This window comes from Brachycentrus maculatus, unplaced genomic scaffold, assembly GCF_059751285.1.
Source record: "Brachycentrus maculatus isolate JH-2025_06_01 unplaced genomic scaffold, ASM5975128v1 h1tg000216l, whole genome shotgun sequence".
In the NCBI taxonomy this organism is placed as follows: domain Eukaryota; kingdom Metazoa; phylum Arthropoda; class Insecta; order Trichoptera; family Brachycentridae; genus Brachycentrus; species Brachycentrus maculatus.
The window spans coordinates 507,111-795,468 of NW_028280967.1; the positions used below are offsets into that span (position 1 = coordinate 507,111).

The following is a 288,358-nucleotide window of genomic DNA, read 5'->3' on the forward strand; positions in this document are numbered from 1 at the left end:
TAAGACAGCGTCGGCATAGATTGTTTCACATTCCTATACACAGGACCAACCTGCCGATGGTTATGCCTGTAGGAAGAGCTACCGCTATGTTGAACAATATCACATTGGATATTGATCTGTTCCATGTGTCTGAGGGGGTTTTCTGAAGTGGAATTCTTCTACATCTTTAACAAGAATCTTTTGCTTACTTTTTGATTTATATTTTCAATGTATGCGCTTTAAATGTTAGTTTGTAATGCATATATTAATTATTATTGAATAAATTGAATTGAATTGAAATACAACAGAGTTCTGGTACCAAACCCAATGTATGGAAGTGAAGCATGGAGTTGGCAAAAGAAGGATGGAAGTAGACTGAATGGTGTGAAATGCGGTGTCTCAGATGAATGTGCGGTAAAACGATTGATAGATGTTTGAATGGTGAAGTAAAATTAAGAAAGATGGCATGTATAAAATAAATGAGTGAGGAAAGTACAGTAAAAAAATTGAGGCGAATGTAGTAGAAATAGGAGCAGATGAAGACTGAGGAAAACAAGTCATAATCAAGTATTTCAAATACTAATAATAGAGTTGGCAAAATAAGGATAAAGTAGTTTGAATGCAGTCGGATGTGATCTCTTGGACCAATGTGGGGCAAAATGATGTATGATAGATGTTCGGATAGTGAAATAAGGAAAGAATGCAAGACTGAGATATACATTATCAATAAAATTCAGAAATGAGATGGTTTGGACATGCGGAATAAATGATTGAGGAAAGAAAAGTAAAATAATTTTTAAAATAATTTTTTTTAAAGAAAATAAATAATTGTGATTTTATTATCTACACAAATATTTCAATGTCATATTATTTCTGTGAGCCTAAGCGGCTCATTATTAGAAATAGGTATCAAATTGTGGTAGAGTGGGTTCGAACCGAGAAACTCTGATTTAAGAGTCCTCGACACTAACCACGGGACCACAACCCGACACAACTTATGAGGTGAATGTAGTTTGAAGTGGGAGCAGAGGAATACCAAGGAAAACTTGGCTTGATTAAATTATTAAATTAAAATATTTAAGCGTGGCCAGGCCAAGAGTCAGAATAATGGATAGGTACGTGTGAATGCATTATTGTCACAATACGTTCATTATTGTAGAATAAATACAGATTTAAATCTCTTATTTTGGGCTCAAGTAACACATCAAAGATCAAGCCCCGTTCTACGGTAGTATGATGTTCTATTCTCTCTGCCTACCCCTGCGGAAAGCAGTATGATGGTTAATTTGTTTTCAAATAATAAAATCCACAATAACTTTGAAACTGTATATTACAATAAAGTACAATAAAACTCCAATATAATAGAATACAATTCATTTGTACATGATTAGAATTACATTTAAAAAAAATTACAACATTATTATAGACAACAATATAATGCAAGGATCTGGGACACTTTAACGTGTCAATTCTCGTTAACAGTACAGTAAAACATCGATATAACGGACTATTTGGGGGAGGGGATGTCTGTTAAAGCCAAAAGTCCATTTTATAAAAATAAGTTTTAAAAAAACACTATATTTCGCCCCGCCTCTGTAGTGTATTGGTCAGCATGCTCAGCTACTGTTATGGAGGTCTCGGGTGCGATTCCCAGAGGGGTGTCAAATAAATATAAGTGATTCATTCACTCTAATATTTATTCAATATTACCCTAAACTGGTACCTGAAGCGGAGGGCTGATCACCTTTCCATCATGTGTCAACGATCAAGGTAACACTGCGTTTATATGATACAGTGCCCTATGCACCATTGGGGTGCAGATAAGGGTTTGAAGAAGTATTTAGATATAAATAAACAATACAAACAAACAAAAAAATATATTGTCTTCAGACACTCGTGAAGTGACATTGAATTAAGAATGCATAATATTTACTTCTTCTTCAAACTGGTGCATAGGGTACTGCATCATATAAACGAAGTGTTTTCTTGATCGTTAACACGTGAAGGAAAGGTGTTCAGCACTCCGCCTCAGGTACCAGTCCAGGGTAATATTGTATAAATATTAGAGTGAAAAAAACATTTATATTTTTTTTTGACCTCCCCCCTGGGAATCGAACCCAGGCCCCTCAGCATGGTAGCCAAATGCGGCGACCACCACGCTTTGGAGGCGAACAAAATAAATGATATTAACAGTACATTTAAAAAAAATGCATTTGACTGGATTTTTGTCCGTTATATCCAAAGTTCCTTGAACAGAGGTCCGTTATATCGAGGTTTTACTGTTATATATATTCGTAAATATGTATACAATTTATCTCACAATTTTCATTGAGATGCTTTTCCAAAACATTTTCTCAATGAAAGGTTTTTCGCGACCCTTTAAACTCACAGATAGATGTTTCACTATGAAGAGTCTAACCCAGGAATGGGGAACATTTACATTTACTTTAACCCTTTAAGTGCTAGGAGGTATTATAGTAAGGCTGTTCCCGGTAGGCCGTAACATTTTAATAAAAGTAAAACCTAAAAAACAAAATTTGTATATCTATTTAAAGAATAATATAATGACCAAGTATGTACATGTGTGGTCCATATTCAATTATTAAAATAAGTGCTTAAAGTAGGCTAGAAACGACTATTATGATGAATGCCATGTGTATATATATATAAAATATATATATATATATATATATATATATATATATATATATATATATATATATATATATATATATATATATATATATATAAAAATATATATAAATATATATATATATATATATATATATATATATATATATATATATATATATATATATATATATATATATATATTTATAAAAATATATATAAATATATATATATATATATATATATATATATATATATATATATATATGTGTGTGTGTGTGTGTGTGTGTGTGTGTGTGTGTGTGTATATAAGGATATCCAGTGTTTTTGTTTGTTTGTTAATTGGTACAAGTCAAAAATATAATGCAATATTGAATTAAATGTCAAAAATACAGTATCAATTATATATGGAATGACCCAATAAATTATATCTTTTTATTTATGTCTACATAATTAAAATCTTTAATGTAAAATAATGTGTCTTCACTGGGTTTTCCCGTGCCGAGGGCACATTTTACAATAATTATTCAATGAATATTTATAGTTTGTCATGAGCCATGGAACTATGGATGACAAGGTCAATAACACAATTTATTTCGTAACCCACCTCTATTACCCATTTATTAATCTTCTGAAGGTGCATAGGGCACCGCATCATATTGATACAGTTTTATCTTGACCCTATTCTTCTTGTTCCATGTGATATTAAATAAATATGATATTAAAAATAAGCCATATTACCGTATGTTTGAAAATGATGCCAGATGCATCGAAACACATGTCAAAATAGAATTTAAGAAATAGTGCTATTTACCAAGTAAAATTGAAATAAAAAATGGACAGATATTATCATAAGGTGACAGCCGAAAATGAAATTATTTTGAGCCCCCTGGTAATCGGACCAGGGACCTCCAGTACGGTAGACAATCGCGCTTACCATTACACTACAGAGGCACATTATTAACAGCTCTTTTATAAATAATTCCGTTCATTAATAACTTTTTGGGTAATGGAAGTAGGTTATACAGCTTACAGGTTATACAGTTCACTAGATTATAGCTCCTGCTCCCAACACAGATTCAAATAAAACACATTTCTGCTTAATAAAAAGCTTCTTTACATCTCACCAATAGATGTCTCTAGTGAAGTTCTAGTGATCCAAGAACAAGGTTTCTAAATTGGTTCATATATAAAGAACTTCCAAGAATTTGAGTAGTGTGGTTGTCAATAATGGGTAGAATTGGTGAATGTTACACGTGTGTAAAGTGATCACTTAAACCAGCCGATGACGGTCGTCAGCCCCGTAAATGCCCAGACTTCCATATTCTTCTTCATCTTTGATGAGATGTCAAAAAATAATATGAAAATAAAACATATTTAAGTAGCTAGAAGCAACAAAAATCCACTAAATGATCTATAAACCTTGTACATACTAAGCAAGGTAAATAAATGCAATTCCCATCTAAAAAAAAAGGTTATACAGCTTTATTGCGAAATGCTTAAAAGTTCCTTCGTGGTACATATTTGATTTTATTTTATGTGTTTCTGTATTTTTATCTCATATGCATGTTTCATTTAAAATTTTACATACTGAAAAACAGTTTTGGATAAGGACCCCACATTATGCACTTTGTAATTAGATATACATAATAACTACACTCTATATCAGCTAATATATATTTTTTCAACATACCTAAACTTAGTACAGGTATTATACATGACGTATTAAAAGTAATAAGACATAGTACTCTCAATTTATAAGTATAAGGTACGGTTTAAAATTTAAAATTGAATTAAAGAGGAATTTACTTTAAAAAATAAAATAAATGTGATGCAGCGTGATAAGTTTAAACTGAAATATTTAATTTTTACAATGAACATCTTACCTATACACAAGTGTCACCATTTTATTTAAGTATATATAGGATAGCTATCAAACAGATAATAATTTTTCAATCCAATATTACTACACAATTAGTGAGAGATATAAATAATTGTCACTTTGATTTTTTTTATACTCTATTTTATTGTAAATTATATGTGTCCCGACTTGAGACGGAGCATATAACTTTATCATTTTATTTATTTAAATGAAAGAAGATTGATGTTTGAGCATCCTTCACATCCCATACTTTACAAAATTTCAACTGAAAGGCGCCACCATCAGCCCAAATTTCAAATCTATATATATATATATATATTCATATAATTAAAATGTAACTTTTTTTAAATCACTATAAATATTTTATTATAACTTAATTATTATGTCTTTTGGTTTCTAAGCTAACCGCTTCTTTATCAAGACTGATAATACACTATTAATCAGTCTTGATAAAGAAGCGGTTAGCTTCGAAACCGGTAGACATTATAATTAAATTATAATAAGATATTTAGTGATTTTAAAACAAAGTTACATTTTAATTATAAAATGGAAAATCACAAAGTTACTGCTTCAAAAATAAATTATATTATATATATTATATATATATATATATATATATATATATATATATATATATATATATATATATATATATATATATATATATATATATATATATATTCAAATCTATATATATATATATATAACAACAAGCACATATTGTGGGTATACTGGCCAAAAATGTTAACTCGAAAATATCCAATTTTGACTTAATGATGCAAATTATAAAGTTTTCAACATTCTTTACAATGGCAAAATACACTAAGTACGTAGTTTAAAATGTCATATTTATGTGGTTTTAAAAGTAAATTTAACTTTAAGTTTTTAAACTATCAAGCAGGTATTTTATTCAAGCTGAAATCTTTAAATAACAGGGATCATTCAAATGGGGATCTTAGAGTTAACGTTTTTTGCCAGTATGCCCACGATATATATCTTAATGCAATATGGATGTTCAAAAATGGGTGGAAAGTGATCACTAAAGCCGGTCAAATGCCAAGTTGTGAGCCCTGGGATGCTTAGACTTCCATCTTCTTTTGTTTATATAAATAAAAACATTTTTTTTATTCAAATAAAAGAAATCTCAGAACAAAAGAGATCTCAAGTTGAGACACCTATAATATATATTGATATATCATTCATAGGGTAAATAAAGCAGTGTCTGATGTGTATGAGCGTGTGAATAAATAATTATATAAAATCTATTATAGTACGTAGAAAAGTCTTTGTGCTCAAAACCAGAGAAGCTCAGTGCAGAAACAGATTAGCAGTAACAATCCTGCGGTTTTAGTGCACAGATACCGTTCACTCAATCGCAAATCAACAGCAGTTCATCAATTCAACTGCTCAAAACTAAAATGAGCATAAGAAATATTTGTATTAACCAATTCAAGCCTAGCCCGAGCATGACTTGGCATAGGAGTTTGTATTGCATTGACAAGATTGTATTGCAAATGGTGTTCCGACTTGTCGGTAGTGATTTGCCCGAGTCAAGTATATTGATGTACAGTACATTCCCGATTTTCTGGGATGGGTAGAGAAAATAATCCCTTATAATCAATTTCCTGGTTAATCCAAAAACATGAAAAAAATGTAAACAGTGAGAAATTTTAAATAGTGTTATATGCTGTTACGTAAACCTACTTGTGAAATAAAACATATTAGAAATGTGTACTTTCCATTATTTTATTTTATAATTAAAATGTCACTTTGTTTAAAAATCACTATAAATATTTTATCATAACTTAATTACAATGTCTACCGGTTTCCCTAACCACCGAAATATTTTGAATTTTGTTAAGTATTTTAGTATTATAGTAGTAGACTGATTAATACTATTGTCAAGACTGATAATACACTATCAATCAGTCTTGATAAAGAAGCGGTTAGCTTCGAAACCGGTAGACATCATAATTAAGTTATGATAAAATAATATATAGTGATTTTAAAACAAACTTATATTTTATTTATAAAATGGAAAATCACAAAGTTAGCGCTTCAAATATGAAGCATATATATTTTTTTCTTCATTTGAATAGACTGAGCCACAGACTGGCCGGGTAAAGCTAATATGTTTATATTTTTGAATAAGAATAAAGTCAAGCGTGCATGGATTCTTTTTAAATAAGTTAAAAAAAAGCAAATAATAAAATAGAACATAACCTCCCCTATTGTAGTGGTCCTGGGTCTCATTCACCACGACATTTAAGAAAGATATCGAGTGCGTTATAGCAGGGTTATCGTCCGTAATGACAAGTTATTGAAAATCTAGAATAGTGCTACCGCCACCTGAGGGTTGAATATCTCCTAACTTGGATAGCAAGTGCTTCTTTTTGTGATGATTGAGCGACTTGACGGTGACGTAAGAACTGCTGCAAACATCGCAGACGTGCGGCTTTTCACCCGTATGAACTAGTTTGTGCACCTTGAGCCCCGTTATGTCCTTGCTCATGTAAGTGCACTCGTCACACGCAAAAGTCCGGACTTCCGAGTGTTTCAACATGTGCCGCTTGAGGTTGCTAGGTCTTCCGCAAGTGTAAGGGCATACCGTACAACTGAACGGCTTGTTGTCACTGTGGATGATCTTATGAGTCTTTAAATTGTTTATAAACTTGCTCGAGTATTCGCACTGATCACACGCGTAGGGCTTGAATCCTCGGTGCGTTTGCTTGTGGCTGGTCAGATTGCTCAGCTTCCTGCAAGCGTAGCCGCACTCTTCGCAAATGTACGGGTTGTCTTCGATGTGCGTCAATTTGTGCGATTTTAAATCGCTCAACCTTTTGCTGACGTGGTTGCACAAATCGCACACGTAAGTATACTGCAGAAGATCTTTGTTCGGTTTTCTTCGCTTATACTTTTTCCGGGAGAAATTGAATAATTTTTTACCACTAACATTAGCAACGGAAATTTTTTCGCCATCATAATTCGCCGAATTTGTACTTTCTGGTAAACTCCTTGACTTAACCGGAATGTTCTTGATTTCTTCTAATTCTTTATTTGCGTTGTTTTTCCCCGTTATTAATTTAGTGTCGAAATTTTCTTCTTTGATGACAGTCTCGTTCGGAGAATAATTAGTATTATTCCTTACAATTAGCGCTAATGGTTCGTTGGGATAATTCACATCTTCGTATTCTTGTTTTATAGAATCTTCTTCGAATTCGTATTTTATAGGTATATCAAACACCTGCAATAAATAAATAAACGGCATTTATTAATTCGGCGATATCACTTACACCAGGATATTTTAAATTGACATCATTTCGCTCACTCTTTTCAACAATGTCATATATCAAAAAAGGAGATCGTTTTTAAAGTATATAGAATAGAATGTATTAACAATAAATATCAAGCCACTTATTGAACTTTTTACTGTGCAACAGATCTTTTTAGGTAAAACCTGAATGTTTTTTCTCCATTTGAAAAATATTTAGTATGTTTAAAAAATTTATTAAACAATACTTTTTCTTCAAAATGCAAAAACAACATTTTCTGCCCTGTAGTGGGTAAATATTAAGTTAAAAATATGCAGCTTTTGCTGGGATATAGTACATTTTCTGGGCATTCCGAAAACATTCACAGCTGAAAATTGACGATTTTTGATATATGACGTTGAAAGGAGTGAGCGATTTGTGACAATGTTTTCTTACCTCTGTCTTGATGTTCACCGGACAATCTTCTTCCATATACTGGTCAGAGCCTCCCTCGGCCGAAAAAGTGGCATCCAAAGGCTCCTGCTTTATATGCATCATGTTATTTATTTTCACCAAACCGGCCTTCGACGAACAAAAACGTATTCTATTTCATCAAAAGGCACATATTGACACTTCTGTCACGAGAATGTGGCACGAATTCACTGCTAAATTTCACCAATACGGAGGATTAGACACATTTTCATGAGCCGTGAATATTAATTATGATAATAGAATAATTACTAGCTAACATTTTGATCTTTTCCGTTAAAATCCAGTTTTTGACAAGCAGTCAAACTAGTAAAACAAGAATAGTGTTTTTTTGTTTTGAATAAACGTCATTTTCGTCGCATACCTCATCTTCCTCTTCTTTTAATATTACCAGAATAAAAATTTACCAAAAAATTCAGTACTTACCTGCGTTTCATTAAAGTAGGTACCTACCTATTTATTATTATTATTATTATTATAATTTGTAGATTTATTTGTATTATGAGTTTCCTCATAATTTCACGAAAAGCACATGAAAACCTCATTATTTTTATTTGAGTACGTTTGTTAATCACTAAACATTAAAACTATTTAAAACACAGGGGTGATCATTTTGCCTTTATAAGATTAATAAATAAGACAAAATTGTACCAACATAATGAAGTGCCCTATGCTTCGTGGGCGTGGACGAGTGGAATATTATAATCAATAATATAAAACATCTCTTAAATAGAGAACTATCCTAAGTTGCATAAAAGTATTTTTTTTACTATTCGTGTTATGTTTTTTTATTCAATATCTATTTTGTGTTTTTTAGTACTAATTTCGCCATGGATAAAGTTCTCAATTTAAATAAGTAGCTATTCTATACATTCTTCTTTCCATGTTCGCTCCCTAGGTGGAGCATATGGCCAACACGAGACGTCTCCAAGTCACTCTGTCACGCGCCATCTCCTTAGCTTCCTCCCAGGTTAGTCCGGCGTCTCCAAGATTCGCTGATTATAGTTGTACATATTCCATACATTACTCATCCAAAAATTTAAAAGAAAATACTACAAAATGACTGAGGGAACTCACTATAAATAAAGTTTAATTGCATCCCCTGTATTGTTTCCATATTCGCAGATAGAAAAGTTCTGCATTAAGGTGTCTAGGTTTTTCTTCCCATATATGATGTAGTATTCATGGTTAGTATGTTAAACGCCATGGGGGGCACCGGTGACCTCGCCTGTGTTGGACCGCAGCGCCATGAGGGGCACCAGTGACCTCAATCAAGACATATATTCAAAATGCTTTTACTATGAGATCCATCATCAAATAAAAAATTAAATAAACAAAATATATTATATTTGAGTGAACGCTGTTTTTCAGATTCAGATTTAGATTCAATTTATTCAATAATTACTATATAAATTACAAACTAATATTTAAGGTGTATACAGTAAAAAAACAAATTAAAAAGTAAGCAAGAAGACTCTTGTTAAATGTGTAGAAGAATCCCGCTTCGGAAAACTCCTTCGGGCACATGGAACAGATCAATATCCAATGAGATATTGTTCAACATAGCGGTAGCTCTTCCTACAGGCATGACCATCGGCAGGTTGGTCCTGTGTATAGGAATGTGAAACAATCTATGCCGACGCTGTCTTAGGTAACTATCGGGAACATACAGACCAATGCTCCGGATAATTTCAGGATTATCGATCATACCGCGCAACAATCGAAAAAAATGCGTAATCAAATACACATTCCTTCTAGTCTCTAAACTATTGTAGCCAAGCATACCCTAGAGAAACTCGATCTGATGAAATGTGCTCCCTCAAATCATTGTATGACAGAATTAAAAACGAAGATATAAGAAAGGAATGTAAGGCTGAACGAGGAATAATTGAAAAGATTAGGAAGAGTTCTTTGCGGTAGTATGGACATGTGGAGCAAATGGATAACAAGAGAATGACTAAGAAAATATATGTGGCGAATGTGAGAGGGAAAACAGAACGAGGAGACCGAAAAAGACTTGGCACGATCAGATCAATCAGAACCTAAAATCTGGTGGTGTCAAAAGTCTGCTTAATCGGACATGTATGACTAGATGTATGGACGTGAAGGAGGCGAGGAGTGTGTCAGGACAGAAGAGTGTGGCGTTCCATCATCTCTGCCTACCCCTGCGGTGAAACGGCGTGATGGTAGAAGCAGTATTATATTTTTGAAATACGTAAATTACGGATTTTTTTTGTGAAATTCAAAATTAACAAATTTTAGTATTGGCGTTTAATGTGTTAAGGATGTGCTCTGCAACCTTTTCCCACCTACGACACACCAAAACTCTTCCTAGAATTCTGCGGCACACCAAAAGCTAAGATATATATGTAGATAAAAAATAGACCATTGAAAAAACTACTTTCTTATAATAATTATTCATTCCTGCATTTTGTCAGCCTCCGTAGTGTAATGGTCAGCACGCTCGGCTACCGTACTGAAAGTCCCGGGTTCGATTCCCAGGGGGGGTCAAATAAATATAAGTGATTTTTTCACTCTTATATTTATTCAATATTTAACCTTGGACTGGTATCGGATGCGGAGGGCTAATCACCTTTCCTTCGTGTGTTAACGATCAAGATAACACTGCGTTTATATGATGCAGTGCCCTATGCACCATTGGGATGCGGATAAGGGTTTGAATGAACATTTCAAAAAATACACAAAATGATTAAAATTAATTTGTCATTGTGTATATATATAATGAATATTTATAAAAAGTAAAATACATTATTTTGGCCGCCTCACACCTGTATCCGGCACGCGGCGCACCGGTGGAGCACTGTGTTAAGGAATGAAAAAAGGATGGGAAGGGTTCGAATTAAAAACGAACATTTGAAATAATTTATTTTTAATACATTCAGTGTGAGCATTGTATTTGTTACAATTACATATAAATTAAAAAATCCATTCACCCCAATCGATTTCCTCGAGTTCTTTCAAGATGGCCGTTCATACAGGCAGCAAGTTAATTCATAGACACCATTTTTCATATTATAATATCATCGTCACCACCGTCTATTGTTCCAAAACAAATGTTTGTATTTTTATTTGTTTTTTTTGTTTTTGTAAATATTAATTTTATATCAACCATGCAGTACAAAAAATTGCATAACATTAAAATTCATATCTGAAAATCTAATATATTATTTATAATATCAAGTATTATGCTTATTGAAAACATTTAGCTGTGATTTTTATGCGAGTCAAACGAAAATGAAAAAATATTTATTTATAGAAGAAAACATTTTCGTGAAATAAAAATCAAATGGATGTATTTTAATAAATTTTGTGCGCTGTCTTTCTTAATTTACTTTTTTTTTTAATATGCAAAAAATATATACCACTCGTATTTTCAAAAATTCAATTCAAGAAAATTTTTGACTTTTAAAATGTGAATTATTCGAAAAATAATAAAGATAAATAAATATTTGAAACAAAATAAATTAACAATATCACTTTTGATGGATAAAAATAATAATTATCAACAGTACGACTAATTATACTTAATTGTAATTACTTTCTAGACATTTCTGTATTGACTATATTACATAATATCGAAAGCATTGAATCTAAATTCATGAAATATCCTCAGAAAGCAATTTTCTTCTTCTTCTTTCTTTCAGTAATTTCAGGGAGATGTACATTTTATACATTTCATTGCATATTATTTAAGAACGAACATAATAAAACCATACAAAAATAAACTCTTTTGTCACATTAAAATATCAGAGATCCATAATACCATGTGTTTTGAGGAATAACGGAAAAAAATAAACATTTTTTTGAATGTTTTTATGAAGTTTGTTGACAATGATTGTTTCGTGTTAAAAAAGACATGTGTTTCGAGGTTTTTTCCACGCTATTAGTAATTTAGATCACTGATGACTCCACTTCTAGATTAATATCAACATCTCAAAGACTAGCGAAAATTACACAAAATCATGTGTAGGACCATATATTTTTTTTCTCACAAATTGTTGATTTGCTCCACTAAGGGTGGAGACTGACTGGAGCCATTTCGTCGTAACGTAACGTCGTAACATCGCTAGCGGCGAGCATCAGCGAGCATCCGAAACTATGGATGGAGCGCTTGGCTCGCTGTACTGACTATACGAATGCTCGCATCGTAACCACAAGATAATCACATTATCTTCATGAGATTCACAACGAAGACAACACTGTTTTTATAAAGATAGTGTTCTATGAATGGGCGCAGATAATAATCATAGAAGAGTCAACAGAGCTTTAACTTTTTAAGATTTTTTATTTATTTATTTTTAAAGTTTTTCCTCAAAAACACAATACATACAAACTAGAAATTTTAAATCACTTTTAGTTAAATAAGTACTTGAAAAAGAATATTATTACTGCAATGATATTTTTTTTTAAAAGGTTTTCTTTGTTATTTGGCAATTCGAAGACTTGACACAATGACTGCAGTAATATTTTGTGGCAAAAACCATATTTTACATCATTTATTTATATATTACACTGTAAATATAATAATTTTGCAATTGTTACTTGGTAAATACCACTATTTCTTGAAATGTATTGTGTTTTGATGCATTGAAACATGTGACACAATAGATTTTAAGAAAAAGTGGTACATATTTGCAAAGTAAAACTTAAATTAAAAATGGATAGATCACAAAGTGACTGCCAAATCGATTAATTAAAAATCAATATTTATTTAGATTAAGCACCTTTGTGGTAGTATTTGACAAAAATGGCACTGTATAAATTATCCAAAACTATTGTGACCATACTTTTAAGTGTCCACAGAATGATCAATAAGATGACAATGTTTTTGTGAATGTTGCAGATCATTACAACAATTTGAGTATATCAGAGGTCATTAGTGATGAATGTTTGCCGTGATGGAAAATTATGTGAAATTTGTCTAAAATCAGTATTTATCTCTGGTGTTAGGCATTATTTTGTCTATGGTGATAAAGCAGCTGTCAATTTTTTCTGAATCAAAACTTGTTTTTAAATAGATTGAATACTATGCTTTATTTATTAAAAATAATATCTAATGCTGTAAATCTTGATTGAGAAATAAGACTTTATACAATTTCCAATAATCCAGAGTTATAAAATTAAAATCAAAAGATTGCATTCTTTTATCAATTGACTCCAAAACATTCATGTGCCGAATTGATATGCATCAATTAAAACTAACCAATCATAAAAACATACTGTCAATCTTTATTGATGAAGCCGGGACCCATAAGTGTATTAAGGACCTCTGTGAAAAGAAATGCAATTAAATAAATACATATATTCTTCACTCTTTCCAGGCAGGTACGATAAATTCAAAATAAATAAATAAAAAAGATCTCCGTGTTAAAATTAGAATAACCACACGTTAAATAATTATCCTTAAACCTAACCGCAAACAATTGTACAAGCTTTTGCAACAATAAATTGACATATATTCCGATACAAAAAGCGCATGTAATATTTTATTTCTTTCAACGTATCTCAAAGAACATGGCATCCTTATTTACTAGTAACATTTAATATTAAGACATTCATGGCGACACACTGGATAAAATGTAGGCTTTGACAACGGATCTGACCGCATAATACTTCAAATTTTATCATTTTGCCCTTTAAAACACTGCCTGGGGGTTTTCGGAAATTTCGAATAGTCAAAAGATGTTGAAAAACAATTTTATTTAACCCTTACTGGTCCAATGTCGAATCTCATTCGACATCGATTTTTTGCTCTTAGGTCTCATGTCGGATGTTATTCAACATTTTTTCATCATTAGTATTATTTATTTAAATTCCAAGCTTACATTTTTGTCACTCGTACTATTACAACAGTATGTGGAGCAGGGGACAAAAGATTTTTTTCCAATCGGATTGTAACTGTCTACCTAGATTTTTTTTTTTAATTTTGGGGGACCGGAAAGGGTTAATTAAATGTGTATTTTGATAATGTTTTAAGTTCACTAAATGCAAATTCAGAGGAAATGTCTCAATTTGGCAAGAGACATTTGTACATTCGGAGTTTTCTTTTTTTTCACTTTAAAATTTCCAGTGTCACCATTTATTATATTTTCTATAATTCCAAACCTTGAGGTGAAGTGCGCAGGCCTTTAAGACAGTTTTATTATTATTAATTACTGCACAGTAAAATTGCACAGTCGCAAAACTGCACAGTCAAAAGATTACTTTGATTAACACATTGTTAGCGGGAAACGCTTAAAAGCTTCATGTTGGTAGAGTGCGAAGGACACTTATAAGCGATCTATTTGCTTACTTTTGGTAGAGCGCGACAGACGACAAAAAATACTGTACAGATCAGAATCGGGTTTACGGTTACTTATGATTAGATTACTTGTGATTAGTATAGGACTAGTATACGATAATTAGAGTCACGGATGATGAAAAAACCGCCCGACAACAATGTGTTAAGTCTTGTACATACTGGCATTTCTTGGTGGAACTGCATAACATATAAAAATTTAAAAAATATATAAAGTTATTGATTTACTATATGAAAGATTAGTTGCGGAGGTTTTCATCAAAAAGTTATATTTCCAATATTGCACAAAAAATATTTCAATGCAAATCGGTTCTGTTTACTGTATTCTATCGAAATCTTAATTAAAGTTGCGACAAAACGTGACCAATCCTGCGTTAAACCAATATGAAATCATTAAATCGCACCAAAACTTAACAATTTTACAAACTAGAATTCCTGATTACTTATATCATTTATAATGGAAATGTAACGTTTTGGTGAGAATCTCCACAGTTGTAAATCACAACTGGGTGAATAAATAAGCTTAAAGTGACAACGGATCTCAAGTGGCCTTTGACAGAGTTCGGCTGTCCAAATTTAAAACACAGTAAGGGACATTTTTTTTTGTAGTACGTTTTTTTTGCATTTATGGACTAAGTAGACTATACTTAGTTCAAAAATGCAAAAAAAACGTACTACAAAAAAAATTTCCCTTACTGTGTTTTAAATTTGGACAGCCGAGTTGTCAAAAGGCAAAATGACGAAATATTATGCGGATGTTTATTCGACCCTTTTCGATATTCCTTCTAAATAATCAGTCTAGACTTTCCCTAGCACGATCTATCCTAACCTAACCTAACCTAGAATCTTTTAATTTACAACTCCTGTGGCGGCCTCCTACGACCGCTGAAAATCATTAAGAAACACTTATTATCTCATTGTTGCACATTTATGTTCCGTTACAAAACACCAAGTTAAAAATCGCATTTGGCTCTTACAAACGTGATCCAAATACCTTCGTAAAAATGTTTGACTCGTCACATCTTAGTCATTTTAATATTTTTAGGAAATCTTACACAGATTTATGATATTTTAGACAATTTGATATCCATATATATGTATATATACACAAATATAAAATTGTAAACACGTTATTTTAAAACACCTATATAACTGCCTATTTGAGAATTGTAAAGTAGTAAAAACAGTCTTGTCGCAAAATAATCATTAAAAATTATTTATAAAGATTGAAAATTACTTTGTTAAATGTTCCCACACTATAAACTAACTAATAATGGTAAATTTCAACTTTTAATATGGAAAAACAGTTTGATACATTTTTGGGATATTAAATTTAAGAATATCTTCAAAATATTAGTATATAATCACTCACCGAGGTTTTTTCTACCGGTTTCGAGTTGTACCCATCTCTTCATCAGGACAAACACTACAACAGCATGCAAACAACACTACACGTCACTACCATAATACTATTCGCACACTTACAACTACACAAAATATTAATCACATATACAGTTGTAAGTGTGTGAATATGTAGTGCTATAGAAGACTAACACGCATAGACCTTCAGTGCATGTTATTCTTTGAGTTGACCAAAAACACATGTGATAACATTTTGTGAAGTTGTAAGTGTGTGAATTTTTGTCCGCCTCCGTAGTGTAATGGTCAGCACGCTCGGCTACCGTTCTGAAGGTCCCGGGTTCGATTCCCAAGGGGGGTAAAATAAATATAAGTGATTTATTCACTGTAATATTTATTCAATACTACCATGGACTGGTACCTGAAGCGGAGGCCTGATCACCTTTCCTTCATGTGTAAACGATCAAGACTGCGTTTATATGACACAGTGCCCTATGCATCATTGGGGTGCGAAAAAGGGTTTTATTATTATTATTTAAGTGTGTGAATAGTGCTATGGTAGTGACATATAGTATTGTTTGCATGCTGGTGTAGTGATTGTCCTTAGAAGAGACGGGTACATCTTCAAACCGGTAGACTTAAAATCTCAGTGAATGGTTATATACTAACATTACAAACATTTTGTAAAAATTACTGAACCAAAAATTTAATATATTCTACTTTAATTTAGTATAAATTCACTGTATTCTGCTACAAATTCTGCTACAATGAGTTGTAATTTATAAGGCTGACAAAAAATCTTCATTGCTTTCTTCATTTACCTAATATGAAATTCATATTTGTACAGTAAAATCCGGGATTTTGCAAAATATGATTTTTTTATAAATTCTGGTCTCTAACAACAATTTAACAAAGTACAATTCAATCTTTAAAGATAATAAAACCTACTAAACACAATGACACTGGTTTTGAAATTATATTATTACTTATTTGAAATAAATATTATGATTGGAATGCAGCTTTACATTAATGCAGCTCAAGCTCACAAAATCCTTGTAAATATAGCTCAAGTTTATAAGATTCTGTCAAATATAGCACAGATTTGAATGATTCTCTTGAATATAGCTTAGAGATAGGAGCTGAACATATTTTATAATAAGTTATTGTAGATCTTTCCAGCAAACTCATTTTTTTTTAATCACTAGCATTTTTTTTAATGTTTAATTTTTGAGAAAACAGAAATAGGTATTTTTAATTATAAAATAAATATCGTGAGTATACTGGCAAAAAACGTGAACTCTTAAATCCCTGTTTGAATAATCCCTGTTATGTAAAGCTTTTAGCCTGAATAAAATACCCGCTATTAGACTTAACCGGATCCACGCGGCTCGCATAACCGTATGTGTTTTAACAAAACATGCCCCATACGCGGCTGACATAAGCGTTTGTGTTTTTACATTGGTCCAAGTTTCGAACCTCAGTTCAACTTAGAGGGATTTTTTCATGGTGTGGAACTTTGGATAAAATAATACGTCAATCCTTGGCCTTATGACATCTGTTGAAATATCTGACTAATAATTTGTAACATCACAAGGATAAATAAAAGAACAGATCCCTGATTTTTCTTGCGGTCGGTAATTAGTCCGCGCCATAATCATGCCCTATATCTGTCTCACTCTTGACGCTACGCATCGCCAGTGGGTAAGAGTGACACACGATGCTTGCTTTGATTTATTTATGTTACGATCTAATTTGTTTATATTACGATATATTTCAAGAATAATGTGACACACGTGTATTATAGAGTACCAAAAAGGCACAATGAATCCTATTGAACGTTTTTGTTAAGGAAAATAAATCGTTTCTTAACTAAATACATGATAAAAGTAATCATTTAAAAAACGGCAAAATACCGCCGCGCACGGGCGTCTCTTAGGAACAAAGTTAACGCAGTTAAAAGGTTAAATTTGAATTTACTTTTTGCCAGTTTATAGAACATTGGAAAACTTTATAATATGCATCATCAAGTCGAAATTGCATATTTTCGAGTTAATGTTTTTTGCCAGTACACCCACCACATGTATATAGCACGCTGCTAACTAAAACTGTAACTAATTCAATTAAAAAATGGCACCAAATACACATAAATATAGTATAAATAATAAAAATACTCGGCCAAAATAATATTTCTATTTTTGTTAATCACTCAAAATACTAGATTTAATAATACTATGGCAAAAAAGATACAAAAATCTGTCCATTGAATGTTTAAAAAAACAATGTTGAACTTATTTTTCTAACTGCTTTCTTGTACTATCTTAATATTTTCAAATCACATCAATTTTAACTATACCTTTATACAAAGAGATTCAAGAAACAAATCATGTGTTTTATTTCAGATATATCTGAGAACAACTACGTTTACGATAGTAATTGAAGAGTATAAAAACAAGTGCGGAAGCGCCCACAAAAATAGGCAATTTTTATAAAAAAAAATACAATAAAATCATTGGTTAAACTTGTATACTCAAATAATATGTTTTGGTATCCAGCTTTGCAAATTCTAGTGTACTTATACGATGTGCAATTTTGCAAAAGTTATTTTAAATTAGAGAATTAATAATGTTATGATTATATTATATGTATATTTAAGTAATTATATATACATAAAGATACTTAAGTAATTCCCTCTAAGATATAAAACCCTTAATAGGCAAAATCATCATTATGATTTCAATGTGACATATTTTATTTTCGCCTCCGTAGTGTAATGGTCAGCACGCTCGGCTACCGTTCTGGAGGTCCCGGGTTCGATTCCCAGGGAAGGGTTAAATAAATATTAGTGATTTTTTATTTCTAATATTTATTCAATATTATCCTGGACTGGTAACTTAAGCGGAGGGCTGATCACCTTTCCTTCATGTGTTAACGATCAAGATAACACTGCGTTTATATGATGCAGTGCCCTATGCACCACTGGGGTGCGGATAAGGGTTTGATTGATTGATTGATTGATATTTTATAAAAATGCAGAATCAATGCCAACTGTATAAAAAATGTCTATTCCACTTTTAGACTATGGCAATAACAAAAAACAATAGCGTTGTGAAAATTGCATAGCTAATATTTTTCAGTTGCAGTGATTGCCTGTAAATGATGCAAATGGACACTTCCGCATCTGTTTTAAGCACGCAATTCAATTAAAAATTAGATATTCAACACCGATTGATTAATAATTTAAATTTGAATACATACATTATGTACATTATTTATCGTAAGTGCATATTTTGTAATAAACAATATATTGAGATATTGTCAATACAAGGAACAAAGCGTCATTTGAATTTTACACCAATTAAATAAATAAACCTTGCTATTACAAGTACAAAAAATGCACTCTTTCCGATTGCACAAAATCATATAAATTGCATAATTTCAAATAATAAATAGTTCACAAAATTTTTATTAGCAATATGTAGCAAAATTCACAAAGCACGTATAATCCAAGGTACATACATCGATAATGACTAAAAATCCCTACAGACACCTCTCCGCAGGTCACTGCAGCTAATAAGAGTAGATAAAAACACATCGAGGATTCAAATCAAATCCGTTACAGTAGATTACAAAATTATTCCTATGAAGACCATTCACATTCAAAATGTACATATATATTTTTTAAATGACATTCTAGCCGCTTTAATTCGTTGAAATCCCTCCATATTTTTACAATAATCCAATTGTTCATTTCCTCGGGACATATTTTTCAAACAATTGTATATGCTTATTAATTCAATATAAATATAACAAGATTCTCACATTTTTAGCTGATAAATTCTGCCAGTAATTGTTTTAAACACGGAGTGTTAAACGCATTGGCGATGTTTTAAAAACATATTTTATTATATAAATTATATAATAAAATTTTGAAGCAGAATTTCATTTATTTCTTTGTTTATCTCATCAGATAAGCCTAAAAAACACCAATATCTACTTTTTAAATTTGACAATCAAGCCAAAATCATTCTTCATTATATTTGACTGTGTTCTTATTATTTTCCCATCTATTTCGACACGTTTTCACATGCTGTATATGTATTTTAATTTGATAATATTTTCTATCTGCGAAAAACAATTGAAATGAGCCGAAGCAGTCGACGTATTTACAGTTACACTTCCAAAATGGTAAATATACGGTTTTTTGACCAAACGACTGGGTTTTCAATAGCTACTAAGATGCTGATGGCATTTTCTGCGTAATTATCTTTAAATAACGTAAACATAAGTGATGTAACACAATCAAAATTTGATTGAAAAACTGTCAGTATTTTGGACTAGTCTATTCCGTTTTGCTTTGATAAAGAATCGCTTTCATAAAAGGACCGCATTCGGGTCAAAATCTAGAGAAAACCGACATTAATACTGTAATTTCACACAACTATGGTCCAAACAGCTGTTTGACATCTGATACACGAGATCTCAAGATGAATTAAATTCAAGACCGGCACCATGAACAAGTTAGAGGCATTTCAAATAAGGTTGCATCGTAGAATGCTGCACATTTCATGGACCGATGTGGTCAGCAACGCGAATTTCCTTCAAAGAGCAAGAGTAGAAGGACAGTTGCTGACCGATTTCCTATCTGGGGCATGTGCTTAGGAAAAAAGTATAAGCTATGCACCTCTCCTGGCTCCTGAATATACGAGATTGGACGGGGATGAGAATAGTTGAAGTGCTGTTTATAGGTGGCCTAGACAGAGGCACATTCTCTCAAGTGATATTCGACACGTGAAGAAGAAGATAAGCCACCTGCCTTAAGACAATAACAAAAATCCAAAAATATAGGGCACTTTTGGAATATACAATAGTTATGTGAAATTATAGTACCGTGGACAGCAGAAAATAAACTAAAACTATGGCATTTTATTCCATTTTGGTCTATTTTTTCAAAACATGTGATGGTATACAAGGTAGGATTGTAAAGCTTCCTTTCAACAAGGAATGGGAAGAAAACACCAACTTTAAACATTACAAATACAAGGGAGGATTATAAGGCTTCCTATCAACAAGAAACGGGAAGAAAAAACCAACTTTAAACATCACAATCACCAGAAAACCAACCGTCAGTAATTCCGGACTGTTCCGTTCCCTTCCGGTCTCCGTGGACAGCACTGCAAGCAAGTCGACAAGTGTGAGGAGCGGCGGAACGGCCGCTCGTGCGGGTCCGGCTTCAGTAGAGGTCCTGGAAGAGGACCAGGCCCCAGCGCTCCCCCGCTCAGACCATGACCGCAGCTTCCTGGCCGCAGAACAGGAAGGGGAACTGGTCGATCATGGTCTGCAGGATGTCCTCCAGGTAGGGCCGCGTGGCCTCGAAGCGAGCCATGTCGCTGAACTGCACCGGCAGCAGCGTCGGCCACCAGCAGATGGCCAGGTTCTTTGAGTCCATCGAGTTCAGCTTGGAGTTGTCCGCTATCCTGGAAGTTCACATTCTTTGTGTATCACAGTACCAAGATATCGAGGCAACAAATACAAATCGACAGCCCCTACGTAAAGTACTCTATCTGCAAATCTGTTACTTTACAGGAGAGAGCTTAGAAGATTTTTTCAACATATTTTTTTAAAAAAAAATTAATGGTTTTATATGAAATTCTAAACTAGTATTATACATTCAAAAACACGATAAAATAATATATTTAATCGTTTTAAAACTTTATGCTTTGTAAAAATTAAGTAGTAGGCGTTTTAAGAGTTCAGTTATTTCGAAAATTCGAAGTAGATAGCGTCTTATACACCTGAAAACTAGGCGTAATTTATTTTATATATATATATATATTTTTTTGTTTATATTTGTAGATAACAGATAAAATGATAATTATTTACTTATATTAGATATCAAGATGGACCACAAGAATTTTACAATGGAGACCTTGAGAGACTGACCGGAGCATTTCATCGTAACGTAATGTCGTAACGTCCCTCGCGGCGGGCGCTCCGACTATGGATGGAGCACTCGGCTCGCTGTAGTGACTGTACGAATGCTCGCATCGTAACATGTGATGTTACGACGAAATGGCTACGGGCAGTCCCCACCATTGGGAGAACAAAAGAGGTCTCAGAAGACCCTAAAAGAGATGGTTTGACGACATAGTTGCTGTGGGGGGTAGAAACTGGCTGCAAGCAGCAACCGACCGGAAGAAATGGAAAGATGGGGAAGAAGCCTATATCCAGCAGTGGAGATCAGAGGGCTCATGAAGAAGAATAAGAAGATATCAAGTGGTGCATAATTATAAAGTGACTTCTCAACCAGAATAAAGTTGTTATTTTTTAAGACATTACATTAGATTACAAGCATAAAATAATAAGTTCTAACGCATACCTGACAAAGTGGTGGAAGATGTACTTGAGGACGGCACGCTGGTGCTGCGGCAGGCGCTCAGCGATGAGCGCTCTCAATGCCAAGAGACGCCCGCTGCGGTCCGTGTTGCCCAGAGATCCTGCGCAAACATAATTTTAATTAGCAAAACAAAAAACACAAATTCATAATTTAATTATTTTTTTAAAATTATTTATTTGGCAGTCACCCAGTGAAAGGATGTTTCTGCCAGTGTCAAGTATTGTTTTTATTTACAAACAAAATAATAATAGAAAATAATAATAACAATTAATACAAAATTTCATAGTTTAAATGCAGCTTTATCATATTATAAATTATGACCGCAATTCTAGAATTAGGTTCAGAAAGAAGGGTGGATATACTTGGGTGGGGAGTTGGACATTATTTATTGATTCGGAATTAACTTTGTGCAGTGACATGTTGATAATTATTTATAATACATTACTTTTATATATTAATTTTTATTATGTTTTACTTTTCACCTGTAGATGAAAAGATCTGTTAGTTTTCGAAACTAGCCGTGTGTAATGAAATAAAACTCATTAAGTGGTTATACAAGTGTTTCATTATAAAAAATAATTCATAATTTCATTTTAGCACTCACTTTGCGGTAAAATCTATCCATTTTGAATTGGTAAATATCACTTATTCTTTCTATCTATCTATTGTGACAAATTTTTTCTTTATTACGTCATACCTGCAATATCTTCCAATTCCTGCATTGTAGTTTCATCAAACAGTGGCGGTAACCTCTTGGAGAAGAAGTCCTTCAGAGCAGTTGCTACGGCGTTAACGGGAATGTCCAGTTGTTGTATCGAGATATTCGGATCTGAAGAGAAACCACACTGTGTCATTCAATCTGAAGGCAGACTCGGTACTGCTATTGTAAAAACTGACTTCACATCAGTACAGCGCTGTCGTGCCAGTGCTGACTTCAATATTCACGGTGTTTATTTGGAAGTCAGTACTGGCTTGCCTTATATTTGAAGTCAGTAACTGACTCAATGCAAATCTGCCTTAACTATGGTATTTTACAGACTATAAGATATTTTTTTTTCTTTAAACAATTGCCTCCAATATTCAGGTGAGTCTTATACTCAAAATTAATAAAAAAAAAGTCAAATATTTGATTTTAAATTCCCTATAGTTTTAAACATGGCGTTTTTTTCAGGGATTTCCAGGGATTTTTTTCATAAATGTTTTTTTAAGATACTTTGTGGCACATTTTATAAAACTATTCAAAATTAAACTAAAACATTGATTATAACCACTTTTATTTTTGGTTCTTTTCTCCAACATTATCTTCAGGGATGGATATGTACATATCCATCCCTGAAATGACAAGGCGCTTGTCGAAACCGGTTGGAGAAAAGTACCAAAAATAAAAGTGGTCAAAAACAAGTTTTATTATTATTTCATACAATTTTACGGATCAGTTCGGTTTTATAAAATTAAATAAATTGAATTGAATAAATTGAAAATTGAATTGAATTGAAATAAATTGAATTGAATATAAGTCTGGCTTTGCTATCGAATCATAAAAATTGTAAATATGATATTCTTTAGAAAATTGTTTCAAAATTTAGGTGTGTCTTATAGTCCATAAAATATGGCAACCAAAATTTAAAAAAGACTGAATAATTGAATTCATATATAAGAACTAATTCTCTTCGTTATATGAACTGTTGTATACATTCTAGAACAGCTCATTCTTCTAGATTGTAAACATTGTCATCTCAAAGATTACCTTCATCAAAGTTTTTGAACAGGAGATCCACGTGGGCTCTGTTTCCGGGAACTCGGTAGATGCCTTCGGCTCCCAGACCCTCAGCCTCTATGAAGCTCACACACTTTTCTAGGAACAACGGGACTCCATTGTTGCCCTGTAATAATCAAATGTAATATAAATCTACACATATTTAACAAAGAGAAAAAATTAACTTTTTTGTGATGTTTTGCATATATGATTCAGACATATCGCCCACTCTTTTCAAGAACGTCATAAATCGAAAATCGACAATTTTCAAATGTGCATGTTTTCGGAATGCCCAAAAAATGTACTATATCCCAGCAAAAGGGGCATATTTTTAACTTAATATTTACCCGCTACAGGGCAGAAAATGTTGTTTTTGCATTTTGAAGGAAAGGTAGTGTTTAATTATTTTTTTTTTAAATATATTAAATATTTCTCTAATAGAGAAAAAACCTTCAGGTTTTACCTAAAGAGATCTGTTGCACAGTAAAAAGTTCAATAAGTGGCTTGATATTTATTTTTAATACATTTTACTATATTTTTAAACATTAAAAACATTCTCCTGAAAAATCAAGTTTTTGATTTATGACGTTCTTGAAAGGAGTGAGCAATATCTTAGTGGATCTTCTATATATTATATAGTAAAACCATAGCTATATGGTTTTTTTCACTTTTATTTTATTTGTACAGTAATGACGAAACCCATTTATTAGTCAAATAAAATAAAAGTGGAAAAAGCTATATTGTTGCTGTTTTATTATATCCATGAAAAAATTGAAGAAATAATTTTGGGTCCATGGATGATAATGTCTTCAGTTATATAAATAGTCATATTGGGTTGATGCAAAAGTTATGACCGTTTTTTATGATCCCAGGTAAAAAATTTTTTTTTTCATAAATTATGAATAGTATCTTCTTTTTTATGATTCCATTGTATAAAGGATGCTTTCCCTCTACTTTCTATTCAGTTTTGGCTTAGCCAGAGTACAGTAATGACCCGTTGTATTTTTTCAAAATGTCGCTCGATAAAGTGCATTTACGTCATTGTTTACTTTATGAATTCCATAAAGACAATACAGCGAGTGTGGCAACCAAAAACATTTGTGAAGTGTATGGAGCAGATGTCATCAAAGTCCGACAGGTACGAAGTTGGTTTACAAAATTCCGATCTGGAGATTTTTCACTCATTGATAAACCACGTACCGGGCGGCCATTGAAGTCCGATGATGACAAGTTAAAAGTCATAATTGACACCAATCCACGTCTAACCATCAGGGAGATTGTGTCAATGATGGGAGTCAACCAAACAACCGTATTAAGATATTTGAAGCGTATGGAAATGGTTTCGCGGTACGACGTTAGGATACCTCATCAATTGTCGGGTGCCAATTTATTGGATTGTGTTTCAAGGTGCGTTGCTTTGAGTGCTAAACAAAAACATGAACCTTTTTTGCATCGTTTGGTGACGGGAGATGAGAAATGGGTCGTGTACAACAACGTGACAAGAAAAAGACATTGGGCTATACCTGGACAAGCCCCATTAACAACTTCGAAGGCCGAAATCCATAAAAAAAGTTATACTTTGTGTTTGGTGGGATAAAAAGGGTTTTGTGTATTTTAAACTCTTGGAACACAATCAGACAAGTACAGCAGAACGATATTGTCAGCAATTATCCAAATTGAACATGGACCTTCAAAAGGATAGACCAGAATTGGTGAACAGAAAAGGTGTAGTGTTTAATCACGACAACGCGCGACCATATGTGGCTATGATGACCCAACACAAGCTAAATGAGTTAAACTGGGATGTTATCAAGCATCCACCGTATTCTCCAGATCTTGCTCTTTCTGATTTTTATTTATTCCGATCACTGCAAGAAAAATTAAATGATGAAAAAATTTATACAATAGAGCAGGTAAAAACATCCCTTACTTCATTTTTCGCAACAAAATCCACGGAATTTTTTACTACTGGTATTGATAAGTTAATAGAAAGATGGGAGAAGGTTAAAAGAACTGGTGGAAATAATAAAATTTATTAAATAAATAATACATATAAAAATAAAAAATAAAAAAATTATATGTAAAAAACGGTCAAAACTTTTGCATCAACCCAATATAAAGATATAAACCTATTCATAGTCATAAAGAGATATGAACTTATCCAGTCATAAAAAGATATGGAAGCATTCATGTATTTTTTCAAATAATAAAAGCATTGTTTACTTTGTGGTATGGCAATATAACAGTCTCCTTATCATTCATCCTTCACTTTGTGTGATAAGTGGTACTACACAAAGGGATTCATGATAAGGAGAGTGTTAGATGTAAATTTAATTAATTAATTTAGTCATACAAAGATAAAAAGTTATTCATTCAATATTGAGATAAAACATCCGGAAGATACACTCACCTGTGGTCCCCAGCCTTGACTATTGGGAACAGCGTTCTGACTAGCATTTTTCTTTGAATCCTTGGATTTTGACCAATCCTGGAACAAAGAGAATCAGATCACTGCGAGTCTTACCTCTGCAATTAATTTTACCTACCACCTTCTAAAAATAATCATAATAGGAAAAGATATAGGGGCTATATTGAAAGCTGTCCCACCGCATGCCCAGATCTGATACAGAAGCATCTAGACTTCCTGACAAATCTGCTCTTGCAAAGCAATTTTTTTTAAAACTAAGTTTCGAATTTTATTGAAAATGTGAAACAATATGAAATTGTATCCCGATTTTACTGTGAATTTACATTTAAAAGCTTTCAATATACCTGTCACTGCCAATCTAAATAAATACAAGTTTGTAAATCTGTCACCAAATTTTCTAGAAATATTTAAATATTTAAAAAAAAACAGAATATACAACTTAATATGTAGACGCTAAAAATCAGTGTTTGGTTTTTATATTTAAAATATAAACAAAGAATCAAACCCGAGGCCTCCAGCACAGTAAGCAAACCAGTTTACCACTACACTGCGCAGGCAGACAAATAAATAATAAATAATATCTCATTGTTTTTTTGATTCTGCGTCAATTGACAAGCCGACAGTTTTGGAAATGAAGCAGTAACAGACCTTGGGATGCTGCGGATGAAGTCTACCCCAGCCTGTCCTTCTAGGCCTTCCCGTGTCATTTTCCTGAGCAGAGGATTCCTTGCAGGATGACAACTGCAAAAAAATAGCATTGAAACAAATGAGAATACACTTATTATTATTTTTTTTTGACATCTCATCAAAGATGAAGAAGAATATGGAAGTCTGGGCATTTACGGGGCTGACGACCGTCATAGGCTGGTTTAAGTGATCACTTTACACACGTGTATATGATGGTCGTCAGCCCCGTAAATGCCCAGACTTCCATATTCTTCTTCATCTTTGATGAGATTTAAAAAATAATATAAAAATAACTCCTGTATTGGAGATTGATTTGATTTCAAATCCACCTCCGTAGTGTAATGGTCAGCACGCTCGGCTACCGTTCTGGAGGTCCTGGGTTCAATTCCCAGAGGGGGGTCAAAAAATATTTTGATTTCGAAAAATAAGTGATTTTTTCACTGAAATATTTATTCAATATTATCCTGGACAGGTACCTGAATCGGAAGGCTGATCACCTTTCCTTCATGTTCAACGATCAAAATAACACTGAGTTTATACGACGCAGTGCCCTATGCACCATTGGGATGCGGACAAGGGTTTTATTATTATTATTTAATTGGAGATAATCCACACTTTGTGAACCAGTATTTGGACACACTCAAAATGTTATCATAAAGGTAACTTACTTGGTCATCCATATCACATGAGGTGTAGGGTACAGAGGGGGGGGTGGTATTATGCAGCAGGTTGTATCCAACCCTTGTAGGGGGAGGACCCCCCGCTCCCTCTCCGCCGCTACCCTCACTGGATTCCTCCTTCCCTGTAAGAAAAAAAATAGATCATAATATTATTTATTATGGCGCCTATACAATGCCTGCATTGCTCCTGTTCTCTTATATGGCTGAGAAATATGGCACCTTACAAAGGCCCAGAGCAGCTGTGTACTGAGCTTTGAGAATAGGTGTCTGCGGAGAATTTTAGGCGTGCGGTGGTTTGACTTTGTGAGGAATGATGAGATAAGGCGTAGGACGCAGCAAATCTTGGTCACAACTGTCGCCAAGAAAAGGCGACTCAGTTGGCTTGGCCATGTACTCCGCATGCCTCCTGAGAGCCTTAATCAAGCTTGCCTCTTTTACAAGGCATCAGGCTCGCGCCTCCCAGGACGACCGCTGCTGACAATTCGTCGGCAGTTCTCGTCAGAACTTCGGGAAGCGGATCTGACTTGGGAGGATGCAAGGGAGCTGGCAGCCGACAGAAAAGCCTGGAGAGTGTAACTTGGTATGAAACATCTATCGTTCTTGAAGTCTGAGCATCTCAGGGCTTACGATCTAACATTTGGCTGGCTCACCTGATTTGATCAAACTTTCAAAGGAGATGCAAGGAAATTATTCGCAATAAGTAGTCTTCATATGGATACCTTACTTTCAAATGATATTTTATCAAATAATAAAATCCTTGTTAAGTGTGAAATTAAGTTTTATATTATTTATTATTATTTTTTTTTTTTTAAACCCTCATCCGCACCCAATGGTGCATAGGGCACTGCGTCGTTTAAACGCAGTGTTATCTTGATCGTTTACTCATGAAGGAAAGGTGATCAGCCTTCCGCTTCAGGTACCAGTCCAGGGTAATATTTAATAAATATTAGAGTGAAAAAATCACTTATATTTATTTGACCCCCCCCCCTGGGAATCGAACCCGGGACCTCAAGAACGGTAGCGGAGCGTGCTGACCATTACACTACGGAGGCGGACGTATTATTCAGTAGTCCGGCATTAACTTTTTTTTTTTAATTAAATATTTTCACAATACCATTTATTGATTCATTACACATGACTATTTTCTAAAACTAAAGTTGTTTTCATAGACAGATAATTAGTAAAACTTGTAATTACCTATCGATGAAAACAACTGTAGTTTTCAAAACTGGTGTGTAATGAAACAAAACTCAATAAATGGTATAAAAGAAGTGTTTAGTAATAAAAAAAATTAAGTTTTATTAAGTGTGCCCGTAATTTAACAAAGGTCTAAAATTATAATTAAGGTGTACTAGAATTGCAAACAGTTTTGGCTCTCGAGAATTTTTTTAACTGTTGAAATGTGCAAATATTTTTATAAATAAATATTAGTGATTTTTTTTCACTGTAATATTTATTCAATATAACCCTGGACTGGTACCTGAAGCGGAGGGCTGATCACCTTTCCTGTGTTAACACATTGTAGTCGGGCGCTTCGAACAATAGACTCTAGCCTATAGCGGACGTTTTTCGCGATTAGCGCAAAAATATATCGCTTTCTTAAAATTGACACAATTTCTAAACCAAATAATATTTTCAATCGAAATTTTCAAAGAAATCATATTTGACATTTGATCATCAAAAATAAATTATAATCATAATTTTAATTAAGTATTCCGTATTTCACAATTTTAGAAGCATTGTAAACTCTAAAAAATAGTCTTCTCCTCCGAGGTATCATTCCCTATACAATGCTAATATATTAAAATAATAAAATACCAAACAGGAAACAAAACAGTGCGAGCGGTATGAAAAATAGTCCAATACGTGAAATGACTCAAACTAAACTGGAGATTGAGATCGCATAAAAACTCTAGATTTCTGGCGATGCCTTTTCAAGCGACACACTAGCCAATCCGGACAAGGCATCTCAAATAACGTCAACAGACTGTCGCCTAGCACCCAGGTAGCAGATTACCCTTCAACGCGTTTTATTTCACGCTGATAACAAACCCGTATATTGCCGTTTCCCGCCGATAACCGACAGTCCACAAAAACGGCAAATGCCGTGTCCCGCCGACAACTTGTTAATGATCAAGTGTTAACGCAGTATTATCTTGATCATATGTTAGTGATCAAGATAACACTGCGTTTATATGATGCAGTGCCCTATGCACCATAGGGTGCGGATAAGGGTTTGAATGTGCAAATTTGGCTCTTTGGCTAGTAAGTTTGCCGACCACTGGTCTAGATCATATCTCCTGAGAAAGGCCATCAAGTGATACTCCGTGGCATCATGTTCAAGCGACCCTGGCAATCCGTCGGCAGTTCTCTGAGCTAGCTAGGAAGTATCCAAAGGACATGGGGGCCTGCAGAAAAGTCTGGAGCCAGTCTGTGAACACTGTAGGATCTACACAGGGAGGAGGCGTGTGTAAAGTAAAATTAACAGTGGATCGTAAGGACATACCGGCATCTCTCGCTCTGTAGCCGCTGGGTAGTTCAGGAGGTCCTACGAACACTCCCAGTCTGGGGGCGCGTGGAGCCGGCACTGCTACCAACCTGGAAAAAAGAGCAAAATTGTTGCAAGTCAACTGCGAAAACTAACCAAGTAAAATTTTTTAACCATCTAATGCTATTGAGTGAGCAGTATGAGTCTTATCGCGCCAACCCGAACACTGCTCGCGTGTTTCAACTTGTTTGCCTTACATAAGATAAACAAGGGTGAAACACGCAAAGGAACTGAAACTGACAATTTTTTATTTATGACGTTTTTGAAAGGAGTGAGCGATTTGTATAACATATTTAAAATAATAAATAAAAGATATGGGATGACATTACCTCTTCCTGTAAGGTTTATGGTGAGATTTTCCTGGAGCTGGTGGTCTTCGGCCGCTCCGCACAATCTCTTCTTCAACACTGGAGCACTCGGAGTCGGTCTCGGAGAAAGCTGCAAGTAATTGATGAGGAATATGCGGGATTAGTTGCTCTGAGGAATTTTCATACAGACTTTTCTGCCTTTGAAATGAGTCCGGCGCAGAAGGTAAAAATACCCTTTCCGTCCTTAAGGCGATTGTCCACTACCCGGAATTTGACCGTCCGGCAGTCCGGTTATGAAAAATGAAAGCGACTACGACAGTTTAGCGTGATCTAATTTACGCGCAACGTGTTCACGCACCGATCAAGAGCTCCGATCCGAAGAAAGATGTACAAAAGCACAAGCCAATCCAAGCCAATCGTCGTTTTAAAACGCTAACTGACGTGCCGGACAGTAAAGTTCTGTGTAATTCCATTATAATTCATTTTATAATTTAAATATAGTTTTGTTTTAAAATCACTAAATATTTTATAATAACTTAATTATAATGTCTACCGGTTTTGAAGCTAACAGCTTCATTATCAAGATTGATTGTATTAATCAGTCTTTATAAAAAAGCGGTTAGTTTAGAAACCAGTAGACATTATAATTAAGTTAAAATAAATTATTTATAATGATTTTAAAACAAAGTTACATTTTAATTATACTATAATATTTCACACAGCGCTCACTTCTTTCAACAACCTTATATATCAAAAATTGTCCATTTTCAGCTGTGCATGTTTTCGGAATGCCCAGAAAATGTACTATATCCCAGCAAAAGCGGCATATTTTTAACTTAATATTTACCCGATACAGGGCAGAAAGTGTTGTTTTTGCATTTTGAAGAAAAGGTATTGTTTAATTATTTTTTTTAACACACTAAATATTTTTCAAATGGAGAAAAAACCTTCAGGTTTTACCTAAAAAGATCTGTTGCACAGTAAAATGTTCAGTAAGTGGCTTGATATTTATTTTTAATACATTGTATTATATTTTTAAACTTTAAAAACGATATCCAGAAAAATAGAGTTTTTTGATATATGACGTTCTTGAAAGGAGTGAGCGATATGTAATTTTTGCAAAATGACCAAAGAACTTAGACGGTGACTCTTGCCTCTAGCCAATGCGTGTAATTTCATTGGTAAATTTACAAAATTCGTATGAGCTTTGAAGGCAAATGAGTCAAAGACAGTTGTCTCGTTCATTATTTAGCTAAAGTGCGTATATAACAACGTATTAAGTGCAGAATCAAGTCAAATGGATTGGCACCGTGAAAACAATACACAAAAAGGTCAATTTTCATCAATTATTATACAAAGTACAAAATTTTCCAAAACCAAATTTTACTATTGATGTCGTCATTCTGGTTCCATAGTGTAGTGAATATGACTGTATGAACAATGTTACCCTTTCCATATGGATGAATTATTACTAAATATCATGTCACGATCATGAATCATTACTAAATATCATGTCATGATCATGAAATATTACTAAATATCATGTCATGATCATGAATTATTACTAAATATCATGTCATGATCATGAAATATTACTAAATATCATGTCATGATCATGAAATATTACTAAATATCATGTCATGATCATGAATTATTACTAAATATCATGTCATGATCATGAAATATTACTAAATATCATGTCATGATCATGAAATATTACTAAATATCATGTCATGATCATGAATTATTACTAAATATCATGATGCATCATGTCTGTCTCTGAGGTGTAGTGATAAGCGCGTTTGGCTACCGCGCTATAGGTTCCAGATTTATTTCTCACGGGGTCGAAATAAGTATGGGTGATTTTCACTGTCGTATTTATTTAATATCACCCCGGACTGGGACAAGAATCGTAGGACTGATCACCTCGCCTTCGTGCATTTTTACGATAAAGACGACAATGTGCGGATAGGAGTTAGAAGAAAGAAAAATAATTTTGTTGTTCAAATTTCTAATTACTAGATAAAAGAAATTATTATTTTTTTAATTAAGGCTTAAAAATGTTTGCTTAAACCAACTAGCAAGGTTCGCTGTATCGCTCACTCCTTTCAAGAATGTCATAAATCAAAAACTGTCCATTTTTAGTTGTGCATGTTTTCAGAAAATGTACTATATCCCAGCAAAAGAGGCATATTTTTAACTTAATATTTGCCAGCTACAGGGCAGAAAGTGTTGTTTTTGCATTTTGAAGAAAAAGTTTTGTTTAATTATTATTTTTTAAATAAACTAGTTATTTATCAAATGGAGAAAAAACCTTCAGGTTTAACCTAAAAAGATCTGTTGCAGAGTAAAAAGTTCAATAAGTGGATTGACATGTATTTTTAATAAATCGTATTATATTTTTAAACTTTAAAAATGTTTTCCTGAAAAATCTAGTTTTTTTATTTATTTATGACGTTCTTGGAAAGGAGTGAGCGATATATCTCATACAAAAACATTGACGCTTGTCTCTTGATTTTAATATACTCTTCACAAAACAAAAATTGTTTCATACTAGTTCCATACTATGTTACCTTTTGTCAAATATGTGTGATTGCGTGGGTGGGCGAGTGAGTGAGTGATGGGGATAGAACCAGAATGAGGGAACAATAGAATGTGTGCGTAAACCATTTAACTCACAAGTGGCGTGTCCCTTGTTAGTAAGTAACTCACAGGGCTGCCCCTTCTCGCGGCGGTGGCGCATCTTGGCCCTGACGTGCTGCGCATCCAGGGCCAGCCCTAGCATCCGGTCCCCGCCCGCCCCTGTCTCCTTTATCTGGAAAGAACGGCGGAAGGGTATATAAGCAGCGTCGAGGCGTTCTGAGATCAGTCGGGGGCGTGATTTCGCCTCGGTTAGATTACCATGGAGAGTGATAACAAGTAACTTTAATTTATATATTAAATATTAATGTCAAACACTGATTTTTAGAGTCCACTAAATTGTATTTGATTGATGGGTAATATATCCAAAATTAAGCAAGCTTTATTTGGTTGAATTCTACATTTATTTATGTATATGATAATACGTGACGCGTTTCGTCTTCTTAGGACATTATCAAACATTTGAGTGTTTGATAATGTCCTAAGAAGACGAAACGCGTCACGTATTAACATATACATAAATAAATGTAGAATTCAACCAAATAAACCTTGTTTAATCTTGGATATATTACCCAACAATTCAATATGGAATTCTACCAACTGTCTGCAGTTACAATAAATTGTATTTGATTATTTTTAAAAAATTTCAAAAATTGTTTCGCCTTGTTATGGCATTTTCAAACTAATGGTTTGTTAACATAAAAGGCATCCTAAATGTTGCTACATTGTAGAATGCTATGCATTCCATGGACCGATATGGTCAGCAACGCAAATTTGCTCCAAAGAGCAAGAGCAGGGAGACAGTTGCAGACTGACATCAAGGTCCGGAAGGTGTCCTATCTGGGGCATGTGCTGAGAGGAGACAAGTACGAGCTATTGCACCTAATCATAAAAGGCAAAATAGAGGGTCAACGAGGTGTGGACAGAAGACAGATCTCCTGACTCCGGAATATACGAGATTAGACGGGGATCAGGACCGTCGAGGCGCTGTTTAGAGCTGCCCGAGACAAGGACAATTACTCTCAAGTGATAGTCAACTAGTGTATACCTGACATGACATAAACAGAAGAGAAGATAGGGGGAAGATGTTTGCGAATATGAATAATAGAAAGGTGGTATTACTTGGGCATACTGGGCATCAAGTTCTGTTTCCGAGCTGACTCCGGAAGGGTGGTGGTGATGCCCAAACGTGGACTTGCCGTGGTGACCTTGAGTTGAGCCGTGATGAGCCTAAAACAGATTAATTACATATAATTTATATTTGAAGCACTTGTGATTTTCCGTTTTAAAATTAAAATGTAACTTTATTTTAAAATCAATATAATTTATAGTGATTTTAAAAGAAGGTTACATTTTAATTATAGATTAATAACATCTTGTATATAAAGTTTATTGTAGACCTATATTACCACCATAGGCTATACCTATGTGAGATTATTTATGATGTTTTTAAAATATTTTAATAAATCCATGCACCAAAATTGTGAGAATTTTGAGAATTGAAGATTTTCAGTTGTGCATGTTTTCGGAGTAACCAAAAAATGTACTATGTATATCCCAGCAAAAGCAGTATATTTTAAATTTAATATTTACTCGCTAAAGGGCAGAAAGTGTTGATTTTCCATTTTGAAAAAAAGGTATTGTTTAATTATTTTTACAAATATACTAAATATTTTAATATATATTTACTAATATATTTAATATAATACATACTAAATGGAGAAAAACCTTCAGGTTTTACCTAAAAAGATCTGTTGCATAGTAAAAAGTTCAAAAAGTGGCTTGATATTTATTTTTAATACATTTTATTATATTCTTAAACTTTAAAAACGATCTCCTGAAAAATCAAGTTTTTCGATTTATGACGTTGTTGAGAGGGGTGAGCGATATGTAAAGCCACCCCCTCACTATAGTCATTTTAATATAATTTGTACCCAACCACAAAGTCTCTGGCCCACTGGGCCTCAGCAGGGCGCGGCCGGCTACGCTAGAAAATAATGAAATTAATTTTTTTACCTTCCTTGAAGTTGGCGGTCGTGGTCTCAAAGACATTTGTTGTAGCGCTCCGGTGACCATTGCATAACTGCTCAATTCCAATTTACCGGGTTGCTGCAATGAAAGCAAATATATAATATATATATAGTCAAATATCGAAAAATTGTATAACTAAAGCAATGATATGTTATATGGAGTGTTCCAAATTTTTTTGCAATTGTCAAGCATGTTTTTTGTTTAAACAAACTTTTAGACGTTTTTTGAAGCACTACAGTAAAACCTCAATATAACGGACCTCTATTTAACAAACTTCGGATACAACGGACAAAAAATCCAGTCAAATTATTAACCATTTGTCAGGTAATGAAGTTGAACTACATTATACGCAAGAAAAACAGTTAATTTCAAAACTGCAAATAAAACTTAATTTCTTTTTCAAAGCAGAATTACCAAAAGCAAGCGCATCGATATCAAACAGCAACGTCACTTCACAATGATTGAAATAAATAGCTTTGTGTTTGTTTTTGTAATGTTTATTATTTCTAAATAGTGTTCATATTTTCCATAAAGTTATTTTGATTTATTTTAAACCTATTTTTATATTTTTTCAAACAGACTTTTGGCTTGGCTTTAACGGACATCCCCGTTTAATTAGACCATTATATCGAAGTTTTACTATACTTTTTTAGTATATTCACATGTTCATACAAAAATATTGTTTCTGCATGCGTTTTTACCTTGAGGGTGTGTGCGTGACGATGTCTCGGTGGTGGGGGCGCTCTGGTGCGCCCGGTAGTGGCGGAACGTGCGTTCACCATGCCCCAACCTCCTCCAGTATCTAAATATATATACCGCATCATATACCAAAAAACTTTCCAGTGCAACAGTATAATATGAAGTATGAAAACACAATTTTATACATGCAGTAAGTTCATAATTACCGGATTCATGTGTGCTCAGAGAGTCCTCGGAACAGTTCAGATCCGCTGCGTTAAGGCAATAGTCAAATGGTCAGTTTATTCAGTAGAGAAATAAAGTGTCGCAACTAAATTACATGAAAATTTAAGATAAAGAAGTTTTCTATGTGAGTGTTTAGGATAAAAAAGACACTGATGTGAAAGTTTGGGATAGAGATGTCACTTATGTGAAACTTTGAGATAAAGAATTGATTTATGTGAATATTTGGGATTAAAAGGTCACTTATATGAAAGTTTGAAACGAAAAAGTAATGTAAAAGTGTGAGATAAAAAAGTCACTTGTGTGAAAACTTGGGATAAAGAAGTCACTTGTATGAAACATTGGAATAAAGAAGTCACTTGTGTGAAACATTGGAATAAAGAAGTCACTTGTGTGAAATTTTGGGATAAAGAAGTCATTTGTGTTTATGTTTGGAATTAATGATAATAATTAAGAAATCACTTACATGAAAGTTTGAGGAGAATAAGTAATTTACGTGAAAATTTGAGAAAAAGAAGTCAGTTATGTGAAAACTTGGGATAAAGAAGTAAACGTTGAGATAAAGAGGTCACTTATGTGAAATTTTGGGATACAGAATTCATTTATGTGAATTGTTGGAATTAAGAAGTCACTTACATGAAAGTTTCAAATGAAGTAATTTACGTGAAAGTTTGAGGTAAAGAAGCCACTTATGTGAAAGCTTGGGACAAAGAAGTCACTTATGTGAAACTTTAGGATAAAGAAGTCAATTATGTGAATGTTCGGGATAAAGAAGTCATTTGTGTAAAACAAGGCGATAAAGAAGTCACCTGTGTGAAACTTTGGGATAAAGAATTCATTTATGAGAATGTTTGGGATGAAGAAGTCACCTATGTGAAAAATTTGGGATAAAGAAGTCATTCATGTGAAAGTTTGGGATAAAGAATTCCCTCGATATGAAAGTTTGAGATGGAGAAGTAATTTATGTGAAAGCTTGGGATAATAGAGTCATTCGTGTGAAAGTCTGGGATACCGAAGTCACTTGTGTGAAAATTATAGTCACTTACGTGAAAGGTCCGCAGGGGGGAGTCGGTGGTCGGGTGGCGCGGGCTCGGGAGGGGTGGAGGGGGGCGGATACACGTTGAAACCTAAAAAATACAGGGTCAATAAATATAACCTATTTTTATTTATTATCACATTTGATGTTTTTGAATGGACACTGAAAATGTAAGAAAATAAACTCACCTCTCATATAGCCGCCTCTGTGGTTAGTGTTATTACTATCAGGTTGCGAGCCCAAAAGAAGGTCCAGGGAGCTCGGCAGCTGGTAGCCCTCAGACCTGGGGAAAAATAACAATCATTTAATATGAATTAAAATTCCAAAGAGTTTCGGAAAGTCATAGAATGGGAAAACTCCTTTAAATGTGCGAAATTTCAAATTATTAAACACATTTTGGACGGGTATTTTTTTTACGCCTGCGGACCGCTGGTGACAGGATTTGGTGACAAAGAGATTGGTACATAATATTCATAATAAGACATTTCATAATTTATTTTTTACTGACTTTGAAATTAGGACAGCACAGAAGGTAAAAATACATTTCCCATCCTTTAGCATCAATCGACCAAACGGGTAGAAATACCTTTCCCGTCCTTAGTGTGTTAAGAAAAGTCAGACTGAGAAAAAGGACAAAAATTATGATCAAACATTGTACTAATTAATGGACTTTGAATGTTTGGCAGACTGGCATTTTAAATAGTTGCGCCAATGTCAGGAGTTGAAAACTGAACAAGACAAAATGTAGTTTCCCTAACCTGTGGTTGAGATGGTAGCTATCGGCGCGGGGCGGCGGGCGCGGGCGGGGCTCTGCCACGTCGGGCAGGGCCCCCGGGACGTGCGGGGCCTCCTCCAGATGGAAGGCCTGTTCGATCTCCGCCTTTTTCTCCCACACCTCTTTGAAGAACGGCGTGTAAAAGGCGGCTGGAAAAAACAGTCAATTTAGAAATAGAAAATCTGATAACAATTCTTCAAACCCTTATCCGCATCCCAATGGTGCATAGGGCACTGCATCATATAAACGCAGTGTTATCTCGATCGAACACACGAAGGAAAGGTGATCAGTCTTCCGCTTCAGGTACCAATCCAGGGTAATTTTGGATAAACATAGGAGTAAAAAAATTACTTATATTTATGTAACCACAAAATCTACGTACATATTATGAAGATAGAAATTATGTAAATATAATAATGAAAAATAAAAACACCTCGAAATATTTTTAAATTATGACAAAATTACACACAAATATCCACAGATGTCATTGCTATACAAGTTACATCATAGCAATTGACAGACGGACTTCGACTTTTATCAACATCGATACTCCTTTGAGGAAAATTTGCACCGGCATTCATTTACGTCCATACACTCCCGAGAAGGTTATAAAAGTCTATTGTAAAAAATGGTCCTAATGAATAACCCCGCAGTAAGAAAGCATCAGTACTCACAATTACTATGACAAGACGGAGTGTAGGTGCAGAAGTGCGCTCCGAGTCGGTCTGCAGCCGCGTTCCCTTCAGTCAGCAACATTTGCGAGAGTTCGGAACCGAAGAATGCGCCAGTTCCCTCAGCAACAGCTACCACTTGGATGGGAAGGTTCGGGATGTTCATCGAAAAGGCACTGCCAAAAATTTAAAAGCGTTAGAAACTCCATCATTGGATTGAAAGCGACTCGGCTCGCCATCTGTGTAATGGCAGTGAAAACATCGTTTGGAACTCACTTAAGATTGGCAAGGCTTGCCTTCCGCTTGGCGGAGTAGACCAGGACGAACCCGTGGATCAATTCCTCCCTGAACTGGTTGGCTCCGTGGTAACTCGACACAATTATCTAGAAGGCAATGGAATGATCAAACATTAATATTCGATTAACAGACGTAGAAAGGGCACATCAATAAAATATATAAGCTTAATCTTCTCGAATGAAAAATGGTGGCAAATAAATACAATGCGGAGGCGGAGGGTTGAATAAGTCGTGATTAATTAGGTTTTTAATTGAATCGTCAATGTCTTCTCGAGGCATAAGACGGGTCAAGTGTGGACGGGAGCGGGGTGGATATGTTGCGAGCCCGAGTGCAAGGATGGTCACCTCGACGTTCCTCTTGGAGTCGCCCAGGAAGGTGTCGATGAGCACCGAGCTGACTCCGGTGAGGCAACAGGTGGGGTGGAGCAGCAGCGGGGCGAGGACGTTCTCCACCGGGAAGGGGTCCCCGCAAAACAGGCACATTATTATCCTGGAACAATTTCAAAGTAGTAAGTAATAAAGTAATAATGACATTTTAAAACATGGTTTGTTCAGTCAGTAAAACATGTAACTGTGTCGGGTTGCAGTCCCGTGGTTAGTGTGGAGGACTTTTTAGTTTCTCGATTCGAACCCACTCTACCACAATTTCGATACCTATTTCTATAGTCGCTTAGCCTCGCAGAAATAGTATGAAATTGAAATATTTTTGTAAATAATAAAAACAAAAATATTTCTCCTTTAAAAAAAAACTTATTTAATACTCTTGATTGTCAACTTAAAAGTGGTATTGTTTATATAAAAGTGAATGATTAATGATAAGAAGAGTATTACATTACCATACCACAAAATTAACAATGCTTTTAACGCATTGTTTGCAGGAAACTCTTAAAAGCGTCTTTCACATACTGTTGGTAGAGCGATACCAAAAAACATTGTACAGATGGGAATTGGATAAGCGGTAACTTGTGATTAGTATATTGAATGTCGGGTGGCAGACTGTCCGAATATAATTGGGGTCGGAGTTGATAAAAAAACCGCCCGACAAAAGTGCATTAATATAAAAATTATGCATTTAGTTGAGCAGTCACACCAAGCATGAAAACATGATGTATGGTCTGTGTAAATAGTACTTTTACCTACCTATGTCTGTGGTTTGGATACTAGGTTTACTTTAGATAGCGCTGTCTGAGTCTAATTAGAGTCGGAGTTTTTCAAACACCCTATATGAATAAGTCCAAATTTTAGAGTTGCATTCTCAGGACGTTGATGGACGAAGAGTGGGTATTGTTTCTTATTTATATTTATTTATTTTTTATTACCATTTGGTAGTGGTTTTAAGAATTAAGATGCAGAGGCATTTTTGCATTTGTTCTCTACAAGGCAGTGCAATTCGAGCTCACCTAATATCAGCGTGAAAGCAGTCTGCTAGCGCCAGTGTTCTGGGGACGGCGGGCCTCGCTCGAGGGAGTCTACGTAGGGCAGTGGTCACCCCGCCGCCGCTGGTCAGATCGTCTAGTCGGCACTCATAGTACGCCCAGTGAACGCTAAAAATATTAAATAGATATACTGTCTTCTTTTTAACAGTATTAGTGCTGAGATTTATTCTTATGTGTATGCTAGACGCACCAACGAGTCCATTCGTCAAGAGTTACACCTGGATGGCTTGCTCTGGCTAATGTCTGTACACGATGAATTTTACAGTTCTTTGGACATGTTGCGCGTGGTAATGAGGATAGCCTGAAAAAACTGGTTGTGATCGGTAGCCTGGAGGGGATGAGAGGTAGAGTAAGATCCCAACACGATGTACCGATCAAGCTAAGGCATCAGCAGGCGCCTCGGTGGTTAGAGCGCTACGTGCAGTGCAGTCAAGGGATAACTGGAGGAGAGTCATTGCTTTGACAATGGTCACAATCCCCAGTAATGAGGACTTAGACGGAAAAGAAAGAAATTATATTTATTATATCAGATAGTGGATTATCCAACCATGATATGTCAACATTATAAGTGTCTAAACTTGATATGAATCTATCTTCATTTTTATATGAAAGAAGACGGAAGTCTGAGCATCCCAGGGCTTAGGATCTTATTTGCAATAAGTATTACCTTACCCAAGTGATAGTTGACATCAGAGGGACCTGATATAACACATGTAGAAGAAGATATGCCCAAAGTGAGGGTACATTATGTATTTTGTAATTATATGCCACAAAAAACGCGCTTAGAGTGTCAGATATGAAGACTCTGAGAAGCATAACAGGCAAGAGTCTTCGAGATAGAATAAGAAATGCCAGGATCAGGGAAATATGCGAGATCGAAGATGTCGTTAGGTGGGGAAGGCAACGAAGGAGACAATGGTATGCGCATGCGAGGAGAATGGAACCATCCAGATGAACCAAAGAGATGGGTCGATAGCTGGGAATCGACGTCGCAGGAGGCTAATCCCTCTTAAAAACAGGCCGCAAGGCCTATAATAAGAAGAAGTGGAAGAAGAGTAATTATATGTGTGATGAAAAATTAATAAATAAATAAGGCACGCTTACTTTTCGCTGAGACTCTGTCCATCATCCTGCAGTTGTCTCAATTCCTGTTCCCCGACACCCGGCTGAATCAGCAGGAGTATCACCATCGGAAGACTCTGTAACAATTACAGCTCAATCAGAAAAATGCGGAATAACACAAATGAGGCAGTCTCTTCGGAAATTTATCGCACAATATGGTGTATGTCAAATTAACCTTTCCGGGAGTATAATAATTGATGTCCAACTTTCTCTGGGAAGTGGGTTCTTTTTACATGAAAAAAAATCTTTTTTTTTCACGAAATCTATGTACTATGAAGACAGAAATTATATTATTTTATGACATCTCATAAAAGATGAAGAAGAATATGGAAGTATGGGCATTTACGGGGCTGACGACCGTCATAGGCTGGTTTAAGTGATCACTTTACACACGTGTAACATTCACCAATTCTACCCATTATTGACAACCACACTACTCAAATTCTTGGAAGTTCTCTAAGAATCTCTAAGTTTTATTTTATGACAAAATTACATACAAATATCCTTTTTAATAGATTTATATTATCCACTGAAACTTCGTGATGGAATTGCATTTTTAATTTATTATTAGATTAAAACCAATATTTTTATCGGTAACGACGAAACCCGGTCGCTGGTCAAATAAAAAAGTGGAAAAGCTAAAAATATTGGTTTTAATCTAATAATAAATTACAAATATCCACAAATCGCTCATTTGATGCAACAATAGCGTAATTACACTTTTAGAAATATTAAAGGAGATTCCATTCAGACGTTGTAGCAACAGAAATGGCGCCATTTTATTAAATTCTACATTGACAATCGCGCCATCTTGCAGCATTTTACCACAAAATCAATTATGTCGATGTTTCTCCCGATGTAAATAGTATTTCCCCACATTTTGACATATTTAACTTGTTTTAAAAAAGTGTAATTACGTCATTGTTGCACCATATGAGCGATATGTCATTGCTATACAAATTACATCATACTAACCAACAAATGGACTTTGACGTTCATTAACACCGATACTCCTTTGAGGAAAATTCGCACCGACGTTCATTTACATCCATACATACATACGGAAAGGTTAACAAAACTAAGAAAATAATTAATAATAAGATCATACCTGGTTGCTTTGGGAGTGGTCATCCTGCTCCAGGTTGGACAGCAGACTTCTCTCCACAGCATCACGGACATTCTCGAATGATTCCTGGTCCCAGTACACCCAGAAACACCCTAAACAAATAAATCAATATAAATAAAAATGTAAATGTCTGCTGATTCAAAATCATAAATTTAATTTTTTACCGACTACCAAAGATATTCACCAAATACTTAAAATTTCTGACACAACATTGCATTTGAATAGGCGGTTATTTTTATATACCTGTGGTGTTTACCTGGGACAAATAGAGATGATTTTTTTTATCTTCAATGTTTTTTGCAGATAACTCTGTGGCACATTTTATAAAATAAAACTAAAACTTTGTTTTTAACCACTTTTATTTTTGTATATATCGATTCCTGAAGATGACAAGGTTCTTGTCAAAACAGGTTGGAGAAAAGTACCAAAAATAAAGGTTGAGTTTATAGAGTTCATAAAGTTTATAAAATGTGCCACAAAGTATCAGCAGAAAGCATTAAAAAATTATTATTTTTCTATTATCTTTACTCAATGTAGCAAAGGGCACTGCATTGGATCGATGCAGTATACCACTTTAAGATAAATTACTCCACAAAGATAGATCTTTACGATTGGAAACAGCTTTTTTGACCGCAATGGTAGCATCATTCTATAACGTAATCATTATATAACATTCTTATAACATTTTTCTATGTAAGTAGTTTATAACAACTTGTTAAATTGATGTGTCGCAATTTTTTATACATATTTATGTAAATGGTACAATAGTACCGTATATATCAAAATAAATAAATAAATCATCAGTTGAATGTGATGGTGGAGACTGACCGGAGCATTTTGTAACGTCGTAACATCGCTCGCGGTGGACATCAGCGAGCATCCGAAACTATGGATGGAGCATTGGTTCGCTGTACTGACTATACGAGTGCTCGCAAAGTAACGTGTTACGTTACGACGAAATGGCTCCGGTCAGTCTCCATGCTAACAGCAACACACACAATATGGACATGATTTGAAGATATAAATGCGTGAGGGTATACCATTGGGTTTGAAGTTAGGAATATGATGATCAAGCGTTGTAGAGGACCGACACACGATCCTGCCTGATGTTGCGGATTCGATTCTCCCCAAGACTTCGTCCGCCACTACAGGTGACTAGAATAAAACAAAAAATGTCAATATTTTTTAATGTATGAGGTTTTCAATTAAAACATAAAACCTGTGTGCGACCCATCATGACAAATAGAATCGAATGCAGAGCGGACACCGCAATAACAAAAAATGCGCTAAGAGTATCAGAAATGAAGACTCTAGGAGCGTATCTGGCAAGAGTCTACAAGATAGAATAAAGAAAACCAGGATGAGAGAATTATCCGAGATTGAAGATTTACACACAGCGAAGGTTTGATGTCCCAAGAATTAACAATAAATATGGGAGTCGAACACTGCAATATATCGTTCCGAACATTTTTAATTTGTTGCCGACGGATGTCAGAGGTCAAAATAAAATATGGAACAAAGGCAAAATAAAGGAATGGATGAACGATCAAGAGTTAATTTTATGAAAGTTGTAAAATGTTTATATTCTTAATTTTTCTCTCTTTTTTGTATGTATATTAGGTTAAAATGGTTAAAAACAATAAAAAATGCATTAAAAAAGAACTCCACCGACAAGACACACAAGGTGGTTTGGTGAGTCCCTGCAATTATTATTTTTAAATGTGTTTAAAATTGTGATTGAAATAAATGTATACAATTTATGTAAATAAAAACAAATAAAAAATGTCATTAGCTTGGAAAGGCAACAAAGGCAATGGTTTGCGAGGAGAATGGAGCCATTTAGATTCATTATATTATTTCGAGAAATAAAAATACTTTGTGTTTTGATCCACCCACATTCGTGAGTGGATCAAAACACAAATGTGAGTGGATCAAAACACAAAGTATTTTTATTTCTCAAAGTAATATATCAATATGATCCACAAAGTTAATGCTTTCAATAGTCAAAACACCATTTAGATTCCCCCACATTGCATTTAGCTGTTTCACCTTGCCAGTTTGATAATGGGGCCACAAAGGGCAAATAACTGTCACAAAAAAATCCTTAGAATTACAAATCATGTTTGGATTTATATTTATACTAACCTGTTAACCGGGCGGTCCGCTGTCCAATTACGCAACTTGTAACGGGCGCGAATACCGATTCACTCCGTGTTATAAATTCATGTCGAGACATGTACGGATGACTAATACCTTTGTTGTTCAAAAAATATACGTTCATAAATATAATATAATAAACATATATTTCAAGGACGTATTCATATGTCTTACCCGTACCCGATATTGTTTACGTTTGATGTATTTATGCGTCCTGCCCAGTTAACAGGTTAAAAATAATAATAATAAATTATCAAAATAAATGCCAGTTGTACAAATAATTTAGTTTTCATCAATATGTACATAATATTTGTAATACATATTTCAATTTGTGATAATTGACTTACTCCCAATATGAGAAGGCTTAAGTTGTCTGATTCCGGATCAAAGTCCCATTCCGACCCCTCCTGGTTCTCTCCCGTGACACTCCTGAAAATCAAAAATTAATTGTAAAAATTCCAACAATGTAAAATCTGTATTTTAATTGATCAATTTTATTAATTTTTAGTGGAAATAGAAATACATTATGTTTTTGACATTTCAACATAGATGAAGCATAATATTTTTTTATTTTTTAAAAAAAAAAGAGAAATATTTGTGTTTTTATTATTTTTCACAAATATTTCAATTTCATACTATTTCTGTGAGCCTAAGCGGCTCATTATTAGTAATAGGTATCAAATTGCGGTAGAAGGGTTCGAACCGAGAAACTCTGACTTAAGAGTCCGCGACACTAACCACGGGACCACAACCCGACACTATGGAAGTCTGGGCATCACGGGTTTACGATCGTCATAAGTGATGACTTAACACACATGTAACATTCACCAATTCTACCTATGATTAACAACCACACTTCTCATGTGTTGGACATTTTGTGTAGTTTTGAGTGTGTAAATGGTGCTATGGTGGTGAAGGGTGGTATTGTTTGCATGCCGTGATAGTCCTGACGAAGAGACGGGCACGTCTCGAAACCGGTGGACATAAAAATCTCGGTGAGTGGTTATAAACTAACATTATTAACATTTTTGTAAAAAAATAAATAAGTATGTACTTTAGTGTCTTACCCTAGCTGCTGGGAGAGAGTAGAGACGGCCATCTGGTCGGCGCAGTTGGGCAGCGCGGGACAGTGCTCCGGGAGGGGGCAGTGTATGAAGCCCAGATGCTGGAACAGCACTAGCTTCCGGTCCTGCTCCGCCTTGTCCAAAATCTTGAATCTAAAAGATGCGGGAAAATTTTTGTAGAGATGTATTGATCTGAAATCACGCAAACACTGAGAACGCGTGAGCATGTTAGCAAAGCCGTGCTTTGCTTACATGTGCACGCGGCTTCATACTGTTTCTGCCAATCTCCTTTTAATAGCGCACAAGTCGTCTTTCAGGGTGGTTGTGCCACTACGCCGGCTATGGCGGCTACTTGCGATGTATTTTCAGATACTTACCACAGCTAACATTATAAAATTAACTAGCTAACTTCAACTATGGTCAATAAACGCAACATTTAAGAATATTCATATTTTTCCCGTTTTTAAATCACATTTTCATGTCATCATACAGGAGAAAGTGACCAAGTGCATTTTTTACAAAAACGTGATCATTGACTATTTGATATCTTACTAGCTTAATATTGCCCTGAAAAAAATCCCAAAAGATTCAAAACTTGAAAGTATAATATATTGACTCGTTAAAAATGACTAACTGCATTGATGTTTATTTTCTTGCCAAGCAAAAGTGACTTAAATGGCCCTCCTGAATATTTTACGTTTTGGAAGTTGGTCACTTTCTCCTGTACGACTACGATATGGTGTACAAAATACATATCAGTTTAAAATACAGATCTTTTTAATTACCTGAAATCATCTTGGATAACTTCGTTGATCTCTTTGATGTCATCTTGCGTGATGGCTCCGGACGGCGATAAACTCTTCAGGTGATAAAATAGATCGGCATGTTCCAAAAGCAATTCCTGAGAAAAAAAACATTATCAATATCTCACCATCCTAAACTACTATGAAAAGTGGTCACCCCGTGTATTTTTTTTCTTTGCTACCTGAAAATTGAGTTTGGCCGCGTGATGAAGGTCCTTTTGGTGCTGATGATAGATGGTGTTCTGTTCCCGTTCGCTGAGCGCCTCGAAGCACTCCCTCCCGAGGAAGAAGACGCGGACTTCCGACAGCTTTTTCCCCGGAGTCACGTACCGCGTCTCTTCCAGAAGCTTCTTGAACTGGCGACCCCACCTAAGCAAGACATAATTATTATTTTTATTTTTTATTTGGCAGTCACCCAGTGAGAGGATGTTTCTACTAGTGTCAAGTGTTATTTTTATTTATAAACAAAATAATAATGAAAAATAATACAAACAATAATAAAAATATCATAGTTTAAATGTGTTTAGCTTTATCATTTTAGAAAATATGACGGCAATTTTAGAATTAGGTTCAGAAAGAAGGGTGAATACTTGAGTGGGGAGTTGGATTCCTACCTGTGTTAAGCTATTTAGAAAGATCTCCTTTTCTGTTGTGACCGGACACTAAAAGAACGTATGGTTTGCATCCCCTATATCTTGTCCACATTCCCAAGATGGTGATGTAACATGAGGCAAATGCAGTTGGAAAGAGGAGCAGAGGTTAATATTTCATATACTTGAAAGAGGCCAATGGAAAAGAAACATACGGCTGTATGCAGAGCCGATGGCCAATTTGCGCGGCGGAGAAACATCACCAATTTAAATACTTACTCTAAAGTCCTCTGCTCCTGCTGGGAATCTTGGAGATAAGTACGGAAAATTGCTGCAGCTTCCGGCGTGTCCAGAACATCCATGGGTATCAAAGGCTGCGGATGAAAAAAAAGTACATTTTAATCGTGTATTACCACAAAGTGAATGCCAAAACAAAAAATTACAGAATGAAAGCTTTTAAACGTAAATGCACAGTAAAACTGGGATACAATTTTCATTCACATTATCTACAATTTGGCAACGTACTTCGTAAAAAAAATTGCTTTGCAAAAGTGGTCCTGTCAGGAAGCCTAGATGCTTCTGTATCAGATCCGGGAACACAGTTGGGACATAATTCAATGCGCATGCATTCAAATGAATTTAAGGTTTTTATTGGTAGAAATAGACGCCGACCTTCTCTCCGTCATCGTCATCTTCCTGGATGTCATCCTCATCATCCTCGGATCCCCCGGAGAGTGCTTCCTCTGTCCAGGGAGCGTCGGACTCCAAAAAGTAGCGGCCCGCATCCGGATCGGCCCGGATTTGTCTAACCACTCGCGCCCAGTCATTTCTGGAAATTTTAAATTATTTTAATTAATCTACTGGCATACCTGCCGCCATATTTTGGCAGCTTTAACACTCTTCTTATCATTCATGGTTCACTTTGTGTAATACCATTTTTATAAGCACTTATTTGTGACTTCCCGTTTCGGAATAATTATTATCAGGTCACGAAACCGAAACCGGCAGTCACGAATAAGTGTTTTTAAAAGTGGTATTACATAAAGTGAAGGATGAATGATAAGGAGAGTGTTATTTTACTATACCACAATGTTAACAATGCTTTTAATATTCAAAATATAAAGGCACAACTCTGTCCGTGGATAGTTCATATTATAAAGATACTTTCGTGTGATAAAGGTGTGTCGAGATGGTTTGGACATGTGTAACGTATGAGTGAGGAAAGGCTACTTTAGTAGGCTAAGTCAGTCCACTCACCCTGAGTGCGCGTCGAGGCGCAGGGTGCGCAGACTCCGCAGGGCGTGCGGCAGGCTGCGCAGGTGGCGGCGCAGGCGCTCCTCCAGGCGGCGGTCGCGCAGCGCGCGCGCGTGCCGGCCCAGCAGGCGCCGCAGGGCGTCTTCGCCCAGCGCGCCCGCCAGCGCGCCCCACTCGGGGCGGGACCCCAGTCTCCGGGAGGCCATGGCCCACGTCTCCCTGAAACGGTGGGGAGGATGGAATAAGTACTATATTTTTGATATCTCGACATGGACAATCATCTATATTTATTTTTTATATCTTATAACATAGATGAAGAAGAATATGGCAGTCTGGGCATTTGCGAGGCACATCAGTAGCCCCGTAAATGCCCAGACTTCCATATACTTCTTCATCTATGTTGAGATGTCAAAATATAATACAAAAAATAACTCCTATAATTGGAGATAATCCAGATTTGTCAACAAGTATTTGGACACACTAAAAATGTTTTGGTTTAATTAAAAAAAAAAAAAAAAAAAAAAAACAGTTGACACTCAGTCGATGTCACCTTTGATAATGCTGTATAAACGTTTGGCACAAAGTTTTTAGGCAATATTCAAACATCAAATTCTCTGGAACGAGAATTGATATTATAATGATTTTAATAAACAATTTTGACACTGCGTCGTGTAGTGTAAATGTAACAATTGATTTGAAATGCGATGATTGGGTTGAACAGTGCGGAAGAGTTACCTGTGATCGGTGACATGTGTCCTGATAAGCTGCTGGAAGGCTTCCGTGACTCCGTCGAGCTGGTCCTTTCTCCTGCCCAGAGCCTCCTGATAACTGCACACCTGAAAAGCCAAAATTCGTTTCAATTGGTGTAGATTTCACAATACCAGCCCCTCATAAAGAACTAGGAGTGCATTCAGGGTTTGCGGACACTACTTTCAACAGTATGAAGGCTGGATCGGATTTGTACTCGGCGAAGGCCAAATTACACATGAAGGAAAGGTGGCCAGCCCTCCACTTCAGGGTAATATTGAATAAATATTAGAGTGAAAAAATCACTTAAATTTATTTGACCCGTCCCTGCGAATCGAACACAGGACCTCCAGAACGGAAGCTAAATGCACTAACCATTACACAACGGAGGCGGACAAATGGATGGCGGACGAATGTTTTTTACCCCCAATTTATTTTCCATTCATATAGGTTTATGTATGCAAAAAACTCATCTACACGACTGTGATCTGTTCGTATACATATATGCCCTAGTTTCAAAGGATATAATAGGACATATCGCTCACTCCTTTCAAGAACGTCATAAATCAAAAATCGTCAATTTTCAGTTGTGCATGTTTTCGGAAAGCCCAGAAAATGTACTATATCCCAACAAAAGAGGCATATTTTAACTTAATATTTACCCGCTACAGGGCAGAAAGTGTTGTTTTTGCATTTTGAAGAAAAGGTATTGTTGAATTATTTTTTTAAATATACTAAATATTATTCAAATGGAGAAAAAACCTTCAGGTTTTACCTAAAAAGATCTGTTGCACAGTAAAAAGTGCAAAAAGTGGCTTGATATTTATTTTTAATACTTTGTATTTTATTTTTGTACTTTAAAAACGTTCTCCTGAAAAATCTAGTTTTTTGATTTATGACGTTCTTGAAAGGAGTGTGCGATATGTGAAAACAGAATAGATCTACATGCATATACAACATATTTAATAATATATTTTTATATTTAGAAGCTAATAATACAATTATTATTTTAGTACAAACTACTTATTAACTATTTATATTCCTCTATTATTGGTAATTATCATATCGCATTGATACTGAAACATAATCAGCCATCTTATCATCTTTTTCATATTGTTATCCAAGCCAATCATCGTTTTAAAACGCTAACTGACGTGCCGGACGGTAAAATTCTAATTTAATTCTGGTTAGTGGACAAACGCCCTCACTGTACAAGTATATTTAATAAATAAATGAAATAAAAAAATATGGTCTGGCGCGGTGTTACCTTGAGCCTGGTCTTGGCGCGCTCTACCATCTGCGCCAGCAGCAGAAAGGCCTGGTCCACGTTGACGCCCAGGTGGCTGGAGGTCTCCACGAGCGGCACGGCCGCGCGCCACTCCCGCCGCGAGCCCAGCAGCCGCTCCGCCTCGCGCACGCCCCGCTCCGCCGCCTCGTCGTGCTTTGTCGTCACCAGCACCACCGGCTTCTTGGTCTTCAGCACGTTGCTCAGGATGCCGCTCACCAGCTCCGACTGGGGGGGCGCATAACCGATTCAGGAATTATAACAAGTAAAACTTGTAGGCGCGTTGGGTATTAATTCAACAAAATCATTATTCATGAATAACATGCCACAAATTAGAATTTTATATAGAAAGCGTTGGGTATTAATTCAACAAAATCATTATTCATGAATAACATGCCACAAATTAGAATTTTATATGGAAAGCGTTGGGTATTAATTCAACAAAATCATTATTCATGAATAACATGCCACAAATTAGAATTTTATATAGAAAGACCAGTTCAGATTAAAATTCTTTACAACATTTTGAGAGTGTCCAAATACTTGTTTACAAAATCTGGATTATCTCCAATTACAGGAGTTATTTTCATATTATTTTTTGACATCTCATCAAAGATGAAGAAGAATATGGAAGTCTGGGCATTTACGGGGCTAACGACCGTCATAGGCTGGTTTAAGTGATCACTTTACACACACATCTAATAAATCATATATTGTTATAATATTGTTTTCATCTCACCAATAGATATCTCTAGTGGAGTTCTAGTGATTCAAGAATGATGTTTCATAATTGGTTCATATATGTGTTTAGAACTTCCAAGAATTTGAGTAGTGTGGTTGTTAATAATGGGTAGAATTGGTGAATGTTACACGCGTGTAAAGTTATCACTTAAACCAGCCTATGACGGTCGTCAGCCCCGTAAATGCCATATTCCAAAATACCATATTCGTCTTCATCTTTGACGAGATGTCAAAATAAAATGAAAATAACTCCTGTAAATTGAGATAATCCAGATTTTGTGAACAAGTATTTGGACACACTCAAAATGATATCCCTTTTCTATTTAACCAAACCAATGATGATTGTATTCAATTCAATTAAATTCAATTCAATTTATTCAATAATTAATATATACGTTACAAACTACCATTTAAGGCGTATGTATATATTAAAAAAACAAATTAAAAAGTAAGCAAGAAGATTCTTGTTAAATGTGTAGAAGAATCCCGCTTCGGAAAACTCCTTCGGACATTCAATAACAGATTCCTAATTTCATTAATTGATTCGGCAGTCACTTTGTGGTAAAATCTATCTATTTTCAACTAATGTTTTACTTAGTAAATACCACTATTTTTTAAAATCTACTGTGACACCTGTTTCGATGCATTCTGCATCATTTTCAAACACCGTATACGGTGTGAAATAGTAATAGAAATAGTGGTATTTACTAAGTAAAACGTTAATTAAAAATGAACAGATTCCTATTCTAGACCCTATTTTATGTAACAGACACATCAATAACAGACAAAAACAGATCAATATCCAATGAGATATTGTTCAACATAGCGGTAGCTCTTCCTACAGGCAAAACCATCGGCAGGTTGGTCCTGTGTATAGGAATGTGAAACAATCTATGTCGACGCTGTCTTAGGTAACTATCGGGAACATACAGACCAATGCTCTAATATGACGTACCTGCTTTTCCCAGGAGCGTCCCGGCACATGACTGACATCGTACACGCACAGGAACCCATCGATGGACAGCCTCCCGTCGGGCAGCACCCTCTGCTCATACTCCTTCTCGATGCCCAGCTGGTTCTTGCACACGTACATGAGCTTCTCCGCGGACTGGAGACGCAACGCCGCACACCGCTTCGAATACGGCTCTGTCTTACCGCCGGCTGAAGAAAGGAACCAAATCATTACAACCCGCGGAAAAATATTTTTGAAAAACAAAGCTTTATGATAGAGACAACTACATTGGCTTTTTATTAGTTACAATTTTCTTACAAGCTTTTTATTAAAATAATTTTGAAAAACAAAGCTATATGATAGAGATAACTATCTGCATTCTGCTAACACCTTGTCAGTATTCTATTTAGGTGCAATGGCTCTTATTTCATTCCTATAAGTCAGTGGTTCTTAACCATGTTGAAGGTACCAAACCCCATTAGTTTCATATGCGCGTTCACCGAACCCTTAATTGGAAAAATTAGTGCTGGATTGATATATTCCTCTCAAATAATATACTAGATCCATTGGATAAATGAATACATCTTTCATATAATATACTAGATCTATTGGATAAATCAATATGTCGTACAATAAGTCGGGTGTGTATTTTGACCTCCGCCGAACCCGGGAGACTGACTCAACGAACATCTGGGGTTCCATCGAACGTAAGAACCACTGCTCTAAGTACATGCCGAGATAGGACACCTTCGGGACTTTGATATCAGTCAGCAACTGTCTTCCTACTCTTGCTCTTCGGAGCACATTAACGCTGGTGACCATATCGGTCCATGGAATGCGTAGCATTCTACGATGTAGCCACATTTGGAATGCCTCTAACCAGCTCATAGAGCTGATTTTGAGGGTCCACAATTCCATATGGAAGTACTGACCAAACACAACACCCAATTATTCTTTGCCAAAGTTTCAGATAGAGGTGGTCGTTACAGAATATATTTCTGATTTTATTGAAAACTGTATGAGCGACCTCTACTCCGCATTTTTCACTTCATGTTCAAACACCTCAGCTGTGCGTTATACACATTAACATTTTATAACAAAGTTATTTTTTCATGTTATAATCACTGGACCATTATCTTCCTAACATCCAACATGTGTATATTATTTCAAAATATTAATTATCACAACAACATTAAGATGCATCTACAAAGTATCGATTCTTCTGTGTTAAAATATAGATTGATAATTTCAATGATGCATACAAGCCCAGAATTTGTGGATAAAGATTTGGATACACACAAAATATCGCGGAAAATTAAATTGACTTATTTCTTGAGATATCAGATCCGCCTCCACAGCATAGTGGCTAGCGCATTTGACTACCATGCTGGATACCCAGGGGGGGTAAAATATACTAAAGTGATTTTTTTCAATATAACACTGGACTGGGTACCTGAAGCGGAGGGCTGACCACCTTTCCTTCATGTGTTAACTAACAATCAGGATTACATCGCATTTATATGATGCAGTGCCCTATGCACCATTGGGGTGCGGATAAGGGTAAAAAAAACTTTAAACCCAGGTAACATTTGACGTTATTGAATTATTTTTTTTTTATGGTTTTTAAGAGAAAAGAGTTATTAAAAGGTAAGAGGTTAAAAAAAAATTCAAGATATATTTTAAAAAAATCAATACATGTTCCTCGAAAAAATCTCTGTCCCAGCTTAGCCGGACGCTTAATGAATTATATTATTGCGAGTAAGGCCTTAAATGTTGGATTTCATAGTGCATACCAAGCTAAAAGGCATTTAAAAATTGATATCAGTAATGAAAAAATTGTCAAGAAAAAAAATTGCATTCAAAGTGTATACTTTAATTATTTTTCAAGCTTGTATTAGTATCAGGGGGTCAGAAACACAGGTAGTCTGTAGATGCGTTGTTGTGATAATAACCTGAGGAGTAATTACCCTTGAACGGTTGGAAGCAAGCGTCGTCCACAAACTCCGTTTGCTCCACCACGTTGAAGCCGACTTCCTGGTCGTCCAGCTCCTTACTGACACTGCCCCAGTACAAGAAGTGGTCATTGTTGACCACGCGACCGCTGAAGTCCGTCTGCAAAGTAGACAATATCATCGTGTATATTTAACTCTTACCACTCTGTAGGCCAGACATTCTGGTCCGTATGATTCTAGTAGGCAGTTCCGTGGGCCACAATGTCTGGCCCGGGGCAGGTATAACTTTAATCACTGATTTCTCTATAACCAAGTATATTCCACCAAAAAATATTTCAGATTAACAGTTAATCTTACATATTTATTTTTTTACAAAATTTTTAATAATATTAGTATTTAATGACTCACCGATTCGGTGAGTTTTGGAGATTTCGGAGATTACGGAGATTTCGGTGAGTGGTTATATACTAATATTATTAACATTTTTTTAAAAAAATAAAAAAGTAAAAATGATAAACCACAAAGTAAATGCTTTAAATATTAATAATATTGAGAACAGTTAATCTCAATTAACATGGTAATACGAATTGCCAGACAGAGTGTCCCAAAATTAGGGAACGAATATATTTATTTTAATGGTAGAAAAATGTCGCATTTTTTTGGTCAGAGTAGCTGATCAATTATGAGAAAAAATGGTCAAAGTGGAAAGGGTTAAACATGCGCAGTGAAGGACATTGGTACCATAAACCTACGGCAGAAAACACCTAACCGTACTCTATGTAGTGCAACGGAAGGTTTGTTGACGACAGTCAACAGTACGGCTTCTCCTGAGGAGTTTTAGATAGTTTCCTATCAATAATGAGAAATGCTGAGAAGTTTTTGAATGGCCCACACTAGATCATCCCTCCTGTTCCCAACACAATTTTTTTAAAGGAATTACCCGTAAAGCCTCTATTTTAGTGGCTTGTCTGCAGGTAGGATAGTTAGGAAAGTAAAGGTATATCGCTCACTCCTTTCAACAACGTCATATCGCTCACTCCTTTCAAGAACGTCATAAATCAAAAAACTTGATTTTTCAGGAGAACGTTTTTAAAGTTTAAAAATATAATACAATGTATTAAAAATAAATATCAAGCCACTTATTGAACTTTTAACTATGCAACATATCTTTTTAGGTAAAACCTGAAGGTTTTTTCTCCATTTGAAAAATATTCAGTATATTTCAAAAAATAATTAAACAATACCTTTTCTTCAAAATGCAAAAACAACACTTTCTGCCCTGTATCGGGTAAATATTAAGACAAAAATATGCCACTTTTGCTGGGATATAGTACATTTTCTGGGCATTCCGAAAACATGCATAGCTGAAAATTGATGATTTTTTATTTATGACGTTCTTGAAAGGAGTGAGCGATATGACGTTGTTGAAAGGAGTGAGCGATATACCTTTACTTTCCTAACTATCCTACCTGCAGACAAGCCACTAAAATAGAGGCTTTACGGGTAATTCCTTTTAAAAAAATTGTGTTGGGAACAGGAGGGATGATCTAGTGTGGGCCATTCAAAAACTTCTCAGCATTTCTCATTATTGATAGGAAACTATCTAAAACTCCTCAGGAGAAGCCGTACTGTTGACTGTCGTCAACAAACCTTCCGTTGCACTACATAGAGTACGGTTAGGTGTTTTCTGCCGTAGGTTTATGGTACCAATGTCCTTCACTGCGCATGTTTAACCCTTTCCACTTTGACCATTTTTTCTCATAATTGATCAGCTACTCTGACCAAAAAAATGCGACGTTTTTCGACGATATATCAAAAAACTTGATTTTTCAGATCGTTTTTAAAGTTTAAGAATATAATGAAATGTATTAAAAATAAATATCAAGCGACTTATTGAACTTTTTACTGTGCAACAGATCTTTTTAATCTACGTCGAGCGCAAAATATTTTTTTTTAGTTAGAAGAAATAAAAATCCACTTAATGATATATAAAACTTGTACATAATAAGCAAGGTAAAGAATAAATGCAACTCCCATCTAAAAAAAAAAACATACTCAGAGATATATTTGTCCGCCTCCATAGTGTAATGGTTAGCACACTGGGCTACCGCTCTGAAGGTCCCGGGTTCGATTCCCCTATTTCAATGTTATAGGGGGGTTTACTGTATATTCACCTTGAAGTCTGTACATTCTCAGCATTTCTTCTCCATGTTATAATGGATAAATTTAAACGTTGTGTTTCACTCTCTCTCGCTGTTCGCTGATAGTGTGTGAAGGAGACGTGTATTTACTATTTGTTATTTTATAATTATTTTATGTTTAAGACTCTTTGTTTATCTATTAGTGTATTCTTTAGTGTATTTTAATATTAGATACTGTATATATGTATTATATTGAAGGCATTAGCCGTTCAATAGATAAATATAAATAAATTCCAAGAAAATCATGGATTACAGACTTGGTGACAGAGTATGCGAAACTTCTAACGAAAAATAGTAAATTCTCAATTTTTCTAACTCATTCTTGATCTTTTTCATCTCCTCTTGATAAACTGGATTGTTTGTTATCGGACCATCTTAATTCCCGTTTAACATCTATGCATATTTATGTGTTTGATTAAATACATGGACAAGTACATCGGCACTCAGTCCGGATCGGCAATGTTCTTCATATAATGAGCGGATACTAGTTTGATCTCTAAACATACCTGACTTAGAACGGAGATGTGCTCCGTGGTGTAATCATCTGCTTTGCATCTCACAAATCTGTTGCAGAGACAGGACTTGCCGACGCCCAGCTGGCCCTTCTCCTTCTCAGTTCCTGTGGAATTATTCAATCCAAATGAAAAACATATTAAAATTAATTAAACATTAATCTCTTTAGTAGTAAGATATTTTCTTTTTTTTTTGACATCTCATCAAAGATGAAGAAGAAAATGGAAGTCTGGGCATTTACGGGGCTGACGACCGTCATAGGCTGGTTTAAGTGATCACTTTACACATGTGTAAAATAAAATAATATGAAAATAACTCCTGTAATTAATCCCGATTTTGTGAACAATTATTTGGACACACTCAAAATGTTGTAGGGAAGATATTTATTTTTTATTTATTATTTTTTTCTTTATTCTAAATTCTTTTGCATTATAAAAACATGACATAAATTCAAATACAAAAAAATATGAAATAAAATTAAATTTCAAATAAAATTAAAATCTTTAAAACATAAAAAAGATGAAAAAGGTTTGTACCCTGAAGAGTTTTATTTTTAATTTTTATAAATATTTTACTTTCAGAACATTTTTTTTTTATTTGATTACCAACATTTGAAACATATTAACAACATTTTGAGTGTGTTCAAATACTCGCTCACAAATCTGGATTATCTCCAATGATAGGAGTTATTTTTCATATCATTTTTGGACATCTCACCAATAGATGCCTCTTGTGAAAATTCTAGTGTTCTTGTACAATGTTTCAAAATCGGATCAAATATATATATAGAACTTCCAAGAATTTGAGTAGAGTGGTTGTCAATCATGGTTTCATAAAGAAATATTAAATCATGGTTTTCAACCTCTGCCTTGTTGTATGTATAACATAGAATTTTGTCTAGCCTTACACCATTGTGATGATGTCGGTTATGACGAAACCCGGTTACTGGTCAAATAAAATAAGTGTGGAAAAAAAACTGTAAAAAAATTGTTATATTATTACTATGTAAAATACAGTTCCACCAAGAAATATCAGTACTAAACTTAAATCTAATAACTTAAATCTATGTTCAACCTAAGAAACCCACCCTAACCTAATAATAATAAGTCTTTACTCTCATCATATAAAAAAAAAAAAATTAAATTTTATCACAATTTCATAAGGGTTCAACCAAAATGAATTAGAACACAATTCAATGCAAGCTAATAGAATTCCAAATCATCTATACATCTATATATGTACAACAAGTTAGAACCTTGTCATTCCAAGGTCAGATAATAGGGCCTTCTACGATAACTTTTAAGAAACGTCTGAGACATTACTATCTATCATTAGAATCATCTGTCCATCAAACCTCATCCCTTAGCTTTTCCTCTACCTCCTTCCCTAAACTCCCTTTTGTCTTTGCCTTCCTTAGTATCATCAATTTGTAATTTTCATATATATTTAATAAAATATAAAGTAATTGCTCAATTAATACAGCAGTAATTTGTAATTTATGTTTCATTTTTATTTTCAAGCATTACCCTCTGATTTCAATCAGTTATATAATGGTGGGGACTGACTGGAGTCAGTTACGATGCGAACATTCGTATAGTCAGTACAGCGAGCCGGGGTCGTTCCGAGTACTTCAACCGACTTCGGATGCTTGCCACGAATGTTACGTTACGACGAAATGCTCCGGTCAGTCCCTACCTTTAGGTATCAAACGTTTTGACCAATATCACTAGTCTGCTTTTGATAGGTTAAAAGATATTGTTTTTTAGCGATAAGCCTACCAATGTACATATTTCTTTTCTGTATATCGCTCACTCCTTTCAAGAACGTCATAAATCAAAAAACTTTATTTTTCAGGAGAATGTTTTTAAAGTTTAAAAATATAATACAATGTATTAAAAATAAATATCAAGCCACTTATTGAACTTTTTACTGTGCAACAGATCTTTTGAGGTAAAACCTGAAGGTTTTTTCTCCATTTGAAAAATATTTAGTACATTTAAAAAAATAATTAAACAATACCTTTTCTTCAAAATGAAAAAACAACACTTTCTGCCCTGTAACGGGTAAATATTAAGTTAAAAATATGCCTCTTTTGCTGGAATATAGTACATTTTCTGGGCATTCCGAAAACATGCACAACTGAAAATTGACGATTTTTGATTTATGACGTTCTTGAAAGGAGTGAGCGCAATATCACTAGTTTGCTTTTGATTGGTTGAAAGATATTTTTTTTAGCGATAAGCCCACCAATGTACATATTTCTTTTCTGTACATAAAGTTTAAATAAATAAATAAACAAATAATGACAAACAATGTTCAAAATTGCTTTTCAAACTTGACTCAGTTATTCTAATAATAGTTCATGTATTAGGCTCGAAATACAATATACGGACATCCTATATGACATATCATTACTCTAATGACTGGACACATAATTGCTAGGGTTGATTAATCACACAATCATAAAACCTAATCCGCTCGTCCAAATTTATACCAATTCGGCTGAACCGACAACAGAGGCTAAATTGGAGATGATTGTTTAATTTGACCTGGCAATTTTCTCAGAATTCAAACCACTTATAGCCAGCAGACAGGCAAATTGAAATAACCTCAAACTGATAATGTTTTTGAAAAACAAATATTATTCACAAACCCAATGCACCCAAATATCTTGTTTGAAAACTTTAGATACAAATCTGATCATAGTCTGTCCACTTTTAAGAAGAGGACACTTTTCATTCGTCCACATAATACATTCCTCAATAATTCCCGTACTGCCCAAGCAGTCAGACTATAGAATAAATTCTTCTTCTTTTTCTAGATCCTAAGGATCTGTTTGTGCCTTCGCTTGTAGCTCTTGGGATGTTGACTCCCAGCTGTCTTTCCACCTTTTTGGAGGTCTGCGTCTTTCATGGATTCCTTGAAGGGCGATACGTGGAAGTCTGTCATCTGACATTCTGTTTACATGATCATTCCAGTATCGCCTTCGTTGTCGTCCCCACCTCACGATATCCTTCGTCTTACACATGCTCCGGATGTCGGTATTTCTTACTTGGAATACCAACATCAGGATTCCGAGTACAAAATAGCGAATATTTTAGAATAAAATACTTACATTAATTGATTCGGCAGTCACTTAGTAGTAAAATCTATCCATTTTTACTTACATTTTCCTAAGTAAATACCACTATTTCTTAAAATCTACTGTGACACGTGTTTCAATGCATTCCGCACCATTTTTGGTGTTTGAAAATGTGGTATTTACTTAGTAAAACTTAAGAGTAAATTACCCCCTTCTGAAAAATGCACCATCTACGGTGGGTGACGTTCAAGAAATCTGGGTTTATCCACTTAAGGAGTTATTTTATAGTTATGACATCCCAACATAGATGAAGAAGAATATGGAAGTCTGGGTATTTACAGGGCTTACGACCTATCATAGGCAGGTTACGTAACACTTTACACACATGTAACATTGTGTTCATTCATGTTGAAATGTCAAAAATGTAAAATAACTCCCATAAGTGGAGAAACCTAGATTTGTGAACAAACCAAGTATTTGGACAACCTCAAAATGTTGTGAATAAAATAACTAGTCAAAATATAAGCTGCATAAAAAAATTTAATCATGTTCTCAGGTGTTTCTCGTATGTCAAAAAAATTACGTTCAGACTTTCATAGAAATAAAAGAGTCTCTGCTAAATAAAAGCTTTCTAAATCCATTCATAGATTGCTGTTGTGAACTTAATCATGGAACGTCATGAGATTAATGATACATGTATGATCAAATGTTGAATCAAACACTGATTTTTTTAGTCTACTTAGTTGTATTTTATTGTTAAAAAAAATACATAAAAATGAATTTTGTGACAATTGTGTTCTCCCGTAAATGATTACTGCACATGTTAAAACTATTACCTAAGAACCTAGAATTATATATCTTTATGAGGACCGTTAGTCCATTGAATCTTCACATTCATTTGAAAATAAGGCGAAACAATTGTCACAAAATTGATTTTTATGTGTTTTTTTTTAAACAATAAAATACACGTTAGTAGAATCAAAAAGTCATTGCTTGATTTAACATTTAATACATAAATTAAAATGGAGTTCTACAAATTAAACACCAAATCTATAAATATATGCATGGCTTCCAAAAATTTCAAATGATGAGATGTCAATAACTCCTGAGAGGAGATATTCCAGATATGGAGGTATTTGGACACACTCAAAATGTTATAAAAAAGGTAGTATTGTTACCTGAAAGTCCAACTACAGAGACTGTGATCATACGGCTGGACGAATCCCCCTTCCGCGCCATCTTGCCGTCCCCGCCTCTCCCGAAAATTTTGAATAATTATTATCACATTAGTCCTAAAATCCCCTCTTCGATTCCCGGAGTCACTCGGAGCAATATGGGACAAACCGCACAGCTTACACACTATCAAATAACGATACAAAACGCTTACGTATATAAAAATCTAACACACAGACACAAAGACACTACTTTAGACGATTATATTCTTAAAATCACAATTATGTACAAGAACTTTTTACAAAATATTATTTTTGATCTTCATTCGCTGGGAGGTAAGAAAAATATGTCATGTCGACTTTGAAGCGCCCCGATTGGAATATTGGAGGATTTGGGAGGAGTTTTGTTTTCGATATAGACGGTTATGTTGTGTTTATGACGGATGTGTTGTCGGCAGTGATGTTGAACTTGCGTTCAAATCTACGAAGGCAGGAATACACCATATCGATGTCTCGGTTATTTGGTCACACCGTTCTGCTTGCGTTCTGAAGAGCACTGCCAGAATCTGGGAATAGAAAAAAAAAACATTTTTATTTGAATACAGTGCTCAAGTAGCTTACTGTAACAAGTTTTAATTTATGATTTACATTTGAAGCACTAACTTTGTGATTTTCCATTTCATAATCAAATGTAACTTTGTTTTAAAATCACTATAAATATTTTATTATAACTTAATTATAATGTCTACCGGTTTCCAAGTTAACCGCTTCTTTATCAAGACTGATGTATTAATCAGTCTTGAAAAAGAAGCGGTTAGCTTTGAAACCGGTAGACATTATAATAAAATATTGTGATTTTAAAACAAAGTTACATTTTAAATTAAATTTTAATTTGACCAATGAATTGGGTGTGTCTTAGAGTATCATTTATTAATTTTGATTTTAAATCTTGAGATGAGGTGTGCGAGCCCCTAAGTTTTATACATTATATCGTAAATTTTATAAAAATTTTCTCATTTGAACATTATATGAAGAATTATTGGTATTTTTTATGATACGTAAGATCTAATTACTATAAAACTTTTATGGTGAAATAAAATGCATTGCCACAATAATAAAAATGTTCACAATTTAAAAAATTGCATTTTTCTTTGTCAACTCAAAAAATTGTAACAAAAAGAAAATCGCATCCAAACAAAGAATTTTTACGTTTAATACAAGAAAACAATTTTAAATGTTTTTTACGATTTACGTATTACTTATTTCATATGAAATAAATGAGTATTATTTACAAAAACGACACAGGACCTTGTTTATTGCACAACTGTCACGTAAATTCGCGTAGGTGAAAATTGCTATCATGACATCAAATATTCCACCGGAATCTTTTCATTATTAAAAATCTAGTGAAAATTGTTAATTTATACCGTATAATGAGGTTATACAGCTTAGAAACCAAAACCAAGTAATAAAAAGACACCAGACAGTTTGATCGTCTGCCCTTGTCTCGGTTGTTTATGTGAAAACTAAGAGGAATTTAATAGAAATTAAACTTTTATGACGATTATTTAACCAAATTCTAGCTATTACGCTGAAGTACGGTCCACTTAACTATTTTTTTGGCAACAAGGGAGTGTTTTCGGCAATAAAGGTTGGTCAAGCAATGGAAAGTCTGGAGCAGACACACAAACATCAGTGTCACTTTTGTGAAGGATACGAAGGCGGAATCGCAAGTTTTACGAAACGAAATAATAAACAGATAAATGAAGGATTAATATTGATAGTTTATTACTCACATGGCGCGCAAAATAATTAACTTATTCAGCTCCACAATGAAATATTAGCAGTATAAATTCTGACACAAGTGAGCATTATTGTAAATTTCACAACTGCCAACTTGCCAACGTGAAAACCATTTTCTCCGACTACAGTGCTGCCAGATAAGAATATATTAATAATGTTTCAAACAAGAAAAGTAGGTACTTAATATTAATTATATAGATTTTTCACTGCTGCTTACAGTTTTTGTCTCTATCTGATATCTAGTTATTTACTAATATATATTTGCATTATCTATTGAAAGCTGAATATATTTTAAAAGTTATTTTTACTGATTGCCTTTTCTATTGATAAATTTTTCCACATGGTAGGTAAGTACTTTTAATGTATGAATGAAGGATTAGGGATGGGAAACATAAATTCACGTAAATGACATTTAAAAATTTATAGCAAAAAGAGTAGGTACTTAAAAAATATATATTTTGTTAGGTACGTTATAAAAAAATTATGACAGTTATAATCATTAAAGAATTAGGTTTGTTATTTTAACATATATTTTGTATTTTATCAACACAATGCATACAGGGTAACAAAAAAAAATATGTAAAAGTATTTGAAAAAGTCTATCTTTGTATTCATAATATGCCGCGTTTTGTGCAATGAGATTACAACCATGTAATATAAAATCCATACTTTAATAATTATGCAAAAGTATTTATTTACCATTCATAAAAATATTTGTATTTTATAATTGTTAATGTTTATAGTATTATTATTTAAAATAGTTTAACATTTCTATTATTCAAAATTACCTGCATATTATTCAGATTTAAAAAAAAAACGTGATTTATTTTTAACAGTTTTCTACTAAGATTACAAAATGAAAGAAAGCCATGGTGTAAAGATAATGTTGATTAATGCAGTATTAATTTATTTCCAATATCGGCGAAGTAATTCGCTAAAATATTTAAAATGTCGATTATTAACTAAGGTCGACTATCGCCATCTTTCTTTTCGGCTCCACTTCCGCTGGCGCGGGAAAGGGAGGGAAACAGAGAAATGTTCGCAGAATTACGATACGGTTCCTTGTGTTATAGAGGTTAGGAGACCGGCGCGGCTATTGGCCCGAAAGTATTGATTTTTCTAACAGCATTATAGCGAGAAAATACATACACGAACGGACCGCGATCGCAGTTTTGACACAAGTCGCGATTCAGCCCTTACCCGGAAACGTGCGTTCTTTTTCCAAAATCAAAATTACATTTTCAACTAGTTTATTTCAAATAGGTACGGCCCTAAATTTCCCTTTTGTTGGATAATAAATTAGGGGAGAGTGGGATAAGATTCTGTAGTTTTTAATATTTTTTTCGTTGCGGTATCATGTGTCAAATTATAATCAGATGGCCGACGTCTTCCGCATTATGAAAATTTTTGTAACATATTATACGCAATACTTCATTGATTTGTGAGTGAATTGACGTAATGTGCCTACATTTATCTGAAATAAAAAAAATACAATCCTTACGTAAAGTATTAAATTGATATATGTAAAACAAAAATTGTAGATATCAATAATAATGACATTTTAAATAACGGTTTTTACTGTTGTTATTTTAATTACGTTTTAAACCTTTTAAATGCTGTATTTCTCCATTTTTCATTATGTTGAAATAAACCGAGTCAATTTTCTATACTAATATCTACATATTAAAGCAAGAAATATGTCAAAATATTCTCTTCATATGCTTTAAAATATTCTGCTTAATATCATTATTTTATTTAGTAGATTTTTAATACTTAAAACTGCTGGAATTTAAAACATTTTAGTATAAGTTCCGAGAAAATTTCCTCACAGCTGTTTTATCTAAACGTCAGATTTGGCTGATATTTCCTCTAATTTTCACACGCCATTATTATCGTGAGAATTCCTTTAATTTCAATTTATTTGAAACAAAAATTAACTGATATCCTATTTAATATTAAAGTTTGTCAAAAAATCTTTAAGAAAATAACTATTATTAAAATTATTTAAATAGCCTGAAAACCTGAATATGATATAGTTACATTCGGTAAAATTTCACAACTAATTCTTTAATTTTTTTCATTGACTTGCAGATATAAATAAAAGTATAATTTTACAATTGTTTTTAGGCATTATACTTCTTTGCTGTCACAAATAACTTCTGATCTCTCAAGCATTATTTGTTTAGTCAAAGTTTATCCTTAAATTTGTGTATTGCGTGCTATGTTGAAATGGTAATTATTCCTCAGATGTTTGGCGCGCTCTTCGTGTTCGATTTTTTTTTCAATAATGCGGCAAAAGTTCGCAAGACGTGTACCCAAAGTACGTCGCCATTTTGACAAATAATTCTCAGAAGAACCTTGTTACAACATATAATAACTAACTGCTCAAATATTTTCAGTAGCGTCTGAGGAAAGCCATCAAATTTATATAAAAAAAATGTCTGCATTGTCTCTCTCTCTCTCTCTCTCGTGATTACATTCAGTTTTATTATATTTTTTTAGGTCAACGTAGTTTTAAATTAGAAAAAATGAATCAGTGTTGTCGTTTTAATAAAAGTATTTAATCGACGAGTAATCGCGGTGGTCGGGAACACTTTCAATCATTATAAATCGTGCTACATAAGAAATCCTGATGATTGGGTCATTTTGGAACTTGTGCAGAGCTTGTCCATCGATGCCTGTAGACAAGGTATGTAAAATTTTTATTATTAATTATTTTATTTTAAAGATTCATTGTTATTAAGACGAAACGCGTGTGAACTTTAAATTTTCATCATAATCATATCAAAACTAAAATTGTTCTACGAACGTTGATGTTAAAAAGGAAATACGTATGTAAATACTGGACTGATTAATTATGTTCATTGGTAATATTTATATATTTATACATACGTATTAGATTATAAGATATAACAGTTACATAAAAGGGATTTAATATACGTAGGTGAAAAATTACTTCCTCGTTTGAAGAGATTTATAACTACGAAGCAATATCTTCCAACCAACCAAAAACAGACTATTGATAATGGTTAAAGATTAAATATTATAAGCCTGTTTGAATTTAGGGGGCAGATAGTATTTGTGCATAAGTTTGGACGAAAAAATAAAGTTATTTATTTATTTTATTAATCAGAGTATGAATCAATAAATATGAATAACGTAATATATTAATTATTATTATTTATGTTGAAAGCTCAACATACAAAACATAAATAAAATAAGCAATAATAATAAATTTGTATAATTTACACAGCGCCATTTTCGTAAAATACTACCTCAAAGGTGCTTCTAAAGAGTGGATATCGCTCACTCCTTTCAAGAACGTCATAAATCAAAAAACTTTATTTTTCAGAAGAACGTTTTTAGTTTAAAAATATAATACAATGTATTAAAAAGAAATATCAAGCCACTTATTGAACTTTTTACTGTGTAACAGATCATTTTAGGTAAAACCTTAAGGTTTTTCCTCCATTTATAAAATATTTCGTATGTTTAAAAAAATAATTAAACAATGTCTTTTCTTCAAAATGCAAAAACAACACTTTCTGCCTTGTAGCGGGTAAATATTAAGTTACAAATATGCCTCTTTTGCTGGGACATAGTATATTTTCTGGGCATACCGAAAACATGCACAACTGAAAATTGTCGATTTTTGGTTTATGACGTTTTTGAAAGGAGTGAGCGATATGATAATGATAATAATAGATTTCAAAAAAAGGTCGTCAATCGGTCTCGGAGCGTCGAGTGGACCTTTATTATTGCGCCCTCTCGGTCTTCTTCGCAATTTTAATTATAGGATATATATATACAAGTTCAACAAAAAAATGTAGTGTGGTTGTCAATCATGGAGTAGAATGGTGAATGTTACACGTGTGTACAGAGATCGCTTAAACCAGCCAAACACATCGTAAGCCCTATAATACCCAGGATTCCATATTCTTCTTCATCTATGTTGAGATGTTAAAAATTATTTAAACTAAAAATGGAAGCATGAAGGTAGTAAACTAGGTGAAAGAAAAATAATTCAATTGAACGGAATACTTGCATTTTATTTATTTATTTTTATTTATTTTTTATTATTAAGTATTTGGACACTCTCAAAATGTTGGAATACTTGCATGCTATTATCTAGGCGATGTGATAAACTTTTTAAAATATTACAGAGAGAACGCACTAAATTGTCTAAGTAACTTTTTTGTCTATGTAGTATTAAGACAAAAATTTATAACAAGAAGCTAAACTGGCAGTGCACAACGGAGTCCTGGTTCCAACTCTAATGTATGGAAGTGAAACATGGAGTTGGCAAAAGAAGGATGAAAGTAGACTGAATGCAGTCGAAATGCGATCTCTCAGAAGAATGTGCGACAAAACGATGTATGATAGATGTGCAAATAGTGAAATAAGGAAGGAATGCAAAGCTGAGATAAGCATTATCGATAAAATTAAGAAAGGTGTGTTGACATGGTTTGGACATGTAGAACGAATGAGTGAGGAAAGAACGGTAAAACAAATTTATGAGGCGAATGTTAGTGGGAAAAGAAGCAGAGGAAGACCGAGAAAAACATGGAACGATCAGGTATGCCAAATACTTGAAAGTGGTCAGGTTAGGAGTCGTAACAATCGGCAGGTATGTATGAGGAGATGCATGAACGTGGAAGAGGCGAAGAATGTTTGGAAGGACAGAATGGTGTGGCGCTCTATTCTCTCTACCTACCCCTGCGGGGAAGCGGCGTGATGGTTTTTTATTTTATTATAACAAGACATTATAACATAGATAAATTATAACATAGATTTACAGCGAAGGCTTAACTTACACTATAAAAAGTCCTCGTACTAACGCTAATGTATGGAAGTGAAGGATAGAGTATGCAAAGGAAGGATGAAAAATGAAAGTAAACTGAATGCAGTCGAAATGCGATATTTCAGTGCAGCAAAATGATATGTGATAAATATTGGATTGGTGATATCAGGAAAGAATAATAGTTTAAAAGGTGCTTTGCTACTAAAATATCTTGAAAAATAATATATTTAAGCGATTTGTTATTTTATTATCGCATTAAAATAAACAATGGTTTACAAAAGTATTTTTTTTCTCTTTCTACATATATTGTTATACAAGTAAACATTTTATAAGGAATACCGATAAAGACATATCGCTCACTCCTTTCAACAACGTCATATATCAAAAATCGTCAATTTTGAGGCATGTTTTCGGGATGCCCAGAAAATGTACGATATCCCAGAAAAAGCATCATATTTTTAACTTAATATTTACCCGTCACAGGGCGAAAAGTGTTGTTTTTGCATTTTGAAGAAAAGGTATTATTTAATTATTTTTTGAAATATACTAAATATTTTTCAAATGGAGAAAAAATATTCTGGTTTTACCTAAAAAGATCTGTTGTATAATAAAAAGTTCAATAAGTAAGTGGCTTGATATTTATTTTTATTACATTTTATTATATTTTTAAACTTTGAAAACGATCTCCTGAAAAATCTAGTTTTTTTTATAGATGACGTTAAAAGGAGTAAGCGATATGAAAAAATAACTAAAAAATGAATAGATTAAAACATTATTTATTTTTAATTTAATCTATTATTATCATTTTAATATTTAAATCATTTAGTTTGTCGTTAGTCACTTTTACTTTTTCATTTTTTTTACAAAAATGTAATGTAAGTGTATAACTACTTAGGTAGGTACCATTAATGCTGTAATCTATATAATCTATTTAATAAAAAATAACAGTTTTAACCATAAAGTGCACTTTATAAAATAAAATAAAAAAGGTTTTTATAAAAATTTAATCTCACAGTAAATATTTAAACATCCTTAGAATATATTTTTAAAAGTTTTTTCTACTACCTATGATTTCCTTCGTCCTTTTATGGATGTCCTAGAAGGTACAGCCTTTGATGTGTATTTCCTTGAATATCTGAAAAATGATAACGATGTCTTATAAAAAAAGACTCATCATTTCGGTCCTTGCTTCATTATTATTGTTGGAAACGGTATATTTTCTTTTATTTGAAAACTTATATAAAGGCTCTAAGCATCCAAATATGTTCTTATTTCATCGATTTTGACGAACCGCCAAGTCAGGTATAAGACGTGGCATCCTATGAATGTGTATGGACTGTGTAGGTTAGGAAAAATAGATTTTTGGGTGTCCGCCAATATTAATAGCACTCCCATTTTGGCTACCTTTTCCAAAGCGTATTAGTTTTACACAGGTTTTTTTAAAAAAAAAAGGTCCCGGAACTCACTTTATGTCAAGATTCTCACTAAAATAAATTATATTAAAATATTGTTCAAATAAAATAAAATTTAAACCAATTTTTCCTTTTATTTCCTTCATCTATGTATGTTGAGATGTCAAAAAGTTAATTCCTATAAAAAATAACTCCTATAATTGGAGATAATCCAGATTTGTGAGTAAGTATTTGGACACACTCAAAATGTTGTAAATAAATATATGACATGGCCGATGACATAATATATTGCAATTTTGCTGACATATATATATATATATATATATATATATATATATATATATATATATATATATATATATATATATATATATAAACATATAAATATATATATATATATATATATATATATATATATATATATATATATATATATATATATATATATATATATATATATATATATATATATATATATATATATACACATATAAGAGATGCAGAGCAAAGTCGCATATTTTAAGGGTGATTTAAATTATTTAATAAACTTTCCACAGCTATTTATTCCTGACCTGTTTTTATCCCCTTAATTATAGATTATGTGAAATTTTCCTCCTACCTTGTTATCAAACTTTTCCAACTTTTCCCATTTCACACTGATTCTAAAAATTGCTTCACAATTAGGCCGAGTTGCTTTCTAATATTTTAACGCCAGCCTTTTGTCTTACGGTGAAAATTAATTATAAAATTAGGCAAAGTTTCCACGAAAGTAAAACTTTTTACTCAACAATTAATACCTGAAAAATATTCACAAAAAACGAAGTATACCTTTTCATTAAATAATTCACTTTGTGGTAATATCTATTCATGTTTAATTTGAGTTTGACTTTGTAAATACCACTATTTCTAAAAATCTATTATGACTCACTCCTTTTAACAACGTCATATATCAAAAATCGACTATTTTCAGTTGTGTACGTTTTCGGAATACCCAAAAAATGTACTATATCCCAGCAAAAGTAGCATATTTTTAACTTAATATTTACCCGCTACAGGACAGAAAGTGTTGTTTTTGAATTTTGAAGAAAAGGTATTGTTTAATATTTTTTTTTAAATATACGAAATATTTTTCAAATGGAGAAAAAACCTTCAGGTTTTACCTAAAAAGATCTGGTGTACAGTAAAAGTTCAATAAGTAGCTTGATTATTATTTTTAATACATTGTATTATATTATTGAAGTTTAAAAACGATCTCCTGAAAAATCAAGTTTTTGATATGTGACGTTGTTGAAAGGAGTGAGCGACATGTTTCGATGCATTCCACTACTAAGACGCCATCCACAGTCACGCTACATCCCACTGGGTCCGAGAGAACACCATGCTCTTAGTCTTTGTAGATAATATAGTCATGTATTTTTGACTAGCAAGATGGAATGCGTGCAAGAGTAGTTGCAGGTCCTTCTTCTTCTTCTTTTTAATGGCTTTTCACGCATCTTGAGCTTTCTAGCCAGTGTCGAGTTATTTAGTTGCAAGTCCCCCTCAGTCTCAGCGAATACAACAGCGTCATCCGCATAGCAGACAACATCCATGATAAGATTGAAGAGGAATGGACTCGTACTGCCTGATGCCAGTATTTGAGATTCGATTTAAATTATGTATAACTACCATATATTAAATACGTCACTGCCGAATGATGCGATCCATTTTAAGTCTGCCCACTTTTATTATCCATTTAAATAGCTGTTTTATACTTTGTTTCATTTTACAACGACTTTATGGATATTATTTTTTGACATCTCATCAAAGATGAAGAAGAATATGGAAGTCTGGGCATTTACGGGGCTGACGACCGTCATAGGCTGGTTTAAGTGATCACTTTACACATGTGTAACATTCACCAATTCTACCCATTATTGACAACCACACTACTCAAATTCTTGGAAGTTCTATATATTTATGAACCTTGTTCTTGAATCACTAGAACTTCACTAGAGACATCTATTGGTGAGATGTAAAGAAGCTTTTTATTAAGCAGAAACTCTTATATTAGTATGTGAGATCCGAATCCTGGATTATAATCACACACATGAGAAACGCCAGAAAATACGATTTTCATTTTTATTATTAAGCTTATAATTTGACCAGATAATTTATTTACAACATTTTGAGTGTGTCCATATACTTGTTCACAAAATCTGGATTATCTCCAATTACAGGAGTTATTTTCATATAATTTTTTTTTTATAATAATTTTTTTTTCACTTTATGGATAATGGAAGTAGGTTGTACAACTTTATTGCATATTAGTCATAGTCCTTTTTACCAAAAGAGGTTCGTGCTAGGTTTTATTTTATGTGTTTAATACCTACTTTTATTTTAAACATTAATAATACTTCTAAATAAGTCATTAATATTAAGTCATAGAACTCAATTTAATCTCGCAACTGCTCATAAATATGAATTGCGAATCGTTAAAAGGCAAATGGGGTAGCTCGATATACATTTGTTGTTTGTTATAAAATACGATGTAATCAAATGAAATAATCTCTCTCTGAAACGAGCTACCTTTTATTGCAGTCGTAAAAATGGTAATCTGTTATAGGTGTACAAAGAAAATAAATGGCTAGATTTGTTCTTCAAAAATAATTTTTCCAATGCTGTAATAGGTCATCGTAAAAGATCGACACGGGAGAGAGATTTCGGTTCGATTCATTTTAGTATTTCAAGGTTTTTCGGCACTTAAATTCAATATGCGCATCATTTTCACACATGAAAATGACGCGGAATGTCACAACACATCTAAATATGTCGCTCACTCTTTTCAACAACGTCATAAATCAAAAATCGTCAATTTTCACTTGTGCGTGTTTTCGAAATGCCCAGAAAATGTACTATATCCCAGCAAAAGCGGCATATTTTTTACTTAATATTTACCCGCAACAGGGCAGAATGTGTTGTTTTTGCATTTTGAAGAAAAGGTATTGTTTAATTATTTTTTTTTAAATATACAAAATATTTTTCAAATGGAGAAAAAACCTTCAGGTTTTACGTAAAAATATTTGGTGCAATGTAAAAATTCAATAAGTGGCTTGATATTTATTTTTAATGCATTTTATTAAATTTTAAACTTTAAAAACGATCTCCTGAAAAATCAAGTTTTTTTTATATGAGGTTGTTGAAAGGAGTGAGCGATGTGTCATAATAGATTTCAAGAAATAGTGGTATATATAAAGTCAAATTCAGAAATATATCTTCCTACAACTGAATTAAACTCTTAGCGCTCGAGTGCCCCCGTAGAGGCGGCACATATGGTTTGCCGTATTATTCGAGTGCCGCCGTTGCGGCGGCATGAAAAAAGAGACTTATTCCGGAATATATTTGAATAAAGTTTCTTTTTTCCTTTTTAATAAAATTGATGTCAATTCAACTTAGAAAAAACGTAATGAAATAGAGAATGTGCTGTGTTCGGTAACATCGTTTTTCTAAGTATGAATAAAAATTAATTTCCAGAAAATCAATACTAACATTAATGGGTAAAAAAGCGAACGAAACTCGCGATCGAAGGTAATTTAAATATCATTAGCAACTACAATTTGTATGGAACCTTTGCGAAAAATGCTCTTAGGAAAATTTCCTCATTTACTTCTTTCAAATCGTGTTTATGTCAAAAAACATTAATATAGGGAAGGATCTTGCGTACATATAAAAAATTGTCTCCACTTTATAAGTTTGGAGTAAGGTCCTTACAATATATTGCCTATTAAATATGCTGACCTTTAAATATGAATTTGTAAACAATACCTTACCCAAATATTTTAAGGATAAAATAGTGTTAAACCAAAATTTTCATGAACATATTACTAGAAATAAGGATAGAATAAGACTGCCATTGTTGGAAAAAACCGAGTCACAAAATTGTTTTATGTAAAAGGGTTTAAAAATGTATGATGAGATGCCTGAATGTATGAAGAAGGAAAAGACTCTGAAAGAATTTTAAAATAAATATTTTGTTTACTGTAAAAAGATTTAAATAAATATATATATATATATATATATATATATATATATATATATATATATATATATATATATATATAAATATATATATATATATATATATATATATATATATATATATATATATAATAAATATATATATATATATAATAAATATATATATATATATATATATAAATATATATATATATATATATATATATATATATATATATATATATATATATATATATATATATATATATATATATATATATATATATATATATATATATATATATATATATATATGTATATATATATATATATATATATATATATATATATATATATATATATATATATATATATATATATATATATATATATATATATATATATATATATATATATATATATATATATATATATATATATATATATATATATGTTTAATTATTAAGGTAAGTAATAGTTTATATTAGTGTAATATAAGCTATTTAAAGAAATAATAAAAAATAAAATACCCAAATTAACCAGCTGCCTGACATATTTATATTAAATAGAACCCAGTCAGGGATCCAAAATGAATGAAACAGAAAAAATACTTTATGGAAGGATTTTTGTGTAAGGGATTCATTGTATTTTCGCATTTATATATTTTAAACATGCTTAATACCTTATCTTTTTTTATATGCCTATTTACTATTCCAATTTATAGTTTTTTATTTTAAATTTTTCCCTTTGATAGTTTAGTTAAATTTTTAACATTTTTCTTCCTTATTTGTGCTTCAGTCTTGTTAACCTTATTTCCATGTATTATGTATTTAATATGTTTTTAAATAAATAAATTAAAAGTTTACTCAAATCAACCGTATATTCATTCCGCTGCAAACTCACACAAGAAGCGTCGTGCGAATCATATAATTAAAAATATGTTAAAACAAATTTATGTAGCGAACGTAGTTGGTAATAGAAGAAAAGGAAGACCGGGGAAAAGTTACATATCTGGGTTCCCTACAAAGTAAAAGGAGTAGAGGAAGACCGAGGAAAACTAAGCATGATCAGTTATATCAAATACTTGAAAGCGTCCGGGTCCGGAGTCGACATAATCGGCGGGTATAATACATATGTATGAGGAAATAAATGAATGTGGAAGAGACGAATAATGTTTTCAAAGAGAGTGGCCAACTTTTCTCTCTGCCTTCCCCTGCAGAGGAGCAGCGTGATGCTTTAGCAGTTAATTGGTCATTTTAAATTAGATTGCAAAGCCACGAAATACTTTTAAAAAATCCGCCAATATTTACGTCTCATTTAGGATATATATATATATATATATATATATATATATATATATATATATATATATATATATATATATATATATATATATATATATATATGTGTGTGTGTATATATATATATATGTATATATATATAAATATATTACAAGAAAATTACAGGCCAATAGCGATTTCCACCATGGCGGCAAAAACCATAGAAAACATAATGATGGAGAAAGCTGTTGAAAACCTAAAAACGACCGACAACCAATTTGGTTTTAAAAAAGGATCGAGAACGGACACAGCTATCTTCGCTGTTAAAAATACTATAAATATATATGTGCGCCGAAATACGCCAGTATATGCCTGTTTTATGGATCTCAGGAAAGCATATGATACAGTAGTACATCACATTTTGGAAGAAAAAATACAAAAATCAATTGAATGTCCTACGACGAAATGCATGTTAAAAAACTGGAACGAAAATCTCATTTATAGAGTAAAATGGGGGACCGAAACCTCAACTCCGTTTAAAGCCCAGCGAGGACTCAAACAAGGTGGAATCACATCTCCTTGCCTATTTAACCTTTACGTGGATGCATTACATGATAGGTTAAACCAAGTAAATGCGGGATGCTCCATAGGAGGAGGGAGAGTGAATGCCATCTCATACGCCGATGATATGGTCCTGATGGCACCATCGATAGCTGGCCTACGTAAACTTATTGCCATCTGTGAATGTTACGCCACAGAAAACGGCCTAGAGTACAACGCCAAAAAATGTGAGCTTGTGGTATTTAAACCCAAAAATTACTCATTAAAGGTACCGCCCATAACTATAAATGGACAAGAAGTTAAGCGGGTAAGTAGCTTCAAGTATTTGGGACATATCCTACAGGAGAACTGTGCGGATGATGAGGACATCAAGCGCCAGTATCGTGCTCATTGCGTGCGGTCCAATATGCTGACACGCCGCTTTGCCCACTGCTCCGCGCAGGTAAAAAATAGACTGTTCCAAGTGTTGTGTACGCAGCAATACGGCAGCGAGCTATGGTGTAAGGTTACACAACGAAGCTTAAAGAGCATGAAAATATGCTACAATAACGGCTACAGAGCTTTAATGAAGTTACCCCGACACTGCAGCGCGAGTGGTATGTTTGCCACAGCACGCCTACCACATTGGGATGGCCTGTTAAGGCACCGAGTGGCAGGCTTCCGGGAGAGGCTGATAAAGAGCTCCAACCTCATCATAAAGCGGCTTGTGGAGCACAGATGGGGGCTGGACATGTGGCGGCACTGGAGCGCAGTGCTGCGTTTGCCAGCGAGCTAATTTTCGTCTACATCTCTCCAAATTTATTATTATTTTTATTTTTATTTTTATTTTTTATTATTTCTTTCAATTTCTTATTTCCTTCCTATTTCTAATTTCATTGTTTAAATAAAATGTTGTAAAACATATATGGCTGACTAAGTATTGCACCCACCACTTAGTCAAGCTGGAATAAAGAGTTAAAAAAAAAAAAAAAAAAAAAAAAATATATATATATATATATATATATATATATATATATATATATATATATATATATATATATATATATAAATATATATATATATTTTTTTTTTAATAATTTTATTCATTTCTTTAATTAGCTTATATTACACTAATATTAACTTTTATTTTTACTTAAATATTGTATATTTATATCTCCTTACAGCAAACAAAACATTTATTTTAAAATTCTTTCATACTCTTTTCATTCTTCATACATTCAGGCATCTCATCATACATATTCAAACCCTTGTGCGTTAAACAATTTTGTGACGAGGTTTTTTTCAACAATGGCAGTCTTATTTTATCCTTAGTAGTTTATCTAGTAATATAATTAACCACCACACTTAAATTTACTGAGAGGTAATTATTTTCAATTCAATATTCGCATATTTGTAACAGGTTGTTTATTTTTTACGCGCGTACTCTACCGGATGTGTTTTGATGGAACATGTTAGGTTTCGTGACGTCATGGACCTAGATCGCAGGTTGGCAACATTTGGATATTTAGTTCCAACACTTATTAACGATATTACTTAAGTAGGTACCAAGTCCGGCATCAAGCATATAGCAGTGGCAAGCCTTAACATTTCAAGATAAGATATATAAATACATACACATGACGCAGAAGAAGAAGAAAAACACATGATTTTTCAACCTTGTAAATATGACATAGAATTTCGCCTAGCTTCTCAACAGTCGAATGACATACGTCTAAAATATAGACAACATTATAGAGGTAGAATGGTGAATGTAACACGTGTGTAAAATGATCACTTAAACCAGTCTTTGCCAGATCGCAAGCTCTTTAAATGCCTAGTATTCTATATTCTTCTCTTATGTTGAGATATCAATAAAAAAAATTAATGTCTATATAAAATTACCAATAACTTTATATGAACATTTTAAAAAACATTTTTTTTAAATATATATATATATATATATATATATATATATATATATATATATATATATATATATATATATATATATATATATATATATATATTTTTAAAACACGGATACTTCACCTCAATGTTGTTTTTAATTACTTAACATCCAAGTGACTCTGAAATCTAGCTACGGCTTATACCACACCGCTTATCATGGCCCTTTCTATAGTCTTTACCTACTCGTGAGTGGATTTACTCTTTATGTTAAAAGTTACTTTTTAATTTTCACTCATGAATTCCATGTAATTCACGAGTGAAAATTATATGTAAAAACACTTGCTGAATTTTATTTCTTCATATTAGTCGTAATTCGCTTTTTTACTTAGAAGTTTGTCGACCTCTGGCCTAGACCACAATTCACCAAGCTAGGAAAACAATCATAAGAGAGGTATTTTATTACCTTTGACTTTGAAAACTGTTAAGGAGCGTAGAAACACATTTTGACGTGCGTGTGTTTAATTTATATGTATCGATAAAAAGCTTTTTGCTATTTAGAGTCATAGTCGTACGAAGTAGTTGATGGTGTTACCCTATGGAAATTATTCGGAAGTGTTTGTATGAATACTAATTAGTAATGGGTAACTAAGAATACGAAGGTCTTTTGAAGTAATAATAATAATAAAACCCTTATCCGCACCCCAATGGTGCATAGGGCACTGTGTCATATAAACGCAGTGTTATCTTGATCGTTTACACATGAAGGAAAGGTGATCAGCCCTCCGCTTCAGGTACCAGTCCATGGTAATATTGAATAAATATTACAGTGAAAAAATCACTTATATTTATTTTACCCCCTTGGGAATCGAACCCGGGACCTTCAGAACGGTAGCCGAGCGTGCTGACCATTACACTACGGAGGCGACTTGAAGTATACTTTGAAGTAACACACTTTTATTTATTACTAGCTGTACCCGACCACGCATTGCTTTGCGTCAGTCTGAATAAATGGAAATTATTGAAAATATAAAAACATTTTGAGTGTGTCCAAAACTTGTTCACAAATCTGGATTATCTCCAACTCTGAAATTTTGAATAAGCTTCACATACGGTGTTTGAAAATGATGCGGAATGCATCGAAACACGTGTCACAGTAGATTTTAATAAATAGTGGTATTTACCAAGTAAACTTTAATTAAAAATGGAAAGATTTTACCACAAAGTGACTGCCGAATCAATGAATGAAATTAGAAGTTATTTATTGCATTATTTTTTGACATCTTAATATAGATGAAGAAAAATATGGAAGTCTGGGCATTTACAGTGCTTACGACCGTCATAGGCTGGTTTAAATGATCACTTTACACACGTGTAACATTCACCAATTCTACCCACGATTGACAACCATACAACTCAAATTCTTGGAACTCGTATGTAAATATAGTTCAAATTCAAAACAAAGTGCTTGAATCACTAGAATTTTACTAGAGACATCTATGGTGAGATGAAAGAAGTTTTTTAATTGAGCAGACTTTCATTATCTTCTTCTTCTATGTCGAGATGCCAAAAAATGAAAATAATGGATATTTTTATTTTATACATTTACTGTACATTTTCTAGCCACACATTATTTTATGTCATCGCAAAAGCATTGCTCACGGATGCGAGTGGGACGAGTATATAGATGCCCCTTCGTAAGTTCAAATGTCAGTCAGTCATCACGGTACATTTTCCGACGAACGGTCGTGTCTCAGATATCATTCATTGAAAGTAAAAAAAAAATCACTTATCAACTCTACATTTAAAAGTTCTTGATGGGACACGTACGCGTATTTAAGTTTAGAAGTTACTGCGTTATGCGATCGTCTGCACATAGAAATTGAAGTTCCGTTTACAAATCGCTCGTTCCTTTCAACAACGTCATATTTCAAAAATCGTCGATTTTCAGTTGTGCATGTTTTCGGAATGCCCAGAAAATATACTTTATCCCAGCAAAAGCGGCATATTTTTAACTTAATAGTTACCCGCTACAGGGCAGAAGAAAGTGTTGTTTTTGCATTTTGAAGAAAAGGTATTGTTTAATTATTTTTTCAAATATACTAAATATTTTTCGAATGGAGAAAAAACATTCAGGTTTTACCTAAAAAAATCTGTTGTACAGTAAATTGCTTGTTCAATAAGTGGCTTGATATTTATTTTTAATGCATTTTATTATATTTTATAACTTTAAAAACGATCTCCTGAAAAATTAAGTTTTTCGATTTATGACGTTGTTGAAAGGAGTGAGTGAAATGTGGGCTCATCACCATAAAGTTACATTTCCAATATTGAACAAAAAATCCTTTAAATTAAAATTTGTTCTGTTTACTGTATTCTATCGAAATCTTAATTAAAGTTGCGACAAAACGTGACCAATCCTGTGTTAAACCAATATGAAATCATTGAATCGTACAAAAACGTAGGTAATAATTTTACAAGCTAGAATTTCTGATTACTTCAAATAATTTATAATGGAAATGTAACGTTTTGATAAAGACCTCCACTGTTTTGAAGAAAAGGGTTTTGAAGAAAAATCAAAGAAAAAACCATACGCGAAATTTAAGGGGGAAATACTACAACTAAATTTAATTACAGTAAATCCTAGATAAAACGGACATTTTTAATTTGATTTATTTACTTAAATTGTATTTATTTATTTCAAAGAACAGTAACGTAAGTAATTAATAATTCTTCTCCTTCTCACCCTTATCCGTATCCAATGGTGCATATCGCTCTGCATCGTATTGACGCAGTGTTATCTTGATCATTACTTACATGAAGGCAAGGTGATCACTCCTGCGCTTCAGAGACCGGTTCAGGTTAATATTAAATAAATATTAGAGTGTAAACACAAATGTTTTTTTCACCCCCTCTGGGAATCGAGCCCGGGACCTCTAGCACGGTAGCTTAATGCACCAACCATTACACCACGGAGGCGGACAATATTGTTAATACACCTTAATATTAATCTAGACTTAAATATTTAAGCTGTTCTTCTAAGTTATGTAAACGCGTCACAAAAATCCTATAAATTATTGAATTTCGTATTTTTGGTTGTTCTTGGAAAAATAAGTACTAATTAATATTAGTTTTTGACAAAGATGAAGAAGAATATGGAACTCTGGTCATTTACAAACCATCATAGGCTGGTTTAAGTGATCATTTTACACACGTGTACCTACCGTTGACCAATTCTACCCATGATTGAAAATCACACTACTCAAATTCTTGAAACTTCTATATATATGATCCAATTTCTAAAATTTTTGCTTGAATCACTAGAATTTCACTAGAGACATATACTTATTGGTAAAATGAAAGAAGCTTTTTTTTAGCAGAAACTCTTTCATTTCTAAAAATAAAAATAAAAATAAATAAAAATGTCAAATATAACTAATATAATTGGAAATAATCCAGTTTTGTTAACAAGTATTGAAACACACTCAAAATGTAATACTTATTAATATAAAGTTGTATGAATAGCGAAATTCTACCTTAGTTTAAAAATTAAATATTCTATATCATCCACTGCGAATCCATTCAATACAATTTAAATTGTTGCAAGGAAAATGGACCCCTTTAAAATATACAAGTGTTAGGCAGCCACGTGTTAGCCCCAATAAATTTAAAGCCCCGCTGGCGTCTCGTTCTTTCCTGTGTAAAACGATCGGGACAGACGGAAACGGTGTTATCAGGAAATTATAAGAAAATATAGGTGGCAATACTCAAGTATGCACCCTAACTTACCACAACAGAACACGCCATTTCTAAAAGAATGCTTTTAATACTGTTAACCCTCTCCATTCCAGCTGTAAACTACTTTTTTGACAGACTTAATTTAAAAAAATAAAATAAAATGGTAGGTACTATGATGTGAAAGCACACATGTTTGAAGAAATATGAATGAATCATGTAAAAAAAGCTTTTTAAAAATATAAATATATTTAAACACACTAATCATATAAATGTTGCACGTGTGTAAAGTGATCACTTAACCAGCCTATGACAGGTCATAAGCTCTGTAAATACCCAGACTTCCATATTCTTTTTCATATATGTTGAGATGGATAAAAGTGTAAATGTTCATTTGTTGTAAATTTTTAATTTATAATTAAGATTTTTATTCATTTTATTTTTCTTTTCGAAAATTCGCCTTTGAAAAAATGTCATTTTCGTAAGTTGGCAATTAATGACGTCACAGAAACGATGGAGTTATTTCAATGTTGGTGTCATTGCTAAATTATTGTCGGCTCCATTTGTTGATGTCTATGGTCCATTTTTTTGTACGATTTTCAACTAAAGTTTTACTTAGTAAATACCACTATTTCCTAAAATCTATTGTGACACGCGTTTCGATACATGCAAGAAAAACTTAAATTAAAGTACCTACTTACTAAGTAAAACTTAAATAAAAAATAGATAGATTTTATTTTTTTCAAAGTGACTGCCGAATTATTGCAATTAATGGAATAAAACGATGTCAGACGGAGGGTTAATACCGTTAAATTTATTACGCCGAGTACTTGTATACGCCCGTCTCTTTCTTCGATACGCCGCCGAGAGGGACGGAGCGCGACACGCCTTCGTCTATTATTATTTTCTTTCACATAGAAACAGCCTTCCATTTTCTGCGCGGCCGTCAGTTTTCACACAAATATGGATTCGCGCGCATCGAGATTCGATTCGACTCACGGAATAGAGGTTATGTTGTGTCTGACAGCGAAATTTTCCGATATTTGAAAAAAATTCGAATTCAATTCAAATCGAAACATGTGGCTACCGAGTGAGCACTTATTACTAACCAGGAATTATATGATAATCATAATTTTTGTGGACCTCATTCACGCATTATGATCGAACATTAACTTATTATTAGTGAGTGTTTTAAAAAAAAATTAATAAATTGTGAATAAGTGAACGAAGAAAATGCATAATGTGAGTAATTTTAACATTTCTTTAATACGTTTTTTCTACGCATGTTCAAAGTAATCGATTGAAAACTAAATGTTACAATGAATCATGCAATTTCAACGGGTACCTACTTACCTCTGTAATTATGAAGGGTAGTGGTGAAATTCGATGTAATACTGTTTTTTGTATGAAATGTAACAATAATGAAATTGAAATATTCTTCTTTGTGACTATTGGCGATTTATTAAAATATGTATGTAACAATCTTTCACATATTTATTTAAGCATATTTTTTCCATCTTTCATAACCATCCTGCATATGAATATTTTTATAAATGAATATATACACACACACACACACATATATATATATATATATATATATATATATATATATATATATATATATATATATATATATATATATATATATATATATATATATATATATATATATATATATATATATTTATTTATTTATTTATATATATATATATATATATATATATATATATATATATATATATATATATATATATATATATATATATATTTATATATATATATATTCATTTATGTGTGTGTACCAGTTAACGGTAATAATAAATAAATATTAGAGTGTAAAATCATTAATATCTATTTAACCTCCCCTGGGGATCGAACCCGGGACCTCCAGCACGGTAGCTAAACACGGTTACCATTTCACCACGGAGGCGGATAATATATATATATATATTTTTAAAAAGATTATTTTTTGTTTTTATTAACTACTTAAATATTTCAATGTCGTACTATTTCTGTGAGCCTAAGCGGCTCATTATTACAAATATGTATCAAAGTGGTTTCGATCCGAGAAACTCTGACTTAAGAGTCCGCGATACTAACCACGGGACCACTACCCGACACAATTAATAATAGCTTAACATAAATCTAGACTTAAACATTTAAGCTGTTCTTCTAAGTAATTTGAACGCGTCACAAAAATCTCATTTAAAATATTGTAATTTCGTATTTTTTGGTAGAAAAATAAGCACTCATTAATATAGAATTTAATTCATAACGTAATTCTACCCTACTTTAAGAATTAAATATTCTATAGTGAAAAACTTTAGGAGATCACAAATGATGAACAAACGAACATTTATATTAATTATAGAATTAGTAGAAGTTTGCTATTACTCGTAGAATTTTACATACGTTTTACATTGTACATTGTACATACATTTTAAAATTAAAAATATTTTCTTGGTATTGGCCTTGCAGCAAAATGCAAACACACTGTTTCGCGTGTGTGATGGTCATGTACGAGAATGTTATTTAAATTGCATACGAATTTGCATAATATTATCCGGATCTGCGAATAATTTTACCAAGTTGTGTAGTATGTGAATGTTTTGTGGTACAGATACATACTTATATACAATGTTTAAAAATTCAGAGAGAAATTTGTTGCCTACTGTTACACGTGTGAGCTATGACTCAGTATGTCATAAGCTTATGAAATATGAACGCAATTTATGAAGCTTTAATTTTAACGGACCTATTTGAAATAAACTTCTTTCGTATTCAAACCCTTTTCCGCACCCAATGGTGCATAGGGCACTGCATCGTAGCGACGCAGTGTTATCTTGATCATTAAGCGCATGAAGGCATGGTGATCAGCCCTGCGCTTCTTGTACTAGTCCAGGGTGATATTATATAGATAAATATGAGAGCGATAATCACCCATATGTATTTTGACCCCCTGGGAATCGAACCCGGGACTTCCAGCACTGTAGCCAAGCGCTAAACACGCTAACCATTACCGGTAACCATTACGGCACCACGGATGCGGATAATATTTTATTAATTTTTTTATAAAGGTAAATATTTGTATTTTTATTAATTACTTTCTTATAAATATACTATTACCGTACTATGTATCGTACTATGTGAGCCTCACTACGGAGTCGGACAAAGCAAACACTGCGTTTATATGATGGAGTTGTCCACTGCATCATATAAACGCAGTGTTATTTCCATATTATTTTTTGACATCTCATCAAAGATGAAGAAAAATATGGAAGTCTGGGCATTTACGGGGCTGACGACCGTCATCGGCTGGTTTAAGTGATCACTTTACACACGTGTAACATTCACCAATTCTACCCATTATTGACAACCACACTACTCAAATTCTTGAAAGTTCTTTATATATAAACCAATTTAGAAACCTTGTTCTTGAATCACTAGAACTTCACTAGAGACATCTATTGGTGAGACGTAAAGAAGGTTTTTATCAAGCAGAAACTCTTATATTAGTATGTGAGGTCCAAATCCTGGATTATAATCACACACATGAGAAACGCCAGAAAATACCATTTTCATTTTTATTATTTAAGCTTATAATTTGACCAGATAACACAACATTTTGAGTGTGAATTTTTGTGAACAAGTATTTGGACCCACTCAAAATGTTGCAGTGTTATTTATTTATTTTTATTTATTGAGTGGAAAACCATCAGAATATTTACAAAAATAACCAAATAAAATAAAAATAAAATCCAATTACAAGTTTTCGCTTAAGTAATCTAAAAACTAAAATTAACTGTGACGTACATAAAAGTATAACTTTAAAATAAACTTACATTAAACGTTTTTATCAAATAATAGAAAATTTTCTTTATCAAATAGTCAAATAGACATCAACAATATTTCACTTAATCGTATTTAAAAAAAAAACATTATTGATATCTATTTTATTAAGCATTACATTGCACATGTCTCTGGCTCGATTTAAAAATGAATGTTGGTAGGACTTGGTGTGCATTTTAGGGATTCTAAATAAAATTTTGCTTCTGGTCTGTGCTCCTGGGACTCTAAAATTGATGAATGATAAAAACTCTGGACAATCTTCATAATTATTTAAAACTTCATACAGTAAATAAGGTCAACCTCCGTAGTGTAATGGTCAGCAGGCTCGGCTACCGTTCTGGAGGTCCCGGGTTCGATTCCCAGGGGGGGGTAAAATAAATATAAGTGATTTTTTCACTGTAATATTTATTCAATATTACCCTGGACCGGTACCTGAAGCGGAGGGCTGATCACCTTTCCTTCATGTGTAAACGATCAAGATAACACTGCGTTTATATGAAGCAGTGCCCTATGCACCATTGGGGTGCGGATAAGGGTTTTATTATTATTATTAAATAAGGTCAACAGTGTGCCTACGTGTTACGAGTTATCTTTACATTAATCCATGAAGGAAAGGTGATCAGCCCTCCGCTTCAGGTACGAGTCCAGGGTAATATTGAATAAATATTACAGTGAAAAAATCACTTATGTTTATATGTTGTTGTCAGCCTTCGTAGTGTTATGGTCAGCACGCTCGGCTACCGTACTCGAGGTCTCAGGTTCGATTCCCAATGAGTGAATCAAATAAAAATAATAAGCTTACTTACTCGTATATCTTTAAAACAATATGTAACATTCTAAATACAAAAGAATTAGCAAAAAAAAAAAAAAATTTCATTAATTGATTCGGCAGTCACTTTGTGGTAATATCTATCCATTTTTAATTAATGTTTTACTTAGTAAATATCACTATTTCTTAAAATCTACTGTGACACGTGTTACGGTGTTTGAAAATGATACGGAATACATCGAAACACTTGTCACAGTAGATTTTAAGAAATAGTGGTATTTACTAAGTAAAATATTAATTAAAAAAAAAAAAGTTTTATGTCAGCCTATTATTCTGTATTCCTGTCCATTGAATCCAGGTAATATACTTTAGATGTTCGAAAATGGGGCTAATGGTAAAAGTTACATAGCGTATAAAGCGATCACGTAAGCCAGCCAATGGCAGATCGTGTGCCCTGTGAATGCCCAGACTCTCATATTCCCCTGTACAAAGATATGGTTCATCTGTCTTGATTTATAAAACATATATTACACCAAATTATTTTGTATTATTTTTTGACATCTCATCAAAGATGAAGAATAATGGGTAAAATTGGTGAATGTTACACGTGTGTCAGGTGATCACTTAAACCAGCTTGTGACTGTCGTCAGCCCCGTAAATTCCTAGACTTTCATATTCTTCTTCATCTCTGTTGAGATGTCAACAAATTATATGAAAAAAACTATAATTGGAGATAATCATTTAACAACAATTAACTAATTTGGTAACAAGTATTTGGACACACTCAAAATGTTGTAAACAAATTATTTTATGCCAAACTTTTAATTATTTGCCGCCATTTTGTGTAATGGCAACTCATGTTTGCTTTTTTTTATTCCAAATGTGTCTGGAATAAAATGGGACAGCCCAAATCCAATTGGCTGATCCTTCCCGTGTTCCTAATTTAATTTGCGAATTTGTGTCCAGTGTCGAATTAAGCTCTCGATAGGCCCCATATTAATATTTTTACAGGACCTCTTAAAAAGAAAAGTTTTAACGTCATTTATTTAAATAAAATATGTTTTTTAGTCTATATTCATGATATAACTGTTTTTTTATTGATGATTTTTTTCTGCCAGTTACAGCCGAGTATATCCGGCCACGCGTTGTGGCTCAGTCTGGTTAAATCGAAAAGAAAAGTCGCATTTCTTATCAGTTAACTATAATTTCACAATGCTTGTTAACCAATGAAAATATTTAATAAAATAATGCAATCAAAAGAATAATAATATGCAGCTGTCAATAAGCTCACTGTCCACCATGAGCAATATTCGGTATTTAATATGTTGCTATTACGTTTAAAAATGGCGCCGCCATTGCGATAAATAAAACCTGTTGTTGCTTTTACCTCTCACAGGTTCGAACGCAAATTGTCTCAAAATTAAAAGGAGATTGAATTTTTTTACCAGCGAACAATTCTTTCTTCTTCTTCTTCTTCTTCAAACCTTCATCCGCATCCGATGGTGCATAGGGCACTGCATCCTTTTAACTCCAAGTTATTTTGATCTTTAACACACGAAGGAAAGGTGATCAGCCTTCCGCTTCAGTGGACTAGGAAAGACAAAAATCACTTATATTTCTTTCACTCTCACCCTGGTAATCGAACCAGGGACCTCCAGTACGGTAGCCGAGCGTACTAACCACTACACCACGGACGCGTAACAACAACTTTTTTCTATACATTTTTAAGAAAGAATTTTAAAGCCTGTTTGGCAATCCGCCTCTGTGTGTATGCTATAGTATGTACAAAAAGTATCGCGTGTTTGAAACAGTATCGACCGCTGGACGAAAACAATTTGTTCTCATTTATTTAGTGTAAAACTGGTGGCCATGTACCAAAACTTGAATATTGGGCCCGGATAAATGGGGTGCGTACAGTATACCGGCATGAAAAATTAAAGAGAATTCTTTATATATATGTATATGTATATATATATATATATATATATATATATATATATATATATATATATATATATATATATATATATATATATATATATATATATATATATATATTAATATTTTTATTTATATATATAAATTTATATATACATACATATACAATATATATATATATATATATATATATATATATATATATATATATATATATATATATATATATATATATATATATATATATATATATATATATATACAGTATCTACTCAATGAATTAGGGCCACCCATTATTTTTTAGAATACTCTGAAATCTTTTGGATTATTATATTTATTTTACATAAATACTTTAAGTTTTCTATTGACATCTAATATCATGTATATTACCTTCAATAATATGTAAAATATACCTGGATTATTTAAGCCTTTACAAAATTTCAAACCCTTTTTCTGAGAAAGGTCCCTAATTAGCACAGGTAGACAGATGGTTGAAAGTTCAAAAAATAGTCCTATCTCATTTATTAGTGAAGTTTCTTGAGTTCTGGTTGTTGTTTTGTTCAGAGAGGTTATATAGTTATCGTGTCTTGTGAAAAAAACTTAATTTTTAATTTTAGTTAATAAAGTATTTTTTTTTTTTGTAAACACAAGTGTTTTTTTTTGAAAAGGACAAAATGGGAAAAAGTAAAGCCATTTCTGAGGAAAAAAAGTCTAGTGTTATAGTGCTACTGAAATTAGAAATACTATCTAATAGAGAAATTTCAAAAAAAGAAAACGTTTCTCGTCAAACAGTGGACAGAATTTCAAAATAAATAAAAAATCAGTCACCCGCCACCAGCAATCGGCGAAAGAACTGTCGTAGGATTAGAAAAACAACACCGAGGACTGATCGAAAAATCGTTCAAAGTGCCTAAGAAAACCGTAGTGCATCAGCAAAAACATTAAAAATAAAATTGGAAGAAGAGGGTATAAATATATCGGTATCAACACAGAGGCGACGTCTTTACGAAGTAAATCTGAAATGCAGGCGCCCTGTAAAAGTACCAAAATTGACACCACGAATGAAAGCGGATCGATTCAAATGGGCCAGGCTACATCGAAATTACTCGGTAGATGATTGGAAAAAGGTATTTATTTAAATTGAATTTTCAACATATCATTTTAGTAAATAAACTTATATATTTGAATTAAACTTAAATTATCATTATTTTTCAGGTCATCTTTAGTGATGAGTGCCGGTTAGAAGCCGTGACAGAGAGCCGTCGATTCGTCAGGAGAACACCAATGGAACGTTACAATGAGGCCTGTGTGGTAAAAGTTATCAAACACCCCCCTGCAACAATGATATGGTCATGTATTATTAACAATTTACCTGGGCCGTTGTTTTTCGTGGAAGGAACAATGAACCAAAATTCCTATAAGCAGGTCCTCGAACGAATTTTATTGCCCTTCTACCATACACTCGACCCAACAGAAGGTCCATACACCTTCATACAGGATGGGGCACCTTGCCACCGGGCTAAATCAATAATAAAATTTTTGTCTAACAAAAATCTGCCTTTACTCTCCTGGCCTGGAAATTCTCCGGACCTTAATCCTATAGAAAACGTATGGAGCATGTTAAAAAATAAGGTTTACTCATTTCCAAATCTGACAGTAGACTGTCTAAAAAAAATATTCAAAAAATTTGGTCAGAAGACGAAGAAATAAAAAACATGATAAAACAGTGCATTTTAAGTATGCCAAAAAGAATTGAGGCAGTTATTTCTGCCAAAGGTGGAAATACTAAATACTTACTATATTTATATGAAAATATATGCATAATTTAAGCCTAATAAAGTGTTCATGTGTAAATAAAATTCAATGTTGTTTTATTCAAGGTTTTCTCTGAGTTATTCCTGTTTGAATTGAGAAATTGCGCGAAATTCCGCGTGGCCCTAATTCATTGAGTAGATACTGTATATATATATATATATATATATATATATATATATATATATATATATATATATATATATATATATATATATGTATTATATTCTTCTTGGACTATCGTATAGCATTCGATATAAAAGTCGAAAGTTATGTTTATTTTCAAAGTTCAAAATTGTATATTTTTTTACTAAAGGGTATTTGATCTAATAGAGCAAACATTTGATTACGTATTGCGTATTTCTAGCCACTGACACCACCACTTTTTTGAGTTTATTAATATAAACACGACTAGTTACGAGAATTTCTTCAGTAGGTACCTAAAACTAGTCATGTTTACACCAATGAACTAAAAAAAGTGGTAAAGTATACAAGGGTTTTATAAATTAATTTATAATTGTTGTATTTCTATTAAGTTGCTTTCTCTCTCTGTCTTTTCTTTTTTCTTGCTCCATCCCAGCTTAATTCTATTTTATCCTAAAAGTATTTGGGTAATTTATCGTTAAAAAAATTATGAAATTTGTTAAAGAATTTCATAAATGTTAATCAAAGAAATAAATAAAAAAGAACAATTTCAATAAAAATAAATTGTAAATTTTAAAACAAGTGTAAGTTTCTCTCCAAGCACAAGAGCTCAGTCTCTTTTTTGGAGAGATCTGGGTTCTTAATTTTAAGATTGTTGGAAACGTTAAGAAAATTAATTAAAATTGTAACCATATTAAATAAAATTGTTTTGTAAAACGTCCGATTTGAAGTGAAAAACCTGTAAAATATTTTTTTACCGTATTTAATGTTTTGAATTTAATTTAGCCAGCACTGGGATACCTTATTTGCGTTTACAATGTTGAAAAAGATAAAAAATTATGATGTTTAAAATAAAGATGCAAACGCTAATGTAAACATGGAAATTATGATAACGTTTTATTCGCAACTCTCGTGTTTGCTCTTCCATATTAAAATCTAAACAACCATTGCGCAATATTTTGAGTGCGTCCAAATCTTTGTTCACAAACCTGGATTTGTGCACGTAGGAATTATTTACATATCGATCACTCCTTTCAACAACGTCAAAAAACTTGATTTTTCAGGAGATCAATTTTACAGTTAAAGCATATAATAAAATGTATTAAAATTAATATCAAGCCACTTATTGAACTTTTTACTGTACAACAGATCTTTTTAAGCAAAACCTGAAGGTTTTGTAGCCATTTGAAAAATATTTAGAAGATTAAAAAAAAAAAAAAAAAAAAAAATATATATATATATATATATATATATATATATATATATATATATATATATATATATATATATATATATATATAATTTACATCATATATGTTTGTTTTCTTGCAGTATACAAAACATTTCTTTTTCAATTCTTTTAGACTCTTTTCATTCTTCATATATCCAGGCATTTTCAAACCCTTATGCATTATACAATTTTGCGATTCAATTTTTCTATTTCGATTCTTATTTTATCCTTACTTCTAGTACCATTGACCGGACTAACCGAAGTACATCGAGGTACACACATTGGAATCATGTAAATTTTCATCTGTGTTTCATTTTTAGTACAGTTCACGTGGCGGATATTTTAATATCCTAGTTGAAAGAAGAATAATTATTATTCGCGAGTGTTTCTGCGAATAACTCCGTTCTGTACGCTGAACACGGCCATCGGAGCATTTCCGTAAAACTAATTCGCAGTCCGTCTCACAGTTCGCGCCCATTATCGAGTCATTAGCCAGCTACTATAATTGGCAACGTTGCGTCTTGTCTCTGCAACAGAGAAATAACGCTAAATTTTGCTACTCGAATCTGTTATCACGACTCGACAAAATGCAAACTTAGGCCTTTCTGTTTGCTAGCTGTTTTGTTAACCCTCTCAAAGCTGAATTATTCCACCTTTGAAAATAATTTAATAGATATGGCTGAACTGGAATATTGCTTTTTATTAATTCTTTATACAAAGTTGTATTAAAAGTCGTGGTCTCAAAAACATTTGTTGTAGCGCTCCGGTGACCATTGTATAACTGCTTAATTCCAATTTAGGTACCAGGTTGCTGTTATATATTATATATATATGTGTATATATATATATATATATATATATATATATATATATATATATATATATATATATATATATTTATATATATATATATATATAAAAATATATATATATATATATATATATATATATATATATATATATATATATATATATATATATGCGATGTCCGCCTCCGTAGTGCAATGGTCAGCACGCTCGGCTACCGTTCTGGAGGTCCCGGGTTCGATTCCCAAGGGGGGTAAAATAAATATAAGTGATTTTTTCACTGTCATATTTATTCAATATTACCCTGGACTGGTACCTGAAGCGGAGGGCTGATCACCTTTCCTTCATGTGTAAACCATCAAGATAACACTGCGTTTATATGACGCAGTGCCCTATGCACCATTGGGGTGCGGATAAGGGTTTTTTTTATTATATATATATATATATATATATATATATATATATATATATATATATATATATATATATATATATATATATATATATATATATATATATATATATATATATATATATATATATATATATATATATATATATATATATATATATATATATTTATATTTATTTATTTATTAAAAAAGTAATTTTTAAGTTTATTCAGTTAGTATTTTCACCTCTATCACGCGTACGGTGTTGCACACGCATTAAAAAAATATATATATACTTACATTAAAAATTGTTTGATATTGAAGAGAAGTCATAATACGCTGCACTGAGTTGAATCTGTTGAGCGATCAATGGGGCATGTCCCATTTCGTCGTTAAGTTACCGCTTCCGTGCCATTCTATCATTTAATTCGAGCGACCTCTTTTATTGATTGTCAAAATTAGCCGAACGCCACGCAGCCGACACCTTCAGCGATCCGATCCAATCATATTTATGATTCGTTTAATTAATAAGACCAACAAAACGAACTATAGCACCAATTTGAGTGAACGACGTCTTTTATGAATCCACACGGTATAATATCTAATAATGTTTATCGTGTAATTTATTTGTATTGATTTATTTTTCAACATACACATCGCTCACTCCTTTCAACAACATCATAAATCAAAAATCGTCAATTTTCAGTTGTTTATGTTTTCGGAATGCCCAGATAATGTACTATATCCCAGCAAAAGCGGCATATTTTTAACATAATATTTACCCGCTAAAGGGCAGAAAGTGTTGTTTTTGCATTTTGAAGAAAAGGTATTGTTTTATAATTTTTTTTAAATATACAAAATATTTTTCAAGTGGAGAAAAAAACATTCAGGTTTTATCTTAAAAGATCTGTTGCACAGTAAAAAAATTAATATGTGGCTTGATATTTATTTCTAATACATTTTATTATTTTTTTAAACTTTAAAAACGCTCTCCTGAAAAATCAAGTTAATAATAATAAATAATATGGATTTTATGTATCGTATCTCACTGTATATATTTATTATGACATGGTATAATACACGCACATACATATAATTCAACACATCCCCAAATTTCTCAACAGGGTGCAAAATATATACTGTACATCTTCAAACTATTTGTTTAAAATATAATAGCGTTGTGATTGAAGCGACTTCTATACGATTTATTCGAAGTTCTACGATTATCGATTGTGAACTGCTAATTCAGTGCTTCAGCTCAAAACACATAGTTCCAACCAAGACTAAGAGGGAAATGCTGTCAGCTTTTGAAATAAGGGTATGTTATTTTTTTACCTTTTCTTTTACGTATTCTTTTTTACTTGTTTTTTTTTTTTTTACTTTGATCTTTTCTGCATCCGATGGTGCATAGGGCACTGCATCATATAAATGTAGTATAATCTTATTCTTTTAATACACGAAAGAAAGCCCTGCTCTTTGTAACCTCATTGTAGCCCTTATTCGCACCTAATGGTGCAAAGGGCACTGCATCGTATTGACGCAGTGTTATCTTGATCTTCAATACATGAAGGCAGGGTGATCACTCTTGCGCTTCAGGAACCAGTCCAAGGTAATATTCGTGTGTAAAATCACTAATATTTATTTTACCCTCCCTGGGAATCGAACCCGGGACCTTCAGCACGGTAGTTAAAGGCGCTAACCATTACACTTAGGCAAGCCAGTGGGAACCAGTCCAGGGATAGGATAAATACTAGAGTGAAAAATCACATGGATTAATTTTAGTTCGAATGGCAATATAAAGATGGAATGTAAGGCTTTATCGATATAATTAAGAAGTTTGTTGAGATGGTTTGGACGCGTAGAACAAATGAGTGAATGTAAAACGAATGTATAAAGAAATATAAAGAAATAGGAGCAGAGGAAGACCAAAGAAATCTTAGTATAATCAAGTTCTTCGAACGCTTGAAAGTGGCCACATCAGGAGTCGTAATAATCGGCTAAGAAAGGTGTGTTGAGATGGTTTGGGCATGTGGAATGAATAAGTGAAGAAAGAACGGTAAAACAAATTTATGAGGCGAATGTAGTTGAAAATAGAAGTTGAGGAAGACCGCGCAAATCTTAGCATCAGAGAGTATGTATAAGGCCTCCGCCTCCGTAGTGTAATGGTCAGCACGCTCGGCTACCGTACTGGAGGTCCCGAATTCAATTCCCAGGGGGGATCAAATAAATAAAAGTGATTTTTTCACTCTAATATTCATTTAATATTACTCTGGACTGATAACTGAAGCGAAGCGCTGATCACCTTTCCTCCATGTGTTTATGATCAAGATAACACTGCTTCTATACGATGCAGTGCCCTATGCACCACCGGGTGCGGATAGTGGTTAAAATAATGGACAAGGAGATGCATGAATGTACAAGAGGCGAAGAAAGTTTACGCAGACAGTTTGTTGTGGCGTTTTATTCTCTCTTCCTACTCCTGCGGAAAATCGGCATGATGGTTAGTAAGCTATTCTATTCAGTTGGCCTTTCCCGTCGTATGTCGCTAACAAAAGCCTTCGCCATTTATTTTTGGCAAACTCAGCTGGGAAATTAGGCAAAATCGATTCAACGCGTGCGAGGATCCCTGAATAATTCTCTTCCTGCGAAATGTTGTTGGATTCCCTTCGTATGTTATGTACTTTTGATAGATCTCGGCTGACGGTGGCTTCCTTAATTGATAATTTGTGATGTTTTTTTTCGCTTAGTCTCTTCTTTCGTATGAAAACGATAGATTATTCGTCTCAAGTTGAGACATCTATAATATTTGTATATTTTTGATATTTCACTTTTGACGTCTCATCAAAGATGAAGAAGAATATAGAAGTCTGGGCATTTACGGCCGTTGTAGGCTGGTTTTCGTTACACGTGTGTAAAGTGATCACTTAAACCAGCATGACAGTCGTCAGCCCCGTAAATGCCCAGACTATATTCTTCTTCATCTTTGATGAGATATCAAAAAATAATATACAAAATTTATATTTTATAATTTTTAATAATTCACTGTGTTTTGGAATATCAAACCGAATACATTTTCAATATAGGGATCATTTTAGTTGGTATAAGTGGCTTGATATTTATTTTTAATACATTTTATTATATTTTTAAACTTTAAAAACTAAATTAAAAATAGTTTTTTGATATATGACGTTGTTGAAAGGAGTGAGCGATATATGTAATATATTAGGTTGTTTTAGGACGACAACTTTTCAGCGTCTCCTCGCATGTCCCAACATGCTATGGAAACAGTACTGGCGCCCAAATATAAACATTTTCGTCTGGGTCTAGCCGGAAGACGAGCAAAGTATAGAAAAAGGATTTAATCAATGAGCCAAAAACTATCTAGAACGTGCTCACTTCAAGAAAAGGTAAATTGAATGGCCTCGCTTTCAAGACACGTTTTAAATTATATTTTGATAGGGGATGAAGGGTTTATTGGGCTCTGATTCAATACGGAACTTAGAGTCAGTAGAATGGGGCTACTTGAACTTTGATGTGTTACTTGAGCCCAATACAAAAAAATATTTAGATCGTGGTATCGATCGAAATATCGTGACAATAAGTGTCACCTGTCAGGGAAACAAAGAATCAAGTCGATACGTTCATTATTGTAGACCAAATACAGATTTTTTTTTGTACTAGACTCAAGTAATACATTACAGTTCAAGTAGCCCCGTTCTACGGTACTTTTTTATTTTCAAAACCGTATAATTATTTCGAAGAAAAACTTATTTTTTCTATGCAAAAACGGACGTAAATTTTACGTAAATACGTAAAATGTTACCTGAATTTAAAGAAAATAAAATTGCAACATAGCGAATGCTGGACCATAATATTAAAAGACATTTATTTCTAAAATGGCACTTGTACCGCCATCTGTAGTCGTATTTAAACACTAAAACCACACTTCAGATTATTTTTTTGTTTCACCTTGTATTGTATTTATTTTGACCCCCTACAAATTGAACACGGGATCTCCAGCATGGTAGCCACACGCCAACCATAGCACTAAGAAGGCGGGCCCAAATATTAATCATTCTGAGTTGTATTTTTCGATATTTCTAAATGTTCCATGTGTGTAAATATTTCGAAATGAAGCCGCTGGGAATTATAGAAATGTAAATTTAAATAAAATTTACAGTTACATACTCCAAAATTATGTACAGATTGAAATGAAATATTCCAAAAATACATACCTTTGTAGCGTATTTAATATTCATTCGTCGAGGGAGATAACGTAAATACATGGGATTTCATTATTTACAGAGTTTTGGAATATCAAACCGAATACGTTTTTCAGCGTTGGGATTATTTAAGCTGGTGTCATTTTTGTAAACCTTGTTTTCGGCAGACAACATTTGTAAATAATGAATTTATTCATAATACCTGTAATTAAATTATTGAGAGATTTTTTAGTATCAAACCAAATACGTTTTTAGCATTGGGATAATTTAAGTCGGTAACATTTTTTTACCTTGTAGCATACAAAATTTACATTTCATTGATTTATTCGTATTACTTCAGTCAGGAATTCAATTATTTTTGGTATATCGAATCGAATATGTAAAATTCTTTAACATTACATACATTATTTATATTTCATTTATTTATTCATAATACCTGGAATTTAATTGTTTAAAGTTTAAAGAATATCAAATCGAATACATTTTCAGTATTAAGATAATTTTTGTTGGTGAAATTTTTTAGCTTGCTGTAAAAGCACATTCTTCTGAGAGATCACATTTGGACTGCATTCAGTCTACTTTCATCCTTATTTTGTTCATATGGTTTATACAATTATTAAAATACAATCAAAATCCGTCGTGCAATCCCAGTTAAGCTTTCGCTGATAGGGTTTTATTTGCTTTAACTGAATTTAGTGCACCTGTCACTTTTTTTCTACATCATTATCAATCTTTCCATCCCTAGAAAACACACTTCTCGAAAAAGTATTGTGATAAGTAAATAAAAACTAACTCACTCACAATCATCCCACCTCTCCGCAGGGGTAGGTAGAGAGAATAGAAGGCCATAAATTTTTTAAAATAATCTTCGCCTTTTTCACATTCATGCACCTCCCCATACCTTTCCATCACTAGAAAACACAATTTCTAATACCAAAAAAACTAGAATATTATCCAACGTAACCTCTGACCTCTGGATAGAATTACATAGTACTTTAACAGAAATAACTCCAAGGGCAAATTTAAACTCTCCGAAGCTTTTGGAGGGCAAATCGGTACATTATATAAAAAAGTATTGATCATATTTTTAATATTTATAGCATTTACTCTGGTTTATTATTTTTACTTTTTTTTCAAAATGAATGTTAGTTTACTCGTATAACCACTCACCGAAAATTTAATTTAACGGTTTCGGAAATACCCGTCTCTTCATCAAGACAATCACTACACCAGTATGCAAACAATATTACAAGTCACAACCATACCACTATTTACACACTTGAAATGAAATCTTTGAAGACTTCTCTTTGTGACGGGCAAAACAGAAAAATAATCTGAAGTGTGGTTTTTGTGTTTAAATACAACAATAGATGATAGTAGAAGTTCCATATTACTAATAAATGTCACCGGGCTTTAGTTATAAGCGTGGCCGTCCATGTACGCCCATACTTCTTGAGGAAAGTTTTGTTTTGACGACCATGACTCCTGGACAGGCTAATGTATTCAATGCAAATTGGAAAATGTTTATTATTAAAAAAGAGAAATATTTGTGTTTTTATTATTTACACAAATATTTCAATTTCATACTATTTCAGTGTGCTTAAGCGGCCATTATTAGAAATAGGTATCAAGTTGTGGTAGAGTAGGTTCGAACCCAGAAACTCTGAATTAAGAGTCCGCGACACTAACCGTGGGACCCGTGGTTAGTGCCGCGGACTCTTGAGTCAGAGTTTCTCGGTTCGAACTCACTCTACCACAATTTGATACCGATTTCTAATAATGAGCCGCTTAGGCTCACAGGAATAGTATGAAATTGAAATATTTGCGTAAATAATAAAAAACACAAATATTTCTCTTTATCTTTAAATAAAAATATCTTTAAATGATAAAATATACATACCTACATACTACACATCTCTCACTCCTTTCAAGAACGTCATAAATAAAAAAACTTGATTTTTCAGGAGAACGTTTTTAAAGTATAAAAATATAATACAATGTATTCAAAATAAATATCAAGCCACTTATTGAACTTTTTTCTGTGCAACAGACTTTTTAGGTAAAACCTGAAGGTTTTTTCTCCATTTGAAAAATATTAAGTAAGTTTATTTAAAAAAATAATTAAACAATACCTTTTCTTCAACATGCAAAACAACATTTTCTGCCCTGTAGCGGGTAAATATTAAGTTAAAAATATGCCTCTTTTGCTGGGATATAGTACATTTTCTGAGCATTCCGAAAACATTTACAACTGAAAATTGACGATTTTTGGTTTATGACGTTCTTGAAAGGAGTGAGCGACATGTTTCAATTAAAAAATGTCAGTAAAAGAGACAAGCAATAAATATTAAATTAGCAAGTATGTAATTGAGATATAGTTTTTTCGGTACTTTTCAGCATTTTTCATATTTATTATACCTACACCCTCCTCCAAAATTTATTTATAATCTGAAATAATTTATATGACCTGAAAGTGTTTAAATGAACATTAATTTTTTTTTAAAAGTAATTTATGTTTTCTTAAATCGGTAATTTTTCTTAAAGGCAAAATATTCGTAGCGTTTTTAAATTTATTAGGTCGTAAATAAAAATCACCCTCTTTAGTGTTAGTTGTATGTTCTGACGCAGTGCGGTGGTGTCGCTAGTTCTGTGGGTGTGTTAGGATCAGTATTGTACACACAGCCTTGCTAAGGCAAGAGGGGGTATCTACATAATCAGCGAACGTAACAAATCGCTCACTCCTTTCAACAACGTCATATATCAAAAAACTTCAGGAGATCGTTTTTAATGTTTAAGAATATAATAAAATGTATTAAAAATAAATACAAAATCAAGACGTTTATTGAACTTTTTACTGTGCTACAGACCTTTTTAGCTAAAACCTGAATGTTTTTTTCTCCATTTGAAAATATTAAGTATATTAGTATATTTAAAAAAAAAACAATACCTTTTCTTCAAAATGCAAAAACAACACTTTCTGCCCTGTAGCGGGTAAATATTAAGTTTAAAATATGCCACTTTTGCTGGAATATATTATGTAGTACATTTTCTGGGCATTCTGAAAACATAGCACAACTGAAAATTGACGATTTTTGATATATGACGTTGTTGAAAGGAGTGAGCGAAATGACGCATCTATTATTTTACATTTTCCGCTTGAAATAGCCTGCTTTGCCATACGTTTTTTGAGAATCACTAACTGCCTTGCCGCTTCTCCGCAGGGGTAGGCAGAGAGAACATAACTCCACACCAAATTGTCTTTGCAGACAATCTTCGCCTCTTTCAAATTCGTGCATTTTCTAATACATAACCGCCTATTATTCCATCGACTCCTGAGCTTATACGTCATTATGGAAATCACTATTTACACTTTTAATTATTATTATTTATACATCTTTATATATATATATTTTTTTGTTGTTGTAAGGATTATTCCGCAAAGCGTTTATTTAAGATGCTTGTCTGCAGGTAGGATAGTAAGGATAGGGAAGTTAAATATGAAAAATACATCAAAAACACCCAGACCAATTAAAAATATTTTTTTTCTTGAATTCATTTCACGATTGGCAAGAATCGAACCCGCGACGCCAGTTTCGCAGTCGAGCGTCTACCCAACTACGCCACATCGCCATTGCTCTAAAATTTATCTTAAATTAAATCCCTGCAGAACTCAAATCAAAACGTGAAAAAAACTCTCTATACGGCAGTTACCCCCTATTTCCTAAGTACAGCAGCATGGCTCATAGTATGTCATGCCAACTATTACCTACCCCTAGATACATAAAGGGTTATGTCTACAGAACTCACCCCGCGCAGACGTCTGGGAATTTTAAAGAATGTCTAAAAGTATTTTAGCAATTTGCGAGTACGAGCGCCTTTGAATTTTAAAGACTAAGTAGTTTCTGTATATATAGCTTTTCTCTAGACTTATTTAATTTTTTAAAACAATAGTAACATTTAGTAAATTTATACTAAGTTTTGCAAAATGCAAAACTAAGTATAAATTTACTAAGCTTTTTGTTAGTCTATTCTACAGTATGGGATTCTTAGTTGGGGTAGTACGAGTAATGCATTATCAAATAGTTTATTATTTATTGATTCGGTATTAACCTTTACGGAATGACATGTTGATTTTTTTATTTAAACGCTTGTATAATACCACTGAATGAGTTTTATTTAATTACACACGACTAGTTTCGAAAACTAACAGACGTTTTCAATTACAGGTGGAAAGTAAAACTAACGAGCAAAAAATGATTAGGTTTTTATATATATAGGTTGATAGGGTAATAAATAGAGGAGAAGGGGAGGGGTTAAGGAACTAGTCGTGTGTAATGAAATAACTCATTTAGTGATATTATACACGTGTCAATTTTTTTAATCAAATAGTGTTATTGTTGATGAAAATCATTAATGAAAATAACAAAGTTTATCCAACTCAAATTGGCAAGCAGTATTTTCTTAGGCAATTTATTAATATTATAAAAATAAAGCTTTGCAACTTACTACCATTATCCATAAAATCACAAATAACTTAACATTGAGTTTATACCATACTCCGCAATTCTCCAATTTTATAAAGTAGGTGATATTATTTTTTGACATCTCATCAAAGATGAAGAAGAATATGGAAGTCTGGGCATTTACGGGGCTGACGACCGTCATAGGCTGGTTTAAGTGATCACTTTACACACGTGTAACATTCACCAATTCTACCAATTATTGACAACCACACTACTCAAATTCTTGGAAGTTCCATATATATGAACCAATTTAGAAACCTTGTTCTTGAATCACTAGAACTTCACTAGAGACATCTATTGGTGAGATGTAAAGAAGCTTTTTACTAAGCAGAAACTCTTATATTAGTATGTGAGATCCGAATCCTGGATTATAATCACACACATGAGAAACGCCAGAAAATACCATTTTCATTTTTATTATTAAGCTTATAATTTGACCAGATAATTTATTTACAACATTTTGAGTGTATCCAAATACTTGTTCACAAAATCTGGATTATCTCCAATTACAGGAGTTATTTTCATAATATTTTTTGATCACTTAAACCAGCCTATGACGGTCGTCAGCCCCGTAAATGCCCAGACTTCCATATTCTTCTTCATCTTTGATGAGATGTCAAAAAATAATATGAAAATAACTCCTGTAATTGGAGATAATCCAGATTTTGTGAACAAGTATTTGGACACACTCAAAATGATGTAAAGTAGGTGATATTTCAACTCGACCAATAAAAAATGTAAATTTTAAATTAAATTAAATCTAAAATTCCGTATACCTACATAACGCGAACGATATACGAAATAACCTTTATGTCGAATATCGCCTTTCCAGACACAAGGTGGCTCGAAAGCAGGAACCCTCTTCCAATTTATGACCCATTTCACACCGAAATGGGTCGATTTGTAAAATAGGGTCGTTTTACCCAATATTGGAAATACTCCATAAACCTAATAGACTAACTGTATACCGACGGTTTTATTATATTTGTCATTGCTGCCGTAAAAATTCATTGTGTCAAAATTTTCCATAAATGAATACAGATAGATTTTTCGATACGGTAATGAATCCAATATTCATGCCTTTCAAAGTCGATACTTTAAACGATTTATATCATTTTATTATAATTAAACCCTTGAATATACCACTTTAATGAGTTTTATTTATATATACGACTAGTTTCGAAAACTTACAGATGTTTTCGTCTTCTGGTACAAATTAAAATTTTAATTAAAGTTTTAATTTGTACCAGAAGATGAAAATATCTGTCGTTTTCGAAACTAGTCGTATATATAAATAAAACTCATTAAAGTGGTATATTCAAGTGTTTAATTTTAATAAAATAATCATACCATTCCACAAATTAATGCCGAATTAATAAATAATACGATGTATATCATCGTTTAACACGGTAGGTACTTGATAAGACACGATTTCGATATTACACGGTACAAAATATTTCTTCTTCCCGGCTCCATCCCGACTTATCGTTTTTATAGACTGTTTTATTATTTTTTTTCAATATTTTATTTTATTTACACAAATTGTATACATTTATTTAAAAATTATAAAAATATTTAAAATATTTTTTGCAGAGACCCACCAAGCCAATTGTGTATCTTATCGGTGGAATTCTAGAAGGTACTAAGGAACTTCTAAAAAACCAGAGTGGAAAACGGTTATAATAATAATAATAAAACCCTTATCCGCACCCCAATGGTGCATAGGGCACTGTGTCATATAAACGCAGTGTTATCTCGATCGTTTACACATGAAGGAAAGGTGATCAGCCCTCCGCTTCAGGTACCAGTCCATGGTAATATTGAATGAATATTACAGTGAAAAAAACACTTATATTTATTTTACCCACCTTGGGAATCGAACCTGGGACCTCCATAACGGCAGCCGAGCGTGCTGACCATTACACTACGGAGGCGGACTTATATTATTCATATTATTTTATAATAATAATAATAATAATAATAAAATAATATGAACAAACGTAGTCAGAACAATAGTAAAAATAAACAGAATACTGAAACACAAAAAAATATATAATTAAACAAAACTAACACAGGGTAAAATGTAAAATATAAAACAATAAACGGGCAAATTAAATAGGCAGAATATACTTAATAATAAACCCTTATCCGCACCCCAATGGTGCATAGGGCACTGTGTCATAAAAACGCAGTGTTATCTTGATCGTTTACACATGAAGGAAAGGTGATCAGCCCTCCGCTTCAGGTACCAGTCCATATTAATATTGAATAAATATTGCAGTGAAAAAATCACTTATATTTATTTTACCTCCCTTGGGAATCGAACCCGGGACCTCCAGAACGGTAGCCGAGCGTGCTGACCATTACACTACGGAGGCGGACTTATATTATTCATATTATTTTATAATAATAATGATAATAATAATAAAATAATATGAACGAACGTAGTCAGAACAATAGTAAAAATAAACAGAATACTAAAACACAAAAAAAATATATAATTAAACAAAACTAACACAGGGCAAAATGTAAAATATAAAACAATAAACGGGCAAATTAAATAGGCAGAATATACTTATGTATATAAAAAAACGTAAAGTTAGAAGCGTGGTTAAAGGAAACAAATGAGAAAATATAACCTATTACTAACACACTAATATATACTCATACTCGTATAGTAAAAACATTACGGTACATTTTGATACAACCAAATTTTATTAATCGATTCAGCAGTCACTTTGTGATAAAAATCTATCCATTTTTAATTTTAGTTTTACTAAGTAAAACTTAATATTTTTTGACATCTCATCAAAGATGAAGAAGAATATGGAAGTCTGGGCATTTACGGGGCTGACGACCGTCATAGGCTGGTTTAAGTGATCACTTTACACACGTGTAACATTCACCAATTCAACCCATTATTGACAACCGCACTTCTCAAATTCTTGGAAGTTCTATATATATATGAACCAATTTTGAAACATTATTCTTGAATCACTAGAACTTCACTAGAGACATCTATTGGTGAGATGAAAAGGAGCTTTTTATTGAGCAGAAACTCTTTTATTAGTATGTGAGGTCTGAATCCTGGATTATAATCACACACATAAGGAACTCCAGAAAACATCATTTTAATTTTTATTATTTAAGCTTATAATTTGACCGGATATATATATATATATATATATATATATATATATATATATATATATCAAAAAATTATATGAAAATAACTCCTGTAATGAGAGATAATCCAGATTTTGTGAACAAGTATTTGGACCCACTCAAAATGTTGGAAGTAAAACTTAAATTTAAAAATAACTAAATATACCTGATACACGTCTCAATTGACCGTAGTACCAGTTGACCCAAAGGAATTCCATAAATTTAGTCGTGAATAAATAATATGTTTGGGGTATTGTGTGACGTCAGCGTTATTGTATCCCTTATGTTGTTTAAGGCACTTAATCCTTGTGTAAAGTACGGCGTCCCAATTCCCGCAAAATTACATTCCGGTCAACCCAAATAAGACAAATCACCGTCCGGACATCACATCCTTTACCGGGGGATTGCGGTCACCAAAAGGGAGAAAATTGTACTAGAACATGAGACAATTTTAAAATTTCAAGTATGGTAATAATATATCGCTCACTCTTTTCAACAACATCATATATCAAAAATCATCAATTTTCAGTTGTGCATGTTTTCCGCATGCCCAGAAAATGTACTATATCCCAGCGAAAGCGGCATATTTTTAACTTAATATTTACCCGCTACAGGGCAGAAAGTGTTATTTTTGCATTTTGAAGAAAAGGTATTGTTTAATCATTTTTTTTTTAAATATAATAAATATTTTTCAAATGACGAAAAAACATTTAGTTTTTATCTAAAAAGATCTGTTGCACAGTAGAAAGTTCAATGAGTGGCTTGATATTTATTTTTAATACATTATATTATATTTTTAAACTTTAAAAACGATCTCCTGAAAAATCTTTTTTTTATATATGACGTTGTTGAAAGGAGTGAGCGATATGAATTAATTCGGCGTTAAATTTGTGGAACTCCATAATTTATGTTTTATATGTTAAAATTAAGTTTATACCGATTTTTTCAGTATACTAAGGTGTATTTTATTGTTATAAAACAAATAAAAATTAATTTTCTGACAGTTGTTTCGCCTAGTTATGACATTTTGAAACGAATGTCGTTTAAAAATGCCATGACTGGGCGAAACAATTTCACTAAATTAATCACAACTTTACTAAATCAAGTCACAATATTAATTTTTTTCTGTTTTTCTTTAACAATAAAATACAACTAAGTAGACTCAAAAATCTATGTTTGATTGAACAATTAATGCATAAATTAAAATGGAGTTCTACAAATTAAACGCCAAATCAATCAATAAATTAAAATCAAACACTGATTTTTGGGTCTACTGAGTTGTAAATTTTTCTTTTTCCAATATCATTAATATTTCAAGCATTTACTTTGTGGTTAGTCATTTTTACTTTTATATTTTTGTAAAAAAAATATAACCTAAGATTTTATGTAAAAAAACCAAAATACAAAAATTTTATTCGTGACCATTCATTCGCCTTGTAAGGACATTATTTAACAACTTTCATTGATAATAAATCCTGTCATTGATAATAAGAAAAATATAGTGATAGTAATTTTACACGTTTGTATGGCGATTCATTTCACAAATTTACCCACGTGCCCCTACGCTTTATTTATAATGAAATCTGACTGAAAAATGTAAAGAAGTACGAAAATGACGCAATCAATTAATCGTCTTCTTAACTATGATGACATATAACAGTTGATATATCGCTCACTCCTTTCAAGAACGTCATAAATCAAAAATCGTCAATTTTCAGTTGTACATGTTTTCGGAATGCCCAAAAATTATTCTATATCCCAGCAAAAGAGGCATATTTTTAAATTAATATTTACCCGCTACAGGGCAGTAAGTATTGTTTTGGCATTTTGAAGAAAAGGTATTGTTTAATTATTTTTTTAAATAAACTAAATATTTTTCAAATGGAGAAAAAACTTTCAGGTTTTACCTAAAAAGATCAGTTGCACATTAAAAAGTGCAATAAGTGGCTTGATATTTATTTTTAATACATTGTATTATATTTTTAAACTTTAAAAACGTTCTCCTGAAAAATCAAGTTTTTTGATTTATGACGTTCTTGAAAGGAGTGAGCGATATAACAGTAGATATATAGTAAAACACCCTTAACACCTCAATTAGCTCAATTTGAGACGTAACTCGTTATTTAAATATGCTGTAAAACATATGACTGTATGTACCATTAAATGTATAAACAATAAATAAATTAAACTTATCTATTCAAAAACATGTTACGAAAAATGTTTTTAAATTATGATGGAAAAACATTATTTTCGAATCAAATACGACATGGCTGAATGTGCGATCTACTTCAGATCTGCCAACTTCCATTATCCACTTATGAATATTTAGTTTCAATTTTAAGTTTCTTTTATATTAAGTTTCTATTCTTTTTTTAATTACTTGATAAAACGTTAAAAATAGAAATATATTGCAACTACTTTACCAATTTTTAGCTGCGTAGTTGAATATTCAACCGTTAATGTTTTTAACCGTTGGTTTGATTTTTTTGTGGTTTTAAAATAAACTATTTTCACGAATTCCGAGAAAAGTATTTTGACCGGAACTACCCCATTCTCCCCTACTCGTGCTTGCTCGACGACAGCCACCAGCGATTCACACTTATTTCACACGATCCTTTACGTAATGCTTGAAATCAGGACATAAATCGAAGGGTGAAAATCTTATTTATAGACGCCACTTTTTTTACGTTTGAAGTCGAACTAAATTTTATTAAAAAATACATTGATCAGTGTTCGATTTTCATAGTAAATTTAACAGTTAGAAAAGATGTCTCGTTTGATTTATTATTTTTATTATGATTTTTCAAATTTCTAATATTACATCCGCCTCCGCCTCCGTAGTGTAATAGTCAGCACGCTCGGCTACCGTTCTGAAGGACCCGGGCTCGATTCCCAGGGGGGGTAAAAAGAAATATGAGTGATTTTTTCATTGTTATATTTATTAAATATTACCCTGTACTGGTACCTGAAGCGGAGGGCTGATCACCTTTCCTTCATATGTAAACGATCAAGATAACACTGCGTTTATATGAAGCAGTGCCCTATGCACCATTGGGGTGCGGATAAGGGTTTTATATTATATGACATCAAATACAAACTATTTTTACACTTAATTTTCATTATATATGTATATATTTACATATTCTTACAGTAAACCAAACATTTATTTATAATTCTTTCAGACTCTTTTCATTCTTCATACATTCAGGCATCTCGTCATACATTTTCAGACCCTTATACAATATATTATTTTACGAATCTTTTTTTTTTTTAATGAGAGTCTTATTTTATCCTTATATCTAGGGCTATGTTCATGAAATTTTTTGTTTAAAACTATTTTATCTTTAAAATATTTAAGCAATTTATCGTTAAAAAAGTTATACAATTTTGTATGTAAAAATAAGCATATTATATATTACTCTTTTTTTATAGGTAACCAATTGATTTTTTCTACATTCTTATATCTATTTTTATACTATTTTCATAGCTTTATTTTAAATAATCTCTAATTCATTTAAATATTTTTTATAATATATTGTAGTATGAACATATTATAAGGTAATTTATACGTATATTTTATCGTGCGCCTTGTGTTAGGCAATATGCTAAACGCGTTTTGTAGCCTACAATTGCTACAATGGTATGTGTTCATTTACAATGGATTTTTTTTATAATAAATGTATTCATGTGTTACGTACGCCTATTGTTAGGCATTATGCACAACGCGTGTTGTAATCTGCTGTCATATAAACATTTTAGTATGTTTTGTTATTTTAATCGTGCGCCTATTACTAGGCAATATGCGCAATGCGTTTTCTTGTCAATAATAGTGTCAACTTAGATACATTTAGTTTTATTTTCATGGTGCGCCTATTGTTAGGCAATCTGATGAGCATTCAATCGTTTTGATGTCAACTATGGTATTATTTGATTTTATTTTTTTGGGTACATTTAGTGTTTTTTACCAGGCGCCTATTGTTAGGCAATAGATTCAACGCATTTCCGTACATTTTTTGATTGCCATAACTACCTTAGATATCTTATTTCTTCAAACAAAAAAATAAAGGAAACCTGTTGTCAATAATGGAAATAATTGGTAAATGTTACACGTGTGTAAACTGATCACATAAGCCAGCCTATGATGGTCGTCAGTCCCATGCTCAGACTTCCATATTCTTCTTCATCTTTGACGAGATGTCAAAAAATAACATAATAGATTACAGATATAATGATAGGCTATGTGAAACTAAAATAAATTCCAATGAAAACTAAGTCTTTTTCTACTAAATCTTTTTCTCAATGTCTCGACATGTTTAAACTATATATCGCTCACTCATTTTGACAACGTCATTATATACAACATTTTGAGTGTGTCCAAATACTTGTTCACAAAATCTGGATTATCTCCAATTACAGGAGTTATTTTCAAATTATTTTAAAATAATAATAATAATAATAATAATAATATGAAAATAACTCCTGTAATTGGAGATAATCCAGATTTTGTGAACAAGTATTTGGACACACTCAAAATGTTGTAAATAAATTATCTGGTCAAATTATAAGCTTAATAATAAAAATGAAAATGGTATTTTCTGGCGTTTCTCATGTGTGTGATTATAATCCAGGATTTGGACCTCACATACTAATATAAGAGTTTCTGCTTAGTAAAAAGCTTCTTTACATCTCACCAATAGATGTCTCTAGTGAAGTTCTAGTGATTCAAGAACAAGGTTTCTAAATTGGTTCATATATAAAGAACTTCCAAGAATTTGAGTAGTGTGGTTGTCAATAATGGGTAGAATTGGTGAATGTTACACGTGTGTAAAGTGATCACTTAAACCAGCCGATGACGGTCGTCAGCCCCGTAAATGCCCAGACTTCCATATTCTTCTTCATCTTTGATGAGATGTCAAAAAATAACGTCATTATACATTAAAAAACTTCATTTTTCAGGAGATCGTTTTGAAAGTTTAAAAATATAATCAAATGTATTAAAAATAAATATCAAGGCACTTATTGAACTTTTTTACTGTGCAACAGATCTTTTTAGGTAAAACCTGAATGTTTTTTCTCCATTTGAAAAATATTTAGTACATTTAAAAAAATAATTGAACAAAACATTTTCTTCAAAATGCAAAAACAACACTTTCTGCCCTGTAGCGGGTAAATATTAAGTTAAAAATATGCCACTTTTGTTGGGATAAAGTACATTTTCTGGGCATTCTGAAAACATGCACAACTAAAAATTGTCGATTTTTTATATATGACGTTGTCGAAAGGAGTGAGCGATATGTTATATACAATACATTGACAAGGAAAGAATAAGTGGCTTTTCTTTGATCCTCGCCCAAAAGTGGGTCAAAGGAGTGTTCGTGATTGAGTAGTCGTGGTGCCTCCCCATAACGCAGTGGCAGGGTCGCGGGTTCAATGCCCGGGTAGGTCATTGCCTTTGCAGTAGTTGTGACGACCTTGCAGGTCACTTAGCTAGCGAATGTTTTATTACCTTCCCATACGTTATGCACTTTACTTACGTAAAGTTGGGCGTCCCCGTTCGCGATGCATTTTAGCCAGTTTTGCTATCACTGATAGGGTTTTATTTGCTGTAACTGAATTCAATGCACCATTCCCTGTTCAATACACCCTGTTCCCAGCATTCAATCTCCTTTCTATATATTGTTTTCTATTATTTATTGATTCGGCATTAATTTTGTGGAATGACATGATTATTTTAATTAAATTAAACACTTGAATAATCCACTGAATTGAGCTTTATTTTTATTTACGACTAGGTTCGAAAACGACAATTGTTTTCATCTTCTGGTACAAATTAAATTATTATTATTGTTTTCTAAAACATACTTCCCGAATGTATCGAGTTGTTTTTTTTATTGATTTTTTTACAAAATACATATTTAAATAATACAAAATAGTTGGTAATTATACAAAACATTTCCAAATACAACGTTTCTACCTCTCTAATAAAGTAGACACTGTATTGAGAGAGGGAATTCGTTTTACATTTTTATTTTATCAACGATGTAAATTAAAAATAAACAAATTAAATTAAAAATAAAAAAATATTCCTTGGTGTGGAGTCTAGCTAGGGTGAGACTTATATGTTTTCTCAATTTAGTTTTAAAGGTTTGATAATTTTTTATCGATTTTAAGTTTTTCGGAAGTTTATTGAAGTGTTTTTTACCTACGTACATATGTATAATGATTTAACGCTGCTGTTGTTTTACATATGTGCAATATTGAATTATTTTTAAAAAAATCTAGAGTTCCGTGATTTTGCACTTCAGTTTTTTATCTTTAAAAATTTGTAAGATAATAATGGCTTTATTAAAAATTTCTTCAATTGTTGGTACATTAAGTTCTTCAAATACTAATTTTGAAGGGTAAGTTTTGGGCTTTTTAAGAATTATTTTTGCAATCTTTTTTTGAATAATTGAGAGTGGCCATGATTTGTGTCGCGGACTCTTGAGTCAGAGTTTCTCGGTTCGAACCCACTCTACCACAAGTTGATACCCTTTTCTAATAATGAGCCGCTTAGGCTCACAGAAATAGTATGAAATTTAAGTACTTATGCAAATATTAAGGCCCGGTATTCGTTACGTCGCAACTTAATTTTCTCTAAATCCAGGTAACATCTTAGGTACGTACCGTAGAACGGGGCTACTTGAACTTTGATGTGTTACTTGAGCCCAGTACGATAAAAATATTAAGATCGTGGTATCGATCGAAGTATCGTGACAATAAGTATCACCTGTCAGGGAAACAATGAATCATGTCGATACGTTCATTATTGTAGAGCAAATACAGATTTAATTTTTTTTTGTGCTGGGCTCAAGTACCATTCTACGTTCTACGGTACATATATTTTTTCTCTTGAGGAATAATAAATCTTTTTTCAGAACTGCATATCGCTCACTCCTTTCAAGAACGTCATAAATCAAAAAACTTAATTTTTCAGGAGAACGTTTTTAAAGTTTAAAAACATAATACAATGCATTAAAAATAGAAATCAAGCCACTTGTTGAACTTTTTACTATGCAACACACCTTTTTAGGTTAAACCTGAATGTTTTTTCTCCATTTGAAAAATATTTTGTATATTTAAAAAAAATAATTCAATAATGCCTTTTCTTCAAAATGCAAAAACAACACTTTCTGCCCTGTAGCGGGTAAATATTAAGTTAAAAATATGCCTCTTTTACTGGGATATAGTGCATTTTCAGGGCGTTCAAAAAACATGCACAACTAAAAATCGAGATTTTTGATTTATGACGTTATTGAAAGGAGTGAGTGATATATTTTTGCTCTCAATTATTAACATTATTATTGTTTTTCACATGGAGCCCAAAACAACTCGTTTTCTACGAGTATGGTGCGGGAAATACAAAAGTTTGGACACCTCTGGGAAATAACAAGGGTCACTCAATGTAAAACACACATGAAAATTAACCGCAAAAGCACCCTGAAAGTCGAAGTGGTTAGCTTAAAAATGCTAATTTAACAAGCTCGCAGCTCGGTTTGGAGAGCACTCAGCTCGAGCCTTACGTAACGAGATTATGAAAATGTTGGGAAATTAATTTCCATCACACATTTACACACTCTTTTTATAATTTGATGACGTAATTACAAGCAGACCTCACTAAAGATATTCTTCTCTCTGACCCTGTCTGCATAAAATGGTGCATAGGGCAGGTGATCAGATCGACGCGGTGTTACGTTTTTTTAGCATTTCATTTATTTAATGAAAATAAAAACCCCCATTTACATACATACATACATAAATTCATTTACATATTTCACAAAGTCTATCTCAGCCACCTTTCTTCATTTGATCGATAATGCCTTTTAGTGACTTCTCTTTTTAAAAAAAAAGTAGTTATACTCAGTGATGGGATTCAAAAATTTCAAGAACCGGTTCGCCCTTAAGGTACTGCATCTTCCCTCTCCCCTATAAAAAATATTTATTTAAATCTACCGTTTTTTATAGGTGGCTCTTCTTGATATGAAACATCTATTGTTCCCCTTTATATGAAAGAAGATGGAAGTCTGAGCATCCCAGAGCTTACGACCTGGCATTTGGTTGGCTTAGCGCTCACTTTATACACTTGCGTAACGTTCACTAAACTGCTCATTATTGAACATCCATTTTGCATTAATTCTTGAAACCTGGATATGTATATGGTTTCGATGTGTTTAGAATGAATCAGGTGAATAATTATTGTCATTTCCATGTCCCCAGCTGCACTCGGAGTATCGCAGCACCTACAGATGGCACGAGTACCGGGGGGCCCGCGCCGCGCAGGGCGCCGCACCCCCCGCCAGCGCAGTCCCGGCGGCCGGGGGTGGCCTGGCGCCCCTCGCCAACGGGCCGGAGGAGCCCGTGGTCAGGAGGGCTCCCCTGCCCTCGCAGGCCGCGCCCAACGGACCCAGAGGTGGGGCCCAGATCATAACCTTAATTTATTAAATCACACAAAACCACACAGTTTTTTTTGACAAAGCACCCACAATTAAGTGATTCATGTCACAAACAACTGGTATTTTTATTATTATATAAATTAACACTATTTAGTGATATCTTACGATTGAGGAAGGCAGTGTTGCCATATACACGGCTGTCCAAATTTAAAACACAGTAAGGGAGATTTTTTTTTAGTACGTTTTTTTTTGCATTTATGGACTAAGTAGACTCTACTTAGTCCAAAAATGCAAAAAAACGTGCTACAAAAATTTTACCTTACTGTGTTTTAAATTTGGACACCCGTATACAGATTTATCTGTATTGATACAGATTTTAGGCTACCGTTACAAATGACATATTTTACTATTATGTTTAGTTTAGAAGTAAGGGGCAGTTAAAAATATGTGATCCACAATTTCACTCTCCACTTCACACGCGCATAACGAACCACAGTGAGATCCTCAATTGTTTGTGCGTATTTTTTTATGCACAAATATTTCAAATTAGTATTTTTTCGTGAACTTAAGCGTCAAATTATTAAAAATAGTTATCAAGTTGTGGGTTCGAACCCGAAAATTCTCACTCAGAGTCCGCAACACAACCACACTAACTAACACTAACCACAGGACCACAGTGTGTAATATATTTTATCTACGTAACCCAAGAATATAACAAGGAAGATTGAGTGGTGACAGTAATCTTTACTATCTATCATTAGAATCCTAATTGTCCATCAAACCTCCTCCCTTAGTTTTCCCTCTACCTCCTTCCCTAAACTCCCTTTTTCCTTTACCTTCCCTATTACTCATTATCATCAATTTGCAATTTATGTTTTTTTTAAATGTTCAAGTACTATCTACCCTCTGGTTGCAAACAGCTTTATATGGTATCAAACATGTTGACCAATATCACTAGTCTGTTTTTGGTTGGTTGGAAGATTTTGATTTTTAGCAATAATCCCGCCAATGTACTTATTTATTTTCTGTACATGAAGTTTAAATAAATGAATAGTATTAAATTTCATATTTTTTGTAACTGCAGACAGTTGGTAGAATTCTATATTGAATTGTTGGGTAATATATCCAAAATTAAACAAGGTTTATTCGGTTGAATTCTACATTTATTTGTGTATATTTTAATACGTGACGCGTTTCGTCTTCTTAGGACATTATCAAACACAGCAGTGTTTGATAATGTCCTAAGAAGACGGAACGCGTCACGTATTAACATATACAATAATAAATGTAGAATTCAACCAAATACACCTCGTTTAATTTTTGATATTTTTACCCAACAATTAAATTTCATTGTGGTTCTAGCTCCAAGCATCGAGCCCGCAATGCCTCGAAGGAAGAAATACCCTGGACTGGCCTACAAGACCAATGAGATCTTCGATGGTCCAGCTGCTGGGCTCCCCTCGGGAGGCAGGGAGGGCTCTTCCACGCTGGATAGAGCTAGGGTATGGAGCACCAGAATTATAACAATAACTAATGCCTTAGAACAAGGGTGGCCAACCCGCGGCCCGCGTGCCGCATCCGGCCAGCCGAGTGTCTTCTTGCGGCCCGCGGAGCATATCACACATTTTTCTGTGTACATAAAACTGCCAAAAGAACATTCTATCGTGCGTAGTTCGTATCATATCTCATATATGGAAGTATCTCACTATCGTGACAATTTCTTCTATGGTATTTTCGTGTAAAGTACCAAACAATCACAATATTTTGCGACACAACATCGACTTTTAAATACACATTGATAAGAATACAAGCTACTGTAACCGACATATTACCGAAAAATTTTCAAATGAAACATTGTGAAATGTGTTGTAATGCAGAGTTAAAGAAATTCAATTAGGTTCTTCCAAAAGAGTTTTACAAAACATATTCGGACACGGAGAAATAACCTGGATTTAACAAACATGCTCTGTCAATGATTTCCCTATTTGGAAACACTCACATGTGTGAATAGCTTTTAAGTAGAATGAGGCATATTTAATCTCAAATGAGAACAAGAATCACTGATAAGCATTTGGAAAATTGTTTGCGTGTATCAACAAGATCAATCGTTATCAACATTGATGCACTTAGTTCTGATAAACACAATGAGATATCTCACTAAAATTTATTTTATTTTGTTTATTTTTTATTATTCTTTTTTGTATTGCTTTACTTTAATCTAAAAAATATGTTTGATTCTCATTTTTGTTATATATTCTTAAAAAATAATGTATTTCATATTTGCTTTGAATAATAAAATAAATTTTGTTTTACGGCCCGATAGAAAATCTTGTTTTAAAAATTTGGCCCGGCTGCTTAAAAGGTTAGCCACCCATGTTAATTTATAGTCTAATGCAGTGGTCGGCAAACTCATTGGTTAACAGAGCTTGCTTTGCTTTACTTTTTGTATGGCTCAACAAAATGGCTCCAAAGGGTTCCTACTTCTACTAGGCTAGTCCATAATTCAAAATATGTATGGTACTTTACAACATTTCAGTTTGTCCAAACAATTATTCACCTATCTGGAGTTTCTCTACTAAGGAGGATCTTACATACAAATATAATGGTCTCTGCTAAATAAAAGCTTTTCTCGATACAACATAGATGTCGGGTGATATTAATCAATATACCTAGAAATTCCGAAAATGTGAGTGGTGTGGTTGCCAATCATGGGTAGAATGGTAGATGTTGCACTTAACCAGCCTATGCTAGGTACCCATAATTATCCATTCTTCTTCATCTATTTTGAGATGTCAAAATGTAAAATGTACGAAGTTCTCTAGCCGCACTCAAGGGGGCTTAAAGCCACACGACTAGAAGGAATGTGTATTTGATTACAACATTTTGAATGTATCCAAAAACTTGTTAACCTGGATTATCTCCAATTATATTATTTTTCACATTATTTTTTGACATCTCATCAAAGGTGAAGAAGAACATAAATATCTCACCGATAGATGTCTCTAGTGAAGTTCTAGTGATTCAAGAACAATGTTTCAAAATTGGTTCATTTATAAAGAACTTCCAAGATTTTGAGTAGTGTGGTTGTCAATAATGGGTAGAATTGGTGAATGTCACACGTGTGTAAGGTAACCATTTAAACCATCCTATGACGGTCGTCAGCCCCGTTAATGCCCAGACTTCCATATTCTTCTTCATCTTTGATGAGACGTCAAAAAATAATATGAAAATAACTCCTGTAATTGGAGATAATCCAGATTTTGTGAACAAGTATTTGGACACACTCAAAATGTTGTAAATGTAATTGAATTGAATGTCGTTCATGAGCCTCGGTTTGCCGACCACTGACCTAATAATACCCATTTGTCAGGCGTTATCGATTGTACTACCTTAATCTTCGCATTTCATCGAATATTTCGCATTTCTGAAGCTGTGTCATCTATGATGAGTAGCTTTTGCTGGATTTTTATCAACTTTGCTTTCTAATTTTTAGTCTATGGAGCGCACGAAGTACCTGGCAAACAGCAGAGACCGCAGGAGCAAGTCGGAGGGTCCGCGGAACGCGCAGGCCAACGGGCCTAGAAATTGGACTGACACAGTAGAGGAAAAGGTAAAGCCTTATTATCTTCGTAAATTTAGGAAACATCCAAAAAATATCATTTCAGCAGTTTTTAGTTGTCTAGTAGGTGTTATACATCATCCAGCATTCGGACTCATATAAATGTGACTTATTTATTATTTTGCTCTAAATTATCCCGTACCTATATTTTTTTCTGTCTGCCTCCGTAGTGTAATGGTCAGCACGCTCGGCTACCGTTCTGGAGGTCCCAGGTTTGATTCCCAGGGGGGTCAAATAAATACATGTGATTTTTTCACTGTAATATTTATTCAATATTACCCTGGACTGGTACCTGAAGCGGAGGGCTGATCACCTTTCCTTCATGTATAAACGATCAAGATAACACTGCGTTTATATGAAGCAGTGCCCTATGCACCATTGGGGTGCGGATAAGGGTTTTATTATTATATTATATTTTTTCCAACCCTTATCCATACATAGGCGAAAATAGGCGAGAATGGCGAAAGAGATGTCACCTGTTGCTACAGACCAATTCGCAGGATTGAGACCAGAGAGAGAGAGAGATCCATACTTTATGGTATATATGGGACACTGAATCGTATATTCATTCAATCCCTTATCCGCACCCTGTGGTGCATAGGGCACTGCATCATATAAACGCAGTGTTTTCTTGATCATTAACACACGAAGGAAAGGTGATCAGCCCTCCGCTTCAGATACCAGTCCAGGATTATATTGAATGAATATTACATTGAAAAAATCACTCATATTTATTTGAACCTCCCTGGAAATCGAACCCGGGACCTCCAGTATGGTAGCCGAGCGTGCTAAACATTACACTACGGAGGCGGACAAATGCAGGGTTATCTTGATGGTTACTTGGTTGACTTCCATATTCTTCTTCATCTATGTTGAGATGTCAAAATGAAAAATAACTCAATAGTTTGATCCTTCTGGGAATCGAACCCAGGATTTTCAGCACTATTACCAAACGCGTTACCAGCTGCATTCAGAAAAATCCGTCAAAATTGGAGCAGAGCGCTTGTACGAACTGGTGTTAGCCGATTACTTTTTTTTAAGTTTGATATTTCATCCCAATTTATAACGATACATTCAAGTAATTTAATGCTCTATGCACCATTGTTCAGTGTAATAAAAATAAGAAGATAAACTTTTAAATACGTAGATATTCAAATAATATCGATAAATTTGGGAAAGCTTGGTAATATAGTTTCACAAACACTAGATATTTATGTTCGAAGCTTAGTTCCTGCGACAGTTTAATACCAGTACAGAAACAGAGCCAATTTCATTAAAGCAGTGTTGCCATTTGCCAGAAATACATTTTTCATATTAAATTACTGTGTAAAAGGCGAAACATGAAAATAAAGGGGTGTTTTTGGCAACTGGAACTGACTAAAGTCGATCTTATGTAAGATTGTACTCCATGCTAAAATATTACGAGTGGAAAAAGTTTGATTTTTTTCCTGTAAAAAAATTGCAAAACACTTGTTCTTTCTCTCTGACGACAGTCTGTTCACGAGAGGTGCAATTAAAGTGTGCAAAAATGAGTTAAAAAACCTTCAGGTTTTACCTGAAAAGATCTGTTGCACAGTAAAAGGTTCAATAAGTGGCTTGATATTTATTTTTAATTCGTTGTATTATATTTTTAAACTAAAACGATCTCCTGAAAAATCAAGTTTTTTGATTTATGACGTTCTTGAAAAGAGTGAGCGATATATTATCTGTGGAATGAATTGAACCCGAATTCCATTGAATCAGAATTGCCCACATACTGTTGAGTCTATATTTTTTATTTTTTTATTTTTTTGTTCTCTGTTAGTCAAGTATTTGTAGTTTATATTAACACTTTTATTCTAATTTTACTTCTTATACTATCTATTGTATTCTTGCCAGTGCCCTTTACTATGTATGACCTAAAATATAATGTGCACCCACACACAGGCAATGCCTTTATGGGATTTGTTTTAGTATTTATATTATATGTATATATATATATATATATATATATATATATATATATATATATATATATATATATATATATATATATATATATATATATATATATATATATATATATATATATATATATATATATATATATATATATATATATATATATATATATATATATATATATATATATATATATATATATATATATATATATATTTATATTTGTATTTTTATGATGTTGTGAAATGTAAAAGTGTTTAAAATAATTTTTTTTTAAAACTTTGTTTGTGATTGTTCCATGAACAGGCCGTTTCTCCCTCCATCGAGAGGCCGTGCGGCGGAAGCGAGTACCGCAACCAGTTCGCGTGGCCCCGCGGCGGCGACACGGGGGCCGGCGCCGGCGCCGGCGGCTACCTGGACGGGGGCGCGCAGCCGCGCAAGAGCGCTTCCATGGGGGCGCTCAAGGCGGCGCAGCAGGCGCGCAGGCGCCCGGTCGAGGGTGAGACATAGCCTAACCTGACCTAACCCAACCTAACCTAACCTTACATAACCGTACATTTGGGGAAGAAACCTGAACACGCTTGAAACTGAACGAGAATCTTGAACGAGCTTCTTATAAATAGGTCATGAAAAGTCTTTGCGATTTTTTGCCACTAGATGGTGTTGATTCCCATATATCAGGAAATACTCACCCGATTGGTTCAGATGAACATATCGATCACTCCTTTCAAGAACATCATATATAAAAAAAAACTTGATTTTTCAGGAGATCGTTTTTAAAGTTTAAGAATATAATAAAATGATTAAAAAATAAATATCAAGCCACTTATTGAACTTTTTTCTGCGTACAGATATTTTAAGGTAAAACCTGAAGGTTTTTTCTCCATTTAATTTTTTTTAGTATATTTAAAAAAATAATTGAACAATACCTTTTCTTCAAAATGCAAAAACAACACTTTCTGCCCTGTGGCGGGTAAATACTAAGTTAAAAATATGCTGCTTTTGCTGCGATGTAGTACAATTTCTGGACATTCCGAAAATATAATATATATATTAAATCAAAAATCGTCAATTTGCAGTGGTGCGTGTTTTCGGAATGTCCAGAAAATGTACTATATCCCAGCAAAAGTGGCATATTTTTTACTTAATATTTACCTTCTACAGGGCAGAAAGTGTAGTTTTTGCATTTTGAAGAAAGGGGGTTGTTTAATTATTTTTTTTAAATATACTAAATATTTTTCAAATGGAGAAAAAACCTTCAGGTTTTTACCTAAAAAGATCTGTTGCATAGCAAAAAGTTCAATAAGTGGCTTGATCTTTATTTTCAATACATTGTATTTTATTTTTAAACTTTAGAAACGTTCTCCTGAAAAATCGATTTTTTTTATTTATGACGTTCTTGAAAGGAGTGAGCGGTTTGAGATCTTAACGGAACTGACGTTGTATTGACAACATTTTGAGTGTGTCCAAATACTTGTTTACAAAATCTACAATGAAAAATCTAAAATATAAATCCCGTAAATGCCCAGACTTCCATATTCTTCTTCATCTTTGATGAGATTTCAAAAAATTAAATGACGTTGTATTGTAATGATTAAAGAAAACACTTGTTTTATACCACTTTAGTTTTATTAAAGACTACATGTTTCAGATGTTATACTTCCATCATTTAGGTCTGTATAATTACTTAAATATAAAATATAAAATTGTTATATAAATAAGGAGAGGGGAAAGTTAGGGGGAGGGGGTTAGTCAAGGGTCGGAGTTTGAAAACAAAGAGAAAATGGAAAGCAAAAGTGAATAATTTTGAAACAATATATTATTTAATAAATTATTATTAGAATTCAGGATTTTTTGGCTTTCTAAATTTTCTAAATAATTCATTATTTGGCCTTTACGTGGAACAAGGGTAATAATTTTAATTTCTGAGAGTTGAATGAGTGATTGGTATTTATTGTGATTTGCAAATTCCGAAAAATAATTACTAACAAGACCGCTACGATGTTCTTTAATTCTAATTTTTACATTTCTCACGGTTTGGTCTATATATGTTTTGTACAGACCTGAATGATGGAAGTTTAACTTCCGAAACATGTAGTCTTTAATAAAACTCAAGGGGTATAAAACAAGTGTTTTCTTTAATCATTGTAACATGTCTTACCACAAAGTTAATGCCGAAACAATAAATAAAATACGTTGTATTGTCTGTCAAAATCCACAAAATATCATAATATGAACTTTCTAGGCGCTCAGCCAGAGTTGGAGCCACTCATGAACCACACCGATGATGACGACGACCGGAAGAGGTACATCGAAGACTTCCTGAGGGAAGGAGAGGCGCCGGCTCCCAGGTCAGTAGCACTTCCTACCACGTAACACCACACGATCTCTTCCGATCATACCAATTCCTCTGCTTGCAATGCTTTGCCTTGTTGCCACACCGTTGCTAATATCACGAATGTGCTTCTAATTGGGTTTAACCATTCAATACTAATTGAACTACACACTATTTTTGAGGGTATCCAAATTTTTGTTCTGAAATTCTGGATTTTGTCAAGATTTTTTTATTGATATCAGTAAAAAAACTTAATATCAATTGATGGTCAATTTCACATGTCACTCACTCCTTTCAACAACGTTATATTTAAAAAAAAACTGGATTTTCAGGAGATCGTTTTTAAAGTTTAAAAATATACAACGTTTAAAAAAATATATAAAATATCAAGCCACTTATTGAACTTTTTTACTGTGCAACAGATCTTTTTAGATAAAACCTGGGTGTATTTTCTCCATTTGAAAAATATTTAGTTAAAAAAAAAAAAATAAACAATACCTTTTCTTCAAAAAATAACACTTTCTGCCATGTAGCGGGTAAATATTAAGTTAAAAATATGCCGCTTTTGCTGGGATATACTACATTTTCTGGGCATTCCTAAAACATACACAACTGAAAATTGTCGATTTTTGATATATGACGTTGTTGAAAGGAGTGAACGATGTCATAACACAAAATATTATATACGGTGTATGTATATATACTACAAACTAATTCTCACCCAGTAAAATACTGCATATAAATAAAGAATTTATAAAAAACGTAAAATAATTAAATCTTTGCTGGACCTTGGCCATACCTGGCCAGATCGATATTTTTGACCAAATACATTTATTTTATATTAGATGTTTTTACCATAATTGTATGTAGTCAGTTTCTTCTTTTTACTTTTTGAATTAAATTTTACATAAAATAATGTACATTTAATTTTCAGTCATGCTTGTCATAACTCTCATCCACACCAAATGGTGTATAGGGCACTGCTTGGTATCAGTGATACAGTGTTATATTGAACGTTAATTACATGACAGCAAGGTGATCAGGTACCAGTCCAGGGTGATAATAAATAAGAATTAAAGTGAAAAATCACTTAAATTTGTTTTGAATCGGGGCATCTAGTATGGTGGCTAAACACCCTAACCACTACACTACGGAATAGTGAATAGCTCGAGGAATAACTTGCAAAATAGTAATTATTCAAAACGTATCTTTGAGAAAACACTCGTTAATTTTTTACACAACATTAAATTCGACAAGGTTTTCTTTAAAAAAATCTGTTCAATATCTCGCTTAGTTGGATAACATAAAGTTTTAAATATTCAGTCGGTCATTAATGCGAAAAAATAAGCTTAAAAAGTAATCTGTGTATAAAAGTACGTAGCAAGTTTTATTAGTAAAGTTTTTCGTTTTGCGATAACCAGGATGATTGATAATGACAATATATTGAAACTGATATTTTATTTATTGTTTCGGCATTAACTTTGTGGTAAGACATGTTACAATGATTAAAGAAAACACTTGTTTTTTACCACTTGAGTTTTATTATATACTACATGTTTCAGAAGTTAAACTTCCATCATTCAGGTCTGTATGATAACTAAAATATAAAATTGTTCTTTAAATAAGGAGAGGGGAAAGTTAGGGGAAGGGGTTAGTCAAGGGGCGGAGTTTGAAAACAAAGGAAAAATGGAAAGCAAAGGTGAAGAATTTTGAAACAATAAAGTATTTATAATAATAAAACCCTTATCCGCACCCCAATGGTGCATAGGGCACTACGTCATATAAACGCAGTGTTATCTTGATCGTTTACACATGAAGGAAAGGTGATCAGCCCTCCGCTTCAAGTACCAGTCCAGGGTAATATTGAATAAATATTACAGTGAAAAAATCACTCATATTTATTCTTACTCCCTTGGGAATCGAACCCGGGTCCTCCAGAACGGTAGCCGAGCGTGCTGACCATTACACTACGGAGGCGGACAAAAGTATTTCATAAAGTATATAATAAATTATTATTAGAATTTAGGTTTTTTTGAATTTCTAAATTTTCAAGATAATTCATAATTTGGCCTTTATATAACTTTCCTTCCCCTAACTTTCCCCTCTCCTTATTTATAGAACAATTTTATATTTTATATTTTAGTTATTATACAGACCTGAATGATGGAAGTTTTACTTCTGAAACATGTAGTCTATAATAAAACTCAAGTGGTAAAAAACAAGTGTTTTCTTTAATCATTATTGAAACTAATAAACTATTTATTGATTTGGCAACACTTGTTTAAGACTATTTTTCGAGTTTATCAATGTAAACACGAGTAGTTTCGGAAATATCTGTCATTAATAAACTCAAACAAGTGGTCAAAAAAGTGTTTAATAATTATATTTATAGAGTATTAAAAACAGTTACATAACATAGAGTATGAAAAACACTAAATTATAAACATTGAAATACTCCTAATTAATTAATTATCAGTATTTCAATGTTTTAGAATTAGTAGGTACATAAACCCTGATGATCACAAGGTTCTTGTCGAAACCGGTTGGATAAAAGTGGTTAAAATAAAGTTATTTAATTTTATAAAGTTTATAAAATGTGCCACAAAGTATCTGCGAAAAACATTCAAGAAAAGTTAATTATTATTTATTATCAGAGTGAGATGAAACATCCATCGTTTTTATGAAAGAAGATGGATGTCTGAGCATCCCAGGGCTTAGGACCTGGCATTTATCTGGCTTAAGTGATCACTTTATACACTTGAACAATTAAACTTGTGTAAGTATATAATAATAATAATATTGTACATATTTATAATTTAAGAGTGTCCTCAAAAAACACAAGATGTAGGTACTAATCTTTTTCATATCCCTACTACGTCCTCCAATTACCATAAATTTTCAACTTTACCAAGAATTCATAATCTTGGTAACATTCATAGTGAGACTTCAGATATTTTGTATAATTATTTGTCTTCCCATAAACTGGCATTACGCAATAAATTTCTGACAGCCAGACTAAGTGATGTATTATAAAATGTTCTTGAATTATACTTGCAAAAGCCCAGCGGGCTTATGTGAATAAAATAAAAAATGAAATACCAATGGATTCCTTGGATGGCTGACTGTGGCACCATCTGTTGAAACAAATTGCTAAGTTTATAATAAAGTATATCTAAGGCAGTGAAACCTGGGATACTCAGACTTCCATCTTTCTTCATAAAAACGATAGATGTTCCATCTCAAGTTGAGGTACCTATAATAATAATAATAAATTAACCCTTAATATCCGTTCTTTGTATTAAAAGAAAGTATGGTTGAAATAATTTAAAACGTCACTGACGTATTCAATTTTTTCTTAAGGTAAGTACATTCAACTCGCTTTAATTGTTTCTGCTTCGCTTTTCTCCTTTTTTTCCTTTTTACGTATATATATTGAATTTTCCAAATTCGCTTGAGAGAAACCTGTACTGAATTTCGCACTACTGGCTAAGAGTTTAATCATAGCTGTGTTTTATAAACTGCTTAAATCAACTGCCAAAAAGGCACTGTTATCAATGCATGTGTATGTAAAACGGCCGTTTCCTTTCTTCTAAAGTCCTGTAGAAAATTATATTTAAAAAGCAATTGACAGACGCCAGCCAAAATGTCGAAGCCAAAAAAATAAGCCTGCATGATTTTTTCTTCGACAAACGTAACAATCTAGATTTGAACCCGATTTCAATATTTTGTGAAAGGAAATGCCGCCGGATCAAATCGCATTGATCTTTAATTTTTTACCATCACAACCGTGGAAATTAAATGAAAAACACAAATGACGAGAAATGTCTAAGTTTCTTTTTGGTCTCGAGAAAACAAGAGTATCCATTCCCGATAATAATAATAAAAGAAAATCAAACATGAAAAACATAAAAGAACATTATAGGCCAGTTTAGCGCTATAGATCCTTGAATGATAGTTTTTTGTCCATTTGTATCGGTGTTTTTTGTATCCGCACTTGTGTACAGTCTTTGGTTTTTATATTTCTATCGTTTTTATATGTTTTGAGTCTAGTAATATTTATTATTCTACCTCCATAGTTTTTGAGTTTTTTTTATTGTCTATGTGATAATTTCACTCTCGTCTTGAGTAACACTGTTCCAAATTTGTCACTGTTCACTAATTTTAAGTACCTCTAGAGGCAATCCGCTCGAGTTATGATTGGCTTTTTCTGGTTCACTTCTGATGGCATGGGTCAATATCATTTGCTTGTGAATGTGCGACCATTTTCTAAAATGTCTTCCGATATCCTCAATTTTTTTATCAAAATTTCTTTCGACAATCTTTTGGATGCCTTTGATATTTATATGTGTTTTCGAGTTGAATTTGAACTCTGCTTAATCAATGTGACCCCACACTTAAAACACCCATTTATAATTTAATTTTTATGATGTATTTTGATATAATATTAAGAAAATATATATAAAGTTTTATGTACGTATTAATATACTTAATTTTATTTATAAGATTTAAGAAAATAACCCCTTTTAATTTTTTGTTATATCTGTATATATATATTATCATAGATTTTTATTTTATTTATCATCTTTTGATCCCAAATTTCTTTAGGTAATCGATCAAATTAGGGGATATTGTTTTTAAGAACTCTGCACAGAATTTTGAAAATGTTGAAAGCAAAATTAAATACTTAGAAAATGAATTGAAACAAGAACTGGAAGACGCTGGAAGAGCTACTATATTATACTTTAAAAAAAGCAAGAAAGTATGCAGAGTATACGTGATAAATTTAAATGAAGTATCTAAAGAGAAAAATGATGCAGAAATTTCAAGAAATTAACTTTATAATTTGAATGGAATTTTGCAGAAACTTAATTGTAAGCCAGATAATCTGAAAGAGAGAACTGAGCGCAAAGCCCTAGAGTAATTAGAATAGAGGAAGAGTGATAAACAAAAATCCTAACGCGCCAATGGTGTAAAATTTTCCAGAAAAACCACGTTCCGTAGCGCCATCGCGTCGATCAGGCGTGGTGTTCAGCCGTGGGACTCGTCGAAGCCCTCTAAAGGATACCAGACAGAATATAAAAAGAAATTTAGACCTTTCTCGCATTACGTGTACGAGGCAAGTAAAGGCACGTTTACCAAACGCAGGGCCGCCAAGGGGGCAGACGCGACGGACGGGGCGCCCGCGGCTCCGGCGGCCGCGCCGGAGGCCCCCGGAGCCGCGGACAATGCGCTCCAGGCGGCAGGCCTGCAGTCGCTAGGAATGAAGAACGCCGACTCGTGGTACCGTGAGGTGTTAGACCTTCGTAAGCGCGCCGGAGAATACAAGGTACTAATTCAACTATTTTCACACCTAGTAGTTATTTATTTATGTCCTACAATTAAGAAAAAAACAATCGCGAATAAGTAATCATTTATTCACAGCTTGTATTGAGTACGGGTATCATATATCGCACACTCCTTTCAACAACGTCATATATGAAAAAACTTGATATTTCAGATCGTTTTTAAAGTTTAAGAATAAAATGTGAATTAATAATAAATATCAAGCCACTTATTGAACTTTTTACTGTGCAACAGATCTTTTTAGGTAAAAACTGAAGGTTTTTTCTCCATTCGAAAAATATTTAGTATATTTAAAAAAAATAATAAACAATACCTTTTCTTCAAATCGCAAAACCAACACTCTCTGCCCTATAGCACGGGTAAATATCAAGTTTAAAATATGCCGCTTTTGCTGGGATATAGTACATTTTCTGGGCATTCCGAAAACATGCACAACTGAAAATTGACGATTTTTTTAATATATGACGTTGTTGAAAGGAGTAAGCGATATGTTCAATCAAATCTCAATAACAAACCCTACGATGACTTATCCGTAAATCTACCCATCGACCAAAACCAACAGGACAAAATATTAGTATGTTGGCTCATATTACCCCAGACTCCACCTACTTGCAAAAAATATCATCTCCGTCATATTATTATCCAAATCTTTACGAGCGTCCTTGAGGTAGTATTTTACGAAAATGGCGCTGAATAAATTATTCCAATTATCATTATCAGTAACAAAAATTTTAGCTCTATTTTTGCTATGTCGCTATATTTTGGCGAGAAAGATCACCAAAGCATTTTGAAAATATGATGAAAACTTTTCCTATCTTTGTCTTTCCAACATCTTTGACATTGTCTTTCGAAACTGGATGTTTTATCCAAATCAATGAAAGTAAATTCGATGTACCACATATATTCAAGCAAAATTCACCAACAAACATTCTGATGACCTAAACTAAATTCTAAACATATACCCATCGACCAAAATCAACAGCATACAATATCAGTAACAAATTTTCTGCTATTTTGTTGCTTGGTGGCTATATTTTAGCAAGAAAGATCACCATTGCGCCTTGAAAATACAACACGAAGAAAAATTTACCCATTTTCACACTGTTAGCCTATGGTTTCTGTTATTGGTGTCTATCCAATCGAATGCATCAATATCTCTGACCCTGTCTGTCAAAACGGCATGTTTTATTTCTAAGTAATCTGAATTAATTTTAATTCTTAAGTTAATAAAACTGTATTTTTAATTAGTATCGCGGTTGGGGGACGGAATTGGCGCCGGACCATCTGACCGAGTTGTACAATAAGCAGATGGAGCTGTGGTATCAGGTTTCTAGGCGATCGTCTCTTTCTGCCCTTTCGCTGGCCTCGACTAATCACAGGTGAGAAAACTAGACGGTAACAGCATACTTTTTTTTCATCTGTGTCATCGTCAATGGGTATGTAAACTTCTAAAATTGACAACCCGCGAATCCAACTTTTAACCGTTTACATATTTTTTTTATAATACTTTATTTTAGAAAAATTTGCCAGCAATTGTAGCTAAATTACTGATCATAATGCTCTTATCATCCTGAAAATCATTCAAGCTTTTTGTAAAAAAATATTTTTCAATACCGCCATTATTATAAAATATATGCATTATTGAGCTTATGGTTCTGTATAACCTGTATAAATATATGCATTATTGAGCTTATGGTTTCTGTATAACCTGTATATAAATATACAATCCATAGCTTTCTGACTATATCCAAGTTTTAGACTGTACTCATTAAAATTATACAAATTGAGTTTTTACCAAAATTATACAAATTCGTCGAATTTTGGACTTATTTTATATCAACATATTTTATTAATATCTCAACAAGGATGAAGAAGTTGAGATTGGAATATGGATGTCTGACTACGCACAGATTATGTTTTAAGGCGTTTTCTAGCTAATTTCACATACATACATACAATTTTCAATAATATATATCACATTTGAAGTTTTTTTTCTTAAAAAAAAACACGTTAACACTTGCAAATTCTGAAATTTCATTAATATGGTTGTTAGTCGTGGACAGAATGATTAATGTTACACGGTATAAAAAAAGGATAAGTAAATTCAGCCAATGGCATGTTGTAGGCATTGTAAATGGCTGATTTCCAAATTCTCTTAAAACAAAATCTGTTTTGAGAAAATTACAACAAAATGCATTGATCAAAATGTTTGGATAATCCAGCCAATGATTAGTAAATACCTAGAAGAAGTTGAAGAAGAAATACCTATTTAAATAGCTTGTAAATACCCAGAAGAAGTCCCATCTCAATTTTGCTCTTCATTTTTATCGAGACATCAATAAAATCTTGATAAAAGTAAAGTTTTATTAAAAATAGTCTATCCCACGTCCGGCGACAATTCGCATTTAGTTCATTATCTTAAACGCGTTAGCTTTTGCGGCATTCTTTTAGAAGTTGGTAATTTATTTCAAATTATAATTCGTGATTTTTTTTCTTTTCCAGGGTCTTAGGGAAGGAAGAGAAGGAAATCGACAGCAAGAGGACGTCGCCGAGTAAAAAGCTGAAATCGTTCAAGTCCGCGCCGTACCAATCCATACACGCGAAGATACAGGAATCCAAGGCGCCGCAGGAGACTCCCGCTCAGAGGGCACAACGCAGGAAGTTACAGGGACACAGTTTTGACAATACTTCCGTTTCTGAAGGTCAGTTACAAAAATGACTGTGGCGGTGACTGTTTTCTCGGAATGCTGATAATAGATGTTTTTTATCGTTTTCTCTAAGTGTGCATTTAGGCCTAGTAAAGCTAGGACAATCGTAGAGAGGGAAAATGTATTGTAATATAATTGTATTGGAAAATATACTAAAAAATGTACTTCAACAAATTTGGAATGAAAACTTTTCATATTTTTTCCAAGCACAAATTTAATTTAAAAAAAAGTATAAAGTAAATTGAACATATTTCTTAAGTGATAAAATATCAAATTAAGATAGAAATCATTCATGATTAAAAAACTTTGGATATTGATATAGTCTAAAGGATATGAATACTATCCAAAAATATAAGCTGTTGATATATCGCTCACTCCTTTCAACAACGTCATATATCAAAAACTTGATTTTTCAGGATATCGTTTTAAAAGTTTAAAAATATAATAAAATGTATTAAAAATAAATATCAAGCCACTTAGTGAACTTTTTACTGTGCAACAGATATTTTTAGGTAAAACCTGTTTTTTCTCCATCTGAAAAATATTAAGTTCATTTAAAAAAATAATCGAACAATACCTTTTCTTCAAAATGCAAAAACAACACTTTCTGCCCTGTAGCGGGTAAATATTAAGTTAAAAATATGCCGCTTTTGCTGGGATATAGTACATTTTCTGGGCATTCCAAAAACATGCACGACTGAAAATTGACGATAGTAAAATGTATTGAAAATAAATATCAAGCCACTTATTGAACTTTTAACTGTGCAACAGATCTTTTTAGGTTAAACCTGAATGTATTTTTTTCATTTGAAAAATATTTAGTATATTTAAAAAAATAATTAAACAATGCCTTTTCTTCAAAATGCAAAAACAACACTTTCTGCCCTGTAGCGGGTAAATATTAAGTTAAAAATATGCCGCTTTTGCTGGGATATAGTACATTTTCTGTGCATTCCAAAAACATGCACAACTAAAAATTGACGATTTTTGAAATATGTCGTTGTTGAAAGGTTGTTGAAGGTGAGCGATACGACAAAACATTTTTTTTAAAACAATCTAATTTATCGATGGTTTATTTTATATAATACCCTCAATTTTTGATCATTCAAATTTTTTGTGATATTGTATGATTTTTCGATAAGTTAGAGAAATTTTAATAGAAAACTTATGACATCTAGTACAATAGGTTAATCTTCACAGCATACTATCGCTCTTGATCTGTTTTTGTCTTCTCTGTCATGATGTGTTAGTGTTATGTCGATGTGCTTTTCCTTATTATTTGCCAATTTTATTATTTATGTGTGATTTAAATATTATTATTATGCGTTTACTTTTATAAGGTCAACCAATTTATATTATTTTTTGACATCTCATCAAAGATGAAGAAGAATATGGAAGTCTGGGCATTTACGGGGCTTACGACCGTCATAGGCTGGTTTAAGTGATTACTTTACACACGTGTAACATTCACCAATTCTACCCATTATTGACAACCACACTACTCAAATTCTTGGAAGTTCTATATATATGAACCAATTTAGAAACCTTGTTCATGAATCACTAAAACTTCACTAGAGACATCTATTGGTGAGATGTAAAGAAGCTTTTTATTAAGCAGAAACTCTTATATTAGTATGTGAGATCCGAATCCCGGATTATAATCACACACATGAGAAACGCCAGAAAATACCATTTTCATTTTTATTATTAAGCTTATAATTTGACCAGATAATTTATTTACAACATTTTGAGTGTGTCCAAATACTTGATCACAAAATCTGGATTATCTCCAATTAGAACAAGTATTTGGACACACTCAAAATGTTGTCAACCAATTTAGCCTAAACCCCTAAAACTAAAATGTGTAAATCAAGTATATTCATTTTGATATTTAAAAATCTCCAAAATATCCTCTGTGGAAATAATGAAATCTAGAATTAAAAATAAATACAGATGATACAGAAGGATAATAAATATATTTATATGAATAAAAATTTAAATGTTCGTTTCTTCAAAATTATAAATCCTTTCAAGTAATTACTCCGATTACCTAGAAATTTTGACACAACGTTATATTTGAATATGCAAGTACTTTTATCTGACTAAAAATGTAACAGAAATGTAAAAAAAACTAAAATTTTCACGATTTTTTCAATGGCACTGAAAACTAAATATTGGTTATGGTGGACAGCGTTTTCTTGACAACTACTAATATTGAAAGCATACATTTATAATATTAGAAATGAATACTTTCTAGTTTCTTTATTTTATATTTAACCAGGTGAACCAATTCGATGCGTGGCCGGGCACAGCATTTGAAATAAATTACTGATAAAAATGTTTTTCTGCCCTGTTGGGTTTATGACCAGTGGGAACATTCCCATGAGATTGAAGTCTGAATTGATCAAAGTTCTGATGTGTTGACCTTATAAATAAAAATAAAACTAACCTCACCATAAACATAATAAAACAACATATCGTAGTCATACAGGAGAAAGTGACCAACTAACAAAACGTAAAATGTTCAGGAGGGCTATTTAAGTCACTTTTGCTTGGCAAGAAAATATACATCAATGCAGTTAGTCATTTTAATCAAATCAATATATTATACTTCCAAGTTTAAAATCCTTTGGGATTTTTTCCAGGGCAATATTAGGCTAGTAAGATATCAAATAGTCAATGATAACGTTTTTGTAAAAAAATGCACTCGGTCACTTTCTCCTTTGTGACTTCGATATACAGTATACACTTACGCATTCAATACCTTTAATTACTGTATTAATTTTAAATCAAACACAGATTTTTTGAGTCTACTAAACTTAGTAGACTCAAAAAATCTGTGTTTGATTTAAAATTAATACATAAATTAAAATGGAGTTCTACAAATTAAACGCCAAGTCAATAAATACCTTTAATTACTATAACTAACAACACATAACACTTTTTACTAACACGATTTTTTCAGAAACTGTACAATTCAAGCCGCATGGAGTGTTTGATAATCTAGTTGTCTTTGTATTTTGTGTCAACCGTAATCTTTTCAGCTTTAGTGCCTATGTCTTTGTAAGTACTCATTTTACTATATTTTATCCATTCTTAATTTTTTAAACATACCCATGTATTTTCTTTTCATAAATGTATATTTTTTCGTTGTGTTTTTTTTGTCCTTGCTGTTTTTTTTCATGTGCTTTTTTTGTTCTTTTTATATTTAAGGGGTCTATTCTTATAATGTTTAATACAGTACGCATAAAAAAGGGGTCTATTCTTACATTGTTTTAATGTTAAATATCACGAATAATAATTCTTTATAAAGTTTCGTACATACAAAGTACTAAAAATTATATAAAATTCATGTTTTTTTCGTTCCCTACTTGATTTTTTAAATATTTTCATCGGAAATAAAATCCAAATCATAATTTATATGACTAAAATAGTTTATTTTCAAAACGTTAAGATTGAAATAGCTTTTCATCTATATTTTTAATGATCAAAAATAATCATAATGAATTATATCATTTCACTAATAAAATATTTGTACATCTTGTTATCTTTTTACTCAATCAGTTAAAGTGTACCCTAGCGGTTTAGGACCATTATTTTTTCATTTTAATAGTATCGTTTTCATTTTGGTTTTTTTAAAAAACATGATAAAATACTTGTGATAATTTAAAATAAATAAATTAAATACTTGTACATATTTACCTTATATCAGCAAAGGTGTAAGTGTAAGCTGCAAAGTTATAACCTGTATCCCCAGGGAAACAGTTTGGGACCGTTATGCAAGAAGCTAGTTTACTTGTGAATCATTTGATTGAAACTGCTCAGTCATTATAAAAAGTGACTAAGAACTCATTGGAACATAGAACTAAAATCATACACCTAAGTAACTTTACTGCTAACTTAGAATCAATAAAATGTATAAACTCATGCCTCTAGCGAGATAGCGGGTGTTTTTGCCTAGAATTTTCACTCATGAATTACATGAAATTATAGTAACTTTAAACATAAAGAGTAAATCCACTCACGAGTAGGCATAGGCTATGAAACTTAAAAAGTTGAAGCCTGAGTAGTGTCATGGTAAGCGGTGTTGTATATGCCGTAGCTAGTCACTTGGAAGTTAGGAAATTAAAAAAAAATTGTTTCTATTTGAATAAATATTTTATAATGATACATAAGTCATTATTACAATAATTATGAGGCGATTTTTGAAAACTTAGATCCTACTTAGTATCATACATAGACTAAGGGGAAAGTTAGTAAGTTAGGCCAGTGTTCCGCAAACTTTTTCTATTCAAGGTACACCTACCAAATTAAGAAATTTCAGAGGTGCATATTTACCATAATATGGTAACATATTTAACATATCACTCACTCCTTTCAAGAACGTCAAAAATCAAAAAACTTGATTTTTCAGGAGATCGTTTTTAAAGTTTAAAAATATAATACAATGTGTTAAAAATAACTATCAAGCCACTTATTGAACTTTTTACTGTGCAACAGATCTTTTTAGGTTTAACCTGAAGGTTTTTTTCTCCGTTTGAAAAATATTTTTAAAAAATTATAAAAAATAATTAAACAATACCTTGTATTCAAAATGCAAAAACAACACTTTCTGCCCTGTAGCGGGTAAATATTAAGTAAAAAATATGCCTCTTTTGCTGGGATATAGTACATTTTCTGGGCATTCTGAAAACATGCATCACTGAAAATTGACGATTTTTGATATATGACGTTGTTAAAAGGAGTGAGCGATATTATGTTTAATGCAAAATGTGAGCCCACTTAACTGAACACAGGCATTAAAAATTTGGAGCAATTGTGTTATTTTCACAAAACTATACTTTTTTCCGTGGCACACCAACTAATCACCACGGTACACCAGTGTGCCGCGGCACACACTTTGCGGAACAATGAGTAATTAAAAAAAAAAAACAAAAAAACAGTAAATTGAAACATTTTTTTTGTTTTTCATAATTAGCTTTGTTTTTTTTTGTTTTTCACACCATTTTGGAAATTACAGGAAAGCCGGGCCGCGCCAGCGCGCGCACAAGTCCCCGAAAGCAACTGAATCTTGTTATAGGTGCCCGCGGCTCGTCGGTCGAGCCCGCCGGCGGCGCGGAGCCGAGGGCGCTGTACCGCTCGCCCAAGCGGCGGCCGCGCTCCGCCGACCCCAAGCCGCTGGCCAACGGGCCCCTCGAGGACAAGCGGCGCCCTAGCAAGCCGAGCGGTCAGTGGAGAATATAGACTAGTCAATACCACTTAATGCTTTCGAGCGAGCAGTGCTCGGGTTGGCACATTCGGGACGTCTCGACTTTTTTGCGTTACGTAATATGAACAACCCAACTGAGCTCGATGGTCGCTATTTTACGCTTTTTATTGGAAAATCTTCTAAATTACCAAATTACGTATTATTTTTTTTAATATACATCAAATTTGACCTTTTCGCAGTGTTCGCCGATAGAGCATGTCGGCTATCCAAATTTAAAATACAGTAAAGGACATTTTTTTTGTAGTAGGTTTTTTTTGCATTTTTGGACTAAGTAGAGTCTACTTAGTCCATAAATGCAAAAAAAAACTACTACAAAAAATGTCCCTTACTGTGTTTTAAATTTGGACAGCCGATGTGTCATATCGCGCCAACCCGAGCACTGCTCGGAAGATTCGATTCATTTGCGTTATGTAATATAAACAAACCAACTGAGCTCGCCAGTTGCCATTTTACGGTTTTTATTGGAAAGTCTTCTAAATTACCAAATTACATATTATAATTTTTTTTTATTAATATAAATAAAATTTGACTTTTAAGCGGTGTTCGCCGATAGAGCATGTGCCATATCGCACCAACCCGAGCACTGCTCGGAAAATTCGATTCATTTGCGTTATGTAATATAAACAAACCAACTGAGATCGCCAGTTGCCATTTTACACTTTTTATTGGAAAATCTTCTAAATTACCAATTTCACATGTATATTTTTTTAAATATATTTTTATTATTTATACAGTTAGACTTTTTAAGCATATGTGTCGTATTACGCTAACCCGAGCACTGCTCGCGAGCTTTGACTTTTTTTACTTGTATTACATAAAATAAACCACCCAACTGAGCTCGCCAGTCGCCACATTACACTTTTTATTGAGATTTATTGGAAATTCTTCGACATATTACCAAATTTCGTATTTTTTTTTAAAGTAAGACTTTTTCAGCTAACCCGAGCACTGCTCGTGAGTTTGAAGTTATTTTCCTTACATAATATAAACAACCCTACTGAGCTCTTGCCAGTTACCACTTGATGCTTTTAACTAAGATTTATTGGATTTTTTTTCATAAATTACAGAATTTCATCATTTTTTTATAATACATAATTAGACACATATATCGCACACCTAGATCAAAACTGTATCAACTAATTTTTTTTAGATAATCACTTATTCGGATTCTACAAACGAAGACGCATATATATTAATTTATCCGATATGTCAATATCTTAAATATTCTTTAAAAAAATAGGACTATATGTTCCTTTTGGTGAATGAAAGAGCTCGATTCTCTCTGCCTACCCCTTCAGAGAAATGGCGTGATGGTTAGTTAGTCAGTTAGTATGAATTTTTTTAATGTAAATATTCTTTGATTTGCATTGTCCATTCTGTTTTCTTGTAAAAAAAAATTAAGTAAATATGACTAACCACTAAGAAAATGCTTTAAATATTAATAGTATTAAGAATATAGGAAACTTCTATTACATAAGGCGACATCACTGTACGTTGTTCGTCTCTCCTGAAAAAACAGTTTTTTTAGTTGATACTCTTTTGATCTAGGGGTGCGATATATATAATTTAAAAAAATATTTTAACACCTTAAATAAAAAATAAATTACTTGATATTTTAGGTATATTTTTGTGGAAAAAACAAAGCATTAAGTACTGAAACACATACTTGACGTATTAATGTTTTGAACAGACATTCATTGGTGAAACTGCATTTTATATGCATTAATAAAACAACAGCTTTATACTTTTTTCCACTTTATATATATATATATATATATATATATATATATATATATATATATATATATATATATATATATATATATATATATACATATATTTATATATAAATATGTAAATATATAAATATATATTCAAATATTGTATAAAGTACTAAATTTTAATACTTTTGCACAATTTTATCTTCATATATATTTCATATTATAACTTACTCTGCTTCTTTGTCTCTGTCACTATTGATTCCTGTTTTTACACAAAAAGCTTAAAGCACAAATAATGTCGTAAAGCCAATATTTTCTTGCCAATAATATTCTTATGTAATTTTTATATCTATTATTTTTATGAGCTCTCATGATATAGAGAATTTTTGTTGGTAAAATTATACCAAATAAACACACCAAATTAAAATATACTGCCTTGTTACTGGTCAGTACGTATAAAACCATAACTGTTCACCAAATTACAATACAATACTTCATTCTATCTTACATTTTTTTAAAAACTTTTTATCACATTTTATTCTTATATAAGTGTAATTAATAAAATATCTAGTGTACGTTCTTCTTGTTTTTTTTTTAAATAGATAAATCATAAGAAAAAAATATAATATGCAAGTTCGTTAAAAATATAAATAAAATAAACTTTTATATATGACATAGAAAAATTATAACTAAATAATGTTGAAAAATTTACTCATATTTCAAATATAGTATAATTTATGATCTTAGTTATATTTTTATGTACAGATATATATATATATATATATATATATATATATATATATATATATATATATATATATATATATATATATATATATATATATATATATATATATATATATATATATATATATATATATATATATATAAATATATATATATATATATATATATATATATATATATATATATATATATATATATATATATATATATATATATATATATATATATGTATATATATATGTATATATATATTTATATATATTTATATATATATATATATATATATATATATATATATATATATATATATATATATATATATATATATATATATATATATATATATATATATTTATATATATACATATATATGTGTATATATATATATATATATATATATATATATATATATATATATCGCCTTCGTAGTGTAATGGTCAGCACGCTCGTCTACCGTTCTGGAGGTCCCGGGTTCGATTTCAATATAAGTGATTTTTTCACTGTACTATTTATTCAATATTACCCTGGACTGGTACCTGAAGCGGAAGGCTGATCACCTTTCCTTCATGTGTAAACGATCAAAATAACACTGCGTTTGTATTACGCAGTGCCCTATGCACCATTGGGGTGCGGATAAGGGTTTTATTATTTTATTATTATTATATATATATATATATATATATATATATTATATATATATATATATATATATATACATACATATATATATATATATTATATATATATAGTATTTAGTATGTGTTTAGCTCTGTCATATTTATTTTCATATCGTGTTAGATATTACATAATACTATATTTTCATTCTTAATTGCACATCATATCGCACAAGATACATATATGTACATATATATATATTCAAATAATATCCCAAAATTCATCATGGCACCGGAGTTCAATCATTTCGCCATTCGAGCTAAGTATGTAAATTTAATCCAGGATTCGGACTTTGCATACAAATAATAAGAGTCTCTGCTTAGTAAAAGCTTTCCTTATTCCAACATAGATGGCTGTTGTGAACTCACACGCACTGTGTCACGAGATCAATATACCTAGGAGTTCCAAAAAAATATTTGTATGATTGTCAATCATGGGTAGAATTGGTGAATGTTACACGTCTGCAAAGTGATCACTTAACCAAGCCTGTAACGGTCCTAGGCCCTGTTAATACCAAGATTTCTTTTTCTTTTTCATCTATGTTGAGATGTCGAAAAAAATAAGATGGTAAATTTTGGGACACTGTTTTACTAAATTGGGAAACTGTACACTTTTAGTAGAATCATGTACAACCACTTTTATGTAGGAACCACATTTTCACATTAACTGTGCGATATTTTATTTCTGTGCTAGATTTAATTTCATGTTAGTAATAATAGTCCTTAAGCACACTTCACAAAGGGTAGAAAATGCCTTGAATAAAATTCTACTATATGAAAAAAAAAACACATTTTATTTCATCTCATTTCATCTTCCTTCATCCTCATCTGTCAAACATTTTGAAAATATATTTAAAAAATATTAAAATATATAATAAATAATATTTTTATAAGTACGTAAAAAACACCCTGTATATTAAACACACATGTCGCTCACTCCTTTCAACAACGTCATAAATAAAAAAAACTTGATTTTTCAAGAAATAGTTTTTAAAGTTTAAAAATATAATATAATGTTTTAAAAATAAATATCAATCCACTTATTGAACTTTTTACTGTGCAACAGATATTTTTAGGTAAAACCTGAATGTTTTTTCTCCATTTGAAAAATATTAAGTTTATTTTAAAAAAATAATTATACCTTTTCTTCAAAATGCAAAAACAACACTTTCTGCCCAGTAGCGGGTAAATATTAAGCTAAAAATATGCCGCTTTTGCTGGGATATAATACATTTTCTGGACATTCCGAAAACATACACAACTGAAAATTGACGTTTTTTGATTTATGACGTTCTTGAAAGGAGTGAGCGCTGTGAATAATAGTACATACCCAGAAAAAATCATAAAATAATTGTAAAATTAAATTACCTTAAAACGTTATTTTTTAGTATATTTTCAAAATGTTTATCATTCAAATAGCTTAATAATTTATTTTGAACTGACTCATGGTTGAAATACGCTACAAAAATATTGCCAAGTCACAATTGAAGGAAAACTTTTTATGCGATTTTTAGTTATTCTTCTAATCCCTTATTCTTTAGCCCTTAGTCCTACACTGCTAGATATAGCCGTAATCTACATTTACCTCTTTCAAAATGGAATTCTTTGTTCTTCCGCAGTCCAAGGAATTTGGAGCATACGTCTCCAACACTACATCTCGCTGGCATAGATTCTTTACCATTCACAGATTTTTAGCCCGTAAAAAAAGCTTTAAGGCCGCTTGTACAGTACACAGAATTTTACCGTACGGCAGTCCGGTTTTGAAAAATGAAAGCGACTACGACAGTTTAGCGTGGTCGAATTTACGCGAAACGTGTTCACGCACCGATCCGAAGAAAAATGGAAAAAAGCACAAGCCAATCCAAGTCAATCCGTTTTACATGCTAACTGACGTGCTGGACGGTAAAATTCTGTGTAATTCCGTGTAGTGCACAAACGCCCAACTAACCCAAACATAAACTTGTTATTATTTCTTGAATGTTTTTCGCAGATACTTTGTGGCACATTTTATAAACTTTATATAATAAAACAACTTTTTTTTAACCACTTTTTATTGGTACACTTTATTCAATTGGTTTCGACAAAAACCTTGTCATCATCATGGTTTATGTACTAAATTCTAAAACATTTAAATACTCATAGTTATTTACCCTTCCATTAACTTAGTACGTGGAAGATTTTGGTAAGGGAAGGGAGTATTTAAATGTTTTAGAATTTAGAACATAAACCCTGATGATGACAAGGTTCTTGTCGAAACCGTTTGGAGTATTTAAATGTTTTAGAATTTAGAACATAAACCTTGATGATGACAAGGTTCTTGTCGAAACCGTTTGGATAAAGTGTACCAATAAAAAGTGGTTAAAACAAATTTGTCTTATTTTATAAAATTTGTCATTATTTATTTTTAACAGCTTCCAAATGTGGCATGATATATTTTGTAGCGTAATTTAATTTAGTTAATTGGTTTCTCATAAGAAAATATTTTTTGGTGGTACGACATTTAACAGTTTTGAAGATATAAGACTCATTATATTTACAAATGATGGACACCCAAAAATTAACCATCACATCATCATCATCAAATAGTTTTGCACACTGTTTCCATTCATCACGCACAATATTGTATATAATATTTATATAATTCAAAATAAATCAATTGCAAAACTGTGATTTCAAAAATAAAACACAAATAATATATTTACTATCAGTTATTTTTTAAAATAATTTGACAGCTTCAAATTTACATTTTGTATATGATAACAGCTTACCCACGCTTTTTTTATTCTCCTGCTTGATATCTACAAAATTAGCACCTCTAACTGTCTTTTCTGTAGTAATAAGTACCAACCTAACCTAAAAAAATCAAACCTAAATTAACCCAACCAAAACTATTGTGACACATTTTATTTGTAGCCTCTGCTGTTATTTCTATTGTACCCAACCTTATCATAACTTAATCGTTTTCCATGTAAATACTTCAATCTAATCCAATTTTTATTGTTATTTTTCGTATAAAGTACATAATCTTACCTAATCCAACCTCAAACTACAAAATTAGCACCTCAAACTGTATTTTCTGTAGTCATAAGTACCTAACCTAACCTAACCTAACCAAACTTTTGTGACTCATTTTACACGGCCTCTGCTTTTAGTTGTACTGTACCCAACCTTATCATTAGGTACTTTATCATTTTCCATATAAATACTTCAATCTAATCCAATTTTTACTGTTATTTTCGTATAAAGTACATAACCTTACCTAATCCAACTTACTTTTTAACTACAATATTGGCTGTTCGCTATTTTCTCGGTAAGTACTTCAACCCCCAGCCCAGTTGGCCATTTTATATCACAAACTTCAAGAATAGTAGACAATTTACACTACTTTTCTGTAAAAAAAGTACTAAACTCAACATCTCCCAAATTATCAACTAATCATCCCTCTCTCGTCAACTGCAATATTGATTCCTCACACTATATAGTCTGTTCAAAGTTATTTTACCTCTAGTTTTTATTATTTTTTTAAAATTATTTTTACTGCCAAACAAATAATTTTAAAAAATGTTCACACTTATTTTACCTCTAGTTTTTTTTTTATATTTTTAATTTTTTCAAATTATTTATACTGCCAATTATTTTGTCCGCCTCTGTAATGTAATGGTCAGCACGCTCGGCTACCGTTCTGGAGGTCCCGGGTTGGATTCCCAGGGGGAGTCAAATAAATATAAGTGATTTTTTTCATTGTAATATTTATTCAATATTACCCTGGACTGGTACCTGAAGCGGAGAGCTGATCACCTTTCCTTCGTGTGTAAACGATCAAGATAACACTGTGTTCATATGAAGCAGTGCCCTATGCACCATTGGGGTGCGGATAAGGGTTTAATTATTATTATTATACTGCCAAATCAATAATTTCACAAAAAACAGAGGTAAAATAACTGTGAACGGACTGCACCATATTTTCTGCAATAACTACCAACAAAACAAACATAATATCCTATTTTCCCGCCATGATATAATTTTATATATCTAATTAACACAGTATTTCTAACCTGATCCAACCTAATTAAACCAACCCAGTGTATTTTCTCACTTATTAACTGCAGTGATCACTATCCCTTCTTTATTTTGTGCAGTAATCAGCAAATACAACTAGTTTCAAATACACTGATTTTATTGTTGAAAGTACCTAACCTAACATTACCCTACCCAACCTAACCTAGTGTATTTTCCCGCTTATTTACTACAACGTTGGCTATTCCACCTTGTGTAGTTATCACCAGACCAAACCTGATATTATATTTTTCCACCATGTTATACTTTACTACACTGACTTTTTGTTGAAAGTACCTAACCAAACCTTACCCTACCCAGCCTAACATAGTGTATTTTCCCGCTTATTTACTACAATGTTGGATATTTCACCTTGTGCAGTTATCACCAAATCAAACTTGTATAATATTTTTCCACCATGTTTTACTTTACTACAATACACTGACTTTTTGTTGAAAGTACCTAACCTAACCTTACCCAACCCAACCTAGTGTATTCTCCCGCTTATTAACTACAATGTTGGCTATTCCACACTGTTTCTACTGTAGGGTTGGCGCTAAATCAGGCTAATAAATACACTCCGTCCACGGAAGGCGCTGCCATAGAGAGAAAACCGTACCAAAACGCCTCACCGAAAAGGAAAAATAAATTCAAAGTTGGGATCGTCATAGGTTCGTAAGACCGCCCCAGGGCGGTTGGAATTGGTTTTAAAAATCACGTAGTGTTCAAAATTTTAGCTACACCGTGAAAATTGATTAGTTTATTTTGAGTTTTTTTTAGTTGTTTACTAAAAAATTAAATAAAAACACGTTTGGATTGCTAGACATATCACCAAAATAAAAAAAATAATTTAAAATATTCTAAAAATTGTTAATTCTATATATTTTGGCTACAGCGTTTGACTACAATGCAGGAGGTTTTATTTTGAGTTCTTTTTATTTATTCAATAAAAACAAAAAAAAAACTAAACACGTTTGGATCGCTAGACATATCACCAAAAAAATACACTTTATAAATACTAAAAAAACATTATTAACTCTATATTTTATATTTTGGGTTACCGCGTTTAACTTTCATGATGGAGGTCCCGGATTCAATGCCCGGGAGAGTCGAAATAATTTTTTTTTTCACTCGTTTATTTATTTTATACTACCCCGGACTGGTACATGAAGTGCAGGACTGATCATCGTGCCTTCGTTTAATAAACGATCAAATTAACATGTTTGTGGAGTGCCCTATGCACCATTGGGTGCGGATAAGGGTCAGTAGTAGTACATTTGTACAGTTTTTTGTCAGATACTATTTTTTAAAATTTTATAACGTTTTATTGACTGAATCACAAAATGGTAAAAAATTGCAATATTTACAAATACGAGTGTAATACAAGATAAATTAAACAATTTTCGCAGTTCGCAACTGCGTCGAAAACCCAAAAGAATAATAATAACAAAAAATAAACTTACCATAAATCGATTGGCTTGGTATTACATAAAAAAATAATTTTAAAATTTAATAAATTTTTAAAAAAAAGATTTTTTTAAGATAATGCAACAGTTTTAGTACAGTTGAAAAAATGTTTTGTTTTGAAAAAATAGTTTTAGTACAGTTGAAATGTTTTCTTTATACGTTAAAATATATAAAAGTATATAAATTCATTTCTTAATAACTGTCGCTTTGTTTTAATAATAATTTTGCTTAAAAATTATTGTTATAAAATCTTAAATTATAAAGTACTAAACAAATACTTAACAAAAATAAATAAATATATCAATCTGTGAATGGGCAGTGAATATTAAATTAGTATGTATAAAAAAATCAATAATATTACGACCTTTATTAATTAATGTATTAAATATTTTCCATTTGAATATCAACACCTCAAAAAATACTAATTAAATATTCCTTGCTTTTTTCATAAAATAAAAACAATTCAGTAGAAAATCTCAAACGTCTAGAGAAAGTCTTCATTTGGCTTGCATGCATTGCTTGAACATTAATCATTTCATTTTTTTCATCATTCTGTTTCTAATGCAAGGTAAGTGTCTTTTCTAAATGTTGTGATTGTGATTTTTTTTTGTAGTTGAAATTTTTTGTTGTTGTTTTTTTGTTGACATTACGCTCCTGCAATCCAGAGACGTACTCAGAGGAGAGCTTTGGCAGTTAATTTTTTTTTAAATATAAAAAAAAATTATATCCCATGTAGTCAATTAAAAATAATAAGTCAATTTAAGAGTATTTATCAAGACATTTTTTCATGTATAAAATTTTTTAATCCTAGACTGATTTCCTTGCCTTAATATAATAAATGGTCAAGTTAATACAGTGTACATTCAATCCGATGCCCTATACACTATTAGTTCCGAATAGGGATCAGACAAATAAAAATTGAAAAATCGTAAAAAAATATCATGGATATAGAAACAATAAGAAATTTGTAATTTAATAACATTTAAAATTAAATGACGAAATAAAATATAACACAATACAATATCAGAGCAAAAAATATATAAAACTATTTGTGGAATGACTTTCAAACGCCTCTAGCATTTATTTACCCTTAATAACTAAACATTCGTCTGGCGGATTACGCAATTAAAAACGTGAAATTTATCAAAAGTATTTATAAAAAATAGGAACCGGTTACATGGCACTTAAGCTTGGTTTATTAGGAATGAATGTAAGATACATTTAACAATAAATCACTTTTCCGCACAGCTACTACACATGTCAATATTGTGCGATCCACGAATGGCACTGTATCTACAAATATAGTTTAGTTATCTAGGGTTAATCCATCAAATGTCAAAGTCTCTCTCTCTAAAAATTTTTTGCCGAAAAATTTCCAACCCATTTCATCCGTTTTCTGTCAAAAAATTGACATGATTTCGGGTTAAATGGATGGTTTTAGTTCACATATACCTTCTCTATCCTTAATATCCTACTTACAGACAAGCCTCTAAAAACAAGATACGTTGTGGGTTATTCCATTAAAGTTTTTAAATAAATCAAAAAAACCTAAACGATTAGTGAAATAAGACAAAGCAACTTATATAAAACAGCAAAGAAAAAAGAGAAAATAATTTTCACTTTAAATAAGTACTTTGCTGTACCTGATCAGCCAAGCTGGGGGCAATTATACTGTCACAAAAAATAAGTGCCAGCATTTTCTTTCGTACCGGTTTTTAAAAAAAAATATTTTAAGTATACAACGTACTAATCTCGCGCTATCTTCTTTTTACTTGTACCTGACGGGCATCTATCTCTTATATGTATTTTGTACCTGTTATGTTTTATGTCGTTCATCTCTCTAGCGGACGAATTGAGAAAAAATACTAATGCACCCTTAATGCGCACGAAAATGGATTAAAATCGGTTAATCGAAAACAATAGCTAGCTGTCTTTAAGCTTATGCGTCAGTTCGTTTAGTGTCGATGTCGCACAGACTACTTACTACATATATACAGACGCTCAACTCCTTGAGGGTTTCCTTAGTCATCTGATTGAAGAATGAACGACATAAAACTTTTTTTTATAATACTTTATACGATACTGTATTTTTTTTTATGAACGCCTCACTTAGCATTGCCCGTGACGAGACGTTCATTTCCATTATTTAAAAAAATATCAGAGAATATATAAATACTCGTATTTCTAGATAATACAGCACAAAATAACGTAAATTGATATAAACAAAATTATAAAAAAAAATATTACACATTGTACGAAAAAAAGAGAAAGACACCCGTCGGGTACTTGTGCATAGAGGATAGAACGATGATTAGTACGTCGTATACCTGTAAAAATAATAAAATTCGGGCGATTATTTCTTGCGACAGTATTATCCCACCCTGTCTTTTGATAGTTGCGCCATTGTGTGGCATTCTCAGCGCAGGGTGGGTTGGCATTTGTTGGTTTGGCGGTTCCAGATGACGACGCCATCCCGCTGCGGTCGGGCTCGGCGTTCCGCGACCATCGCGGCGCGCTGCTGGACGACTCGCCGGTGGTGAAGTCGCCGCCCGAGCCGACGCGGGTCAAGTCGCCCGAGCAGATGAACATGAGGTCGCCGGACCCGGTCAACTGGACGGTGCCGCTCGACACGGGCAAGACGTTCACCGTCACGCAGAACGTCAAGAGCGGTAAGAACGGCTTCTGACAAAATTGGCGAAAATACCGCGCAGTACACTTATCTCTATATTTGGGAAGGCGCCACTGTTGCCATTATTATTATTCTTCTTCTTCTAGGGATTAGCCTCCTACGATGTTGACTACCAGCTCGGCTGTCCAAACTCAAAACACAGTAGGGGACATTCTTTGTAGTACTTTTTTTTGCATTTTTGGACTAAGTAGATTCTACTTAGTCCAAAAATGTAATAAACACGTACTACAAAAAAATCCCTAACTGTGTTTTAAGTTTGGACAGCCGAGCTGTCAATCCATCTCTTTGGTGGTCTTCCCGGGGGTCTACTTTGGGGTTGGCCGTGCAGTGCAATGTCCCCACATAGAATCATCCAGACTCGGGAGAGTCTGGATGATTCTATTCTCCTCACATGCGCATATCATTGTCTTTTTTGTTGTGTTCCCCACTTTGACGACGTCTTGGATCTCGCATATTTCTCTTATCCTGGTGTTCCTCATTCTGTCTCGAAGACTCTTGTCAGATATGCTCCTTAGAGTCTTCGTGTCCGACACTCTTAGCGCGTTTTTCGTTACTGCGGTGTCCGCTCTACATTCAATCCTATATATTGGTTGCACACAAGTTTTAAATATTTTAATTTTGTTGCCGATCTTCATGTCAGGGTTTTTTCCATATGGAATTAAGAATGAAGAAGTGCTAATGTTAATCGTGGAACCTATATATTTTAAAGTTCCCAGTCGAATCACAAGAGCAATTGACAACTTTCAAGCGTTTTCCAAGAGTAGAACTCTAAACAAGATTCCTATATACTTATCGTTCATCAAAATTGTGTCATGATCGATATGAGGATTTCGATATGATCGTTTCGATATTGTCAGTGCTGAGGTCATTTAACATTGTAAGTGATGTGAAAACTTATGTGTAAAATGATATAAAAAATTGAACTAATTTCAGTTGGTCTGTATGGCCGAAGTCAATGAAGAAAATGGCGCATCCACCAACTTTAGAAATGAGTCTGTCTTACTGCAATGTACTCGTATATATAATAACATTGCCTTAATTTCCAGACGATTTGATCAAGCGCCCAGGGTCCGACTTCAGGGGTGGCTGGGGCGGAGACGACACTCACTCCGCCTCGTTCTCGGCCCCCCTAGAGCCGACCGAAGGCCACAGCAAGGCCCAGCAAGGTACGCCAACTGAAATGAAAGCAGTCACAATCGCCAGCCAACAGAGCACAGCATAAAATACCACCGTCATGCTCAAAGCAGGAAACAAAGCCACCTAGATAAACAAAGCGAAAACACACTGAACGACCGAAAAAACCGGCTGGCGCAACCTTTGGAGAAGATATCATTTCTATCGCAACGTTAATAGTCGAACGCAGCATTGTTTTGGCGGTTTTGTTTTATAAGTTACGTAGGCATTGGATTTAATTTGCGATGATGGCAAAATTGAACCCCGCAGACGGTTCGAGAATCATTTTACACAGAGTTTTTTAATTTGGCAAGAAGCTTTTGATGCAGTATTTTTGAATCATTGTGGCAACACCTTCACCGTACCTACACGAACATACGTATTGTTATTTTTTGCTGTTTTATTACTTATTGTTTAACTTGGCTTTTAGAGCTATTTGGAAGTGAGTTCTCAGTTTATTTCGGCTTTAGTTTTATATTTTTGTTGTATACTTAAACGACTTCCTTATCAATGCTGTAAATAGTTAGTTTTATACGTATTAAACTTGATTAAGATTTGATGTTAGAGTAGGATATTATGAAAATAAAGTAGTTAAATGTTTAACCTATCCTTAAATACATAAAATTTTATATAAAAATCTTTTTTTAAGTAATATCGTAACGAATTTAAAAAGTGCGACCAAATTGTTTCACTATCTCGAGTTCAATGTATTTTCAATTCAATTCATTCATCAATCTAGTCAAATTATCATCAGTTTTTATTTTAAACTTTCGTATAAATTTCCTCACTAGCGATTGAATTTTCATAGTTAGGTATACTCGGTTTGGGGCAGAATATAAGAGGGATGTTTTATAATTACATTGTATTTTGAGATCGAATTATATAAGAATGGTGCTTGCAAATGAATGAAACATATATCTAACTAATACATTATTAGAAATATTTTTTTATTAGGTGCAATGGGGGTTTTCTTTTTTGGTGGTAGAAAATTAATTTAATTTTTCTTTATTTAAAAAGATTATGTAATTTTAATGTATGTTTAGAACACCCTAGAAAGAAATCAAATAAAATTATATTTAATTTCATTACAAAGATTCATCGCATTCATATTAATGCACCCAATCCATTTTTATCATAAGTTTGCCAAAAAGTAGTTTTACTAGATTAGCATATCAAAATATCTTATTGATCAAGTCCCTACTTACGCAGAATTGGATTTTTTGTAAGCTATTCGCTACTATGTATATCCGTTAGTGTTAAAATTAAAGTGAAATCTAAAGATTATATCGCTCACTCCTTTCAAGAACGTCATAAATCAAAAAACTTGATTTTTCAGGAGAACGTTTATAAAGTTTAAAAATATAGCACAATGTATTAAAAATAAATATCAAGCCACTTATTGAACTTTTTACTGTACAACAGATCTTTTTAGGTAAAACCTGAAGGTTTTTTCTCCATTTAAAAAATATTTAGTATATTTAAAAAAATAAACAATACATTTTCTTTGAAATGCAAAAACAACATTTTCTGCCCTGTAGCGGGTAAATTTTAAATTAAAAATATGCATTCCGAAAACATGCACAACTGAAAATTATCGATTTTTGATATTTGACGTTGTTTTGCATTTTTGGACTAAGTAGAATCTACTTAGTCCAAAAATGCAAAAAAAAAGTACTACAAAAAAGGCCCTTACTGTGTTTTGAGTTTGGACAGCCGAGCTGTCAGTCACTGTATTTAAACTTTTAACATTAACGGACAAGTAGCAGAATAGCTCCAAATTTGCCCTTAAATATTCGATTAGATCGCATGACTATCTATCTCTTTACTTCTTGCACTGTTCTATCTATTTTACTGTCACGATGATTATTTTTTGTTTTGGTTTTGTTTTGGCTTCGTTGATCTATTTAGTTAATGTTACCTTGAACACGATACATTTTCAGAAGTGGCTTCGGTACACCGGTCCCCGACTGCCAGCCACAGTAAAGATGTTACTCCTCCCAAATCCGTAGAGATATCTCAAAGACCGAACGTTACGAATTTTAAGCACGCCAAAACTCCGACAAGTCCACCGAGCCTAACCCCGATAGACGAAATGAAAGTTCTAGACGTAACTAAGCCCGTTTTGAACGGAGGAGGGTCCTCTAGCTCCGACACGCACCCTTCTCCGGTCGTCGAAGCCCGACTGGCGGGGCCCCAGATGGCCCCGGACGACTCCTCGTTCGAGATGGCCAATTTGATCAAAACCGCCAAATCTCCAGACAACTTCAAGCCGCTGGAGGCCACGCAAAAGAGCCACGGAGTAGACACTTCGGTAGTCTCCCCCAATAGCCAAGCCTCGATCGCAGCCGAGGTCCTAGAAAAGGCCAGGACGAGATTCGACCAGTTCTGGGGGAAAAAGGACGGCGGCAACGACAGCGTTTAAGGCGGACGCCATTTAGGAAAACGCTTTCAACGTAGGGAATTTTATTTGTACTACGACCGAGATGTGGAGAATGTATTCGATTACGAGTCGATAAGTAATCGATAAAGATGCCTGTTAGATATTATGTAAGATAGAGCAGATTTATTGTGAAGAGATTTTTAATGATCATTTGTATCACTCGTTTTTGATAATTATTGGTGCTGCAGATGATATGCAAATCTTTGGATCTAATTTTGAACGTCAAATTTAATCTGAAGGAGCAACTAACTAGACACCTCGTGTGAAATCCTCTCAGATAAAAGCACAAACAGGGTTTAACGAATAACGAGAAACCATTAATATCCCGAATACTGATTTATATCAAACCTCGAGATAAACGTAGCTTTATACAAAATATATCATAACCCTGTCTTTGTAGCTTCCGATGAACACTGACGTCTATTTGAAATTGGCATTAAAGATTTGCAAATCATAAAATAGAGGGTTTGGTGAGCTTGAGAATATTGGCAAAAAATGTCAAAACTTTGTATGAAAACTCAGATCTAGATAACTAACTAGTCCTGTTACTATTGCTATTATGATAATTATTATACACCTTGAACATTTATATTTTACACAACGTGCTAGACAAATAAATTTGCAATCACCGTAATGAGATTTGATTGATGTGCTTTGTCTATAACCCACCCAAAAATGTCAACATTCTAACGTTTTTTAAGATTAAAAATATGTAATTACATAAAATCCTTTTACCTCGACAAAACCCAAAGAATAAAATTTGCTGTCCATGTATTTTATGTTAAGATTACAATTAGTAATGATTTTCAGAGGGTGTACATAAAAATGCATTTTTAATTATTGATTTGACATTTCAGCTGTTCCTTCGACGCCATTTTGAAAATATCACACGGGCATTGTACAATACAGTGCAACCGATTCATAAATGCAACTCAAATCGACGGACTTATCTGTAGAATTGGCGGGGGCGCCAGTATCGCTTTCGGTTTTGATTCAATAATCAAAATCTACATAGGTATACATATTATGCCTGCCTGTACATATTTGTGAAAAGGAATTTAGTTCCCTTTTTACCCGTTCTACTGATAAGTTTGTCGAAAGATAAGAGTTATACTAAATCTTCTATGCATAAATGTACGAAAATATTGTAGTTCAATTGCTGACCACCTCCGCAAATCAATTTGTCGTGGAGTTATAATATTCGTACGTAAATACTGGACCCACAATGGGTTACATCAAGTTTTTTAAAATTAATTTTCAATGCTTCTTCGCCTCTCTTGAGATATTTATAAAAATCTTGAGTAATATTATGTTTTTTTAATGTAAATATGTTACTATCTAATAAAATACTTAATGTTGTTTTGGTGTACGCTTATTAGGCTTGATGTTATTGAGTATTTCGTTCAATACAACACAGACCAATGTGTAAAGAGGACATTAAATGTCTAAAGTCCTGTTAGTTTGCTTGTAATGACAACATTGATAGGTTAAAGAAATGCGTTTCATTGACTGATTGACGTTAAGAAAAAAAAACTATAATTGGATTTGTCAGGATTGGAAATATAAGATGAAGTGTGCATGTGCTAATAGTTGAGAGTGTAAAGTTTTAATTTAGTTATCAAATAATGACTAGAACTTTTTGTTTGTTATCCTAGCTTTATAATTGGAAACAATTTATTGTAAAGAATTTATGCTTTTTAAACATTTGATGGAGTTTAATGAGATAGTTAGCGTTTATGTAAATGTTACAACCCTGCCATAAATGTGTCGTTTCAAGTTTTTGAAATGAATGACGTTTGCGCTTTCTTATTGGCAGAAATGATGTGAATTTTGATGGATGCAATCTTTATCCCAGGTATCCTTCATATTTTAGATATGACGTAAAACAGTTGTAAAATATATGTTCATTTTGTTGACTATCAAAACTTCTTGAATATCGTGCCGGTGTAAAATATGACCTAAAATAGTACATATGTGGTGTCATTGATGGCGGATGCCTAATCGCAGAGCCCGATATTATTATGCTTCAAATTATGCACACCAAAAAGATTTTCCACATATGGAAAGTACGATCAAATCATTATTATATGAACACTTACGGAATATTTACGCACCATATTGACATACTGTCAATCACAAAAACATTTTGACAAAATTTTAGTAAAAGTGAAAATAATGTCAAGTGTGAATGGCACAATAAACTATTACGATATTATACGAATTTCTGGCAAATGTTTCAACTAAATTTTTAAGTTTGACTTAGTGGCAAAATAACCCTCGTTGGCATATATTTATTCCATACACCTACATTTTATATTCTGCTTAAATATTAGTGTATGGTCATGAATCTTAATAAATATTCCAAATTCCCTTATTATTTTTTAAAGGAATATCATAAATAAATTACTAGCTACCACAGATATTTTTTGTTCATTTTAAACTTATTTTATAAAAACAAATTATTAAAAATAAATATTCGAAGGTTTGACGTCTTTATAATACACGTTTAGATAATACGTTGAATCATTTATAATATTTATTAAAAGAAAAAGAAGTTCCTAAAAATTAAAATCGTTTTTTTATAAATATGTAATACAAATTTTTGATCAGTGAAGTTAACTTTTGAGATTGTTGAAATTTGATATTTGTCATATTGAAAAAAATCTGTAAATTAAATTCTCGAAACATTTTAGTGCCACTATTTTTTTTACAGTGGGATGTCAAAAATTCTATTTATTTCAAATGTTTTGCAGTATTTTCAACCAAAATTATATATAAAAAAATTAAAACCCTATAATGTGAACGCACAAATAGCCTAGATTCTATAATTTACTTTTTTTAATTTTTTTTTTGCATTATTTTAAATATTTATTGCCGTACACTTGTGTATCGTGTTTTAAAATAAAATATTTAAACGAGTAACAGTCCTTTTTTATTAGATGACCGCGAATAAATGTATATTTTGTGACAAGAAATTCATAAAAAAATAAACAAATTGTCGTTCTAATTTTAAGTTATGTTTTTTCTTCCTTAATATAAAAATGTCGAGTAATTCCAATTCAAAAATTATTCCATTATTTTTTCACTAATTTAATAACGAGTAATTTAAAAATTAAAAACTTTTTCGTTAAAACTCGTTAAAAAAAATTAAATTTACTAAGTTTTACGAATATGTAGGTAAAAAGAATCGTACTCCGTAAATGTTAAATCCTAAAAGCTATATATTTTTAATTTTCATGCATAAATCACTTCCATATTTCGTGAAAAATATATCTTGAAAATTTACGCATTTTGGAACTGCAAAAATATATATGTATATTGTATGTAATGTGATAAATTTAGTTATTTTAATGCTGTGAATTTATGATATTTACATATATGTATTGTTTTATATTGCTTAAAAATTATAACAGCATGCTGAGATGGTTGGATGTGATGATGAAGTGATTCGCCGGGAATGTAATGTAAAAATAAAACAGCGTTATTCTATCAAGAGTTCAAGATGATAATAAGGTTAGGTTAGAATCATAAATCGTAGATGATGCCTGGATTTATCCTTCAAAATGTACCTTAAATAATATATATTACAAAATAAAATAAACGCAAATCACTGCCTGATCTTAAGTCGTTATCAAATTTGCAATTAAACATTTATAAAACTTTCATACGATATCTAGATGTTTCGTTTCGATTGATATAATATTATATAATGGCCTGTAAGTTACTTTAGGCGATGTGGACGATTTAAACGAGTAAAATTCTCATTAAAAGATGGGTTCGTGAAGCGCAACAAAATAAAAATAAAAATGTATCCACTAAATTCGATATTTTCCGCTTCGCCTCGATGCGCAAGTTAAAAAAATATTACGTTCACTCAGCTTCAATCTGATGACTTATTATTTTCTAGGCATCGATATTCTAGATTTGATAAATTATTAAGAAATTTTGCAAGAAACATCAAAAGATATTTTTCGAGGCCAATTATAGCGTAAAATAATTCTGTCCATTTTGAAGATAAACAGAACAAGTTTTTAAATTAGGAGATATTCATAAAACTCTTCGTCCATAATTCTCGCTATACAAACGCCACTTTTGCCATTACTATCCGTATTCTATAATATTTTGCTACTTATAAAATATACAAGATATACATTCGTTTATCGAGTAGATTTCTGACAATTTTGTACGGAAATAACGTCACACGAATAAGCCTAAGAATTTAAAAGAAAAATGGTAGCATTTAACATAATTCAAACTCAATAACCAAAATAAATCAATGAATAGATCAAGTGAAAAGTTTATGTACAAGTACCTACCTTAAATATGTTTATCCTATTCATGCGAGTATTTTTTTTTTGTTTTAACATATCCCAATAACCATAAAATAACATTAGCTATATAAGCAAAGTGGAAAGTTTATATTTATATTTACTAAATAACTTTTTTTTTTAAATCTTAAGTATGCAGGTCTTATTTTTCTGTTACTTTCCAATATACTCCAACAAAAATATGCTAAAATTAAAAATAATTAATTGCTGTATGAGCATTCCAACAAAACTCATTAAAAATATAAACAAAATATTTTATACGGTTCAAATAATCATTACTAGAAAAATAAAATATCAAATGATTGAATTACGTATTATAATACTCATTTCGTTAAAAGTTACTTCTTGCATTTTTTCTCGTTCAATTAACTAATCAGTACTAAGAACCGTTCTGACAGTACCTACGCAATTTTCATTTGCGTTCATTTCAAATCGGGAATGAAAAGAGTGTTTAGAAGGATATTTATTGTTTTTGAATGCTATTTTGTATCTTCATAATGTTTTCATTAAAAAAAAATCGAATCGCAGAATGAATGAGCAATCTGATAATTATATTGTACAATTGTTACGTGAAATTGTAAAGAATAACTATCCCAAAGCATGTTATTTACGAACGCGTTGAACATGTCATAGTTTATACAGGCAAGGTTTCTAAAACCGACGCGACGTTTTTCAATGGATTATTTATTTAATTTACAAACATCTCCACTTGTTTAAAGTTAAGTGTTCATTAGAGCTATTTATTAAGTCTTTCAGTATATGTGATGAAACTGAATGAGTTGTCTTCACTGAGCATGTCATGAGCTTTCTATAAAATTGTATTTATTATTGAGGAAATAAACTAATAATCAATTAAAATATTGTATGTATTTATTCCTGTTTTGTTTATTTGTCCAGTATATTTTGTTTTTAAAACAATATTATTTGTTTAATTTAGTTACATTTTTTATACAATCTTATAAAATTTATATACTTTTCTACTTAATACAATCTTATAATTTTAGTTGCTCTGAATCTCTTTTAAAAAGTGGCTGAGCTCTTGTGGTTGGAGAGGGACTTTTTTCTCCTTTTTTTAATAGTGACATGATATAAATCAATAAGCCTTAAAAAGTAACGGTTTTTGCTTTCTTATTTAGGAAAATCTACAAAGTATATAAATAACATTTTTATTTTGTTCACAATGAAAGATTTTTGTAAGTTACCATTTTGAATTATGCAAAAAACAATTTTTCTTTCTTTATTCACAAAAACGTTAGTTAAAAAAAATATATATGTACATGTATTTAGGGCATTTTTCATAAATGTATATGAGAAACGTCACGGTATCAGCTATATTTTAAATCAATTTAATTCAATTTATTACTTGGAACGAAGTTAACAAACGATACGAGAAGTATGTGCTCAGACAACTTATTTTAAGAAAATATAAAAATATAATATTTTATTCAATATTTTTTACATAGCCATACGACTCACATAAAAGCAAAAAGTGAATAAAGAGGAACGTTTCCAACAAATTGCCAAAAATGAAAAGACTTCATTGAAAATTCAATATTTCATTGTTTCATGGAAATAATCAATGTTTTATATGCACAAGAATTAAAAAAAAATCGTTTAGCTAGTAAAACCATTAAAAATGCATGTAATATGTGCGTAAATTGTCTCGATACTTATGTATAATGGTAGAAAAGTAGGTACTTAACGTTTAACATCTAGCAACACTCAAAATAATTCAGTGAAACTTTTATTTTGTCTATGGACTGAAACTTCAAATGAGTACAGTGGAACCTCTTATAACGAGTATAATTCGTTCCAGCATCTTACTCGTTAAGCGAAACATTTTTAATTGAAATCAAAGTAAAATACGATAATGCGTTCCATGACAAAATAATATTCATTGTTTTTTATTAAAGTTTATTAAAATAAAATTACTTATAAATTGTTAAGTAGTATAACAACTTGGAATACAATTTAGATTTGAAAAAAAACGCAAATATGAATATGAATTTGTGACAAAAAATTAATTCTTTTTAACTAGAAAACTGTCCATAGATATGTGTTTTTGCCGACGCTTCAAAATTTGGCGAAAATGTGTCACAGCATTAGAATTAAGTAAATTTGTAGCACGAATAGCCACCTCCTTATTAGAGTCATGCTTCTTTATGTGTGATACAACAGTTTCTCATACCTACAGCATTTCTTTTATTGTGCTAGAAGATTATTGCTCTGCTACTTCCTCTTCCTCCATTAACAAGCTCTCCTTTATAATTTCTTGCTGTGAAACACGGAACTGTGCAACTTTATAAGCTCTTCCGTGGTCAGCTTGACTATTTTCTTTCACAAGCTCTTCAATATCGATGTTATCCACCTCGAGTCCCGACGCAGAAGTCCCGGTTCATAAGTCGATGTCGTGAAAATGGGACTTACCCTTTGTAACTCGTTATCGAAACATCTCTCGTCAAGGGAGTAACTTTTTCAGTTTTTTTTGTTCGTTATGCGAATTACTCGTTATGAGAGGTTCCACTGTACAATTAGTCTTTGGTAAATATAATCTCTGCTTGAAGTTGTCAAAAATGACACCGGGAAACGTGCAATAATAATACAAACTTGAATTCTACAGCAAAATATTGATAAGGTTTCTTTATTTATTTATTAAAGGATGGCTGAAGATGCTTTGTAAGTACAACGTTTTATTTACCAAACCGTATATTTAATTCAAACAAAACATAAAAATAAAAACACTTCATAAGTTATTTATTGTAACTGAAGACAAATGCTTGAATTCCATATTGAATTCTTGGGTAATATATCCAAAATTAAACACGGTTATTGGATTGAATTCTACTTTATTTACATATATGACATGTAACGCGTTTCGTCCTATTAAGACATTATCAAATACTGACCAGTATCATAAGTAGATTACTGATTTTTTATTTTTAACTAACTAACTAACTAACCATCACGCCGCTTCCCCGCAGGAGTAGGCAGAGAGAATAGAGCGCCACACCACTCTGTCCTTGCAAACATTCTTCGCCTCTTCCACGTTCATGCATCTCCTCATACATATCCGCCGATTGTTACGACTCCTAACCTGACCACTTTCAAGTATTTGGCATACCTGATCGTGCCATGTTTTTCTCGGTCTTCCTCTGCTTCTTTTCCCACTAACATTCGCCTCATAAATTTGTTTTACCGTTCTTTCGTCACTCATTCGTTCCACATGTCCAAACCATCTCAACACACCTTTCTTAATTTTATCGATAATGCTTATCTCAGCTTTGCATTCCTTCCTTATTTCACTATTCGCACATCTATCATACATCGTTTTGTCGCACATTCTTCTGAGAGATCGCATTTCGACTGCATTCTGTCTACTTTCATCCTTCTTTATTTTTACATTTTTTATTTTATATTTTAGTTATTATTCAGACCTGACAACGGAAGTTTAGCTTCCGAAACTTATTAAACCATATCCGGTCCCTACGTTGAGCATATGGAGTCCACAAACTGTCTCCAGGCTTTTCTGTCGGCTGCCAACTCCCTTGCATCCTCCCAAGTAAGATCCGCGTCCCGAAGTTCTGAGGAGAACTGCCGACGAATTGTCAGCAGTGGTCGTCCTGGGCGGCGCGAACCTGATGCCTTGTAAAAGAGGGTAGCTTGATGGCGGCTCTCAGGAGGCGTGCGGAGTACATGGCCAAGCCAACTGAATCGCCTTTTCTTGACGACAGTTGTGACCAAGATTTACTGCATCCTATGCCTTATCTCTTCATTCCTCACAAAGTCAAACCACCACACGCCTAAAATTCTCCGCAGACACCTATTCTCAAAGCTTAGTACACGGCTGCTCTGGGGCCTTGTAAGGTGCCATGTTTCACAGCCGTATAAGAGAACAGGAGCAATGCAGGCATTAAAAAACTCAAGTGGTATAAAAACAAGTGTTTCCTTGATCATTTTTTATTTTAATATTAATTTAAAAATTTACAGATTAAATTACAGTAAAAATTTTAAGCGCGCGTCCCGTGCCCAATTTGAAGCCATGTTGAATTACATAGAGGAGCGACCACACATGGTTAGTAGACTAAGTTCTGGGAGAAGTAAGATCCGCTGCGTCCAGGACTGGGAGAAGCTTGCTCTTCAGCTCAACAGCATGCTGTCTGGAGTCACCAAAACACCGTTCAAATGGAGCAGAGTCAGTATCGATTATTTTTATTTTTATTTCTTCAGTTAGCTTATACAGTGAAACCTATATCTATCATTTTTAAAGGGACCTAGTGAAATAAACTATGAATGCGGGATAAAGAAGTCAATACACAAGGACATACGATCGAGTAAAAATACTGTCCTCCCAATCAGCATAACCATTGGTAGGTTGAAATTGTAAGAATACAAATTTTAGATGTTAATAAATATATTTATTCAACAAAAAAAATACGAAGTTGAACAGAACCCAAAGATTTTCAGACCTCTTCTGCTGTATCCGTCACACAAGCTTTCGATAGTCTGTATCCCATACTTAGGAATATTGTCGTCAAATGTAACAAAATCGAGAAAATTTAAAAGAATGTAAAAAAAAAACAGACAAATTATGTCAAATATGTAGCATAATTCAAATGATGAATGCGGTAACATGGTGGATAGAAACGATCGATGCGATCTATTTGTGTATGAAATTAATTTGGGGTAGAAGAAATAAACTACACGCCGGGGAAAACGATTATTCGAGGAACGATAGATAGAGGTTTCACTGTATTACATTTATTTATTCATTTATTTATTTAAACTTCATGTATAGAAAAGTAATAAGTATATTGGCAGGCTTATTGCTAAAAAGTAATATCGTCCAACCAACGCGCATACCATTGTCTCCTTCGTTCCCTTCCCCACCTAACGACACCTTCGATCTCGCATATTTCCCTGATCCTGGCGTTTCTTATTCTATCTCGGAGACTCTTGCCTGATATGCTTCTTAGAATCTTCATTTCTGACACTTTAAGCACTTTTTTGTGTGTAAATAATAAAAACACAAATATTTCTCTTTAAGAAAAAAGAAATATGTTTTTTTCATCATTTGGGTGGTAAGATAATTTTTTGAATGTCTTTTCCAGTGCTGGATAGATTGGAAATGCTCAATAAGAAAAAAGTACTTGAATATTTTACAAAACAAGGATGATGATGGCACTCCCAATACGGCACTCAATGATCTGGAAATTCGGCTTTTGCCTTTCATAGATGATACCGTTAGTATTGGGGACAGTGCAGCACTCAACATTGATGAAAACAACACTTATGTTATGGAGGTAGCTACCATATAATATGTCCTTTTCTTCTTCAAACCCTTGTCCGCACCCCGATGGTGCATAGGGCACTGCATCGTATTGACGCAGTGTGATAACATATATATGTGTGATAACGCAAATAAATATGGATTCAATATTACCCTGGACTGGTACCTGAAGCAGAAGGCTTATCACCTTTCCTTCATGTATTAACGATAGTAAATACATGAAGAAAAGGTGATAAGCCCTCTGCTTCAGTTACCAGTCCAGGGTAATATTGAATCAATATTTATTTGACCCCCCCCTAGGAATCGAACCCGGGACCTTCAGAACGGTAGCCGAGCGTGCTGACCATTACACTACGGAGGCGGACAATGTAATGTGTACTTAAATAAAACACATACAGTCCTAGGCATGTTTGTCAGACACTATTTGAATATTATAAATCCATTTATCTCAATATTTTAGATAATAAAATAACAACTTTATTTGTATGTAGTTTTTTCTACATTATATTTTATATGACCAGTGACCTGGTTTCAGCGTTATTGACACCTGGCTAGTGTGAGGCTAGACAAAATTTTATTTTATATACACAATAAGGCAGGGGTTGAAAACCATGATTTCATATATTTTTTTCTGACAAACCGAATTTGATTTCATTAATTGAATCTATCAATGTCAATTTGAGTTTTACTTGGTAAATACCACTATTTCTTCAGACAACACATCGCTCACTCCTTTCAAGAACGTCATAAAACAAAAAACTTGATTTTCCAGGAGAACGTTTTTAAAGTTGAAAAATATAATACAATGTATCAAAAATAAATATCAAGCCACTTATTGAACTTTTTACTGTGCAACAGATCTTTTTGGGTAAAACCTGAAGGTTTTTTCTCCATTTGAAAAATATTTAGTATATATCAAAAAATAATTAAACAATACCTTTTCTTCAAAATGCAAAAACAACACTTTCTGCCCTGTAGCAGGTAAATATTAAGTTAAAAATATGCCACTTTTGCTGGGATATTGTACATTTTCTGGGCATTCCGAAAACATGCACAACTTAAAATTGACGATTTTTGATTTATGACGTTCTTGAAAGGAGTAAGCGACATGTCAAAGCTATTGAGACACATGTTGCGATGCATTCCGTATCATTTTCAAACACCATATTCAAGTCCCAAGGACACAAATCTAAAATTTTGACTTAGCTTAACATACGGTATTTGAAAACAATGTGGAATGCATCGAAACACATGTCACAAGAGATTTAAAAAAATAGTGATATTTACCAAGAAAAATTGGTAAAAAACAGAATTTAAATTGAGTAAATTTAAGCATTAAATTGAGTATTATACTAATAATTACAAATAAGTTATGGTAAGGGTTTTATGTATGATTTTATATAATTTTATTATAGAAATGGATTTTTGTACATAAATTTAATAATATATGCGTCAATATGACAGGCGCCGTGGCGTAGTTGGGTAAACACTCGACTGCAAAACTGGCATCGCGGGTTCGATTCTCGCCAATTGCAAAATGATATTCAAGAAAGATTTATTTTCGATGCTTCTGGGTGTTTGTGATGTATTTTTCACATTTACCTTTCCTGTCTTTACTATCCTACCTGCAGACGAGCATCTAAAAAAAGACGCTTTGCGGGTTATTCCTTTTAAAAATTAAAAATAAAATATAAAAAAAAAAACCTTGAACTGTTGGTTGAAAACTCCTTCACCTGCACATTATTATGGCGAAGTCCTGTGTTCTATGAAAATATATATATATATATATATATATATATATATATCTATATATATATATATATATATATATATATATATATATATATATATATATATATATATATTTTCCAGCAGTTATTTCTTATCGATATGACATTTAAGTACCTATTGTTTGTTTTCTAACATTTTAGGACGCACAAAACACTGGCACAGATTTTGAGTGTGTGGACGTCCCAGAAGATGATTTGCAAGGTAAAAATAAATTATTTAAATAAAATAACACCATAGAGTATTCAAATTTTGGTGACAATTATTCCGAAATTTAAAAAAAAAAAACTAAATTATTATTATTTATATTTGAAGCACTAACTTTATTAAATTAATTAATCAGTCTTGATAAAGAAGCGGTTAGCTTCGAAACTGATAGACATTATAATAAAGTTTTAATAAAATATTTTTAGTGATTTTAAAACATGGTTACATTTTAACTAACCAAAGTATTTCCTTGTATTATTAGAAAGATTACAAAAAAGTATAAATCACATCGCTTGAATGATTATCCAGTTATCAGGTGAAATAATGTTTTATGGAAATTTCAAATCCCACTCTAAAGGCTTGGGTAGGTATTTCACAAAATAATGTTTATTTACACATTGTTTGCGGCAAATGCTTAAAAGCGTCTTTTCCTTGCTGTTAGTAGAGAGCGGGAGATGCTTATAAGCACTCTACTTGCTAACTTTTGGTAGAGCGCGAGAGACGTCAAAAAACATTGTACAGTTGGGAATTGGGTTTGCGATTACTTGTGATTAGTATACTGAGGGTCGGGCGGCAGACTGGCTGAGTATAATTAGGGTCGGGGTTGATGAAAAAACCAAATATTATAATTTAGCTGTGTGTTAACTTTTTTTTAATTATGTGAATTATCAGCTTTATGTGGACTTAATTGCTTTTTCGTGATGGATATAAAATTGGTTTATTTTCCAGATCACACTTATGTCCCAATTATAAAACAGGAAAACTCACACGAGAATCTCAAAATACATAAAAAAGGTATTAAACACTATTTTTATTTGTATTTTTATGTTTGTTATAGCCCAAAGTACACAACTCTCAAATTGAGACCATGTTTCACATACGGTGTTTAAAAATGGCTTTGAACGCATCAAAATTTGTATCACAATAGATTTTAATTTTCCGCCTCAGTAGTGTAATGGTCAGCGCGCTCGGCTACCCTTCTGGGGGTCCCGGGTCGATTCCCAGAGGGGGGTCTAATAAATATAAATGATTTTTTCACTCTAATATTTATTCTATATTACCCTGGACTGGTACCTGAAGCGGAGGGCTGATCACCTTTCCTTTGTGTGTTAACGATCAAGATAACACTGCGTTTATATGTTGCAATGCCCTATGCACCATTGGGGTGTGGATAAGGGTTCGAAATGAGATTTTAATAAATAGTGGTATTTATTTACCAAGTAAAAGCTGTAAACAAAACAAATATAACCTATTGTATGATATTTATTTAATCTTGATTTTATTGTAGATAATTCCAGATCACCAGTAACAGTGAAATTTCGCCGGCCTAAAAGAAAATCTGAAGAAAAATGTGAGTATGTACAATGTGATGTGAAATTATGAATCTGCAGTGTAAATTCTGACTCATAATTTATTGACCATTCTTGCAAAGAGTACAGTAGAGTAGAGTACTCAAACATATTGATATAAAGTAAAATACTTCACAGACTCTTGAAATATAAATGTAAATGTAATCACTTAATAAAGTGATCACTTAAACTAGTCAGTAATTGCAACTCATAAGCTAATACATAACTATATATTTTTACATCAATAACTTGCTCATATCATTAAAAATATATTTTTAGTTGATATATCATTAAAAGTCTTAGCAAATTTGTGTTTTTTGTACATTGAGCACAGTATCTCTAAAATTTCTACTCCGCTTTCACGAGTGAAAATATATTCTAAATGTTAGCTTAATCCGTCACACTTTTACGCATTTACCATTTTATTTTATCTTATATTTGCAGATGTTTTATGCACAAATTTGGAAGACTACTGCTCCCACGACTCTAGTAATAATATTTCAGGTAATAATCAATGTCATTCGTAATATTTTTACGACATTTTGCATAACAAATTACCGAGAAAGGGTAAGTCCCCTTTTCACAACATTTACTTGTAAGCCGGGACTTCAGCGCTGTAAAAAAATAGTGGTATTTACCAAGTAAAATTTACATTAAAAAAAACTGTTGAAAGAACCTTGCTACATTCATGACTGTTGATAAAGGGTCTCAGTTTTTATTCAGATGTTTGCCAATAGGGTTGGAATATGTATTTTTTCTTTTCAGATGAAGACTATTTACCTAAAGAAAAGCAGAAGAAAAGCGTAAAAGAAAGAAATAAACATAAAGGTTATAATGTTTTTAAAATATTGTATGTAATGGCACATTTTGCTCCATAGTCCTTTTTTTAATTTAAATTTGATTATCTTTTATAGGCGCTAAAACCAGACACAAAGAATGTTACCAGGAAATATTACGCATCAGAGCGGAAAATGAGAGACTTAGACTGAAATGGGAATTGGAACGTTTGAGATTATTAAAAAAAGAGATTGCATTAAAGGAACGTTCCCTGCTGCTAAAGAAAGGAAACCCATTTAGATATTCTGACATCACATATCCACTATTGAAATTTTAATGTACCTGTATAATAAATATTTATATTGTTTTTTTTTCTCTTTGTTATTACTTTGGTACATGAAGAATAAAATATACTTACTTACTTAAATCATATCTGGTCCCTGTGTGGAGCATACATAGTCCACGAAATGTCTCCAGGCTTTTCTGTTGGCTGCCAACTCCCTTGCATCCTCCCAAAATCAGATCCGCGTCCCAAAGTCACGAGAACTGCCAACGAATTGTCAGCAGTGGTCGTCCTGGGCGGCGCGAACCTGATGCATTGTAAAAGTGGCAAGCTTGATTAAAGCTCTTGGGAGGCATGCGGAGTACATGGCCAAGCTAACTGAATCGCCTTTTCTTAACGACAGTTGTGACCAAGATTTACTACGACCTACACCTTATCTCTTCATTTCTTACAAAGTAAAACCACCATACGCCTAAAATTCTTCACAGACACCTATTCTCAAAGCTGCTCTGGGCCCTTGTAAGGTGCCATGTTTCACGGCCGTATAAGAGAACAGGAGCAATGCAGGCATTGTATAGGCGGCATTTGGTCTTCACCGAGTATAAATCCGATCTCCAGACAGCCTTCATACTATTAAATGCGGACCCTGCGAGTCCTAAGCGCACTCCCAGTTCCAGTTTTCCAGAAGTCTGCCATTTTAGTTACATACACTCCCAAGTACTTGAAATTCTCGACTCTTTAAACCTGTATAATACACTTCTGACTTTCCGGGATGGATGATGGAAAAAAATCCCATGGTCAGGCCAAGAGTTGGAAATCAGTGGACAAGGAGATGCATGAATGTGGAAGAGGTGAAAAAGCTTAGGAAAGATAGAATGGTTAGCATTCTCTCTGCCTACCCCTGCGTAAAGCAGCATGATGGTTAGTTAGGTAGTGCTCTTTCATTTCAACACCTTGTATTGTTTTAATAATGTAAAATGGTAATCAAATTACGCAATACTAAATTTATGTTAACTAACTAACCAAACATCACCCTGCTTCTCCGCAGGGGTAGGCAGAGAGCATATAATGCCGCACCAATCTATCTTTGCAAACAATATTCACCTCCTGACCTATTTCAAATATTTGAAATATTAATATAGTGTCAGTATTTTAATATCGACCAAATAGTGTCAATATTTTGAGAGTTCTTGTTTAAAATGTCAACAAAAAGTTTGTAGAATTAATTTCACACATATTCGGGTCATTTAAAGTTACTTCCGGTAGGTACATGGAATATTGTGGATGAGTATCATCGTTGAACAACAAAGTAGACAAAAATATTAAAATCTTCTAGTGATGATACACGATTTACACACAAGGAAGGTTTCAAAGTCCCAAGAATTAAAACAATAAATATGGGAGTCCAACACTGCAATATATCGTTCCGAACATTTTTAATTTGTTGCCGACGGATGTTAGAGGTCAAAATAAAATATGGAACAATGGCAAAATAAAGGAATGGGTAAATGATCGAGAGTTAATTTTATGAAAATTGTAGAAAAGTTTATATTCTTAATTTTTTCTCTCTTTTTTTGTGTGTACATTGGGTTAAAAACAATAAAAATGTATGTAACAAGAACTCCACCGACAAGACACACAAGGTGGCTTGGTGGGTCTCTGCAAAAAAAAAGCAAATATGTCTTTAATTGTTCTTCAAATAAATGTAAAAAAGGAAGGTAAATTTACTTAATATTCAAATAAACTAAAACAATAAAAAATAATAATAAAATAAATCGTTTAGTTTTACCCGTTCACAATAAGATTCACGAAATATCGTAAATAACTACTTTTTTTTCGTAAACTACCGCCAACAATAGACAATAATGTTAAATTTTAGAGAGTCCAATAAAAAATAGACGACCTTTTATATTTAAATATAATGGACAAAACTAATAATTTGTTAGTAAATAGGTAGGTAAGTTTGCTGTCCGAATTATAAATTTATAATATTGATGTAAATAGGGAAGAACAATGTGCTTGACTTTGCATGATCAAATACATATTACTGAAAATGGTCAGGTAAAAAGTCGAAATAATCGGCAGGTATGTATGAGGAGATGCATGAATGTGAAAAAGATAAAGTTTGCTTGCAAAGACAGATTGGTGTGGCATTCTATTCTCTCTGCTTACGCGGTGTGATGGTAAGTTAATAATAATATGCTTGTGTGGGGCCGATAGATCGAGTGACGAATACATAAAAAGGGTATAAATAAAACGGAGAATGGGCGGAGCTAAGAAATCAGTAGTAAATATCTGAATCCTTTTTATGAATGTTGCGTTTAAGGTGTGAGCAGCCATGGATATACTATAAAATAAATTAATATTATTAATGAAATATCTATTTCACAACATTTGTATTATTGTATGTAATCAAATAATAATAATAATTTGAATAGAAATAGCACTTGACTTGAAAAATAAATGAAGAAACGAAAATATTTTCAGCCGCCGGTTTTCGGAGGAGTCAACTACCTGCTATTTCTAGGTTGACTTATTAATCATCTTTGTTTTTGAGCTTCCTCCGCGATTTAAACAAATTTGGTATCGCGTTATCAGGGATTTTATTGATATTTGACGTAATTGTCAGTTTGATTTTATTTATTTACATTTAATGCATTATTTACGTTCGCGTTCAGTGATTGTGTTCGGCGCATTTGGATTCACTCCCGGTTTTCGCAGTGTCTTACTTCAGTGAGTACATTTTATGGTTATATATTGATTTTTTATTTTTATTTTCATAGAAAAGTCCTGGGGATTTGTTATCAGCTTATTACGATAAGATTTAAAATGATTCATCAAACAAGATCGCGACATTTTAGTCATACTTGTCTAGATACTCGATACGATTTTGACATTTAGTGCATTTCTGTATCATACAATTAGTCTTTTTTTATTTATATATTTGTCAGAGAGAGGATGTTTCTGCCCGTTTGTAGCCAACATGGGACAATTCTACGCAAATTTTCTTTCGCAGGTTATTGTAGTCTTTCCAATAATCTGTAATATTTTAAAGAACAAAAAATCTGCAAAATTTTAGGCTAAGATGTTTTAGATGTTCATTTTACAGCAAAGTGATTTTGTTGCGCAGAATTCTGTTTTTTGTGATTGAAACTAGAAAATTTGTGCAAAAAGTCATATCTGTCAAATCAATAATATTTTTGGGATCCAGATGCGATTTTATAGTTCAGTTATGTATGACAATGATAGATATGCCGTTTGAGAGTGCTGCGATCGCTGTACTTGATCCGCGGTCTGGGAAACAGACTTCGGCGAAACGTCAAAATTCAGAAACGTACAAAAGTAATGAGTAAACGAAAAACACGAGATAACCTGTTTGAAAAATGGCAATAGACACCATTTATAGAAATAGACAGGTATCAAACTTGAAAAAATAATCATACGTGCCTACCCATACAGCATCGATTATAGCGATATTTTTTGTTAGAATTTTATCTGTAATATGCTTGTTTGGAAATCGTTACATATATTTTTTTAAAAGAGCGGACGACTTTGCTTTTGATTTAAAATTTTAGTTTGTGTGAGAGAAGTAGTTTACGTAACCTTCAGCTCGAGTACCCGCTTTGGAATGAGGTAGGTTCTCACTCTCCCCTGCTGTTAAATTGTATTTTCTGATATTTTTCATCTGAAGTATACGAATTTGAAAATGTTTTCTTTTTTGATTTTGTTGTCTCATTTGACAGACTAGGTTCTTAGCTTATACTTTGTGTACCCATACACTATTTTTTTTTACAGTGAATAAATAATAATTTCATACGAATAACTTTACTCTACTTTACTCTCCACTATCTCGGAGCACATTTGTATAACTTAATGCATTCTGCTAGTTTACCCACAAAATATTGTGAATCAAAATTTACGACCATGTCAATGCCAAACAATTTGCGATTGGTACATTGTTATTATAATAAATGTAACTTTGTTTTAAAATCACAAATTTAAAGTGATTTCAAAACAAGGTTGGATTCGACTTACGGCCGCGGCGAAGTCACGCCCAGCCGGGAACTACGTCGCATCCAGCCTTTGATTTTGGGCGGAGTTGGCGGTCTTTATACAAATTAGTTAGTCTTTAGTCTTTGATTAGTTAGTCTTCGGCAGTCTTTGGTCTTTGAACGCAACTTCTAAGACGGGACGTACTGGGTGCTCCGGTGGGACTTTTCGTAATATTACTATTTTCGTACATATGTCATTTTCGTTAATTATTACCTTTTCGTATATAATTACATTATAATTTTATAAACAGAAGGTAAAACTCCCGAAAGTGAAACTGTGTCTTTATTGAAGGGGCAGCATACCTTACCAAATAACATTTAAATTATGGAAAAAACCCCTTTCAGGAGGACTTCTATAAATATACAAGATGACGTTGCTACCAATATATTGTATGTTTTTTATGTTTTCAATTTGACTCCCAACTGCCCCCGATGGTGGATACGACACTGCATCAAATGAGTGTAAAGTTAACTTGATCATTTATCTCACTCAGGCAAGGGGATCAGTCCTGCACTTACCAATCGAGGGTTAATGTACCAATCGAGGGTTAAACAAATACAAAGTCAAATATCTTTTGTTTGTTGGACTCGCATTTACTTGCGATTATCTTGAAGGGACGCGTCAGATGGATCGATCACGTGTTGAGACAGTAGAGTTTCCTGCACCTAATAATGCACCTCCTCTAATAAGTTTTAAGAAACGTCTGAGACATTACTATCTACCATTAGATCCCTAACTGTCCAACTAACCTCCTCCCTTAGTTTTTCCCTCTACCTCCTTCCCTAAACTCCCTTTTTCCTTTGCCTTCCTTATTATCATGAATTTGTAATTTATGTTTTTTTTTTATGTCAAGTACTACCTACCCTTTGATTGCAAACAGCTATGTATGGTATCAAACGTTTTGACCAATATCACTAGTCTGTTTTTGATTTGTTGGAAGGTATTGCTTTTTAGCAATAAACCCGCCATTGTACTTTTTTCATTTCTGTACATGAAGTTTAAAGAAATAAATAATAGAGGGAAAAAATGCCAAAGGACGCCAACGCCGCCAATATCTTTGCAACTTATATGAGGACATGAGCTGTTCATTGTATGAGAAGCTGAAGAGGCTGGCACATAATAGACCGGAATGGGGAAGGAGGTGTCATTTGTTGCTGCAGACCAATCCACAAGATTGAGACCACAGATAAAGATTTGTTTCAATTTCTGGGACTTGATCCGGGACCTCCGGCATTGTAGCCAAGCGCGTTAACTACTCCATCAATATATTTAAATATATGTCTGATAATATTTAATATACAATATCAAATATTTTCTTGATGTAACAAATAAAAATTATTATTTAGTATTATGTTTCTGTCTGTTTTAAGTATGAAACCACTTAAATATTCGTCAGTTGGATTTAAATTTATAAATATGTTGGATTTAAATGTATTTAAATCCAACTGACGAATATTTAAGTGATATTTAAATATTCGTCAGTTGGATTTAAATTTATAAATATGTTGGATTTAAATTTATAAATATGTTGGATTTAAATGTATTTAAATCCAACTGACGAATATTTAAGTGGTTTCACACTTAAAACAGACAGAAACATAATACTAAATAATAATTTTTATTTGTTATATCAAGAAAATATTTGACATTATATACTTATCATATATTGAATATTATCAGACAAGCATGCTGATTTGCTTTTTTTTATTTTTTCAGAGGCACTTCTAAGACTGTATCGTTGACGCGTTACATACACAGCAAGATGGGGTCTCCCACCACGCCTGCCGCTCGCCACAATGCCGACACGGCCGTGGCAGGGCATGCGGCCAGCGTCGTCACGGGTGTCGCCGCGACCCCAGTGCTAGACAAGAGCATCTCCGATCAGGTCATTCAGAGGTGGGATAACATCAAGAAAAGCAGCGAAGACAAGAGATTATACAGGTGAATTTTTGTACTTATAATAAGTCAAGTTGCCCAGTGCTCCTCAAAACGGTGTGCCGTGAGTCGGATATAGGTGTGGCACAGTCAAAAACAATGTACAGTAGGTCTCGGTTATCTGACCTTTGGTTATCCGACCTTCCGAGTTATCCGACCTACCGGAGCAGTGCCTCTTTCCTTTACCCGACTGCACGATTATAAGCTTAAGTTTAGTTTTGTAGTTCACTGCATTATAAGTGAGTATGTATCTTCTATAAAACATGTCTTACTACTATGCCGTAAGTGCATTTTGATGTTTTAGTTCGTTACATTCAGTTATGTTACATGTACAACATTTTGAGTGTGTCCAAATACTTGTTCACAAAATCTGGATTATCTCCAATTACAGGAGTTATTTTCATATTATTTTTTGACATCTCATCAAAGATGAAGAAGAATATGGAAGTAAGATAATAATAATAATGTAAGCTTGGTAAAAAGCTTCTTTACATCTCACCAATAGATGTCTCTAGTGAAGTTCTAGTGATTCAAGAACAAGGTTTCTAAATTGGTTCATATATAAAGAACTTCCAAGAATTTGAGTAGTGTGGTTGTCAATAATGGGTAGAATTGGTGAATGTTACACGTGTGTAAAGTGATCACTTAAACCAGCCGATGACGGTCGTCAGCCCCGTAAATGCCCAGACTTCCATATTCTTCTCCATCTTTGATGAGATGTCAAAAAATAATGTTACATGTACATATTTGAAAATTTTTCGATGTGCGAATAAAATTAACACATTTTCAATGTCATTTTAATCATTTTCTGTGTTATCTGACCTTTTCACTTATACTTTCCTGCGGCCGGTTTAGGTCGAATAATCGAAACTCTACTGTATTTGACATTTTACAATTTTTCATTATGTATTTCATGTGTTGCCAAACATGGTAATCATCACACCTACTTCCGTGGTGTAATGAGCGTGTTTAGCTACTCTTTTTATACATTATTCTTCTACTTCTTCTACGTACTGCATCCTGCATACAATATTCGGAACGATATATTGCAGTGTTCGACTCCCATATTTGGGACTATCAAACCTTCGTTGTGTGTAAATCGTGTATCATGGTTGTGTACTAAAATTTTTTGATATTTTTGTCTAGTTTTTTGTTTAACGATGATACTCATCCACAATATTCTACGTACCAGCAGTAATTTTAAATGTTTACATTATGATTACATTATAATATATTGTGAAATATGTACCTTTATCAAATGAAAAAGTCACAAAGCTATTCTAATATTATAATTGCTGACTGCTACAGAGCGAAAAATAAAACAATGGTTCATTATTTTTTCTTTCAATTTCTTATTTCCTTCTTATTTCTAATTTCATTGTTTAAATAAAATGTTGTAAAACATATATGGCTGACTAAGTATTGCACCCACCACTTAGTCAAGCTGGAATAAAGAGTTAAATAAAAAATAAAAAATAAAATAAAAAAAAATTATTCACTTCCAATATTATTTTCGGCTAGAAAAAGTATTTTATAAGCATATTAGTGATTAAATGTAAACCACGACTCGACAAAAATGCACACTTAACCTATAGCAGAAATTATTTTGACAAGTAATGAATTTCGTTTTTATATATCGCTCACTCCTTTCAATGTCATATATCAAAAATCGTAAATTTTTAGTTGTGAATATTTTCGGAATGCCCAGTAAATGTACTATATCCCAGCAAAGGCAGCATATTTTTAACTGAATATTTACCCGCTGCAGGGTAGAAAGTGTTGTTTTTGCATTTAGAAGAAAAGATATTGTTTAATTTTTTTTTAAATATACCAAATATTTTTCAAATGGAGAAAAAACATTCAGGTTTTACCTAAAAAGATCTGTTGCACAGTAAATAGTTCATTTTGTTCATTTAAGTATCTTTTTAGCAGCCCGCAAATTTATTTTATTTTCACAATTTATTTTAATTCTTTGTTGAAATATTTTTTTGTAAGGGAACATATGATATTCTTTTACAAAATCATTATGTTGGATCTACCGTACCTTATGTGACTGTCTTTGATGATAAATTATTCACTTAAAGTAAAGTAAAAATGAAAATGAGATTTTTGAGTTTTTTGATGTGGCCCGCCGACATACCCAAAATACCCTAAATGCCCCTTGGTGGCGTTTAGTTTGACACCCCTGCTTTACACCATAATAAAATATCTACATCACAAAATAAATTAATGAAATTTTGCAAAAAGTATAAGATTTCTTTTTAATTAAGAAAAATGGCTTTCTGTATGTATATTTTGTTTTTGTTTCAGAGGTTTGGAACTGAAAAATCGAATGAAAATTCTATTAGTGAGTGACTCAACCACAGACAAATCAGCTGCTGCAATGGATGTCAACATAGGTAGATGAATCAATGATTTTTTCCTCAATAAAGCAAGTACCATAGATTGTAGGATGTAATTTTTTTATTTTTTTTATTTAATATAGTTGTATCTTTTTAAATACAATTTCTACTTAATACAATCTTGTAATTTTAGTTGCGCTGAGCTTCTGAGTGTGGTTCCTCGAGCGCCCGACGCGGCTGCTGAGAGAGCCACGCTCCATCATTTATTTAATTTTCTCCGGACATTTACATCTCAAGTCTATAATTTTTTGCTCATCTATAAATATTGTGATTGGTGTTAACTTGAAATGGTTAAAAGTTATAATTTTATAAAGGTTAGCTGTTAACTGATGAAAGTGCATCAATAATATCATTGCGTAGTTCAATATAGCAATGCTGGTCTAAACGGTGAAGTGTATTTCTAAGAATCTGTGCCGAATGAACACATGTGGCAAGTTGGCGTTAAAAAGTGCTTTGTGTTCATCCCTTAAGGGTACTTTACGACCATAGTGTATTCATCCGCAACCCCTAACTTCTCGGGGATAAATGACTGCAATAAAAATGTGCAAAGACAATACCAACCTGAGAACATGTGCTTAAACGGTTAAATTTTATGAAATCGAACTACAAACTTAAATACCTCAATTGCGCCAGCTCCCATTTGTATGAAAGCGAAAGCGGAAAACCTCAGAGACAAAACCATCATGTCGGATCACAGAAGGGCGGCAAAAGAGGATAAAAGTGAAGTCCCGTTTGAACTGTGCTAGTCTGGATGTTGGAAGTTGGCCATCCACAATGACGAAGAGATCAACAAGCTGCCCTCCAGCGTGACGTCCATCCCTCAGGAATGCGTCCTGCTCAACACCTTGGCTATTCTCCAGCCCATGGGATCAAGAGGAAGGCGTTTTAATTTGTCGGCTCATCTTTTCCCCGCTCCAGACTCGACAGGCCGAGATCGATTGACGACGTTTTAATCCATTCTTTTATAACATTATCATCATCATCTTATTATTATCCATGTCTTTATAAGCGCCCTTGAGGTAGTATTTTACGAAAATGGCGCTATACAAATTATCCAAATTATTATTATTATTATTATTATTCTCCAAAAAAGAGACTCTTGTGCTTGGAGAGGGACTTTATTCTCCCTTTTTTGTTAGTGACATGTTATAAATTTCAAAAAAATATTATTGGGGAACATATATTATTTTAATGTATACAATTAAAAAATTGTATAGTTTGTAATGTATATATTAATTGAAATAAATAAATTGAATTGAATATTTTTATGCGGTGCAAGGGAGTTATCTTGTTTAGTTTTCTATTGTATTGTCTGTATATGTTTATAGTGTTCGTTAAGTTTCATTTTTAGAGTATTTGTGTCTTTCATATTTTCGATTCCTAAAGGGAGGCGGTTGATTTTTTTTATTCCTAAGTACAGTGGAACCTCTCATAATGAGCATAATTCGTTCCAGAACCTTACTTGTTAAGCGAAACATCTTTTGTTTTGACTGGCGCGGAAGTCCCGGCTCACAAGTTAAATGTCGTGAAAAAGGGACTTGTCACTTGTTAAGGGAGTAACTTTTTCAATTTTTTTTGCTTGTTTTATGCAAATTACTAGTTGTGAGAGGTTCCACTGTATATGTAATTTTGTTGGTACTGTTTTGTGTTGCATTTAAAATCATTTTATTAATTATTTATTCTGTAATCATTGAACCGCTTTTTTTTGTTTGTCCTCCATATAAACATTTAAATTTTACAACATTTTGAGTGTGTCCAAATACTTGTTCACAAATCTGGATTATCTCCAATTACAGGAGTATTTTTCATATTATTTTTTGACATCTCATCAAAGATGAAGAAGAATATGGAAGTCTTCTTGAATCACTAGAACTTCACTATCACTAGACATCTAAAGAACAATGTTTCAAAATTGGTTCATATATATATAACTTCCAAGAATTTGAGTAGTGTAGTTGTCAATAATAGGTAGAATTGGTGAATGTGACACGTGTGTAAAGTGATCACTTGAAAACCAGCCTATGACGGTCGTCAGCCCCGTAAATGCCCAGACTTCCATATTCTTCTTCATCTTTGATGAGGTGTAAAAAATAATATTTAAATTTTATTTTGATAACTTCATAACTTGAAAATTTCCAGGAATCATGAGTGACCCGGATGAATTGCCGGGACTTGCCCACTTTTGCGAACACATGCTGTTCATGGGAACTGAGAAATATCCAGAGGTATTTGTTTGACTTTTTACACTGAACCCTTTCATTGCCAGAAGGTAATTATATGGCCGTACCCTGCAGGCAGTGTTTTCAACAAAAATAAAACATATTTTTTGTATACATTTATAAAGGATATTATGAAAACTTACCAAATATATACGCCGTGTGGCATTTGAACTGCCGTTTACTCAGAAAAACACAGTCTATATATTCAGGGTTGTCACAACTTGATACGGAAAACACATTTACTTATAAATATAGCGGAATATAACTGTGTTTATAAAATATGTTTTTTCATTTATTTATTTATGTTAATTATTTATGTTCAGTAATATTTATTAAAACAAAGGATTATAATAAATGTTACTGAAGCACAAAAATATAAAGTCATTTTAATAAACTGTAGTCGTTAACCCTGTATCAGAGACTATGGGCGCTTGTCCACTACCAGGAATTTTACCGTCCGGCAGTCAGGGTTTGAAAAATGAAAGCGACTACGACAGTTTAGCGTGATCAAATTTACGCGCAACGTGATCACACACCGATCAAGAGCATTGATCCGAACAAAGATGGACAAAAGCACAAGCTAATCCAAGCCAATCATCCATTTTATATGCTAACTGACGTGCCGGACGGTAAAATTCCGTGTAGTGCACAAACTATCAGTGAAAGCTTTTAGAAAAATGACTGTAACTTTGATTATATCGGTAAATTGTAATATTTTAGTATTTCTTGATCTTCCTAATAGATGTCTCTATATGTTCTAATTTAAAAAAATATTCCAATCCATTTGATATTGGCTTGCGGCAAGCTCAAAGGAGAGCGCTCATTTTGTATGGCCGGCCTGCGTTCACGGAATTGGAGAGCGCGTTAACGCGCTCGAACCAGTTAATACATTGGAACCTCAAGTTTCACAAGCCCGTTTTATCAATCTGTTTGTATACTGCAGCTGTGTAGTTCACATATCGCTCACTCCTTTCAAGAACGTCATAAATCAAAAAACTTGATTTTTCAGGAGATCGTTTTTAAAGTTTAAAAATATAATACAATGTATTAAAAATAAATATCAAGCCAGTTATTAAACTTTTTTTACTGTGCAACAGATCTTTTTAGGTAAAACCTGAAGGTTTTTTCTCCATTTGAAAAATATTTAGTATATTTAAAAAAATTATTAAACCATACCTTTTCTTCAAAATGCAAAAACAACACTTTCTGCCCTGTAGCGGGTAAATATTAAGTTTGAAAATATGCCTCTTTTGCTGGGATATAGTACATTTTTTGGGCATTCCGAAAACATGTACAACTCAAAATTGACGATTTTAAATTTATTACGTCCTTGAAAGGAGTTAGCGACATATCAAATATGATTGACGTTTTGCAAAAATGATGACATCTGCCGATCGGGTGATTAATTTTGCACTCTATATGTGTTGGTAAATTTTTATATAACAATTAATATTTTTTTTATTTTTAATTAATGTTTTACTTAATAAATACCACTATTTTTTAAAATCTACTGTGACACTTGTTTCGGTGCATTCCGCATCATTTTCAAACACCGTATGTGAAGCCAATTCTAAATTTTAGAGTTGGGTCTTTGGGACGTTGAAGGTTGATTAGCTTCACATACGGTGTTTGAAAATGATTCGGAATGCATGGAAACACGTGTCACAGTAGATTTTAAAAAGTAGTGGTATTTACAAAGTAAAACGTTAATTAAAAATGGATTAATTTTACCATAATATGACTGCCGAATCAATTAATGAAATTATATTTTTTTACTTAGGAAAACCAATATTCCAAGTTTCTCGCTGAGAATAGTGGCATGAGCAATGCGGCCACTTCCGTCGATCATACCAATTATTACTTCGATGTTGTTCCGGAAAAATTTGCTGAAGCTCTGGACATGTAACTATATTATTTATATTTTGTATATTAAAAGCAGCCTTATCTTTGTGGTATGGTAATATAACACTCTCCTTATCATTCATCGTTCACTTTTATAACATTTAAAAGTGGTGTGGTTTTCATTCATGGGTTGAATTGGTGAATGTTACACGCGTGTACAGTGATCTATTAATTAAATTTTTCAATTCTCAAATTCAATTTCAAGTCTATGATGGTCGTACACCCTGTAAATGCCCAGACTTTCATAATTTTCTTTATCGCTGTTGAGATATCAGAAAATATGTAGTTTTAACTTATTTTAAAAAAAAATTAGCACAATAATTATCTGGTCAAATTATAAGCTTAAATAATAAAATAAAAAGGATATTTTCTGGCGTTTCTCTTAAATGTAATTATAATCCAGGATTCGGACCTCACATGCAAATATGAGTTTCTGCTCAATAAAAAAGCTTCTTCATCTCACCAATAGATGTCTCTCGTGAAAATTCTAGTGATTCTTTTACAATGTTTTGAGATTGGATTATATGTATAGAACTTCCTAGAATTTAAGTAGTGTGGTGGTTGTGAATCATGGGTAAAATTGGTGAATGTTACACGTGTGTAAAGTGATCACTTAAACCAGCCTATGGCGGTCGAAAGCCCCGTAAATGCCCAGACCTCCATATTCTTCTTCATCTATGTTGAGACATCAATTTTTTCTTTCAGCTTTGCCCAGTTTTTCATCGCTCCCATGTTCACAAGCAGCGCGACCGATCGGGAAATAAACGCGGTGGACTCTGAGCACAATAAGAACATTTGCCAGGACTCCTGGAGGCTGGACCAGCTCAATCGGTCCACTGCGGATCCTACCCATCCCTTCAGCAGGTTTGGCACCGGTGAGTTAGTATAATAATTTAATTAAGCCATATCCGCTCCTTAAGCGGAACATCCTAAGTGGAGTCCACAAACTGTCTCCGGGCTTTTCTATCGGCTGTTCCGAAGTTCCAATGAGAACTGCCGACGAATTGTCAGCAGTGTTCGCCCTGGGCGGCGCGAACCTGGTGCCTTGAAAAAGAGGCAAGCTTGATTGAGCCTCTCAGGAGGCATGCGGAGTTCATGGCCAAGCCAACTGAATCGCCTTTTCTTGACGACAGTTGTGACGAAGGTTTGCTGCGTCCTGCGCCTTATCTCTTCATTCCTCACAAAGTCAAACCACCGCACGCCTAAAATTCTCCGCAGAGACCTATTCTCAAAGCTCAGTATGTACACGGCTGCTTTGATTTTTCACAACCCCGACCATAATTAGTATACTAATTAGAGTTGTATACCAATCACAAGTAAACGCAAACCAGATTCTGATCTGTACGATGTTTTTTGACATCTCGCGCTCTATTAAAAGTAACCAAATCGTCTCCCGCTCTCTACCAACAGTATATATAATATACTTTAGAGTGTTTCCCTCAAACAACAGGTAAATTATCATACTATATTCCCGATTTTGATATAATTTTTGCTTTTAGGTAACAAAGAAACACTGGATGTGATTCCGAAACAGAAAGGGATTGACGTCCGATCAGAACTGCTCAAATTTCACAAGAAGTGGTACTCTTCGAACATTATGACCCTCTGTGTACTTGGAAAAGGTAAATATCTTGACGATTTGGAATTATAAAAATAAAAGGGACAAATTTTTTATTATTATTTTGATAACCAAAAATATGATGTAGCTCTTATTATATTAAAGTTATCCAATTAAAATTCATATATCGCTCATTTGGTGCAACGATTCCTCTCCTTTCCTTCTCCTTTCTGCAAAATCTATTTTTTTATACCATACCCTTTTTTTTATCTCTGAATGTTTTTAATAGTTATTATAACATAAATGTGGAATTGTTAAATTGGCTTTATTTTTATTAATGTAACTATTGTTTATTTAATACTTTTTTAAATGTTAAGCTGTACAATTCCCGAACAATCAAAAATAAAGAAAAATATATAACAATAACGTAATTACACAAAATGTGCGGAAAGACTATGTACATCAGGGGAAACATTGACTGAATTGATATTTTGGTTAAATGCTGCGAGATGGCGCGAGTGCCATTGTAGAATTGAGTAAAATGGCGCCATTTCTGTTGCTACAACTTCTGAATGGCGTCTCCTGAATATTTCTAAAAGTGTAATTACGCAATTGTTATACCAAATGAGCGAAATGAGGGATTTTAATCCCCCTGTTCAAGCAGGTTAGATTAATATACTCCAAATACGCCGCAAATATCTTTGCAACTTATACGAGGACATGAGCTATTTGACATATCGCTCACTCCTTTCAAGAACGTCATAAATCAGAAAACTTGATTTTTCAGGAGAATGTTTTTAAAGTTTAAAAATATAATACAATGTATAAAAAATAAATATCAAGCCACTTATTGAACTTTTTACTGTGCAACAGATCTTTTAGGTAAAACCTGAAGGTTTTTTCTCCATTTGAAAAATATTTGGTTTATTTAAATAAATAATTAAACAATCCCTTTTCTTCAAAATGCAAAAACAACACTTTCTGCCCTGTAGCGGGTAAACTTATTGAACTTTTTACTGTGCAACAGATCTTTTAGGTAAAACCTGAAGGTTTTTTCTCCATTTGAAAAATATTTGGTTTATTTAAATAAATAATTAAACAATCCCTTTTCTTCAAAATGCAAAAACAACACTTTCTGCCCTGTAGCGGGTAAACTTATTGAACTTTTTACTGTGCAACAGATCTTTTAGGTAAAACCTGAAGGTTTTTTCTCCATTTGAAAAATATTTGGTTTATTTAAATAAATAATCAAACAATCCCTTTTCTTCAAAATGCAAAAACAACACTTTCCGCCCTGTAGCGGGTAAATATTAAGTTTAAAATATGCCTCTATTGCTGGGATTATAGTACATTTTCTGGGCACTGCAAAAACATGCACAACTGAAAATTGACGATTTTTTATTTATGACGTTCTTGAAAGGAGTGAGCGATATGGGGAGCTGAAGAGGCTGGCACATAATAGACCGGAATGGGGAAGGAGGTGTCATTTGTTGCTGCAGACCAATCCACAGGATTGAGATAAAAGAAGAAGTCCACTTGGTCCAATTGAATGATCTACATCTTTAGCAATAGTATTCTGGCTTATTTTATGGTGGGGACTGACCGGAGTCACTTGGTAGTAACGTAACACGTTATGATGCGAGCATTCGTATAGTCAGTACAGCGTTCCGAGTGCTCCATCCGAAGTCGGATGCTCGCCGCCAATGTAACGTTACAACAAAATGTGGAAATCAGTCCCCACCTTTAGATTTTTGTTAATATATACGTCTTAAATTTTAGTTTGTAATGTGTTATTTTAGTTGTAAATAAATATGTAAATTGAATTGATTTCATTAATTGGTTCGGCAGTCACTTTGTGGTAAAATCTATCCATTTTTAATTAATGTTTTACTTAATAAATAGAACTACAAACTTCTTAAAATCTACTGTGATACAAGTTTCGATGCATTCCGCATCATTCATACGGTGTTTGAAAATGATGCAGAATGCATCGAAACACGTGTCACTTTTTTTTTGAGGTCAAGGGATCTAGCATGCCTTATGTCATTGCGACCATATTAGGTCTATTGTGACCCCCCTTTATATTACAGCTCACTGCCAAGACCTACGTGAGTCATGTAACTCACAACCTGTCTTGGTGGTAGGAGCTTCACCTTCTCGGAGTCCAGTAGAGGTCCTCCAAGGATGTGATTTCGTTTACGAGCGAGTGCGTCACAATTGAACACGTGTCACAGCAGATTTTAAGAAATAGTGGTATTTACTAAGTAAAACGTTAATTAAAAATTAAATTGAAATTGAACAAGAATTAACAATAAATATGGGAGTTGAACACTGCAATATATGGTTCCGAACATTTTTAATTTGTTGCCGACGGATGTTAGAGGTCAAAATAAAATATGGAACAAAGGCAAAATAAATGAATGGGTAAATGATCAAGAGTTAATTCTATGAAAATTGTAAAATTTTTATATTCTTAATTTTTTTTCTCTTTTTTGTGTCTATATTAGGTTAAAATAGTTAAAAACAATTAATGAATAATGGATAATGGAGTTCTTTTTTAATAAATAAAAATGTATTAAAAAAAAAAACTCCACCGACAAGACACACAAGGTGGCTTGGTGGGTCTCTACAGAAAAAAAAAGTACTAAATATATATAAATTGTGATTTAAATAAATGTATTCAATAAAAAAAAATAATAAATTGAGTTTGACCGCTTTCTCCCGGCACGCAGAGTCGCTGGACGATCTGGAGCGCATGGTGGTGGAGATGTTCTCGCAGGTGGCGGATCGGGACACGGTGGCGCCGCGCTGGGACCAGCCTCCCTTCGGGCCGGACCGCCTCGGCACGCGGGCTAGCGTGCTGCCCGTCAAGGACCTACGCAGCCTCAGCGTCAGCTTCCCCATGCCCGACACCAAGGAGCACTACAATAGCGCGGTAAGGTGACGACAGCTTCTGGTGTGTTTCCTTAAACCTTTGGCTTTTCAGTTTTAATGGAAATTTTGTTTGGAAAAAGGGCAGGTTTTTTTTTATTTTTAATTTCATACTATTTCTGTGAGCTTAAGTGGCTCATTATTAGAAATAGGTGTCAAATTGTGGTAGAGTGGGTTCAAACAGAGAAACCTGACTCAAGAGTCCGCTACACCAACCATGGGACCACAACCATGGGACCACAACCCGAAATATTTCAATTATATTTTTTATTCTTTTTATTATTTATGAAAAATTCTATATGGAGAAACCCTGATGTGAAGTTCGGCAGTAAAATCAAAATGTACAAAATTTGTATGCGACCCATCATGACATATGTGATCAAAAGCAGAGCGGACACCGTAGTCACAAAAAAATGCGCTAAGAATGTCAGAAATGAAGACTCTAAGGAGCATATCTAGCAAGAGTCTACGAGACAGAATAAGGAACGCCAGGATAAGGGAAATATGCGAGATCGAAGATGTTTTTAGGTGGGGAAGGCAACGAAGGAGACAATGGTATACGTATGTTAGGAGAATGGAACCATCCAGACTCTCCCACATTGCGGTGTACGGCTAACCCCAAGGAGACAACTCCGGGCAGACCACCAGAGAGATGGATCGACAGCTATCGCAATCGCAGGAAGCTAATCCCTCTTAAAAACAGGCCACAAGGCCTACACCAAGAAAAAAAGAAGAATTGAAATTGAATAGAGGTAGATTTCCTCGTGCGCGTTGGTTTTATCGGGTTTGTTACGTTCCGCATGCATGGCTACCACCCTGGTAGGTTGGTCAGCTTATGGGACCTTGCGGATTTGGTCGTTTTATCAGGTACCTACCCATGGCTGAGTGGCAAGGCGCCGCACAAGAAAAATTAATTTGTTTCTATATTTCTAGCCTGGTCATTATCTGGCACACTTGCTGGGTCACGAGGGGCCCGGCAGTCTGCTGTCGGCTCTCAAGAAGAGGGGCTGGTGCAACAGGTAATGATTATTTACAGTTTTCTTCTGAGGCAGCGGTTCTCAAACTTTTTCGGCCACAGAACCCCTTTGAAAGGATAAATATTTTACAGAGCCTTAAAATTAGCAAACCTGCTTTTATATGTTCATTATTTAATTATAATAATTTATTTATGATCACTTGGCTATAGCATTTTTTTGTCTGTTGATTTTTTGACTATCAACAATTGTTTTTTTTATTTTTTTTTTTATTATATCAGGCACTGGATTATTTACCCTACAGACTGTATAGCAACATACATTGCAGGTGTCTCAACTTGAGAATCGTTTTTAACACTTTATTTACCTATGAATATTTGAAAAACTTACCTTTTTTGTTGTTTTTATTTTATTATTGTGAGATCAAGGGATCTTGCATCCCTTATGTCACAAGACTTACCTAAAAACCAATCAAATTTGTACTATTGGCAAAAAATACAAGCAATTAACAAATACATTCATAATTTCTGTACCAATCGTTTGATTACTATGATTTTTATTATATTAACTGCCAAAAGCCGACTAGTCGGCTTTTCGCTGCCAACCATAAGCGACCAAACACCGATTAGTTGGTTTTTCTACCCTACGTACTGGAAAAAATTCTCACAATTATGTAAATCAATATATCAATTTCAAATTTTAACGATTCATTTAAAAATTATATTTACTAGGAAGTAAAAATTTTATAAATAAATATGCATTATTATTTGTCAAAATTTGACATGTTGAAGACAATATTTTGAATAAATACTAGATGTATCTGGAATGAATCACAAAATGACATTTTTTGCTTTTAATTTCAAGTGGAAAAATAATGTCTTCAACATGTAAATTTATGACAAATAATACATATATAGCTGTTTGCTATGTTAATTCTGGCTGGTTTTTTTGTGACGTGTTGCCATTGTGATGTGGATTGGGTGACCAGATAAAAAATGAAAGAATGCTGTACTTACAGTTAGTCTCTTTATTGAAATAAATGCGATTCTATACTAAACACTGGAATCAAATAATTACAAGTACTTTACAATATATATAGTTAAAGTGAAATGAAAATCGCAATAAAATGTCTGTTTGCTTCAACGATCCAAGTAGCTCTCGCCGCTTCTGAGTTCTCTCGCTTCAGCGCCGTGTCCGCTCGGAAATCTTCGGTTTAGTTCGTCTCGAAACGCTTCCGTCCTGTTCATGTCAGCGCTGCAACTCAACGGTGTGGCTACATTGCCTACACATATTTATTTAAAAAAAAATAGTTCCTAGTAAATATCCTTTTGAAATGAATAGTTCAAATTTGAAATCTGTATAATGATGTATATAATTGTGAGAATTATTTTCAGTCCATTTCATCGGTGTTTGTTCATTTATGGTTGGCAGCTTAAAGCCTAGACTAGACGGCTTTTGGTAGTTAATGAGTTAAAATACCTGTAAACATGTTTTAAAATTTTTTCGTTTTTAAATAGTTTAGTTCTGAGGTTAGTCAACTTTTGCTGGAATAACCAAATATAATTAATTAATCGTTAAAAAAAATAAAAAATGTATTAAAAAAGAACTCCGCCGACAAGACACACAAGGTGGGTCTCTGAAAAAAAAAGTGTTCTACATATCGCTCACTCCTTTCAAGAACGTCATAAATCAAAAAACTTGATTTTTCAGGAGAACGCTTTTTAAGTTTAAATATATAAGACAATGTATTAAAAATAAATATCAAGCCACTCATTTAACTTTTTACTGTGCAACAGATCTTTTTAGGTAAAACCTGAAGTTTTTTTCTCTATTTGAAAAATATTTGGTTTGTTTAAATAAACAATTAAACAATACCTTTTCTTCAAAATGCAAAAACAACATTTTCTGCCCTGTAGCGGGTAAATATTATGTTAAAAATATGCCTCTTTTGCTGGGATATAGCACATTTTCTGGGCATTCCGAAAACATGCACAACTGAAAATTGACTATTTTTGATTTATGACGTTCTTGAAAGGAGTGAGCGATATGTTATTTAAATGTTATATAAGTACACAACAAGGCAGGGCAACTGAACAACTGCACAACTGAAATTTGACGATTTTTGATTTATGTTGAAAGGAGTGAGCGATATGTAAAAATTGTGATTTGAATAAATGTATACAAATAAATAAATTGAATATTCAACCAAATATATTTTGAATATTTTTATTTATTTATCTTTGTTTTACAGTCTTGTCGGTGGTCTGCAAGGCGGAGCGAGGGGTTTCGGATTCTTCAATGTCCAAGTGGACCTCACTGAAGTAGGCATCAACCACGTGGATGACATCATAACGCTCGTTTTCCAGGTAGCTAGCAAATTTATCTTCTTTCTCAATTTAACCTGTTCACCGGAGAGCTCACTTTTTAATTATGTAACATACAACGGGCGCCAACTTTTTCTATGAAATATTTATTTCATTTTATTTTATTTATTTGGAAATTGTACAGCTTTACATTTGGTAAAAGTATATAATAAAAAAATATTTACATTCATTAAAAAAATAAAGCCAATTACACAATTCCACATTTATGTTGTAATAATAATGATCGAAAACATCACTAGATAAAAAATAAAATAAAAAAGTGTGTGTGTGTGTGAGGAAGGTAGTAAAAGGGTAAGGGTATGGTATGATTTTGTAGGAAGGAGAAGGAAAGGACAGGAATTAATGAGAGTGTAATATATTTTCTCATATTATTTGTAATATATTACTAGTATATTAGTAGTTTCTCCAAACATCCTGGTAGCCAAAGGGTCAAAAATTGAAGTGAATGTCGTTCTTAAGTTTTGTGATATTTTTTCAGTACATCAACTTGCTGAAGAAGGATGATCCTCAGAAAAGTATCTTTGAAGAGTCGAGGGACATTCTCGCCATGATTTTCCGATTCAAGGACAAAGAGGAACCAAGGAACTTTGTAGCCGACTATGTCCATGCGTTACAAGTAATTATTTTGTTTATATTTTTCACAGCATCTTGAGTGTGTCCAAATACTGGATTATAGACAAAATCTAGATTATCTACAGTTAGAAGTATTTTTGATATTATTTTTTGACATCTCACAAGAGATGAAGAAGAATATGGAAGTCTGGGCATTTATTTACAGGGCCTTACAACCGTCATAGGCTGGTTTGAGTAATTACTTTACACGTGTAACATTCACCAATTCTACCCATGATTGACAACCACACCACTAAAATTCTTGGAAGTTCTATATATATATATATATATATATATATATATATATATATATATATATATATATATATATATATATATATATATATATATATATATATATATATATATATATATATATATATATATATATATATATATATATATATATATATATATATATATATATATATATATATATATATATATATATATATATATATATATATATATATATATATATATATATATATATATATATATATATATATATATATATATATATATATATATATATATTTATATATATTTATATATATATATATATATATATATATATATATATATACATATATATACATGGTTGGGACATGTCCTTAGAATGCCACCTGAGGGCATCAACCCCTCATGTCTCTTCTTCCAACCCCGAGGATTCCGGCGCCCCGGAAGGCCGCTGACGACCATTCACCGACTATACTCAGCGGAACTTCGAGACGCCGGACTGACCTGGGAGAAAGCCAAGGAGATGGCGCGTGACAGAGTGACTTGGAGACGACTCGTGTTGGCCATATGCTCCACCTAGGGAGCGAACATGGAAAGAAGAAGAAGAATATATATATATATATATATGATCCAATTTTGAAACTATCACTAGAATTCTCACTAGTGACATCTATTAGTGAGATGAACAAGCTTTTTTTTAGCAGAAACTCTTATATTTGTATGTAAGGTCCGAATCCTGGATTATAATCACACACACGAGAAACGACAGAAAATGTCATTTTCATTTTTATTATTTTAGCTTATAATTTCACCAATTGATTTAATTACAACATTTTGAGTGTGTCCTTGTGAGAACTTGTTCGCAAATCTGGATTATCTCCAATTGTATGAGTTATTTTTCATATTATTAATTATGAAATAATATGAAAAATAACTCCTATAATTGGAGATAATCCAGATTTTTATTTTATTTAATACATATAATATTTTGTCTGCCTCCGTAGTGTAATGGTCAGCACGCTCGGCTACCGTTCTGGAGGTCCCGGGTTCGATTCCCAGGGGGGTCAAATAAATATTAGTGATTTTTGCACTGTTATATTTATTCAATATTACCCTGGACTGGTACCTGAAGCGGAGGGCTGATCGCCTTTCCTTCATGTGTAAACGATCAAGATAACACTGCGTTTATATGACGCAGTGCCCTATGCACCATTGGGGTGCGGATAAGGGTTTTATTATTATTATTAATACATATAATACATATATACAGTATCTAATATAAAAAAAAATACACTAATGAATACGGTAATAGAGAAACGAAAAGTCTTATAACATATTTGTGCACAAGTATTTGGACGCAATCAAAATGTTGTACATAATATTAATACAAAAGCATTGGAAAATTCCTTCTTTTCTGCCTTTCAAATTAGGCCGTTGCGGAAGGTAAAATAAATCAATAGTTTATAAATTTAACGGTCACGTGAAATATGTTTCCGGTCACGGGGCATACATAGGTTTAACTCCTCGAACTCTCTCTTCCCACAGGACTATCCCATGGAGGACGTGCTGACGGCGCACAACGTGCTGACGGAGTGGCGCCCGGAGCTCATCCGGGAGCTGCTGCAGCTGCTGGAACCGGAGAGGGTGCGCGTCGCCGTGGTGGGCAAGGCCGTGGAGGCCCTCTGCGACCAGACGGAGCCCTGGTACGGGGCCATGTACCACATAGAGAAGATACCGCAGGACGTCTTGGAGGTGACCATCCTTACCTGTACATTTCTATTTCTGATTATATCGATATTATCATGACGTATGGAATCGAAAGTAGAGCGGACACCGTTGCCACAAAAAACGCGCTTAGAGCCCAAGCATGCTGACAATTACAATACGTAGGCGGATAAAATGTAAGGAATTGGTTTACAAAATCATATCTATACGTTTAATTAAAGCACCCTTAAGGTGGAGACTAACCGGAGCATTTCGTCATAACGTAACACGTTTCGATGCGAGCATTCAGGCAGTCAGTACACCGAATCGAACGCTCCATCCATAGTTTCGGATGCTCGGTGATGATCGCTGCGAGCGATGTTACGACGTTATGTTATGACCAAATGCTCCGGTCAGTCTCCACCTTTATAGTCCCTTGTGGGCGTATGGAATCGAAAGTATAGCAGACACCGTCGGCACAAAAAACGCGCTTAGAGTGTCAGAAATGAAGACTCTAAGAAGCATATCAGGCAAGAGTCTTCGAGATAGAATAAGAAATGCCAGGATCAGGGAAATATGCGAGATCGAAGATGTCGTTAGGTGGGGAAGGTAATGAAGGAGACAATGGTATGCGCGTGTGAGGAGAATGGAACTATCCAGACTCCCCCACATCGCACTGTACGGCCGACCCCATGGTAGACGATTCCCGGGCAGACCACCAAAAAGATGGGTCGATAGCTGGGAATCGACATCGCAGGAGGCTGATCCCTCCTAAAAACAGGCCATAAGGCTTACAAGATGAAGAAGAAGAAGATCGATATTAGAATGAGAACTTTTCAGCGTCTCCTCGCGTTTCCCAACATGCTATGGACACGGTACTTCTTCTTTAGCTAGCACTGTGTCCTGTCATTCTCCGGTTTGCTTCTGGAAGGTGGAAGACCAGCTGTCTCTCCGTCATTTGGGCGGTCTTCCTGGGGGCCTGTTACCTCTTATGCTGCTATCTGCTGCTATTCTAACCACTCAATCCGAACTTGCTCTTCTTACATGATTTCTCAACAGTACTGGCGCCCCAAAATAAACAATTCATTCATTGATTCAGCACTCATACATATTGTGATAAAATCTATCCATTTTTAATTTAAGTTTTACTTGGTGAATGCTATTATTTCTTTAAATCTATTGTGACACGTGTTTCGATGCATTTCACATCATTGTCAATCACCGATACCAATACTTACATTAAAAATGACATTTTTTTTAACAAATTTTTGTCTGGTTGAAGTCCCGTGATTAGTGTCGTAGACAAAAAGACAAAAATCTTTGATTGAACCCAAATGAGATCATATTAAATATTAATTTGTGATATAACTAATAAACAAAAGATTTTACAAAACTTTTTACGAATGTACAATAAAAAATGTTTAGTTTCAATAAATCTGTTTGATACTGTAGATAATACTATACTCATCAGATGAGAATGAACATATTACGATACTCATCATATACATACTGTACATATTACGATACTCATCAGATGAGAATGAACGTATTACGATACTCATCAGATACATACTGTACATATTACAATACTCATCAGATGAGAATGAAAACGTCATCCTCTCTCTAGGAGAAATGGGATTGATATTTATGCTGCTGTTATGTCAGAGCTGGAAGAGTGCGGGACTCTGCCCGGAGCTGTCGCTGCCGCCCCCCAACGAGTTCATCCCGGACTCGTTCTCGCTGGCGCCGCTGGACCCCTCGGCCCCGGAGGCGCCGTGCATCATCCGGGACACGCCCTTCATCCGGGTCTGGCACAAGCAGGACGACGAGTTCTTCCTGCCCAAGCTCTACACAGCCGTGGAGCTAAGCAGGTGAATTTTCTGATTAACTAACCAACTAACCATCACGCCGCTTCTCCGCAGGGGTAGGCAGAGAGAATCGAATGCATCGTTTTTGCAAACATTCTTCGCCTCTTCTACATTCATGCATCTCCTCATACAAACCCGACGATTATTACGACTCCTGACCTGGCCGCTTTCAAGTATTTGACATACCTGATTGTGCCTCGTTTTTTCCTCGGTCTTCCTCTGCTTCTTTTTCCAACTACATTCGCCTCATAAATTTGTTTAACCGTTCTTTCCTCGCTCATACGTTCAACATGTCCAAACCATCTCAACACACCTTTCTTAATTTTATCGGTAATGCTTATCACAGCCTTGCATTCTTTCCTTATTTCATCATCAGGTGAATTTTCCATATCTAAATTTTGCTTAGTTATTAACCTTTCCCTCCCGTTTTCTTTTGAGTAATGTGGTTGTCAATCATGGGTAGAATTGGTGAATGTTGCACATGTCGCTCACTCCCTTCAACAACGTCATATATCAAATATTGTCAATTTTCAGTTGTGCATGTTTTCGGAATGCCCAGAAAATGTACTACATCCCAGCAAAAGCGGCATATTTTTAACTCAATATTTACCCGCTACAAGGCTGAAAATGTTGTTTTTGCATTTTGAAGAAAAGGTATTGTTAAATTATTTTTTTAAATATAGGTACTTAATATTTTTCAAATGGAGAAAAGCATTCAGGTTTTATCTAAAAGATCTGTGGCACAGTATGTATAAAGTTCAATAAGTGGTTTGATATTTAAACTTTAAAATATGTTATATTTTTAAACTTTAAAAGCGATCTCCTGAAAAATCAAGTTATACATATTTATATATAAACATATATTTATTATTATTATTTTTTTATTGGACACTGTCTATCCTCACTAGGTATTTGGAGATACCTGTTCTGAGGTAGGCAGGGTATGCTTATTCTTTTTATAATACAGCTTTATATATATTTTAATGATAATATAAAGGTGGTAAGACTGAAATAATATGAAATAATAATTATAAAAAGAAAGCAAATAGAAAGTTGAACTAAAAGAAAAGTAAAATCTAAAGGAGTAATATTATAAAATTAGATAATAGGATTATATAATTATTTTAAGTTATTTTATGTATGACGTTGTTGAAAGGAGTGAGCAGTGTTACCTGACTTAAACCAGCCTATGATGGTCGTAAGCCCCGTAAATGCCCAGACTTCCATATTCTTCGTTATCGAAAAAAAAATGTAAAAACTTAATTGGAGGGAAAATGAAAATACGGTGTATTGAAAAAAAACAACATTGAAAATTCAACTTTTTATTAATGGGGGTGTTTAAAAAAAAACGTTTTAAATTTAATTTTTTAGTGAAAAAAAATGTAAAAGCTTAATTGGAGGGAATCTTAAAAGAATGTACTAATAAAAGAAAGAACTAACAAAAGAATGAACTAATAAAAGAATGAACTAATAAAAGAAATTTAAAACGTCAAAATGGTGTGTGTAAATGATGATCACGAATGAAACACAAACCGAGTCAAAAACCGAATGACAGAACAAACGTCATAGCATTTTAACGGTTAAAATTGATAGATATCGGGCCAATCACCACGTTGCGTGCCGTACGCCGACCAATCACAACTTCGCTCGCCGACCAATCGCGGCCGAAGTAATGTATCTACTGCGCAGACTCATTGTGGAGCGCGCGTAACTCGCATATTTTAAATATTTATGACGTAAATTGGGGGAAAAAAACGTAAAAGCGGGTAATAAATGTACTGAAATATATCGGAACTGAAATAATAACACGCAATTGGCGGGAAAACTTTAAATCGGGGCATGTAAAATCCGGGTTTTACTGTAAATTAATTGAATTGAATTGATTTTGTGATATTCCCCAGTCCACTGGTGTATTCGAACCCGATGAACTGCAACCTGACCTCCATCTTTGCGCTGCTGTTCCGGGACGCGCTCAACGAGTACGCCTACGCGGCGGAGCTCGCCGGCACCAGCTGGCAGATCAGCAACTCCAAGAGCGGCATAGCGGTGAGACGTTCATCTGGTCTCCTAGTTTGGTGAATGATGCATGTGTATGAAGTGATCACTCAAACTTCAGTTGCGGAAAATCTGTGTTGAAAAGTCGAACGGCAAGCATATTATCCTCTCAGGATCTTTAAATTAAGAGAGGTGTGTTGAGATGGTTTGGACATGTAGAACGAACGAGTGAGGAATGAACGGTAAAACAAATTTATGAGGCGAATGTAATTGGAAAAAGGAGCAGAGGAAGACCGAGAAAAAGTTGGCACTTGAAAGCGGTCAGGTTAGGAGTCGAAACAGGAGGCGGGTGTGTATGAGGAGATGCATGAACGTGGAAGAGGCAAGGAATGTTTGCAAAGGCAGAGTGGTGTGGCGTTCTATTCTCTCTGCCTACTCCTGCAGAAAAAGCGGCGTGATGGTTAGTTAGTTAGTTAGTTTAGGATCTTTAAAAACTATGCTTCTCTGCATTGTAAGTCCCTACTGGAATCAACATCACACACACATACACACACACACACACACACACACACACACACACACACACACACACACACACACACATTCATTAATATGCTAGATCTACACTAAAGTCTTTTTAAAAAAAGAAAAAGACTTGGCACGATCAGATCAATCAGAACCTAAAATCTGGCGGTGTCAAAAGTCTGCGTAATCGGAGGGCATGTATGACTAGATGTATGGATGTGAAGGAGGCGAGGAGTGTATGTCAGGACAGAGTGTATGTCAGAAGAGTGTGGCGTTCCATCCTCTCTGCCTACCCCTGCGGGGAAACGGCGTGATGGTAGTAGTAGTAGTACACTAAATATTTTGTACTAATCTTTATGTTTCTGTGGTTAGCTATATTTGGCTTGTTTAATGTATATCTTTAAATTGTTTTGTTTTATAAATCGCTCACTCCTTTCAAGAACGTCATAAATCAAAAATCATCAATTTTCAGTTGTGCGTGTTTTTGGAATGCCTAGAAAATGTACTATATCCCAGCAAAAGCGGCATATTTTTAACTTAATATTTACCCGCTACAGGGCAGAAAGTCTTGTTTTTGCATTTTGAAGAAAAGGTATAGTTTAATTATTTTTTTAAATGTACTAAATATTTTTCAAATGGAGAAAAAACCTTCAGGTTTTACCTACAAAGATATGTTGCACAGTAAAAAGTTCAATTAGTGGCTTGATATTTATTTTTAATGCATTGTATAATATGTTCTGAAAAATGAAGTTTTTTTATTTATGAGGTTCTTGAAAGGAGTGAGCGATATGTTGCTGTTGTTAACCCAAATAAAAAAAATAGTTTTTTTTTTAAAAACCCGTCAATGATGAATAAATAAATAAAAAATAAAATAAAATATTACTCACAATATTATCAGACTTTGACATTCTACACACTTGTTCTATGGTGAGATTATCAATATTTCATTCCCTTCTTTTCCAGCTGCGGGTAGATGGGTACGACGCCAAGCAGCACGTGCTGCTGGATAAGATCATGGAGCGCCTGGTCTCCTTCAAGGTGGACCCTAGCCGCTTCGAGGTGATGAAGGAGATCAACGTGCGCAGCTTCCGCAACTTCCGCGCGGAGCAGCCCTACCAGCACGGCGTGTACCACCTCGCGCTGCTGCTCTCGGAGCAGGCCTGGACCAAGGCGGAGCTGCAGGAGGCCGCCGAGGGTACGGACTCTACATCTACTCAATATTAGTAATTCCTCGTAACCCTTATCTGCATCCGTTACCTAGAAGAAAAAAATCCTTTAACCACCCTTATTAATTCCTCTCCTTTCCTTCTCCTTCCTGATAAATCTATTTTTTTATACCATACCCTTTTTTTTTAAATCTCTGAATGGTTTTTAATAGTTTTATAACATAAATGTGGAATTATTTAATTGGCTTCTTTTTTTTTACGAAACTATTTTGTTAATGTAATGTAATGTTTATTATTGTTAATGTAACTATTGTTTATTATATAATTTTTTTATATGTAAAGCTGTACAATTCCCGAACACGTAAAATAAATAAATAAATCAAATGGTGCATAGGGCACTGCATCGTACAGGAACGAAAGAAAGGTGATCAGCCTTCAGGTACCAGTCCAGGGTCATATTAAATAAATATTACACTGAAATTTATTTTGACTCTCTTGGGAATCGAACCCGGGACCTCTAACACGGTAACCTAGCGCGCTCACCACTACACTATGGAGGCAGACATTATATTAGTAATATGTAGGGCATATCGCTCACTCCTTTCAACAACGTCATATATCGAATATTGTCAATTTTCAGTTGTGCATGTTTTTGGAATGCCCAGAAAATGTAATATATCCCAGCAAAAGCGGTATATTTTTAACTTGATATTTACCTACAGGGCAGAGAGTGTTGTTTTTGCATTTTGAAGAAATAGTATTGTTTAATTATTTTTCGAAATATTCTAAATATTTTTCAAATGGAGAAAAAACATTCAGGCTTTACCTTCAAAGATCTGTTGCACAGTGAAATTTCAATAAGTGGCTTGATATTTATTTTTAATACATTTTATTATATTTTTTAACTTTAAAAATGATCTCCTGAAAAATCAGGTTTTTTTATATATGACATTGTTAAAAAGAGTGATCGATATGTGTGATTTTTGTAACATCATGATTAATTAAATTCGCCTCATAAATTTGTTTTACCGTTCTTTCCTCACTCATTCGTTCTACATGTCCAAACCATCCCATCACTTTCTTAATTTTTTGCCTTTTTTTAAAAAATTGATTTATATTTTTTTTCAGCTATGACTGTTGAAAAATTGGAAGATTTCATCCCCAGATTGCTATCGACGGTCCACATTGAATGCCTGATCCACGGAAATGCTTCCAAAGAGAGGGCGCTGCAGCTGGCATCCCTTGTTGAAGACAAGCAAGTTTTCTTTTATTTATATAATATAGAGTTCTGGTAGCACAGACCAGAAGCAAAACTTTATTCAAAATCCCTTAAATGCATACCAAGTCCTACCAAAATTCATTTTTAAATAGAGCCTGCGATATGTGCAATGGAAAGCTTAATCAATAATATTTCTTTTAAAACGGTTAAGAGAAATATTGCCGATGTCTATTTGGCTATTTGATTAAAAAATGTAAGTTATAATGTTACATACATAGTTATACTTATGACATATACATGACAGTTTTTAAAAAAATATTATTTTAGGTAAAAACCTGTATGTAATTGAAATTTTAATTTTCCTTATATATTTTGTTATTTTTATAAATATTTTGTTTTTATAAAAATAATTTATTTAAAATGTATTTATTTAAACTTCATGTACAGAAAATAAATTAGTACATTGGCGGGCTTATTGCTAAAAAGCAATATCTTCAAACCAATCAAAAACAGACTTGTGATATTGGTCATAACGTTTGATGCCATATATGTATAGCTGTTTGCAGTCAGAGGGTAGGATAGTGCTTGAACATTTAAAAAAAATATAAATTACAAATTGATAATAATGAGGAAGGCAAAGGATAATGGGAGTTTAGAGAATGAGGTAGAGAGAAGAACTAGGGGAGGAGAATTGATGGACAGTTAGGATTCTAATGATAAATAGTAATGTCTCAGACGTTTCTTAAAAGTTATTAGAGAAGGTGCCATTTTTTACAAGGAGAGGAAATTCATTCCAAAGTAAATAAAAGTATTAATGATCTAGACATGATTTTGTCCGCCTCTATAGTGCAGTGGTCAGCACATTTGGCTTTCACACTGAAATTATGGGGTTCGATTCCCAAGTGAGTCAAAATAAATTATGTTTTTTACAAATAATAAATCTTTGCTTATTAATGTCAGCACCAAGTTAATGTCTTGTCGAAAATCTACCCATATTATCTGCTGCAAACGCGACCGGCGCACACGTCTGTGCCACGGCACAATTGTGTCTGCCGCGCTACCATCACAAGTAAGTGCCAAGGCTTGAGTATTCCCACACTTAAAAGTTGAATTGATTATTATTTTTTATTTATTTCAGAATTCCCAAAACAGCAGTGCCTCTCCTTCCGCAGCAGCTATTGCTAGAAAGAGAAGTCCAACTTGAGAATGGTAAGCCTAATGTTAATTCATGTTCACAGTAAAGTAAAACACGCAGGAAATACATGATAAAAAAAGTGAAAGGCATTGATTCCACAAACCAAGCTAGGACACAAAATGCCTAATCCTCTTCTAGTAGAACGGAAGGCCTGCTGACAACAGTCAACAGTCCGGCTTCTCCTGAGGAGTTTTACATTTATGGTTTCTTCCCAGCAATCAGCAAATGCTGAGAAGTTCCTGATTGGCCCACACTAGATTATCCTTCCTGTTCCTAACACAGATTAAAATAAAACATAATTTGTAGCCAGAAGAATAAAAAATCCATTTAACGATCTATAATATCTTGTACATAATAAGCAAGGTAAATACTCGGTGGGTATGTATGAAGAGATGTGTGAATGTTATAGAGGCAAAGATTTTTTGCAAAGACAGTGTGGTGTGGCATTCTATCCTTTGCCTACCCCTGCGGAAAGCAGTATGATGGTTAGGTAATAGTTACACAGTAATAACTCCATTTTTATGGAACGCGTCACGTATTAACATATACATAAATAAATGTAGAATTCAATCCAATAAACCTTGTTTAATTTTGGATATATTACCCAACAATTCAATATGGAATTCTACCAACTGTCTGCAGTTACAATAAATAATTGGATATTATTTTTGACATCTCATCAAAGATGAAGAAGAATATGGAAGTCTGGGCATTTACGGGGCTTACGACCGTCATAGGCTGGTTTAAGTGATCACTTTACACACGTGTAACATTCACCAATTCTACCCATTATTGACAACCACACTACTCAAATTCTTGGAAGTTCTGTATATATGAACCAATTTAGAAACCTTGTTCTTGAATCAATAGAACTTCACTAGAGACATCTATTGGTGAGATGTAAAGAAGCTTTTTATTAAGCAGAAACTCTTATATTAGTATGTGAGATCCGAATCCTATGACGGTCGTAAGCCCCGTAAATGCCCAGACTTCCATATTCTTCTTCATCTTTGATGAGATGTCAAAAATAATATGAAAATAACTCCTGTAATTGGAGATAATCCAGATTTTGTGAACAAGTATTTGGAAACACTCAAAATGTTGTAAATAATTGTATAATGACGCATACTGTCCTTTCTTCCCCTCTAGGAAGCCACTACAGATACGAGGTGGATCACACCGTCCACAAGAGTTCCTGCACACTGCTGTACTACCAGTGCGGCATGCAGTCCACCGAGAGCAATGTCCTACTGGAGCTGGTGCTGCAGATCATTTCCGAACCCTTCTTCAACATCCTGAGGACCAAGGTTAGTCTAATCCGGGAATATGGAAGTCCTGATGCCTATGGGTCTTACCACCTCTCATTGGGTTTTTTAAATTTTTATTTAAAATAAATATTTATTACTTGCCTTTATTTACAGCATATTTAGTTTATATCAAGGGTGGCCAACTCGAGGCCCGCGGGCCGCATGCGGCCTGCCGGGTGTCTACTTGCGGCCCGCGGAGCAAATCGCACATTTTTTTCTTTAAGTGAACACAAAACCACAAAATTGCATGGTGCGTAGTTCGTATAATATCACATATATTGGAGTATTTCACTATCCTGGCAATTTCAAGACCCATAATGGCGTCAAGTAGTAAAGACGTTAGACTAAAGAAGAGAAGAGTAATAGAAGAACTGAGAAGTTTTTAAGACAGCTGACTATAAACTATTTTTTCGTGGAATTTAAAACATAACCGACATGCCTGATATGCAATGATTCTGTTTCTATCTTGTAAATGTATAACATTAAATGGCATAACGAGGTTTAACATGCAAATAAGCAAAAAGTACCTAATACAGTAGAATCGCGATATAACGAAATCCAAGGGACCAAAAAATATTAACTCGTAATAACGAATTCCCACATATAACGAATTTTTTTAAATCATACTTAGTATGTATATGTTGCGCGCCGTTGCAAAAAATGTTGCGCGGCTTTTCAAAAAGATCGCAAGTTCTGCAAACAAAGGAGGAAGGGGGCCATATTGAACTGAATATCTACATATTTTCACTAGTTTTCTTATTAACCTTACGGTGATAAAAGTGCCGCGGGAATCGATGATACTCGTATGTATTTTGTACACAATATGAGAATGTGATTTTAAAACCGGAAAAACGTAAATATTCCTAGTTGCTTTTACTGGCCATATTTAAAGTTGAAATATAACAATTTTGTAATGTTGGGTCTGGTAAATATGTATCTGAAAATGAGAATAAAATAATAATAATATCACAAGTAGCCGCCAAAGCCGAGAACGAGAACGGCTTGCGCGCTACTGACGGCCAGTGTTGTCAGACGTCAAAGAGTAGTTTTCGATATTGAGATTGCGAAATTACGAAATTGCGAAATTACGAGACGGCGAAAAAAAATTTTTTTCCAAAATTTACGCGATGAATTTTTTTTCGCCGTCGCTAAAAATTTCCTAAAATCCGTTAAAATTCCGTTATAATCCTTCAAATTCCGTTTGATCTCTTTATTCCTTCAAAATCCGTATAAAACGGACAAATTCGTATTTGTCCGAATTTGTCCGTCATATTTAATATTCCTAGTTGCTTTTATTGGCCATATTTAAAGTTGAAATAAAACAATTTTGTAATGTTGGGTCTGGTAAATGTTATTCATAATGTCATTCATTTGCAGCGACGGAAATAAATAATTTAAAAAAAAATCGGGAATCAAATCCTAACATAAAATCGTAAAAATACACAAACGTTTCTGTGTTTGCGTGTGTGGCGTGCTTTGTAAGTATGCGTGCATGTCGTACGTCGTCGTAACACGTTACTCCGCTAGTCCAATAGTGTGCAGATTGTCTTACCCGACACTACGCCCCACTTAGGGCGCTTGTCCACTACCCGAAATTCCGTGTAATTTTACTGTCCGGCACGTCAGTTAGCGTTTTAAAATGACGATTGGCTTGGATTGGCTTGTGCTTTTGTCCATCTTTCTTCAGATCGGAGCTCTTGATCGGTGCGTGAACACGTTGCGCGGAAATTCGATTGTAAAATCGTCGTTTTAAAACGCAAACTGACGTGTCGGACGGACGGCAAAATTATTCCGTGTAGTGGACAAATGCCCTTACGATGTAGATAAAAGACGGATGCAATTTGAGGATTATTATTGTCAACAGAATCATTTCATTGAGATAAAAAGATGGATTGTAATTTAAGAATTATTATTGTCTACCATTGAGATAAGCAGGTGGACTGATTATGGGAGAGAATATACTTGAGAATTTTTATGGCATACAGAAATAATTTCATTGAAATAAGAAGAGAGATTATAACTACGTCGCCTACTTTCAAAATCCGCCAGATCCATATAAGTCGATTTTACAAAAAAAATCCAAATTCTCCGGATAACATTTATGTTTCAAAGATTTGTCTATCTTTATATAAAATATTTTAAAATAGAGAATTTTCCCATTTTTTTGGAAAGTTTTTCAGTACTCAAAAAAAAACACGAGACACAAATCGATAATGACGTCATCTTAACTTTTGACCTATCTCCGCTCTCTGATTGACCGATATGGGTCAGAAGGCAAGTTTCATGAATATATCGGAATTTGAAATACAACGCTGTTTTTAAGTATTTTTTAGCGGTGTTTTCAAGTATTTAAAAATTTTGAACAATAAAAACCACAACTGGCATTCCGATAGAGTATTTATTTTGAAATCTTATAAAACTGGATCTAGCGGATTTTGAAAGTAGGCGACACAACTAAAGAATTATTATTGCTAAAGTAAATCATTTCACTGACTCATTGACTCTAATTACTAATTACTCAAGATGATGGGATATTGTATGAATTACTTTTAAAAATCGCCGCGCGGCTTGAATAATTTTATCTTAACATTTTTTAACATTTTTTATTTGTTATAAATTTACATAAATGTATTGGCACTTTTTCGTACGGGACAAAAGTGATTTTGTTATACATAATAACGGGATTTCGTTATATAAATGCATTTTTGTATGAAAAATTAGTTTTAGGGAATAAATTTGTTTTTCTTTTTCGATATACGTCATTTTTCGATATATCGCGATTACTTATATCGCGATTCTACTGTATCTATCTTGTTTGCTTTGACTATTAAAATAAATTTTGTTTTACGGCCCAGTAGAAAATCTCATTTTTAAAATCTGGCCCGGCTACTGAAAATGTTGGCCACCCATGGTTTATATGCTTGAAAATGATAGTGGATGTATGGTTAATAATAAATTAATAAGGTTGATACCTAAAAACAATACAATTGACTCAATCGATTCAATATCATTCAAGATTTTTCACATAGCTCATTTATTTGTCTGATTCGTCTTGTAATATTTTCTAAATATGACACCACTAAATCTGATAAATCATTATGTCCTATTGCCTTGTCAAGTTTTGTCAACTGAATACCTTCTTTTGCACAGTCTGTTTCCAAATTTTATCATTCTTTTTAAAAAATTGGACATACCCACACTAAATGAGGGACGTCTTGTGAGAATTGTTCATCACATTTACAAGTAGAGTTTTGTCTAATTTTAATACGGAAGAGGTTCTCGAAGTGTTCTCGAAATGCTCCACCACCCTTGGTAAGTGTCGCGGACTCTTGAGTCAAAGCTTCTGGGTTCGAACCCGCTCTACCACAATTTGATACCTGTTTCTTTTTATTTGCTCACAGAAATAGTATGAAATTGAAGTCATTATGCTAAGATTAAAAACACAAATATTTATATAATTAAAATGTAACTTTGTTTTAAAAATCACTATAAATATTTTATTATAACTTAATTATAATGTCTACCGCTTCATTATCAAGACTGATTAATACTTAGTATTGCGTAGTAATTGCAGTATTAATCAGTCTTGATAAAGAAGCGGTTAGCTTCGAAACCGGTAGACATTATAATTAAGTTATAATAAAATATTTATAGTGATTTTTTAAAAACAAAGTTACATTTTAATTATAAATTGGAAAATCACTAAATTAGTGCTTCAAATATAAATTATACACAAATATTTCTCTATTATTTAAAAAAAAAACCTCTATTCAACCACTTTTTTGGTTCTTTTATTCCAATTGGTTTTGACAAACACCCTGCCTTCTTCAGAGATCGATACGTACTACCCATTACGTATCTAGTTTTATTAATTTCATAAAGTTTATATAGAATGTGACAAAAAATATTGACACCAAAACATTTTTAAAAATCTTATTCTTTATTTTGGTTACAGGAACAACTAGGATATATCGTGTTCAGCGGGATCCGTCGGAGCAATGGAGTTCAGGGTCTTCGGGCGTTGGTGCAATCGGAGAAGCATCCCTCGTACGTGGAAACCAGGGTCGAGGCGTTCCTGCATCACATGAAGGTGAGAATGTGTAATGTGCTTGTCGCTATGTACAACCTACGCAATGTGGCTGTAATTTCTATCCTTTTTTAATTAAAGTTTTACTTGGTAAATACCACACTAATTAGTGATATTTACCAAGAAAAGCTTTAATGAAATTATTTATTTATTTATTAGAAAACCAACAGAATATTTACTTCAACCATTTTTTTTTATACCCTTATACCCTTTACTATGACTAAATTTGTCTGCCTCCGTAGTGTAATGGTCAGCACGCTCGGCTACCGTTCTGGAGGTCCCGGGTTCGATTCCCCGGGGGGGCCAAATAAATACAAGTGATTTTTTCACTGTAATATGTATTCAATATTACCCTGGACTGGTACCTGAAGCGGAGGGCTGATCACCTTTCCTTCATCTGTAAACGATCAAGATAACACTGCGTTTATATGAAGCAGTGCCCTATGCACCATTGGGGTGCGGATAAGGGTTTTTTTATTTTTTATTATGACTAAATTATATTGTATACCCACACACAGGCCATGCCTTTGTGGGATCTTTTTTTGTATTTCTATTTATATTTTATTCATATTTTTTTGTATTTGAATTTATGTCATGTAATGCAAAAGAATTTAAAATAAATAAAGAAAAAAAAACAATCATAAACTAACTTCACTTCAACCAGCGCATAAATCTTCTCTCACGCTACTTCATAATATTCTTCACAACCCAATTCACCTAAATACCTGGCTCTCAGATCATGGTCTATCACTTCCTTCCTCCCAACATAACACATCATTCTTTAGTAATTCCTTCTCCGTCCAAGCGGCCAGACTATGGAATGAATTACCTCTCCTTGTAAAGAATGCACCTTCTCTAATACCTTTTAAGAAACGTCTGAGACTTTACTATTTATCATTAGAATCCTAACAGTCTATCAATCCTCTTCCCTTAGTTTTTCCCTCTACCTCCTTCCTTAAACTCCCTTTTTCCTTTGCCCTCCTTATTATCATCTTTTGTCATTTATGTTTTTTATATGTTAATTTGTAATTTGTTTTTTTTTTTTAATGTTCAAGTACTATTACCCTCTGATTGCAAATGGCTGTACATAGTGTCAAACGTTTTGATCAATATCACTAGTCTGTTTTTGGTTGGTTGGAAGATATTGCTTTTTAGCAATAAGCCCGCCAATGTACTTATTTATTTTCTGTACATGAAGTAATAAACAGAATATTTATAAAAAATAACAAAATATATAAGGAAAATTAAAATTACAATTACATACCGGTTTTTACGTTAAATAATATATTTTTTAAAACTGTCATGTATATCGCTCACTCCTTTCAAGAACGTCATAAATCAAAAATCGTCAATTTTCAGTTGTGCACGTTTTCGGAATGCCCAGAAACTGTACTATATCCCAGCAAAAGCGGCATAATTTTAACTAAATATTTACCCGCTTTTTCGGAATGCCCAGAAACTGTACTATATCCCAGCAAAAGCGGCATAATTTTAACTAAATATTTACCCGCTACAGGGCAGAAAGTGTTGTTTTTGCATTTTGAAGAAAAGGTATTGTTTAATTATTTTTTTGAAATACACTAAATATTTTTCAAATGGAGAAAAAACCTTCAGGTTTTACCTAAAAAGATCTGTTGCACAGTAAAAAGTTCAATAAGTGGCTTGATATTTATTTTTAATACATTGTGTTATATTTTCAAACTTTAAAAACGTTCTCCTGAAAATCAAGTTTTTTGATTTGTGACGTTCTTGAAAGGAGTGAGCGATATGTCATAAGTATAACCATGTTAATAATATTATAACTTACATTTCTGAATCAAATAATCAAATAGCCAAAGCGATATCAACAGTATTTCTCTTAACCGTTTTAAAAGAAATATTATTGATGTCTATTTGATTAAGCTTTCCATTGCACATATCGCAGGCTCTATTTAAAAATGCATTTTGGTAGGACTTGGTATGCATTTTTGTGATTTTTGATAAAGTTTTGCTTCTGGTCTGTGCTACTGGAACTCTAAAATAATAAGAGATAAAAGCTCCGGGCAGTCTACTCGATTATTTAAGATTTTATAAAGGAAAATAAGGTCAGCAGTGTTCCTACGGGTTTGAGTGTTTGATAATGTCTTAACCCTTATAGTGCTGAGCTTATTTTCACATATTTTGCATAAATTGCTAATTGATTTTCATCATCACTGCTTGATGAATTTGACATTTTGTAGGTAGAAATAAAAAACTTTTACTTAAAAAAAATACAAAAATCAATGTTAAATTCACAGCAAAATAATTTTAAATGGTTATTTATAAATGTTATTAACTTATTAACCTCTAAGCTGCTCGATTTCGAGTGTCAAACTTCCGTCCCGTGCTGGATTATTTTTTACATTACAATATTTTTGACAAAAAAAGCATATTTTTGCCTATTTTTTGTAGTGAAACTTTCGGATATCCATCATAGATGTTCACAGTACACAATGCACTTTACTTATTATGTTTTTATGGTGTATTTACACAAAAATATTAACATTTACGGACTCGCGGCCTAAAGTATGGCGGCTGTATAGAAGACGCGGCTGTCGTATCTGCGGAGCACGAGCCGACCGGAAGTATTCACGATAAAGTTGGCACTAAATTAAAATAATTTTAATATTTTATGACAATAAATCAAAGAGAACTAATTTATCCATGCCTCGAACCAAATTTAAGTGCAAAAAATTATCCATAGGTGTTGATATAAGTACGTAAAGTTGAAAAACGACTATGCATGTGATCCGCAGTCAACGGTACTTCTATAAAAAACGACAATAGATGCGATCTGCAGCTTACGGGTTAAAAACGTTATACATGCGCGCGCTAAGACACATCCGTACAGGTCGATACCTAAATCAAATTGCGCAATATTCGGTATTCCGACGCTCCGCACTTTATACGCATTAATAGAGTCCATCTATCGACTGTTCGCACTCTAAGGGTTAATAAGACGAAACGCATCACATATTATAGTACGTTAGATGTCAAACAGTAAACACGGCAGCAAAAGCCAGTAAACAAATGAGTGAATACAGCTAATTAAAACTATATTTAAGTAGATGTCTCATATATGAATTTGTTATAAAAAGTGTGAGTGAAACGATTAAATAATAAGTTATATGTGATTTAACAATTACAAGTGCGAACAACGCGATTTTTCGAACATTTTGACAGCAGTGATGTCATAGATATTGACATATAAATAGACGGGTGACACTTGACCGTTTACTGCATTCCATAGAAATTGCTCAAAAGTAGAAAGGTGATAAATAATAAATAATTATTCAAAAGTACCTAACTTACCTAAAATGGATCCACAGATTTACATTACTAAAGCAATAGATGCCACAAAACAATTACAAAATTGCATTATTTGTAGTGGGAAGAAATTAAGCAAAGAACAAATTAATTAACTGAATATTATGGGTGTTATCGGAGAAATGACAACGAAAATGGCAGTAGTTATGGAAAATAAAATATTAAAAGAAATAAGGACTAAAGGAAATTTAAAATTAAATAAAGATACAGGAGAAATAATGGTGATCTCACTAAAAGAAGAACAGACAACAAAAAACGATATAAAAATGAACATCAATCCAATAGAAAATGGAATCATTAATTAAAAAAATTCAAAAGACGGAAAGATTATACTAACATGTAAAAATAACGAAGCATCAGAAAAATTACAAGAAGAAATAAAAAATAAATTTTCCGAAAAATATCAAACAAATGTACCAAAAAAAAGGTTGCCATGTATTAAAATTGTGGGAGTCTCGCATAAAATGTCAAACGAAGAAACCGTTACAAATATTAAAATACAGAACGATTTCATAGAAGAACCAAAAACAATACATGTTGGAGCAGTTAGAAATAAAAAACTTTCAACAGGTGAAGAATATATAATATATCTAGAAGTCGACTTGAAAACTCATGAAGAAATGCTAAAAATGGAAAAAATCAAAATTGGATGGGAAAGGGTAAAAATATACGATGCTCTAAATGTAAAATGATGTTGCAAATGCTATGGTTTCAATCATAAAATAACAGAATGCACGAATGAAAGACAAATATGTCTGAAATGCACAAGTGTAAGTGTAATAAATTGCATAAACATTAAAAACAAGCTGAAATTAAACATAGACGCGGGACATCCAGCATGGAGTTTCAATTCGGCTGTCCAAGCTTAAAACACAGTAAGGGACATTTTTTTGTAGTACGTTTTTTTTTGCATTTTTGGACTAAGTAGAATCCAGTTTGTCCAAAAACGCAAAAAAAACGCACTGCAAAAAAAATGTCCCTTACTGTGTTTTGAGTTTGGACAGCTGAATTGCCCAGTCTACAAAAGAAAACTTGAAATGGAGAAGAAAAAAGTAAAATTTTTTAGAAAAATAATAAACTAAACCAAATAATTTATTTAAATATACAAAGCCTAATTGCACACCAAGAAGAAATACAAGTACTAATTGAACATAACTAACCGAGCATTTTAATGTTAAGTGAAACTCATGTAACAGCCAAAATTGAAGATAGTGAAGTTAGTTTTCAAGGTTATACATCAATGCGATGTGATTCAGATAGTAGACGTATAGGAGGAGTAATAATTATAATGAAAAATAATATTTCCTATGAAATTTTCAATAGAACTCAACTGGTAAGAAACTACTAGGATCTTAACAATTAGGATAAATGAAGGATACAAAAAAGGAATGTTCAGTGAAACCTCTATCTATCGTTCCTCGAATAATCGTTTTCCCGGATGTGTCGTTTAATTCTTCTATCCCGAGTTCATTTCATACAAGATGGATCGCATCGATCGTTTCTATCTACCATTTTACCGCATTCATCATTTGAATCACGCCGCACATTTGACATATTTTGTCTGTTTTTTTTGCATTCTTCTCAATTTTGTTACAATTGACGACAATATTCCAACGTGTGGTATAGAAACTATATAAAGCTTGTGTAAGATAAGATGAAGAGGAGCCGCTGCCTGTACTTTAATTTTCAGAAGCATGCACACTCTATTAAAAATTAAAAGCTTTCTACTACGCACATTCAATAACTGATGCCGAAATAATATTTGCAAAGCCCAAAATATACTATTGATTTATGGAAATAAAACAGTCAAAAACAAATGTCCATCAAGGATTATTTAGACTGCAAGAATCTTTAATATTTTTTTGGTTCTGTTAAATAAATACATTTATTTGCATCTAAAATTTATATTCTGCTTAGAATTTTAACCTAACCATTGTTATGCAGATTGGGGGGACGGTATCTTTCCTCGATTGTATCTTCTTGTGTATTGACTTCTTAATCCCGCATCCATTGGTTTCCCGCATTCATGGTTTATTTTAATAGGTCCCTTTAGAAACGATAGATAGAGGTTTCACTGTATAAGGGTTTTAAAAATGTATGATGAGATGCCTGAATGTATGCAGAATGAAAAGAGTCTGAAAGAATTTAAAAATAAATGTTTTGCTTACTGTAAGGAAATGTAAATATATATATGTAGATGTAGTAAATTAAGTGTTTATAATAGTTTATATTAGTTGTAATATAAGCAAACTTAAGAAATAATAAAAAATAAAAAATAAATAAAAATTATCATATATATATGTAAAAAAAAGTAGAATTCAATCCAATAACCTTGTTTAATTTTGGATGTATTACTAAAAAACTTGAAGTGTTAGGTTAAGTGATTTACTTTAGATTAGTACTTTACAATACTTTCCTACTCGTTTTTTTTTCCAATATCCGGCACTCTTTGATACATTTTGGTCTTTCTCATTTGAATAGGACTACATCCGCGACATGTCCGACGAGGAGTTTGAGCGTCACCGCGCGTCCCTAGCGGCCCAGCGCCTCAAGCGGCCCAAGCAGCTGGGCGGGCGGACCGCCATCCTGTGGTCCGAGATTGTGTCCCAGCAGTACCACTTCAACAGGACCGCCGTGGAAGTGCAGGCCTTGAGGCAGCTCAGCCGACAGAAGCTCATGGACTTCTATGAGGTGAGAAGGACTTACCTTATTCCGACTAATGTTATATTGGGGTATATTCACTTGCTGGCTTCCTCTAAAACAGTGGTTCTGAACCGTGTTGAAGGTACGGAACCCCACCAGTTTCATATACGTGTTCACCGAACCCTTAATTTCAAAACATAGGTATATATTAATACATTGTTCAGCAAAGATTGTGCCACGGCACACTGGTGTACCGCGGTGATAGTCTAGTTTTGTGAAAATAACACAATTGCTCCAAATTTTGTTTGCCTGTGCTCAGTTAAGTGGGCTCGAATTTCGCATTAAACATAATATGGTAAATATGTATCTACCTCCGAAATGTCTTAATTTGGCAAGTGTACCTTGAATAGAAGAAGTTTGCGGAACACTGTATTTATACATAGGTGAACAAAATTGACAAAACCATTAAAACAAATAAGAAAACCATTATAAATTGATTTTCAGATAAAAACATTATTAAAAAAATAATGTTTACTGCAAATCAGAGACCAGTGCAGAAATGCGCTGTTTTACCTAGCCAAGCGCCACTCTCATGTCATTTTCGTAACAAAGTCTGTGTTTTTTCTTCGTTTTTATATCCAGCATCCTAAAAAGGAATGCTCGCAAGATATGTTGTAACGAAAGGTATGAACATCTCCAAAATTTTCTTAGCAATAACAGGGTACGTTACCATTTGTTTACACCAAAATATTGAGACCTCCGCTGAACCCGGGGAACTGACTCACCGAACCCTTGGGGTTCCATCGAACCCAGGTTAAGAACCACTGCTCTAGAACCTCGGACACCACTCCGCCATTGGTCTCTGCATTGTGCGGCCTTTAGAGCTCCCGCAATGGAGAGATCTGTGATCTCTTTCACCTGGTCGGTCCATTGGATTGGAGATCTATCTACCTTTAGCTCTCCGACCTTCTAGGCCTCTGGTTATGACAAGCCTCTTCAGGTTGCTTGGTGGTCTACGAGTAATGTGGCCAAAGAACTGTAGATCTCGTCTTCGGCAAAGAGTCGAAAGACGACCTGTGATCCTCATCTGCTGCAAGATTGATGGGTTTGTTCTCTTTGCTGTCCATGGGATTGGCAACATTTCTGACTGATATTGGGGGTACATTCAGTTTATCACCTAATATGACTAATATGTTATATATACTAATATGACTATAGTTGCTCAGGTAATATTCTGGCTAATATTGGGGGTATATTTAGTTGCTAGTTAATATTCTGACTAATATTGGGGGTATATTCAGTTGCTCAGGTAATATTCTAACTTATATTGGGGGTGTGTTCAGTTGCTCAGGTAATATTCTGACTTATATTGGGGGTGTGTTCAGTTGCTCAGATAATATTCTGACTAATATTGGGGGTATATTTAGTTGCTAGTTAATATTCTGACTAATATTGGAAGTATATTCAGTTAGTAGCCCTGGTATGCCAGACTTCCATATTCCTTCATATAAAAAACGATAGATTTTATCTCAAATTTAGACACCTATATAATATCTCTTTATAACTCTGTGAATTCAATGAATAGCCTTCTCTTTCTTGTAAGTGAGAATTCTCAGAGCACCTATTTGTCGGCTCTCAATACTGAATTAGTGTTTTAAATTTTGCAGAAAATGATGATGATTAACTCGCTGGAGCGTCAGAAGTTGGGGGTGCACGTGATATCTAGCGCAGAGGGCGGAGCAGGGCACGCGGACACTCCGAAGGACAAGGAAATTCCTATTACCGATGAGTCCATAGAACTTCTTCCGGTACCCGAAGACCCCTCCAAGGTATGTCTAGACTATGGTTGATCTGACGAGAGAATATATAGAGAGATATCCCAGCAAAAACGGCATATTTTTAACTTAATATTTACCCGTACTACAGGGCAGAAAGTGTTGTTTTTGCATTTTGAAGAAAAAGTATTGTTTAATATTTTTTTTTAAATACACTAAATATTTTTTAAATGGAGAAAAAACATTCAAGTTTTACCTAAAAAGACCTGTTGCACAGTAAAATGTTTAATAAGTGGCTTGATATTTATTTTTTATACTTTTTATTATATTTTAAAACTTGAAAAATCAAGTTATATGACATATATGACGTTGTTGAAAGGAATAAGTGAAATGTCAACACATTGTTTGCGGGAAACGCTTAGAAGCGTCTTTTACATACTTTTAGTAGGGTGCGAGAGACACTAAAAAACATTATACAGATCAAAATTGGGTTTGTGGTTACTTGTGATTAGTAAACGACCCCAATTAGTATACTATTTATGGTCGGGGTTGATGAAAAAATGGCCCGACAACAATGTGTTAACTCTTGATCGTTTGCTAAGTTGATTGTTGACCGCATTGATCGAATACTTTGTCCAATGCAACACTAGATGCATACAGAGATAAATGAAAGAATATCTTTTAGCATAGCAAGGTTATTACATGTTTTTTATTTATTTATTCCAGGTTATCGTAATAGAAGACATATTGACTTTCAAGAGTGGGAGGTCCTTGTTCCCTCATCTGGCGCCGTTCACCAACATACCGAGAAAGGGAACTCACTGCAAGCTCTAAGCACTACGGCCAAATCGAATAGATTCCTAGCCAATTTTGTATATAGCTATGTATTTATTTAGCAAATTATGCATAATTGTATCCGCGTAAAAATTTTTGGCACAACCAACCGACTATCTTCAAACTTACCTTAATTTAAAAAAGGCTTTGAGCCAAACGGCCCTTTGAAATTTGAAATATTGCTCACTCCTTTCAAGAACGTGATAAATCAAAAAACTTGATTTTTCAGGAGAACTTTTTTAAAGTTTAAAAATATAATACAATGTATAAATAAATATCAAGCCACTTGTTGAACAATTTTCGATTTATGACGTTCTAGAAAGGAGTGAGCGATATGAGCAATATCTAGTGAATCCGTATGTTTGAAAGATCAATTTTAGTAAAATTGTATTGTATTACTCTTGTTTGTCAACTGTCAGGGTGAGACGGCTATTGTGCCCGATTTTGATATCTAGTGATATGTTTGAGAGCCCAAATTCAAGTTTTTCATTACTTTTTTTGTCAACTGTCATTGTGAGATAGTTTTTGCGCCTGACTTTCATATCTAGTGATATGTTTGAGAGATCATATATTCAAAATTAATTTTATTTTGAAAAAATTGTACTCTTTTTTAATTGTATTTATTGATATGGCATAAACATTCAAGAATAATTTGCTGATTGAAATATAAAAATTACACACTTGTATATATCGCTCACTCCTTTCAAGAACGTCATAAATCAAAAAACTTGATTTTTCAGGAGAACGTTTTAAAGGTTTAAAAATAAAACACAATGTATTAAAAATACATATCAAGCCACTTATTGAACTTTTTACTGTGCAACAGATCTTTTTAGGTAAAACCCGAAGGTTTTTTTTCCATTTGAAAAATATTTAGTATATTTAAAAAATAATTAAACGATATCTTTTCTTCAAAATGCAAAAATAACACTTTCTGCCCTGTAGCGGGTAAATATTAAGTTAAAAATATGCCGCTTTTGCCGGGATATAGTACATTTTCTGGGCATTACGAAAACATGCACAACTCAAAATTGACAATTTTTGATTTATGACGTTCTTGAAAGGAGTGAGCGATATGACACCCGCCTCCGTAGTGTAATGGTCAGCACCACGCTCGGCTACCGTTCTGGAGGTCCCGTGTTCGATTCCCAGGGGGAGTCAAATAAATATAAGTGATTTTTTCACTGTAATATTTATTCAATATTACCCTGGACTGGTACCTGAAGCGGAGGGCTGATCACCTTTCCTTCATGTGTAAACGATCAAGATAACACTGCGTTATATGACGCAGTGCCCTATGCACCATTAGGGTGTGGAAAAGGGTTTTATTATTTTTATTATATATAACCACTTTTTAAGTTTATTAATATAAACATGACTAAATTTTAGAAGTACAGATGCTCTCAAGAGGTGAAAATACAAACTGGTTGTGTTTACATTAAGAAACTCAAAAAAATGATCTTGTAAAAGTGTTTTATTTTTATGTTTAAGTGAAATAATTAATGTGATGTTCCGATTACTGAAATTATTCAAAAGCAATGTGGCGCACAGACTTATCAATTACTTAAGATATTTTGAATTTTGATCTAACATAATGGAGAAAAATAACTATTGTTTCATTTTTAAGGGTTTTTAAACATTTACGTTCATGAACTGATGATTTTCTTGTAAATAATTCTGTAATGGGGCAATTTTGGCATACATTTCATTATATTTCGCATCTAAAACTCTGGAATCTGTTTTGTTTTACATATATTTTATATTTCGATGTCATCAAAGTACATAATGTATTGTACTCCGTCACAATTGGCATGTCGTTTATTTATTTTTTCAAAAACTTTTTAAAGAATCATAGATTTTTTAAATATGTACTATATATAACTCACACTCGTCCGCCTCCGTGGTGTAATGGTCAGCGAGTTAAGCTACCGTGCTGGAGGTCCCGGGTTCAATTCCCAGGGGGGGGAGTGAAAATAAATATTAGCGATTTAACACTGTAATATTTATTTACTATAACCCTGGACTGGTTCCTGAAGCGCAAGAGTGATCACCTTGCCTTTATGTAAGTAATGATCAAGATAACACTGCGTCAATTTGATGCAGTGCCCTATGCACCATTAGGTGCGGATAAGGGTTATAATAAAAATTTAAAAAAATATATAACTACAATATTATGGGTATACTGGCAAAAAACGTAACTTGAAAATATGAAATTTTGACTTAATGATGCATATTATAAAGTTTTTAACATTCTATAAACTGGCAAAATACACTAAGTAGTTTGGAATGTCATGTTTATGTGGTTTTTCAAGTAAATTCAACATTAAGTTTAATAGCGGGTATTTTATCAAATTTAGAAATTCAATTCTTGTCCGCCTCCGTAGTGTAATGGTCAGCACGCTCGGCTACCGTTCTGGAGGTCCCGGGTTCGATTCCCAAGGGGGGTAAAATAAATATAAGTGATTTTTTCACTGTCATATTTATTCAATATTACCCTGGACTGGTACCTGAAGCGGAGGGCTGATCACCTTTCCTTCATGAGTAAACCATCAAGATAACACTGCGATTATATATGACGCAGTGCCCTATGCACCATTGGGGTGCGGATAAGGGTTTTATTATTATTATTATTTAACATTCTATAAACTGGCAAAATACACTAAGTAGTTTGGAATGTCATGTTTATGTGGTTTTTCAAGTAAATTCAACATTAAGTTTAATAGCGGGTATTTTATCAAATTTAGAAATTCAATTCTTGTCCGCCTCCGTAGTGTAATGGTCAGCACGCTCGGCTACCGTTCTGGAGGTCCCGGGTTCGATTCCCAAGGGGGGTAAAATAAATATAAGTGATTTTTTCACTGTCATATTTATTCAATATTACCCTGGACTGGTACCTGAAGCGGAGGGCTGATCACCTTTCCTTCATGAGTAAACCATCAAGATAACACTGCGATTATATATGACGCAGTGCCCTATGCACCATTGGGGTGCGGATAAGGGTTTTATTATTATTATTATTTAACATTCTATAAACTGGCAAAATACACTAAGTAGTTTGGAATGTCATGTTTATGTGGTTTTTCAAGTAAATTCAACATTAAGTTTAAAAGCGGGTATTTTATCAAATTTAGAAATTCAATTCTTGTCCGCCTCCGTAGTGTAATGGCCAGCACGCTCGGCTACCGTTCTGGAGGTCCCGGGTTCGATTCCCAAGGGGGGTAAAATAAATATAAGTGATTTTTTCACTGTCATATTTATTCAATATTACCCTGGACTGGTACCTGAAGCGGAGGGCTGATCACCTTTCCTTCATGAAAACATCAAACCAAACATCAAACATTCATCAAACCATCAAGATAACACTGCGTTTATATGACGCAGTGCCCTATGCACCATTGGGGTGCGGCTAAGGGTTTTATTATTATTATTATTAAAACAGGAATTTTAAAGTTAACGCTTTTTGCCAGTATACCAACAATATGTTAGTAAGCTAATAACAATTTAGACTGTAAATTTTCCATTTAAGGTTTAAAAAAATTTTAATATTCAATATAACGTGTAATCGCACCAATTTTTTTCACTCTGCATTACTTTATTAAAGATATTTCATATTGATAGGCATAAATTTTAGTTATTTTTTCCTTTTTAGGGTTTATAAAAGATATTTTATATTTTAATTAATTGACTCAGCGGACTAACTGGTAAAATCTATCCATTTTTAATTCAAGTTTATTTAGTATCCACTATTTCTTAAAATCTATTGTGACACATGCTTCGATGCATTCCGCATCATTTTCAAATATATTCACCTTATAACACATACGCCGTTTGAAAATGATGCGGAATGCATCTAAATACGTGTCACAATGAATTTTAAGAAAAAGTGGTATTTGCTGAGTAAAACTTAAATTGAAATTTCATATTAACATATAGGCAGAAATTTTTATTACTATTCCCTTTTTAGGTATGAGTCGTACTGATAACTTTGAATAATAAGTACAAAAAATAATGTGTAGCGCTATATTTATTAATTTTATTTATCATTAGTTCAAAGTACCGTAAGGTAGAACGGGGCTACTTGAACTTTGATGTGTTACTTGAGCCCAGTACAAAATAATATTTAGATCTGTATTTGGTCTACAATAATGAACGTATCGACATGATTCATTGTTTCCCTGACAGGTGACACTTATTGTCACGATACGTTCATTATTGTAGACCAAATACAGATTTAAATCTCTTTTTTGTACTGGGCTCAAGTAACACATCAAAGTTCTACAGCACCTTAAAGCAAATTCTTTAATAGGTTAATATGTACTTGAAATTTTACAGAACTCATGAGGATGTAAACACTTTACATTATGTTTAATCAGTAATAAATGTAACTAGCTGTAATGCAATCATTTAAATTGTGTTGTAATTATCATTCTTTATTATTATCATATCTGTTGACATTTATTCAATTGTGTTTTCTCTTCCCAAAATCGGATAATTTTTGGTATTAACATAATTAATTAATATTCGCAAGAGTTATCACCTTGCCTTCATGTAAGTAACGATCAAGATATAACACTGGGTCAATACGATCCAGTGCCGTATGCACCATTGGGTGCGAATGAGGGTTAGAAGAAGTGCATTTAGTCTTAAGTTTGGTTGTAAGATAAATCTTTGTAAATACTGTTTTTATGTATATATTTGTTTTTTTTTTTTAAATATAATCTGTATGTCTGTAAAAACAATGTTGTTGTAAAATGAAAATAAACATTATTTAGAAAAAAATCTCAACAAATGTTTTATTTATTGTCGGCTTTATAAAAAAAAATACCCATATCCCTAACCTCCATATAATTCATGCGCTCCTGGTAAAATTTGGTTCTTTGACAGCTCATTGGCAACTAAAAGCTGAAGGCAACATTTATTTTAAAAAAATGTAAATAAACACCTCATTTTTCATGCGCTCCTAATACTATTCGGAATTAAATTATAACCATCCCATCTGTCAAAACAGAAAATTTTAAATATAAAAATAACCTCATATTTCATGTGCTCCTGGTAGAATTCGGTTTTCTGACTGGCCAATGTGACCAACACTAAAGGCAAAATATATTAATAAAATTAAATATATTTTGAAAATAAAATACCTCCTCACCTATCATGTGCTCCTGGTAGAATTTACTAAAATTTCACCTAGCCATTGACAACTAACCGCTGACAGATATTAAAAAGATAAATAATACACCTCCTCATCTGTCATGTGCTCCTGGTAGAATTTGTTAAAATTTCAGCTAGCCATTGACAACTAACCACTGACAGATAGATTTCAAAGGGTGAATGACACCTCCTCGCCTTTCATGTGCTCCTGGTAGAATTTACCAAAATTTCAGCTAGCCATTGACAACTAACAACTGACAGATAGATAAATTTCAAAGGTCCTACCTAACCTCCTCACTTTTCATGTGCTCCTGGTAGAAATTTACTAATTTCAGGTAGCCATTGACAGCTAACCACTGACAGATGGATTTCAAAAGGTTAATGACACCTCCTCGCCTTTCATGTGCTCCTGGTAGAATTTACTAAATTTCAAACCCCCCTGAAGTTAGTTACATATTACTTTTGATTGTGAAATACCTTCTTTTGTATTTTATGTGCTCCTGATACAATTTTTACTATTCAAACAAAATAACTAATAAATTAATTTTCATCGGGAAACGGTTCCCTACCCTAATATTTATTTATATTAATTTGAATTATTTTTTACCTTGCTTATCGCGTACAAGGCTTATCACAAAAGTAAAAGGTCATTTTTTCATACTTACATTTATTATTCACAAACTAATACTACCTCTTGTAACTAAGTCCTTATGACTTATCACGGATTCCTTGTCTCCAAAATCTTGATTTCCGCTTCTGCATCTCACTCCTTTGCTGAAATCGGGAAAATGGGACAAGGTATTTTTCCATTTCAAATACAAAAACAATGGTATACTTACCCTTTGACTTTGCACATTGGTAGTTCAATTATGACAGGAAATTACAGGTTGGCCGTCGGAGCAATGAAAACAAATTGTACATATAGCAGAGTTTTATTTATAGTGTATTTCATGACAAATATCAACAATACTGACAATAATATTTGGTCATCAAGCTAAATGAGGATATTATTGCATAATAATTCTGTTCATTGAACCATTTAGGGTCTAAATTTCCTATCCGCAGCTAATAAGAGTGACAGACACTCCATTTATTAATGAATTATGTGATTTGAATTCTTACAAGTAATTTGCTGGTTTCACAGCTGCTTCTAATTCTTCCTAACCCTTATCCGTGCACTAAATGGTGCACAGAGCACTGCATCGTATAAATATGCAGTGTCATTTTGATCGTTATCTATATGAAGGAAAGGTAATCAGGCCTGTGGTTGCTACCCTAACTGGACTCGTGTGTCCAGGGTAAAATTAAATAAATGTTAATAAATGAGTGAAAAAACACATTAATTTGCATACTTATGCCGAAAATTTGCATACTTGTATGTTGTAGTAAGAAAAACTATGGTATTTTATTGTAAGAAATGGGTTTTTCACTCATATATCGGAGTGTCCGCTACACTTATTAGGGGCCGGTAAGAAATTAGACATTTAGTTGTGTGCATGGCGAACTTTTGTCAACTTTCCATAATGAATTAGCTACATTAAAAGTAATTAATACTATAGTAGATATTAATTGTAAAGCCCTAACTAACTGATCTTAAAATGTGAGATCTTTAATATATCCTTTTGCACATACAATCCAAAGCTGAAAATTACACCGAAACAAATATATATTTTTTAAACATTCCCATAAATTAAATAGCATATTTAATTACCGTATAATCAAAATAACTAAATAATGTTCAATCTGTACAAATTTTGGATTTCCTAAAAGAGCCGAGAGGTGAACTCCCGTCAACGATCAATGTCAAATACTGAAAACACGAATTTCTGTTTATTTTTTTTAGATAACTCCTTTAAAATGTATGATCAACGTTGAAACAATTTAACACATGAAGCCTAGCATACGAAATAGTTAATATTAAATTCTCATACAAATATCTAATTTAAATAATAAAATATTATATATATTTTATGATAATACCAAAAGCTAGCACAGGGCGATATCATTTTCACCATTTTTTATATTAGTCAATAAATAAGCCTTACATATACATACATCCAAAACGTAAACATCATTAAAGCAAAAGTATTATACCTATTTGTAATAAATCATTCTTCCGCCCAATTACAATAACGTGAAATGAGGTGAATTTGAAAATAATGTGCGGGTTCGATTCCCACACGATGCAAAAGCATTCCATTCTGTACATTATATTGGCCGAGTTGTGATAACAACATACCTCTCTTCTCCGCTTACAATTGTGCATAAGGCACTGCTTTGGACAGACGCAGTGTTATCTCGATATATAATTATACGAATAAGTGATCGGTGCTACCCTACTCGATCAGAAACAAATGCAGGATTTCTTCCACAGATAAAATTACACAAGGTATATTAGATAAGCTTCCATGAGAATATGTAAAATTAAGTAAAGGTACAATAAGGTTATGGCAAAATAAAGTAAAATTACACAAATTTATGGAAGATTGGGTAAAATTTACATCAGATTATGTTACCTTAACATAGAGGATGTTCATTTAATGTTCAGTTTCTTCTTTTGACATAAAGTTGTGCAATATAACACAGATTTGAGTAAAATTTTGTAAATATACATATCATGTATATTGGTAAGGCTAGATTAGATTATATTATGCAGGGGGTACGTATATACATATTGTATGGTTAGTTTAGGTTATGGATATGAGATTCACATATTATGTAGTATTCTCCTTGTGTAACTTTTTATGTATTTTAATAAATATTTATCACTTTTAACATGAGATTAAGAAAAAGTTGAGAAAAAAAAAAGTAGGGTTAATGAATTTTTGAAAGTTTCATTTGAAAATTCTAGCCCTAACACGATCATACTCACTATGATGCCATTTATAAAAAAGTGCATGTATTCAAAAGGAGGAAGTTTTATAAATCTTACTCTAAATAAGCGTCTTGTGACTAGTGTCGCTTATTACATTTAGTTGACCTCCGAATTTTATTGCAATTGGGCGAAAACGCATCCACTCTTGTCATTTGAAATATTTTTAGCTATCTTATATTAGAAATGTGTACAAAAGACAGTATAGCTTGTGCTACTTTTTGTAAAAACATTCAAAGAGCGACTCATCTCTTTATTCCATTTTTTTTCTTTCATTTTACATACAAAAAGTTCTATGATACGAGTGAAATAATTGGAAAATTAGGCTTTTTCTTCATCTACAGAAAATACTTTTTTTATCACACACTTATATATTGAGACCCGATGTAAAATATTATAAATCAAATCATATTTTTCTGCTTCTACATAAAAATGCCTAATCACTCTTCATTTCCTTGAAATAATTTTCAAATAATAATTATAAAGTCTTTTGACATTTTTTTTGTGGTGAAACATTCCATACTGCAGAAAGCAGATAAATGCATTTTTTTTATAATTATGCGGTGAAATATGTCAATTTGAAATATTTGATATACGGTAACATTTTAAAAAATGTTTGCAACACATCTTCAAAATAGTACGTCAACGCCTCATATAGCGCTCAAAAAGTTATAATCTGCATGGAGTTTCAAGTTTGAAGTAACAAGAAGTAATGCATTTCAAGATTTCAAAGCAATGCGGAAGAGTATCTATTCAAACATTCAAATTTTTGATCCTTTATTTGTTGACTCCAAAAATTGTCATTCAATTTGTAATGTCTCTCGACTGTTAGAGTCAAGACACTTGATTTTTTATTCATACTTTAGGATTTTCACATAATATATCTCTTACCATAGTGGGCCAAAAATTCTAGCCAAACGATATTGGCAAATAAGCAGATTCTATCAACATTTCATTGATCTTCTGATGAAACGTGTGATTCAATTCAATTTCATTGAATGGTATGTTAATTAAACAGCTGTAATTTCAATTTCAATACACTCTATACCAGGGTTACCCAAACACTTTCTGCAACAAAACACTTGCCAAATTCGGAATTTTTATGGAACTTGACTTACTTTTTATATTAGGTAATTTTTACTTTCCATTCTATCCATAGTATAGATAGATTTATTTTTTCTATTTTTATGGAACATCCATTCAAGCCCCGGTACATAGTTTGGGAAATCCAGCACTATACATACTTCATATATTTATTCTCTCAAAATAGATTAAGTTGGGACATATAAAAAGATATGCCTTGAGAGTCGAAATGATCATATGAGTTAAGAAATTCTCGTAACACAGAAGCATTAGAAGAAGAAGAAAATAATCTCTCCTTCTGACCCATAAACGCACCCAATGGTGCATAGAGCATTACATCAGATCAACACAATGTTAAATTGGTCATTAATTGTATGAAGGCAAGATGATCAATACTGCACTTCAGGTACAAGTCTGGGGTTATATTAAATAAATATTGGAGTGAAAAATCACCAATATTTATTTAACCCTGTAGGAATTGAACCAGGAACCTCCAACATGGTAGCCAAATGGACTGACCAACACTCTACTGAGTTGGACAAATGGTATATCATTGTTGTTTATTACAAAAATGCTGTATCACTGATGTTCAAATAAAATATAATGTGAGGCTACAATTTTCAACCTAACCTAACTTTTTAGACACCTAAGTGTTGTCAGTGTAAATTTTACATCTTTTTTGGTATTTTCTTCACAAAATGTTATCCTAGATCAGAGGTGGGCAATTTTTTTGGCTGCCTGGCCACATTATATATAAAACCACACTAAAACCATTATTATTTTTAAGTTTTTTTGATATTTTTTGATATTTGTACCGCATCAAGAACCAATTGTTTGCCTCCGATGGCACTATCAAGAGATACATCTCATCAGATGTAGAAACTGCATAGAAAGCTAAGAAAATGCAGTAATTTGAATGCAGTATTGGGAAATCTTAATTTTTTCATTCATTCATTCAAACCCTTATCCACACCCCAATGGTGCATAGGGCACTGCATCATATAAACGTAGTGTTATCTTGATCATTAACACATGAAAGAAAGGTGGTCAGCCCTCCGCTTCAGGTACCAGTCCAGGGTAATATTAAATAAATATTAGAGTGAAAAAATCACTTTAATTTATTTGACCCCCCCTGGGAATCGAACCCGGGACCTCCAGAACGGTAGCCGAGCGTGCTGACCATTACACTACGGAGGCGGACATTAATTTAAATTAAAATCAAGCAATCTTAATTTAAGTATATTTTATCAAATCCATCGCAGGCCGCGGTGGGCGAATGCCCACCCCAGTCCTAGATAAACATTTGATCAAGACTTTTCTCAAATTTTTAAATCACTTTGATATTTGAGGCCATTTTGAAGTTTACTTTGAAAACAGTAACCTCACATAGCATAGTATTTTATGATTATTATTTTTTATTCTGCCTTTTTCTCTTCTTCATCTTCAGGCTCCTTATCCTTTTGGTCCGATGGTTTGGTCACACTCGATATTGATCTGTAAAATAAGATGGAATAAAATATATAAGCAAGAAATGAAAATATGGTATGAATTGTCGTAAGATCCTTACTGGCATGTAACACTAGTGATCACACTTTACTTAAGCAAGCTGTACTTAAAAATGACCAAGCTTCTCTTACTAGTGAGCTAGATTGACTCAATAGTAACCGAGCTAATGTAACTAGTGAACAAGATTTACTTCATAGTAACCAAGTTTTTTCTCTAGTGAGAGAATCATAGCCAAATGGACTGACCATTTTTTGTTCTTCTTTATTTTAAATTCTGTTGCATTATACAAACATGACATAAATTCAAATACGAAAAAATTAATAAAATATAAATATAAAAAAAGATCCCACAAAGGCATGGCCTGTGTGTGGGTATACAATATAATTTAGGTCATCGTAAAGGGTACAGGCAAGAATACAATAGATATTATAAGAAGTAGAACTAGAATACAAGTTTTAATATGAAATACAAAAAATACAAAATACTTGACTTTCAGAGAAAAAAAAATGAGCCACCTTACCTTAACAGTGACCAAGCTTAACTCATTAGTAAGGAAAATGAAGGTTTATACTTTGTACACATGTGAGGTTTGGTACTTTGTTATATAATATAAGACATATTGTATAAAAGTGGTTAACAATTACTGTTAACATGACTTTTTTAAATAAAAATTGCTAACCACTTGTATACAATATATCTTATAGAGTACATAACAAAGTAACAAACCTTTTATGTCTTCAATGTTTTTCGCAGATACTTTTTGGCACATTTTATACACTTTATAAAATTAAACAACTTTGTTTTAACCACTTTTTATTATTAGTACACTTCAACCTACCTGTTTCGACAAGAACCTTGTCATCATCGGGGCTTATTAAATTCTAAAACATTAAAAACATTAAAATACCTACTCATAATTAATTACATTCCCTTACCAAAGTGTGTGGAAGTTTTTGGCAAGGGCATGTAATTAATTATGAGTATTTTAATGTTTTTAATGTTTTAGAATTTAATAAACCCCGATGATGACAAGGTTCTTGTCGAAACCGATAGGTTAAAGTGTACTAATAATAAAAAAAAAGTGGTTCAAACAAAGTTGTTTAATTTTATAAACCTTTTATGTGTTTGTACACAGTATAAAGCTTCATTTTCCTCACTAATGTTAAAAATACCTTCGCTAATAATTGCATAACTTTAAGCCACAATAACATATCGAAAATGAGTGACAACATTATTTAGTTTTTAGACTGTTCTAAAAACTAAATCCTGCTGTCACTCATTTTCGAACTGTTATTGTGACTTAAATATTTGCAATTATTAGGAAAGGTATCGCGTATGTTTGAATTTACTAAAAGAAAATCTAATATTGACCAAGAATCGATTAAAAAATACGTATCATTTACTTGCACTGATAACGAAAATCAACTGTGATAACGAAAGTCAAAGTGACGTCTTTTGAGCGAATGAACCAAAGACTATAACTTATTTGAATGAACCATAGAGAAAAAGCAAAATTTAAAGAGTTTATCTAAATGTCCGTTTATTGTGAATTTTTCTTCTTCTTCTTTTTAAAAGCTTTTCACCCTTCTTGAGTGTTCTAGCCCGTAAGCTGCGGATCGCATCTATTGTCGTTTTTTATAAAGGTACCGTTGACTGCGGATCGTATGCATAGTCGTTTTTCAACTTTACGTACTTATATCAACTCAATGCATAATTTTTTGCACTTAAATTTGGTTTGAGGCATGGATGAATTAGTTCTTTTTGATTTAGTGTCATTAAATATCATAATTATTACAATTTAGTGTCAACTTTATCGTGAATACTTCCGGTCGGCTGGTGCTCGGCGCGTGCTCTCAGTATCGTATAGTCTGTTCAATCGGTTTAGGCTAAATTATCTAAATTATCATTAACTATTTTCAAAATTATTATATTTATTAACTGTATGGAACGAGAAGGGTATTATAATTAACTATCAAGTGATTGTGTAACACGGTGCTTTGTGATATTTTTGTACTATTTTTTGTTATTGTTTATTATCGTGCGATGCTTTGAATACTGGAAGCATTTTTTTGTTATAACTTTTATCGTCATAAATTTATCTCTTCCTAGTTAAAATTTATACAAAAATTAAGAAAATATCATGTTTTTTATAAGAAATAACGATTCTGAAAACAAAAATGGTGAAAGCGACCATAACCAATACGCGAGAAAAGTAATAAAGTCACATAATTTTGATGTCCCACACGCAAAATGCATTTTTGTTCTAACCACTGCTTTGAATATTTTCACACAATTTCGAAATATTGATCATGTTTGTTTTTTAATATAAACTCATTTTAAATTACTTACTTTTTAATTTAATTGACTTGAATTTAATTGATTTTTTTTTCTAAATTTCATTTTAATTTACATTTATTTTTTAAAACAACGCATTTTTTAAAAAATTGCGCACACGCAACGAATGGACTATACGACAGCCGCGTCTTCTATACAGCCGCCAAATTTTCGGCCGCGAGTCCGTAAATGTTGATATTTTTGTGTAAATACACTATAAAAACATAATAAGTAAAGTGAATTGCGTACTGTGAACATCTATGATGGATTTCCGAAAGTTTCAGTACAAAAAATAGGCAAAAATATGATTTTTTGTCAAAAATATTGTAATGTAAAACAATTCAGCACAGAACGGATTTGACACTAGAAATCGAGCAGCTTAGAGGCTAGCAAGTGTCGAGTTATTTTTTTTTATTTACACTTTTTACATTTAACTTCCAAGTGTTAGTATTCCTGTTAGTTCTATTAGTATGTTTATTGTGAATTGAAATTTTGATAAACAATACAATAAATAGCATTCATATTGATTTTAAGGCCTTGAGGTACAAAGTAATCTCTCTAACCTTCTCTAACCCTTATTCGCACCCAATGGTGCATAGGGCACTGCATCGTACTGACGCAATGTTATCTTGATCGTTAATTACATGAAGGCAAGGTGATCACTCCTGCGCTTCAGGGACCAGTCCAGAGTAATATTAAATAAATATTAGAATGTAAAATTACTAATATTTATTCTCACCCCCCCCTTGGGAATCGAACCTGGGACCTCCAGCATGGTAGCTAAACACGCTGACCATAACACCACGGAGGCGGACATGGACAAATAGGACAAAGTAATGGTCATTTACTAAAAAAAAAGATTTTCAATGGATAAGGGTACAGGAAACGGGGTGTATACAGGATATAAATGGGATACAAGGTACAGGATTGGTCATTATCTTTTACAAAGTCAAATTTTAAAAGTAAATGTGAATATGCCCAATGAAAAACTAACTACTCTTATAACAAAGCATTTCACTTACTTTCTTTTGGCTGGAACAGGTGGCATTTCTGGAGCCTCTGTTGGAGAATCTCCCTTCTTGTCTCCTGAAAAGAGTATAATTATTATTTTATTGGCAATACTGGACAAAGACTTCAATGTCTCAAAAGCAAAAATCTCAAATTTAGGCTAAGTGCATCGAAGCACGTGTCACTGTAGATTTAAATAAATAGAGGTATTAACCATGTAAAAGTTAAATTAAAAATAGATAGATGTTACCACAAAATGACTGGCAGATCAATCGATGAAATGGTGACATTGATGACTCTTTACCTTTTACGATTGGTGTATCCCCGATGAAGAATGTAGGTGGTCCAGATGTTCCGGAAACTGTTTCTTCAGCCGATCCATCACTTCCGAATCGAATGCTCCTTTCCCGAGCCTGTGGTTTGGGAATTTCCTGAAACAAGAATTTAATTTTTTTTTAAATAAATTAAAGAGAAATATTTGTGTTTACAAAAATACTTCAATTTCACACTATTTCTGTGAGCCTAACCGGTTCATTATTAGATATAGGTATCAGATTGTGGTAGAGTGGGTTCAAACTGAGAAACTTTGACCCAAGAGTCCGCGATATTTACCACGAGACCACAACCCGACACTCCCTTAGTGGGTGGTTTAAAACCTTAGATGGGATTTTAGGGTGTTTGAGGGTGTTTTAGATGATAGTTGATTGTCTATGCTATAAATAAACAGTCACTGATTAGGAACTTAAACCAGGATTAATAATAAATTACTATTTTGTGAAGTAAACACTGGCCGGGACACCAGAATTTAGTCCGAAAACCAGGACTGTCCCGGTCAATTTCAATTTTCAATTTTAATTTATTTATTTTCAATCAACATATACATTACAAACAATTTTTTTTAAGCGTATATATTAAAATCGAAAATATGCAAGAATACTATTGCTAAAGGTGTAGAAGAATCCCGCTTCGGAAAACTCCTTCAGACACATGGAACAGATCAATATCCAATGAGATACTGTTCAACATAGCGGTAGCTCATCCTACAGGCATAACCATCGTCAGATTGGTCCTGTGTATAGCAATGTGAAACAATTTACGCCGACACTGTCATTAGTTACTTTATTTTATTTATTGTTTCGGCATTAACTTAGTGATAAGACATGTTACAATGATTAAAGAAAACACTTCGTTTTTTACCAGTTATTATACAGACCTGAATGATGGAAGTTTAACTTCTGAAACATGTAGTCTATAATAAAACTCAAGTGGCAAAAAACGAAGTGTTTTCTTTAATCATTGTCATTAGTTACTATCGGGAACATACAGACCAATGTTCCGGATAATTTCTGGATTATCGATAATACCGCACAACTATGGATAAAAATGCGTAATCAAATACACATTCCTTCTAGTCTTTAAACTATTGTAGCCAAGCATACTGAGACGTCTGGCAAGCCAACCTTAGCACCATCTTGATATGGATAGGGCTCAAGAAAAATAATAAATAATGCAAAGTCAAAGGAGAAACGTCAGGGCCAAGTTTCTCAGTTAAGTTCTTTGTTGGGATCAAGTCTACCTGTCCATAGCTCTCCGACTCCGGCCCTTGGACCTCATGCTCCTCCGTGTGGTCGCTGCCCGAGTGGTCCATGGTGAAGCAGTCCTCGGAGCTGAGCTGCAGGGTCTTCTCACCGCGGTCCAGCGCCGTGACGGGTTCCAGGGTCTCCAACGAAGACACCATGGTATTGGATCCTGTGAACATGACCATGTCTTCCTTATTATTGCTAACCATTCTTTAAAAAAAGCAAAGTGAAATTATTATTTACTTGTAATTATTAATTTGAAATCCTTTTTTTTACTCAGGAAAAAATAATGTCCAAAGGTTTTAATATAATTTAAATATATAAAACGTACAATAAAATAAAAATATAACAAAAAAAATTCATACCTCAAATACAGTCTTGTTTGAGGAAATTCACTTTGACAGTTTGATTTGATGGATAATGTTTATCCTAGCCTTACATTCTTTCCTTATTTCACCATTGGAACATCCAATGCTTTATGTATACACACATGGAGCATTTCAACCGCATTCGATCTTCTTTCATCCTTCTTTTCCTAACTCCATGATTCACTTCCATGCTTCCTAGTTGGTACTAGAAGAATATTAAGAGACAACTGTACTAACCTGCGCTGCAGAGACTGCCAGTCATCGGAGTGTCCACCTCATAGTTGTACGTCGCCCGGGTGGCATTGGAACTGGTCTGCTCCAAGCTGTCGGTGCTTCCCAGCATCAAGTCTTCCTCTCGGGCTCTAGAAGATCAATATCCAACAACCCCTTAGCTCAAATATCACAATTTTTGCTACCAAAAGTTGCGCTGGCTCATTACTTGCCGAACAATTTTTCGTTGGCTTTAACAACTGTCATTCAATTTGTGATATCTTTTGACTTTCTTTTGAGTGTAAATAGTGCTATAGTAGTAATGGAAAGTGTTGCTATCATGCTGGTGTAGCGATTGTCCCGTTAAAACCAGTGCTACAACCTATGTGAATGGTTATATACTGGACATGGAAGATCAAATGAAAAAACCGGATGAAAAAAGTAATTTTTTAATTCGATTGCTTAAAATAGATCCACGCTAACCATTGCACAAATTTGATTGCATATTCCGTTTTTTTAACTCCTAATATATATTTGACAATTTGACGTCAAAAAGTTTAAGCTAGAAAGATATATAAACTGAGAAAATGTAACATAATCTTCTTCTTCAAACCCTTATCCTCACCCCAATTGTGCATAAGACACTGTCTCATATAAACGCAGTGTTATCTTGGTCGTTAGTTATCACATGAAGGAAAGGTGATCAGTCCTCCGCTTCAGGTACCATTCCAGGGTAATATGGAATAAATATTAGAGTGAAAAAATTACATGTCTTTATTTGACCCCCTGCCTGGAAATCAAATCTCGGACCTCCAGAACGGTAGCCAAGATCACTGACCATTACACTACGGAGGCGGACACATGAACACCATCCCAATATTTGAAATGTGTCCAAATTTACGTTAGAAATCTAGGTTTGTGTACTAGGAAGTTATTTTTATATTGATATCTAAATACAGGTGAATAAATATATGGTAGTCCGGGTATTTAAAGGTGTTACGACCTGTCGTTGGTTGGTTTAATTGATCACTTTTTCCTCCCAACCATAGATGATGCCGAGAGCTCGCATGTAAAAAAAGTTGTCAATTGATGGATAAACACAAGATCTTAAAATTGAGCAGTGTGGTTGTCAATAACAGGAAAGAATGGTGAACGTCACACAAGTATAAAGTGATCACTTAAACCAGCCTATGACAGGTCGTAATCCCTGACTTCCATTTTCTTTTTCATCTATGTTGAGATATCGATAAAAGAATACCATCCCAATCAGGAAATCAAAAAAGTAACAGTTACGCATCAGTCACGCATTACATATTTCATTCTTTAAAACACTCGATAGAATTTTCTTAATATCTCTTTTGGTACGTTCAACAGATGGAGCTGCCATTTGGATTGCAAAATCTTTTTTTAATACTTACTTGTTACAGGTATATTAAAAACACGCACTTAACTGAATGCAACGTTGCCTCAAAATTTCAAAGCAATTATTACTTTAGATTTTATTTTTCAATAAATTACTTTAGGAGATTTGAGATTTTGAACAAACGAAAATATACATTTAAAACACTCTCCTTATCATTCACTGCTCTATTTGTGTAATACCACATAAAAATACGACTTGTCACCTGATGTTGGAATGGTTATTCCGAAACCAGCAGTCATGAAGTAGTGTTTTTAAATGTGAAGGTCCTCACCAAAAACTTACATTTCCAATTTTGCACAAAAATACTTTAAATGCAAATCTGTTCAGTTTACCGTATTCTTTCGAATTCTTTATTAAAGTTGCGACAAAACGTGACCAACCGTGTTTAACCAATATAAAATCATTAAATTGCACCAAAACGTAACAACTTTACAAGCTAGAATTCGTGATTAGTTAAAATCATTTATAACGGAAATGTAACGTTTTCGTGAGGACCTCTACAAATGGTATTCTTCACCATTGCTTTCCATTTTTCCTTTGTTTTCAAACTCCGCCCCTTGACTAACCCTTTCCCTTTACTTTCCCCTCTCCTTATTTATAGAACAATTTTATATTTTAGTTATTATACAGACCTGAATGATGGAAGTTTAACTTCTGAAACATGTAGTCTATAATAAAACTCAAGTGGTAAAAAACAAGTGTTTTCTTTAATCATTGTATTACACAAAGTGAACGATGAATGATCAAGAAAGTGTTAAATATGCATTTTTATAAATTATGCATATAAATTCCATCACTTCTCAATTTAAAATATTTAGTATAATTTATATTTGAAGCACTCACTTTGTGATTTTCCATTTTATAATTAAAATGTAACTTTGTTTTAAAAATCAATATAAATATTTTCGTCATCAAACCCTTATCCACACCCCAATGATTGGGCACTGCATCATATAAACGCAGTGTTATCTTGATCGTTTACACATGAAGGAAAGGTGATCAGCCCTCCGCTTGAGGTACCAGTCCAGGATAATATTAAATAAATATTAATAATAATAAATCCCTTACCGCACCCCAATGGTGCATAGGGCACTGCTTCATATAAACGCAGTGTTATCTCGATCGATTACAAATGAAGGAAAGGTGATCAGCCCTTCACTTCAGGTACCAGTCCAGTGTAATATTGAATAAATATTAGAATGAAAAAATCACTTATATTTATTAAACCCCCCTGGGAATCGAACCCGGGACCTCCAGAACGGTAGCCGAGCATACTGACCATTACACTACGGAGGCAGATGGAATTAATACTTTTAATTCTATAAATACTATTAATTTTTTCAATTCAATTCAATTCAATTTATTTAATAAAAAAATAATATATACATAACAAACAATATTCAAGGCGTATATATTATAATAAAAGTAAGCAATAAGACTTAAAGGTGTAGAAGAATCCCGCTTCGGAAAACTCCTTCGGACACATGGAACAGATCAATATCCAATGTGATATTGTTCAACATAGCGGTAGCTATAATACTATTTTTAGTATTAATCAGTCTTGATAAAGAAGCGGTTAGCTTTGAAACCGGTAGACATTATAATTAAGTTACAGTAAAATATTCATAGTGATTTTTAAAACAAAGTTACATTTTAATTATAAAATGTTTAGGTTAAGATTTTTGAGTGTTATGAAATATGTAATATGAAATATGTCAGCTAGTAAATCTACACTACGAGGAAATAATACACAAGTACGATCTATACAGATATGTGAATATTGTGTTCATATTAGTTGTTACCTTTCTAACCGGGATTTGGTTGGAGTTACGCTGGCATCCCTGTTAACATTAACATCATCAACCATATTGTTACAAGGTAATACAGGGTCATATGTGATATCAACACATCGATACATACATCGAAATATGAAGGTAACACATTTGTGGACACAACAGACAATTTATGGAATACAGTGGAACCTCTCAAAACGAGCATAATTTGTTCCAGAATCTCACACGTTAAGCGAAACACTCATTGTGCGAAACAGTTTTTGTTTTATCATTTATATTTGAAGCACTAACTTTGTGATTTTTCATTTTATAATTAAAATGTAACTTTGTTTTAAAATCACTATAAACCATATATATATAGTGATTTTAAAACAAAGTTACATTTTAATTATATTTTTTGTTTTGACTGGCCCTTTCCATGTAACTCGTTATGTGAAATGTTGCTGGTTAAGGGAGCTACATTCACATTTTTTTGTTTGTAAAGCAAATTACTCGTAATGAGAGGTACTCGTTATAAGGGGTTCCACTGTACTAGCTGTACCGACCCAAATGTTGCAGCGACTCAGCAGTCTAGTAAAATGGATAAAAAAAACTGAAAGCACACATTTTTAATGTGTCATTTCATAATGCTTTTGAAGCAATTAAAATATTAAAAATCTAAGAAACGAAAATGCAATTGAAGTGACAGCTATTGTCAAGAAGCACGCTTTCCGCCATGATTTTTTTTTTTATATAAATTTTGTTGCTGTTACGTTTGCTGTTGGCGTTTTCATTGTTGTATAAACAGTATTTTTTTCAAAAACCTTTTGTTTCATTGCCTTGTGTCCATAAACGTGTATATAAGAATATAAAAAGGCAAGACAGAGCATTAAAAGCGGGATAATTCAAAACGAGAATATTATTGGGAGAATGAAAATAAAGCAACAATTAAAGAGTGAATATTCCAAATCTAATTGATTCTACATATGATCCAAACACTTCTAACCCTTATACGCATCCCATAGTGCACAGGGCACTGCATCATTTTTTTTCAATTTCAATTTAAATTTATTTAATAAAAAAAATAATATATACATAACAAACAATATTCAAGGTATATATATTAAAAGTACATAAGCAATAAGACTTAAAGGTGTAGAAGAATCCCGCTTCGGAAAACTCCTTCGGACACATGGAACAGATCAATATCCAATGTGATATTGTTCAACATAGCGGTAGCTCTTCCTACAGGCATAACCATCGGCAGGTTGGTCCTGTGTATAGGAATGTGAAACAATCTATGCCGACGCTGTCTTAGGTAACTATCGGGAACATACAGACCAATGCTCTGGATAATTTCAGGATTATCGATCATACCGCGCAACAATCGATAAAAATGCGTAATCAAATACACATTCCTTCTAGTCTCTAAACTATTGTAGCCAAGCATACCCTGGAGAAACTTGGTCGGGTAGAGCCAAGGATAATAGCCGTACTCTCTCATGTAGAGATACCTAAAAAACTTCTTTTGGACTTTCTCTACCATAAGAGAGTACTTTAGCTCGTGTGGCCCTCAAATCATCGAGCCACTCTCGAGTCTACTTCGCACCAAGGAGTTATAAAGAGTTCTCAGCACGCGGGTATTTTCGAAAACCCTGGCAGTACGCAGAACAAATCTTAGTATTTTCAATGCATTACCCTGGCAGTACGCAGAACAAATCCTAGCATTTTCAATCATATCAAAGCAGTGTTGTCTTAAGAAAGAAAAGAGACAGAATGTTCACTCTTCAACTACGTATGAATGTTTTACAAAAATAATAAGCGTTACTTTACGCATTCGCAGTATAATATTATAGTAAGTGGGGAACTGCATACTTCAAGCAGTTGTAAGCAAATTAGGAAATGTACATACTTGGATGTGGCATATACTATGTGTTATCGAAATCTTTTAGAACACAACCATGATACACGATTTACATACAAGAAGGGTTTGATAGTCCCAAGAATTAACATAAATATGGGAGTCCAACACTGCAATATATCGTTCCGAACATTTTTAATTTGTTGCCGACGGATGTTAGAGGTCAAAATAAAATATGGAACAAAGGCAAAATAAAGGAATTGGTAAATGATCGAGAGTTGATTTTATGAATATTGTAAAAAGTTTATATTCTTAATTTTTCTCTCTTTTTTGTATATTAGGTTAAAATGATTAAAAACAATGGAAAATGTATTCAAAAAGAACTCTACCGACAAGACACAAAAGGTGGCTTGGTAAGTCTCTGCAATTTAAAAAAAAAATAATGTTTAAAATTGTGATTTAAATAAATGTATACAATTTATGTTATTGAAAATTTAAAAAAAAAATCTCAATTAGGTCGACTGATTAATTTAATAGAAAAAACCTGGTATTTTTGTAATGACTGACCGCCAAACAAACAAAAAGGGAATATAATATAAGCTTAAACTCGAAGGGGTTTTAACAAGGGTTTGATAGTCCCAAGAATTAACATAAATATGGGAGTCCAACACTGAAATATATCGTTCCGAACATTTTTAATTTGTTGCGGACGGATGTTAGAGGTCAAAATAAAATATGGAACAAAGGCAAAATAAAGGAATTGGTAAATGATCGAGAGTTAATTTTATGAATATTGTAAAAAGTTTATATTCTTAATTTTTCTCTCTTTTTTGTGTGTATACTAGGTTAAAATGATTAAAAACAATGAAAAATGTATTCAAAAAGAACTCCACCGACAAGACACACAAGGTGGCTTGGTGGGTCTCTATAATTTAAAAAAAAAATATGTTTAAAATTGTGATTTAAATAAATGTATACAATTTATGTTATTAAATTTTTTTTAAAAAAATATCAAAAACAAGCCGAGGATATTAAGGAACTTTTGTTAATTTTGTAAGATGTGTCACATTATTTACTTCCTAGAGCCAATTTTAACATGTGGACGAGTAGAAAGAGATGACATAAATGAAGCGTTAGGTCGGCTGATTAATTTAATAGAAAAAACCTGATATTTTTGTAATGACTGATTGCCAAACAAACAAAAAGGGAATATAATATAAGCTTAAACTCGAAGGGGTTTTATAAATCACCTGCTGAAGCTTCCAGAAGAGCTCATATCCTCGTCCAGTCCGCTCCAGGAGCCGCTAGCGGGATCTGTAAAGTGTCGAGATGTAGCTGCCGAAAATATACCAGACCCTGACTTGTTCGACATCGGAGAGCTCTCTCTCACGGCCGATTCACTCATCTCTCCTGTCTTTAATCCCAAGTCCAGATCCAGCTGTTTCGAAGCTTCCGTGACCATTTTAGGGGCATCATGGCCCAAAGACCCTGGCCGGCTGCCGTACTCGGAATCGAACTGTTGCTCCATCATCGTGACAAGACTCTCAGTGTCGGATTGTTGCGATGTTATCGATGAAGAGAATTCAGATCCGTAGTCTGTGACCGACTTCCCTGACCCGACTTCGATGCTCTGGAAGTTTCCTGAACCGTACTCTTCACCCTGTTCCGGTTTGGACGCTCCGGGGATGTCCATTCCTTTACCAGAAGACATGGTGACTGTTTCTGAGACTTTTGCGCCATCGACGAAGCGTTGTTGGATTATCTTGGTTGTCGTTATGATGCCGATCATGTTGGCGTCTGCTTCGGTGAATGATGAACCCAGCTCACTTGCATCTCCTTGCTGAGGCACACAAGGTCCTTGCATTTGCTTATCGCCATCTTTGCACTCGTAAACAGTCTTTTTTACAAACACGGTTTCGCCTTGATCGGAACACGACGGATCCACGACGTAGAATGCTCCTTTGTCATCGTAAACTTTTTTCTGAGCTGTAACATAAGTGACTGTTGCTCCGCCCTCGGTTGTGATCGAAGTTGTGACCTTACTATCTCCTTCTGCCATCTGTTGCTCGATGAGCTTCCTGATCGCCATGAGTTCTTGGGTTTTTTGCGAAGGACTTCCGAACTTCTGGCCCGGGCTTCCGCCCTTCTGCCCCGGGCTTCCGCTTTTCAGCGACGGGCTTCCGCTCTTGAGAGACGGGCTTCCGCTCTTCTGCCCGGGACTTCCGCTCTTCTGCGGGGGGCTGCTTTCTGAGCTGCCGTGGCTGTATGATCTTTTTTCCATGTCCAAAAATCCGGCGCTGCTATGTCTACCGTCTTGGGAGAGTAGTAAGGCTTCTTTTTGTTTAGCGTCGATCTCAATTTTGAGGGCTTCAAGACAAGCGGATTCCAGGCCTTCGAATTCTTTCAAACTCGACATAGAGATATCGTCGCCTTGGCCATTTTTACTAAGCTGGTACCTTTTGGGAAGCGATCCATTGAGCGAATCTTGGGACGATGAAGAGAGTTGATAGTTTTCAATCATCGCTTGCTCCAGGTTTTCAAACTCTTGCAGAGAACTGACAGAGACATCGTCCTGATCACCCGGACGAGTCATGTACCGTCTTCTGAAGTTAAGTTCTGACTCTGAGAGGCTGCCGTAAGAGTTCTTCAAGCTACCATAGCTTCCTACCGACTCTTTTTGGGAGGTCAAGCTTCCAATTCTGCTAGCGTCAAAGTCAGTCATCTCTTCTTCCTTGATGTCTTCGAGAGGTCCTCGATCATAATCGTATCTAGCTGCAGCCAGGTCTCCTTCGAACTGCATTTGAATCCACTTCTTCCCTGCTTCAATTTCCGCCATCTCCGCTGCACGCATTCTCTTCTGCTCCAGTTCATACTGTAACATTTCTTCTTCGGACAGAGACCCAGAGGTACTGTATTCCGTTTCGCTTGTCTTCTTAGCTGTTTGAGAGAGGTACTCTTCGATTTCTTCATCGTGTCTTTTGACCATCGCAGTTTTGCCCATCGACATTCCTTTTCCTTCTGAATCGAATTCAGAGGCCTCTTTTGCGACCTCTTCGATGACAACAAAGTCGTCCATTTCGTTCGGTTTGTCTACCATTTCGAATTCGTCACTAGTCGGTGAGTCTGGTTCTTTGTGGGCTTCGTAGAGAGTACGCTCCTCGGTTGTAACGGATAACTCCGACTTAGAATCCGTCATCGCTCGTTCGCTGTGGAAGAGTTCAGGGTCTTCCGAAATCTCGTACATGTCATCCAAGACGTATTCTCTTCCATTGTCTGTGGATTCGGAGCTTTGACTGGGGTTAGATATCGGGGTCTGCGGCGTCGAAAGGAAATCATCTTGGATCTTCAGACTAGACGTGGAGCTTTGCTTGCTGTCAATTTGGTAGGAATCTTGAGTTTTTCTGTCAAACGAAGAGCTACTAGAGACGTTGGATATCCCAGATTGAGACTTTGAAATTTGATGGGAACTGACTATTTCCTCGTACTCCGAGCTTCCTTTAGGAATAATGTCCCTCATCAATGAATCGAAGTCCACTTCTCTAGGAGGCTCCCGAATTTTGATAGGATGTGGTACCACTTCTGTTTTAACAGTCACTGTCTTCTTTTCGATGACTGTCTCTACTTCCATCGGTTTCGGCGGCTTCTTCTCTGGAGTTTTATAAACAACAGACGAGGTGTGATACTCTACGGTTTTCTCTGATATTTCGTATGATTTGGGGGCATCTTTGCTCTTGGTACTTTTGATTTCTGATGTCTGTTTTGTATGTCTCACAATACTAGGACCTGTCTCTATCTTGCTCATGCTGAATACTTGGGAGTCGGATTCGGGCATTCCGGACTCCATGTCCAAGTCGACACTTTCGGATAAACTGTCCGAAGGAACCTTTTCAGGAAGAAGTTCTTTCGGTTGGAAGCTCATTTCATGAGACCGTTTCATTTTGGATACGACTTCTCCATCTTCGTCTTGTTGGTTAAGTTCATCGTCTAGAGATCCTTCGTCCGAATGATCGCTTAAAACGATTTGCTGGCGACCCATTCCTACTTGTTCCACTTCTAGATCTTCCCTGCTCTTGTATTCATCGGAGAATTCTTCTTCTACCTCTTGGATGACCGAGGCTTTGAGCTTAGACGGATCGATGTCGAAATGTTCTGCCAAGTTCCCACTGTCCATCATTTCTTCCTTGAGCTCGGTGGCAGACGGGACAAGGGTCTCCGAGGCATCGGAGATGTCGATACTGGCTAAGTGTCCGGAGCTGTCTGAGTCTAGACTCCTCATACTTTCCCTGGAACTCAAGGAGCTAGCTGCCGTGTAATATTCTCTGGACGTCCTCTGCGAGCGGGATGAAACCTCTTGCGTTCCTAATGCGCTTTGGAAATCAGTAGTGCTGTGTCCGGTCAAAAGATTGTCAGCGTCGGAAGACAGAGGTCGACTGTGAGGACTTTCCGTATGCTCGAAACTTTGGTAGTGACTTTCTCCAGAGCTGGACCACCCTTCCAGATCGGATCCAGATCTTCGGTCCCCGACAGCCATAAGAGCAGATTTCACGTGTTTCTGAACAGGTCGAAGTCTAACTTCGGGGCTACTCTTAGGAGATTCTTCCTTATCCGAAATAAGGTCAGTCTCCGTGTCGAGTAAAGAGATTGGGCCACTTTCAAGCCCAGTTGAAAGTTCGCTAAACTCTTGAAGAGTGGCTTGCCTCTCGTGAACAGTTTCCTTATCTTCGTCAGATGTGATGCAAGTATCGTCGTGTTTTGAAGACGAGTCGCTTTCCTTAAGGCTGATTTGTATATCTTTATCGGTCATGGTTATCTCGAAAGACTTGCTTTGAGATGTTAACTCTTCGCCGATTTCTACGTAATCTTTTTTGGCTTCCGGCTTGTCTTCCAACAGACTGGAAGAAGCCGAAGCTGTTCTTTTGACGGGACTCGGAATAATTGGCCGAGTTTCACTATCGACCTTCTCTGACTGCGCGGAGAAATGCGTGGGTTCTTCGTGAATGACCTCGGGCCGATCGGGGCTGATCAGTTTGAACTCGAATTCGGAAGGCGACTGCTTGTATTTGATACTGCTGTCGTGTTTCTCGCTGATTATTTCTCCGTGCGCAGCTTCCAGAGATTGCTTCACCTCATCTATGGTTTTCTCCAAGTCAGAGAGTTCAGTCAACGGTTCGGGGCGCGTAGGCTCGTGGTCTGCTCGCTCAAGATCAAGTTTCGAGGTTAGAAACTCGGCAGACGAGAGATCTGTGTCATACCCACTGCTACAAATATCGTCGATACTCTTATCTTTCAAAAACACGTGGTCATCTTTCCTTTGCTGTAGATCTGCTACAAATGACTCCGCCTCCATCGAAATGTCCTCTTTTTCCGAGTTTTGCATCGTTTCGGCGCTGACGGAATCCATAGACTTTTGCAAAGTGTCGGTGTCTTGGGAATCAATAGATTTTATCATGTATTCAGTTTCGATGCTTTCGCCTGATTTTAGCATTGAGTCTTTGAACGAATCGAATCCTTCGCTGTGAGCTTCCATGTCGTGAGTTTCTTCCGAGCTATTTAAGCTCAAGCCGTTCAGTTTTATCTTTACATCCATATCGGAGCTGATTGTTTTTATTCCGATATCGCTTCCCGACATGGAAGACTGAGAAGTGAACTCCGTGTCCCAAGAATGCGGTTGATCGTCTTTGAACTTCATTTGGGGTTGAAAATCTGTAGTGACCTCATCTAGGGACGCTTGTTGCTGCACAGAAACCTCCCAAACATGATCTTGAATATGTTCCTCAGGCCTGTGGATGGGGGACAGCTTCTTCTCAATCTCGGCTTCCGTAATGGACATTATCTTAGCCACACCTTCTCTACTGAGATCGTCCGGAAGAAGTTCCTGTTGGGCTTGGGCCAACAGATCCGACTCTCCGGTCATATCGGATTCAGACTGAGTATCCTGGCTACATCCTAGACTCGAACTTTTGTCCATTTGCGAGCTCGAAATTTTTATTTCTTTGACGAAGTCCACATCGAAGACTTCCTCTTTCTTGAACGACTTAGACTTGCTTTTTGGAGACATTTCAGACTTGTCGTCGAACGAATCTCGCTTCCCGGTCATCTCGCTCTTGAAGCTTGTGTCGTGAGATATGTCAGAGCTCATGTCGTCGTGTTCCTTGCTTTCGACTATGGATTCTTCTTTGCTGTATCCGGAAGAGGCGCTTATGACTTTTCCCGCTTGCGATACTTCTTCCGTGGTTAATTTTTCATCCCTTTCTATGACTTTGACGGCAGATTCCATGTAAACATCTTTGCCTTGTGAGAACTCTCCTTCAACTTCGTGAGTCGGCTCCAGCTCTGCGAAGTATTCCTTTCCCCATTGTTCGTGCGAGAGATCTCTTTCAGAGTATGATATCTCAGTTTTCTTTTCCATTTCATCTCTGATAGCTGTCATCTTCTCTTCGGACTTGCTCTGCCTTCCAGAATACAGCCCTTGCTCGGAATATTCCTTGTGAGACGAAACTGCCGTTCCTCCATCACCAGTTTTCTTCAATTGGGAACTTTCAGTCTCGTGCCTCTCTGCTAAGGACTTCTGATCCTTCTCTAGAGATGATTTCTCACTCTTCGTTACATCTCCGCACTCTTCGATTGACTCCTTTTTAGTTAGTTTGTATTCTTCCCCGGATATATGTCGTTGGGTGTCAACTTTGGTCTGTACGTTTGAATCGTCCCCGGACGTTTGTTTCTTTTCTAAGAACATTTCTTTTCCCGAGACTTGGTGCGTGACGGACTCCGTTTTAGTAATGACGGTCACGGATTCTTCGGGCAGTTTCTTTTCGGCATCTTTCACGACGAATTCCTTTTTCATTTGCTCGAACTTGGCGATGGCGCTGTCTTGAAAGTCTTTCTTCATTTCCTCGAATTTCTTTCTGGTCTCTTCCTTGAAGAGCTTTCTCGATTCTTCTAGATCTCTCTCGATGTCGGTCAGTTTGGTTTGAGGGTCTTGCTTATCTTTGGCAGCGGGTTCTTTGTCCGGTTTTTCGGTTTTGGGATCTGGATGGATGGTGAGGGCTTCGACGTTAACAAAGGCGATATTGTCGACATGGTGTCTGGTTGGAGACTTTGGGCTTGACGAAGTGCTCAGGGTCTTGGCTACTTCCGACACATAATCTGGAAAGAAACAAAACTTCAGTATGTGGCAAGGCAAGAAAATATGAAGCAGAAAATGTATCAACAAATGAATGAATAAAAAAATAAGGCAAGTCTAACACATTGAAGTTAACAGTAAAGTGAAATTTTTTTATTTGATCCACTGCGCTTGAAGTATCAGTCCAGGGCGATATTAAATCAATATAATAATGACTGATATTTATTTTTAAATCCCCTTAAAAATCGAGCCTGGAACCTACAGCACAGAAGCCAAACACCCTAACCACTACATGACAAAGGCAGGCAATTCAACATCCGCCATTTGTAAAATTAAAAATCCATCCCCATTATAATTGGATTGTAACAATCTGTCAACATATTTTCAGTAAGTGTATAATTTTCTACACTAAAACTATTTGTAATAAAATTTCAAATAGTTTAATTTAAGCTGAATTAAGTGAATCAAACTGTTATTTCATTTAATATAAATAAATTATGATTCAAGATGGCTGAATATGAATCAATACATCTCTATCGAAAATATGAATTTATGAAAAACCTCTGTACTAGAAAAAACACCTAATTTCTAAACAATTTTATTTTCTATGTCTCGTCAAATCAAGCATTAACTATTCAAGTATGAGTTGATGAAAATGTGGGTGAAATATCTGGTCCAAAATGATAATAAAGGTTTCAAACAATTCGTAAGAGTAGCATGTATTACAATCCCTGTGAAGGGTACCATAAGTAAAAAAAATGTGTTTTTGCTATGACATTTAAAAGAATTTTCAGAGCAGTGTATTGTGCTAAACAGCATAGGTAATGGCTACAAACTCTTCTACAATGCAAGATTGCCATTACACAAAATGTGTTAGAACTCTTTCATGCGGCAACACTGTGTTTATTTGTAATGAAATCCATGGATTGGAATTTAGTTATCCTCCATAATGTATGGAGGATAACGAAACACAAAACCATATTCTCTATAATTGTTACGCACTTGCTCGCAAACTAAGTCAAATCCTTGGAGGACCACTACTGGACTCCGAGAAGGTGAAGCTCTTACCACCAAGACAGGTCGTGAGGTATATGACTCATGTAGGTCTTGAGAGTGAGCTATAATACAGAGGGAGGTTACAATAGACCTAATATGGTCGCAGTGACATAAGGGATGCAAGTCCCATGACCCCATAAATAAAGAATAAAACATCATTTTGCGCTGAAATTTTATAAAAATGCCATTGAATGTTGCCACTACAAGGAATACATAAACTTATAATTACAAATACATGTTACTTTTACTAACTTTTTTGAACCTCCCTGTAGATTTAAGAACACACACAAAATGCATAAAATCTATATGAAGATGATCATTATATGAGAGAAGAAAGGTGAAAAGATCTTAGATGTAAGGTGAAGAGATAAATTTAATGTAAAAGTGGTGACAAAATTGGAAGCAAAGTTTTATAGCCCTTCCGTGGATTCAATGAAAAAAGTGGTTTTTATCAAAGAAAATAAAATAGATTAAAATAGAAAATTAATGCCAGATTCAAAAGATTTATTTTATCTAACATTAAAAAATCAATTTCAGATAAAATAGAAAATTAATATTAGATTCAAGTATTTTTCATCACCGATGTATGACACTTCAACAAAATCTGCTTAGCAGTATTTGCTTTGAGTGATTTTAGAATACTTGCAAAGTTTCAAAGATAATTTTGAAAGAATTTTGCACATTTTTCATTGGATCCAGATTTGAGTTAGAAATTTTAAAAGCTTATAAAAATATAATTAAATTGCCAATTCGTTGATTATCTGTGTCTTAGTAGGGATTATTCCATGAGCTTCTATAATGGTTTAGTAAAAAAAACTAGATGTCACTGTTTTTACACACAACTCAAGCGGTTTTTATGTAAAACATGATATTTTTTACAGGAAAACCAGTACCTATAGTAAATATCATTTTGTTTTAGTAAATCTGCTCAAAGTTAACACACATTTGATCAACACACTTTGGAGCAATCTAAGGATAGTCCAGGATCGCTACAAAGTAATGGTGTAGCTGTTACATTTTATATTACCCTATTGGGATATTATTTGTTCCTTTTCTCTGTATATATTTCTTTGTCGGGTAGTATATCCAAAATAAAACACGGTTATTGGATTGAATTCTACTTTTGTTTACATATATATGATAATATGTGACGCGTTTCGTCTTATTGGGACATTATCAAACACAAATATGTTTGATAATGTCCTAATAAGACGAAACGCGTCACATATTATCATATATATGTAAATAAAAGTAGAGTTCAATCTAATAACCGTGTTTAATTTTGGATATATTACCCAACAATTCAATATGGAATTATACCAACTGTCTGCAGTTACAATAAATATATTTCTTCGTCAAATTGTCAAATAAATAAGGAGAAAGAAAAATTAAATACACAATAAAAGCTGCGCGTAATTAGCTTTAAATGGTCAAATAAAATAAAAAGTTCATTAATGAAGTTTCGATTGTGCATATATTTATTTTGGATATATTAACTAAAACAAAATGATATTTTTTCAACTGGAATTTATGACATTTTTCTGGAAAACGGTCAATATATATTAAGGCTAATTTCTTTTTATTAAACGTTTTCATTGAAATTTCGAAGATAAGAACATGTAATTTATATTTGAAGCACTAACATTGTGATTTTCCATTTTAAAATTAAAATGTAACTTTGTTTTAAAATCATTACAGTGATTTTAAAACAAAGTTACACTTTATTATAAAAAGATGTGTATTTTGACAATATTAATATTATTTATTATTAATATTATATCGGACTCTACGAATGGGATATATATTTTTTTTAAATATCTTACTTGATATAAAACAAGAATATGGAAGTCTGAGCATCCGGAATAAGCTTAAACTTTACAAAATGCTCAACTGATGGCGTAACAATCGGCCGTATTATGAATTATTGACAATGTATCGAAAACCCCACAGGTAAGCTGTAGGATCTAATATCTAGGATACAAGTTTTAAAAATTAGTGCAATATGGATGTTCAATAATGGGCAGAATGGTGAACGTTGCACAGGTGTATAAAGTGATCGCTTGAGCCAGCCAAATGCCAGGTCATAAGCCCTGGGATGCTCAGACTTCCATATACATATGTTCTTTGAACCTATCTGTAATATAATCCAAATGATAACTTTAATTTATATATATATATATATATATATATTAAACTATTATATATACCTAAAGAGTATGTCTAACCACTCTATGGTAAAATTCTGCTTTATACCTTACATATGTAATTAGAAGCTCAAAGAATACATATCCCTTGTATTCAATACAAATGTCCTTGAAAGTGACAATTAAAAGTGTCTATCTTGAGCTTGGAAATGACATTTAAAAGTGTCTCTCTTGACCTCGAAGGTGACGTTTGATCCAAGATGGCCGCCCAAATGACAAGTGACAGGAAGAACATGTTTCTATACACTTATTAAATCATACCCAAAATGGAAGCGTAATATATAACAATAATAATAAATAATGGATCACGAAAATATCTTCTAGTAAAATTAAAACATTTATTTACATTTCACACCTAAAGGGAGGGGGAAATAAAATGAAATGATTTTTTTAAAATTATTAAATATAAAAATAATAATTCAATACAAAAAAGCATGATTTTTTAATGTAATAAAAAATATTCGACAAAAGTAATATGTCACAAAGATTCCAAAAAAGTCAAACTTCATATATATATTTACTAAAATTTATATCTGTATAGTTGACTGAATATTTCTAGAAAATAGCATAGTTTACTCATATTTCTAGAAAAAAATATTTTCTTCTTCTAAACCCTTATCCGCACCCAATGGTGCATAGGGCACTGCTTCGTATCTTGATCGTTACTTACATTCATTCGTTACTCACTCCTGCGCTTCAGGTAATATTAAAATAATTGTTAGAGTGAGCTTAAGTTTATTTAATAGATTTATATTATCCACTGACACTTCGTGATGGAATTGCATTTTTAATTTATTATTAGATTAAAACCAATATTTTTAGCTTTTCCACTTTTTTATTTGACCAGCGACCGGGTTTCGTCGTTACCGACATCATCAGACTGGTGATGTCGGTAACGACGAAACCCGGTCGCTGGTCAAATAAAAAAGTGGAAAAGCTAAAAATATTGGTTTTAATCTAATAATAAATTAAAGTTTGTTTTGTACCCCCTGAGAATTGAACCTGGGGTACCTAGTATGGTATTCAACGCACTAACCATCAAAAAGCGGACTAATTAAATGAAATATTACTTATTCTCCTAGGAAACTGAACTATAAAACTCCTGACGTCACTGCGACCGGTGTAGATCTATTGTGACGGTCAAGTAATACAACCATTTTTTTGGATCTTTTTGTAGTAACCAATTAACTCTAGCTAAAAAATCTAGCTACGGCTTATGCAACACCCCTTATTGTGACATTATCACTTTTGCGTAGTATTTCGGACTGCTTTGAAGCATTCACGTCAGCTCAGATGATGCAAGCTGTCTGAAACGTCAGTGGAAATGTGTATAACACAAGGCACAATAGCCCAGACAATACAATTAGGATTAGCTTTGTATAAATCATACAATTTTTAATTTAAGGGTAAAAATTAAATTAAAAATAATTGAAATAAAATATAAAATCGAGCAATAGGCGGATGCAAACATGAATACTAATTGTTTTATTATTTTATGTTTTCAGGCATTAAGAAGGTAACATGTTTTATTTAGTTATTTATTTATTTACAGAAAAAGCGAGATGATATAAAGAAATAAATAAATAGTAATTATTGATTTTTATTTATTTTTCACGCTGCAAACCTCAAGTGATATCTTTACTTACCGTATCGTTCTTTGAATTCTTTTTACTCCGCAGATATCGCGAAAAAAAAAGAAAAATTTATTCATATAATGTATATTTTATCTTCTACATAGTATTGTAGATAAAAATATAAACATACTAAATTATTTTTTATTAAATATATACTAAAAAATAAATACGTATTATTTTAAAAACATCTATCCTAAGGAATTCCACAACTTCTTACATATCGCTCACTCCTTTCAACAACGTCATATATCAAAAACCTTGATTTTTCAGAAGGTCGTTTTTAAAGTTTAAAAATATAATCCAATGTATTAAAAATAAATATCAAGCCACTTATTGAACTTTTTACTATGCAACAGATCTTTTTAGGTAAAACCTGAATGTTTTTTCTCCTTTTGAAAAATATTTAGTATATTTAAAATATAATTAAACAATGCCTTTTCTTCAAAATGCAAAAACAACACTTTCTGCCCTGTAGCAGGTAAATATTATGTTAAAAATATGCCGCTTTTGCTGGGATATAGTACATTTTCTGGGCATTCCGAAAACATTAAGCACAACTGAAAATTTATGATTTTTGATATATGACGTTGTTGAAAGGAGTGAGCAATATCTGAGTATTTATATCAAGTATATTGACTATTTTCATGATCATTTATGGAAAGAACTAGTTTTCCTAGATTGTGTTTATGTTTAAACTAAAAAAAACAATATTATTTTTAAAAAATACTCAATTAAGCCCACATTTGAGTTTATTGATATTAACATGACTACTTTTGAGAACTACAGATTTGCTCATGAGCAGGTGATACTTTTTAGAACATCCGTATTTCTCAAAACTAGTCGTGCTTACACTAAAAATAAAACTGAAAACTGGACTAATTTGAGTATTTATTATTTTTACATTTTATATTTTAATGATCATGTTGTTCTACAAAATTTATTAATGAAATAATAAATAAGCATTGCTTTTGAAATGTACAACTAATTGGTCACATTCATGTGTTTAAATTTAACCAGTCGCTTACATTTATATGTTTAAATGTAACCAGTTGGTTACATTTACGTGTTTAAATGTAACCAGTTGGTTACATTCACATGTTTAAGTATAACAAATGTGTAATAATCACATGTTTAAGTAGAACAAATCAGTTGTATTCACCTGTTTAAATGGAACAAAAAAAAAACAAAAGTTATTTGAGTAACGAAAAGCAAATTGCTCTGAGTGAATTTGATGTTTTTTTTTTAATACAGACAGTTTTTTTGTGGAATTCCTCGGTAATTAAAAAATACTTCATATTAAACATGAAATTTATAACATGGTATGATGCTAAATCATAATAATAATGAAATAATATTTTGAATTAGAGCCAGAAACAACATACACGCACAGTTTTTTCATTTTTACTATTATTATGTAGTAAAAAAACACAAATTCCGTGAACGATTGTGTACTTGTTCAAAGGTAACAAACGTATTCTTCGTGAATGTCTTAAAATAACAATTCTGTACAAGTTCAAGTGTAACAAACATACTTTCTGTGATGTCTAAATATAACAATTTAAACATGTTCAAAAGTATTATACTTATTCTCTGAGGATGTCTGAATAAAATAACTTTTTACATGTTTATGTAGGTGTAAAAATCTGTGGATGTATCTGTAGATGTCTAAATAGCACAATTCTTTATAGTTTAGTCAAGTTATGGTGCCATGGATAGTGTCGCGGACTCTGAGCTAGAGTTTCTGGATTCGAACCCACTCTACCACAACTTGATACCTATTTTTAATAACGAACCGATTAGGCCTACAAAAAAGTATGAAATCGAAATATTTGTGTCTGCCATATAATAAAAACACAAATACGAGTATTTTTCCATTGCTGCAAAATTGATGTCGCGGGTGCGATTCCCGCCAACTGCAAAATGAATTCAAGAGAATTCAAGAAAGATTTATTTTCAATTGGTCTGAGTGTTTTGTGATATATATTTTTCACATTTACCTTCCCTATCCTTACTATACTCCCTGCAGACAAGCATCTAAAATAAACGCTTTGCGGGTTATTCGTTTAAAAAAAATGAATGTACAAGAATGTCTAAATAGATTAATTCTTTACATGTTTAAATGTTGTAAACTTATTTTCTGTGGCATGTTTGAACGAAAATACCTGGTCTTTTTAAATATATGAAAAAAATGAAAAAGAATCAGTTTAAAATAAAATAGATCTGTACTTTTGTATATTTTCAAGTTATATCATACATATATACATGTCAAATTATTCAATGATGGGTTTTTACATATGTATATATTTATATGTTTCAATTAATTCATTATTTTTATATGGCGTTATTTGTATCTGGCTTCTATAATAAAAATACAATTTTATAAATTTTGTATTTTTTTAACCAAAATTTAATAAATGTACAGCTTAAATTAAATTAAAAATAAAATGTTTAATTTTGGGGGACAGCAAAAAAATCCATTTAAATTAAAAAGGAATCATAATTATTTTACTAGAAGACATTATAATAGTAATAAATATGTAAATTTGTGATATTTTATTTTTAAAATTACAGTATAGTCAACCAAATGGCATATTTTTATAAATTATTGTAAAAATATCAAAAAATAGGTCTTTTAATAAGAAAAAAGGTGATATGTTTTTTTGACATATGTTTTAATGTTTGTTTTTGGTCAGTCAAAAACGCAGTCTGAAACTCCAAAGTAACTTGAATTATGATGGCATTTAAAGCAACAAGGTTAGTGTTCCTAAAATCTGGAATTAACCTTCCTAAAACTGGACCTTCGTATTATTTTTATGTATTTAAAGACCTATTTTTTTTAGATGTTATAGACAAATTAGTTATGTAAATTACATATATGAAATAAATTCATTTGTTTTGTTAGAGAAAAACTACTATAAGAATATGCTTCAAATAAATTTTACGAAATGCTATTTGTACCAAATAATTTCTAATTTATGTAATTTAAAAGGGTGAAATTAATAAGTGGGTGTAAAAGCAATACATACTAAGTTGATCACTGAAGCATAGCCTTATAATGGTCTCTCAACTACAAGGTACAAAATTTGCAATGTGAAGTGAATAAAAAATATTTAAAAAAATGTAATAAAAAAAATAATATTTTCAATGTATGTATGTAGAATTGATTAAATATATCGTAGTCATACAGGAGAAGTGACCAAGTGCATTTTTTACAAAAACGTGATTATTAACTATTTGATATCTTACTAGCTTAATATTGTCCTGAAAAAATCCCAAAGCGATTTTAAGAGATGCATGAATTTAGAGTCGAAGAATGTTTGCAAAGACAGAGTGGTGTGGCGTTCGATTCTCTCTGTCTACCTTCTGAGGGGAAGCGGCGTGATGGTTAGTTAGTTAGTTGGTTGAGTATAATATATTGACTTGATAAAAATGACTGACTGCATTGATATTTATTTTCTTGCCAAGCAAAAGTGATTGCCCTCCTGAACATAATATGTTTTGTTATTTAATCACTTTCTCCTATACGACTACGATATATCAGGCGTGTTTCTTTTGCCCATACATGTTGTGGATGTTCCGCATCCGTTGAAAATAATGTGTGCAAAGCCTAGGCCTATTTCTGGTGCACGCCTTAAATGAATCAAACTAGGCAGGTAGGCAGAGAGATAAGATCGCCACACCACTTTGTCATTACAAACATTCTTCACTTCTTCCACATTCATGCATCTCCTCATACATAATAGTATAATATAAAAAATAATAAAACCCTTATGCTTATAAAAAATAATAAAACCGCACCCAAATGGTGCATAGGGCACTGTGTCATATAAACGCAGTGTTATCTTGATAGTTTTTACACATGAAGGAAAGGTGATCAGCCCTCCGCTTCAGGTACCAGTCCAGTGTATTGAATAAATATTTCAGTGAAAAAATCACTTATATTTATTTTACCCCCCTTGGGAATCGAACCCGGGACCTCCAGAACGGTAGCCGAGCGTGCTGACCATTACACTACGGAGGCGGACATACATAGCTGCCAATTATTCCGACACCTGACCTAACTGATTGCATGAGCAAGTATTTCACATACTTGGTCATGCTAAGTTTTCCTAGGCCTATTTCTATTTCTATTTGATTTTGTTTGATGTGTTTCTAGGTTTTTGATCTTGTTGGTATATGTATGTTGTCATCAAGTGTGATATTGGTCACTTCTTCCACATTCATGCATCTCCTCATACATAGCTGCCAATTATTCCGACACCTGACCTGACTGATTGCATGAGCAAGTATTTCACATACTTGCTCATGCTAAGGTTTCCTAGGCCTATTTCTATTTCTATTTGATTTTGTTTGATGTGTTTCTAGGTTTTTGATCTTGTTGGTATATGTATGTTGTCATTAAGTGTGATATTGGTCACTTCTTCCACATTCATGCATCTCCTCATACATAGCTGCCAATTATTCCGACACCTGACCTAACTGATTGCATGAGCAAATATTTCACATACTTGGTCATGCTAAGTTTTCCTAAGCCTATTTCTACTTCTATTTGATTTTGTTTGATGTGTTTCAAGTTTTTTGATCTTGTTGGTATATGTATGTTGTCATTAAGTGTGATATTGGTCACTTCTTCCACATTCATGCATCTCCTCATACATAGCTGCCAATTATTCCGACACCTGACCTGACTGATTGCATGAGCAAGTATTTCACATACTTGGTCATGCTAAGTTTTCCTAAGCCTATTTCTACTTCTATTTGATTTTGTTTGATGTGTTTCAAGTTTTTTGATCTTGTTGGTATATGTATGTTGGTCATAAAGTGTGTTATTGGTAACTTAAATACAATTTCAACTAACTTAAGGTATTTACAACATTTTGAGTGTGTCCAACATTTTACATCTTACCAATAGATGTCTCTAGTGAAGTTCTAGTGATTCATGAACAAGGTTTCTAAATTGGTTCATATATATAGAACTTCCAAGAATTTGAGTAGTGTGGTTGTCAATAATGGGTAGAATTGGTGAATGTTACACGTGTGTAAAGTGATCACTTAAACCAGCCTATAACGGTCGTCAGCCCCGTAAATGCCCAGACTTCCATATTCTTCTTCATCTTTGATGAGATGTCAAAAAATAACTTAAGGTATGATGAGAGATGTCTCTAGTGAATTAAAAACACAATGTTTCGAGTTAAATCAATATGTCTAGAAGTTCCAAGAATTTGAATAGTGTGGTTGTCAATCATGGGTAGAATTGGTGAATGTTACATGTGTGTAAAGTGATCAGTTAAACCGGCCTATGACGGTCGTAAGCCCCGTGAATGCCCAGACTTCCAAATTCTTCATTACCTTTGTTAAGATGGATCACTTTGGATCTTCCTTGAAAGACATCTACAGGAATTCATAGATGCTACAGAAAGATAACATGATTCGAAGACATGGCCTAGGTGACGTTGTATATGATAAAAGGGACCTACAACCTAAGGTTGAGGAGACCTGAACCCAACAGTCTATATAGACGATAAGTTGGGATGAAGCCAGGATGAAGATAAGGTAGGTAGATTTGAAATAGATCACATCATTCGGACATGTCATATTTGATTGCATGCCATAAACAATTTTCTTTTCACAAAATTTTATAAATGATAATTGTAAAATGTGCCTTTGGCACGTAAAAACTCAGTTTTCTAAAAATTTTTATTTGTAATAATAATAATAAATAAGTGCAAAGCTAAATTCTCTTTTGAAAGTTATATAATAGTCATATTTACCAGTATTAAAAAACACGCTAAGAGTGTCAGAAATGAAGACTCTTAGGAGCATATCTGGCAAGAGTCTACAAAATTTAAAAAGGAACACCAGGATAAAATAAATATGCGAGATCGAAGATGTCGTTAGGTGGGGAAGGCAATCAATAAGACAATCGTATGTACATGTGAGGAAAATGGAACCATTCAGACTTCCAACATAAATGGCTCCCAGGCAGACCATTAAAGAGATGGATTGACAGCTGGGAATCGACATCGCAGGAGGCTAATCCCTCTTAAAAATAGGCCACAAGGCCTATACACCAAGCAGTAAAATAATAAAAATAAATAAATAAAATATACTTTGGTGTAAATGTCATGGCTTTTAAGTTTTCAGGAATTTGTTGTATAGAGTTTGTAGCAGTCGTTGGGTAAATATAAAGTGAATTGTATGTAATGTAAATATATGTTGTGTCGGGTTGTGGTGCCGTGATTAATGTCACGGACTCTTAAGCCAGAGTTTCTCGGTTCGAACCCACTCTACCACGATTTGATACCTATTTCTAATAATGAGCCACTCAGGCTCACAGAAATAGTATGAAATTGAAATATTTGTGTAAATAATAAAAACACAAATATTAATCATTTAAAAAATTTAAAAAAGGATGAAGAACGAAATGCTTAGGAGAAATAAAAGATATTATAAAATATTGTAAAAAATAAATTAATTAAAGGAATTAATGTGATTTGCGTATGAGAAAGCGATTTTGGCATTATACTATTGTTAGCATACCAGTTTGCAATAGGTCAGTGTCCAAATCTCTTGAAAGGCGAACGTCCTTAGGAGAGAGTTTGCTAGAACTGCCCGATACTTCTACGGTTGCATCAGGACCTATGTGACAATTCAATACCCTTTCTAGCGATACATTTCAACTCAACAGATCCCAAAACGCAAACAGCCCAGAGGCGCCTTCATTCAGACGCGTCTGCATCACCTTTTCAGTGGTTTTTCTTATTCTAATGGTTCATAGGTACTATATTACATGGACGCAGTATTGCACTGATTGTTAATTACAGGAAGACAAGATGGCCAGTCCTGGGTAATATTAAATGCTGTTGGTAGAGAGCAGGAGACGCTTATGAGGGTTCGATTTGCTTACTTTTGGTAGAGCGCGAAATGCCATAAAACACTGTACATATTGGATTTGGATTCGTGGTTACTTGTGATTAATTTACGACACTTATAAGTATACTAATTATGGACAGGGTTGATGAAAAAACTGCCCGATACTAATGTTTTAATTGAGTATATCAGTGAAAAATTACTTATATTTATTTCTACCCCACTATGAATTGAATCCAGGACCTCCAGCATGGTAGCTAAACGCACTAACCACTACACTAAGAAGGTGAATATTTTTTCATACAATTATTTAAAAGTAAATAAATTATTTCCTTTTATTTATTAATTGATTCCGCAGTCACTTTATGGTAATATCTATCTATTTTTAATTTAAGTTTTACTGGGTAAATAATAAAAACCTCACCCCTATTGTCTATGTTCCCACTGATAAAAAATAAATAAATAAATATAAATAAGGAACAGCTCCTACCCCCTCTTCCTCCTTCAACGTCCCAACGATACAACTCTAAAATTTAGACTTATGGTACACATATTGTGTTTGAAAATGATGCGGAATGCATCGATATACGTGTCACAATGGATTTTAAGAAATAGTTTTGTTTACCAAGCAAAATTTAAATTAAAAATGAGTAGATTTAACCAAAAAATTCCTGCCGAATCAATTAATGAAAATATTATTAATGTCGACTGATTTAGAAGCAAACGGCTTCCATTTTTAGAATTTTTTGACAAAATATGTTTATAAAAATAGTCATAATTATGTTGCTTGCGTGTAAGAATTTGTTGAGTTGATTTAGAAAATTACCAAACAATATAATTTTGTTTTTTTTTTGGCATACATTAGTCAGTTATTTGTAAAGCTGTGGGTGCAAATATACCGTGCTCTTATACAAAAATACCCTTCAGATAATCGGCTGTCCAAACTTAAAACACAGTAAGGAACATTTTTTTGCAGTGCGTTTTTTTTTTTGCATTTTTGGACTAAGTATAATCTACTTAGTACAAAAATGCAAAAAAAAACGTACTACAAAATAAATGTCCTATACTGTGTTTTGAGCTTGGACAGCCGTAATTGACATTGTAAAAATATCTGTCAGATAATTAATTTTGATGTTAAAATATTTATATGTTGATTAATTTTTATGTAATAATACCGGTTAAATAATTCAAATAATTGTAAAAATATCTGTTGGATAATTAATTTTGGTGTAAAAAATACTATAAGACGATTAATTTTAGTGTAATAATATCTGTTATACATTATAGTTAAAATATCTGTTAGATAATTCATTTTATAGAAAAAATATCTGTCAGAAAATTTATGTAATGACACGTGAGAGATAATTTACATCAATGTAAAAATTCCTTTCAGATAATTAACATTTATGTAATAATACTTGAGATAATGTATATAAAATCGATGTGCCCTATGTAAAGTGCTCTAACTACATTTTTGTCAATTTTGAGATATTTAGTATATGTTATTAACTGACCGTTATCTATTAATATAAACAAACAAAAAACATATATAAAATAAATTATGCCTAGTTTTCAGGCGTATTAACTCCTAAAACGCTAACTACTTAATTTTGACAAAGCATAAAGTTTTTAAACGATTTATACATTATTTTATCGTGTTTTTTAAATGTATAATACTAGTTTCCTTCCTAGAAGGATGAAAGTAGACTGAATGCAGTCGAAATGCGATCTCTCAGAAGAATGTGCGACAAAACGATGTATGATAGATGTGGGAATAGTGAAATAAGGAAGGAATGCAAAGCTGAGATAAGCATTATCGATAAAATTAAGAAAGGTGTGTTGAGATAGTTTGGACATGTGGAACGAATGAGTGACGAAAGAACGGTACAACAAATTTAGGCGAATGTTAGTGGGAAAAGAAGCAGAGGAAGACCGAGAAAAACATGGCACGATCAGGTATGCCAAATACTTGAAAGTGGTCAGGTTAGGAGTCGTAACAATCGGCGGGTATGTATGAGGAGATGCATGAACGTGGAAGAGGCGAAGAATGTTTGCAAGGACAGAGTGGTGTGGCGCTCTATTCTCTCTGCCTACCCCTGCGGGGAAGCGGCGTGATGGTTAGTTAGTTTTTTTTTATAATACTAGTTTAGAATTTCAGATAAATTTTAAAAAAATCTTTCCTGTAAAGTTACAGATTTGCAGATAGAGTACTTTACGTAGGGGCCGTCGAAATATCTGACAGAAAAATAATAATCACTGTATTTCTAACTGTAGTTTTGGAAAGTTGTTCATCAATGAAAAACAAATGTTTTATTTAAATCATTTATGGCATACATAGTTGTAAAATATATATAATAAATATCTTTTTTAAATACAGTATATGCCAATGAATATATATTTTTAAATTTAAGTATAATATAATAGCTAGGATAGGTTAGTTCATGTTATATAGGTAAGGCTGGGTTATTATTAACGCAAGACATTATCACTAGCAATAATTGTGGAGGTCCTCACCAAAAGGTCACATTTCCATTAAAAATGATTTTAAGTAATTAGGAATTCTAGCTTGTTAAATCGTTACGTTTTGGTACGATTTAATGATTTTATATTGTCCGCCTCCGTAGTGTAATGGTCAGCACACTCGGCTACCGTTCTGGAGGTCCCGGGTTCGATTCCCAGGGGGGGTCAAATAAATATAAGTGATTTTTTCACTGTAATATTTATTAAAAAATATTACCTTGGACTGGTACCGGAAGCGGAGGGCTGATCACCTTTCCTTCACGTGTAAATGATCAAGATAACACTGCGTTCATATGAAGCAGTGCCCTATGCACCATTGGGGTGCGGATAAGGGTTTATATATTATATTGGTTTAACACAGGATTGGTCACGTTTTGTCGCAACTTTAATTAACCTGTTAACTGGGCGGTCCGCTGTCCAATTACGCAACTTGTAATGGATGCGAATACTGATTAACTCTGTGTCTTAAATTCATGTCTATGGATGACTAATACCTTTGTTGTTCAAAAAATATACGTCCATATATATATATATATATATATATATATATATATATATATATATATAATATAATAAACATATATTTCAAGGACGTATTCATATGTCCTACCCGTACCCGATATTGTTTACGTTTGACGTATTTATGCGTCCCGCCCGGTCAACAGGTTAAGATTTTGATAGAACATAGTAAACATAACAGATTTGCATTTGAAGGCCATTTCTTGTGCCATATTGGAAATATAACTTTTTGGTGAGGACCTCCACAATTGTCATTAAAGCAAATGGTGGTAAGTGTGGTGGTATTCGTGACAGTTCCTACCTTTAGCTTGCTGTCCTGGAACGTCTATTTGAGCGGTGGTAGCTGCAGCTCTCTCCCTTTGGATGAGGTCCACAGGTGACGGGGGCGGGGTCTTGGAGAACTTCAAGGAAAGTTCTAGAACAAAGAGCCATGGTCATCTATTGAGGTTATGTTGACAGATCAATCAGTATACAGTTTACTCCATATACAAGCATCGTAGACAAAATGTCTCACCAGAGCACTATGAGATAAAGAAAATGTAATAGAACATAGACCATTTTTGACTCATAAACAGTATACCACATGTAAAAAAGTTGTAGATAAACACACTCACCAAGGTACTATGAGAAAAAGAAAATGTATTGAAATATAGACCACTTTTTGACTCCTAACCTGATATAACCTTACCCGTCGTATCTTAACCTAACCTAATCTGTTTTTTTTCAAGTATTTAATGTCTCCTGTCATGCCATATCTTCAATATTAATTTTAAGCTTAAGTACCAAAATAACTAATTGACCGCTTTTGGCAGGGGTAAGCAGAGATGATAGAATGCCACACAAATCTGTCATTGAAAACAATCTTCATCTTCTATTTTCAGGCATCTCTTTGCACACATACTCCGATAATTCCGACTTCTGACTGACCACTTTCAACTATTTACAATCATTGATTGGTGTGGCGTTCCATTCTCTCTGCCTATCCCTGCAGAGAAACATCATGATGGTTAGTTTTTCAGATTTTTGATTGAATCCAAAAACTGAAGTAACAACTTCTTTTGAAGAAGTTGTGATTTTTTTCCTCTTTCTTTCTTATCTGTGCTTTATTCTTTAAATTTAAACTTTCTAGATATGTAACTAAATCTAGAGAAAATTAGTATGGAGTGCTTACCATGTGTGACATGACTGGTGTCAATTCTGATGAGTGATCCCCCCGGCTGCGAAATGCCTTCCAAGAAATCTGAACACCTTCTATCGGCGCGATTGAGGTCTTTTATCTCGGACAAGATCTTATCCCTGTCTTCACTGACCTCCGGAGAATGTTCAGGACTCCTTTCATCGCCGTAGCCGCCGTCTTCGTCTTTGGAAACCTGCTTGTCTTTTTTGAGCTTGTCAGCTTCGGACTCCGGTTTTTCTTCCTGGACACCTTTCTCCTGCTCTCGGATTATCTCCATTATCTCAGTGACCTTTTCCTCGGCAGCTCTGACAACTCGTTCGACTATTTCCGTAGCTTTTACTTCTTCCAAGGTTTTATTGTCCTTAATTTCATCAGCATCTTTATCGTCTTCGGCTGTTTTAACATCGCTGGGTTTCGAGAGAGATTCTTTCGATACTGATTTGGGGATTTTCTCAACTGGTAGTGCTATTCCGATGGAAGCAGCTACTATTGAACCACTTTCTTTTATCGTTTCAGCAAGTGAACCGGTCAAATCAGTTTCCTTGTCTTCTTCATCATCATCTTGATGAGGTTCTATACCAAGTGTTTCAAGCATCGTTGTGCCAGCATCAGCTGCAAGTTCGGATACGACTGAATCACGCCGTTTAACTGAAACCAGTGATTCAGAAGACTTCAAACTGACATCGTCAGCTTTGCGGTCAATTTCTTCAGGTTTGAAAGCGATTCCCATCGAGGCGGCAATCGCAGAGCTAGCGTCAGAGATGATCTCCGATACGTGGTGTTCAGCTATCAATTTGACTTCTGATTTTAAATCTTCTGTTTTAGCATCAATTTGACTATCAAGATGTTCAATATTTTCAGTAATGCCATGTTTTTCGACAGAGTCCAAAGAAGAGTGCATTTTGGCAATGGTTTCTTCAGCTCGGATAAGAGTCTCTTCGTCTGGCTTATAGTCGATTCCGATGGACGCAGCTAGGGTCATTGTTGCATCGGAAAATAGCTCTGTTAGATGTCTTGTAGGGGCTTCTGATTCAGCATGCTCCTCATGAGCAATCTCTTCTGAAGTTATCGGTTCCAATTTTTCTGGCTTATAATCGATTCCAACGGAAGCGGCTAAAGTGGAACTAGCATCTTGAAGCAATTCAGAAACTGGGTGTTCTTTTGTTAAATCTAGACTGGAGTGGACAAGGGCTTTGCCATTCTCAGTATGAGGCTTATCTTCTTCCGGCTTGAACGCTATGCCGGCAGACGCAGCTAGAGTTGAAGAAAAATCTGAAATCAGCTCTGAAGTGTGGACTTCATGTTTGATTTCTTTCGAAAATGAAGAAACGGATCTCGGTTTCCCGAGTTCTTCGTGCAATGTCACTTCTGTTTTGATGTTTATCCCTACTGGAGCACCGACAGCCGCTCCGACATCAGAAAGACCCTCAGAAACATGATGTTCATGCTCTGTTTTATCATCAACCTTTTTCTTGAGAGCGTCAAACATTTCCTGAGCGCTATCAATCTTGGATTCTAGTATATTCATTTTTTGTTCCAGTACGCCTGGTGCTTGCTTTGTTGTATATTTGACCTCGCTGGATTCCTGGAAGGTATGCGATACGTGTTGCGTCGTTTCTGTCGAGGATTTGTGAACAGTAGTCGATGTAAAAGTAGAAGAGGAAGAAGTATGTCCAGGTTTTGAATCAGTTGTGGGAGCGTCGTCAAAAGTAATCTGAAATTAAAAGAATACATTGAAACTTATGTGCATCTTCAAAACAACACATAACATCCTAAACACAAAAAGATGTGAAAATTCACTATGTTTTATTTTATTCTTTTCTAGAGTATGGGATAGCACGGATGACAAGTGATGCACTAATTAATAGTGCATATATGTATTAATAGGAAAAATTCAAGAAATCACAAAATCACGACAGTCAAATGACACTTAAACAATCCTTACTCACACTAATCACAACAAAGACCTCTTAGATAGACAACATACAAATCACCAATGTTCTTTATGTGTTTTTAATCTAAAACACAAAAACACATCAAACATAAACCATGTTTACTTAAATGACTTTTGGCATCACACAATAAAGCTGTATAACCTGCTCCTCATATCCATAAAACCCTTGTCCGCACCCCAATGGTGCATAGGGCACTGCTTTATACAAACGCAGTGTTATCTTGATTGTTTACACATGAAGGAAAGGTGATCAGCCCTCTGCTTCAGGTACTAGTCCAGGGTAATATTGAATAAATATTGCAGTGAAAAAATCACTTATATTTATATGACCCCCCTGGGAATCAAACTCGGGACCTCCAGAACGGTAGCCGAGCGTGCTGACCATTACACTACGGAGGCGGACAGAAATCCATAAAGTCATTCAATAACAAAACTTTGAATAAAAAAGCTATTAATTATTTGATAACTAAGGTGGATGAATTAAAATGGGAACTTATCATTCGTCCATGTCACCCACATTTCATGACTCATTATAGACAAAACAAGAATTGTATATACATAATTTATATTTGAAGCACTAACTTTGTGATTTTATATTTTATAATTAAAATGTAACTTTGTTTTAAAATCACAATAATTTTTTTATTATGACCCAATTATAATGACTACTGGTTTCAAAGCTAACCGGTTCTTAATCAGTCTTGTTAAAGAAGCGGCTAGCTTCGAAACCAGTAGACATTATAATTAAGTTATAATAAAATAATTACAGTGATTTTAAAACAAAGTTACATTTCAATTATATTGTAAGTACCCTCGGCAATGAAAACAATCGCTGGTAATATTTAAAGCAAAATTTTGTTTTACTCACGTCTCTCTCTTGGAAGAAGTCGTCAGCATCATCGAGGGAATCCTGCTTCAGTTTTGAAGTGTCGAAACTCGGGGCAAATCCTCCTTCGATATCGGAAGTTGGCTCAATTATCTCAAGTACCTTAGCCTGGTCCAATTCTGAAATAAAAACACAATATTTTTCTGACTCTTGACATTCTTATTTATTGTAACTGCAGACAGTTTGTAGAGTTCCATATTGAATTGTTGGGTAATATATCCAAAATTAAACAAGGTAAGTTGGATCGAATTCTACATTTATTTATGTATATGTTAATACGTGACGCGTTTCGTCTTCTTAGGACATTATCAAACACTTAAACACTCAGTGTTTGATAATGTCCTAAGAAGACGAAACGCGTCACATATTAACATATACATAAATACGTGTAGAATTCAATCCAACTAACCTTGTTTTATTTTGGATAAATTACCCAACAATTCTTGATTTTCTTCCTTTTGTTTGCACCCAAATGTAAAAAAGGCACTGAACTCCACTAATACATTTTTTTCGCGGGTGTGTACATGGAGATACATGAATATAGAAGAGACGAAGATTGTTTGCAAAGACAGAGTGGTATGGCATTCTATTCTCTCTGCCTGCTAATAACTATTAGTGATTTTTTCACTCTAATATTTATTCAATATTACCCTGGACTGGTACCTGAGGCGAAGAGCTGATCACCTTTCCTTCATGTGTTAATGATCAAGATAACACTGCATTTATATGATGCAGTGCCCTATGCACCATAGGGTGCGTATAAGAGTTTTGAATGCTTTAGTGCCAATTATTTGTAACTGTTTGGCAATTGTTTAGCGATAAATGTATATTTCAATACATTTACTTTATCTGAGTTTTCAGGGAGTTTGTCTATTATCTTTGGCATTCTATTCTCTCTGCATACCTTTGGAGAAGAGGCGTGATGGTTAGTTAGCAGGTCAGCTAGATAAATTTGTTTGTAAATTTGGAATTTTTCACTCACCTGATTCAGACTCGGTGCAAATCTTTTCCTCCACTTCATCAGGTGAGGAATGTACTGAATACTCTCTGGACTGCGCAGAGCTGAAGGGTATTGATATTGGTTTGGCTACTTTTTGGTCTTCTATGGTCGCAATTGTCTGTGTCTTGATGTCTTCAAAAATGGCAGCAGCTGGAGATTCCTTTCGCCTTGAAATAAAATGAATAAAATTCTATATTTATTTTATTTTATACATTTTGTAAAATAAGTAAAACCAAAACATTGTTTTAACCACTTTAATTTTTGGCACAATTTTTTTTAACCGATTCGAAGAGATATCAACATAAACCTTGGGATAAATAATTCCTAAGTTGAAAAAATCCTGAATTTGTGAACAAAATAAATGTTCAATTCTGTGGTGTCAAAAGATTTAAAAATATATTTTTTTTAAATATATATTTTGACATCTCAACAAAGATGAAGAAGAATATGGAAATCTGTATATATTTTAGGGCTTCTGACCTTTCATAGGCTGGTTAAGTGATAACTTTACACATTTGCACTAATATTTACCATTATACCCATGATTGACTATCACAAAACTCAAATTTTCGGAATTCCTTTATAAATCATTAATCTTATGATGCTGTACGTGTGAGTACACTAGATCCGTCTATAGTTGGATCTATAGATCTATAGAAAGCTTTTATTTAGCAGTGACCCTTAATTTAGATATGTGCAAGATCCTAACCGGATTATTTTACATCCTTGGAAATACCTGATTTTCAATTTTATGCAGCTCATAATTTGATCAGTTATTTTATTCACAAATTTGGACACACTCAAAATATCAAAAATATTTTTTCACTTCAGCGATGTCAAAATTTTTTGCTTAGATTAAAATTGACTTACTGTTTCTCTATAATTCCTGGCAGCCTCGGAGAGCCGTTTTCTTGGTCCATACAGAATGGCTCCACATCATCCAAAGAGTCACCCCTCATGCTTCTGAGGGTTTTGTCTACTTTCGGTTCTGAAATAAGAATGCAAAAATGTTATTGAAGTTCTGAGACTGACTTCCCCATAAGAAATAATCAGTGAATAGTAATAAAAAGATTAAAAAAAAATATATATAACTAATGCTTTCAAAGTGAGATGTAGATCGGCAGCAAAATCAAAATTTACAAAACTTGTGTGCTACCCATCATGACATATCGCTCACTCCTTTCAAGAACGTCATAAATCAAAAATCATCAATTTTCAGTTGTGCATGTTTTCGGAATGCCCAGAAAATGTACTATATCCCAGCAAAAGAGGCATATTTTTAACTTAATATTTACCCGCTACAGGGCAGAAAGTGTTGTTTTTGCATTTTGAAGAAAAGGTGTTGTTTAAGTATTTTTTAAAATAAACAAAATATTTTTCAAATGGAGAAAATACCTTCAGGTTTTACTTAAAAAGATCTATTACACAGTAAAAAGTTCAGTAAGTGGCTTAATATTTATTTTTAATACATTGTATTATATTTATAAACTTTAAAAACGTTCTCCTGAAAAATCAAGTTTTTTGATTTATGACGTTCTTGAAAGGAGTGAGCTCATATTATGAGATAGAAAGTAGAACCGATACTGTAGTCACAAAAAACGCGCTTAAGAGTGTCAGAGATGAAGAGTCTAAGAAGCATATCTGGCAAGATTTTACGAGACAGAATAAGGAATAACAAGATAAGGGAAATATGCGAGATTGAAGATGTCCTTAGGTGGGGAAGGCAACGAATGAAACAATGGTATGCGCATGTGAGAAAAACGGAACTATCCAGACTCCTCCACATTGCACTGTACGGCCAACCCAAAGGCAGACAGACCACCAAGAGATGGATCGACAGCTTGGAATCGACATTGCAGAAGGCTAATCCCTCTTAAAAATAGGCCACAAGGCCTACACCAAGCAGAAGAAGAAGAAGCTTTTAAAGTCCCTATCACTGTCAATGGGGCATGTAAGTTAATACTAACAAGTGTGTACAATCTACAACTATGAATTTTAAAGAGAGCTCATTATTTATTATTTCTTACCAAGAACAGGTTTAATTTTAGTCTCTTCATGGTGAGGATGAGGGATGCTGTCTTCCGACTCTTCAAATGTGTAGTCCCTTGAGTCTGTCAAACTGGGAGCATCTGAGGCGCGTTTTCCAGTCTTGAGACCCGCCTGAAAATCTACGGATCCTTCTCCGGCACTGCTGCTTCCCAAAGAGGCTCGTTTCACACCTTCTGCATAAAAAACAATCAATGAAATGTTAGTTTGAGAAAAATTTCAAATCTCTTCGAGTTACCCACTGACCGCATTGAAATTTTGACACATTGTTAAACACATAAATTAAAATGTAAATATTTATTTATTTGAAATCTCGAAGCTAGAATTAAATTAAATTCAAGTAGATTGTGAAAAAGCTTTCATGGAAATCTAAATTGGCATTGTAGAAAAGGAGCATTGGTCCGCCCCATGTGTGCCGTGGCACACTGGTGTACCGTGGTGATTAGTTGGTATGCCGCGGAAAAAAGTCTTGTTTTGTGAAAATAACACAATAACTCCAAATTTTGATTGCCTTTGCTCAGTTAACCTCTCCGGGAGTTAGTTTTTGCAGCAACTGTATCTGGGGAGTTTTTTTTTGGATTTTTCAAAAAACTTTTTATAATTTTTTATCATAGTCAATGCTGTAGGCAACATATTTTTTTGAATAAAAAATATATTTACATATATGACATCGATTATTTTGATATAAATCATGTTTCAAACATGTTTTGATATAAATCATGTTTTGTATCGGCCGTACATGTACGGCCATACTCCTGGACAGGTTAAGTAGGTTCACATTTCGCATTAAACATAATATGTTACCATAATATGGTTAATATGCACCTCTGAAATTTCTTAATTCGGTAGGTGTACTTTGAATAGAAAAAGTTTGCGGAACACTGGTATAGAGTACCAACCCTAATGTATGGAAGTGAAGCGTGGAGTTGGCAAAAGAGGATGAAAGTAGACTGAATGCAGACAAAATGCGATCTCTCAGACTGCAGTAAACGTAAGATGTATAATAGATAGTGATATAAGGGAAGAATGCAAGGCTGAGATAAGCATTATCGATGAAATTAAGAAATGATTGTTGAGATGGTTTGGGTATATTGATCGAATGAGAGAAGAAAGGATAAAAAAACAAATTAATGAGGCAAAAGACAGAGGAAAACTGGGCATGATCAAGTATTTCAAATATTAGGGCCATGGTCGCGTAAGGAGTCGGAATAATCACCAAGCATATACGAGGAGACGCATGAATGACGAAGAGACAAATACTATTTGCAATTTGACAGATTAGTTGGCTTCTATTATCTCTGCTTACATCTGCGGTAAGTGGTGTGATGGTTAGTTAGTTAGTTTAAAATTGTTGAATGAGGCAGTAATTTCATATTTAGTATGCAAAAGCAACACGATGATCCAAAACTACTTACTCAATGCATCGTCCAGTTTGGTTGTAATAATAATAATAATAAAACCCTTATCCGCACTCCAATGGTGCATAGGGCACTGTGTCTTATAAACGCAGTGTTATCATGATCGTTTTACACATGAAGGAAAGGTGATCAGCCCTCCGCTTCAGGTACCAGTCCATGGTTATATTGAATAAATATTACAGTGAAAAAATTACTTATATTTATTTTTACCCCCCTTGGGAATCGAACCCGGGACCTCCAGAAAGGTAGCCGAGCGTGCTAACCATTACACTACGGAGGCGGACGATTATTATAGGCGGAAATTGTTAAATGAGGCAGTTATTTTATATTTATTATACAAAAACAACAGGATGATCAAAAACTACTCACTCAATGCATCGTCCAGTTTGGTTGTAACTCCAACCAATTCTTGAGTGGCTTCTCCTCTCATCTCCGCCAATTTGGAGTCTAGTTTGTCCAGAGCCGATCGATCGCCCCTCATTGTGTGCACCAGCTGTTCTTCAGTGCTCTTTTCATCATCGTCGATAACCAAATCTGGCGATTTTGCAGCCAGGATATCTGACGAAGGTTTGGCATCAGATATATCGACCCTAGCCGGGCTGTCACTGGAAATTTTATCCGTAACGGCGTCTTCGGACGATATTTTGTCAGAAATGCCTTCTGACCATTTTTTGTCTGAAATTTCAATTTCGCGACTACTTTCTGACGATATCTTTTCGGAAAGTTCCTCTTTGTCAAACGACGAACCTCTTTCGTCGTTGTAATCGTCTGCTTCAGTCACAAACATCTGGAATTCGGTTGCGCGTTGCGGTATTTCTGGAGGTACCAACACAAGGTCTGAATCTTTTAGCTCTACAGACGTGTATTTTGTGAGTGAAATTGACTCGTTTCTAGAGTGTCGCTTTGGCGTCATTTTCTTGAAAATGGAGTCCTGCGCTGCATCGCTGGCTTCGCTCGTTTTCTTCCCATCATCTGAATCTTTACTGTCTTTCTTCACCTTGACAAATTCAAATTTGACATCAGTTACACTGGGTTCTTTATCTGACTCCAGTTTCTCGTCGTCTATCAGACTAGAATCTGCCCCTTCTTCAGGCTCTGACGATATTTTAGACATTCTGTCTTTGTACTCTTTGCCGTGGTCAGATTTGTCTGACTTGATCGAGTCGCCTTCCGACGCACGTCTGGAGTCGGTGTCTGCAACATATTGTTCGGCTTCTTCGAGAGAGTCTGAATAGATTCTCTTTGAGAAGAAGCAGTCTTGGACGGCTGCAGCATCCTCAGAGACAGTTTCGATGAACTGTCGGGCCTTCGCGCTTATACCATGATCATCTGGAGTCTGCAAAACAGTAAAGTATTTTAATCATATACCATCTAGGTAAGGTAATATAAAACATTTTTTACAAATGTCCGCCGTCGTAGTGTAATGGTCAGCATGCTCGGCTACCGTTCTGGAGGTCCCGGGTTCGATTCCCAAGGGGGGTAAAATAAATATTAGTGATTTTTTCACTGTCATATTTATTCAATATTACCCTGGACTGGTACCTGAAGCGGAGGGCTGATCACCTTTCCTTCATGTGTAAAAAACGATCAAGATAACACTGCGTTTATATGACGCAGTGCCCTATGCACCATTGAGGTGCGGATAAGGGTTTTATTATTATTATTATTTTACAAAGAAGGTTGAAGCATTCATGGTTAAGAAGAATTCATGTATATCCTGGCTGACCAACTCGAGAGAGTGGTTCCGCTGCAGCACCAAGTCCCTGTTTAGAGCTGCTGCAGACAAATAAAAAATTGTGATACCTTCAGGGTGGAGTGCCACAATAAAGAAGATGATACGTATTTTAAAGTAATAATTAAATTTAAATAAATATTATGTATTTAATGACACATTCCTCAAATGACACCGTATAAATATAATATACTCATCACAGCATATCAAATAGTTGGGAAAAAATGAAAAGAAAAAAAACTCTTAAATCCCTGTTTGGATAATCCCTGTTTTTAAGGATTTTAGCGGGTATTTTACCCACTATTAAACATTTAGTTGAATTTATTTTTATAAGCACATAAATATGACATTTCAAACTACTTACTGTATTTTGCCAGTTTATAAAATGTTGAAGACTTTATAATATTGTATCATTAAGTCAAAAGTGTATATTTTCGAGCTAAAGTTTTTTGCCAGTACACCCACGATATAAAGATTTATTTTTTGACATCTCATCAAAGATGAAGAAGAATATGGAAGTCTGGGCATTTACGTTTGTGCTTAATAAAAAGCTTCTTTACATCTCACCAATAGATGTCTCTATTGAAGTTATAGTGATTCAACAACAAGGTTTCTAAATTGGTTCATATATACAGAACTTCCAAGAATTTGAGTAGTGTGGTGGTCAATAATGGGTAGAATTGGTGAATGTTACACGTGTGTAAAGTGATCACTTTAACCAGGCTATGACGGTTGTCAGCCCCGTACATGCCCAGACTTCCATATTCTTCTTCATCTTTGATGAGATGTCAAAAAATAATATGAAAATAACTCCTGTAATTGGAGATAATCCAGATTTTTGTGAACAAGTATTTGGACACACTCAAAATGTTGTATATAAAGATTTAGAAATTATTATACAATTTTTGTGAAATATGGCTAAACAAAGTGCGTAGTTTAGTTCGTTTTTAGCTTCTTTATGGCACCATTAGTTCACAAATCTATCAGATAAAAAATGTGCTAATAAAAATGTATCAGTATACCTTTTCTTTCTTAACAGTCTTGTCCAATTCGGAAGAACTGAAAACATATTCTTGCTCCAAAAACATCATCGTCTCTGCTCTGGGATCAGCCAGAATTCTTTTTGGCGATTCTTGAACCGGTGCTACTGCAACTGGCGCAACTTTGACTGGAGCAGCCTCGGCTGGTGCTACTTTGGCTGGTGCTACTTCGGCTGGTGCAACTGCTACTGGTGCTACTTCGACTGGTGCTACTTTTGCTGGTGCAACTGCGACTGGGGCAACTTTAGCCAGTGCAATACCGATTGGGGTTACTTTGACTGGTGTGGCTTCAACAAGCTGTAAAAAATGTATTTGTTTTAATATAAACTTATTTTAAGTATGCAAATAAGGAATGCATGATTATAAGTGGAAACGATAAATTCGATTCAAAGCAGATCTTTTCAGGTAAAACCTGAAGGATTATTCTCCATTTAAAAAATATTTAGTATATTTGTAAAAATAATAAAAAAAACCTTTTCTTCAAAATGCAAAAACAACACTTTCTGCCCTGTAGCGGGTAAATATTAAGTTTAAAATTTGCCTAAAATTTTGTATTATTTAAATAATATTTTGTAAAAAAAAATCAATAAATAAAAAAAAATATGAACAGTTTTTATTCAGACCTGAATGATGGAAGTTTAGCTTCTGAAACTAGTAGTCTTTAATAAAACTCAAGTGGTATAAAAACAATTGTTTTCTTTAATCATTGTAACATGTCTTAATTTAAAAATGCAAATATCAACCTTTTCTTTGTCCGTCTGTTCTTTGATTATCCTCTTGGCCTGTTCACTGGAGCTGAAGTCATGCTCCTGATCCAAGAACCTCATGGTCTCCGTTCTTGCATCAGCCAAGGTGTCCCTCTTGGGCGAGCCAGTTGCTGCTGCTGCCAATCCAAGAGCAGCTCCGGTAGCAGCAACATACTGCGCTACTCCGATCTGGGTTTCCTCCATATCAGAAAACTGAGACGCTTCGTCAAGGGAATCGCTTCGAGTTGGCTTGGATTCCTTGGAATATGCCTAAATTATAAGAAAAAAATGCATTGTATTGACTCCTTTACGTATCCACTGTTCATAATTTTCAAATTGCTTAATGAAGACCAATTTTCAGTAAGGCTTTGTTAAGGTTTGTATGAATATTCTTATAAACTATGTTTATTTGTATTTTCTTATTTAAAAGTTTCTTCAAATTGTATTTATTGTCATGAACATATAACAAGAAATAAGGATAAAATAAGACTGCCATTGTTGAAAAAAACCGAGTCGCAAAATTGTTTAATGTATAAGGGTTTGAGAATGTATGATCTATGAATTGTATGAATTGTAAATAATAGTTTTTATTAGTTGCAATATAAGCTAACTTAAGAAATAAAATAAAATAAAATAAAATATATGAAATAAGATGGAAATGATTTATTTCCACTCGGAGAAAATCTATATAAGAATTCCCCATGTCCAATTGGAGAAAGAAGTAAACATCTGTGAAGTATACTTCACAAATCTTTTGCTGATGGCAACAATATCATCCAAAAATTCTTTCAAAATGACAACCAACATGAGAGGAATCTCACAAGAGTGCATATCAGCCCAACATCTTTCAAACATAATTACAACATGGGTGTTCAATAATGGAGAGAAAGGGTTACACATTCAAGAATGTCGTAAATCAAAAATCGTCCATTTTCAGTTGTGCATGTTTTCGGAATGCCCAGAAAATGTACTATATCCCAGCAAAAGGGGCATATTTTTAACTTAATATTTACCCGCTACAGGGCAGAAAGTGTTATTTTTGCATTTTGAAGAAAAGGTACTGTTTAATTATTTTTTTAAAAATATACTTAATATTTTCAAATGGAAAGAAAACCTTCAGGTTTTACCTAAAAAGATCTGTTGTACTAAAAAATTTAATAAGTGGCTAGTTATTTATTTTTAATACATTGTATCATATTTTTAAACTTTAAAAACGTTCTCCTGAAAAATCAAGTTTTTTGATTTATGACGTTCTTGAAAGGAGTGAGCGATGTGTATAAAGTGATCATTTTATAAAGTTGTGTATCGTTCACCATTCTGACCATTATTGAACATCCGTACTGCATTATTTTTTAAAATTTCTATGTATATATAGTCTTGGATCCGTTTCATATATAAATAAGTAGTAATTCAATAGATTTAGAAGTATGTCTGATTGTGGCGCCAGCAGTTGAGAAATCTGTGAAGCTCAACCCTTACTGGTCCAATGTCGAATCTCATGCGACATCGATTTTTTCCTCTTAGGTCCCATGTCGGATGTTATTCGACATTTTTTTCATCATTAGTATTATATATTTAAATTCCAAGCTTACATTTTTGTGACTCGTATCTATTACAACATTATGTGGAGCAGAGGACAAAATATTTATTTTCCAATTGGAATATAACTGTCTACCTATTTTTTTTTTAATTTAGGGGGACCGGAAAGGGTTAATATAGCGTACTCCATTTGAAAGCATATAAAGTGATCACTAACTTACTTGAGCCCTGGGATGCTCAGACTTCCATTTTCTGTCATTGTTCAAATGACAGAAGTTTGTTATGTCTGAGTTATAATGTGAATTAAAATCTATTAATAAAATAGCTCCATACCTTGGAGTCGGTCTGCGACACCAAGCTTATGTCTCGGTCAGTACTGGGCTCGTGCAATTGGGACGAATCAGTCTTTTCTGCTCCGGAGTGGGAAGGAGACCCCTTGGGAATGGACGGCCTGGACAAATCGGATCCCAGGGAATCAGATCTGGTGTGCATAGTCTGGAAATGCTCAACCCTTGCCTCCACTGAAGGGGCCTTCGACTCAATCTGAAAAAATTGATATCTCTGATGGATACACATAAATGGATACTTCTTCTTCTTCTTTTCATGTTCGCTCCCTAGGTGGAGCATATAGCTAACACGAGACGTCTCCAAGTCACTCTGTCACGGCTTTGAATTACTTTTAAAAATCGCCATAAAACCATCTGCATACGGTGGCGCGGTTTTGAAATATTTTTATCTTAACATTTTTTATTTTGTTATAAATTTACATAAATGTATTGGCATTTTTAGTACGGGACAAAAGTGATTTTGTTGTACTTATTAATGGGATCTCGTTATATAAATGCATTTTCGTATGAAAAATTAGTTTTAGGAGATAAATTTAGTTTTTTTTTTCGATATACGTCATTTTTTGCTATTTCGCGATTTGTTATATCGCGATTCTACTGTACGAGGTAGTCGTGATGTGTAATTAATTATTAATTATTATATGATCATCTGTTGTTCTGTGATTTAATCATTATTACTACATATTACTTCATGTTACTACATTTATATATTAAAAGACACATGTTTATTGGAACACTAATCCACAATACTTGGAAATAATTTCTTGGAAACGAGGGTGATTGCTATTTGTTATATGTAGCTCGCTGTAATGTCACCAGGATGACAATTCTCACTATATTCATGGTCACTAGGTTGCAATCATAAAAATCCCAGCTGATCAACCATATGCATTCGTGAAGTCATTTATGTGTATGTGTATCCATTTGAGTTCTTCTTCTCCTCAAATCGTCATTCCTGACGAAGTCATACCACTTTATATCCAGTATTCGCCTCAGGCACCTATTTTCAAAACTTGCTAGTTTCTTGCTTTGAGTTTTGGCGAGGTGCCACGACTCACATACAGCTGTGTCCGTACAGCAACACTGTTAGGCTGCAGGCGTTAAAGAGACGACACTTGGTTTTTGTCGAGTAAAGCAGTGAGTATATTATACTATACTCAGCGGAACTGACCTAGGAGAAAGCCAAGGAGATGGGTCGATAGCTGGGAATCGAAGTCGCAGGGGGCTAATCCCTCTTAAAAACAGGCCGCTAGGCCTATAATAAGAAGAAGAAGAAGAGAAGAAAAAATATAATACTTTTTAGTTTTTACTCACAGGTTTGGCTTTTACATCAGCTACTTCTTCGGAAAGCTCCTTTTTGATATGTGACTCACTCTCATCGTCAGTTGGTTGTATTTGAGCGTCTTCATCCGAAGAAATCTGCAGAGAGTCTTCGAGGGAATCCACTCTTAATTTATCGGAATCTACTTCTTTCACAGTCTTTACCACTTCGTGTTCCAATACTTTGACCTCCTTGGCGATAAAATCTTCCGAAGTCTCCTCAATCAGTTCTTGTTCGATATTGATCGTGAGTTTTGGGGATTTGGGCGATCTTACGCTTTCTTTTGGGATGTTACCTCGAGGCGTTGCAACGGGTTCCAACTTGCCAGCTGCCGTTTTAGCCCCAGACATTTGTTCTTCGAGAAGCCCAATCTGCTGTTTGACAGTAACAATTTGGCTCTCCGTCTCCGTTTCTGAATCTGTCGACTTCTTCATGTACTCATTGTCTTCTTCAGAAGAGAACTGGACTATTGTCGAGTCTGTTCTCATGGCTCGAGGGAAACTCTTCGTCACTTGACTGCCTTTGAAGTAGTTGTCGTTGTATTTCTCACTCGTGTGGTCTGCAGACGCCCTGAACGTTTCCTCGGCCTTCATGAGTTCCGCGGCGAAGTCGGACACCAGATCTGGACTGCCTGGATCTCTAAATACCTTTTCGCTTCCTTCAATTTGATTGGTGACATATTTGCTAGTAGTTCTTTCTACTTGGGATCTCAATTGATCTTTGACGAACTCTTCTGTGTACTCTGTCGTGGTTGTTTGTCTTTCCGTATGCTTTTTAAGAGCTTCTTCCGTCAATTTGACATTTGGCTCTTCGACAGACTTGGGTTTTTGGTCATCCGTTAGTTTGGACTTAGTTTCGAACTTATCTGTTTCTACTTTGGTCTTTTCGGAAAGCATTTTACTTTCGAAGGAACTGATTTTTTCTTTAAGTGGGAGCTCCGCTATGTCTCTAACTGTAACTCTTTCTTCTTCTGTAGTAATCGTTCTGGTTTTTCCATCAGTAATGGTAACAGTTTCCGTTTTGACCTCAGTCTTGATTACAGGTTTTTCACCGACCACAGTAACCTCTTCAATTATCTTAGTCTCTGTGATCTTTTCATCTGGTTTCTTTTGGGTGACTTTGATGTCTGAAAAGTCCCCGGATGAGAACCTGATCATGGATTCATTTCTGACATGTTTCTGCATGTGCCTCGGTCCTGCTTTGGGTAACACCTTTTCTTTGATCGGTTCTACAGTAGGAGACACCATGGGAGGAGACAAAACGGGTTTAGAAATGTCATCGTCTTCCGAGGATCTCTTTGACATTTTGCCCGGAGGTTCTTTAGACTCTTGCGAACTCTAAAACATAACCAAGTATTAAATATTTCAAAATAAATATCATACATTCATCTTCTCCTTCTCTTCTTAAACCCTTATTCGCGCCCCAATGGTGCATAGGGCACTGCATCATATAAACGCAGTGTTATCTTGATCGTTAACACATGAAGGAAAGGTGATCAGCCCTCCGCTTCAGGTACCAGTCCAGGGTGGTATTGAACAAATATCAGAGTGAAAAAATCACTTATATTTATTTAACCCCCGCTGGGAATCGAACCCGGGACCTCCAGAACGGTAGCCGAACATGCTGACCATTACACTACGGAGGCGGACACACAAACATTCATCATCATCATCATCGAACCCTTATCCTCACCCCAATGGTGCATAGGGCACTATCATATAGACGCAGTGTTATCTTAATCGTTAATACGTTCTCCAGGGTAATATTGAATAAATATTAGAGTGAAAAAAAAATCACTTATATTTATTTGAACCCCCTCCCCTGGGAATCAAACCCGGGACCTTCAGAACGGTAGCTGAGCGTGCTGACCATTACAATACGGAGGCGACGTTATACATTTAAATATAAAAAAGGTTTTTTTACAAACCTGTGAAGTCTGTTGTACGTGGAATTTCTTGATCTCAGGATCGATTTGTTTCTTAATTTGAATAATTTCTTCTTTCAGTTCCTTCTTTTGTTTCGAAGCGGGGATTTTAGCTGAGCTAAGTTTTCTCGTAATCTGAATTTTTCGTTCTGCGACACTCTTTTTAATTCCTGTAAACAAAGCATTTCTTACAACTGTGTCTCTCCCCCTCTACCCCTATTTTTTCTCTCACTCTCTTATGATGCATATAGCTCTGCATCAAATTAATTGAAGTACCATTTCATTGATTTATTTCATCATATATATAATATAATATGTCCGCCTCCGTAGTGTAATGGTCAGCACGCTCGGCTACCGTTCTGGAGGTCCCGGGTTCGATTCCCAAGGGGGGTAAAATAAATATAAGTGATTTTTTCACTGTCATATTAATTCAATATTACCCTGGACTGGTACCTGAAGCGGAGGGCTGATCACCTTTCCTTCATGTGTAAACCATCAAGATGACACTGCGTTTATATGACGCAGTGCCCTATGCACCATTGGGGTGCGGATAAGGGTTTTATTATTTATTATTATTATTTATATATATAATATATATAAAACCCTTATCCGCACCCCAATGGTGCATAGGGCACTGCTTTATACAAACGCAGTGTTAACTTGATCATTTACACATGAACGAAAGGTGATCAGCCCCCCGCTTCAAGACCAGTCCGGGGTAATATTGAATAAATATTACAGTGAAAAAATCACTTTTATTTATTTGACCCCCCTGGGAATCGAACCCGGGACCTCCAGTACGGTAGCCGAGCATGCTGACCATTACACTACAGAAGCGGACAAAATATTCATCCCCTTTAATGTTACCCCCGATAGCGCGGTACCTATCTTAACATTATAGAGAATTTACTGTATTGTGTCCAAAATAAATATTTTCATTTTAATTTTGAAGTCGGTATTATGTAAGATTGTAACAAAAACTATGAAAATTTGCTACTCATATTTTATTTTGATATATATAATATAACATGATCTTCGATCGTACGTAATTTTTTTCACTTTTAAACTGAATTTTGTGTAACATGGATCAGCAAGATTTAAATATTTTTCTAGAAATAAGAAATTTCATAAGAAAATTACAACAATTAAAATACCTTCTTCTTCCTCACTCTCCTCTGATGGGGAAAGAGAGACTTCCTTGTCACTGGTTTCACCTTCAAACTCCACATCTTCCTTGTAGGACTTCTCTTCAGGAGAGTACTTGGACTCATCTCCTCCGAAGGAATCCTCCATTGCGGATTCCCTCTCTTCAACCGATTCCCTGTGGGACCATTCCGTTGTAGCTTCATCCAACACCTTGTTGTAGTCTTTTTGTTCCGTTACAGACCTTCCTAGTCTTGCATTTTCAATGATTTCTGTAAAATAGACAGCTGGGTTGAAACTGGGAATTGAAAATCAGGAGTTGTTTTAAAATCCGTCATAGGCTGGTTCAAGTGATCTCTTTACACACAAATAAATGCCTAGACTTCCATATTCTTCTTCATATTTGATGAGATGTCAAAAAAAAAAAAAATGAAAATAACTCCTGTAATTGGAGATAATCCAGATTTTGTGAACAAGTATTTGGACACACTCAAAATGTTTTAAATGTTGAAACCCTCATCTGCACTCCAGTGGTGCATAGGGCACTGCATCATATAAACACAGTGTTATCTTGATCGTTTACACATGAAGGAAAGGTGATCAACCCTCCGCTTCAAATAACTTGTTTTGAAATAAGTGGATTTAATTCATGTTTTTGAATGTTCATTATCAATTTTGGTTATATTTGGATAAGTATCAGTTAGTTGGATACATGGGTGCAGAATGTTAACCAAATCTAGCCATTTACATGGCTTACAACCTGTCATTATTATATCCCAAAAAATGTAAAAAAAGGGTATTTTGAGAAACGAATCTCGCTTATATTGATATGATTAAGGTTTCAGCTGCATTATCTATCAACAGTTGCTGTAGGAATTTGCGTCTTGTAAGTTGCTTGTCGCTTAAGATATCGCTCACTCCTTTCAACAACGTCATATATCAAAAATCGTCAATTTTCAATTGTGCATGTTTTCGGAATGCCCAGAAAATGTACTATATCCCAACAAAAGCGGCATATTTTTAACTAAATATTTACCCGCTACAGGGCAGAAAGAGTTGTTTTTGCATTTTGAAGAAAAAGTATTGTTTAATTATTTTTTTTAATATCCTAAATATTTTTCAAATAGAGAAAAAACCTTCAGGTTTTACTTAAAAAGATCTGTTGCATAGTAAAACGTTCAATAAGTGGCTTGATATTTATTTTTATTACATTTTATTATATTTTAAACTTTAAAAACGATTCTGAAAAATCAAGTTTTTTTTATATATGACATTGTTGAAAGGAGTGAGCGATATGTCTAAAATTATTGTTAATTTGAATACCCAATCATGGACAAAGTAGTGAATGTTATGCAGTGAATAAAGTGATCGCCTAAAACACCCGAAGATAGGACACATAACCAATTTAAATGGCTAGAACTCCTCATGCCATTCTCAATCAATCATTTGAATTACTCATTTGATTGATCCAGACTCTCCAGACATGGGAATTCATCTTTTTCTGATCCCTCCTTTTCCCAAAAAAAGTCATTCATCTTCACTCCCACCACAACAGAAAAAAGTGAACCTACCAGAGTCTGGGCTCTTGTATCCCACGATCTCTTCAGAGGATTGTCTCTCCTGGTAGATGTTCCTTTGTATTCTTCTCTCTACATCCACCATACTCTGTGGCAGCAACACGTCCTCTCTTCCAATGCGGCACAAGGCGAGCTCTAGAGAGTTATCTGGAAACATAAGACAAACATTGTCAATAAAACAAATTATAACTCATGGACCATTAAATAACTAAAATACATAACTAAAAATCGCCTAATAATAATTATTATCTTAGTAGGTAGGTACTAAGTTATTTTTTTTAATCAATAATAGATAAATCATTACTTATGTACTATCACAAAATATTAATTCGAATAGAAACCAAAACGTTCCCTAAATGATACTAAGTAGTAAATATGATACAAAGTAGGTAATAAGATTTCAAAAATCTCACAGCCTCCAATTATTGTAATCATGACTTATCGGCTGTCCAAATTTAAAACACAGTAAGGGACATTTTTTTGTAGTAGGTTTTTTTTTGCATTTATGGACTAAGTAGACTCTACTTAGTCCAAAAATGCAAAATAAACCTACTACAAAAAAAATGTCCCTTACTTTGTTTTAAATTTGGACAGCCGTTATGTATCGCTACAAAATATTTATTTTAACAGAAACTAAAACATTTCCTAAATCTCTGTATGATACTAAGTAGTTACTAAGTCTATGTATGCTTCTAAGTAAGTACTAAGTTTTTTTTAATCCCCTCAAAATAATTATTGAAATCCTATTTTATATGGTGGGTGTACTGGCAAAAAACGTTAACTCAAAAACATGCATATATATTTTGACTAATGATGCAGTATTATAATGTTTTTAATGTTCTTTAAACTGGCAAAATACACTAAATAGTTTGAAATGTGGTATTTATGTGGTTTCAATAAATGAATTCTGTAATTCTGTCCGCCTCCGTAGTGTAATGGTCAGCACGCTCGGCTACCGTTCTGGAGGTCCCGGGTTCGATTCCCAAGGGGGGTAAAATAAATATAAGTGATTTTTTCACTGTAAAATTTATTTAATATTATTACCCTGGACTGGTACCTGAAGCGGAGGGCTGATCACCTTTCCTTCGTGTGTAAACGATAAAAAATAATACTGCGTTTATATGACGCAGTGCCTTATGCATTATTGGGGTGCGGATAAGGGTTTTATTATAATAAATGAATTCTATTTTAAGTTTAAAAGCGGTTATTTTATTGAGGCTAAAAGTAACGGGGATTATTCAAACAGGGATTTTAGAGTTAACGTTTTTTGCCAGTATACCCTCGATATGTACTGGCGATAAGTACTGACTTGTTTACAAAATATGAAGAAAAAAAACTAACTAACTAACCACCACGCCGCTTCCCCGCAGGGGTAGGCAGATAGAATAGAACGCCACACCACTCTGTCTATGCAAACATTCTTCGCCTCTTCCACGTACATGCATCTCCTCATACATACCCGCCGATTGTTACGACTCCTAACCTGACCACTTTCAAGTATTTGGCATACCTGACCGTGCCATGTTTTTCTCGGTCTTCCTCTGCTCTTTTTTCCACTTACATTCGCCTCATAAATTATATGAAGAATATGTATATCCTCACCATGCGCCTTCTGTCCACCTTGCTCTCTCCATAACCTGAGCATCAGGATGGCCTGCTGTGCTCCGTTGGCGCCCTGCTCCCTGATGCTGGCCACAGTGGCCGAGGAGATGCCCAGCTCGTAGGCTAGGGGCACCCAGTCCATGCCTAGCAGGTTGCACATTGCTGTGATCCTGGTAACCAAAGGCAGTTTATCTTAATAAAGATGAAGAATAATATGGAGGTCTGTGTTTATACAGGATTTATACACATCAATTTATACACATGTAACATTGTCCGCCTCCGTAGTGTAATGGTCGTTACAGCTACCGTTAGTTATTTTACGTTAGCTACCGTTCTGGAGGTCCCGGGTTCGATTCCCAAGGGGGGTAAAATAAATATAAGTGATTTTTCACTGTAATATTTATTCAATATTATTACCCTGGACTGGTACCTGAAGCGGAGGGCTGATCACCTTTCCTTCATGTGTAAACGATCAAGATAACACTACGTTTATATAATGCAGTGTCCTATGCACCTTTCCTAACCTGCAAACAAACCTCTATTTATAGAGGCTTGTTTGCAGGTTAGGAAAGGGAAGATATATGTGAAAAATACATTAAAAACACCCAATTGAAACCAATTGAAAATTAATGTTTCATGAATTCATTTTGCAATTGGCGGGAATCGAACCCGCAATGCCAGTTTCGCAGTCAAGCGTTCACCTGACTTCGCCATTGGAAATTGTGTGATTTGAGTGATCATTTTATACGTGTGTAACATTCGCCATTATCCCCATGATTGACAACCACACCACTCAAATTTTCGGAACCTGCAATGAGTGTATGTAAGTCAGTTTTCAGCGCCAGTACTGACGTCAGTAACTGACTCAATGTAAATCCGCCTTAACATATAAAAGTGAGATACAAGGGAGGACAATCTGATTAATATTTGTCCGCCTCCATAGTGTAGTGGTTAGCCCGCTAGGTTACCATGCTGGAGGTCCCGGGTTTGATTCTTAAGAGGGTCAAAATAAATATTCAAGATATTTTAGTCTAATATTTATTTAATACGACCCTGGACTGGTACCTGAAGCGGAAGACTAATCACCCTTCCTTCGTGTATCAAGATATTAAGATTGGTTCAATATGCAGTGCCCTATGCACCATTAGGTGCGGATAGGGGTTGGAAGAAGAAGAAGAATATTTGTTTACACTTTCGACGAAAGGTGTAACATTTAAACAGTTACACTGAACACTAGCAGAAGGGTAACAACTACCTGGAGTCGCTCAGTCTATCGGGCCACTTCAGTTCCACCTCATCAGGTATGTAGTGCTTCTTTATTATCAAAACCTGTTGCTCATTCTCTGCTCCGGGCCTGGATACGTAAACTGGTAGATTCAGTTCTATCGGGATGACTTCTTCCGGCAGGACAATGTTCAGCACACATATCTGCAAATAAGAGAATATTTGCGTGACGCACAATCTGAGATACCTATGATAAGGCACAATGTGCGGTTGGCATACAGTATAAGACACTTTAGATAAGGCACAATGCTCTGTTAGCATATAGTCTGAAACATCTTTGATAAGGTAAAACACACGGTTGGCATAAAGTCTGAGACAATTTACATAGGCACATCGCGTGGTTAGCATACAATTAAAGATACTTTAGATAAAGCACAACGTTCAGTTAGCACACAGTCTTAGAAATCTTTGATAAGGCACAATGCTAGGTAGGCAGATAGTCTGAAACACTCTCGATAAGCCACAATGCTCGGTTGGCATATAGTCTGAGACACTCTCGATAAGCCACAATGCTCGGTTGGCACATAGTCTGAAACGCTCTCGATAAGGCACAACGCACAATATGGACAGTCTGAGACACTTTTGATAACATACATACAATAAGCGTTAGCATTAGCATAAAGTCAAAGACACCTTCCATAAGGCCCAACGCACGTTTGGGATAGTTTGACACACCTTTTATAAGGCACAACGCACAATTGGGACAGTCTGAGACACCTTAGATAAGGCAAAAGGATTAGATATATTTATATTTTTACTATATGTATAGATTTTAATTTATTACTTTATCCCAATTAAGTCAAGATATCACAGATTCTCGGGATAGTCTGGAGTAAGTAATGTGGTTCCAGAATACTCACAGGGGGCTGGGCGGGTTCTCCCTTGGGCCTGCGGGGCTCCCTCATGAACTGGCATCGGGCCACCGCGTCGGCGTGCTCCGCCCTCAGCATAGCGCTGAGCTGGAGCCGGCTCTCCCGGAAGGCCCGGAACTCGATGCGCGGCTGTTCACCAGACTTGGCTACAGGACTGAAGTTGCCACCGAATTCCAAGTAAACTGGCTTCCCTTCGTGCACCTAAAACAAGAAAAATAATACTAACTAACTAACTAATCATAGCATTTTTTAAAAGAAAAACACTTGTTTTTTTACCACTTGAGTTTATTTTATGATAACTAGTTTCAGAAGCTACGTTCCCATCTTCAGGTCTAAATGTAAACAACACTCCCTTAAACTGGCATTACGTAATAAATTTCTGACAGCAAGAAGTGATGTATTATGAACTGTGTTAGCATAGTACTTGAATTATACTTGTGTTGACTTAAAAAGCACTCCGGGCGTTTATGTGAATAAAATAAATAAATAAATTAAATAAATAAATAAATAAATAATGCTAGTCCTCTGCAGGGGTAGGCAGAGAGTCTGTCTTTGGAAGCAAACTTTGGCTCTTCCACATTCATGCATCTCCTCGTACATAACCGCCGATTGTTCAGACTCCTGAACTGACCGCGCTCAGGTATTTGAAATACTTGATAAAGCCGATTATATACACATTTTCCTCAGTCTTACTACATTTGCCCAATGAATTTATTTTACTATTAGTTAAACAATCATTTGTTCTAAATATACACCCAAACCATTTCTATACACCAAAATCATAATAATAATTAAAAAAAACCTTAGCCCTCCGCTTCAGGTACCAGTCCAGGGTAATATTGAATAAATATTACAGTGCAAAAATCACTAATATTTATTTGACCCCCCTGGGAATCGAACCCGGGACCTCCAGAACGGCAGCCGAGCGTGCTGACCATTACACTACGGAGGCGGACTCATAATCCACCCAAAATCATAAGAAAATAAAAATCATATTTGATATAGGGGGCACACTTAGACATCGATAAGTTACACAAGCTTGTACATACTAAACATTGCTGCTATTCTTCTTTTTATATTAAATATTCCTTCTCCATTTTGTTTCCCTTATATTAGTAATGTCCTTTTCTCTGAACTTCTTCACTTTCATAATCTTAATTCCATCAAATAAATCCTAGAATCGTGAGCGCAAGACTTCTTGCCTTGCCAACATAAAACATCTTACCTTCATGTTTTTATCATATTAACACTGTATCGATGTGATACAGTAGCCTTTGCACTATCTGAGTGCAGATAGGGTATAAAAAAAGTGATTAAATAATACCTATATAGACCTACTAATGCTTGCACGAAGATTCAAACACTGTTTTCTTTGAGGGTAAATTTAGCCATGCGTTTAGACAAAATTATCCATTTCTTACCTCTACATCTTTGCTCTTAGCAACTTGGGAGAATCGCTCCATTCTCTCCAATGTTTTCTCCTCTCTATCGTCTGTGATGCAGAACACTCGGAGCTGCGCCTGGAGGTGTTCTGTCCGCTTAGCATACACCACGAACCGCGCCATAAATGGTACGTGAATCGCCTCCCTGAAAAGAGCAAGAATTAAAGTCAAGGAAAACCAATTTAGTGTTAGGCTAATTTTCCAGTTACGCTGAGCATCAGTCCTGATGTTTATCTCAATGCAGAATTTCCCAATAAAAGTGATTTCTTAGCATTGAGAAGCGTTGGCTCTGATCAGGCCTAATATCATGATGAGTCGTCGTAATATTGACAGTTTATTTGAGCGTGGGAACCCTCCTTGTTCTTCATGGTTCTAGCCCAAGTCTGAGCCGGCAGTAAGCGCAAAGCGCCAGCATCGACGATCAGCGTGACTGGAAAGTCAACACCAATAGTGAATTTGGCATTGCACCATATCTTAAAGCTCGTATCTGTAATGATCGTAAATGTATATCCTGGCTTAACAACTGGAGAGAGTGGTTCCTCTGTAGCACTAGTAGCTGTTTAGACCAGCTGCAAACAACATGGCAATTGTCATGATGATTGCCGACCTTCAGCGTAGAGCAGCACAATAAGAAGAAAAATACAGTAATATGTTACATAATGCAGTTACAAGGCAAAATGGAAGTTGAACGCGGCATAGGAAGAAGACATATATCCTGGCTGACAAACTTGAGAGAGTGGTTCCATTATTTTACTAAGGCGCTGTTTAGAGAGGTTGCGGACAAATCAAAAATTGCCATGATGATTGCCAATCCTCAGCTTAAAGTAGCATAATAAGATGATACTTTTAGAAACTGTAAGTATAGATACTCATTCAATGGGTGGTCCATCTAAAAACAGAGAATTCTTTAGTGACACGGAGGGGCACAAGTGCTATAGTAAATGTTGGAGACTTGTGCCACTCTTCCGTTTCACCACAGAATTTTGGTCTTGGGAATTGGTAAAAAATTACCTGTATAATTCAGTCGCCATCTTTGTAGCTTCGCTGACATTCCTGCAGTCCATCAGCCAATACCTGGCTGAGACCGTCGTGGTGAATGACACACAGTCGTTGACAAATGTGAGCGGAGTACTGTCCGTGACATCTTCCCAGTGCGCTCTGTTTGTGCCACCTATGCAGACCATTTCAAAACACACATTACAATACCATTTTGTGATTGAATTCACTTGAAATGGCGTGTTCCTGCACTGTATATAGAAAATTTATTTAAATTAAAACACGATGTATACTTCCACTTACATAGTTAGACTGGTCAAATAGAAGAAGAGGAGGGTGTTTAAAAAGTATTCAGGAAGTCATATTCAGGAAAAAGTCATATTCCACCAGGAAGAGAGGAGGGTGTTATATTCATTATATATTACTAAAGTAGCAAGGAAGAAAAAGAAAGATTGTAACTAAATAACAACAGAATAAGGAGAGGCAAAATCATGTGTTACCAAGAAAAGACCGAATAGGGAGGAAAATATTGGTAAATACCACTATTTCTTAAAATCTACTGTGACATGTCGCTCACTCCTTTCAAGAATGTCATAAATAAAAAAACTTGATTTTTCAGGAAAACGTTTTTAAAGTTTAAAAATATAACACAATGTATTAAAAATAAATATCAAGCCACTTATTAAACTTTTAACTGTGCAACAGATTTTTTAGGTAAAACCTGAAGGTTTTTTCTCCATTTGAAAAATATTTAGTTTATTTTAAAAAAATAATTAAACGATACCTTTTCTTCAAAATGCAAAAACAACATTTTCTGCCCTGTAGCGGGTAAATATTAAATTAAAAATATGCCTCTTTTGCTGGGATATAGTATATTTTCTGGGCATTCCGAAAACATGCACAACTGAAAATTGACGATTTTTGAATTATGACGTTCTTGAAAGGAGTGAGCGATGTGTTTCAATGGATTCCGCATCATTTTCAGACTTCGTGTGGTGTTTGAAAATGATACGAAATGCATCTAAATACTTGTCTTAGTAGATTTTTAAAAATAGTGCTATTTGCCAAGTTAAACTTAAATTAAACATGGATAGATATCACCACTAAGTGACTGCAGAAAATTTAGGATAGTAGTTAAAAAAGAGATATAAATTATAAAAAATAAATAGGCAAAGAAAAATAATAGTATGATTGTTTTAACCAAGAAAAAATAACAGAGGGGAAACATTTTAACCTGACAGTAAAATTTATGTGACCAAGAAGAGACAAACTGGAGAAAAAGTAAGAAAGTTTTTAAAAAGAAGGAATTAATTTTAAACAATTAAGAGGTAAAGAAAATTAATGTAGGTAACAAATGGAAGAATTATTGTGACCAAAAAAAAAAAGAGAAAAAAAAATAGTAACTTACTAGTTACAAAGTTATAGACTCAAAAACTTTTTAAACAAGGTGCTAAAAAAAAGTGCTATAAACGAGTGGAAGCATACCTCGCATTTTACTGCTTCTTGTAAAAGAGTTAAAAGCAAAATGGTCATTAAGATAAAACAGCTAAAATTATTTGTTTATTTCAAGTTTGTTTTTTAAGTTATTTCAAATTTCAAGTAAAAACTTCTATGATCAAATGATAAAATAAGCTGCTTTTTGTTTCTCAGTTTTAAAATGATATTTGAATGGCAGCTTCTATTTTAATGGTAAAAAAAATATCAAGAATTTATTCCTATCAGTTAGACACATCATGCTTGATGTTTTTACTTTTATATGACACATGTTACATAGAATTTATAGCAATGGATGAAAAGATGATAGTTTAATATTTAATGAAGCTTTTAAAATTGATTTTTTTATTAATTTTTATGATGTTATTTTTTTAATCTATGAAATAAATAATTTAAATAATAAATATAAAAAAAATAACTGCATGTGAATTTGGAAATGGTTGATTTTTTTATTACTTTATTTTTTAATACTTTTTCAAAAAATCTTTCACCTTATCCATCATTATCCACCTATATGAAAAAAATTATATATATTTTTAAAAATTTACATCTAAAAATGGATAACAATTCTTACCGTTATAAATCAAATAAGTCATTAAAAATAACATTCGTAATTTTAGAACAAATAAAATAAATAAAAATCATTCTACCACTGTCATGGGTCGGTAGAAATAACTGTATAAATTTCAATTAAAAAAAAGGAAAAATCGAAAAATTCATATTTTTATATTAATTACTGTGCTAGATATTTTTCTAAATATACTCATACTTTAAGTAGGTATCATAAAAGGTGAAAAAAGATAAATAAAATCTTTAAAATCGTAGCTGAAAAATAAAAAAAACAAAGCCGTTTTGCAATAAAAAATCTACACAAATTTATGTAAAATAAAAAAACGTGTTCTAAAATTTTTTGCAATATTTTTTTGTCACAAATAAATATACATCCACATTTGTATTTTTATGTACAAAAAATATTAAAAATTTCGTATGTTTTGTACAAATATAACCATAAAATTGTATCAACATGCCTTTTTTATTGTCAAACATGCAAGTTATACTGAAAATACAGTGTTAATTTTTTTTGTTTTTTTAACTTTTTTTTGTTTTTTTACTTTTTGCAAATTTTTTCAAAAAGGCAGGTTGCACATGTAAAATTTCAAAAGGTAACCAGCGACTCAACACGAGAAATTTCATTCTCATTAAGTGCAGTGCGTAATCACAGATCTCTCGAAGGCGGCTGTTAGAATGTGGCAAAAATGAAGTTGATAAAAATTAAACAACGAAAATTACAAACGATAAAACGCAAATCAGGTTAAAAATGAATGTAACGAAACTCTTTTTATCCCAAAGATGAGAAAAAAATGCCAAGAATGAAACAGTTGAATTTTAATTTTATTTTTTTATTATTTATTCCGTCAGACATTGGATTATTCACCCTACGGATGATTTATCTTAAGCCAGTCAAATTTTTTTTCAATCACTTAAAATCCAAGTGACTGAAATCTAGATACGGCTTATGTAACACCGATTATCATGGCTTCAAATTAATTTTTATTGCCTATAATCTATATTAGGTCGTAAGCTATACAGGTCGTAAGCCCTGGAATGATCAGACTTCCATTTTCTTTTATATAAAAATGATATATGCTTCATCTCAAGTTAAGAGATGGATAATGTATATTCAATGCACCCAGTGGTGCATAGGACACTGCATCGCTTAGATGCAGTGTTTTCTTGATCGTTAGTTATGATGAAGCTGGGTGATTAGTCCAGCAGTCAATATTATTATATTAATAGTCGATATAAAATAAATATTACAGTAGAAAATGTAGTTATTTTGATCATCCTGGGAATCGAACCCAGGACATCCAAAATGACAGCCAAACAATATATAAAATATTCCAAGAGAATTTTAAAAAAAAATCTACTTGATGGATATTTAAATCTTAAATATATATATATTTTTTTTTAATCGTAAAATTAAATTTATTAATATTTATTATATACTTAACTACTTTCAAATATACATATGCATTTGAAAATTGGTAAAAGTTTCTCTTTTTTACATAAAAGTTTATTTTATTTTATGTAAAATAATTTATATGATTTTTTTCCAAAATATCATTAAAATATCTAAATTCTAGCTATGAATGAGTATAAAACATGTATTTATCGCATTTTTGATACCCAAGCATCCATGCCATGCACATTTTTATGAAATCAATGAATGAAAAAACTGTTATCATTTATTTATTTTTTATATATTTTTATTATTGTTGATTTTTTTTAAAGAAAATCATTTTTTATCATTCATACACCGCGTTTTCTTTACTAGATCATTGCAAGAATTCAAATGTATATATGACTACAAGAAGCAATTGAAAGTAATAAAAAAGCAAAAAAATATCAAACATGAAATTTGTGATAAAAATGTGTGGTGATTGCATTTGGTGAGATAAAATAATATAAAAAAATAAAATAAAACAAATGGTGATTGGATAAGTGATACATATTTGCAGTAGAAAAGCTGACTTGCACGGCATATTCATCCCAAAAGTAATACTTTACCCAAATCGTAAGATCTCTCCTTCAAACAAAACTCATTGAATGATATAATTTCTCCTAAAGAACAAGTGCTAAGTTTTGTAATATTATTTTAAAAGTGCTACAATTAATATAGAAAAAGTCTTCAAATATACCTTCAGGTATAACAAAAGTCATTCGATTTGTTTTTTGTTACAACAGAGGTCATTTTATTTCCTCTATGTCACAATACAACAGAGGTTGCTCAATTTTCTCTATGTCACAACATAGGTCATTTAGTTTTTTTCCTATGTGGCAATAGAGATCTTTTTATTTTCTCTTAAATTGCAATACAACAGAGGTCTTTCAATTTTCTGTTACGTCACAATATAGGCCATTTTGTTTTCTCCTATATGGCCAGAGAGGTAATTCAATTTTCTCTTTTGTCACAACAGAGGTCATTCAATAAACTACTCTCTTAGAGCAAGAGAAATCATAAAATTTCTCTTGTAATATCATATTTTAAAAAAATAGGAATCACTTAGTTTTTCAACATAGAGGTCATTTAATTTTCTCCTATGTGGCAACATAGGTCTTTAGATTTTCTCTTTTGTCACAACAAAGGTCATTTAATTTCTCTTGTAACAACAGTTTTTTTCACTATTTTGTCTTTAAAAAGTCAAAATTTACATTGTTTTGTTACAATTGATGCTTAAGGTTGTTCAAAACATTGATACAAGAGAGATTCAGTGCACCAATGGATATTTTTAGTTATTAGTTTTGGGAAATAGTGCCGTTATTTGAAAGCAAGTTTCAGCGAGACATAAGAAGTAAATCGAAATATCCCTCAAAAGTCAATATGCATTTGTAATGTCTAGACTCTCATCTGTGCCACAAACATTTTAGTGTTGATAATATTAATAATATAAGGTTTGTTTATCAAGATTTCATTTCTATTCTACTTGCTAAGGGGGTAAACATCCGGCCACCGGTTGATCGAGTGGCCCAGAGTGGAAAATTCAAATTGTAAGTCAACAATTATTTCGGTGCAACATTCTAAAAACGTGATTTTGTGTCATTTTTTACTTAGTGTCTTGCTGCGGTATTTCATACAAGTGGAAATGATGGATATTTGTGAATATAAGAAAACCGTTCTTCAACCTTGAGGATCAAATTTAAAAATTCTATCAACGCTTAAAGGTATGAAATGATAATCATATAAACCTCATCTGTCATAAGCAAAATTTACATTACCTATACTTGGTCATTGAAATTCATCTTTTATTATAATTTAAAAGTTATTCAATGCACTTTGTCATAAAAGAGATATTTCAATCAACCTTTTTATCACAAAAGAGGTATTTTAACTAATTCTATCATCACACTAGAGGTCTTTTAATTAATTCTTACATCACAACATAGGTCATTAAGTTTGTTCCTTTTATCGCAACATATATCTTCCTACTCACTCTTTCATCACAACATGTAGCTTTCAATTCACCATTTCATCACAACAGAGGTCTATAAATTCGCCCTATCAGCACAGTTTTTTAATACTACATATATTTTATCACAACAGAGGTCATTTATTTAAACCACTGTTTCATCACAACAGTTCACTCTTTCACCACAACAGTCTTTTGATACTATATTTCATCACAAGAGAGGTCATTTAATTCACTCTTTTGTCACAATATGGGTCGTCCATTTTTACCCTTTTGTCACAACAAAGGCAATTAAATTTTAAGACAGCGAAAATTGATTAAAATTATTACTTGCATACATGTTTATGTTTTGAAGCGCCCTTGAGGTAGTATTTTACGAAAATGGCGCTATATAAGTAATCCGAATTTATTATAGTTATTATTAAACATTTCCAGGCATTCAGCTATTTTTAAGTGCATTTTCATTTATCAGTTATTTTAAAGGCATTATCAAATGTCTATAATATTTATTTCTCAATATAATATATATCAGATTAATGCTTTGGTGAGCTTTCTGAAACTGTAATGCAAAAAATATAGAAGTATTTTTTTTGTTTGTTTTCGCTTTATATGTTGTAGATAAATTAATATTGACATTTTAAATAAAAGAACGACCGAAAGATGGCGCTATCCTCAAATTTGGTTTGATTCTACATATTACTTTTATTAAAATTATGCATACGGAATACTATTTGCTTTAGACCGACAGTTTTTAAATGGTTGTCATTTTCATACCTTCAACTGAGAATATCCAATGAACTACTGCAGATTTACATATAGGTGTACAAATCGCTCACTCCTTTCAACAACGTCATACATCAAAAATCGTCAATTTTCAGAATGCCCAGAAAATGTACTATATCCTAGCAAAAGTGGCATATTTTTAACTTAATATTTACCCGCTACAAGGCAGAAAGTGTTGTTTTTGCATTTTGAAGAAAAGAAATTGTTTAATTATTTTTTTTAAATACTAAATATTTTTCAAATGGAGAAAAAACCTTCAGATTTTACCTAAAAAGATCTGTTGCACAGTAAAAAATTCAATAATTGGCTTGATATTTGTTTCAATACATTTTATTATATTTTTAAACTTTAAAAACGATCTCCTGAAAAATCAAGTTTTTTGATTTATGACGTTCTTGAAAGGAGTGAGCAATATATTAAGGGCAGGAACTCATTGGATGAGATTTGTGTCAAATTCACAATTTGCAATAATAATGGAGTACCTACTTCTGAAAAACTATATGGATTTTATTTCAAAATAAAATATCGTCCAAACATCTTTTGTATATCCATCAATTTTTATTTAAAAATAAAAAAAACCCACATTCAAATGAAGATGAATTTGATTCTTTACCCATATTTCCAATCAAGATAATCAATTTCATTTAAACCGAAGAAGAAAAACAAAAAGTATTACAAAAATAAAAACATAATGCAAGCCCTGCGCTCTTTTATTAAATGATTTTCATAAATCAGTGCCTTCTATATGATAAATAAAATGCCGTTTGCGATAATGTTTTGGCAACTCAGTGGCTGAAACAAAATGATTTTCAGACTGAGTAATACTCCGCCTCCCGCAGAGGTGGGCAGAGAGGGTAAAACGCCATACTACAGTCTTCTTTTTGCACCTTTTATGCAAAGCAGTCGACTTTCCCTTTTTTAAGGAATAACCCACAAAGCCCCTACTTTTAGAGGCTTGTCTGTAGGTAGGATAGGGAAGGTAAATGTGAAAAATACATCACAAACATCCAGACCAAATAAAAATAAATCTTTCTTCAAATAATTTTGCAATTGGCGGGAATTGAACCCGCGATACCAGTTTCACAGTCGAGCATCTACCCAACTATACCACGGCGCATACTCCTGACATGACCACTTTCACGACCTACCTGATCTTGCCAAGTTTTTTTCCGTCTTCATCTGTTCCTATTTCTAACTGCATTCGCCTCATAAATTTGTTTTATCGTTTTTTCCTCACTCATTTATTCCACATGTCCAAACTATCTCAACATGCCTTTCTTTATTTTATCGACATAGGTACTTCATTCTGGCAAGTTTTTCTCTGTCTTCCTCTGCTCCTAATTCCAACTTCATTCGCCTGTATAAAAAATACATCGTTCCTTCCTCACTCATTTATCTTCCACATTCATGTACCTTTCAGATCAGCTGATTATTCCGATACCTGATCCTCCACGCCCAAGTATTGATAATAATTGATCAGGCCAAGTTCTCTTTGGTTTTCCACTGCTTCAATTTCCAACACATTTGCCTCATATGTTTGTTTTACCATTCTTTCCTTACTCTTTCGTTCCACATGTCCAAACCATCTGAACACACCTTTATTCATTTTATCGATAATGCTTATCTCAGCTTTGCATTCATTCCTTATTTCACCATTTGAACATCTATCATACATCGTTTTTCCACACACTCGCCTCAGAGATAGCATTTGGACTGCATCAATTTACTTTCGTCCTTCGTATGCCAATTCCATACTTCACTTCCATACATGTAGGTTAGAACCAGAACTCCGTTGTGTATTCTCAGTTTACTTTTCGCTGATAGGTTTTTATTTGTTTTGACGGATTTAATATATGGAATGTTATAAAAAATTACAAAATAAATTCTACGATTTTGTATTTTGTCATGCAAATTTTTTATTTTGCAATATTATCTGCCTCAGTCGTGTAATGGTCAGCACGCTCGGCTACCGTTCTGGAGGTCCCGGGTTCGATTCCCAGGGGGGGGTAAAATAAATATTAGTGATTTTTTCACTGTACTTTTTATTCAATACCCTGGACTGGTACCTGAAGCGGAGGGCTGATCACCTTTCCTTCAAGTGTAACGATCAAGATTACACTGCGTTTGTATTACGCAGTGCCCTATGCACCATTGGGGTTTGATTATTTTTATTATTATATTATAATTAATTTTTAAAATTTCGTCATTTAATAAAATAATTTGGTCATAAAAATATGTTTTTTTTGTTTAAATTCATATTTCATTGTTGATTATTTATTTACTACGATGCCCTGTAGATGGCCCTTTTACAGTGGCAATTGACACATGGCGTTATAACCCAAAAATATACCTCAGAATCGAAACGACAGTGAAAATCTATAAAGTTTCAGCTCTTATGACGTTACCAAATCCATGCAATGACTTAATTTAGATATGATATGGAAGGCATATTATTTTTATTTATATGTTTTTAATCAGTTTGTTTAAAATGACACATGTTTAATATATTTTAAAAAATTCTTATTCGTTTGAAATTTACAAATTGTGAAGTCTATGTTTTCAAAACCCGCCAACTTCATTCGCAATGAATTTCAATGGCAGTTTAAGTCATATATCATTTACCTATGTAACTTTTTATTTTAAAAAATCACCAACTTTGATTCCATCACTCTGCTTTCCGCAGGGGTAGATTGAGAGAATAGAATGCCACGCCTGTCTTTATTATTTATTTATTATATCTTTTCATTAATTAGTTCGGCAGTCACTTTATCGTAAAATCCATCCATTTTCAATAAATGTTTTACTTGGTAAATACCACTATTTCTTAAAATCTACTGTGACACTTGTTTTGATGCATTCCGCATTATTTACGGTGTTTGAAAATGATGCGGAATGCATCGAAACACGTGTCTTAGTAGATTTTAAGAAAAAGTGGTATTTACCAAGTAAAACATTAATTGAAAATTATATCTTTCCTTATTTCACCATACGAACATCTATCATTCATTGTTTTGCAGCACATTCACCTGAGAGATAGCATTTCGACTGCATTCAGTCTTCTTTCATCCTTTGATGAGTTGGTGACTTTTCCTAACAATTTCATGTACTCTACCATGTGATTCATTACAAACGTTATTGACAGATTTTAAAATTACTTTTTTACATTTTTTAAAAACAGAAACGTCAATAATGTTAGTACATAACCATTCATCAAGATTTTACCCATCTCTTCGTCCGGAAAATCACTACACCAGCATGCAAACAGCTCTACACGTCACTACCATAGCACTATTCACGCACTTACATCTTCACAAAATGATAATTACATAAGTTTTTGGTCGATTCGAAGACCAACGTGCAGTAAGGATTGCAGAACAACATGCACTAAAGGCCGAGGTCTGACATGCACTAAGACAGACTGGGTCTGACATTCACTTAGACAGACAGAGGTCTGACAGACCTCGGCGTTTAGTCCATGTTGTTCCTCAATCCTTGTTAGTCCTTTGCTTCACCAAAAATGCATATGATTTAACATTTTATGTAATTGTAAGTGTGTGAATAGTGCTATGGTAGTGACGTGTAGTATTGTTTGCATGCTGTTGTAGTGATTCTCCCTAAAAAAATTACCTAACACCCAAATGTCTCTGAAATCGGCTTATGGCCCTATGGCCTTCAACTTACTAGTAAATGGATTAACTCTTTATGTTTAGGGCCCAGTATTCAATAAATCGCAACATAATTTTCTTTTTATTCAACATAATTGTTTTTTTTTCTTCTTAAAACACAATTTTTGTATTGAAAAAAAAAATTCTTCGAAATAAACATATGATTATTAAAAGAAGAGAGTTTTTAAAAGGTTAGGAGTTAAAAATAAATAAATATATTTTTTTCAATACAAATTCTTAAAAACAAACAAATATTCTATATGTAAATATTCTTTAAAAAATGGGTGAGAACTGACGCCCAGCTCTCAGCGCTGCCGGACGCCAACTGAATTCTATTATTGCCAGTAAAGCCTTAAATTTAGTTTTATATCATGAGTGAAAATTCTATGCAATAACACTAGACGTGATTGTCCTGAAGAAGAGATGGGTACGTCCCAAAACTGGTAGACTGGTGAGTGGTTATATGGGATACTAACATTACTAACATTTTTGTAAAAAAATATACTACTATTGTATCACGCCGTTTCTCCGCAGGTGTAGACAGAGAGGATTGAACACCACAATCCTTTGTCCTGACATATGAGTATGGCGTTCTATCCTCTTTGCTTACCCCTGCGAAGAAACGGCCTGATGGTAGTAGTATGTAGTAAAAAAATGTAAAAAAGTAAAAATGACTAGCCACAAAGTAAATATTTGATAATTTCAAAATATCCACACGCTCCAAAAGACGTCTGGGTTCGGTGATGCTCCCTGTTGCACAAGTGATGGGATTAAATGCTCGTGATGTGATAATGTTTGGGAAATTACCTTCGAGAGATCTTTTGCGAAATACGCCTGGTCACGAGACGATCATCGAGGCGGTCGGCCGAGGGCGGGGTGCAAGTAACACAACACACAAGACGACCAAATCACACACGGAAACACAGATACAATGAAACCCAACATGACACAGTGTGGCCCGCCTCACCCGGGACTTACTTCAAACACAAACCCAACATAGCACGGAGCCACTTTTTATTTTCGTTTCTTCTTCGTTTCAAACGTAAACATATTTTTATTTTAATATGTGTTAGAAACAGGAGGGATAACCTAGTGTGGGCCAATCAGGAACTTTTCAGCATTTGCTTATTGCTGGACTTTTGACTGTCATCAAAAGGTTAGGTAAGCTAGTTACGCTTTCCACTGCATTAATATTGTAAGGTTTGGTAAGGTTAGGTATTTAGTGTTCAATGCATCACCTAAGTATGGTTAGGTTAGGTTATCTAGTGAGTACCCTACGCACCATTGGGGTACAGTGGAGTTAGGTTAGGTTAACTAGCTAGTGCCCTACACACCACTTGAGTACAGTTAAGAAAGGTTAGGTTAGGTTAGCTAGCTTGGTCCTCTTGTAAAACCTATTTATTGTTCTGATTTCTTTTTTGGAGAACACTTTAAATTATTATGGAATGATCTATTTTTTAACGCCATTGATAATGTTTGATGCTTGGTACAGACGGAGCCGGAATGCATATGGCGGCTGTAAATTCTTTCTGTATACATTCACATATGAATTTTGGGATGACGAAGACCACTAATTGGTTAATATTACACCACTCTTTCACATTTCTGACATGAACGTCAACATGAAATCAACCGGCATGTTAAAATTCATACGTGATGGACCAGAGACAATACAGAAAAAAAATTACAGCCGCCGTATGCATTCTGGCTCCGTCTGTACCAAGCATTAGAATGATATTCCCGTAGAGCGACTAGAATATTGTTGTATGCGTTTGAAGTAAATCCCGTTTAGACAGAAATAACATAAGAAATGAGTATGAAATGTCAGGAGATGATGGAAAATTGGTAGAGAATGATATCTTAAAAAGCAAACACACAAAAAACAAGAAATTAAAAACGATTCTATACAATATAAAAATAATAATGTTTTTTTGGAAAGTCATTAAAAAGCAACAAAAATTATAAAACACCGGTTACATTATAATATAAAACAGTTAATTAAATTACCCTTTTCCAATTATTAATTCATTTTATTTACTATTTCTAAACACGTTTGTCTTTTTTCAATATATATATCTTTGTTTTTTCGATCACATCTTTGTTTTAAACCAATATCCTTATAACATCAAATTTATGAAGGTGTTCACAATGATTTTTCAATTATTCGCTTCCATAGTGTAGTAGTTAGCGCGCTAGGCT

At 33.5% G+C, this 288,358-nt stretch overlaps 7 protein-coding genes across 19 annotated transcripts in view; 3 read left to right on the plus strand and 4 right to left on the minus strand.

Annotated features, from left to right (window-relative positions):
* Positions 1-5,610: 5,610 nt before the first annotated feature.
* On the minus strand, positions 5,611-8,611 carry LOC148306960 (uncharacterized). The gene is made up of 2 exons (XM_088264119.1): positions 8,200-8,611; positions 5,611-7,736 (listed from the first exon to the last, which is right to left on the minus strand). Exons 1-2 carry the CDS (start codon positions 8,299-8,301, stop codon positions 6,810-6,812), a joined length of 1,029 nt encoding a protein of 342 aa, XP_088120245.1. The 5' UTR covers positions 8,302-8,611; the 3' UTR covers positions 5,611-6,809.
* Positions 8,612-19,910: 11,299 nt separating this feature from the next.
* RhoGAPp190 (Rho GTPase-activating protein 190) lies at positions 19,911-63,201 on the minus strand. Of its 8 annotated transcripts, none has more exons than XM_088264097.1 (38): positions 63,075-63,201; positions 61,285-61,844; positions 57,018-57,130; positions 54,326-54,470; positions 52,362-52,567; positions 50,648-50,893; positions 49,369-49,469; positions 48,637-48,852; positions 48,052-48,208; positions 47,659-47,753; positions 46,972-47,158; positions 46,772-46,887; positions 45,990-46,139; positions 45,270-45,351; positions 43,806-43,920; positions 42,748-42,857; positions 41,622-41,716; positions 40,482-40,625; positions 39,427-39,571; positions 39,062-39,168; positions 38,789-38,961; positions 38,098-38,263; positions 37,528-37,622; positions 37,350-37,430; positions 36,288-36,332; positions 36,084-36,184; positions 35,368-35,460; positions 34,474-34,581; positions 33,391-33,526; positions 30,733-30,841; positions 30,362-30,453; positions 27,844-27,977; positions 27,137-27,229; positions 26,471-26,548; positions 24,052-24,187; positions 23,002-23,133; positions 22,287-22,404; positions 19,911-21,384 (listed from the first exon to the last, which is right to left on the minus strand). In XM_088264097.1, exons 2-38 carry the CDS (start codon positions 61,343-61,345, stop codon positions 21,186-21,188), a joined length of 4,680 nt encoding a protein of 1,559 aa, XP_088120223.1. In that variant the 5' UTR covers positions 61,346-61,844; positions 63,075-63,201; the 3' UTR covers positions 19,911-21,185. The 8 variants fall into 8 exon arrangements, with proteins under 8 accessions (XP_088120223.1, XP_088120224.1, XP_088120222.1 ...); XM_088264098.1 differs by having other exon boundaries at positions 33,424-33,526; positions 54,311-54,470; positions 63,075-63,194; XM_088264096.1 differs by having other exon boundaries at positions 54,311-54,470; positions 63,075-63,194.
* Positions 63,202-64,264: 1,063 nt separating this feature from the next.
* LOC148306962 (uncharacterized) lies at positions 64,265-153,403 on the plus strand. Of its 5 annotated transcripts, none has more exons than XM_088264125.1 (15): positions 64,265-64,344; positions 65,584-65,770; positions 111,860-112,052; positions 113,398-113,537; positions 115,529-115,645; positions 117,902-118,094; positions 119,841-119,946; positions 124,914-125,256; positions 126,522-126,652; positions 127,776-127,975; positions 133,002-133,208; positions 140,997-141,119; positions 144,375-144,584; positions 145,651-145,770; positions 147,718-153,403. In XM_088264125.1, the coding sequence occupies exons 2-15, from the start codon at positions 65,714-65,716 to the stop codon at positions 148,197-148,199; spliced, it is 2,622 nt and encodes an 873-aa protein (XP_088120251.1). In that variant the 5' UTR covers positions 64,265-64,344; positions 65,584-65,713; the 3' UTR covers positions 148,200-153,403. The 5 variants fall into 5 exon arrangements, with proteins under 5 accessions (XP_088120251.1, XP_088120252.1, XP_088120254.1 ...); XM_088264126.1 differs by having other exon boundaries at positions 133,062-133,208; XM_088264128.1 differs by having other exon boundaries at positions 125,076-125,256.
* A 1,691-nt stretch (positions 153,404-155,094) lies between these two features.
* Positions 155,095-162,320, plus strand: LOC148306963 (uncharacterized). Its single transcript, XM_088264130.1, has 9 exons — positions 155,095-155,221; positions 156,533-156,737; positions 157,654-157,845; positions 159,764-159,824; positions 160,557-160,622; positions 161,116-161,178; positions 161,621-161,680; positions 161,942-162,004; positions 162,091-162,320. The coding sequence occupies exons 1-9, from the start codon at positions 155,205-155,207 to the stop codon at positions 162,288-162,290; spliced, it is 927 nt and encodes a 308-aa protein (XP_088120256.1). The 5' UTR covers positions 155,095-155,204; the 3' UTR covers positions 162,291-162,320.
* Positions 162,321-164,774: 2,454 nt separating this feature from the next.
* On the plus strand, positions 164,775-207,247 carry Ide (Insulin degrading metalloproteinase). Of its 2 annotated transcripts, none has more exons than XM_088264121.1 (22): positions 164,775-164,969; positions 168,006-168,230; positions 170,535-170,623; positions 172,766-172,851; positions 174,626-174,747; positions 175,453-175,622; positions 176,247-176,369; positions 179,038-179,240; positions 180,170-180,255; positions 182,462-182,576; positions 183,073-183,210; positions 184,992-185,198; positions 186,816-187,021; positions 188,920-189,064; positions 190,502-190,733; positions 191,833-191,959; positions 193,062-193,132; positions 194,268-194,425; positions 198,381-198,515; positions 204,339-204,548; positions 206,168-206,329; positions 207,002-207,247. In XM_088264121.1, the coding sequence occupies exons 1-22, from the start codon at positions 164,890-164,892 to the stop codon at positions 207,107-207,109; spliced, it is 3,198 nt and encodes a 1,065-aa protein (XP_088120247.1). In that variant the 5' UTR covers positions 164,775-164,889; the 3' UTR covers positions 207,110-207,247. The 2 variants fall into 2 exon arrangements, with proteins under 2 accessions (XP_088120247.1, XP_088120248.1); XM_088264122.1 differs by lacking the exon at positions 164,775-164,969 and adding an exon at positions 166,341-166,444.
* A 10,248-nt stretch (positions 207,248-217,495) lies between these two features.
* LOC148306965 (uncharacterized) lies at positions 217,496-226,511 on the minus strand. Its single transcript, XM_088264123.1, has 6 exons — positions 226,447-226,511; positions 223,249-223,373; positions 222,640-222,812; positions 221,368-221,494; positions 221,078-221,141; positions 217,496-217,709 (listed from the first exon to the last, which is right to left on the minus strand). The coding sequence occupies exons 1-6, from the start codon at positions 226,509-226,511 to the stop codon at positions 217,631-217,633; spliced, it is 633 nt and encodes a 210-aa protein (XP_088120249.1). The 3' UTR covers positions 217,496-217,630.
* Positions 226,512-229,523: 3,012 nt separating this feature from the next.
* Positions 229,524-288,358, minus strand: part of LOC148306966 (uncharacterized) — a 124,538-nt gene continuing 65,703 nt past the window's right edge. The window contains exons 27-48 of the mRNA XM_088264131.1: positions 286,967-286,993; positions 276,265-276,424; positions 275,233-275,398; positions 273,800-274,012; positions 272,911-273,083; positions 271,656-271,825; positions 270,048-270,200; positions 268,488-268,748; positions 267,337-267,503; positions 265,403-266,746; positions 264,075-264,284; positions 262,200-262,472; positions 261,439-261,753; positions 259,054-260,020; positions 257,248-257,442; positions 256,091-256,208; positions 255,203-255,387; positions 254,203-254,339; positions 251,375-253,094; positions 250,505-250,618; positions 246,835-246,933; positions 229,524-235,423 (exon numbers count right to left, since the gene is read on the minus strand). Coding sequence (XP_088120257.1) covers positions 229,524-235,423; positions 246,835-246,933; positions 250,505-250,618; positions 251,375-253,094; positions 254,203-254,339; positions 255,203-255,387; positions 256,091-256,208; positions 257,248-257,442; positions 259,054-260,020; positions 261,439-261,753; positions 262,200-262,472; positions 264,075-264,284; positions 265,403-266,746; positions 267,337-267,503; positions 268,488-268,748; positions 270,048-270,200; positions 271,656-271,825; positions 272,911-273,083; positions 273,800-274,012; positions 275,233-275,398; positions 276,265-276,424; positions 286,967-286,993 — 13,067 coding nt within the window. The remainder of the gene's footprint in view (positions 235,424-246,834; positions 246,934-250,504; positions 250,619-251,374; positions 253,095-254,202; positions 254,340-255,202; positions 255,388-256,090; positions 256,209-257,247; positions 257,443-259,053; positions 260,021-261,438; positions 261,754-262,199; positions 262,473-264,074; positions 264,285-265,402; positions 266,747-267,336; positions 267,504-268,487; positions 268,749-270,047; positions 270,201-271,655; positions 271,826-272,910; positions 273,084-273,799; positions 274,013-275,232; positions 275,399-276,264; positions 276,425-286,966; positions 286,994-288,358) is intronic.

Bases quoted from the DNA above. Each gene is read 5' to 3' on its own strand.
- LOC148306960 (XM_088264119.1), bottom strand. From the start codon at position 8,301: ATGATGCATATAAAGCAGGAGCCTTTGGATGCCACTTTTTCGGCCGAG. The intron at 7,737-8,199 runs GTAAGAAAACAT...TATTTATTGCAG, and splicing joins CGGTGAACATCAAGACAGAG to GTGTTTGATATACCTATAAA.
- RhoGAPp190 (XM_088264096.1), bottom strand. From the start codon at position 61,345: ATGGCGCGGAAGGGGGATTCGTCCAGCCGTATGATCACAGTCTCTGTA. The intron at 39,572-40,481 runs GTGAGCTCGAAT...AAATTGTTCCAG, and splicing joins TGCTTTCACGCTGATATTAG to GATAATAATGTGCCTGTTTT. The intron at 30,454-30,732 runs GTAATGTCATCC...TCTTTTTTCCAG, and splicing joins CATAAACCTTACAGGAAGAG to GTTGGTAGCAGTGCCGGCTC.
- LOC148306962 (XM_088264125.1), top strand. From the start codon at position 65,714: ATGATTGGGTCATTTTGGAACTTGTGCAGAGCTTGTCCATCGATGCCT. The intron at 119,947-124,913 runs GTCAGTAGCACT...AAAATTTTCCAG, and splicing joins GGAGAGGCGCCGGCTCCCAG to AAAAACCACGTTCCGTAGCG. The intron at 125,257-126,521 runs GTACTAATTCAA...ATTTTTAATTAG, and splicing joins AGCGCGCCGGAGAATACAAG to TATCGCGGTTGGGGGACGGA.
- LOC148306963 (XM_088264130.1), top strand. The intron at 161,179-161,620 runs GTGAGTATGTAC...TTATATTTGCAG, and splicing joins AAGAAAATCTGAAGAAAAAT to ATGTTTTATGCACAAATTTG. The intron at 161,681-161,941 runs GTAATAATCAAT...TTTTCTTTTCAG, and splicing joins CTCTAGTAATAATATTTCAG to ATGAAGACTATTTACCTAAA.
- Ide (XM_088264121.1), top strand. From the start codon at position 164,890: ATGCATTATTTACGTTCGCGTTCAGTGATTGTGTTCGGCGCATTTGGA. The intron at 179,241-180,169 runs GTAAGGTGACGA...CTATATTTCTAG, and splicing joins AGGAGCACTACAATAGCGCG to CCTGGTCATTATCTGGCACA. The intron at 182,577-183,072 runs GTAGCTAGCAAA...ATATTTTTTCAG, and splicing joins TCATAACGCTCGTTTTCCAG to TACATCAACTTGCTGAAGAA.
- LOC148306965 (XM_088264123.1), bottom strand. From the start codon at position 226,511: ATGGTTGATGATGTTAATGTTAACAGGGATGCCAGCGTAACTCCAACC. The intron at 221,142-221,367 runs GTAAAGAGTCAT...TACTCTTTTCAG, and splicing joins GGATACACCAATCGTAAAAG to GAGACAAGAAGGGAGATTCT. The intron at 217,710-221,077 runs GTAAGTGAAATG...CTTATTTTACAG, and splicing joins CCTGTTCCAGCCAAAAGAAA to ATCAATATCGAGTGTGACCA.